This window comes from Polypterus senegalus, chromosome 6 (genome assembly GCF_016835505.1).
Source record: "Polypterus senegalus isolate Bchr_013 chromosome 6, ASM1683550v1, whole genome shotgun sequence".
NCBI lineage: Eukaryota > Metazoa > Chordata > Cladistia > Polypteriformes > Polypteridae > Polypterus > Polypterus senegalus.
This window is the reverse complement of record NC_053159.1, coordinates 93,543,324-93,819,908: the sequence shown is the minus strand read 5'-3', so window position 1 is coordinate 93,819,908 and position 276,585 is coordinate 93,543,324. Positions and strand designations below refer to the sequence as shown.

The 276,585-nt window shown below is 38.9% G+C and overlaps 3 protein-coding genes across 9 annotated transcripts; all 3 read left to right on the top strand.

The window, feature by feature from the left end:
- The first annotated feature begins 5,086 nt into the window (after positions 1 to 5,086).
- ercc3 (excision repair cross-complementation group 3) lies at positions 5,087 to 93,721 on the top strand. Its single transcript, XM_039756521.1, has 15 exons — positions 5,087 to 5,194; positions 18,848 to 19,050; positions 21,526 to 21,762; positions 23,858 to 23,907; positions 35,492 to 35,627; positions 43,732 to 43,890; positions 44,855 to 45,059; positions 57,316 to 57,630; positions 63,750 to 63,934; positions 64,802 to 65,004; positions 68,991 to 69,087; positions 82,874 to 82,991; positions 83,895 to 84,013; positions 86,046 to 86,195; positions 93,464 to 93,721. The coding sequence occupies exons 1-15, from the start codon at positions 5,167 to 5,169 to the stop codon at positions 93,596 to 93,598; spliced, it is 2,340 nt and encodes a 779-aa protein (XP_039612455.1). The 5' UTR covers positions 5,087 to 5,166; the 3' UTR covers positions 93,599 to 93,721.
- Positions 93,722 to 113,664: 19,943 nt separating this feature from the next.
- LOC120531264 (cytochrome P450 27C1) lies at positions 113,665 to 129,521 on the top strand. Its single transcript, XM_039756520.1, has 9 exons — positions 113,665 to 114,021; positions 116,933 to 117,123; positions 117,898 to 118,097; positions 123,431 to 123,640; positions 124,265 to 124,431; positions 124,745 to 124,911; positions 125,335 to 125,413; positions 125,985 to 126,188; positions 128,457 to 129,521. Exons 1-9 carry the CDS (start codon positions 113,725 to 113,727, stop codon positions 128,574 to 128,576), a joined length of 1,635 nt encoding a protein of 544 aa, XP_039612454.1. The 5' UTR covers positions 113,665 to 113,724; the 3' UTR covers positions 128,577 to 129,521.
- Positions 129,522 to 150,677: 21,156 nt separating this feature from the next.
- On the top strand, positions 150,678 to 275,960 carry LOC120531263 (myc box-dependent-interacting protein 1). 7 transcript variants are annotated; one of them, XM_039756512.1, is made up of 20 exons: positions 150,680 to 150,887; positions 216,549 to 216,629; positions 227,688 to 227,742; positions 229,443 to 229,537; positions 232,187 to 232,282; positions 233,028 to 233,135; positions 239,233 to 239,325; positions 243,331 to 243,416; positions 248,245 to 248,320; positions 249,657 to 249,721; positions 251,030 to 251,074; positions 252,643 to 252,772; positions 255,230 to 255,358; positions 259,816 to 259,923; positions 260,560 to 260,583; positions 266,074 to 266,208; positions 267,314 to 267,382; positions 267,580 to 267,690; positions 273,662 to 273,763; positions 273,850 to 275,960. In XM_039756512.1, the coding sequence occupies exons 1-20, from the start codon at positions 150,807 to 150,809 to the stop codon at positions 273,949 to 273,951; spliced, it is 1,791 nt and encodes a 596-aa protein (XP_039612446.1). In that variant the 5' UTR covers positions 150,680 to 150,806; the 3' UTR covers positions 273,952 to 275,960. The 7 variants fall into 7 exon arrangements, with proteins under 7 accessions (XP_039612451.1, XP_039612452.1, XP_039612453.1 ...); XM_039756517.1 differs by lacking the exon at positions 255,230 to 255,358 and having other exon boundaries at positions 150,678 to 150,887; XM_039756518.1 differs by lacking the exon at positions 266,074 to 266,208 and having other exon boundaries at positions 150,679 to 150,887.
- Positions 275,961 to 276,585: the final 625 nt, after the last annotated feature.

The window sequence follows — 276,585 nt, the reverse complement described above, 5'->3', positions numbered from 1 at the left end:
ATCGTAAGCTTACAGTTCTATCCCTATAAAAATAATGAGGCTCTGTTTCAAGCACTTGTAGCAGAATCAGGTATAATTATCAGATAAAAATATTTTACTTACATTCGTAATGTTTTTCTTCTTTATTCGCATTTGTTGTGTTTAAAAAAGTAACCAAGTATACACAGTATATACACAGTAGAGTTAAGCTTCCATTCCTTCGTCTTTCTATTTTGCTTAATAACATTGTTGGAAAACCGCATGGGATAGGACAATAGTGAGTCAAACTGTAGTATTTAATGGACACTATAAATGGCTTAATTGTGTTGAGACACTTATTTTAACAATTTTGTAAAAAGAGGAACCACCATAATAAATTGTATTTGAGATTTGCCTGTACAAATGTGGGTACACTAGTTATAATCCACTGCCAAACTGACACATCTAAAGCATAGGATGAACTATGATTTTCATTATGCACACTAAAGAGTTAAATTGTTTTGGATTCGTTTTATTTTCACATATGTGCAACAAGGAAGACTCCTATGCAAAACCGCTGTGAGTTATTTTTTCCAGGTCAGTAATGGTACACAAAGTAAATTCAATTAAAAACCTACCCTCTACTCCCAAATCTTCTCTGAAGAATTTTTTGTTGATGAGAGAAAAAGTAAGCCTTTTTCAGTTTTATGATCTTACACACAGTGGATAATTTTATAAAATAGGACATTTGATACTTGAATTTACCTTAAAGAGCTTTATAAATTATTTCAATAAGCTTTACCATTATAAAAATATAAATATTGTGCTATCAAGCCACTTCAACTGTAGCGGCTCATCTTGCATTTAACCAGCCGAGACAGACACATCACTCCTCTCTTCATGTCACTACATTGGCTCCCTACAGCATCACATATGATGCTTGCCTACAGAGTTGTCAATGGGTCAGCACCTGAATATATGGTGACACTGGTGAAGGGCTATGTTCCTTCTTGTTCACTCAGGTCTGCCAAGGAACAGCGTCTGGTGATGCCACCACTGTGTGGTATCAAGTCCCAATCCAGACTCTTTTCCTGTATAGTTCCTAGTTAGTGAAACGAGCTGCCCACCTCCATCTGAAACTACTAACTTCCTCAATGTATTCAAGAAGCAACTGAAAGTTTATCTGTTCTGTGAATATCTGTCTAATTGATTAAAAAGAAAAAACTTTGCTCTGTGATCTTTCATACTATTGGCTGGTTTATTATTACATTAAGTTTAATTGCTTTATAGATTGTTGATCTATGTTTGTAATTTTATTAGTTATTACATCTTTTTACTTGTGGCAATCAACGTTTGTTACCTGACCTACTACACTTGCTAAACAAACAGGCCCTAGCATAATGTTTCTTGATTATGTTACCTCTTTTGTAAGTCACTTTTGGATAAAAGCATCTGCCAAGCTAATAAATGTGAATAAATGTAAATATTAAAGACAGTTACTAGTAAAATATATCACTGCAATTATGTAGAAATAATAACAAACATCTGTCATGAATAAAACATGTTAGTCCCAAAAGCACTTACAAATATGTTCAATGGAGGGAAAAATCCCACCAAAAAGCCCAGCTACATACGAAAAGGGCTATGTAGACTCTTTACAAAATAAAAATATTTATTTCTATAAACACCATGGATGAACAAAAGAAAGCTTTGTAAAGCACAAAAGGCAAAATGGAATTGTCTATAACACAGAGGCAATTCAAAGCTAAAAAGTCCCAAAATAGATTTCAACAGCACAGTCAAAACACAGAGTAGAAGGTCAAAAAAATCCAGAATTTTACAAAAAATACAAAGCACAGCGAAAGACATACAAACTCACTGACTCCAGAATATATTCACAATGAACCACTGGAAAATGTGGGAGACCCTACGGATTTATAGGGGTGAGAGCAGTTCCTGGTGATGGTTGGCTGGTGACTCCATCGCTTGGGGGACCACCCATAAAACACATGAAATATAACACAAACAAATAAAAAAACAGGAGATAATTAACAAAAGTAACATTAACATAAATAAATGACTCAACAAAAAACAATAAGGACACAGAATGTGAATTTGAATCCCAACCAGGGAAGAAACCCTTGCTGAGATTTAACAATATCCTTATATCAATAGGTAACTGGCAGCTTTTTAGTCCTTCCATATAAATTATAATTAATTACACCTCATCCTCTTTTACTGACCCCCGGACAAGCATCTGAAATGGTTGAGCTGTAGAGTTTTCATTCTAAGTTGAAAGTGTGAAAAAAGGGAAACATACATTGAGGCTTTACCCAGTTGTCTGTTGTCCACATTCTATGCTCCTATATAACAAGTATTTTATGCCATGAAATACTCTTTGAAGTACACACCCTAATGGACCATAAATGAACATCTGCAATAATAAGATCAAGAGCTGCAATTTCTTAGCTATCATCTGTTTAGTTTAGGAATCACACCTAGGTGGATATTATGTTTTATATTTGTTAATGGATTCAACCCCTGTCCCATTCAGAATGTAATGCACTTTAATTCAGCTGTTTACACCGCTTGAGGCTTTACTTGGGCCATTTGTGTAGATCATCCACTATGTATCAGAGGATATCTTTACCTTGACTGTTTTTGTTTATCTATAGAATTCTTAACACTGAAGCTACCATTCATTCTTAAAAATAATGGTTATTTAAAGGCATTTGCTTGATTCTTTATTGGGTTGTGTGTACCATTGCTTGACAAAGCACCATTTCATTGACAATTTCCCCTTGGGGATTAGCAAAGTATATTTAAAAACTGGTTCTTTGTGCTTTGAAAAACTGTCTTGTATGCACAAAAAGCTGAAATCTTTAATGTATGGTAAAGTACATAGTAGGACTCTAATTAATAAAGAAAACTTAGACTTACGAGGTGTGGCAGAAAAGTGATGATACTGGCAACACTGCAAGCGATCCGGCAACGCTGCGCTGTTGTCCTTGATAGAGCACGTGTATCAGTACCCTCCCATTGCTCAGTGCTAGTTTCAACTCCTTCCGTTAACTACGTGATTTTTGTGACTGCTATTAGCGAAGTTGTGTTTTTGGTTGTGCGTCACGCAAAATGGAACAACGGAATTTGGAGCAACGTTGTGCCATTAAACGGCAAGTGTGACGTTTGAAAAGTTAAAACAGGAATATGGGGAACATTCTTTATCCTGAGCTCAAGTTTTTCACTGGCACAAATCATTTTTGGAAGGCAGAAAACACTTTGAAGATGAACACCGTTCAGGGAGGACTTCAACTTCGAAAACCAATGAAAACATCGAACGTGTGAACACTCTTGTGAGATCAGACCGTCGTTTAACAATAAGAATGTTGAGTGAACAATTAAATTTGAACAGATTTACAGTTCATCAAATTTTGACTGAACATTTGCACATGCGAAAGGTCTGTGCCAAAATGGTGCCGAAAAACTGCCCACTCCATAACAGAATTTTTGACCTCAAAAGGCATTCCTGTGGTTCCCCAGCCCCCTTATTCACCTGACCTCAGTCCGTGTGACTTTTTCCTTTTTCCTAAACTGAAAAATGTCCTCAAAGGACGTTATTTCGGGACTTTAGAAAACATCCAAAAGAGTGTAACGGACATGCTGAAGACCATACCGGTTAAAGACTTCCAGCGCTGCTACCAACAGTGGGAACAACGTCTCCATCGGTGTGTAGCTGCCCAAGGGAACTACTTCGAAGGGGATAACATTGATGTTTGAAAAAAATAAAAACTTTGGTAAATAAAAAAATCAGTCTCATTACTTTTCTGCCACACCTCGTAGCCTGTTGTAAGCAAGTGCCCTTTTCAGATAATGACTTATTGGTATTTCACAAATCTGTTATCATTAATGTATGGCTATTTACTGTATGGATCCAAAGAAAGGTTCTTTTTGGCACCTTCATGTGCATGGGTCTTTTGGGAACCAAAAATGGTTCCCCTATTACACTGCTCTGAAGAACTGCTCTGACAACTTAATTTTTTTTCTTCACCCTCTTACCTAGAGCCAGGATGCAGGGCACTTGGAGCCTATCCCAGCAATCATTGGGTTCAAGGCAGGGCCACTACCTGGACAGAAAACTTTTCAGTAGTTTTCATGTTGTTTAATGTTAGATATTTTTTAGAGTTGTTTACAGTCTAAGGTCATAACAACAGATTCACAAAAAACAGGTAATGAAGCCTAATATCATTTATAATTTATCTATTTATTAAATATTTCCAAAACATTATCCAAACAATATTTAAAGGCCCAAAAGGAGTAAGTCCTCACTACACTTTGTGATTATTTTCTCCATTTATGCAAAATGTCCATCTTTTCCCATTATGTTCACAATGAAAAACTCAGCTCTTTTTTCACATTTGCCAATTGCTTTTATTTCATTGGCTATAGCTCACAAATGCATACAGCTATACAGTGCATCTGGAAAGTATTCACAGCGCATCACTTTTTCCACATTTTGTTATGTCACAGCCTTATTCCAAAATGGATTAAATTCACTTTTTCCTCAGAATTCTGCACACAACACCCCATAATGACAACGTGAAAAAAGTTTACTTGAGGTTTTTGCAAATTTATTAAAAATTTTAAACTGAGAAATCACATGTACATAAGTATTCACAGCCTTTGCTCAATACTTTGTCGATGCACCTTTGGCAGCAATTACAGTCTCAAGTCTTTTTGAATATGATGCCACAAGCTGTAACATAACAAAATGTGGAAAAAGTGATGCGCTGTGAATACTTTCCGGATGCGCTGTAAATGAGCTTTATTGATTTGTATATAGCAGTTTTCACAATAAAGTTTATAGTTGGATGCAATGAGAAGTAAGTTTAATTTATTTGGGATATAGTAAAGTAGTAAAGTAATTTTCATTTAACTAGACAACAATACATATCTCACTTTTATTATTTGTTATTGATTTGTGGATTCTTCAACGATTGAAGCATATCTAATTTTTTAAGTCAGTTGTTAAAGCGTTAAAGGACTTTTACGTTGATAGAGTAAGCTAGAAAGGATAAAGGTTCTTTTATTTTGATACATTGAGGCACAGTTGAAACCGGAAGTAATTCTTTGCCTTTTCTAGTCATTGGTAACTTTGTTCGGCAATGCGCTTTTGGCTTAGAACGATTTTGCACGTTAGGTGGTACCATCATGGGCAAAAAGGATAAAGGCGACAAGGGTAAGAAAGTGTTTTTGTTTTGTTGTGAAAATTGCTAAGCTTAGTTATCAAATGGTTTATTTCTCGTGGTGTTGGGATATTTATTGTGTGCATCATGTAAGAACGTCAGCTGACAAATGGAAGTAAGCTGAGGAAAAGTCTCAGAAAAACGAAAGTCATGTACTGTACAGCCAGAACTGTACAAGCAAACAAAAATAAGCATGCATGGAGGGTTCTCACTCGAGAGGTTTTAGATCACGACCCCGGCCCCCAGTGACTCACTGAAATTTATAACGAGAGGAACAACCCCGAGAAGTGCCTGTTTTTGTCGGAGTTACGCACTCAACGAGCTGTCGCACACCTTAAACCCCATTGCAGTGTGATTGTGAGCCACATTTTGCACAGATAAATGGAGATTAATCCCTTCTCATATGTATCTGTTCCACCTCATCTTACAGCCGATCGGCTCTTTGCATTTCACAGATGATCTCTTTAGTTGAGATTTGGTGATTTCAGAGAACCTAGTCGACAGGAATTCATTGCAGCTGACATCGGGTGACATGTTTTGGCTCTGACTTCAGCAAGGTTGACTTGTATTTTTAATAGTTACTTTGTATCGACTCATTTTGGAGTTTCGAAAAAGTAGTTTACTAATTAAATACAATTATAGAAATTGTAGCTACAAGAAAGTGTAGTACGTGGGCAGCTGAAAAGCATCCTGTGTGGAGGGAACAAGAGCTGTTTCGACATAACACAATAGAATGCCGCTTTTAATTGCTAAGCCTAGTTTTAGATTTGCTGTAAGTTTTTTTTTTTACTGTAGGTTGCTGGAACTAACTTCTGAAATATATGTTGGTAAAGTCACAATGAGGCCGGACAAACTGGTTAGGAAGGCAGGCTCTATTGTAGGCAGGGAGCTGGAGAGTTTGACATCTGTGGCGGAGCGATGGGCGCTGAGCAGGCTCCTGTCAATCTTGGAGAATCCACTGCATACACTGAACAGTATCATCTCCAGACAGAGGAGCAGCGTCAGCGACAGACAGCTGTCACTGTCTTGCTCCACTGAAAGACTGTGGAGATCGTTCCTCCCCCACACTATGCGACTCTTTAATTCCACCCATGGGAGTAAACGTTAACATTATACAATGTTATTGTCTGTTATACCTGCCTCACTCTCCACCTTGCATTTTTTTTTTAACTTGCACTGCATTTTTATTTAACTAATATTGTTTTTATCAGTACTAGCCGAAGCCCGTCGTAGCATAGAGAAAGGAATTCAGTATAACAAAGGCTTAGGAAACCACCGTCGCAGTATAACGAAAATAGCAAGGAGCGAAACCAATGCCAATGGTCGAGAGAGTACCTTCCTGCTACGGAAAACACAGACATGTATAGTTAGACGCCGCATTCACTGTGTTGCCCAGTCGACACGATAAGTCTGCGCGTCCGCCCTATTGCGAGTGGTAAAAGTGCCATTTAAACTAATACAGGTAGACATGGAAACTGGGTTTTCTGATGAAAAAACAATAACGTTTTAAACAGTATCGTTTACATACAACACATTTTGGCGAATCATTTACATGCAATTATTTATATCCATGTATACAATAAATGCGTGTGTTTCTCATGGTCTTAGAGTTGGTGGACGGGGCTCTCTGTCTTACTTGCCCTTAGTTCGAGTTGGCGGGCGGGGCTCTGTGAGTTGGCAATCGTGGCTCTCTGTCTTGAGTACTGTGTAAAGTCAACGTGGCTCAGAGGTGCATGTTAACTTTTGCACAGACGAAAGCAACTGGGGCTGTGTTTGGTGAGTTGTTGCGTGCCTCGAGAGCGACGCTGGACTCGGGACGACGGTTACAGTTGACATGCATGGCTCTGTCCTGCATATCCCATGACGTGGTAGGAGGGTTAGAGTTGGCGGGCGGGGCTCTGTCTTGCTTGCGCTCAGTGTCTTGCTTGCGCTCAGTGTCTTGCTTGCGCTCAGTGTCTTGCGTGCCCTTAGTCAATGATATATACAGGTGCCGGTCATAAAATTAGAATATCATGACAAAGTTGATTTATTTCAGTAATTCCATTCAAAAAGTAAAACTTGTATATTGGATTCATTCATTACACACAGACTGATGTATTTCAAATGTTTATTTCTTTTAATTTTGATGATTATAACTGACAACTAATAAAAGTCCCAAATTCAGTATCTCGGAAAATTAGAATATAAATTAAGACCAATGCAAAAAAAGGATTTTTAGAAATGTTGGCCAACTGAAAGGTATGAACATGAAAAGTATGAGCATGTGCAGCACTCAATATTTAGTTGGGGCTCCTTTGGCCTGGATTACTGCAGCAATGTGACGTGGCATGGAGTCGATCAGTCTGTGGCACTGCTCAGGTGTTATGAGAGCCCATGTTGCTCTGATAGTAGCCTTCAGCTCTCCTGAATTGTTGGGTCTGGTGTATTGCATCTTCCTCTTCACAATACCCCATAGATGTTCTATGGTGTTAAGGTCAGGCGAGTTTGCTGGCCAATCAAGAACAGGGATACCATGGTCCTTAAACTTTGTGTGCAGGTGCCAGGTCCTGTTGGAAAATGAAATCTGCATCTCCATAAAGTTCGTCAGCAGCAGGAAGCATGAAGTGCTCTAGAACTTCCTGGTAGACGGCTGCGTTGACCTTGGACCTCAGAAAACACAATGGACCAACACCAGCAGATGACATGGCCTTTTGTGTCTTGCCCTCCTTGTGCAAGGTGTCAATGGTCGTCTTTTGAATAACTGTCAAGTCAGTAGTCTTCCCCATGATTGTGTAGCCTACAGAACAAGACTGAGAGACCATTTAAAGGCTTTTGCAGGTGTTTTGAGTTAATTAGCTGATTAGTGTGTGGCACCAGGTGTCTTAAATATTGAACCTTTTCACAATATTCTAATTTTCTGAGATACTGAATTTGGGACTTTCATTAGTTGTCAGTTATAATCATCAAAATTAAAAGAAATAAACATTTGAAATACATCAGTCTGTTTGTAATGAATGAATCTAATATACAAGTTTCACTTTTTGAATGGAATGACTGAAATAAATCAACTTTGTCATGATATTCTAATTTTATGACCGGCACCTGTATAGATAGATGCTGCTGCTGGAGTATGTGAATTTCCCCTTGGGATCGATCGATCTATCTATCTATCTATCTATCTATCTATCTATCTATCTATCTATCTATCTATCTATCTATCTATCTATCTATTGCAGTTTAATATTGTCCAAGTAGTTCTTCAGAGGGTGTAGTAACACAGTCTGTTCCGACTCTGCTTTAAGACAATTTACTTGAATTGCCATAGAAAATCTGTAGGTTGTAATCTATATTAGTTCTTCCCTGAAGAAGGCTCATTTTTAATATTCTGATATTTCCTTTTTGTAGTTTTTGCTAACCTAAACTTTAAATTTAAACCTCTGGCAGTTTACTGGCTTACCTTTTCACCATTTTGGGTCATTCACTGTGTTTCAACTGATTACGTTTGAAATAAAACTGGAAAAATGGAGGTGTTTTATTTATATATATACACATACAGTATATATATATATATATATACAGTATATATATATACAGTATATATATATATATATATCTGTATCTCTCTATTATAAAAGAAAATCTTGAGAAGAGACAAGACTATTGCCAAGAGATTTTTTAAATGCCAAACTGAACGAAAACATGTAATGCAACATGAAACATAATTTTCTTTCAAATTAATACATTTTACTGTTTTTACTATGGTTAATTACTCACTGTATTGTAAAATAGTTAGGTCTGTTATGCATATGTAACAATTCCTGTGAAAATAACTATGTGTCTCTCTATCTCTCTCTCTTTCTCTGTGTGTGTATATATATATATATATATATATATATATATATATATATATACACAGTAGTACCTTGGTATACGTCTGCTTTGGAATAATTCCAACTTGGTATACGTCCTGTTTGGATGTGAAAAATTTTGCTTGGTATACGACCTTTGTTTGGAATACGACTCACGTGCTAGAACACCGCACGCTACCATTTTTTACCTCGAAACAAAGCCACGACTGCCCACGAGCGTCAGTACACCAGTTGCTAGCATTCAGTGAACAACCCGTGTGCTACCCTTGTTAACCTCTCTTGAGACAAAGCCATGATTGCCCACGAGCGTCAGTGCACCAGCTGCTAGCATTCAGTGAACAACCCAAATGCTACCCTTGTTTAACTCTTTCGAGACAAACCCACGACTGCTCACGAGCATCAGTACGCACTATAACTCTCTGAGAATTTTCACATGATTTTGTGTTTGTTTGTGTAAATTTGAATTGATTGTTGAAAAGTATGAAGGTGGCATGTGTATCCGGGACTTGGCTGCTGCATACCGTGTGCCGAGAACGACGGTATCTGCGATTGTCAAAACAAAGACATTATTAAAAAGTAAAGTGAGGTTACATTTTCATTTATTTCATCTAATTGCTTTTGTATTTATGTATTTTAGTATTAAGCAGTGTTTAAATTATTTTATAAAACCCCATCAATGTATACATGTAATATGCCAATAAAAATAGGATTTTTTTTTCATGGGAATGGAGTAATCATTTCCCCATTATTTCTTATGGGAAAAATTCGTTTGGTATACGTCCTGTTTGGTATAAGTCAAACGATCTGGAACGGATTAAGGATGTATACCAAGGTACCACTGTATGTGTGTGTGTGTGTGTGTATATATATATATATATATATATATATATATATATATATATATATATATATATATATATATATATAATCTCTATACTAATAAAAGGCAAAGCCCTCACTGACTGACTCACTCATCACTAATTCTCCAACTTCCCGTGTAGGTAGAAGGCTGAAATTTGGCAGGCTTATTCCTTAAAGCTTACTTACAAAAGTTAAACAGGTTTCATTTCGAAATTCTACACATAACGGTCATAACGGTCGATAATGGTCTACAACGTCCGCCATGTTGAACTTTCTTATTTATGGCCCCATCTTCATGAAATTTGGTAGGCGGCTTTCTTGCGCTAACCGAAACCGATGTACGTACTTATTTCGATGGTATCGGCTGCCATATTGAACTTTCCAACGTCACTAATTTTCCAACTTCCCGTGTAGGTAGAAGGCTGACCCCATCTTCACGAAATTTGGTAGGTGGCTTCCCTGCGCTAACCAAAACCGATGTACGTACTTATTTCGGTGGTATGACGCCACTGTCAGCCGCCATATTGAACTTTCCAATGTTACTAATTCTCCAACTTCCCGTGTAGGTAGAAGGCTGAAATTTGGCAGGCTCATTCCTTACAGCTTACTTACAAAAGTTAAGCAGGTTTCATTTCGAAATTCTACGCGTAACGGTCATAACGGTCAACAACGTCCGCCATGTTGAACTTTCTTATTCTTGGCCCCATCATCACGAAATTTGGTAGGCGGCTTCCCTGCACTAACCGAAACCAATGTACGTACTTATTTCGGTGGTATAATGCCACTGTCGGCCGCCATATTGAACTTTCCAATGTCACTAATTCTCCTACTTCCCGTTTAGGTAGAAGGCTGAAATTTGGTACTTATTTAGGCGGTATGATGCCACTGTCGGCCACCATATTGAACTTTTCAACGGTCTTTGTTACTTATGGGCCCATCTTCAAGAAATTTGGTACGTGGGTTCCCAACGCTAACTGAATCCTACTTACGTACGTATATACGTCCATAGCCTGCAGCTCGCTCACCATGTGAGGCGGCGTTGGGACCCCAGCCCAACGCCTCCCACGTTGTTGGCTGCCTGTCTATATAAGGCTGTCCGCCGCTCTAGTCTCTACATTCCCTTCCTTGCTTCGCCACAGGATTCATGTCTCCCTGCTGATAACTACAGTATTAGTTATTTTATGTTCATTTATTACGATTATAGTTATTGTGTAGGTATTTTAGACTTACTTTACATTGTTCAAGTACCCATTTCCTTTATCATTCCAACCGTACTCGCATTAACATGTCTTATCGAGGAGATCACCATCGGTCAAAGAACTGTCACTTACCGAGTGGTTTCCATGCCCGGAGATAGCACCTATATTTTCCATTCTCTGTGTTACATATTGCACGGCCATATTAGTCTCACTCTTGATATCCGGAGGAACATTGTGTCTTATGTATTGAATGACTGGGACAGGTTCAAGGTGTGGACTGATGACGGTACAGGAGATAATTATTCTACACAGGAGCACTAGAAGAGTGAAATGCTTAAGCCCTTCACCTATGCATCTGCATGTGAGTTGATGGCTGCCGATGAATTGTTCGGTTGTTGCTTTCAAGTGTACCAAAATGGCCAAATATTTTACACCTTTTGACAACCACCAATGCCTCTTAAACATCTTGGATCGACAGATGACGATTTCAGTAGTGGACACTTTGTTTATGAATGTTTAAACTCTCAAAAGCTGGATGTGAAGTTATCGATGAAACCGGTTGTATACTTACAACGCTTGACAGATGCCGAATGTCTCTTCAACACAAGTCCTACAAATACTGTCGTAATTGAAACAAATCATGAAACTCAATCCGATTATGACAGCAGCAATCCAAGCTGTGAGATTTGAAACAAGATTACTGTTCAAATGGCCAACTTTACGTTGCATGCTCAAGAGTAAGCTCAGCGCACAGCTTGGTCATATTAAAAAGGTTTAATTTTCTTCTATATATATAAAATCTTGAAGAGACACTTTAAAGTCCCGCTAGACTTCTTGCAGTCATGCCCTACTTACAATTTCTCAGAGACACGTTAACATCCCACAAGAAAAGAAAGTGAGACAAAAGGACAGGTGCTATACAGGCTTTTAAATGATCGACACGCAGTGCGACATGCAGATCACACAGCTTGGTAGCAGCTTGCAGCAAGCCAGCAGCTGATCCGTTCTTAGTGTGTGTTCAGCCCCATCCTCTTCACAATGTGAGCAGTAGAGATGCGAAGTGGCTAGCATGAAGCGCATCCTCAGGGGTGGGTGTTGTGTGGTGGGCGAACGAAGCGAGTAGGGGGCACAGCACCCTAGTGTGTATGTAGATGGATGGATGGACGGACGGACGGACCACCAGGATGGCACCGCCAGTTTAACCCAACACAGACAAGCGTGGGACACAAGTTCAAGGCACACACTGATTTTTATGTTCTTTTTTCCTTGTGGGAAGCACCTTCCCCGTTTCCCACAAGTATAACAGAGTCACAGCACAAACACAATATTCTCTTCCTTCACTCTTTTCCTTTTCCTCTACTCCTCTGGTCACGTGCTGTCTTCCTCCTTCCGACTCTGGCTTCCTGAGTAGTGGCTACTGGCTCCTTTTATAAGGCACCCGGAAGTGCTCCAGGGGCCTCATGCATAATGCCGTGCATAGAATTCACACTATAACATGGTGTAAGCACAAAAGCGGAAATGTTCATACGCTCAAAAAAATCCAGATGCATAAATCTGTGCGAACGCCAACTTCCACGTTCTTCCGCTCCAAAAATCCCGGTCAGTGTGAAAAGTAACACTGTCCCGCCCCAACTCCTCCCAAAAATGACACCTCTTTGAATATGCAAATCAATATAAATAGCTATTAAGCTCAGCCTTCTGTGATAAGACAATGGCAAAAGCACAGGGGAAAACAGAAGAATTTCAGCGAATACCAAGTGGAGGCAAAGAAAAACTTACTATTTGTTGGTTTAAAAAGTGATATAAACAACAAAAGCAAGTTGATCGAGTGACATACAGTGTCGGAGAAACTCAAAAGCTCAAGTTCCCAAAGTAGCACAGTGACTGAAATAAAAAAGAAGTTGTCAAATATCAAAGTCGCCATGAAAAGGCGAGTCGTAGCCCACCATCTGAGTGTCATATTTAAGCTTATTAGGGTACAGAGAAAAAAAAAAGGCACACAGTGGGGGAAAAAGCATGAAATGTCAACTTTAATCTCGAAATTTCCACTTTAATCATGTATTTTATTTTGTCATTAAAGTAGAACATCATAAACTTCATCTTAACATCGTTTAATTTACTAGTTTCTCAAATCCCATCGTAAGTAAAGTAGCACATTAAATGCTTTGTTTTGTATTTGATCCTCTATGTGCTCTGTGTGTGAATCATTACGTGCTTCCGGCTTTCTCTTCCTTCGACAGGACACAGACTCTATTACATTCGTAATATTACAGCTCTCTGAATAATTAAAATACTGAGATGTATACATGATATAATTTTCATGAAGATAGGAGTTAAAGCATGTTATTAAACATGGGAATACGGTGGTGCAATGATTGTTCCTGCCTCACGCAAGATGCTTGCTTTGCTGTGCGCGACCTTCGATGAAATAATTTATTGCAGCAGTACTGTCTCTTTCAAATGTGCTAACCTCCAATTCCTGTCCTTTTCTTTCTCCAAATACCCAATCACCACACAATCAGCTCTGTAATAGATGTTAAGTCATCTGTAAGCTTAGAATGCAGATTCTTCTAAACTTTTAAGGAACATTGAAATATCTTCATAGTATATGTTTAGAAGAATACAGCGCGAGGCAGGAACAATCCATGAATGGAGTGCCAGCTCCTTGCTAGCGCTGCTGCACTATGTCCTCACATGTTTAATTATTAACAATATAGATTGTTTAAATGATGTTAACATTTTATTTGTATAATATAATAAACATATTTTGCTGCATTTCATCTTGAAAATGATATGGTCATCGTATGTAAGTATGCGCTTTATAAAGTGGCTCAGGTTGTGCAATATTATAACTGTATCACAAGTTTACAGTGAGGTGATTGTACTAATAAGTTCAAACAGTTCTACAAGGAGCACTTGATGGACTGATTGAGTGCGTTTAAATACTCAGAGTGGTGCAGTGAGAGTAGTATGGATCCGCTGTGGCAACCCCTCACGGGAGCAGCTGAAAGAAGAAGAAGAAGGTGCAGTGAGAGTAACAACTCTAAAGCAGCTATGGTATTTAGAATACTTTGGCTATTCCCTGGACCATTATATTGTTACAGATTAATTACAATCAGATACCTTAAACTAATAAACACTATGTATTTAGTTTTAGTGTATATGGTAAAGCTGCGTGAGGAATGTGGATCTAAAAAAGAAAGGGTAACCACACAGGAACAGTAGCACTGCTTTGTCACTGGGTGGCGGCAGTTTGCAATACCGGGCGGAGAACTTGCATACGCCAGGGCTGGAGCAGCCGTGAAAATGTGCATGGCTTTACGCCAAGTTTAGGTTTTATACATCACAATTTGAGTATGGAAACATTTGTACACAGCATTTTTGTGCATATGCACCGTTTATACATGAGGCCCCAGGTGTTTGATTATGGATTTCCGGCAGCACTTCCGGGTGTGGCAGAAGAACTGCCCATAAGGACACAACAATTCTGGCTGCAGCTCCCCTTGGCGGCGCCTGCGGATCCCAACAGGGATGCACCAAACTCCAACTCCCATGAAGCCCTGCGGGAGTCCAAGGCACCACTTGAACCTAGGGGGGTTGCTCTCTAGCGTCCTTGGGGAGATAAGGCTCTGGCCACGCTTGCTCCCCCGGTCCTCCCAGCGTGGAGGCATCCCGCCGGACAAGAACCCCAGCTGCACTCTACACTTCACCCCATAAGCCTCAGCTGAGAGAGGGGCAATTGGCCCGTCCCATGGGGGCAGTCTTTCTCCAGAACAGGGGGTGGAGGGTTTGTTCAACGGCTCCTCACTGCAACAAAACAAGAAACATATGGGGAGGTGGTGCCCTGACGGCATCTGCCGGTATCTGTTGTTGTGTTAAATGGACAGCACCTCCAGACATGGCCACGAATTCCAATAGTTACAACAGCGTTGCCCCCATCTTGCTCCCGTGCCCTGTAAACAGGACGGGAAGCACTGCTTCACCTTGCACCCAGCCAAGGTGGGCATTTCTCTCTGCCTCCACGCAGAGAGGCTCTCTGCTGCACCCGAGCAGACTGGCTTTCGTTCTGTGCTGTTAGGAGACCCGGTTTTCCTTTTCTGGCTCCTTCTCTTGCTCTTGGGTGGAACGACAGTCTGGGTCTCTCTATGGGAGCAGAAGAGACCCCGTGCTGTCTGCACCCCTTTGCTCTTGAGTAAGATTGCCACAGGCATTTGAGGCAGGGTGCTCTGGATGCTGACACTTTCAAGCCGGTGCCTTGCACGCACCTGTGCCGTATCCGCGCGATTGATCATCACACCTGTATCTTCTGTTGAAGCTCTAGCTTACTCGAATTCCCTCAGGTGTTACATCAGGATGCAATTCGCTTAGATCTCCTTGTTTATTTATGGTACAGGAAACACTCACCTGTACCGCTACATTGCGTAGGCTGTAGAGTCCAGCATCGCGCCTCCTCTGCCACTCTTGCTCTTCATTCAGAGGTGCCTCAGCCATCCTCTCCAGCCACTCGATTCTCTGCCTCACCAGAGCCAGTGCCTGCAAGAAAGACTATACGGGCTGGAGGATATTCTCCAGCTCACATACAGCCAACAGCAGGTTAATATATTCGGTTGGCGGCGGACTCGGGCTTTCCTCGTTCACATCCACCGGCCAAGAGCATTTGGTACTGAGTGCTTCCAGATCAGGCCCCTTCGGGTGTCCTCGGAGAATAGGTAGGAGGTTCGCTGTCCCTGCCTCCCCGGGACTACGGCACACACCCTCCCCACTCTTACCTGCTTCGTGGAGGGCATCCCAGCTGTCCACTGCCCCCTCCTCCATCGGAATGACACTGTCAAGGGGAGACTCCCAACAGGGCTGCACCAAACTCTAACTCCCATGATGCCCTGCAGGAGTCTGAGGCACTGCTGCAGCCCAGAGGGTTTGCCTTCTAGTATCCCAGGGGAGGTAATGGTCTGGCCATGCTCTCTCTCTCGCTTGTATCTATACTAATAAAAGGCAAAGCCCTCACTGACTCACTGACTGACTGACTCACTGACTCATCACTAATTCTCCAATGTCCCGTGTAGGTAGAAGGCTGAAATTTGGCAGGTTCATTCCTTACAGCTTCCTTACAAAAGTTGGGCGGGTTTCATTTTGAAATTCTACGCATAATGGTCATAACTAGAAGCTATTTTTCTCCATTTACTGTAATGGAGTTGAGCTTGAAAGCCGTGGGGGGCAGAGTTTCGTGTGACATCATCACGCCTCTCACATAATCACGCATTAATTAGAAAACCAGGAAGAGCTACAAAAAGCGCTGAAGAAAACCTGCATTATATAATTAAGAAGGCAGCGAAACAATTAGAAGCGAGCGAGTGACATATAAAACCATATTCAGCGGCTCACGTGAACTGACACAGTGCGCAGACAAAAAGCAACAGTTCCAAAGAGTGCTGAACAAAAAACGAATTACACTGCTACACTCAAATAGACAAACCACACACCGTGGCGCAATAGTAGAGCCTTCGCCTCTAGCGCCGGCGTCCGAGGCTCGATTCCCGAGAGGGGATGCACTAAGTATGTACACGCGCTTCTCGATTCATTTTAGCCTCGCATCCCCTTGGTTTGAGACGTATGAAAAAATATGCGGTTAACGCAGAAAGACAGATCACCAATTGAAGCTTTATGAATAATGGATACTTTATTCGCGATCAATGATTGTTTTGGTAAAGCCATACTCAGTGCATTCATTAGATGAACGGTAAAAAAGTAAGAACGAGGGGAGGGTAACTTATTGAGGCACACAGGCAAAACCACAATAGCACGTGGACTCGATGTACTGTAGTGTGTGTCAACTCGATCTGAATTGCGCGATCACATTCGAAAAAATATTTCTTTTCAAGTTCTATTTAGTCCATATGTGTCAAACTCAAGGCCCACGGGCCACATCCGGCCCGGCGTGTAATTAAATCCGGCCCGCAAGATCATTTTATATACTGTATTATTGTTATTAATGGCCCGGGGATATGAAGCGCTGGTAACACAATAAACTACAGATCCCATAATGCAGCGCTTCAGCTGCCTTGCCGAACACTTACCGCGTTAATCAAGTCTAGCTTATGATGCTGCAAGTTATTGCGAAGCTAGCCTACACGATGCCGAAGAGAAAAGGTGATTCTGAACATAGAGCCTTTAAAAACCGATGAGAGGTTGAGTATATGTCTACTGACATTGCTGGTAAACCCGTGTGTCTCATTTGTGGAGCTAATGTGGCTGTAATTACAGAATTTAATCTAAGACGGCACTATGAGACAAAACATCAAGATAACCTGAAAGACCTGAATGCAATGCACAAGATACAGAAAGCAGAAGAGTTAAAGAAGAATCTGACACTTTCAGCAGATGTTTTTACCCGTACAAAATCACTGAAGCTACTTTTATGGGAGACACAAATGCACCAGTGCAACTTGCCCCACTTTCCCTGTTGCCAAGTAATGTCGAACCAAGTCGGCACAACGGTGTTCCCAAATACGCACTTTGCTGATAAACTGGCGCACTGCGCACTGAGTTCACGGCGCTTTGGTGACTTTGAAGAACAAAAAAAGAATTTTGAGTTGTTTCGCAACCCATTTGCCGTCGATGTGGAAACTGCACCTGTGCAGATGATTGAGCTGCAGTGTAATGGCACACTGAAGGCAAAGTACGATACTGCACGGCCTGCACAGTTTATTCACTCCATTCCCGCACAAATGCTCCAGCTCCGTCTACATGCGGCTTGAACCTTGTGCATGTTTGGTACCACATATCTGTGTGAGAAGCTCTTCTCAGTCATGAAGACTAACAAAACAGCACACAGGAGTCGCCTGATGAGCACCTGCAGTCCATCCTGAGAATCTCCACAACACAGAACCTCACACCAAACATAAACGAACTTATTGCCAAAAAAAGATGCCACGCGTCCAAATCTGATAAAATGACATAAGAGCAAAGACAACTGAATGATTTGATTTGTTATTGCTGAAAAGAACACATTTTATTTATATTTCCAGGTTTTGTTATGCACCATGTTCATATTTGAATTTGTATAATTTTGACAGGATATATTTTTATGGAGAGCAAAATCTTTTGGGATATTTAAAATTTAAGTTTATTTTTTATATAAAATTACATAAGAGTAAAGAAATTTAAATGTTCTTTTAACATTTACTTTATTTCTAACTTTTATAATTTAGACAGGATATATTTTTATGGAGAGCAAAATATTATGTTATTTAAGGTTTGAGTTGATTTATTCCGGAATAATATTCTGTCGACTAAATAAAAATTCCTTCTATTTAAAATTGAAATAGAACTTGAACAGAAACGATAGTTCATAATATCCACGCAGACTTGCACGTAATAGCGGGAGTCATCTGTTTTAACAAGCAGCGTATTGCACTGATATGAAATAGCCTGCCCATTTAATTATATAGGAATGGATAAATAAATTAAGATTTTGTACAAATAATGTTTTTCATTTTTTTTCCTTCATGGATTCTGGCACCCCCAGCAACAGTTGCTCGCACCCCAAAGACTGTATATATGTGTGTGTGTATGTATATGTATATGTATATAAATATATACATATATATATATTTTTATTGTTGGACTTTTTATTGTGCTTCAAGTTTTATATCTGTTGTTATTATTATATATAGTTACACTTATAGGGCTGACTGATCCGAACAGTTTTGTAACTAATCATTTTAATTCATTATTAAAGAGAAAAGAAAATTCAGGAAGCGTGCTCAGGCTGATGATGACGATGATGAGGATGATACTTTGGGCAATGAAACACAAGCTATACCTGCAGCAGCAGGGAAACAAGTAGATGAGTCAGGGACGAAAGTTGATGAATATGGTGCCAAGGATTTCCGGCAGCAGATGTTTTTGAAAACTGATCATTCTTCACGACCAATCTGGGTGGTGGGTATCTACCTTAAATTTTACTATATTAGCAAATAAATTATAATTTGCTTGTGCAGTTTGGGTCTTTGCTAGTATTGCGCCTTATATGTATGCATTAATAATCGAAACTATCAATATTCACTTCAAATGTAATGAAAGTGATTATTAATTTTAGACACTTGAAAGACTTGGGTAATATGTATCTCAAAAAGGAAATTATTTATTGTATTCAAAGTAATCTTTTTTATTAATACAGTTTATAGCTTTTCTCAACCACGTTAGAAAAAATGCAATGAAACAGGTTTTCTAAGATAGGTAAACTTGGTCTTGTTGGTAAAAATACTGTATACATATATATAGTATATATAATGAAGACAAGAGAAAGATGTCTAGTTATTATTTGACCAGAAATTTGAAAGAAAAAGAAACATAATCTAAGTGACTTTGACTGTTGTATAAATTTATACAGTCAGATATAGTAGTTCCAGCATCTCAGAAAGAGGTGCCCTCATGTGATCTCTTTGCAATATACAGTACCATTAACAGAAAATTGTGTGATTAAATAATAATACAAAAATATTAAAAACTTATTAATGAGAAATATCAAAGTAGAATGGCTCTCATTCAGGGTAAGAGAAGGGTCACAGGTATTCAAATAACAGCTTTTTACAACAGTTGTATGGAGAAAAGCATCCCTGAACCCACAACACCTCAAACAACTAAAGCAAGCTGGGCTACACTAATCCAATACCATGGTTCCTCTCCTGTCAGCCAATAGTGGACTCCAGAAGATTGCTGAAAATTATCTGGTCTGAAAAATCTCAATTCCTACTGCTAGATGGAGATGAATGTTTAATAATTTGACAAAAAATAGCTTGGATCCATGGATCTAGCCTGCCTTGGGTCAGTGGCACAAGGTGGTTTTGATAGAATAATGATGTGGGGGAATGTTTTCTTGTCATACTTTCAGAGTCTTCATACCATTTGAGCATTGTTTTAATCCAACAGTGTGCCTAAGCATTGTTGATGACCATGTCAATCTTTTATAGCCCCAGTCAATCCTTTTTTAAATACAATTTCATGCAGGATAACGCAGCATGTTTTCAAAGCATAAAAGTGACTTCCGTTTAGTCCAGTGGCCAGCACAGTTGGCAGATCTCAATCCTTTTGGGATGAAGTGCAGTGTGATGTCAAAAAATTGGCAGGAACTGTCTGATGCCATCAAGTTAGAATGGGGCAAAGTCCTTGAGTAGTGTTTTTTCCACTTTGTTAACTACATCAATTGAGGACTCAGGCTGTTCTGGAAGCCAAAGTGGGTACTATCTGGAGCAGATATGTATTTCTGATAAAATGGCCTTTAAATCTATGGACTATTCATTATTTGTAAGGTTGTCTGCTGTTTAGATAAATTTGATAAGAATATTATGAACTTGGATTGGCCACAACATGTTAAAATTTAAAATATAAACTCTGTCATTGGTGGTAGCTTTCCAATACAAAGAAACACTATGGCCATCAAATTAGCAGAGAATAAAAGACACAAGGTCTTTGAAGCCATGAGCAACCTGATAACTGCTTATAGTGGATTTTTAATAGCCTGAAACTTAGAAGTAACTAACCTTCTCTGTTACATCTTGCTTCAGAATACCACCTGCAGCAGACCAGGTAGTGTATTCATGATTTCTATGACATATAGGAAGAAAAGGTCTGTGGTTTATGGTCTTGCATCATATGTCCTGAAATAAAGTGGCAAAGCTTTGCATAACACCAACATTTAAGCAAGTTGTTGTGCAAAAATAAAGCATAACAAAATGTTCACATTTAAAGTATAATTTAGTTCTAACTTTAATGCCATGTGTACCTTTTTAAATGTGTTGCCCTTTTTACTTTAATTAGCTGCTTTAGGGGTGGGTATTCTTTTTATGATAATTCTTGATGTTTTGTTATCTAATAAAGTGTTAAAAGTTCATTCTCAGTAGATTTGACATATTTTACTGTATAGAAGCCTCTAAATTTATTTGGGTTGATTTGAATGAATGTTTTTGCATGCACATGCATTCTTGTAGTTTGATGGGCTAGAATCCTGTGCAGGGATTATTATTGCATTGCTGCTGATGGCTGGTCTTACCCTGACCCAAAAATGTAAAAAGAATAAATGAGTGAATTATTTTCCATTTTTGTGTCTTTGAATCCACACCAATTAATTAAACTTGCAGTGAATTCAGTCTGCATCTTGAAATCTCTCTATGCAGCTACATACAGCATTATTTGTTGGGTGTTGTAGTCTCTGTGTTTCCTGGAACCAACATGCTTGGGTGTATGCAAAGGGATAACTCTGGATTTCATCTTTGCAAAAGTCCTTGGCTTTCTATACTGTTTTATTTATTTACACTAGTTTGTAAACACTTTACAAATTTCAGCAGTGGTGCTAATCAAATAAATTAGGAATGCTTCCTATGCTTTGTAAAATAAAATGTATATTTTTTCTTTTAGGCTCCTGATGGTCATATTTTTCTGGAAGCATTTTCACCTGTTTATAAATATGCACAAGACTTCTTGGTAGCAATAGCTGAACCAGTTTGTCGTCCCACTCATATTCATGAATACAAACTCACTGCTTATTCTTTGTATGCTGCTGTAAGTGTGGGTCTTCAGACTTCTGACATCATTGAGTACTTGCAGAAACTAAGTAAGACCTCTGTGCCTGATGGCATCATACAATTCATTAAAGTAAGTTATGTTGCACTTTGAACTCATACTCATAAATTAATTTGTTTGCAGGGTTAACATTTTCAGTTGATATAACTGTTTAAAGAACATATTAAAGTTTTTTTTCTGAATCGGTACTCTGTTTCATGGACTAAATTGCTCATTTTATGGGCAGTCTCTTTGTAATCTTAACTACTAACCCTAAGCCTAACCCTAATTTCTATTTTTATCCATCAGCAAGAATTATCAATAATACAGTATAATAAAACCATACTGTATGTGTGCCTGTCTTAGCCCTCTGAATAGTCTGTTTGGTCAGATTTACTTTGGTGAAACCATCGACAGAGGAGTGCTGGGCAAGACACTTTGAGGCACACTAACAGGAGTTAAGGTGTAGGAGGCATACTGAGAGTTGCCTTCAAAGAGGGGAAGTACAGTGTGAGGCAAAAAGAAATACCACATTTCAAACATTTAATCTACAAAAATACTACAAGATAAAATAAATTTCATTACGACAAGAAGTAGTATACAAAACAGATTTTTTGTTTTACTGTGTTTTAAAAATGTTGTCTTCAAGGTGGTGGCCATCATTAGCGATACACTCTTCGAGACGATTTGTGAATGCTCGCATCACTCATTCGGCCATTTCAAGGGGAATGGCAGCGATTTTTGTGGCGAATAGCGTCCTTGAGGGCTTCAAGATTTTGAGGTGGTTATGTGTATACCTTCGACTTGAGATAGTCCCACAAGAAGAAATTGCATGGAGTTTGATCAGGCGAATGTGAAGGCCATTCAACATTGCCACGCTGGGAGATTACCTTCCCTGGAAACATCTCCCGCAAAACTTGCATGGATCTCCACGCTGTACGTGTTGTTGCTCCATCCTGTTGAAACCAGGCATCCACCACATCCATTTCTTCCAGTTGGGGCTGCAAAAAGTTCGCTAGCGTTTTCAGTGTAATGTTCTGAACTAGTGGTGACCATTGCTTCCTCTTCCTCAAAAAAGTAATGGCCTACAATGCCAAATTCTGCAACAGCGCACCAAACTATAACACGCCCACTGTGCAGGGGTCTCTAATGGAGGGGTCTCTAATGGAGTTCACGAGGGTTGGTTTCAGCCCAGTAGTGAAAGTTTTGCTTATTTATGCAACCATTCAAATGGAAACATGCCTTGTTGCTGCACATGACTATGGCATCTCGATGAACGGTTTGCAGAATGTTCGCACACAACTCTCTACAGCTCTCCCAGTCTCTCTCAGTGAGTTCCTGCTCTCCCATCATTTTGTATGGATGGAAATTAAGGTCCTCATGCAAAATCCAAAGCATGTTTGTGTACTGAACGTCTAGAAGATTGCAAAATTGATGCCCTTACAGTTTAGATGTTTTCAGGCATTCCGTACAATCCGAGGATGGCCTGGAGATTTTCTGTTCAATGTTGTACCTGTCTGTCTAAATTTAGCCACCCACTGAAGAATTGTTTTCCGATTTGGGACGTCACTGTTAGGAGGAATGCTGAAGTGCGTTTGGAAGGCGCGTTGTGTAGTGATGATAGATTGTTTCTGAAGAACGCTGTGACAGTGAAAGCACGGTACACACCAGACAAAGGCATGTTGCCGATTAAAAGCTACAACGGATTGCCTATCAAAGGATCCCTCTCCCCCAACCCGCTCGGCTGCCTCTACCTCGCACAATGACCTTGACAAATGTGGTACTTCATTTTGGCTTACCCTGTATTTGCAAGAATATGCATGATGCTTCATTGCAGGTAATAGGGACATGACTACGATTAGTGGTATACAAAAAGTGGATGGGAAATGAGTAAGGTGCCTCAGAATGACAGACTCTGAGTAGCTGGCTTTATGGGAATGCTCTCAAGAGACAGAGCACTGGGCATAAAGTAACTGATAGCTCTTGCCCTTTATGTCCTCTGTATCCTTGTGTGTCTGAATCTTTCTTGCCCAGCCTGTAGAATATTGTGTTACCTCTTTTCGACAGTAACATGACTAGTTCTACATGTGTTTCTTATAAGTGATGAAAAGAAGCATGTCAGTGTTGCTGACATTTGCAATGGGTATGAGGGTTAACTTTTTTTTTTCCTTTTTCTTTTGTTTTGCAGCTTTGCACTGTCAGCTATGGCAAGGTGAAACTAGTTCTGAAGCACAACAGGTATGTACTATTTTTTCTTAAATTCATCTAAGCTTACTTTTTACAAATACCTTTTAAAGAGAGAGAGAGAGATGGTGACATATCGGCCTTTCATAATGCTCAACTTTAAGGCTCAATGAAACATTATCTGTCACATTGTGCCTTGTAGTGCTGTGCTAAGAAAAGTTTGGGCATGAGTATTGGATCCATTAGTAGCTGTTGCCCTCTCTGGTTGCTTACGTATGGACTTGCTGTAAGTGAAATGACCGGAACTAGAGTTTATATATTGTAATGTTTATTTATTGTAATGTTTTTATCCTTAGATTCTTGTGGATAGTTCTTTATGTCAGAAAAAAATTGTATGATGACAAGTACATTTTCAGTGTAATATCAGTGACCCATTTAATTTTTTACTTAAAAAGTAATTGTCCATTACTTTGAAAATAATTGTCCACAATTTCTTTTCCAAAGTGAGTTGCACATATAGTGTTACTTATTTTCTTGTTACTTATTTCTTTTTTTTTTTTTTTTTAAAGAGAAGCACATTGATACAATTGTACACGTGCAGGTAAATTATGCTTTTTGGGTTCTCAAAGGAGTAATAGAACTAGAAATACTGATATTATCTGTTTTACGTCCTATATTGGTATATTTGTCAAGGAAAATTCTGGTTGGGTCCTGCAGACCTAGGTCAGAGATACCATCAGATAGGTTGGAGACGTCCTGAGAAACTGTATGAGTGTGTGTTAGCAAGAGATGAAGTAAAATAGTAGAACATACAAGACCTGCTCTGGTACTGGTGATCTTGGGGAAAGATCCTGGTTTGAATCAAATCACAGAGTTGGGGTGAGTGGTGAAATTTGGTGTTATCTCTGACCAAAAGTGAGTGTTGTGAGGTAGAGCTGGAGGCATCAATTTGCAGAAAGGGAGATAAGGCAGAAAAAAAAAAGATTTTTGCAACTGTAGGTAAAGAGCAATGGAAGATCGGATCAGCAGCAGTAGGTTTGAGCGAGGGCCCCAAGGAAGGAGACAGCCTCCAATAAACCTCATGTGAAGACACTGTGTTTCACAATGTATGAGGCTGCCAGCGGCAGTGCTAATAAAATGTCAGCTGAATAATGACATAACAAAATAACATAACATGGAGATCTATCAACATATTGTCCTGCAGGAAATGCCAAAGAGAAGTATTTAAAGATACTTTAACATCAACATGAAATACTCAACATTGAATCCAGAAGCTAAAATGAACTGTTCTGTGAACAAAGTGCTAAAGTGTATTGCAACTAAGTAATGTCCATGATTCACTATAATAAGGACAAAGTCCACAAAATAACAAGAAGTAAAGTCTTTTAAATTGCATCACAAAATAAAAATCAACCCCTGGGTTGCTTAAAATGGCTCTAGCTTTTAGATTTCAGCTGCACATCTGCATACATTGACAAAGGTATACCTAGAATACTGTAGGGTCTAAGTGCCCCGGTGCCAGGAACAAAGAAAATTTCACATGCTCCAAAAAGAAATATTTTCATAGATAAGAAATTGCTTTGCACATTTACAGCTGTGTAATTTCTGAAGAGTTCACATTGTCATTTGAAAACGTCATTACAATACCATTGCCTTGGGGGTGAGGGGGAGTTGGGGAGAGTGTGAGAAATGCTTGTGGATTTTGAGTAATTAGCTGCTGTACTCATGTACTGTAGAAAGTGGTGGGTAGTGGGGGAATGGTGCACGGGCGTTTTAGCTTGGGATGTAGTATTTTTTTTTTTTTTTTTGGCTGAAATAGTATTTTTTTTTTGGCTGAAACTCGCCACGTGTAACAGTAGTTGGTTATGCTGTTATAATGATTCAAATGTGATTTGTTTCAAGTTCATTTGCTACAAATCAATATCGCAATACAACAAACTCTAAAGTTAGATCTGCTCCATCGTAAAATAAATTTGAATAAATTTATACCAAAAGGAAACTAGAAGTTAGTAATTTCTTTTACTCATTCAAACCCAATATGCTGAGATTTAGCATATGTTATAGAAAAATTTGTACCTCATTGTGTGTGTTTGTGGCTTGGCAATAGCTCACACTTTGCCTTTTTTTCTTATGCATGCAAATGACGTGCTGCATAAAACTGAGTATTGATTGGTATTGCAAGCTTGCAGTGTACAGGGTGCAAAAAAAAGTTGGGCACTGCTTTTATAAATAATGTAATCTGTTTAATTTAAAATTTATTATTTTGTCCTCAGACTACACAGTACAACTACATTTCAACTGTAGTGAACCACGTGAAAATAAAACAAATCTTTAAGGTTAGATTAAAGCAAAAGAAATAGTGTATTTAAGCAATGTTAAAGTAATAACAATAGTAATTAAACTTTAACTATTTGCATCACTGACTGCTACTTGGCCACAGAGAACACCCTGACCATTGCGCCTGTGTTTTATTAGGCCCCAAAGCACACCATCATGCAATTGTGACTTGTGCACTGTTGCTCCTTTCAGTTTGTTTTGTTACTTTTTAACTTTTTACTCCTGCAGCCTGCTCTGCCTCCTGCTTTTAACACTTGAGTCTTGTTGCATAGAGGTCCACATGAGGCACCCTCATGTAAGCATCATTGGTTGCATGAAACCCAGTGAGCTCAGCTCTCAGTCTATCTCAGTGGTTTTAATTGCATGTCTGCTGGCCACTGACCTCCATGCAGGCTGGTGCCAAAAACAAATACTGAGTTAGCAAGCTTACAGATGTGCTACTTCACAGCAGAGACACTATACCATTCACCATTGCTCACCAGCAGTGCTTGATGTAGAACCAAATTACTGGCAGTATGGAAGAAGATGATTCGCTGTGGCAACCCCTAACTGGTGCAGCCAGAAGAAGAAGAAGACTCTGTTTAGTCGGCATCTTGTTCCTTCTCCAAACTTGTTATTGCTTTTATGCGATTGGGTGGGGGGGCGCGCCCTTGTAGGTCAAAGTGCATGTATATTAGTATATGATATCAAAGGGAGGGGGGGTTTCCTCTTGAACCTTTGAGTGCTGCAGGTACCTGCCCCCTTCAAGCACTTGGAGTCTCTGAGTATCACAGCAGCATGGGTGTAACGAACCAAGATGTAGAGGACAGGAAGATATGGAACAAGATGATCCGCTGTGGCAACCCCTAATAGGAGTAGCAGAAAGGAGGAGAAGAAGAAGACTGTGCTGCCAAAGCCCAAATATGTGCGATATCAATATTAGTGTAAAATGAAAGTGAATGTGAACCAGTAATTTATTTAATCCTAAGTATTATCTTATTCAGTTTATTTAGAGGGTGTTTCACACTCATAGACCAGTTTCTTTGTGTTGATTCAGGAGATGATTAGTTACTTTGTTTTCTGTCTCCAATTAGGTAAGTGTTTCACACAAAAATCTTTCAAATGAGCCTAAAGTAAGTGAAATAAACACCTCGCTGGCATGTTTTGGATTTGTTTTTTTTTTTGTTTGTTTTTTGGGGAATAATCGTGAAGGGCTGAGAGGAGCTGTGCTTGTGCACTGGCACGTTTTTAATGATCATGTGCTTTGTTTGTCAGGCCAGAGCTCTGTGAGAAGAATATCTTTTCATGTCCTCTTCTAGTTATCAGATAAAATTTGTTATTTTGCATACTACAGAAAAGACATATTTCTTTCTAGGCATCAATGGCAAGCTCTGCTGAGAGCATACAGTGATGTGCTGCAATTTCACTTAGACAGTAAACATATTGGGTGAATTTTCACTATATGAGAATGCATATTTAATCCCAAGCAGCCTACGTAACCTTTCTTCTTCTCATATCATACGTCTGCTACCTTTAGGACAGTAAATATTTGTTGTTAATGTTCACGTGGGAATGTTAATATGCTTCCAGTGTCTGCCAGACGTCCGATGGCATTAAGGGGACGCCAACCTATGCAGATCACTCTTGCAGTCTCTAACATTATGGGGTGTGATTGTCAGATGCAAATGGTGTTTATTTCTCACTCTGTATGTGGTCAGTTTGATCTACCTAATCACAAGTGAATCTACATCTTTTTTTTTTATATATATATATATATATATATATATATATATATACTTGTTCTTGTGCTATCCGATCTGATTGTACGAGAGAAAAAGTGGCTCTGAGGTTGAATCGGATTCTAGGATTTATTTGATTGACTGATACATGTGCTGGTTGTTTTATGCAAACATAATACATGGTATTTTATGTAGTTAGATCTGTCATGTGTTGGATCACATTCATGCCTCTTGTAAAACGCTTCAGGATTCCCTGGGTACTGCATCAAAACCATTGTTTCAAAGGGTCTTGATCCAGTTGTTTTGGTTTGACCGGAGTTAGATTGGCTCATTCGTGTCTACCTCTGTTTCATTAATCGTGTGGTAAAGACAGACTCATTATGGCAGGAATTTTAGTCTAGTTCTCATTTGGATTATCCCAGTTATCTTAGTAAATGTAATTGAATTAATGCACAAATGCTGTTTGGTTTTATTGCTGATAACGAAGGTTCAGCTCAGTAATTATCTCATTTTATTTTGCTGGGTACAGGCTCATTTTTCATAGCTGTAGGCAGATGTGAGCATTAAAAAGAAAGAAAAGTGGACCTGTGTCTCACTGATGACTTTAAAATTAGACTCTTGTGAATGCACAAGTGTGTGCAGTGAAAGACTTATAGCTTATATACTGGTGCTTCCCACACTAAATTGACTTTTGAAGACTAATAAAATAAATGTGTGAGTAATGATATGACAGGGTGCTTCATTGAAACAATTGGAGATGAAGCATCTTTGAATGCAGTTCGCCTGTGGATTAAACTATAAATATGTGCACGAATAGTTCATAACATTTCCCTAACACAACAATTAAGTTTATACAATTTAAGAGAGACAGAATTTTTTTTTTACTGTGTGGTTCAACGTTTCCATAACATCCAAACTATCTTAAAAAAATAAACTTGATATACTGTACTAGCAAGCACAGGTTTGTATGTTTGAAGCTTTAATCTAATGTAACCAGTTCCACATGTAAAGCGTCCCTCCTTCATATTTGAGCCCATGCTTGCCAAACCAATCTCTGTCTTTGTGTGCTACTTGGTAGCCTAACCCAGGGGTCCTCAATCACAGTCCTGGAGGGCCGCAGTGGCTACAGGTTTTTGTTCCAACCCAGTTGCTTAATTAGAAAGTAATTCTTGCCAATAATTTAATTTCATGGCTTGATAGTGCTATAACTCTGCTATTTCAGGTAATTCGCATATCCGAGTTTCTTCTCCTTTCTAAGGATATCATCTATTTGATTTGAAGGCTAAAATGGATGAGTAATTCTCAGCCCTTCACTTTTTTCTCTGCGCTTTCCTTCCAAGTATTTAATTAAACCCAATAGTGCATGATAAATACACACAGGTGTAAATGGTAACAAGCTAAATGGAGAAATGCTGGTTTCTTTTGTCATTTCCATGTTATTGCTAATTAGGAGCAATTAAAAACCAAAAATACAGCTGCTTAAGACTAAAATAAGCAATAAGGGTTCAAAATCTTAACAAGTGAGACAACCAAAGTGAAGCAGAAGTGTTACTTGAGCAATAAGTGCTTATTATTAAGCAAATGGGTTGGAGCAAAAACCTGTAGCCACTGTGGCCCTCCAGGGCCGTGATTGAGGACCCCTGGCCTAACCGGTACATTAAAGCTGTCAATGTGACACAGAATGTGTGTTGTGATTATTATGTGTGTTGTAAGTTTGTGCATGCACGTACGCTTCTCTATATAACATAGTTTTGTTTCATTGTGTTCATGTAACTTACTGTTATCTGCTGGTGAAAGTGGGCAAGTGCATTAAAATAGTATGTGTCTTGTACACAGTGTCCACGGCATGCCAGCCCACGCTAGAAATTGCCTCAATTTACCAAGTAAACAATACTGTAACAGTAAGCATTGTAGAGTGCTTTTATTTTAATTTTCTAATAATAGTAAAATATTAATCAAATATGATTACTTATTTCTCAAACCATCATTTCATAATTCATTAAACCAATTTACATACATATTACATTTAGAATTTCCAATTAATCTGATAATGCATTTTTATGGAATACGGGGCGGGGGGGATTACTGGTATACACAGTGTGATGGTCTGGGTTGGGTCCATTAATCTTGTTGCTTCCAGGAGCCTCTCAAACCTGTAACAGTCTATAGTCCTGTACCGAGATTAGCCAGGCAAATAAGGGGACACACACACATTCTGCAAGGGGTTGGTGCAAAAGTGTTAAAAATCCGAAGAAAAGTACACACAAAACAGGTGCACTGCAACAAGTCTTTTTGAATAATAAATATTCAATAAATAAATAAACCATAAAATCAAAGTGTCCAGTGGAGGTTTAAAAGTTGGATAACTATATTCCAATAAAATGAGTTTAAAATCAAGGGCAAACATTCTGTATTAAGCATCTCCTTGGCTTACCATTTGTGGATTCGTAACCACGAGGAGATTTCCACCAGCAGCTGCAAACAGCCCCGTAACCCAGCTCGGGCCCTTGTTGCCAGTCTGTCGGTGTTCACTGGGTGCTGTGCTGAACTTTCCTCCGTAAAGCCTGTCTTACCACAGTCTGAGGCTTCAGTGGGAGCCGCCTGGAGCACTTGGTCGCTTCTGCTCTGAAAAATGCTAAGTAGGAGCGGCCCCTCTGTTCCCTCTCTTGAGTGTCTGGCCACACGCTTTACTCATGGGGCTTACTTTCCTATCTGCCTACTTCCCTTCCCATTCCTGTTCATGCCCTTCTCTCCTTTCCATTAACCTCCATGACTTCCTTTTCTTTATTTTCTTGTGTCTGTGTTTCAGTCACCCCCCTTTTCCCCTGCAGGCTCCCTAATATCCTGGCTGATTGGATGCAGGTGTGACCCTATGCCCACTCTGAGCTGTGAATGAGGCACCTGACTGATCCACTTGCATTTGCACGCGAGTGCATGCTCAGCCAAGCACCACAGACAAGCCCAGAGCAATACCATCATGTGCATACCTTCACCTGTTCGGTGCCTGCACACTCTGGGACTTGATTATTTATTTAAAACTGCACTTCACCACGGACCTCAACGCGGACCTCTTATCTCACACACAGAAAAACGTACATGGTCATGGAGCACATGCAGTTTCATCCTGACATGAAACCATGGGTTTAGGCTCCTGAATGGTTACAGTGAATTCTGGTTTTCACACCAGTCAGTTTCTAACTTGGAAGCCAGTTCAGGCTGTTAATGAAGCGTATTGTTTTATTCTATCAATTGCTTGTGCACCATTTCAGACATTTGTAATATTGTGGATATTTTGTTTTCTGAAACCATCCGAATGCTTCAAGGGCTGAAGCATATTAGTACTTTTCAGGTCTTTAAAGTTCCTCTCTCATTTCTTTCTGAATATGTTATTTTTATAGGCAGTTTAAGAGCATACACATACAAACTGGACCAAATTATCCAATAATCCTATAATTTATTTCATAAAACTGATTGTTTTTTATATGTTCTTATAGGTTGAATATTATTGTTTTTTATATGTTCTTATAGATTGAATATTATTTTGCCATAGGCATCTTTCAATTTACAGTGTGTCAGTAGTTAGTGCATATTTGTGCATGAATACACTAATAGCTTGTTGCTAAGCAATAGCAAGAGAAATGGCTTGCTCCATTCTGTGTTGGCAGATGTGAATCCTTGTTCCAAGCATTTTAAATCTTAGGTTTTCATTCATGCCTTTTTTTATTATTTCTCACCAGCTTCTTGCTTTATCTGAAAGAATCTTTGTGTTGTTCAGCATATTTTAGTTAGTATAGAAGAATAGATTGCAACATTTACACTCCAAACCTTTTTATAAAAACACATGGTTTAATACAGTGCAACTTTGATTGACTCCAGCTTTCCTCACCCCCCTTTTTAAATAAAGCATTTTTGAAATAGATCAGAACATTTAGAAGATTTTGAATGTTTTTTATAGATCATTTAGCAATAACATGTATATGAATGCAGTACAGTTTTTGCAGGCATATGACTTTAGTCTCTTTTCCACTTCACCTGTAAAAAGATTTATTCTGTAAATGTATGAAGCCATTCAGTTCTTAAAATTATCTTATTGCTTAAATTATATACTTGCTTGTTTTGTGAGAGATTCTGTATAAAATAAAATTATTGTGATTGTGTTAAAAAGATGGCAATAATGGAAGGAAGGATTAGCCACTTTCATTGTGATGTCTCTCTTGCATATTGAGGACTTTCAAACAAGAATTTCTTTGCAGACAAATTAAGGGTGACTCCGTTGGTGTGAACTCGATGAATATTTCCCCCAAAGCTAACATTTGTATCTAAAATATGACCCAGATTTCCTTAAGATTCCACAATAGAATACAAAGTAGAAGGATACTAAGAAAAACTAGAAATATGCAAACAAATTTTCCTGGCAGTCATACATATCGAGATAACTACTATATAACACATTTTCTTTCCATTCAATTATTTTGCAGAATCTTTGTATATAATTCAGGGCTGTGTGTGTTGAATGGAGACTCTACTGGCAACATCATGTTATAGTCTATTTAGAATGGAGTGATGAACCATCTTGTGGCACACTCGGGCACTCATTAAAACTTGCACAAGGCCAATTTAGAGTCTCCAAAAAGCCTGAGCAGCCTTTCTTTTGATGAATGAAATGAATTAGCCTTATAAAAAAAAAAATCCACACAAATATTCAAAATGTATGTAGGGTCCACATGGTAGAAAACAGGCCTGGGGTTCAAGCTAAGTAAACGTGCAGTTGTAAGCCAGTAAGTCTAGCTGTTGTACTACCTATGACACATAGGGGGAGGGGAAGAAAAGCTTTGTTCATATTCTTCAGCAATACACATACATGTTAAAAAACATTAAATATATTTATTAATTACTTCCATCCAACTAAATTTACAAAAACAAGTATTTTTAATTTTTATTCAAATTCATATATTTTGTGAATGAAGCCTAACTTGGCAGAAAGTGAACATTACATTTTTTCATTAATTTTTTTAAACCTTTACATTTATAAGCACTTCTAGAATGTAAGCACCTATTCCAACATTTTTGGACATAGTGCAGGGACCAAAACTGGTTTTGGTGGCAGTTCATTGCTAGGTACATTTTTATATATACACAGAATCATTTGGTCAGTGTTGAGCCACTTATTAGTATGAAATGCACTCTTTCTGAGGATAACCCATGCAGATATTGGGAGCATGTGTAAACTTAACACAGGCAGTGAGTTAACCATGATTTGAATCCAGACTAATGGGTAGTTGTGACTCAGCATCGCAGACCACTGCATCACTGTTCAACACACAATCACAGCAGTTAATATTACATTCAATGGCCTTTTTTATTAAGTATACCTATGCAGTTTTTTGGTAGAAATATTGCCTTTGGAATTAAAGTTCTTGCTGACTTGATTCCATACGGCACTTCCTGTGGAGTGGTACGCTGTTACAGTGGTAGCGCTGGTGCCTTGCATTAAGGAAACCTGGGTTGGTATACCGGGACCTCCCTATGTGGAGTTTGGATGTTGTTTCCGTGTCTTTATGGGTTTCCTCCCATAGTCCAAAAACATGCAGATTAGGTGCATTGGCAATACTAAATTGGCACTAATTTTTGGGGTGTGTGTGTGTCTATCTGTTTGTTTGCGCTGTGATAGACTGGCTCCCTGTCTGGGGAATTATTCCTTCCTTGTACCCAATGCTTGCAGGGGTAGGCTCCAGCACCCTATAGACCAGGGGTCAGCAGATTCAGTCTTGGATGGCCGCTGTGGCTGCAGGTTTTTGTTCTAACCCAGTTGCTTAATAAGAAGCACTTATTGCTCAAGTAACACTTCTGCTTCATTTTAGTTGTCTCGCTTGTTAAGATTTTGAACCCTTATTGCTTATTTTAGTCTTAAACAGCTGTAGTCTCAGATTTTAATTGCTCCTTATTAGCAATACAATCTAAATGACAAAAGAAACCAGCCTTTCTCCATTTAGCTGGTTTCCATTTACACCTGTGTGTATTTATCATGCACTATTGGGTTTAATTAAATACTTGTAAGGGAAGTGAAGAGAAAAAAGTGAAGCATTGAGAATAACTCATCTGTTTTAGACGTCGAATCATTTGGATGATATCCTTAGAAAGGAAAAAAAAAATCTAGGATATTATAATGACTTGACATGGCAGAGTTAAAGCATTAGCAAGCCATGAAATTAAATAATTGACAAGGATTGGTTTTTAATTAAGGAACTGGGTTGGAACAAAAACCTGCAACCACTGTGGCCCTCCAGGACTGATTTCGCCCACCCGTGCTATGGACCCTGTTCAGTACTAAGTGGGTCAGAAAATGACTTCCTGTGGTTATTTCAGCCATTTCTCGATGTGCAAACCTCCTGTTGCACCTCATGCCAAAGGTACTCGATTGGATTGCAGGCCTGTTAGAGTAAACTGAAGTCGTAAAAGGTCAAAACCAAAACACTGTATGAACAAGGGGGTTTTGCATTTTGATGCTCTGCCTTTAAAAAAATCAGCAAAGGAATGTATGGCCAAAAAAGCACATTTTATTTTGCAAAATTGTAAATGCTCTGATAAAATAAAAATAGTGACTTGGCAAATATTGTTCAAGTTGCTACTTAAATACAGTTACCATCAAACTATTTATTCAGAATATTAGTGAAAAATGACAACACGGCAAATATACACATATTGTATAAAGGAAATACAAATTCATATCTAAACATTGCACAGAAAAGGTAAATTATGCTTTATTGGTATCTTCACGTGTATAGAGTACAGAGAAATTCTTGCTTGCATGAGCTATGTTGTATAGGTTCCCTCCACCAAGGAAAAAATTCTGCAAACATCCAGCAACGTTTTGTCTTCTGTGGCCTTCAAAGCCTTTTAATGTTGTTGAGCTCGCCAATGTGTTCCTTCTTTTTGTGAATGTACCCAGTTTTTGATTTGGCTGTCTCTAAGTTTTTTGTTTTAAGTTTATAAGTCTAATTATGGCCATGCATTGACAGCTCTTTGGATCTGATGCTGAGAGTTCACAGCAGAATTTTCCAAATGTAAATTGCACACTTGGAACCAACTCCAGACATTTTATTTACTTACTTGTCAACAAAATAATCAGTGAACTGTTTACAACTGGCCATGGAACACCTTTTCAGTCAATTGGCCAGTTGTTTTCAGTCCCTTGATAAAGAGATTACATATAAAAAGTGCTGTAATCCACAAACCATTCACTCAGTTTGAATGTAAATACTTTGAGTTAAAGTTGAAAGTCTACACCTTCGTTCACATTACATATATAGCTACAGCTGCAATTCTTTGGTGAAAAGCTAAAGTAACAATAACTTTCTCAATGTCCAAATACTTATGGACCTAACTGTACAACTCCCTACCTTATTTTTATCAATGCACCACTATTCAATGTGGACATTTGATTGTAAATAGAAATAAAATAGTGAATGTAAAAATGGTGTCATTAAATGATGGTCATAGGGATTTTCCATGTGACTTGCCATAACTGAAGAAATTCGTATGACTGAATAAAGGCTTCTGCTCCTTATTTTTCTTTTCAATAGATATTTTGTGGAAAGCGCCTTTCCTGATGTCATTCAGAAACTGCTGCAAGATAGTGTGATTCGAGAGTGTAGACTGAGGAACGCAGAAGGAGATGAAACAGAACTGATAACAGAGACCATCACCAGCAAGTCTGCGGTATGTTGTAAGTTCGAAAATGCACAATACTTGAAATAAATGTTTGGTATATAAAAATCTTAGACCCCATTTTTAATTGAACATGGAGATGTTTATCAAAAAAAATAAATCTTAATTGCTGGTGTTTTCAAAAGTTTTATTCTTAGACCTTTGGTGATTGCCAGTGTAAACGTAGGATGTACTAGAAGCTGAATTACCAACACCAAATTAGCTTCCTGTAAGGTTGGAAATCATTTAGATTTTATCAGTTCCAAATCTGATTCTGCTTATTGATTCCAGTTCTTACCAGTTCTTGGTTTTGATTCTAATGGTTTAAAAAAAATGGTCCAAATGTTTCAATAACAATAAAACAGTATTTATTGTCTTTAAAGAGTTTAACTTAATATTTTACAACAAAGTTGACTTGAAACAGTAAACCAAAACAGGGGTTTTCAAGAGAAAATAAATAATTATAAAATAATAAACCTTTCTTTGGCCTAAATATAACACATACACAAAGTAAAGTGCGCATGTGTGTGAAACAATGAATTCAACAGTTCTGGGGCCTCATGTATAATGCCGTGCGTAGAACTCGCACTATAACATGGCGTAAGCACAAAAGCCGAAATGTGCTTACGCACAGAAAAATCCAGATGCAGGAATCTGTGCGTACTCCAACTTCCACGTTCTTCTGCTACATAAATCCCGATCAGCGTGAAAACTAACGCTCGTGCATGCGCATTTTGTAACGCCCCAAATCCTCCCAGAATTACGCCTATTTGAATATGCAAATCAATATAAATCGCCCTTAAGCGCAGCCTTCTGTGAAAAGACAATGGGAAAAGCACGGGGAAAATATAAGAATTTCAGCGAATACCAAGTGGAGGCAAAGGAAAAACATACTATTTGTTCAAATAAACCGTGGTATAATCAACAAAATGAAGTTGATCGAGTGACATAGCGTGTTGGAGAAACTTGAAAGCTCACATTCACAAAATCGCACAGTGCCGGAAATAAAAAAGAAGTCACATATCAAAGTTGCCGTGAAAAGAAGAGTTGTAAGCCCACTGTCTGAGTGTCATATGAAAGCTTATTAGGGTACAGAGAAAAAAGGCACACGGTGGGGAAAAAGCACGAAATGTCAACTTTAATCTCGAATTTTCCACTTTAATCACGTAGTTTATTTTGTCATTTAGTAGAACATTATAAACTTCATCTTAAAATCGTTTAATTAACCAGTTTCTCAAAATTACATCGTAATTAAAGTAGCACGTTAAATGCTTTGTTTTGTATTTGATCTTCTACTCGTATGTGATCTATGTGTGTGAATCACTACTTGCTTCTTAAACTGGCTCTCTTCCTCCAACTGGACACAGAGTCCATTACATTTGTGATATTACAGCTCTCTGAATAACTAAAATACTGAGATGTATACGTGATGTCATTTTCATGATGATAGGAGCTAAAGCACATTATTAAACATGTGTTTCATGAGCCTCGTGCTCATGACAAGCATTATCTTTTGTCGAAATTTGTCGCTGCGTTTTTAGCTGTGTTGTTATTTTCTCTTTCTGTTTTATATTCAATATATATTGGTGCGCCCAAGAGTCCTTGCTTTTCTTTCCCCAAGTAACCGATCGCCACACAATCAGCTCTGTAATAGAAGTTAAGCCATCTGTAAGCTTAGCGCCGATTCTTCAAAAGCGTTTAAAGAACATTGAAATATCTTCGTAGTACATGTTTAATTATTCTATCCTTCACACACTCCCAGTGAAGAATATAGATTATTTAAATGAAGTTAAAGTTTTATGTGTATAATTTAACAAACATATTTTGCTGCATTTCACCTTAAAATGATATCGTCATCATATGTAAATACGCGCTTTATAAAGTGGCCCAGGTTGTGAGATATTATAACTGTAGTGCAAGTTTACAGTGGGGTGATTGTACTTATAAGTACAAACCGTTCTACAAGGAGCAATTGATTGAGTGCATTTAAAGTTCTTGGGATTAAACTGTTTCTGAACCGCGAGGTCTGTACAGGAAAGGCTTTAAAACATTTTGCAGTGGCTGAGACAGCGTGTCCTTAAAGCTGTATACCGATAATTCTCTTTCCGATCAGCTGCTGCTGTGATTCACACTCAGATACAGTGATATAAATACTCCGAGTCGTGCAGTGAGAGTAATATGGAAAAAGATGATCCGCTGTGACAACTCCTAATGGGAGGAGCTGAAAGAAGAAGAAGAAGAAGTGAGAATAACAACGCTAAAGCAGTTATGGTATTTGGAATACTATGGCTGTTCCCTGGACCATTATATTGTTACGAGTTAATTACAATCAGATGCATTACACTAATAAACAATATGCGGTTAGTTTCTGTGTATTTATAAAGCCGCGTCATGAAAATAATGAGTAATCACACAAGAACAGTACCATTGCTTTGACGCTGGGTGCCGCCAGTTTGCAAAACCGAGCGGAGAACTTGCGTACGACAAGGCATGAGGTATTGTGGAAAAGTGCGTGGCTTTACGCCAAGTGTAGGTTTTATACATCGCGATTTGAACGTGGAAAAGTTCTTACGCAACATTTCTGTGCGTACGCACCGTTTATACATGAGGCCCCAGGTTAAGAAAACTCAGCATATCAGCCTTTTCTGGTAGTATGTGTGACTGCTCCGGGTATATTGTGTCTCCTGCAGTGGAGAAAACCCTCTGTGCACAAATACGAATAGGCCAGCTCTGATAGTAAAAGACGTAGTTTTTTTCTGCCATGGTTCAGCCCATTTTCCTGAATTCTCCTTGAGCCTCTGTATCCTTTTATGTGTGTGTGTGTTGTAGGTTTTATTTTTGAAATTCAGGTTTAAATACAGTAAGTCCAATATAGACATTTTAAAGAAAGACTATATTGTCTAGAAGTATTACAACATAAGCACAAATTGGCAGCAGTCAGTTTGTTAAATAAAAAGGTGTACAAATAGTACACATTGACTAAACAATTCAAGTCAATTTCCTGAATATTTGTGTTGATGTTAACATAAGAATATATTTAAGCCTGTTTTTACCTTTCAATTTAAGAACGTTTATTTTAATTTATTTTAAGGTTCGATTTAAACTCCTGCAGTGTGCTTAACGTAACATAAACAGTAATAAAAAATCCTAGGTAACAAATAAGACACAATTATAAAATAGTGATAAAATAGACTATTCTTGCAGCAGGTAAGAAAGATTGCTTATCAAATAAATGTGTGTCAAATTAGTGCATTAAAGATCTGAATTTGTGAAAATTAGTACACTTGTGTGAAATATCCACAATTCTGTGCTTAATTTCAAGCCCTCATGTAGCATTATTTAGAATGTACATCACCTTTTCCCTTTGTATAACTCTATTCCAGTGTTTGTGTTTATGCAAATGTTTTGAACGAAATTTAGCTTTTAGTCAATTCACAAGGCTAAACGTAAACGTAGTCTGTTTTAAGACTTGTACTAGCCATTTGAATGAACACAATATACTGGATAGATTGCCCTCTGCAATAAACTGTGCAGACATGCATACATCAGAACAATACTACATATGCAGAAAAGGCTCCTTAATCTTTCCTGTGACGTGATTGTGTAATTAAAGATCTCTGAAACAGTGTCCCTGTGCTTTTTAATTATAGGTATGTACAATTACATATGTTTTAGCTAAAGTTTTAGAAAAACACAGTAATCATGATAATTTAAAATATGAAGTGGTGTATTAGGCATCAGAGATTTCACCATGGTTAATTGTTAAAACTGGTAATTGTCCAGTCCCTTACCAGTTATATAGTATAAATTTACTTGAATGCAATGTGCTAGCGCTAGCTAGGGCACATTGGTTGGGAGACCGCAACACATTGAATTCAGTGCGTTCTTTTAAATCAATGCCTTGCCATACTAAATGTTTCAACATACATGTTGCACAGCTTCTCTTACAAGACGTTATCGTGCCACAATTACTGCATTTTGATGAAGTGTTATTTTCTCTAACAAAATATAGCCACACTTTTGAACGTTTTCTTTAGTTCGTAGTTCACAGTCTGTGTGCTGAGCAAAACAAATCGGCTTGCTATTGACGTATGACGTAGGCTAAACCGTTGTCTCAACACAGGTCCAGGGAAGATGTGTGTGTCTGAATCAAGGATGTTTTTTAGACTCCTTTAGTTGATTTGAGGATGTCTGTATAGGAATCGATAAGTGAAACCGTAAATCAAATGTCTTTTCGATTTGCTGGTTCTTGGAATTTTACAACCATTTGCTGAAACCTAAAGCTTATCATTTTAAAACCGTCAAAAAATAAATCAGAATTTGATTTAATTTCTTGGATAAATAAATATTTATTCTAGGTTTTAATGCATATTAATATTATATTTACATACAAATTTAAGTTAAAATTATAATAACAAACATCCTGTTATTTACATTAAAAACTTCTGAAGTGAATTAATGTCAAATGTCAACCAGTTGCTTCTTTATAAATAACCTGTTTTGTTGTATTTCCTGGAGTGTATATAAGCAAGGATCTGTTTGACCTCACTCCATTAGGTGTACCTTCAATGAAAATTAACTGCTTTTTAAGTAGGTGAACCTTTAATGCATCCCTAAACTTTCATGACAGCCTGTGTGCATCCTTGATTTGGGACTTGGTATTTTAGAAAATAATGTGTTGCATAGAAAACATACTGAAAGAAGTTGACTTGGCCATACCAGAATCCTCCATTCCTTTGTGGAAATACTGGTATGTTTTGGGTCATTGTCATGCTGCAAGTTCAACTTTTGGTTGAGCAACAATTATCTGATAGATCATCTTACATTATCTTCAAGCACTCTCTGATACAGTGAAGAATTGGGTGATGGTAAACTGCGCTTGCCATGATGCAGTAAAGCAGCCTCAAACAGTTACCATTTCCAGCTGAATGCTTTGCAGTTGGTACTGCCTTTGGTTTCCTTAAAACAAGTCTTCTGATACTGTAGCTAAATAACTTATACATACCTTGTTTGTTCAGAAGACAATGTTCCAAATGTCCCAGTCTTTGCCTATGTTTTCATGGGCAACCTTCAGTCTTGTTATGTTGTTCTGTAAAGCCAAGGTTTCCTCCTGGCACACTTCCCTAGTAGATATAAATTGTGCTGCCTCATTCTAATGGTAGACTCATCCTCCAAGTATTCAGTCTCCTTGAAAGTCATTGTAATTTTCTGCATGACTAAAGATTTGTACGCATTTATCCATTCAGTATTTTTAATGTGAACTGTTATGCTGTAACAATACATTTCCAAAGTCAAAATAGATATTTAACTGAAGAAATAAGTATTTAAACCTCTGTGCTATGGAAAGTCATCACAAACGAAACATAGGTGACAGTAATTTGACCATAATTAAACAAAATTAGGTACTGCTTGAGTCCTTTATATATCTCTGGATGTAAAACACATACTTTGTAAGGGCCATAGTCTTTGTTGGACAATCACTGCAAAATTGAAGACAAAGGAGCATTCTGTTAATGTCAGAAACAGTCATTGAAGTGCACAAGGCAGAAAAGGCTATAAAATATTGAAGAGTTTGAATGTCCTATTAAGCACTGTTGGATCCATCATCAGAAAGTGGAAAGTTCATCACAGCACCGAGACTCTTACTAGAACAGGATGTCCCTCAAAACTAAACATCCGAAGAAGATGTTGACTGGTGATAGAGGCTACTAAAAATCTAACTGTCACTCTCAGAAGTTTGCAGTGCTCTTCGGCTTAAACTGGATTGAAGATTCATGTGTCCACAATTTCAAGAGCTTTTCATAAAATAGGCCTTTACGGAAGGGTAAGAAGAAAGAAGCCATTCCTTAATATCCACGTAAAAGCATGTATGGCATTTGCTGCAAAACATGAATAAGACCCACTTAAGATGTGGGAGAAGGTTTTATGGTCACCAAAATAGAACTTTTTTGCCAAACTTCAAAGGGGTATGTGTTGCGTAAAATTAACACTGCCCATTCCTCAATAAACGCCATACCTATGATGAAATTTGGTGGTGACAGCAACATGCTATAGGGATTCTTTTCATGTGCTGGAACTGGGAATCCTGTGAGAGTTGGTGGCAAGTGAATCACACAAATACAGTTGAAGTCAGATGTTTACATACACTTGGGATGAGTTCTTTAAAACTGTCATTATAACCACTCCACAGATATTATACTAACAAAGTATAATTTTGGCATATCATTTAATACATTGTGCAGGGCAAAAGTATTTTTTTCCCAACAATGTTCACTGATTATTTAACTTTTTATGGACTATATCACAATTCTAATAGGTCACAAGTTTACATACACTTTAACTGTGCCTTTAAACAGCTTGGAAAATTCCAGAAAATTGTCAAGCCTTTAGGCCATTAGCCTCTGATAGCTAATTAGCCTAATTGGAGTCAACATGTGGATATATGTTAAGGCCTACCATCAAACTCACTGCCTCTTTGCTTGATATAATTGGAAAATCAAAAGAAGAAATTGTGGTTCTCCACAAATCTGGTTTATCCTGAAGGTTCTTCGTTACATCTCTACAAATAATAATGCACAAGTATAAACACCATGGGACCACACAGCCATCATACTTCTCAGAAAGGAAGACACAGTCTGTTTTCCAGAGAATAACACACTTTGCCATGAAAAATGCAAATCAGTCCCAGAACAACAGCAACAAAATATGTGAAGATGCTGGAGGAAATAGGTATACAAGTATCTATATTCATAGTAAAACAAGTCCTATATCGACATAACCTGAAAGGCTGCTCAGCAAGAAGGAAGCCACTGCTCCAAAGCCACCATAAAAAGGGCCAGACTACAGTGTGCAATGGACCATGGATCTTATTTTCTGGAGAAGTGTGCTCTGGTCCAATGAATCCGAGATCGAACTGTTTGGCCATAAGTACCATAGTTTTGTTAGGAGGAAAAAGAGTGAGACATGCAAGACAAAGAACACCATACCAACCGTCAAGCATGGGTGTTAGTGTCTCATGTTGTAGGGGTGCTTTGCTGCAGGAGGGACTGGTGCACTTCACAAAATTGATGGCATCATGGAGAATGAAAATTATATAGACATACTGCAGCAAATTCCCAAAAGCTCAGCAAAGGAAACTAAAGCTCAGTCACAAATGGGTCTTCCAAATGGACAAATATCCCAAGCATGCCTCCAAAACTGTGGCAAAACGGCTTAAGGACAAAAAAGTCAAGGTATTGGAGTGGCCATCATAAAGCCCTGATCTCAATCCAATGTGAACACTGTTGGAAAAATTACTTCTGCCCTGCACAAAGTAGATGTTTTAAACTACTGTATATGGCAAATTTATAGTTTGTTCATATAAAATCGTTGGAGGAATTATTAAGTGAGTTTAAAAATCCCTGTAAGTGTATGTAAACTTTTGACTTTTAACTGTATTTTAACATCAATGTTAAATTTGGGCATTTGTTTAACTCCTTAAATGGAGCTCAGTCACCTTTCTCATCGTAAAGCAAAGCTGTGGATTAATTCATAGTGCTTGATAATCTAGAAGGAAATCTTGTGTTATTTGACCTATGCTGACAATTCTGTTTTGTTGGTTTCTCCTGCATAACTACAGTTTTGTATTATATGTCTGCCAAACATTTTGGGACAAATATCAAGTATATTTTTGAAAAATGTGTAGTTCCATAAGTTTACACTTGGTCAATAGACAGAACTTTATTGATTCTGGCACTAATGCAGTCATTGTATAAATGATTTAAACCTTTTTTTTCTGAGTTGTGCTAGGGATGGCATACACTGAAGGTGTTCATCTCCTTTTGCTTTTGCAGTTACATTTTTAATTTATTTTTCATTTTTGTCGTCTTCTTCCTCTTGTTGTCTTTTAATCAAAAATGAATGTCCTTATGTACATATAAATCTATATGCACCTTTTTCCACAAAATGTATAGCATTCCTCTATAATTTCCATATAGGGAGAGAGTTATTTTATCATATGCAGTGTGCATGTCTACTGATTATATAGTTTATCGTACAGCTACCTACTAGGGATGCATAAATTGATCAAACAAACTTACATTGAGTATTGAGTGTAACATTGAGTATATCATCCTAGATATCCAAAAGTGGCTCAGGGAATGGAGGTCCTTCTTCTGGTCCAGGCACAGAGGGTAATCAAAATGTACCTGAGGACATTTTTAGTTATTATGAGCAGATGGACAAAGATGAAGAGGAAGAAGAGGAGACACAGACAGTGTCCTTTGAAATCAGACAGGTAAATATTTCTGTTATAATCTAGCCAGATGGTTCCAGGTTGTTGGAAACTTAGTGGTGATTGTTAATTGTCTTGATTCTGCAGTACACTTGTGATTTTTGGAAGATGCACACTCATTTTAGAAGTATAAACATGGATCAGGACAAAAACTATGATGTGAAGAAGAGAGTGATGCTGATGTGGTTAGACAAATTCCATTTTCAAGATGCAAAATCTTCAAGTTAATCTTAAATTATCTCTAGATGTCCTTCATTGTGTGTATGTGCGAGTATCTATCTATCTGTCTATCCGTGTGTATGTGTGTGCGTATATATATACATATATATGTACACACACATACATATATATATATACATATACATACATATATATATTGTGGGGCATATGGCCAGCCGGGATGCCCTTTCGTTATATGCTCAGGGGGAGCAGCCATGGACTGTGCAATACGTCCCCCTGGACCCTAGATGGCCGCCCCCTGGGTTGGAGCAGGGCTCCACGGGAATTGGAGTTGGGGGTAGTCCTGTTGGGTCCCGCAGGTGCCACCAGGTGGGCTGCGGCTGGAACTCCTGAGTCCTTATGGGCAGTGTTTTAACCACACCTGGAAGTGCAGCTGGAACTTGCCAATGAAGCACCTGGAGCACTTCCGGGTGAACTATAAAAGGGGCCACCACTCCAGGAGCCAGAATCAGGAGGAGGAAAACGAGGTTGCCTGGGAGGAGTGGTGGAGGAAGAAAAGAGTGATTTGGTGTGTGTTTTATTTGGTGTTTGTGCTTGTATAATAATAATAATAATAATAATATGCAGAAGACGTGCGCCCACGGGTGAAGAAAAAAGAAATAGTTTGTTTATTTTATGTGTGCCTCTGTGTCAGATCAGGTGCCTATATAGCGCCTTTTCACAATATATATGTGTATATATATATATGTGTGTGTGTGTATAATATATGTATTTATTTTCTAAACAGGAAATGATCGAAGAGCTTCAGAAACAGTGCATTACTCTGGAATATCCTCTGCTGGCAGAGTATGATTTCCGAAATGATACTGTGAATCCAGATATCAATATTGACTTAAAACCTACAGCAGTGCTTCGTCCTTATCAAGAGAAGAGCTTAAGAAAAATGTTTGGAAATGGTCGTGCTAGATCTGGAGTCATAGTTCTTCCCTGTGGTATGTTCCTTGGATAAATATATTGTGAAACATTTTTCGATGCAGGAAAAAACATTTAGTTGCAGGGCTCAAGGCTGCAAATAAATTTATAACCAAAATAATCTTTTATATTTGGTTGAACAGTTAGTACAGTGAACCACATAAAAATACGTACACAGTCAAAATCTTTAGATATGTGTCTATGTAAATATGGTTATTTATGTATATGAATTTTGCATTTTTGTTACATGTAATTTTGTCTCACAACTTTGTTGTCCTAACTTTATCTACTGGTTCAGGCATTATAAGTAAGCTAAATTCAAGCTGTACTGGGAGCTGATGATATGCAAACTCACTGACTTTGTACTAAGATATATTTAATAAGATATTTTTAGAAATATGAAAGTAATCTTCATTCTGTCACAAAATGAAAACTGAATGGTGTTTATTCAAATATAGTGTATGTCAATGTCGCTTATATAGACCAGATTAATACAGTTTTAACAAGATTCTATTATTTGGATTTCAGCAAGCATGCAGGTTTTTGTTTATTTCACTGAAAAGTTGACAGAACCTAAATGAGTTAGTGAATCACATTAAAAAGTGGATGTAACACTTTTGTAGTATTTGTCCCATGGTAACGGAGGGGTCCGCTGCTTTTGATGCTTTCCTCCAGTTCATCCGATCTAGGGCATCTTCCGGGTTGACGTCATTCTGTTGCATGTCCTCCTTGATTCTGTTGAGCCAGCGCTTTTTGGGTCTTCCACGTGTTCGGTTGCCATCAGGGCTCAGTTAAAGGGCGATCTTGGCCATTATTTCTTTTTCACTGTGCAGGACATGTCCGTACCACCTCAATCGAGCCTCTCGTATCTTCTTGATAATTGCGCCACTCCTGTTCTCCTCCTAATGTACACATTCATGGCATGATCCTACCTTGTGAGTCCAAGAGATCATCGGAGTATGCTTTCAGGGTATTCAGTCTTCTTTAGTCGATGGCTGTTTTCGTCTTGCGGATCTTTTCAATGCTGCATCTGCTGTTCTAGGGCGAGTCTTGTTTCCTCCGTGATCGGGGTGTTGTCCACATACAGCAATGTCCATGGTACTGGTTTCTGGATATCCGCTGTAATTATGTCCATACATAGGATGAAGTCCATTAGCGAAGGTGGCAAGCCTTGGTAGATGCCTACTCAGATTGGGATGGGCGTTGAGGCTCGTTATATTGGTGTAAAGTAGCTGGATCCATCATACATCCATCATGTATAAGCTTCGAGTACACCATGTTCATGGATGGCTCTCCAGATCAGGGCATGTGGTACCCTGTCATAGGCATTCTACAAATCCAGGAATGCGATGCGGATGGTCTTATTTTTCTCCCAATGCCATTCCATGAGCAGGCTGGTGATTTGGATAGCGTCAATGGCTCCACATCCTTTCACAAAGCCACAATGGTTGGAGTTGAGTATTACAAGATTTCGAAGGCAATGGTCAAGGATGTGCTTAAAGATGTTAATGGCATGGCATAGGAGGCATATGGAACAGTATATTCTGCAGTTGTTGGCATCGCCCTTTCCTTTCCAAATCGGTACTGTGGTTGTCCAGGCTTCGGGCACCATCTCTTCATCAATGATCCTGTTGAAGAGCAGCGTCAGTAATTCCACACCTTTACGCTTCAGTAATTTCCAGACTTCATTTAGGATGTCTTCTGTCACAGTTGCCTTGCCATTTTGCATTTGTTTAATCGCCGCCTATGTCTCTGCAGTGGTGATTGGGCAAATGGGTGAAGACTGAGTCGCCAGGTGGAATAGGCAAATGGAGAAACTCTTTGTTATTGATCTTTGCGAAGTATTCATTCCATCTGTGCAGAATTTCCAGTGGTTCTCACTGGAGTCACTGGTTCCTGTCCTTGATACTCCGAACTTGTCAAATATCCTGGGTTGATCAGTGGCTGGCTTTGGTGATGTGATAGATCTTATTTACGCCTCCAGGCATGTCGAGGCCTTCATACAGGGTATTGTATTGCTTAGTTTTCGTTTTGGCCACTGCCTGTTTTGCCGAGTCCCTCATATCGGTGGTAGTCTTGGCTGAGATGGGTTCGCTGCTAGGTTTTATTAGCTACTTTCTTCTCCTTTAGGACTGCTTGGACTTCATTGTTCCACCACCGCGTCTGCTTATCAATAAACGTTTTACCGGCCTTCATTCCTCCAGAGTTTTCCCGGTGATGTTGTGGATTTGCTGGACCAAACCTTGCCACATACTGTAGAATCTGGTGGTAGCTTCGGATCGACAGTGAACGACTGGAGAGTGTCCATGAATTGGTTCTTATGTTCTTGCATCTTCCACCATTTGAGTCGCCTGATGCCAACCACATTTGTTTTGGGCCTACACTTGATTTGTAGCTTCATGTCCAAGATGAGAACACTGTGCTTCGACACAATACGGTTTGATGGGATTACCTTTACATCCACAGTCTCTTCTTTTGATTAGCTAATAATCGATCTGCATGGAGCGACAACCACTGCCGTAGGTGATAAGATAACTCTCTTGTTTCTTGTAAAAGGTGTTGACTATAGCAAGGTTGTATGTTTCAGTGCGATCCAGGATGTGATGGCATTCCGTTCTTCATATCCTTGCCCTCCATCCTGTCGGGCATAGTTGTCATGTGTTGTGCCAGCATGGTCATTTAAGTTCCCACCAATGAGAATGTGTTCTTCTATGCCGACCACTCATAGATGGTTATTGATGGAATCTCAAAGTTTCTTTTTCCTCCTCTTGGCATCTGGTCTGTGGCGCATATGATTAGATTATTCACAAGGTTGTTGATTCAACCTTGATTGACATCTGACTGTCTGATATTCAGGCAAGTACAACGACCTTGTCGCCCAGATGTTTGTTGACGACTGTAGCTACTCCATTTTGACTCGCTATTTGGCTGTTGTTGTAGTAAAGCTTGTAACCTTCGCCAGTATTTTTTGGTTTCACTCCTTCCATTTCACTTCTTGGATGCAGGCAATGTCCACTTGTCTGCATTTGAGGACGTCAGCCAGTTCTCTGTTATGACCAGTGAGCGTGCCGATGTTGATGGTGGCTAAATGTAGTTGTTGCACTAGCTTCTTTGCCCACGTCATCCACCAGCGGTTAGCCCTTGTGACTTTTCCATGACACTCAGACGAGGGTGGCATTCATGCCTAAGGGGGATGCCCTAGATTTCCTGAATAAGTATTGAGAAGACATTAAAGCCTCGAGATTTAACTAGAAAATACCAACCAATGCATTGTTTCACCTGACGTTGGACCTGTATCGTTAGCTAAGGTCTGTGGACCTCGTTGCCCAATGGTTGGCGCCACCGGGAGGTGATGGTAAGATATGGGAAACAGCATATACTACCTAAAAATAAATGGGATATAATGTTAAATAATTCAATGCCTGTTATATATCTATGTATTTTAAAATCTGGCTTATTTAATTAAAATTTTGATAGACTCTTCAAATCCAGTGGCTGGTATATTAAAGAACTAGCAGAATACCCGCGCTTCTCAGCGGAGAAGTAGTGTGTTAAAGAAGGTACGAAAAAGAAAAGGAAAAATTTTAAAAATAACATAACATGATTGTTAATGTAATTGTTTTGTCATTGATATGAGTGTTGTTCTCATATCTATCTATATATATATATATATATATATATATATATATATATATACAGTGGTGTGAAAAACTATTTGCCCCCTTCCTGATTTCTTATTCTTTTGCATGTTTGTCACACAAAATGTTTCTGATCATCAAACACATTTAACCATTAGTCAAATATAACACAAATAAACACAAAATGCAGTTTTTAAATGAAGGTTTTTATTATTTAGGGATAAAAAAACAATCCAAACCTACATGGCCCTTTGTGAAAACGTAATTGCCCCCTGAACCTAATAACTGGATGGGCCACCCTTAGCAGCAATTACTTGCAATCAAGCATTTGCGATAACTTGCAATGAGTCTTTTACAGCGCTCTGGAGGAAGTTTGGCCCACTCATCTTTGCAGAATTGTTGTAATTCAGCTTTATTTGAGGGTTTTCTAGCATAAACCGCCTTTTTAAGGTCATGCCATAGCATCTCAATTGGATTCAGGTCAGGACTTTGACTAGTCCACTCCAAAGTCTTCATTTTGTTTTTCTTCAGCCATTCAGAGGTGGATTTGCTGGTGTGTTTTGGGTCATTGTCCTGTTGCAGCACCCAAGATCGCTTCAGCTTGAGTTGATGAACAGATGGCCGGACATTCTCCTTCAGGATTTTTTGGTAAACAGTAGAATTCATGGTTCCATCTATCACAGCAAGCCTTCCAGGTCCTGAAGCAGCAAAACAACCCCAGACCATCACACTACCACCCACATATTTTACTGTTGGTATGATGTTCTTTTTCTGAAATGCTGTGTTCCTTTTACGCCAGATGTAACGGGACATATGCCTTCCAAAAAGTTCAACTTTTGTCTCATCAGTCCACAAGGTATTTTCCCAAAAGTCTTGGCAATCATTGAGATGTTTCTTAGCAAAATTGAGACGAGCCCTAATGTTCTTTTTGCTTAAGAGTGGTTTGCGTCTTGGAAATCTGCCATGCAGGCCGTTTTTACCCAGTCTCTTTCTTATGGTGGAGTTGTGAACACTGACCTTAATTGAGACAAGTGAGGCCTGCAGTTCTTTAGACGTTGTCCTGGGGTCTTTTGTGACCTCTCGGATGAGTCGTCTCTGCGCTCTTGGGGTAATTTTGGTCAGCTGGCCACTCCTGGGAAGGTTCACCACTGTTCCATGTTTTTGCCATTTGTGGATAATGGCTCTCACTGTGGTTCGCTGGAGTCCCAAAGCTTTAGAAATGGCTTTATAACCTTTACCAGATTGATAGACCTCAATTACTTCTGTTCTCATTTGTTCCTGAATTTCTTTGGATCTTGGCATGATGTCTAGCTTTTGAGGTGCTTTTGGTCTACTTCTCTGTGTCAGGCAGCTCCTATTTAAGTGATTTCTTGATTGAAACAGGTGTGGCAGTAATCAGGCCTGGGGGTGGCTACGGAAATTGAACTCAGGTGTGATACACCACAGTTAGGTTATTTTTTAACAAGGGGCAATTACTTTTCACACAGGGCCATGTAGGTTTGAATTTTTTTTCTCCCTAAATAATAAAAACCATCATTTAAAAGCTGCATTTTGTGTTTACTTGTGTTATATTTGACTAATGGTTAAATGTGTTTGATGATCAGAAACATTTTGTGTGACAAACATGGAAAAGAATAAGAAATCAGGAAGGGGGCAAATAGTTTTTCACACCACTGTATATATATATATATATATATATATATATATATATATATATATATATATATATATATACCTTGCAGCGGAGAAGTAGTGTGTTAAAGAAGTTATGAAAAGAAAAGGAAACATTTTAAAAATAATTTAACATGATTGTCAAAGTAATTGTTTTGTGTATTTGGCGGCAGCGTCACAAAGTTTTTTTCGTCTAGCTGCATCAGAAAATGTACCACGACGTCTGACACGCCTCCTTTTTACTGTTTTCTCACAGCTTGGATTGCTGCTGTCATATACACACACACACACACACACACACACACACACACACACACACACACACATACACATACATACATACATATATATATATATATACACACATATATATACACATACATATCTTCATATCTACATATCTATATACATATCTACATATACACATATATATATATACATACCTATCTACATCATATATACACACACACAAATTATATATATGTGTGTGTGTGTGTGTGTATATATATATATATACACATACATACATATATATACACATACATATACTTGTGTGTATAGCTTTTATATATGTGTGTGTATAGCTTTGGTCACTGAGTGCAAGTGAGAAATAATAAAATATAGTCTATAAGTTATTAAACAGTAAAACATTAACGTTTTAAGAAGTACAGGTACATTGAGCACTACTGGAGTGGTTCGGGTAAGCTACATTTTAAAGACTGTGTAACACAACAGGTAAGTAACTAACAGCAGCTAAAATGTATATGGATCATCTCTCGGTAGTAGATCCATTTTGAAAGGCGCTACACGACGGCTGTGGTATAGAAATTACATTTTCTATGTGAACGTTCAAATTTGTGCCTCTGGTAATGTGCCTTACCGGCATTTAAAGAAAATTAGTTTTGTGTCCTCTGCAGTGTTAAGCGAGAAAGGCTTCGGTTTGGGATCAAAGGAAAAAAGGTGTAAAGAAAGGAAAGTTGCCTTTTTCTTTTATATAGTATAGAGATGTGTTCGCTGGCGTTATGATCGGCTTTTGGGGACAGTCGCGTGGGTCTTGTGTAGACTGGGGAGACGTCCCTGCCATTAATCGGCTGTGATGGCACGTGCAAAAGAAAGTGTGAATTGCCTTAATATTATTTTGCCGTGGTGTAGAAAAGGGGTCCCGTGTTTGCACTTGTCTGGGCTATAGCGCAGGGGGAGGATGAAAAAAATTAAAAGTGCTCACTTTGTCTTAAGACAGAAGCGCAGTCAGCGTCTCAAAGGCGGCACAGCTATGCGCGCGCTGGCTGCTCGACTTTTGCTGGGCAGGAGACCACAGTTTTGCAGACTCGTTCATGATATCAAAAGTCTCAGCGATCTTTGGAGGTCATTCATATATTATATGATATATATATATATATATATATATATATATATATATATATATATATATATATATATATATATATATCAAAATACCAGCGCCCAGCGGAGAAGTAGTGTGTTAAAGAAGTAATGAAAAAGAAAAGGAAACATTTTAATAATAACGTAACATAATTGACATTGTCATGAGTGTTGCTGTCATATATATGCCTGCCTAAATAAGTCACCCTTGCTTTGCTCTTACTTTTTTACCGTTCATTTAATCATGGCTAGTGGCGGAAAAATTATAAAATGGAAGGAGGATGGCTTTACCAAAACAATTATTGATGGCTAATCGATTATTTATAAAGCTTGAATTGGTGATCTGTTTTTCTGTGTTAACCTCATATTTTTCATACTTCTTCTCAAACTAAGGTGGTGCGAGGGTAAAATGAATTGGGATGCGCTGATCAATGTAATCTGCTTGTAATGCAAAGTGTGATTAAATGCATTATTTTTTAACGGGTTATGGAGCACATGCATCGAAGCTTCTCAGCTGTGCTTGTGCTAAGAAAAGGAAAGTTTTTAAAAATAACGTAACACGATTGTCAATGTGACCTTTGTAAGTAGTGCCTGGAGGATTCAGTGTGTAGAAACTCTAGAGACAGCGTGCGTATTAACTTGTGGATTTTTCTGTGAGTATTTGGTGGCAGTCTTATAAAGTTGCTTCGGAAGACGGCGTTAGCCGCGGAGCTCAGCTCAGAGCGAAATCAGATGAATGGGAGGGGAGATGATGACGTGACTCCCCCACCCGCCTTAACTGTCAATCCCCCACAAACACAGTCTCTCGGAATTTGCATTAGCACACCCCTTCACCTACAATTTTAACTTAGTTACAAAGTGATCAAAACTCTCGCTTATATCCTGCGTCCTCTCATTAAACTTGTATCCCGCATTACCTGTGGGCATGTGAAGCCAGCGTAGCCTGTCTATGAACTTAATTTAAAGTTTAGGTTTACACCTTGCTTTCTTTTCGAGGTAGCATCACTCATGAATATGGTAGTATATGTCACTCGCTCGCTTCTTATTGTTTCGCTGCCTTCTCAATTATATAATGCATGTTTTCTTAAGCGCTTTTTGGAGGTCTTCCTGGTTTTCTACGCACTGCGTTGACAGTCAGTTCACGTGATTACGTGGGAGGCGTGATGATGTCACACGAAACTCCGCCCCCCACGTCATTCCAGCTCAACTCCATTACAGATAATGGAGAAAAATACCTTCCAGTTATGACCATTAGGCGTAGAATTTCGAAATGAAACCTGTCCAACTTTTGTAAGTAAGCTGTAAGGAATGAGCCTGCCAAATTTCAGCCTTCTACCTACACGGGAAGTTGGAGAATTAGTGAGTGCGTGCGTGCGTGCTTTGCCTTTTATTAGTATAGACTAGCAAAATACCCGCGCTTCGCAGCGGAGAAGTAGTGTGTTAAAGAAATTATGAAAAAGAAAAGGAAACATTTTAAAAATAACGTAACATGATTGTCAATGTAATTGTTTTGTGACTGTTATGAGTGTTGCTGTCATCAAGGATTTGAGTATCATTATTTCTTTCAATCAGGTTCGTATTTGGAGGATGTGTTGTGTTCAAATTACATTCCTTGTTTGTCAACCGTTGTAAAGATAACAGGTTTCATTCATCGAAGTGATCACTACCCAAATCGGTACTCGTGAATCTAAGATGTTTAACAGGCATTCCGGGTATTAAGTTGTGGATTTGCCTGTGAATATTTAGCGGCAGCATGTCTATGAACTTAATTTAAACTTAAGCTTTACACCTTGCTTTCCTATTGATATGTCTACAAAGGCTTGTTTAGATTCAGAGGGTTGTTCCTTTCTTACTGCATCAATAAACAGCTCGTCTTCCTCTTTATCTGAAACATCACATGCTGCATGCATGGGTTTACCTTTCCCAGTCCTGCAAATTTTAGCGAAGTGGTTCAATTTACCACATTTTTTACACTGTCTTCCTTTGGCTGGACATTGACTTTTTCCACCGTGTGCTTTGTTTCCGCAGTAGCTGCACTTATGAATATGCTTGTATGCTTCACTTATTTCATTATCTTTTGCTGCCTTCTCAATTGTGTAATGCGTTTTTTGTTCAGCGCTCTTTGGAGCTCTTGATTTTTGTCTGCGTACTGTATTCACAGTCAGTTCATGTGAGCCGCTCGGAGTACATGCATCGAAGATTCTCAGCTGTGCTAGTGCTATCTTGTGCGATCTTGCGATGTCCACGGCTTTATTTAATGTTAGCTCAGACCCGGCACTTAAAAGTTTCTCGCACTTTTACCGAGTTTGTGCCAAACACTATTCTATCTCTAACCATCTCATCTTCGTTTGCATAAGCACAGTCCTTCACCAGCAATTTTAACTCCATTATAAAGTGATCAAAAGTCTCGTTTATACCTTGCGTCTTCTCACTAAACTTGTAAGTCGTGAATATCGTATTCATCTTGGGCATGACAAACGCCTCGTAGCGGCAGCGTGTCTATTGGATTGCTGCTGACGGACGGCCTTATATGGGCAGGCACTCAATTACGTGGGAGGCGTGGGTATGGGGGACGCAATATAGGCAGGCAGCCAACTACGTGGGTGGCGTGGTGATGGGGGACGCAACTCCGCCTCACACGGCGACCGAGCTGCAGGCTATGGCCATATATCTGTACGTAAGTAGGATTCAGTTATAACCCTTACGCGTAGAATTTCGAAATGAAACCTGCTTAACTTTTGTAAGTAAGCTGTAAGGAATGAGCCTGCCAAATTTCAGCCTTCTGCCTACATGGGAAGTTGGAGAATTAGTGATGAGTCAGTCAGTCAATGAGGACTTTACCTTTTATCTATACTAATAAAAGGCAAAGCACTCACTCACTCTCTCACTCACTCTCTCTCTCACTCACTCTCTCACTCACTCACTCTCTCACTCACTTACTCTCTCACTCACTCACTCACTCTCTCACTCTCTCTCCAACTTCCCGTATAGGTAGAAGGCTGAAATTTGGCAGGCTTATTCCTTATAGCTTACTTGCAAAAGTTAAGCAAGTTGTCATTTCGAAATTCTACACATAACGGTCGACAACGTCCGCCATGTTGAACTTTCTTATTTATGGCCCCATCTTCCCGAAATTTGGTAGGCGGCTTCCCTGCCAATGTATATACTTATTTCGGTGGTATGACGCCACAGTCGGCCGCCATATTGAACTTTACAACAGTCTTTGTTACTTATGGGCCCATCTTCAAGAAATTTGGTACGCGGGTTCCCAACGCTAACTGAATCCTACTTACGTACATATATACGTTCATAGCCTGCAGCTCAGTGACCGTGTGAGGCGGCATTGGGTCCCCCATCCCAACGCCTCCCACGTTGTTGGCTGCCTGCCTATATAAGGCCGTCCGTCGCTCCAGTCTCTACATTCCCTTCCTTGCTTCGCTACGGGATTCACGTCTCCTTGCTGATAACTACAGCCTTTTTATTTAATCCACGGCTTCTCCGCTGTTTTATTGTTCATTTATTACGATTATAGTTATTGTGTAGGTATTTTAGACTTACTTTACATTGTTCAGGTACCCATTTCCTTTATCATTCCAACCGTACCCGCATTAGCATGTCTATCGAGGTGATCACCATCGATCAAAGAACTGTCAGTTACCGAGTGGTTTCCATGCCCGGAGATGGCACCTATCTTTTCCAATCTCTTTGTTACATATTGCACGGCCATATCAGGCTCACTCTTGATATCTGGAGAAACATTGTGTCTTATGTATTGAATGACTGGGACAGGTTCAAGGTGTGTACTGATGACGGTACAGGAGATAATTTTACTACACAGGAGCGCTATAAGAGTGAAATGCTTAAGCCCTTCACCTATGCATCTGCATGTGAGTTGATGGCTGCCACTGAATTGTTCGGTTGTCACTTTCAAGTGTACCGAAATGGCCAAATATTTTACACCTTTGGGCAACCGCCAATGCCTCTTAAACATCTTAGATTCACAGGTGACGGTTTCAGTAGTGGACACTTTGATGTTTATGAATGTTTAAACTCTCAAAAGCATATACTTACATATACTTACTATACTTGTATACTTACAACGCTTGACAGATGCCGAATGTCACTTCAACACAAGTCCTACAAATATTGTCGTAATTGAAACAAACCATGAAACTCAAACCGATTATGACAGCAGCAATCCAAGCTATGAGATTTGAAACAAGATTACTGTTCACATGGCCAACTGTACGTTGAATGCTTAAGAGTAAGCTCAGCGCACAGCTTGGTCATATTACAACCGGAGGGCAGAACTCACAAAGTCGTATACAAGGAATCCTTAACAAATAATTATTGGTATATTTTCCCTCAGTTTAAAAAGGTTTAATTTTCTTCTTAATAAAACTTTTAAGGCAGTACTTGGCTGAATATATATATATATATATATATATATATATATATATAGATAGATAGAGAGATAGATAGATAGATAGATAGATAGAATGTGTGTATGTACAGTTTGTATGTGTGTATATATATATATATATTATATATATATATATATATATATATATATATATATATATATATATATGACAGCAACACTCATAACAGTGACAAAACAATTACATTGACAATCATGTTACGTTATTTTCAAGATGTTTCCTTTTCTTTTTCATTACTTCTTTAACACACTACTTCTCTGCTGCGAAGCACAGGTATTTTGCTAGTTAGTATAAATAAAGCTCAAAGTGCTTTACAAGATGTCGAAGAATCAGTTGCAAGAAAAGGAAAAAGTTACATAATGCAAGAATGATAATGAATAAGTAATAAAAAAACAAGCATTTCTTTCTTTTCAGTCATTTCTCTGTGAATTTACTGGTATGTTCAGAGTTATTATGTTGCAAGGTCCACTTTCGGCTGAGTTTTAACCATCTGACACATCCTTATGATTTCTCTGGTTATATGAAGAATTTATAAAGGATTCTATGGTGAGCTAGCCATCTCCCCAGACAATAACATTTACACCACCATGCCAGTTGGTATCCGGCTCTTCTGGTCAAATGCTTGGTTTGTTTTTTCCCCAAACATATGCTAACACGTGGCCTGATAACTCTAGTACATTGTTTCAATTGTTCTGGCATTTGCCTAGGTGTTCACGGACAAACTTTAGTTTTGCCCTGTTCTTTCTAGAAAACAAAGGCTTCCTCCTAAGGCATGCCCCATGTAGATGTAATTTTTGCAGCCACTTTCTAATAGTAGGCTTATGTACTTTTACATCAACAGTGGCAGAAGCCACCTGCCCTTTCTCCTCATTCATTGATCAACGAATCCTGCTTTTAGTTCAAAAGCACGACCCTGTGGGAATGGGCTTCCTGTTTGTTGACTACTTTAAATTTCTGGAAGTACAGTATTTATTAATGCATTATAAAAAAGGCGGAGTGTAACCTGGAGGAATTGGACAGTGCAACACTGTACAATTAGTTGTTTGTCTGTAACTGTCAATGATGACTGCCATATTTCAGTTTCACAATTGCTTGTTCTGATAATCCGATTAGGTGTTTAAAAAGGTATCATTTATCATTAGGTGCTGGAAAATCTCTTGTTGGAGTAACGGCTGCCTGTACTGTCCGTAAACGCTGCTTGGTCCTGGGGAACTCTTCTGTATCTGTGGAGCAATGGAAGGCACAATTCAAGATGTGGTCCACTATTGATGATAGCCAGATATGTCGGTTTACATCAGATGCCAAGGACAAACCCATCGGCTGTTCTGTAGCCATCAGCACATACTCTATGCTTGGGCACACTACAAAGCGATCCTGGGAGGCGGAGCGTGTCATGGAGTGGATGAAGAGCCAGGAATGGGGCCTGATGATTTTGGATGAGGTCCATACTATTCCAGGTAGGTCTAATATATGTAGGCATCATTGTTTCTTCAGAAACGGGGACATTTGTTCTGCTCTGATTTACTTTAATAAGGAATGGCTGGGTTAAACATGATGTTTAAAGATGTTCCTTCTCTTATAAAGTATGTATGATCAATTCATGTACTAGCTGAAAATTAATTAAATATGAAAGTATACTTTGTCCTTTTACAAAGATATTTCTTTTGTTAACAGTTTTTAAATGTAGCATGTTCTGTCTTAGACCATATTGGTTATAATTGAATGGGGAAAATGTTAACTTTGCTTGTTTACCAAATTAACAGTGCTCAGACTGGTGTGACTTGGAGGGATGAGAAGCTGTATTGCACAACAGCAGAAACATTACAATTTTTTTCAACAAGCTATTCACCTCAACAAAGCTCCATATTAGTAAAACATGACCTCCCCTGTTTAAACCCATACTGACTGTTCTGTAAAACATTTGTATTGCCACATGTTGCACAGTTTTTTTCCTTCATTTTTTCCATTAATTTACCTGTAATGTATGTTAGTTGGATCTGCCTAATCACCCTTTTTATGTAAAGGAATCATATTTGCCATTTTCCAGTCTTTAGGAATTTCACCAGTGGCCAGTGACTTTCTAAAAGCATGTGTCAAGGGTTTATATGTATTTGCTAGCCCACTTAGCTGCTCAAGGATAACTTGCTAGATTTCAGCCTATTTAAAGTATGCAGTCCTACTGTTACAATTTCCAAATTACCCAGTGCCTTCTTAGTAGTCACTGTTACTGCTGGGAGGTAATCCATTTACTCAAATGTGAGTACTTTAGAAAAAATGGAAATTTAGAAAATTTGCTGTTTCACTGTCTGTGTATTTTGTTTTCTCTTTACTTTCCTGTTATTCTTGTTCTTTTACTACTAAAATACATCTTTCGCCTTAAATGCAATATTTTTCTCTAACTGCCTTTTAGCTTCCCTTATTCCCTTCTTAATGGTTGCTGTCATGCTATCATATGTCCAACAGTAGGCATTTTAGTTACTAGTCCTATATGCCTTATACAGCTACTAGCAGACCTCGTGTGCTTCTCTACAGTCGCTGTAGTTGGAATGATTACGTATCTACATGCGACTTATAGAGCTTCTTTATATGCAACATTTTTGGTTTGTCCTCCTGGAGCCAAAATATATATATATTTTCTCTATGACTAATTCGTGAACATGTTACATAAAATATAGAAACAGGAAAAACGACAACACCGCCGGCAGCAACACTAAATGAGATAAAGTAAAAAAGGGCAACACCGCCGGGAACAACAGTAAAAAACAACAGTAAATGAGATAAACTAAAAGTCTACTAAACACTAAAATACAAAAACAAAGTAGAAAGTACCAGTAAACTGCAACACCGCCGGGGACACTGGCACACCATATCTACTAAACACTACAAAACACTAAGTAGAAACACTAAAGGAAAAAATACTATTCAGTAAGTACTGCATCTAGTAAACAGTAAATCAGTAAAGGAGAGAGGACTAAATACTAAGGAAAAAAAACAGCAAGACCACGTCAGCTGCGGAGCACAGCTCGGAGCGAAATGAAGTGAATGAAATGACGTGAATGGGAGGGGAGATGATCACGTGACTCCCCCACCCGCCTTAACTCTCCATCCCTCCACAAACACAGTCTCTTGGATCCCAACTCTCCTTTTTATATATATATATATATATATATATAATTTTTATCTCCTTATTTACTCACTGCAGATTGTTTTTAAAACTAATTCCTGGTTTTGGGATGAATCTGTCCTGCATCACATTTAATATATTTTTAAACCTGCTCCAATGCTCTTTGACTGCCTCCACACTTAAATCCCAGCTTATTCCTTTTAGACTTTGTTCCAAATTTGCCCGACTAAAGTAAAGCTTAATAGTTTTAATATTTGCATCCGCTCTCTGCCAGAACACTGAGAATTGTTTTATATTATAGTCTCTTGACACTCTACACCCAAAATTTTATCATGGTTTTCACAAAATTCTATTCTGGTTATTACAGAATTAATCAGAAAGCTCTGCCTATACAGACTCTGCTACACAGTCTCTCCATTGGGAAAATCAAATGGATGCTGGTATAGACAGACAAGTAGACTGTCAGAACCAAACTCCATTCTGTTCTCTTCTACCTGGCTAGTGACTGCTACGCCATTTTAAGCATTGCAGGATTCCTCAAGCCAATCCCAAAAGAGACTTTATCCGTCCCCACCAATAGGAGCTTTCACCACCATGGATGCAACATACTGTAACTAATTAGCCATAACTGCAATAACTACGGTTAACCACTTTGCATGCATGTCTGCATACAATGCCTCCTCCATTCAGTCATCTTACTCACCTGTGTCATTTCCAACTTCTGTAGCCATAGGAGTGAAAGAAAAAAGTGGGCTTTGCTCCCACCAAGACCGCTTGTTAAATAAAAGTTGCCTGATAGGCACATGCTTCTTACGGATATAAAAATTATCCATTCAAATGAATTATGTAATTTGTGAATGGATTAATAATTTCTCCAAAGAGATTTTTTTTTTTTTTGCCTGGGGCTCCGTACTAGATTTTATAGAGGAACCCAAATTACTCAGCAATGGCAATATGAAGCCTATATCCAAAACAAGTAAGCCTTTTTTTTGTTTGTTGTCATGCAAACCATTCAAACTTCTTGCAGCGACAATAATGCCAGAGCAACTTTCAGACCTTGTGCAACAATGTCACTTGTGTGGTCTTCTGGGAAGTAGGATGCCAGGTTTCGTCGATAAAATGCACTGTCAAGGAGAGGTATAGTTCAGACGTTCGGCTTGACCATAAATCTGTTGCGTTGGTAACATGTGAAACCTTCTGCAGTTTATGTATCATGTCAACATGAATCATACTATTTAGCTAGAGCTGTTTGAAATATTTTCGGGTATACAGTATGTATCTTGGGTCTAAAGTTATTTGAAACCTACCCTCTCAACCATTTGAATTCTCACCATATCAAGTACTGAGCGGTAGTTTTTAAGAAGAGAGAATTGCAAAAGTAGTGATAAAGATCAGTAAAGTAGAGGGCACAACTAGAGTGTTATTGGATATGTTGCTGGGAAGTTTGATGGCTGACAGACCTGTTTAATATGATTTTGTGAGGGTAGGATTCCAGAAGATTGAAAAGGTGTGTGTTTACCCGCATGTAGAGACATTAAAAAAAAGTGTGATCCATTGGAGTATGGGTCATATTGAGCAGTCAGGCTTTTGGAGCAGGTATTGAAGGTGATGTAGAGACAGCTAAAGAAAATAATTTGGACTCCAATGGAAATTGTCAAAATGTAGTTTAGTTACATGCCCGAAAAGGAACAACACATGCAGTCTTTGTTTTCTGAAAATGCAGGAAAAATATCAGACAAAGGGAAAGAAACTGCAATATGCATTTTGTAAGTCTGGAGAAGGCATTTTTTGAGAATTGAACAGGAGAGTATTGAGAATATTAAATGCAGACAAATGGTTATGTCTGCAGTGATATCCATGTACGAGGAAGCACTAACAGTGGTTGACCGGAAATGGGGATGGTGGCAATTTTGAGGCGAAGGTGTTGCTGCACCAGGCATCTTTTCTTAGTCAGTTGATTTTCATGATGATGATGAAAGTAGTGACCATAGAGGTCATGTGAAGAATGGCCATAAGATTTGTTCTACACCAATATTCTCATGATGAAGACCAAAAAAATAACAGAATTAGCTGAAGAAATAATGAAATGGAAAGCTAGTTTGGAAATTGCAGGCCTCAAGGTGTATACAAAACAAGAGTGGGGTGATGGTTGGTAGACAAAGCTAGATGTAGAAGAGGTAAGTGCATGACTGTGTGGTGTGTGCCTTAAAGATTTTGGCAGAAACTCAATATGATGCATGGATTGTCAGAGAGATGTTGTGGTGTGAAGAGTAGTCTACAGGTGGCAAGTGCAATTTTTGTTTGTAGAATGTGTTGGAAGAGTGCAAAATGTTGATGTATTAAGTATATGTTTCGATATAAGCAGTGGGGTTGTTTTAGAGAAAGTAGGGAAGTTCCTCTAAAATGATATTGAGCGCAGGTATGGGCACCACACAAAGAAAATGTGTTTGAAGAAGGTGCTGGATAATATGAAAAGAATGGGTCTCACCTAAAAGAATGCCAGTGTACTGCTTCTTTGAGATTGCAACATTCAAATGACCATTACCCTAAGCAATTCTGTGATGTGCAGCTGATACCTGTTACAAACTCACTTGACTGCAAAGTAATTTTAAACTTGCAGGATTTTTCTAGTACTCCACTTAAATTGCACTAGCCTTGAACATAATAAAGAAATATTTATAATAGGGAGGTATATTTTCCAAGAAAAAAAATGTATGGCTGTGTTATGCATCTTTCAGCTACAGTGGTGTGAAAAACTATTTGCCCCCTTCCAGATTTCTTATTCTTTTGCATGTTTGTCACACAAAATGTTTCTGATCATCAAACACATTTAACCATTAGTCAAATATAACACAAGTAAACACAAATGCAGTTTTTAAATGATGGTTTTTATTATTTACGGAGAAAAAAAATCCAAACCTACATGGCCCTGTGTGAAAAAGTAATTGCCCCCTTGTTAAAAAATAACCTAACTGTGGTGTATCACACCTGAGTTCAATTTCCGTAGCCACCCCAGGCCTGATTACTGCCACACCTGTTTCAATCAAGAAATCACTTAAATAGGAGCTGCCTGACACAGAGAAGTAGACCAAAAGCACCTCAAAAGCTAGACATCATGCCAAGATCTAAAGAAATTCAGGAACAAATGAGAACAGAAGTAATTGAGATCTATCAGTCTGGTAAAGGTTATAAAGCCATTTCTAAAGCTTTGGGACTCCAGCGAACCACAGTGAGAGCCATTATCCACAAATGGCAAAAACATGGAACAGTGGTGAACCTTCCCAGGAGTGGCCGGCTGACCAAAATTACCCCAAGAGCGCAGAGACGACTCATCCGAGAGGTCACAAAAGACCCCAGGACAACGTCTAAAGAACTGCAGGCCTCACTTGCCTCAATTAAGGTCAGTGTTCACGACTCCACCATAAGAAAGAGACTGGGCAAAAACGGCCTGCATGGCAGATTTCCAAGACGCAAACCACTGTTAAGCAAAAGAACATTAGGGCTCGTCTCAATTTTGCTAAGAAACATCTCAATGATTGCCAAGACTTTTGGGAAAATACCTTGTGGACTGATGAGACAAAAGTTGAACTTTTTGGAAGGCAAATGGCCCGTTACATCTGGCGTAAAAGGAACACAGCATTTCAGAAAAAGAACATCATACCAACAGTAAAAAATGGTGGTGGTAGTGTGATGGTCTGGGGTTGTTTTGCTGCTTCAGGACCTGGAAGGCTTGCTGTGATAGATGGAACCATGAATTCTACTGTCTACCAAAAATCCTGAAGGAGAATGTCCGGCCATCTGTTTGTCAACTCAAGCTGAAGCGATCTTGGGTGCTGCAACAGGACAATGACCCAAAACACACCAGCAAATCCACCTCTTAATGGCTGAAGAAAAACAAAATGAAGACTTTGGAGTGGCCTAGTCAAAGTCCTGACCTGAATCCAATTGAGATGCTATGGCATGACATTAAAAAGGCGGTTCATGCTAGAAAACCCTCAAATAAAGCTGAATTACAACAATTCTGCAAAGATGAGTGGGCCAAAATTCCTCCAGAGCGCTGTAAAATACTCATTGCAAGTTATCGCAAACGCTTGATTGCAGTTATTGCTGCTAAGGGTGGCCCAACCAGTTATTAGGTTCAGGGGGCAATTACTTTTCACACAGGGCCATGTAGGTTTGGATTTTTTTTCTCCGTAAATAATAAAAACAATCATTTAAAAACTGTATTTTGTGTTTACTTGTGTTATATTTGACTAATGGTTAAATGTGTTTGATGATCAGAAACATTTTGTGTGACAAACATGCAAAAGAATAAGAAATCAGGAAGGGGGCAAATAGTTTTTCACACCACTGTATTTAAATCTGTAATTAATTTTTTTTCCAGTCTTGGGTTTAAGCTGAGGAAAACAATATCACTGTATAGGCCAGTAAAACTTTTTTTTTTTGGGACAGCCAAAATGTTCAGAAGAGTTCTTACCATCGTTCAAGCCCATTGTAAACTGGGATTAACTGCTACTCTTGTACGTGAAGATGACAAGATTGTTGATCTGAATTTCCTGATTGGGCCAAAGTTATATGAAGCCAACTGGATGGAGCTGCAGAACAGTGGCTACATTGCTAAGGTGCAGTGTGCAGAGGTGCGTGAACAAGTGTTTATCTAGATTTCCATATTTAAACAAACCATATTTTTTGTACCTTGTTTTTAAATTTTATAGCTTAACCTCTTTAGTGTTACAGTTTTTCACAAAAAAACGTAAAAAGTGTTGCATTTGTTTGGCTTGAATCTCATCTTTTTACTGTAAAATGTGCAAAACACTAAAAGTACAAAGACAGAAGTGTAGAAAGTATAATAATGATGTAAGTAATAATAATAATGATGAATAAAAATTTGAACATCACACCGCACTTGTGCGAGTGACACTCTCGTTACTTTCAGATTCAACAGAATTCCTTTCAGTTTCACTGACCGTTTCGGTTTCACTGCCTGAAGACATTCACCTCGTCATCATTGCTGACGAGAGGCATTTCTTATGAGACACACTGTGAGGCTAGGAGAAGACACGTCTACACCATTGCCTGGGTAAAGCTTGGGCCTGACGATTATGCAAGATGCGCTTATACCACTGTCTGAGTAACATTTGGGCTCTAACACTAAGGAGGTTAACTAAGAGTTTAAATATAACTAGAGTTGCTGGAGAAAGGCATGTGTCCTTAGTATATTTTGTATTATAGTGTACTTCTTTCTTTTTGAATAGTCTATTATTTCTACTATACCATACTTCCTTTGTTCTGTACTTTTTGTTCTGAATAAATGAGTGTGGGGAGCATTTTCTTAATGGACTGAAAAAATGGAAGAGAAAACTGGACCAAAGCATGGTCAGGTCAGGTGATTTGAAAATGTGCATTCAGATCAAGCATAGATAAGAGGAAAAAAATGTTAAATAATATCTGGGTTATGTCTGCAGAAAATAGAATAATCATTCAAAATCCTTTGTAATCAACAGGTTTGGTGTCCTATGACTCCTGAATTTTACCGTGAATATGTGGCTATTTCAACGAAGAAGCGCATCTTATTGTACACTATGAATCCAAATAAGTTCCGAGCCTGTCAGTTCCTTGTGCGTTTTCATGAACGTCGAAATGACAAGATAATTGTTTTTGCTGATAATGTTTTCGCACTGAAAGAATATGCCATTCGTCTGAATAAGTAAGAACCTTATGGAAATTTTTTATAAAAGTATTTAATCTTTTTTATTTAGTAATTTTTCTTGCAAAGGCATGCATGATTTACATTATATGTGTTTACATTCTTTTATTTACTGGAAATATTTTAGTGGATGGAAAATTTATTGCATATTATTGTTTAAAGTATAACTGTTTTATTCATGATAGTTCTTAAAATATGTTTCAACGTGTTTTTCAAAAATGTTTTATTTGTTAGGAGACATTTCCAATTCATTACTTCTCAGTACACTGATTTGTAAATGTCTTTAAGAGCTAAAAGTACATAGCCCTTTTTTTCGCCTCATCTTTCATACCTCTCATTACCCGACTATCAAATTGTTATGCAGTTTACTCTTTTGCTAGTCTTCTGTCTGTGATTCCTGTAGTTATTTTGACAGCTGTCCTAAGTGCTTTGTATAATTCACACTTTTTTTTAACAATTTTTTAAAATCTCTATCCAGTCGTATACACTTCAGCAGGTATGCTGAGATGCTGAGTTTTTTTATCCGCACCTTTTGGCCACAAAATTGATATGATATTTCTCTGTTCTCCTTTGGTGCAAATTGATATATGTGCGGCCATGTGGAATCTTTTTTTGAAGACTGCTGTTTATTATGACATAAATGTAGTTAAAAATGAAAAATACAAAAATTGTATAAGAATTCAGTGTGGAGAATATTATCAAGAAATGCAATTATAAGTGTACTGTTAAAAAACTAATAAGTACAAAAGTATACAGTTTGTTTTGGAAGTGGGGGTATCAGATCAGTGAACTATTGGAATACACGATTAACACAAAGAAGACAACCTTTTTTTTGGCACCACCTACACTAAGTAAATTGGAAGCAGTACATTTAATTTATATATGCATAACAAACACATTCTATTCACAGTCCTATTGATAGGACTGTTACATAGATGATTACTGCTCTTTACAAATTTAAATTGCACATTTGGTTTGGCCTGATCAATTCTTAGTACTCGGCCCACTACACACTTTACCTGTCTGTCACCTCCAGGTCTTATTTGTCCTGCTGAGCACAAAGGATTACTGTATGTAAATGTTTTGAGTAAGAAACTTTGAGTGAAATTGTTCATCAAATTTGCGTGCAGTGTTCACAAGTATTCATTTGTGAAATTAGTGAGCTGTAAAAAAGAAATGTGTGCCAAGTACAGTAACTGAGTATTTCCAGTCTTTATACTAAGACATGTGAAATGTATACAGATGGAAAAACGGACATTTCTAGAATGTGAAACAGTTATAGCTTGTGTACATACAAAAAATGGTTCTTTCAGCCTTCTAAAAAAGTCAATGCAAGTGAAGCACTACAGCTTGCCAAATATATATAAAAGCTTATTAAGTTCTCCTTTACACAACAAAGTTCCTATGAAAAAAAACCTGATCATCTCATTTTTTCCAGTCATTTACATCATAGAAAGGTAGAGGCCACACTTAGACAGTATTCTGTTCATTTCCTATTATCTCTAAAGTAAGTTGAAATGAGGTAGAAGGTTTTTGCCATGCTGTAGGAAGACAGGTTCATTGTGTCCTGACTGCAAATAAGGTTTCCTGGCGGGGAAGATAACTATCCAAGATCTGGCCGCCCTTAAGTGACTATTCCAGTGCCAGACTGATTCATCAGTCAAGCCCTTCTGAGACCATGCTCTCCAATCATGGACTCATATTGCTGCCAATATTGCAGACAGACAAAAGATCCATATCAGTGATGGGACAGTGAGAGACAGGTTTCATGGCCTTGAGCAAGGCATGGTATTATAGGCTGTATCACAGGACTTTGGGAGACTAATAACTATCTAGAGCAGTTTGATCTTTGTATAGGTTATTTTTTTTGATTTTTAGAGCACTTGCCTGTAGGGAAAGTTGAGTAGGTTTTGGGAGCAAATGCCTTTGGTGGTGTACACCCCACACCACGGGTGGAAACGTCGTTGGCAGTTTTGACATAGGTGAGGAGGCCTGTCATCTACATTAATACACAAGCCCCTGACATCCTGGTGTTAATATTGTACATACTATACTAGGGAAGGACATTTGTGTGGCCGCAGCAGTTACTGGCTGAAAAGTGAGGCACATAATCCGGGCATACAGAGGAGCCATAAAATAGTAAGTCCTGAAAAAAAATTAAAGAGATGCGTGCATGTGAGAGTGAGTGTGCTGGCAGCCACACACACAAATGTGAGCAAAGGACATGCCCAAAACATAGGGAGACTTCTGCCTAGACTGCAGCTATAGGGGATGGAATGTTACAAGCGGTGTCACTGATAGGTTGGTGTCGGGCCAGAGTTAATGATTGGCCAGGTAGTTTGGCTTGGCAGAAAAAACTGAGAAGTACCCAGCATGGGTCATCTTTTTACCAGCTGGCGTGGAAGAGAGAAGGTAGCTGAGCGATTGTGATACAGCGATCCTTTTCTAACATTCCTTTATATAGAACAGCGATCCTTTTCTAACATTCCTTTATATAGAACTGATATTTTTTTTTCACTGACTTTTATGTATTTTGTGCTTTTGCTGTGGTTTTTTTTTTTTTTCCACATTTGATTTTGATAACTGTTTTTCTGTCCTTTTGATTTTTGTCCTGAGAGAAGGAGGAAAAAGAAAAGTTATCTGATCATGTGTTATTGTTTACCTTTTTTCATTGCCGCCATTTTTGAGCCAAGTAAATACTGTACAAATACAAATTCACTGATTTTTATTTATTGTTGTATTTATATTCAAACAGTGTCATTGCAGAAGACTGCATCTAATTAAAGTGCATGATGCTGGAATTTTTTTTGTTTTTCTTACTGGCAATTTAATAAAGATTTGTTTTCTTTTCAGTATTTTTGTTTCTTTGCCTCCAAATACACCACTGATCCATTTGTTTACGTTACAGACACCCAGAACTGAGTGTGTGCAGAGGTGCCAGAGCATGGGGCGTCAAACAGGGTCTCTGCTCACACCACCTACACAACATGGCCCTAAGGAGGACAGTGCCAGGTCACTCACTGCTTTTGTGTTAGAAATGGATACTGGTGTAGAACTGCTGCCTTGGCCTTTCTTTTGGCTGTTGTCAGTGTGTCGCCAGCGTTGATTGTGTACACATGCTGTACTATTTTGTTCATTTAGGAGTTTTGTGTTTATGCATTTCATGCCGATGGAAACTGCAAACCCATATTCTCTGGCTCTGACGCAAGTGCTTTGTGGCATGAATTAAATGGAGAGATCCATCTGTCAGTCACACACAGCCTATCTGACCACTGTGAGCAGTCTGTCTCCCTTGTGATGTCAGTTGACCTCTCTCTGTCAGCCCCCACCTCCCCTGCACAGCATTGACACTACACTCTACCCATCTACAGTGCCAGTCCCACCCTTATCGCTGATTGAATTGCTGTAGACGTAGTCTCATTCCACAAAGCATCTCATTTCTAAGATTTGCACTGTGGTGAGTTGTGAACATGCTGCCTATGGCTCAGAGGCAAGAGCTTTGAGGCATGAGCAAAATGGAGTGCTCTATTAGTCAGCTGCACAGTCTGTGACCACTATGAGTGGTGCTGCTACTGGGCCATCTGTTTTATCCGAGTTTTCAGCTATATGAGCTAGCATCTGTCCCCATTACCCTTGGTAAAATGGGTTCAAGTGAACCAATAAACACACAATTCTTTATGTCCGTTTTTGGATTCAAAGATCACAGGCTCAGCAATCAATTGTGCTCACTATATTTTCAGCACCATTGCCTTTTCACAATGATTCTGTATCATAATATTTTTATGTAATTAATTTATGTACAGTGTATACAGTAGTCCTTTGTCCTGTACTCTTTGTCAAGTTTAACTTTTTAAAAGAGAGGACTTGTATGCATCAACATTTTTCTTCCATTGATTATTTTGCTTGTTACTAATTATTGTATTGTCTTTTTAATACAAAATAGGTGAATAAGGTTCTGTAGCTAATTCTGAAATTTCTTCCTTCAGACCATATATTTATGGACCCACTTCGCAAGGAGAGAGAATGCAGATTTTGCAGAACTTCAAACACAATCCGAAGATCAATACAATCTTCATCTCGAAGGTACCTTAATCTTTATTTTTGCTGAGAACATTGAACCAGAGTAATGTTGTATTCCTTTATTGAGATTACATTGTCTTAAATATTTTAAGCAACATAGGATGTAATTTAGATATTCAGTAATAATGCTTTTGTATATAGATAAAAAAGGAATAAGAAAAATCTCAAACTGACAGATAGATAGATGGACAGATACATACTTTTTACATAGTGCTTTTCTAGACACTCAGAGCAGTTTAGATAGACATTGGAGTGACACTTCAGCCACCACCAATGTCCAACATCCACCTAGGTGATGTAATTTTCCACCAGTACACTCGCCACACACTAACTATTAGGTGACAAAGGAGTGAGAGAGATACTGTAGTTAGCCAATTAGATACATGGTTGTGATGGTCAGAGTGGCTGAGTGTAAAAAAAAAAAAAATTAAATTACTTCACAAGTAGTTATTGAATAATGTTTTTTAGCTATCTATCAGTGATGTATTTTGGAAGTTGCAACCATAGTTCTGGAGCAGTACACCCAACTCGTATTATACGTACATCCTCAAGTGAACAAATACATGCACTTCTGAAAACCATACCTGCATTTAGGAAAGAATCACCGAATATTGCAGCCTTAAATCTCGGGATGTTTCAAAACGAGATCAGGAGCTGGTTTAGGCAGCCACAATCACAACCATTAACGAGTTAGTTGCCTACATTTCAGAATTTGCCACTTACCTATGCAACAAAAGCTATTAGCTAAATACGCAAAATAGGGGAAAATCACTACTACATTCAGTAGACTAGTGTTATTTTTTTCCCTGACATCTGTTTGATAATGGTTTTGATGTTAGATTCTTAGTAGCTAAGTAAAGGATAACTAGTGTTGTGTTTAAGAGTTCTTCACGTGTAATAGTCAAATTTGTAACCTAATCTGTAACAACACTTGTTTGAAAACAGTCCGCAGACTGATGTTCAGTCAGTTAGGGTGGTCTCCTTTGTAACTTGCTTTGGGTAGCAGTGTTTGCTAAGTGTAAATGTAAACTGCTTGGATCACTTGAGCAAAAGCAGTGCATAGCAAGTAGCAGCAATAATTAATTTGGAAACCAGTGGAACAAGTCACATATATGGCATCAGTTACATGTTGACAAACTACTTTTCTTCCTGAGGCCCGCCAATGTCCCACTAATTACCTTATGTATATTTTATGTAGCACATCTCATGGTGTTCACTTTCCAATGCATTGCAGTATAGATGTTAGCAAATGTATTTTAGGTTTTTTTAAACTTTAGGTTTTATGTTTTCAGCATAAAGCTATTATTAGATAAAGGGCACCCAAGTAGAAAAAACACTTAATGGATTTGTGGAATGAAGAAAAGTTAATTCAATAATTGATATTATTCTTTATACAAGCTCAAAAAGAAAACATATATTAACAAAGTAGGACTACATCTAGGAGTAGTCATTTCCACTAACCCTGAAAAGTTTTTCAGAACTGATGTCAAAATGTGAGAGAGAATATAAGGTGGATGTGATGAACATTGCCTGACAGAGCAATCTTGCTGTCAAGGTGAAGCTTGGAACTGGAAAGTCTTTCAAGAATTGAACTAGACTAAAGGAATGGATTTATCATGTATTTATTAATGTAATAAACATCTTTGGAAATTTTGCACTACTGATGTTAAGTACAGGACCTAAAGAGCAGGTGGCCTGTCTGGAATTAGAGAAAAGGTCAGAGAAACCATATTTTAGATTAATTAAGAATATAGGAAAGAGGTGTTAAATAAATAAAAGGAATGTTAAAATAGGTTCGAATTCGGAAGGAGCAATTGTGCAATTTTTAGAAATCATGGTCAAATGGCTATTCACACTGCATGATAAATGTCGCCAGTTCCTAAAGAAACTGAAAATTTTTTGGTCAGCTTACTGCACCCTGTCTTATGACAGACACCTGTACGAATAACCTTCCATTATAGCAAAACTGCTTTGTCAGCTATTAACTCAAAGTAGCGGGCAAGCAGTTAATTTTTCTTTCACACCAGTTGTATAAGTGCTCAAACTGTACGAACACGTTCAGTCCTATTGACATGCCAAGATTTGAGTGATCAGGCTATACATGTACATAGCTTCAACAGACAGTTGTACCTATTCAAAAGACATGATGGCCACAGGCTCCTCAAAATGTCAACAAAAAAAGAGCTGCATTCCTGATACTTGCTGTACTGTGTTTTGAAAGAACAAAAAAAAGAAAAAGGTATAGCTGGACATGTGGAAGGTTGAGGCCCAGGTAATATGATATGTCTATTTACTGAGAGAATTTGAAGTATGTGGTCAATGTAATTTACTGTTGTGTGTGTGTTTATTTTGGTTTCTTCCCATAAAGGTTTTCTAAGATGCTTTTGTCATTGATCATTTAGTAGTATGTGTGTTGCCATAAGATATTTAGATTTTTGAAATCCAAAATGTCAAAAAAACATAGCAATACCAAATGTAGTTTGCTGCAATTTGAAGCACATTGAAATTCGATAGCAACATAACATCGGGTCGTAAGACTGTTCACATCACAAGACAGCTGACCAAATTCTGACATAACAGAATTTATTCCATTTGTTATAACAGCCCAGTCATAAGATGTAGTCAGGCATAGCAACCCCTCTCATACTACACATGAAATAATGATCAATGAAGCTGATATTCGGGCTATTCAAAAATCATTTGGTGATTGCAAATCTGGCTTAAAATTGTGCTAAATCCGTATAATTTATGCCCAGCATTAGGTAAGTGGCATTTGAATTTCTAATGTGATCTTTGCTCTTCACATTAATACATCAGTGTAACATATAGAGCAGTGGTGGCGAACCTATGGCACGCGTGCCAAAGGGGGCACTCAGAGCCCTCTGAGTGGGCACGCGCGCCCGAGCACAGAGTTCGTTACTATAAAGCCAGAGGAATGCGGGGCCGGGCTGCTCCCCTCACCGCTCCCCTCTTCACGCGCGCGGAGGACTTTTCTCACATCACCCGCCCCTCTGCCCAGCAGCCCAATGGGAGCGCTTCCTTCCTCTCCTGTCTGGGGTAAGGCGGCACACATGCTGCTTGAGGGTGCGGCACGGACTGCAGCCTTTTGAGTCTGTGATTCCCGTGGTAGGGTTGGAGGGGATGTGGTATAGCGGGTCCACAGCTCAAAATTGAAAAGGCCAGTTTTAACAGATAATTGCCGCACTCGCGGCTTAAAGGGGGTTATGGTAGAGTGGCCGAAGCGGTTTCCGGGAGCTTTGTGATGCGGGCACTCCTCGCTTAAGTGCACAGGTGAGGAGTCGTCCGCATCTGTAATTATTGCCAGGAGTTGCTAATCGCCACACCTGATCCACGACCCCGTAATATATAATAGAAGCTTTGGGGGCGGAGCTTAATAGGGAAGACCTGCGTGAAACACTTGAGAGGATCGAAGGGATGACAAAGGACAGCACAGTTAGTTATGAAAATGAAATCCTTAAAGTGTGGAATTCTCTGCCAAATAATCTTAAGTCAATGAAGGCACTTGAGATTGCTTTCCTTACTTTGTTTGGAACAGCTTATGCTTGTGCGCAGCTGTTTTCAGCTTTGAATTAAATCAAATCTGACACCAGAAACAGACCAACAGATGACCTGAGTGCTGCATGTGTTGCTCTCAAACTTACAAAGTATGAGCCAAGGTTAGACAAATTATCAGCATGCATACAACAGCAAAAAGCACATTAATTGTTCAAAAGCATACCGAATGCAAACTTTTACCTTTCAACAAAAAGTTGTTTGTATCATTGAAAGCTCTGTTATTATGTTTTTCTTTTAAGACAAAAGATGTTAATGTATGAGTTGCTTTTCTAAACTAAAAGCTCAGTAGATAGACAGACAGAGCATCAGTATTGGCAGTTCAGTCCAATTTATCATCCAGCTGCACTCCCAGGTATTTATAGGTCTGTACCCTCTGCACACACTCACCTCTGATGATCACGGGGTCCATGAGGGGCCTGGGCCTCCTAAAATCCACCACCAGCTCCTTGGTTATGCTGGTGTTCAGTTTTAGGTGGTATTCAAGTTAAATTGCCATGTTGGCACTTTGCGATAAATAAGTGGGTTTTGGATTGCAGTTTGGGCACTTGGTTTATAAATGGTTCGCCATCACTGATATAGAGTATTGGCAGTTACTGTATGTATATCCATTTCAAGCAGTGCTTTGCAAATACATTCACATCCTCAGACTTTAAAGGGGGAATGTTTGATTTAAGAACATTTATATTAGGTAGAAGGTCTAGTGGGGGCCAGGTGGTGCTTTGGCCTTGGAACCCCTGCTGATTTTGTTTTTTCTCCAGCCTAACTGCAGACTTTTTTTTTTTTTTATCTTTCCTTCTGGCCATCTGGCCTTACCTTTTTCATGTTACTTATTTTTTAATATTATTGCCCAGTCTTAATTGTTTTTTTCATGCAATTTTCTCTATGACATCTTGTAAAGCACGTTGAGCAATATTATTTTTATGAAAATGTGCTGTATAAATAAATGTTGTTGGCATACAAACCACTCATGAAAAACATGAAACGAAATACTGTACTTGAGTGAATGGTGTAAACAAATGAAAATCATAAACATCTAATACAGTAATCCCTCGCTATATCGCGCTTTGACTTTCGCGGTTTCACTCTATCGCGGATTTTAAATGTAAGCACATCTAAACATATATCACAAATTTTTCGCTGGTTCGCCGCTTTCTGCGGACAATGGGTCTTTTAATTTAGGTTACATGCTTCCTCTGTTTGATTGCCCAGTTGATTTCATACAAGGGACGCTATTGGCGGATGGCTTAGAAGCTACCCAATCAGAGCATGTATTGCATATTAACTAAAACTCCTCAATGCTATAAGATATGCTTCCCGCGCTGTGCTTGTTTGCTTCACTCTATCTTTCTCGCTCTCTCTGCCTGACGGAGGGGGTGTGAGCAGAGGGGCTGTTTGCACAGAGGACACGGACACTCGACTACAAAATGCCGCTTTATCGCGGTGCTTCTGTATACTTAAAAGCATGTATTGATTTTTTGATTGTTTGCTTTTCTTTTGGCTCTCTCTGACATTCTCTGCTCCTGACGCGCTCCTTTATGACGGGCGCTCCTTTGAAGATAAGATATGTTTGCTTTCTTTTAATTGTGAGAAAGAACTGTCATCTCTGTCTTGTCATGGAGCACAGTTTAAACGTTTGACTAAAGGGTGTTATTTCATGTCTAGAGGGCTCTAATAATGTTAACAGGGTGGGAGAGTTTATAAGGGCTTAAAATATATAAAAATAACCACACAAACATATGGTTTCTACTTCGCGGATTTTCACCTATCGCGGGGGGGTCTGGAACGCAACCCCCGCGATCGAGGAGGGATTACTGTAATGATAATAATATGGACAAAATTCCCTTTATTCCTGCTGATTATCTGTTTCAGTTCAAAATAATACACTGTAAAATTGTGTTCTGCAGTGACCATCAACAAAAGCCAAGTCACTAGCAAAAGCAGAAAACCAGAAACTGATCTAATGCAGGAATGTTTTCCTCGTGGACAACTGTGTATAGCAGTGTTTCCCAACCTCAGTCGTGTGGGCACACTATGGCTGCAGGTTTTTGTTACAACCAGCTTCTGTTTTTAATTGGACTTCTGGGCTAATTAAGTGATGTGTTATTTCCAAAATTATGTGTTTTGGGAACAATATAGAAATTAGAAAACTAAGTTTGGTAAAAAAAAAATATATATATTTATATATATACAGTGGTGTGAAAAACTATTTGCCCCCTTCCTGATTTCTTATTCTTTTGCATGTTTGTCACACAAATGTTTCTGATCATCAAACACATTTAACCATTAGTCAAATATAACACAAGTAAACACAAAATGCAGTTTTTAAATGATGGTTTTATTATTTAGGGAGAAAAAATTCAAACCTACATGGCCCTGTGTGAAAAAGTAATTGCCCCCTGAACCTAATAACTGGATGGGCCACCCTTAGCAGCAATAAATGCAATCAAGCGTTTGCGATAACTTGCAATGAGTCTTTTACAGCGCTCTGGAGGAGTTTTGGCCTACTCATCTTTGCAGAATTGTTGTAATTCAGCTTTATTTGAGAGTTTTCTAGCATGAACCGCCTTTTTAAGGTCATGCCATAGCATCTCAATTGGATTCAGGTAAGGACTTTGACTAGGCCACTCCAAATTCTTCATTTTGTTTTTCTTCAGCCATTCAGAGGTGGATTTGCTGGTGTGTTTTGGGTCATTGTCCTGTTGCAGCACCCAAGATCGCTTTAGCTTGAGTTGACGAACAGATGGCCGGACATTCTCCTTCAGGATTTTTTGGTAGACAGTAGAATTCATGGTTCCATCTATCACAGCAAGCCTTCCAGGTCCTGAAGCAGCAAAACAACCCCAGACCATCACACTACCACCACCATATTTTACTGTTGGTATGATGTTCTTTTTCTGAAATGCTGTGTTCCTTTTACGCCAGATGTAACGGGACATTTGCCTTCCAAAAAGTTCAACTTTTGTCTCATCAGTCCACAAGGTATTTTCCCAAAAGTCTTAGCAATCATTGAGATGTTTCTTAGCAAAATTAAGACGAGCCCTAATGTTCTTTTTGCTTAACAGTGGTTTGCGTCTTGGAAATCCACCATGCAGGCCGTTTTTGCCCAGTCTCTTTCTTATGGTGGAGTCGTGAACACTGACCTTAATTGAGGCAAGTGAGGCCTGCAGTTTCCTTAGACGTTGTCCTGGAGTCTTTTGTGACCTCTCGGATTAGTCGTCTCTGCGCTCTTGGGGTAATTTTGGTAGGCCGGCCACTCCTGGGAAGGTTCACCACTGTTCCATGTTTTTGCCATTTGTGGATAATGGCTCTCAATGTGGTTTGCTGGAGTCCCAAAGATTTAGAAATGGCTTTATAACCTTTACCAGACTGATAGATCTCAATTACTTCTGTTCTCATTTGTTCCTGAATTTCTTTGGATCTTGGCATGATGTCTAGCTTTTGAGGTGCTTTTGGTCTACTTCTCTGTGTCAGGCAGCTCCTATTAAAGTGATTTCTTGATTGAAACAGGTGTGGCAGTAATCAGGCCTGGGGTGGCTACGTAATTGAACTCAGGTGTGATACACCACAGTTAGGTTATTTTTTAATAAGGGGGCAATTACTTTTTCACTCAGGGCCATGTAGGTTTGGATATTTTTCTCCCTAAATAATAAAAACCATCATTTAAAAACTGCATTTTGTGTTTACTTGTGTTATATTTGACTAATGGTTAAATGTGTTTGATGATCAGAAACATTTTGTGTGACAAAAATGCAAAAGAATAAGAAATCAGGAAGTGGGCAAATAGTTTTTCACACCACTGTATACACACACATACATACATACATACATATACATACACACAAATTATATATATGTGTGTGTTTATGTGTGTGTGTGTGTGTGTATATATGATGTAGATAGGTATATATATATATATATATATATATATATATATATATATATATATACATGTATATATATACATGTATATATATACATGTATATATATACATGTATATATATGTATATATATACATACATATATGTATATATGTATATATATGTATATATGCTCCCTGGTGCTGCGCAGTAGACATTTGGGCCCTCAGGCAAGCCTCATGAAGTCTGTTTCTGATTGTTTGGTCAGAGACATTCACACCAGTGGCCTACTGGAGGTCATTTTGTAGGGCTCTGGCAGTGCTCATCCTGTTCCTCCTTGCCCAAAGGAACAGATACTGGTCCTGCTGATGGGTTATGGACCTTCTATGGCCCTCTCCAGCTCTCCTAGAGTAACTGCTTGTCTCCTAGAATCTCCTCCATGCCCTTGAGACTGTGCAGGGAGACACAGCAAACCTTCTGGCAATGACACGTATTGATGTGCCATCCTGGAGAAGTTGGACTACCTGTGCAACCTCTGTAGGGTCCAGGTATTGCCTCATGCTACCAGTAGTGACACTGACTGTAGCCAAATGCAAAACTAGTGAAGAAACAGTCAGAAAAGATGAGGAGGGAAAAATGTCAGTGGCCTCCACCTGTTAAACCATTCCTGTTTTGGGGTCATCTCATTGTTGCCCCTCTAGTGCATCTGTTGTTAATTTCATTAACACCACAGCAGCTGAAACTGATTAACAACCCCTCTGCTACTTAACTGACCAGATTAATATCCCATAAGTTTCATTGACTTTATGCTATACTCTGATTAAAAAGTGTTCCTTTAATTCTTTTGAGCAGTATATATATATATATATATATATATATATATATATATATATATATATATATATATATATATATATATATATATATATATATATATATATATATATGACAGCAACACTCATAACAGTGACAAAACACTTACATTGACAATCATGTTATTTTTAAAATGTTTCCTTTTCTTTTTCATAACTTCTTTAACACACTACTTCTCCGCTGCAAAGTACACACATACATACATACATACATACATACATACATACATACATACATACATACATACATACATACATACACAGTGCATCCGGAAATTATTCACATCACTTTTTCCACATTTTGTTGTGTTACAGCCTTATTCCAAAATGGATTAAATTCATTTATTTCCTCAGAATTCTACACACATAATGACAACGTGAAAAAAGTTTACTTGAGATTTTTGCAAATTTATTAAAAATAAAAAAATTGAGAAAGCACATGTACATAAGTATTCACAGCCTTTGCCTTGAAGCTCAAAATTGAGCTCGGGTGAATCCTGTTTCCCCAGATCATCCTTGAGATGTTTCTGTAGCTTAATTGGAGTCCACCTGGCCAGCCATCTAAACTGACCGATCGGAGGAAAAAGGGCCTTAGTCAGGGAGGTGACCAAGAACCCGATGGTCACTCTGTCAGAGCTCCAGAGGTCCTCTGTGGAGACAGGAGAACCTTCCAGAAGGACAACCATCTTGGCAGCAATCCACCAATCAGGCCTGTATGGTAGAGTGGCCAGACGGAAGCCACTCCTTAGTAAAAGGCACATGGCAGCCCACCTGGAATTTGCCAAAAGGTACCTGAAGGACTCTCATACCATGAGAAACAAAATTCTCTGGTCTGATGAGACAAAGATTGAGCTCTTTGGTGTGAATGCCAGGCGTCACGTTTGGAGGAAACCAGGAATCACTCATCACCAGGCCAATACCATCCCTACAGTGAAGCATGGTGGTGGCAGCATCATGCTGTGGGGATGTTTTTCAGTGGCAGGAACTGGGAGACTAGTCAGGATAAAGGGAAAGATGACTACAGCAATGTACAGAGGCATCCTGGATGAAAACCTGCTCCGGAGCGCTCTTCACCTCAGACTGGGGCGACGGTTCATCTTTCAGCAGGACAACGACCCTAAGCACACTGCCAAGATATCAAAGGAGTGGCTTCAGGACAACTCTGTGAATGTCCTTGAGTGGCCCAGCCAGAGCCCAGACTTGAATCCGATTGAACATCTCTGGAGAGATCTTAAAATGGCTGTGCACCGACACCTCCCATCCAACCTGATGGAGCTTGAAAGGTGCTGCAAAGAGGAATGGGTGAAACTGGCAAAGGATAGGTGTGCCAAGCTTGTGGCATCATATTCAAAAAGACTTGAGGCTGTAATTGCTGCCAAAGGTGCATCGACAAAGTATTGAGCAAAGGCTGTGAATATTTATGTACATGTGATTTCTCAGTTTTTTTATTTTTAATAAATTTGCAAAAACCTCAAGTAAACTTTTTTCACGTAGTCATTATGGGGAGTTGTGTGTAGAATTTTGAGGAAAAAAATGAATTTAATCCATTTTGGAATAAGGCTGTAACATAACAAAATGTGGAAAAAGTGATGCGCTGTGAATACTTTCCGGATGCACTGTAAATGCAGTCAAATTGATTGGGCGGCGTTTCATGATACAGATGGACAATGACCCAAAACATACAGCCAAAGCAACCCAGGACTTTATTAAAGCAAAGAAGTGGAAAATTCTTGAATGGCCAAGTCAGTCACCTGATTTTATCCCAATTGAGCATGCATTTCACTTATTGAAGACTAAACTTCAGTTAGAAAGGCCCACAAACAAACAGCAACTGAAAGCCGCTGCAGTAAAGGCCGGGCAGAGCATTAAAAAGGAGGAAACCCAGCATCTGGTGATGTCCATGAGTTCAAGACTTCAGGCTGTCATTGTCAGCAAAGAGTTTTCAACCAAGTATTAGAAATGAACATTTTATTTCCAGTTATTTAATTTGTCCAGTTACTTTTGAGCCCCTGAAATAAAGGGATTGTGTTAAAAAAATACTTTAGTTCCCTCACATTTGTATGCAATCTTTTTGTTCACCCCACTGAATTAAAGCTGAAAGTCTGCACTTCAACTGCATCTGAGTTGTTTCATTTAAAATTCATTGTGGTAATGTACAGAACCAAAATTAGAACAAAGTTGTCTCTGTCCAAATATTTATGGACCTACCTGTATGTATGTATGTATGTATATAAGTGTGTATATATAGGGTGGTGCAGTGGGTAGCGCTGCTGCCTCGCAGTTAGGAGACACAGGTTCGCTTCCCGGGTCCTTCTTGTGTAGAGTTTGCATGTCCTCTCCATGTCTGCGTGGGTTTCCTCCGGTTTTCTCCCACAGTCCAAAGACATGCAGATTAGGTGCATTGGCGATTCTAAATTGTTCCTAGTGTGTGCTTGGTGTGTGTGCCCTGTGGTGGGCTGGCACCCTGCCTGGGGTTTGTTTCCTGCTTTGTGCCCTGTGTTGGCTGGGATTGCAGACCCCCGTGACCCTGTAGTTAGGAAATAGCGAGTTGGATAATAGATGGATGGAAATATATATTAAAATGTACCAAGCAATTATATGGGAACAATGTATTTTTTTCTTTTTAACAATATTTTCATCTTGATTTTCATTCTACTTTTCTAGGTGTTCTGATTGTTTAATGAATCCATTATTTACTAATTAGTGGACCTGACACTAAAGTAGTTGCAGCCTTTGATTATTCCATGTTGTTTGCCAGCGTGTCTGCTCTGCTCATTTTTAATTGTCATTAATAAGATACAATGAAGGGGAAAAACTGCACAGAGAAAGGGCAAAATATAATGAAATCAACAAAAGAGAGGTGTATAGCATGTTCAAGAGTGAGCAGCTTCAGTGATGTAATAATATTATTGACTGATGCATTTCAATTAATACATTTAAAATTACAAATGGTTGCGGTTGACTGCTCATCATTGACAAGTCTCTAGTAGCCCACTAAAGAGGGTTTCTTCAGTTGCAAGACTCTTAAATATTTTATATTTTTTTTCTGTATTTGTCTTTTTTTTGGGTGGCTACAAAGTTATTTTCTTTGGATTAATTTTGAAACCTACTGTTAGATTTAATATGTTAAATCTCTTGTTTTCTTGATTGTGTTGTAAAGGGGACAAAATTATTGATCCGCACCAACATACTACTCTTTAGTAAAGTTGCTTTATATGAAAAATAAGTTATACTGTACTTTTATTGGCAGATATATATACAGGTATAAAGCTATCAGTTAATTTTGTGTACTCCTTTCATGGGCAGTTACCATACTTTGTAAAATTCTGATTTAGGATAACATAAAAGAACAGAATTTTAATTATTTACTTGATAGCTTCTCAGTGGTGTTTTCACAGTGCATTCCGAAAGTATTTAGACCCCTTTACTTTTTCGGATTTTGTTATGTTGCAGCTTTATGATATAATCTTTTAAATTAATTCCTTCCTCATGTCAAGCAATACTCATTACTGCCGTATGGCTAAGCAAACAGGATTTTAGAAATTATTTCAAGTGTATAAAAATACAACTGAAATTTCACCTTGACACAAATAAAGTGAAAAAAAAGAGGTGTGAATACTTTTTGAACTCATTGTACTTAAGACTGCCTTTTTGCAAGGAAGTTTAACTTGAATTTGTGAAGTTTACACTTTCTTGAACTTCCTTTACCCTAAATGCTCTTTAGATGCTACCTGGGGTTGGATAGTAATGATACATGTTTTGGTTTATACAGTCATATGAAAAAGTTTGGGAACCCCTCTCAGCCTGTATAATAATTTACTCTACTTTCAAAAAAAAAAAATAACAGTGGTATGTCTTTCATTGTCTAGGAACATCTGAGTTCTGGGGTGTTTTCCAAACAAAGATTTTTAGTGAGGCAGTATTTAGTTGTATGAAATTTAAATCAAATTTGAAAAATTGGCTGTGCAAAAATTTGGGTATACTTGTAATTTTGCTGATTTGAATGCATGTAACTGCTCAATACTGATTACTTGCAACACCAAATTGGTTGGATTAGCTCGTTAAGTCTTGAACTTCATAGACAGGTGTGTCCAATCATGAGAAAAGGTATTTAAGGTGGTCAATTGCAAGTTGTGCACTTTTGCCACTCGCAATATGGCGGACATGCTGATGTATCGTGTCAACTTGTCAACACAGTTAATGCTGCGTCTACCTATATATGTCTATTGTTTAAACCATCAGTTTCAACTGTAAGGAATGTAATCAGGAAATGGAAGGCCACAGGCATGGTTGATGTTAAACCCAGGTCTGGCAGGCCAAGAAAAATACAGGAGCAGCATATGCGCAGGATTGTGAGAATGGTTGCAGACAACCCACAGATCACCTCCAAAGACCTGCAAGAACATCTTGCTGCAGATAGTGTATCTGTACATCGTTCTACAATTCTGCGCAATTTGCACAAAGAACATCTGCATGGCAGGGTGATGAGAAAGAAGCCCTTTCTGCACTCACGCCACAAACAGAGTCGCTTATTGTATGCAAATGCTCATTTAGACAAGCCAGATTCATTTTGGAGCAAAGTGCTTTGGACCGATGAAACAAAAATTGAGTTATTTGGTCATAACGAAAAGCACTTTGCATGGCGGAAGAAGAACACTGCATTCCAAGAAAAACACCTGCTACCTACTGTCAAATTTGGTGGAGGTTCCATCATGCAGTAGGGCTATGTGGCTAGTTCAGGGACTGGGGGCCTTGTTGAAGTTGAGGGTCAGATGAATTCAACCCAATATCAACAAATTCTTCAGGATCATTTTCAAGCATCAGTCACAAAGTTGAAGTTACGCAGAGGTTGGATATTCCAGTAAGACAATGAACTAAAACACAGTTTGAAATCTACAAAGGCATTTATGCAGAGGGAGAAGTACAATGTTCTGGAATGGCCGTCACAGTCCCCTGACTTGAATATCATCGAAAATCTATGGGATGATTTGAAGCAGGCTGTCTATGCTCGGCAGCCATCGAATTTAACTGAATGGGAGAGATTTTGTATGGAAGAATGGTCAAAAATACCTCCATCCAGAATCCAGACACTCATCAAAGGCTATAGGAGGCATCTAGAGGCTGTTATATTTGCAAAAGAAGGCTCAACTAAGTATTGATGTAATATCTGTGTTGGGGTGCCCAAATTTATGCACCTGTCTAATTTTGTTATGATGCATATTTTCTGTTAATCCAATAAACTGAATGTCACTGCTGAAATACTACTGTTTCCATAAGGCATGACATATATTAAAAGTAAGTTGCTACTTTGAAAGCTCAGCCAATGATAAACAAAAATCCAAAGAATTAAGAGGGGTTCCCAAACCTTTTCATATGACTGTATAGAGGCTGACCAACTTTATGGCCTTAAAGCATCTTTAACAGTTGAAATTTACAATTCTGCAGTATAAAAGTTTTTATGTTTCATGCATTCTTTTGAGTAGGTGGGAGATACGTCCTTTGACCTTCCTGAAGCAAATGTGCTGATTCAGATTTCATCTCATGGTGGCTCTCGAAGACAAGAGGCACAGAGGCTGGGGCGAGTTCTCAGGGCAAAGAAAGGTGAGTGGTCAAGAAGATAACCTGGTACTATCTTCACTTTTATTTAAATATTTGTACATAATAGTTTCTTTATTTCTGTCACCCCTTGTTTAATGCTGCTGCTTGGGTTCTCTAGCCTTCTTAGATCTTAAAGAATCTGGCAGTATGAAGCTTACATTTTTAAAGAGATGGTTTACATTTTTTTATTTTTGAATTCACATGATTGTGTTCAGTCAGATCAGAAGTTTGCATTAAAATTTTCCATTTTAATAGCTGAAAATGTATACAAGTGCTTACAAAAAGACATAAAATGTGATAAAGATGTAATGTATTGTTATTCACATCTATTTCTGCAAATCAGACATTTAATTTCTTTTTGAAGTTATTCAGTGGGCTGGTTAAAACAGAAAGAAATGTATCTAGCTCTGTCTTATTAATATTTATTTAAATAAGCATTTAAAATCACTGTTTCTGTATATGTAATTTTTAACCAAAATTTTTTAAATGGAATTAATTTTATTTTATCCACAATGTTTTATTTTATCCTGTATAATGCTGAAAGCCCTGATAAGTAAATCATGTCAAAACACCTTGGCAGATATAAGAAATTCAAGTAGATTTATCTTAAATCTAAGGGTGGGCAATATAGGCCAAAAAAATTTTTGTGGCACTTTGACAATAATGAAATATTAAATAGAAAGTGCAAGTCTTTTTTAAATGAATAAATGTTGTCTTATATACATTAAAAAGGCAAAAAAAAAATATTGTAAACCTAGAAACAAGAATTGTAATTGTAATTTTGAACCATTATTACTCCTTTAACTCAATACTGTGCATAATAAATAGTCAACTCCTTCTTCATTATTATAATCTAGTAGGTGACAAAGAATATTCTGACTTGAAAATCTCAACCTTTTCTCATAGGTATGGTAGCAGAAGAATACAATGCTTATTTCTACTCTCTCGTATCGCAGGACACACAGGAAATGGCATATTCCACCAAAAGGCAGCGTTTTTTGGTTGATCAAGGATACAGTTTCAAAGTAATTATCTTAAAATTTGCCACTATGAAAGAGTATTTGACCAAATTTAACAGACTGTTTGAACAGTGTACATTTTGAATTGTTTATTACTGTATATGGTTGATGATATTTGGATAACACAGTTTTATGTTTATTAATCTGTTTAAAATAGCGTGCAATACATTTTTTTAAAGAGAAAGAGACACAATCCTTACTAAAGATAGTATAATAGTAGTGACAGCTTTAGTCTTGAGCAGAGCACCTGCCCTATATGTGACCTAATTTGGGTAGTCACAATTCTTAAAGGCATTGATAAATGGATCCAGTAGAATTCTTTGAACTAAACCGAGAACTGTATACTTGAGAACACCAGTGGGAAATAAGGAGAAGTGTATTTAAGACTAAAGCCAATGAGGTATGAATACAAATACCAGGAAAATTAGACACACGTGTATAGCGGAAAGGATATGAGGCAATCCCTATTCCATGTTGACTATGTAGAGTCAAGTATAACTTGTACACAAACTGAAGCGAAGTAGACTAGTAGGTTGGGTTTCTGGAACAAAATTTGATGTTACTAAAAACAGTGACTGCATGACCCTCACCAGGAAAAGCGGATGGAGAGATGAAATGAGAGGAAAGTAATATTCCAATAGTGAATGGAAGGCAGAAGAGGGAGCAAAATCTGTATCTCAGTTTTTTGCACACAGAAAAATTATGGTGAGAAAGGAGAGAATACTGAGAAGAAACTGGCTTAATAGAGGGAGTTAAGGATAATAAAAATAACTGAGGTTAGTGGCTAAGTAGTGGTATTCTAAACAAAAGCCACATAATTTTAGCAAAGATTAAATTTGTAAGAAAAACAAATGAGTGGAAGACAGAGCACCGAAGTCCTGGAACTTTCTAAAGGCCATGGCTGTCATAAACTTTGACTAAGGTACTTATTACACATTTTGAGTGGAGATTAGAGCTTAGGAATTTGGAAATAGTGAGGCAGCTGAGCCATAGGCTGATTAGCAGCTCAAACTTGTGTGTTATACACACTTGCATTTTACAAATAGAACGAGATCACAGACTAGGTTGACTTGGCAATCATTTGAAATCTGACTGAGCACACACACACTCACACTCACACACTGCATTTGGCATAACATGTTTGTGTTTGTGGCTGTATGTGCGTTTACCCTACAATGTACTACAACTCCTCCTCCGGGGATTGTTCCTGACTTATACCTGCCAGCCCATCATAGGGTGAGCACACACCCATAAACACTTAATAGGACTAATTTAACACGACCAGTTCACTTAACTTGCATGCCTTTGGAGTATATGTCATTTATTAAAAAATAAAGGAATGCGGGAATTGAAGGCACTGCAACTCTATGAGGATTTGGAAACTCACTCCATAGGGATGGAAGCGGTCTGGGGAGAAAAAGTCTGGTCCCTGAAGCCTTGTGGCATCAGTGTTACAAACGTCATCACTGTGCTACACAAAGAATGAAATCAGTTAATTCATTCCCAGAATACCTGCATATATTTCTAACTTATTTAAAACATAAAAATGGTTTACTTTGCTACATGTACAATAAGCAACCAAAAGAAAGTTTTCTGTCATTGTTACCCCCTCTCTCTTTTGACTTTCAGAGAAGTGGTGGTGTTTGATCAATATACTAGTTATTGAGGGGATGCAGTTATGTGTAGTTTCACCAACCAGCCCAGAGTTACACAGTTTAAAATGTGCAGATTCAGCAAATGTAGACTTATTTTTCCAAATGAGTGCCTTTAGAGTAAAACTAGAAAATAGGTGGTGCAACAACAGCGAAGTGATTCATCATATTTGATGGTCTAATGGTACTGTATGTAGATTAATTACAAGTTTAAAGTGATTATTTTCTGAAGGTTTGATTTAGGTCACTGGATTGAAGACTACCTTACAATGAATTGAATGCTGTCATAAGATATGGATGGACATGTACAGTCATGCAAGTTAGTAGCCAGCTTCTACCTTTGTCTATGGCATTCCAAAAAATGAATCCTTTATATTTCTATTTAGGTGATCACTCGTCTTGCAGGAATGGATGAAGAGGACTTGATGTTCTCCACACGAGAAGAACAGCACCAGCTTCTGCAGAAGGTTCTTGCTGCCTCCGACCTGGATGCAGAGGAAGAGGTTGTTCAGGGGGAGTACAGTGGAAAGGCACAGGTAAGCTGACAAGTGCATGTTGCAGGAGGAAATGGTTACGCATCTTTAGGTGTGCAAAGTGTATGTTCCCATACATGCGATACTATAGAAAAGCATTCAGGCCGTTTTTCTCATATTACTGAGTATTCAATCTCACACTAAAATTTTAGTTCCAACCCAGTTTGCAAATTAGAAGCCATTCCTTGCTGATAACAAAACCTATTTAATTGATTTCATTCTGTACTTTAAATTTTTTTGTTCATGTGTTCCAGTGGTACTCATTGATAACAGATGGATACAATGAAGCACATAGCCTTGCAGTCTCTACTGAAAAACATTGGCAGTAGAATGTTTCATAGTAAACAGCTCATTAGCTTTAAATGTGGCACTGCCATGGGATGCTATCTTTAGCACAGTTCAATATATGAAATTTCTGCTCTGCTCAGTCTGCTCGAGTCAGCTGTAAGTGCCATTATTGTGACGTGGAAGTTTTTAGGAGTAGCAACAGCTTAGCCCCAAAGTGGTAAACCTTACAGACTCACAGAGCTGGGCCTTACAGTGCTGCAGCACATAACATGTACAAATCACCGATTTCTTTACTGTATCACTCACAACAGAGTTCCCTAACTGCCTCTGAAACCAACATCAGCACAAAGAAATGTGCGCTGGGAGCTTCATGAAATGAGTTTCCATGGCTGAGAAGTTGCACACAATCCTAAGATCACTATGCATATAGATAATCATCAGTTGGAGTGGTGTGTAAAGCATACCTCCATTTGAGTCTGGAGTATTGAAAATGTATTATCTGGAGTGTTGAATCACATTTCACTATCTGAAAGTCTAATGGATGAATCTCGATTTGGTAGATGCCAGAAGACTGGTACCTTTTGGACTGCATAGTGCCTATTGTAAAGTTTGCTGGAAGAGGGATAATAGTTTTGGGCTGGTTTTCAGGGTTTGAGTTAAGCCTCTTGGTTCCATTGTAGAGTACTATTAATGCTACTGTATAAAAAGACCTTTTAAAAAGCTGACATCTGTTCCAGTCTGACACTATCCATGTTCACAAAGCCTGATCCATAAACACATAATTTTTTGGGTTTGGTATGGATGAACTTGAGTGGCCTGCACAGAGCTCTGATCTGAAATGTGTTGAATACCTGAGACCGCTAATGGCAAGCCAGGTCTTACTGTGCAACATCAGTACCTGACCTCACAAATGCTCCTTTGGCTGAATGGGCATAAATTCCCACAGACACAATATACGTTTAAAAAAGTGGGGATGGCACTCAAAATTAATGCTCATGGATTTGGAATGGGATGTCCAGCAAACTCATATAGGTAGGATAGTCAAGATCCACAGACTTTTGGCCATATAGTGTATATTGCAGATTTTGCTTTTTTAAGGATATATTACTTGCACTCCGGAACATGTTAATAGTTCTCAATCCAGCACATTTGTTCCTTCCATCCATCTTCTTCCGCTTATCCGAGGTCGGGTCGTGGGGGTTGTAGCTTGAGCAGAGAGGCCCAGACTTCCCTCTCCCTGGCCACTTCTTCTAGCTCTTCAAGGAGAATCCCAAGACGTTTCCAGGCCAGCCGGGAGACACAGTCCCTCCAGCGTGTCCTGGGTCTTCCCCGGGGCCTCCTCCCGGTTGGACGTGCCTGGAACACCTCACCAGGGAAGCATTCTGATCAGATGCCCAAGCCACCTCATCTGACTCCTCTCAATACGGAGGAGCAATGGCTCTACTCTGAGACCCTCCTAGATGACTGAGCTTCTCACCCTATCTTTAAGGGAAAGCCCAGACACCCTGCGGAGGAAACTCATTTCAGCCACTTGTATTCGCGATCTCTGTCTTTCGGTCACTATTCATAGCTCATGACCATAAGTGAGGGTAGGAACGTAGATTGACTAGTAAATTGAGAACTTTGCCCTACGGCTCAGCTCCTTTTTCACCACGACAGACCGATGCAGAGCCCACATCACTGCGGATGCCGCACAGATCCGCCTGTTGATCTCATCATAGAAGTGAGAGTTGGACTCCGACAGGGCTGCTCTTTGTCACCGATTCTGTTCATAACTTTTATGGACAGAATTTCTAGGGGCAGCCAGGGTGTTGAGGGGGTCCTGTTTGGTGGACTCAGGATTGGGTCACTGCTTTTTGCAGATGATGTTGTCCTGTTTGTTTCATCAGGCCGTGATCTTCAGCTCTTTCTGAATCGGTTCGCAGCTGAGTGTAAAGCAGCTGGGATGGGAATCGGCACCTCTAAATCCGAGACCATGATCCTCAGCCAGAAAAGGGTTGAGTGCCCTCTCAGGATTGGAGGCGAGATCCTGCCCCAAAAGGAGGAGTTCAAGTATCTCGGGTCTTGTTCACGAATGAGGGAAGAATGGACCATGAGATCGACAGGCGGATCGGTGCGGCATCCGCAGTGATGCTGGCTCTCCATCGGTCTGTCGTTGTGAAAAAGGAGCTGAGCCGTAAGCCAAAGCTCTCAATTTACCAGTCGATCTACATTCCTACCCTCACCTATGGTCATGAGCTATGTATGGGTAGTGACCGAAAGAACAAGATCACGAATACAAGCGGCTGAAATGAGCTTCCTCCACAGGGTGTGTTGTTCCTTCCATTGCTTGCCAAATATTTTATTAAAACAAAACTTCATTTTGGTGTAAAAAAGACCAAATTAAATGGTCAACTTCTTCTGACTCATTGTTAATTGACAGCTCGTTAAGAAAAGAAGCAAATGAAAAAGACTTAAGAGAAACTTTTAGGAGTTCAGAATCTTATGAAAATTAACTAAATAGAGCAGAATGTTTCTTGAGAAATAGTTGTTTACATAGCAATAACTGGCTTCCTATTAGGTTCAAACAAAAATAAATTAAGTTCAAACAAAAATCTATAACCACTGCGGCCCTCTAGGATAAAGCTTTAGGACTTCTGCTCTAAATGGTGGTGCTTATTAAACCACAAACAAAAGTAATACTTTGTTTTAAATGAATGACTATTTATTGTTCAGCAGTATCATCCTTATTTATGTAATGGGAGGAGCAAAAACATCTGTTGCTGAAAAGGTTTCTGTGAGATGTCGTTCACTGCCAAACCAAAAACTTGTTTTTCAGTTATCACTAATACACATTATGAATTATTGTCTGAAACACCCAGTTCTCAAAACCACTATACTTGTCGCTGTAACATCAGCTACCAAAATAAGGAAACTTTAAGGGCTAGTGAAAATTGTACTGCCTGCATGATTCTTCAGCAGTCACAACAAGTTATTTCTATTGCAGATTTTCATACAAGGCATGTAGCTTGAAGCGCTTTACAGGATGTCAAAGGAAATAATTTCAAGGTTAGAAGACAAACAACAAACGAGAAATAAACAAACGTGTGAATAAATAATTTAAAAAGCCAATACAGTAATCCCTCCTCGATCGCGGGGGTTGCGTTCCAGAACACCCCGCGATAGATGAAAATCCGCAAAGTAGAAATCATATGTTTGTGTAGTTATTTTTACATATATTTTAAGCCCTTATAAACTCTCCCACACTGTTAACATTATTAGAGCCCTCTAGACATGAAATAACATCCTTTAGTCAAAAGTTTAAACTGTGCTTCATGACAAGACAGAGATGACAGTTCTTTCTCACAATTAAAAGAATGCAAATAGATCTTCTCTTCAGGAGCAGAAAATTTCAGAGAGAGAGAGAGAGCGTCGCAAAGAAAAGCAAACAATCAAAACATCAAAATGTGTGCTTTTAAGTTTGCCACGGCATTTTTTAGAGGAGCGTCAGTATCTTCTAAGCAAACAGCCTCTGTGCAAACAGCCCTCTGCTCACATCTCCTCCGTCAGGCGCAGAGAACGCCAGAGAGAGAGAGAGAGACCGAGATTAAAGCAAACCATCAAAAAATCAATAAGTGTGCTTTTGGAAGCACCGCGATAAAGCGGCATTTCTTAGAGGTGCGTCCGTATCCACTAGGCAAACAGCTTCTGTGCAAACAGCACCTCTGCTCACAGCCCCTCCGTCAGGCGCAGAGAATGTCAGAGAGGGTGAGATAGAGGCAGAGACAAGCAAACAATCGAGCGCCGCACGGGAAGCATATCTTATAGCATTGAGGAGTTTTAGTTAATATGTAATACATGCTCTGATTGGGTAGCTTCTAAGCCATCCGCCAGTAGCGTCCCTTGTATGAAATCAACTGGGCAAACAAACTGAGGAAGCATGTACCATAAATGAAAAGACCCATTGTCCGCAGAAGTCCGCGAACCAGCGAAAAATCCGTGATATATATTTAGATGTGCTTACATTTAAAATCCGCGATAGAGTGAAGCCGCAAAAGTCGAAGCGCAATATATCGAGGGATTACTGTATAGCAAACAATTATAATAATAATAATAATAATTCTTTGCATTTATATAGAGCTTTTCTCACTACTCAAAGCGCTCAGCAATTGCAGGTTAAGGGCCTTGCTCAAGAACCCAACAGAGCAGAGTCCCTACTGGCATTAAATAAAGTAAATATAGTAATAAATACTATCTATAGTATCTTTCATGCTAAACAAAATTACAGTAAATAAAATGATTTTGAGCTATTCGGTTGCACACTTTCTTTTAAAAATAGAAACCAAATTTAATTTTTAAATAATGGTTACATTCTCATCCTTTTATTCACAATTGTGCAGCACAGCCACTGAAAGAAGGAAACATTCACATGTATGCTACATTGACAACACCAAGCATGTGGCGTAAGGTGGTGTGAGCCATGTGATTGTGCAGGCAGTGTATGAGGTGAGAAGAGCTACATTGAAGGAGCTGTGGAAGACCAGAGCAGCGTTGGTGGCATTTGAAGGTGTCCAAGGAACGTGACAGCAGTGTGAAACATGGGATAAACAGTGGCTTTTTTATAGGCCACCTACATCCCAGCATTGTTTGAAGTGCTACTTAATTTCACTGTCTTTCACAATTGGGTCGATACTATACAAATCCAAAAATGTTTACAGGGGCAATATTTTTACATGTGTAGACTACATATTACTTCTGTGGTACATATACCTCTGATAATGAGATAAAGTTTTGGAACTACATGCATAAAACCTTGCTTAGATTCCATTCTGAAATTTTGTTTATGTTGAAAAGGCAAACTAATATTTATAAAACTGGACTACACCATGTGCCACAGCTAGTTCCATTATTTTTCTCATATTGACTTAAAAGTATTGGCACGTTCACAGTGTTCAAACCCCTACCTGTTGCCTCCATCCATTTACCATATATGGCTTAAAGGGGCCTAATTTGAATACTCATTGTGTAATCACAATATTAATGTCCCTGAGCAAAATCTTTAGTACAAACTATGGGAGAACACAGAAAATGAAACTTGAGTGAAAGTAAACTTGATATATTACTGACTGTAGTGGAGAACCACAACATATTTCTTTTTCCTGGTCTGTCTGTGGAAGTCACAAATGAAAGGAAAAACAATAGTGAGAGTAATCAGTCTTGAAAATGTGTCCTGACAATCCTCAGATAAAAAGGAAGCATTTTAAAATAAAGATCTAGAGCTGATGCTTGATGACAGCAGCACTGAATGAATGGAACATACAGTAAAAGAAAAAGAGCTGGCTATCATGACTGATAATGCCACTATTACGGAGCTACTTGAAGTTGGCATGCTTTCACTTTTGTATGACAGGCTGCTCTGAAAATTCCAACAATTGCTTGCTTGATTTGATGTTTGAGGTGCGTTCTAAATGTTTTCCTCTATAGCAATACATCTACGACATGCTAAAGGAGAAACAACATTTATTGGATTTGGCAAAACACAAACTTGTGATTGATATGGTCACACAATGGAACAGCGCACTGGAAATGCTAGAAAGGTTTTTGAAACCTCAGCATCTCAGCAGCTTTGTATATAGGCAGCAAGGTGGCTCACGGGTTGACTAGCATACAGCATGCTTGTCTGCAACACATCCCCTACAGTTACCCTGTCATTTCTAATGTATTGACATGTGATTCTTCACATATGTATCTGCTGCCATGGACTGTCGCAAATTAGGGCTCTCTCTCCATTGGCCTGAGAGACATGGTGATTGTTTGCTTAAAATCTTCCTAAAACTTCGGTACAATAACTTCACTCAAACGCTTTCTGGTTGGTATGGCATACCTCAGTTCAAAAACCTGTATCATTTGTGGAAAACCCTCGTTTTCAAGAGTGGTATGGAGTCTCTTATCTTTACAGATAATAGCTGCTATAGATTCTGTAATTTTTTTGGGGACAATGCAAATTAAACAGAAGCTTGGAGATACCCGCCATCTCCAATGTGGATTGTTTAGGCTCTACTCGTTTGGATGTCAACTGAGATTATGTTTATGGGTGACGTTGGGGTAAATTATTTCTCAGATTTGTTGTTTTAGAACAGTAATTAACATCTGAGTTGCACATCTTACATATGGCTTTGCTTTAATCCAATTTTTTTTTTTACTGACACACCATTTGCATACTTAGTAAGTCCACACATCTGATTTAAGTGTCTAAGATGCTGATTTCAGTTAAAGAGAACACACCATTTTAAGCGAGATAGCACCATCTACTGAATCAGATGCCAAAAACAAAGATAAGCAAAAAATCTACATCTAGTAATAAATGAGGGTTGAGATTCATGAGATCAATCTTGAGACTAATAATCGATATTGAATTGTTAAAACAAAAATAACAGTTCATCAGAAAATCGATACTTTCACCCAGGCCTGTGGTTAGTAAAGCTTCCACTCTGTTTAAAACTCTTATTCAGAGTTTATTGTGATTAACCCTGTTCTTAAAACCCATTCAAATTAAGCTTTGTTTAGTTTGCCTTTATGCAGTTACCTGTGCCACTGATTACAGCAAACTCTTAATGTGCCAGATTGTTTCATAAAATATGCTTATATGATCATTTTAATATTTTAACTATACATATGAATGTTTGGTTGTTATATTAGACTTTTTTTTTTTTTTAAGTATGTAATATGCATACAGCTTAAAACAGAACTCCCTCTGAAGTGTGAACGTTATGGCACAGCTTGAGACTTGAATTAATAGTGACTTGCCAAACTGAAAAAACATGTGACTAGTTTGGATGATATAATTGGTGCAACCGTCTGTTAAGTTCATTGTCCTTGACTTGTGTTTTAGCATTTTTTTTTCCAATGTCTTGCTTGATTAAAGAGTGGTCACATATTGCATGCTATCATTGTATATCCACGTTGCTTATGCTTGTTTTTGTTTCTTCCAATCTCTCATATAGTTCTCTCGTCATGCTGGCACAATGAGCTCCATGTCTGGTGCAGACGACACTGTTTACATGGAATACCAGTCGTCCCGGAGCAAGGCATCTCTTGGAAAGAACATTCACCCACTTTTTAAACGCTTTCGCAAGTGACTTCATATGCTATGGCTGTTTAACTGACAGCAATAAAGGATTCTGGGATCATAACGGGGAATTCTTTTATAGATTTTGAACACAATTTTTTGTGTTTCAATAAAAAAGAAATTATTGCCCTAATATTGTCATCACGCTTCATTTTTAAAGTATCCTCTAAATTCCTTTCTTAGTCATCAAGCTCTGCATATATTAAAAAAAAAACACTTTTTTTTTTTCTTTTTTTAAACCCTCGATTTAAGAGAATTATGGTTTCTGTACCATGAAGGGTAGCTGGGAGTGTTTCTTTGCCCTGATGGATACTTTTTTTGATGAAATAAGATGACAAGTCTACATGAATGATGAGTGTTCACAGTTTCTGCCACCCTATTGAGGGCAGCTGCTTCTTTGTTATTCCCCATTCTCACTGCCACCATATCACAAAACACCATTTATTAAAACTGTCAAGTGAAAAGGTAAGTATACCATCTTTCCATTCTGTTGTGGTTTAACATATTAGGACACAGCTAACAATCATGTAGTTCTCACCAAGTCCTAAAATTAGATATCCACAGTTGGAAATAACACAGAAATGAATGTTGAAACAGGCAAAACAAAAAAATGTAACATGCAGAAGTCATTTGTAAACACATCCTTCATGCTTTCATAACATGTAAGAAGGGAATTAGAGCCAGGTGGTGAACGTTTACAGTGTAAATTATTCTAAGTGGGTTATGGATAAAAGAATTAAGATCTTGACCCACAAATGCTTGATGTAGGACGGGATTCATGTGGTTTGGACTGGGTCTCATTGTCATGAGGAGCCAATTTTATACCATCCCCTACTCTTTTGTGTGAAACTGGGATATTCAGGTAGATTGCGTGATGGCTCATTTGTCTTAAACGGCCCCATTGTAACACAGGGCTTATAGGATTTATTATGAACATGACTGTCTCCTCCTTTATTGCACCACATTGGATTACATGTGGAGTATTGCCATATTTGGACCATTCATCTTAGGTTTTTTTTGTATATATAATATGTGTGTGAATATATGAAAAATACTGTACAGTATATAACATTTCTATAAACTTAAAAGTAAGATTACTATATATGTGAGAGTGAATGTTGTAAATGAAATGAGAAGGATATCTGGGAAATCCCCATTTAATTTCTGTAGGCAAAAGTTAGGAAATTAAGGGATGTTAGAAAAGAGTACAGAGGTTAATCAAATTATAATAAGACTAATAATAATAAATTTAATTTAAAAGTGCCTTTCAAGGTACCCAAGGGCAGTGTACAACAATATAAATAAAATCACACAGCCCAATATACAAACAAAATTAATGAAAACAACAAAAGGAAATATTAAAATGATAGGTTTGCTGTTGTTGGTTTCAGGAGTTCTCGACATGAATCCTCCTCATCCAGGTGAAAGCTCAGTGGCCTGCATTTGGATTCTAGGCCTGTAGAATCTGAGCAGGTCTCAGGACTTCAGCTTGCTTAGCTTGGGATGACAAGCTGCAGCCCAAATGCCTCTGCCCCTCATTTATCCAACCTTTAGTTATCCATCTCTCCACAACTTTATTATTGCTTGTTTGTGAAATTTTTTGATTCGAAGATGAATAAAATGTCCTTAAAAAGTCCGGAGCTGCTAAGATTTACAGTCATTAAAATATTTGCTTAGATTATCTGCAAAATAATACCCAAATTTGTCAAGTATGCAGTACTGTATTATGAGCCGGATTTACTAAAGGAATTGAAAATCTGAGAGCAGTGATTATGTTCATTATTGGGGTTTATAACACAATACTTGTACACACTTTGCCTTCAATAGTGTGTCAGTTTTACTTGGATTAATTACTAATTTTTTTATATGCCTTCATGTCTATTATATTTGCTGTTTAAGAGGTTTGAGAGAATTGAGGAATAAAAAAAAAAACAATTCAAAAAATATGTTACATTTTTTGCACCACCATATTACCCGAAATTGTATAAAGTACACACTCACTTAATGATTAGATATAACACAGTTGTAAATGGTGGACTGGCACCTCTCCCTTGTATCTGATGCTACCAGGAAAGGATCTGGTTTCCTGAGACCTTCAATTGGATCAGGCATGTCTGAGAAATGTTGTATTCTCTTATGTTTGGAAAAGGAAGTAATGATGATTTGCTCCTGGTGTGACTTGGATAGGTAGTTAAGTTGCACCACACTTTAGCTCACACAGTGGTAGTGTTCCTGCCTCCCAGGCCCAGGGTTCACATCCAAGGTCCTATCTATGTGTGTTCACAAGAGCTGTAGTCATCCCTTTTTAAAATGATGACCACCAAATTCTAGTCTGCCAGTCAAGAAGTGTTGTCTTCAATTTCCATACAAGATACAAAGATGCCTCCTCACCTTTGTTAACCAAGACATCTTAATAATATCCAGGAATTTTTGTTTGGATTTTATTCAACCTTTTCCACTTCTAAACGTCCTCAGCTACAGAAGTGTGTCCACTGTTCTCTGTGAGGGAGGGTTTGTCCACCAGCTTCAGGAGTTCCTCAGAGTGTTCCATCCACATCTTGATAGTATCACCACTCAAAGTCAATGCTACCTTAACATTGCTGAGAACATTCTTGGTGATATCCTACCTTGGCATCCATGGTAATCTAATAATTACTGAACCTCTATGACTTTCTCGGAAAGTCTCGGAAACACTCAACCAGTGTTTTCAGTTTAGTTACTGGCCCATCTGCTTTCTTCTTGGACCTTCTATTCCTCCAGGTCACACAGTTCTAGATTACCCGTTGACCTACCTTTCTGTTTTTAAGACAACTTGCAGAAACCTCATGCAAATACAGGAAGAAAGTACAACATCTCTGAAGTAAACTGTGGTCCAGGCTCCCAGCAGAGCACTGTCTGTTCTTATGATTGGCATTCTAAAGTGCAAAATTGACATCTGCATCTAGCAGGTATTTCAAGATACATTGGTCCAAAAAAAACTAGTGTATTAGTGCTGCGTTTATCAATCTGTCATTTTGTATATAGTGCCTACCATCACAAGTACTGTCTTGAAAGTCTTTAAAATGAATTATACTTCAGTTTGATGAGATGGCAATATGGAAATAAGCAGCTAAGAGTAGAAGACAAATTCCGCTGTGCCATTTTTATTGTAGGATTGGCTAGACGAAATGCTGCTTGAAGCCTTGTTCATGCTTTTATTTTCTGTACAGAAGGTTGAGAGTTGGCAATGCTGGAAGCATGGCTGTGTGTGTGTGTGTAACAATTTTGACAAGAACAGACCGTACATTATAACAAGCGTGTCAATCCTATTCACCTAATCCCTCTAAAATAAAATCAAGTAAAGCTTTTGAAATCCTTAAAAGTCACCTCTCTATCCCACTACTTGGTCATTTATTCAATGTGTCTTTGGACTTCCGTGTGAAGAACACCTTTCTAAAGTTTTTAATGAAATCTACCCTTCACATGTTTCCATCTAGTTCCCCATGTCCTTGTTAAAGAAATCATTTTACATTCGACATGCACTGTAATTCCATTTATAATTCTAAGACCTTAGTCATGTCATCTTTTAATCTTTTTTGGCTTAAAATAAAAAGGTTGAGTTCCTTCCATCTTTCTGCTGTTTTCATCAATATGTGAGTTTTGAGTCTCATCCCCTTGCTTCCTATGAGAAGACATTGCATCTGCTTCATCTTCTTGATGGGACTGTTCTTTCTGTGACTCCCATCCTCATATTCCACCAAAGGGTCCTTTTTTGGCCCCCTATTATGGACACATTTCCACTGACTGGTGAGAAAAAGTCTGATTATTTCATGGTGTGGAGTTTAAGTTTACTCCGTTTTCCTTCCACATCCTAAATATATGCTTTCTAGGTTAATTGACAATTGTAAATAATTTCATGACAAGCTCATTACTCTGGTGGTTGATTCTACTTTGTAACCAAAGATACTGGAATAGAATCTGCTTCATTGTGACCATAAAAGTGTGACAGCCAATATGGCAAAAAATTGAAAAGTTTTGTCTTTTTGACTTTGGAGGTGTTGTTTATTATGGCTTGCTTGTTTTATGATTTTTCTGGGTGACAGTTTCAGGTGGAGCCAGTGTTTGAACGGAGAGAGGGATTGTGTCCCGATGCACATCATAAGCTCTAAATAGAGCAGGCTATATTTACAAAGCAATCCAGAATTTAATTTATTTTTATCCATCCTTCCATCCATTAATTCCCAGCACCCCCACTCTGTAATTCAGACTCATGGGGGCTGGTATCTATTTCAGGAGCACTGAGCTGAAAGCAGTGCGCTGCCCTGGATGAGTACCAGTCCTTCACAGGCACAAACACAGCTATACTCACTGTTGCCTGGGCAAGCAAAAGTCAGCAATGATTCATACTAATACAGTACACTATGTTTTTACGGTAGGGGAGGAAATCATAAGTACCTCCGGAAAATCCACAAAATTCTTCTTTTGTGATCAGTTATTATAATCAATATTTAAATGTGTACTGTGGTTGGCTAGCACCCTGTCCAGGGTTTGTTTCCTCCCTTGCACCCTGTGTTGGCTGGGATTGGCTCCAGCAGACAAATGCAAATATTTTTGAAGCTGTGATGTCACAGTTCTTAGTCCAATGCCAACAGCCAATGAGGTTGCTCATTTGCTATGATAACTTGTAATGGTATTGTCACTTACTTAAATGAGTGACCAACATGCAACATGTCACCACGCTCCAGTGCCATGATAAATAAGAATGTAGTAAAATAGATAAGAAAGGCACAATATGATAGATATTCACTAATTTAAATTGGATGATAACTTTGAATTGCAGAAATCTGGTGAACTAGAACTTATTCTTTATGTGCTTCAATGTAGGTTACCTATATCACACTAGATGGTCCCTCAATATCCTTCTTTTTGTCTGTTTTTGTAATCTACTTGCTCCATTGCAGAGCCAATCAGGTGTAAGATGAGAATTGATCCCAGGCATACTCCCACACACACCCACACATTTTCACATTCAGTCACTCTTGGCAAGTTTTTACATATTTGGGATGTGGAAGGAAAATGGAGTGAAATGTGAACATAAAGTTTAAAATTCATATACAGATATCTGAAGCCATTATCCTCAGTGCGAGCCACTGCTCAGAATGCCAGAGACCACATTGCAATTGCAGTGATTCTTTTTGCTTCTATGCCTTTTGTTTATTGTCAACTAGGCCAGCTGAGTCTACCATTTTTTCAAAGCAAAAGGATCAAAGAGACAGCATTCATCCCAGGAGGGAGGTTTCTTGGAAGCTGCTCCACTTTGTCTGGCGTATTAATTGGGAAAGCATGGCAGTGGAAGAAGATTTTGGTGTTTGTTTAGGAGATGATGGTTGATTGGCTCCAAACCAGATGATAATGAGTTTGTGGAGGGTGGAAAGCAGTATGCTAAAAAGAGCAAGGAAGAGGATAAAGAGCAACAAGAAGGACAACTTGAAAGAAAAGAAAAATTGGATAAAAATCTTTTTAACAAATACGCTGTGTCCAGGAGTGTCCACCATTTACATGTAATTCCTGGAAGAACAATATTTGTTGGGCTGAATAGCCTGTTCTCATCTAAATCTTTCTAATGTTCTAAAATTTAGGTAAAAATTACTATATTTTATTTATTGGAAGAGTATAATTGGAGCATGGAATTTCATTGACTGAAAAAAAGAATACAAAAAAGTAAATGTGCTTACTATTTCAAAATTGATGCAAATGGAATACACCTTGTTTTGGATGTAAATATTTGGTGCAGTTGTACAAGCTAAAATTGAAATATAGTACTGTTTTAGATTTGAAGTGAAGCTGCAAAAAAACAAAAGTTATATAGTCTTGTGACATACAACTGAGACAGGAGGTATGTGTTTTATAAAGGTGGCCAGCCATATTGTGGTGAAATGTAATGCATTCCAGTGTTGGAGGTGTAACAAGATATGACACTTAGCCAGAGATAGATGTGTTACAAGATTTTATGGCTTCTCTTATGCTTATATCAATTGGATGAGGAAAAACAGAGAATTAAAATATGATGGCTGAAGAAGTCTTGAGATGTGATGGGGGATTGGATTAAGAAGACTATCATGAGAAAGCAGAAAAGAGGTGGTGGCAAAAGCATAAAAATTATAGACGATCAGGTAAAAGAGGATAAAGAAATAAAATTACATGGGTGAGTGAAATTGATAGATGATGAATGGACATAAGAGACAGAAACAAAAGTGGTGGTCATTTTAGAAAAAATTAATTGAAAGAGAAAGAAATTCATTGGAAACTTACACTGTAAAACATCTGACTGTGAATTTACAGTAAATTACTGGCCACTAATTATATTACTTTCACAGTATTTTACTGTAGCATATTACTGTATGTTACAACAAACATATGATACTATATAGGACCTTTATGGTAAACTGCACCACAAAATGTGATGTACCAAAATGCTACTGTTAAATTATGGCAATTTCCTGAATTTTTACATTTTAAGTTAATAGTACTGCAATTCAGAGGAAGGAGGAAAAGGAAACCTGGTGGAATGGGGAAGTACAGGAGAGTATTCAGAGGAAGAGGATGGCAAAGAAGAAGTGGGACAGTCAGAGAGATGCAGAAAGTAGACAAGAGTACAAGGAGATAAGGCACAAAGTGAAGAGAGAGATGGCGAACGCTAAAGAAAAGGCATATGATGAGTTGTATGAGAGGCTGGACACTAAGGAGGGAGAAAAGGACCTGTACCGATTGGGTAGACAGAGGGACCGAGCTGGGAAAGATGTGCAGCAGGTTGGGGTGATAAAGGATAAAGATGGAAATGTACTCACAAGCGAGGACAGTGTGTTGAGCAGATGGAAAGAGTTGGATGATGTGGAGATAGTGAATCAGGAAGTACAACGGATTAGCAAGGAGGAAGTAAGGACAGCTTTGAAGAGGATGAGAAATGGAAAGGCTGTTGGTCCAGATGACATGCCTATGGAAGCATGGAGGTGTTTAGGAGGGATGGCAGTGGTATTTTTTAACCAGATTGTTTAATGAAATCTTGGAAAGTGAGAGGATGCCTGAGGAGTGGAGAAGAAGTGTACTGGTGCCGATATTTAAGAATAAAGGGGATGTGCAGGACTGTAGTAACTACAGGGGGATAAAATTGATGAGCCACAGCATGAAGCTCTGGAAAGAGCAGTGGAAGCTAGGTTAAGAAGTGAGGTGATGATTAGTGAGCAGAAGTATGGTTTTGTACCAAGAAAGAGCACCACAGATGCAATGTTTGCTCTGAGGATGTTGATAGAGAAGTATAGAGAAGGCCAGAAGGAGTTGCATTGCGTCTTTGTGGACCTGGAGAAAGCATATGACAGGATGCCTTGATAGGAGTAATGGTATTGTATGTAGGAGTTGGGAGTGGCAGAGAACTACGTAAGAGTAGTACACAATATGTACGAGGAAAGTGTGACATTGGTGAGGTCTGTGGTAGGAGTGATGGATGCATTCAATGTGGAGGTGGGATTACATCAGGGATTGGCTTTGAGCCCTTATTTGCAATGGTGATGGACAGGTTGACAGATGAGATTCAACAGGAGTCCCCAAGGACTATGATGTTTGCTGATGACATTGTGATCTGTAGCGATTGTAGGGAGCAGGTTGAGGAGACCCTGGAGAGGTGGAGATATGCTCTAGAGAGGAGAGGAATGAAGGTCAGTTGGGACAAGACAGAATAAATGTGTGTAAATGAGAGGGTGGTCAGTGGAATTGTGAGGATGCAAGGAGTAGAGTTGGCAAAGGCAGATGAGTTTAAATACTTGCATCAACAGTACAGAGTAATAGGAATTGTGGAATAGAGGTGTAAAAGAGAGTGCATGCAGGGTGGAATGGATGAAGAAGATTGTCAGGAGTAATTTGTGACAGACGGGTATTAGCAAGAATAAAAGGGAAGGTCTACAGGACAGTAGTGAGACCAGCTATGTTATATGGGTTGGAGACGGTGGCACTGACCAGAAAGCAGGAAACAGAGCTGGAGGTAGCAGAATTAAGATTTGCATTGGGTGTGACGAGGATGGATAGGATTAGAAATGACCACATTAGATGGTCAGCTCAAGTTGGACGTTTGGGAAAGATGCTGAGTATATTGGGAGAATGATGCTAAGGATAGAGCTGCCAGGGAAGAGGAAAAGAGGAAGGCCTAAGCGAAGATTTATGGATGTGGTGAGAGAGGACATGCAGGTGATGGGTGTAACAAAGCAAGATACAGAGGACAGGAAGATATGGAAGAAGATGATCTGCTGTGGCAACCCCTAATGGGAGCAGCCAAAAGAAGAAGAAGAAGTACTGCAATTCAGTAGACAATAATGTACTGTAAATTTACTAAAACAGTTTTAGTTAAAAGATGTTATGAAAATAACATGTTTGTAACCTAACAGATAATGTCTAGAAATTCAGCTAACAATCAATTGACTGTCAGACGCACAGACCATCATTTTTACCTGTTGATACAATAGCAATGTTTCATGGAATTAGTTTATGTTATGTGGCAGAAAAGGAAAGGTTGCTTTTGTGAAATGGGGTGTGCTACCGGTTCACCAGTTCATCAAAAAACACCCTAAATCTGCTTTCTAAACCACAAAAAAACCTTTAGCACACACACAAAAACAAGTTTGTTGGCCATCTTTACATTTTTGTTTCTCACGGCTGAAAGGTGTGGGGGCCATCAGGAACAATTGACAGTGTGGCTGCAAAGGGGGCAGTCCTTATGCAAATATACTGACTTTATGCAAATGTACTTTTCTTTGCCATTGTGACTTTACAGCAATAGTAATAATAATTTATATTTATATGGTGCTTTTCTCACTGCTGAGTTCTTTTTCATAATGAATGGGGAGCCACCTCAACCACCACCAATGTGTAGCATCTTCCTGGATGATGCGATGACAGCCACTTTGTGCCAGCACACTCACCACACATTGGGCATTTGGTGATGAAAGGGTGAAAAAGATACCAATTAGAGACAGGGGATAATTAGGGGGCCAGAATGACTAGGCCATAGAGGGCAATTTAGCCTGGACAACAGGATTCACCCTGATCTTTATGAAGGCTTCCCATGGATCTTTTATGACCACAAAGAGAGTCAGGACATTTATTTTATGTCTCGTCCAAAGGATTGTGCCATTTCTACAGCACAGTGTCCCCATTACTACACTGGGGGATTGGGATCCACATTCAGACCACAGGGTAAGTGACCCCTGCTGGCCACAGCAATGCCTCTTCCTGCAGCAGCCAAAGCTTCCTCTAGATGGTCTCCCATCCAAGTACTGGCTGGGCCCAAACATGCTTAGCTTCAGGTGGATGACCAGTTTAGAAGTTCAGGTGGCACGGCTGCTGACATGGTGGTGTTGTACGACCTAACTTTAACCTGGCAACATTTTACTGGAATGTGCCTTTCACTTGAACTTTTCTCTTTCTCTTTTGACTTTTACAGTGGGATTTTTTGGAGTGCAAAATACAAACACTGAACTGTGGGTAAATTTGAGTTGTTAACAAATATTTGTGCTAAATAAGACATTTTTCTTCTCCCTGGTCTTTTGCTGCAGTCGGTTTCCTGTACTATAACTCCACATTTGCTGAATGGCATGAGCTCTTTTCACTGGCAGTGTTTTTTGATGTAAAGTGAAAGGAATGCCCAGAAATGTGTGATCTAAATGTCATGTTTGGCTTGGAGCAAAGCTAAAAAGACTTGAGTCCATTGTTTCAATTTGCAACATCAGTCATAGGTTTGGTGAATGAAGTGTGAAAATTTAGTTTTGTCTTTCAAGTTTTGAGTAATGGGCAACACATTTCAGGAGATGTGTCTTAGAAGTTGTGAAATACTGTGAATAAACGAGTAGTTGTTGATACAGAGGAAAGAAAAAGACGAAAAAGCTCCTTGTGCTAATGTGCAAAGAGGAAGAGCTCCTGATAGCAGGGGTGGTGGAAGTACAGACATGGGTGTAAGGCAGTGGCTGTGGAGATTTAAGAATGTAAGAATGAGGTTGAAAGTTTTTCAGAACAAAGAATATGAGAATTGTGCAAATCAGGAGTTAGGGAAAATGTTGAATGAAATAGTCAAGAAATACTTAAAAATAGAGAACTTAAAGAATTTTTCCCCTGAAAAAACAACTAACATAGGGTGAAACAGAAAAAAAGAAAAAAAAAGTATGGTAAGACTGTAATTTCAGAAAATGATAGCAATGAAAAGGGTTCTTTAAAAGGTGAAAATGAAATTGGGGGCAAAGTGAATGGAGGCAAAAGGTAAACAAAAAAATAAATAAAGTTTGTTCTGGTAGAAAAATAAAGTATCATATTTCTTCTGGTACCCAAAGTTCAAAATTGAAGGCTGCTGACAGAGGAGGTTTTTAAAAATTGAATAAGTACAGTTTAACTTAATAATGCAACTTTCAGGGGAAAATATCCATCCATTATCCAACCCGCTATATCCTAACACTGGGTCACGGGGGTCTGCTGGTGCCAATCTCAGTTAACACAGGGCGCAAGGCAGGAACAAATCTTGGGCAGGGCGCCACAAACACACACCAAGCACACACTAGGGACAATTCAGGATCACCAATGCACCTAATCTGCATGTCTTTGGACTGTGGGAGGAAACTGGAGCACCCGGAAGAAACCCATGCAGACACGGGGAGAACATGCAAACTCCACGCAGGGAGGACCCAGAAAGTGAACCCAGGTCTCCTTACTGCGAGGCAGCAGTGCTACCACTGTGCCACCGTGCCGCCAAGGGTAAAACGAAATGTTGAAAAGTAATATCAACCTTGAAAATATCAACTATTGATAAAGAATATAACAAGGGTATTTTTCACTTAAAGAGAGACAAAACTTGGCGGTGTATGAAGGTAAAAATGTAAACAAAGTGATTAAATATTAACTATGGTTCTATGAATGGACTGGAGATTTGTTCTGACATATAAAGCATTAGAAAAAAAAGGTTTAGAAACTATATCATCTATTCATTGCTTAATGGATTTTGACGTTTCAAAGTGTTGCATGACTGATAAGACAGAGTTTCACATGCACATGTCATGTCATTTCATGGGCTTCATAGATAAGGACTCGTGAAAACTAAAGAATGAGAAATTACCGCAGCCATCCCTCTTTATCTTATGTGTATCCAGAGCAGTGTTGTGGGCAGCTGAACCCTGTCCCAGCAATCATAGGGCACAAGGCAGGAACAATCCCTGTATTATGTGCCTGTCTACCACAAGGTGATCATACATGCACAGACCACACACATGCCAGGGCCATCACTTCACATAACCTGCATGTATTTGGATAGTGGGAAGAACCCACACAGACACAGAGAGAACATGCAGACTCCATGCAGGGAACACCTGGGACGCAAATCATCTCTGAATAAGGCATACTTGTATCAATACTTCACATTTTCTTATTAGCCAACACCATCTTGGACTGGATCAAGTTGGTGCAAGGATGGATGATGAGTTAAATTGCTCTCCAAAAGTCCATTACAGTATTACAGAGTCCAAAGAGTATATGTACAGTATGTACGTAAGTGTGATGTCTACTAGTCCAGGGCTGGTTCCAGTCTTACCAGAACAGACTCTGGCCTCCATAACACTGAATTTGTTAGTTAAGTTTGATTTTGGTTCAGATGGATGGATGCCACCCGTTGGTGTAAAATGACTTACTCAGCTACGACACAGTTGCACAGACAGAAGCTGATAAACAGAATATTTTTCACAAATGTTAGGAAACATTTTTTTATGCAGTAATCTCTGGATAGGTGGAATTCATATTGTAAAAAGAAAACCATGACAATTGCTTAATCTGTTAATTAGTATTTTGTACACTGCCTTTCAAAGCAAGATCCATTGCAAAATGACTCTTTTGTCATAGATTGGTGCATTTCTATCCCTAATGCATACCACAGACTTCAGGATTTCTTTGTTTTATTGTTTCTTTTTTGTTTTACTCTGTCTGCTTACCTTGGTGTGGTTTGTGGTGACATCATACAGATATATTGTCTTGTTTTCCCAAGTCATTCTGGTTATTTTTTTACTTTATATATATATAGAGTGTATGAGCATTTTTACAGTATAATTTGACAGAGCAAATCTGATTCAGGGAGAACTTACTTGACAAAATTTTGAAGTGAATGAGAAGACAGGGAAAAGAACAGAAAAAAACTCAAACTGGCAGATATGATGAAGGTGATAAGTGAAACAATCATACAAAATTGTATTCTGAACAAAAAAAAATAGTGAACCAAACTGTTTTTGCCACAAGCAAACGTCACACCATTTGCACGTGGTTAATTTTCGTTATCTGCAGGGATTATATTCCCGAAAAACCCCAATGGAAATGGAAACTGTAGGTACTGAAGCATTGATTCTTTTGGAAAAATTGGGTTATTTTCCGATGGACCCTACTCATGATATACTTTTGCTACTAAACTCGTCATAATATGTTTGTGCTTAGGAGGACTTGGCCAGACACTTTCCTTTAGCATTATGCTTCACTGCCTTATCTGAAATTAAATAAATTTATCTGAAAAACAGTGTAAAACACTAAGATGACAAGTGCAATATTATCAGAATGTAGAGACTTATTAATACAGCAGAAGTTGTTAGAATTAAATAATTAAACTGCATTGGCTGAAAACAAAGGAGGCCATTTTGGCTTGCGTGTGATGAGTGGGCAATACTCATTGGGTTCGATGTGGTGAGAAAGAGGAAGTGTTGAATGTGACACTATCTTAGGTCCTGTCCCACATGCCCTCAGCCCCTCTAAATTTGAAGGCTCATGTACTTTAACTAAAGGTAGTACCCCCTTTGATACTGTCTTTTATGCAGTGTGTTACAGTATGCAGTGTGCTGGATATGTCCAGTGACATTTTTGCATTAGGGCCTTTATGGTTGTACATAATAAGTATTAGGCTTCACACCACAATATAACTTTCTATTAAAATTAACAACCCTCAATTTTGTCTCTTAAGCATTTATCACCATCTTATCACCAATGTAATTTCTTATCTAGAAAGACATTACCCTTTGTAGCATGTGAAACTGGAATAAAAGAAAGTAGATCAATATCAGCAATGCATCAAACCAAACAACAACAACATTTATTTATATAGCACATTTTCATAGAAATAATGTAGCTCAAAATGCTTTACATGATGAAGAAAGACAAAAGACAAAATAAGTAAGAATTAAAATAAGACAAAACTCATTAACATAGAATAAAAGTAAGGTCCGATGGCCAGGGAGGACAGAAAAAACAAAAAAACTCCAGATGGCTGGAGAAAATAAAATCTGCAGGGGTTCCAGACCATGAGACCGCCCAGCTCCTTCTGGGCATTCTACCTAACATAAATGATCAATCTTCATTGTATTTAGGGTTCTCATGGAAGGACTTGAAGATGATGGTCATGTGGACTTCTGACCTTTAATCCATCAATGTAGGAACATCATGATGCTTTGATTAGGTGGTGGTGGCTCAGGTCGCCACCACAGAAAACCAGGAAAAGAACAGAAGAGAGAGCAGGGGTTAGTATGGATTTTGGAGCCACCATGAACAGTAATGGTAATTAATTAAATATACAGAGCATCGGGATTAAACTAAAATGAAGTTATGAGAAAGCCATTTTAAAGTAATGTGTTATTAGCAGTTTTTTAAAGTGATCCACTGTATTAGCCTGGCAAATTCCTATTGGCAAGCTATTCTAGATTTTAGGTGCATAACAGCAGAAGGCTGCCTCACTGCTTCTTTTAAGTTTAGCTCTTGGAATTCTAAGCAGACACTCATTTGAAGATCTAAGGTTTTGGATTTGGAATACAAGGTGTCAGACATTCTGATATAAAAGATGGAGCGAGATTATTTAAGGCTTTGTAAACCATAAGCAGTATTTTAAAGTCAATTCTGAATGACACAGGTAACCAGTGCAGTGACATCAAAACTGGAGAAATGTGGTTGGATTTTCTTTTCCTAGTTAGGATTCTAGCAGCTGCATTCTACATTAGTTGCAAATGATTTATATCTTTTTTGGGTAGTCCTGAAAGGAGTGTGTTACAGTAATCTAGTCGACTGAAAACAAAAGCGTGAACTAATTTCTCAGCATCTTTCAGTGATATAAAAAGTCTCGATTTTTGCTGTATTTCTTAAGTGAAAAAATGCTGTCCTAGTAATCTGATTGATATGAGATTTAAAATTCAGGTCACAGTCAACAGTTACCCCTAAATTCTTTTTCTCTGTCTTGACTTTCAATCCTAATGCATCAAGTTTATTTCTAATACCTCATTAGATCCGTTATTGCCAATCACTAAAATTTATGTTTTCTCTTTATTTAGCTTGAGAAAATTACTATTCATCCAATTAGAAACACAAGTAAGACATTGTGTTAGTGAAACAACAGAATTGGGGTCATCAGGTGCTATTGGTTAAATACAGCTGCATGTCATCAGCATAGCTGTGGTAGCTCAGGTTGTACCACGAGATAATCTGACCTAACGGAAGCATGTAACTTGAAAAGAGCAGCGGACCCAGGATAGAGCCTTGTGGAACACCATATAGAATATCATGGGTCTTTGAGTTATAATTACCACAACTAACAAAGAATTTTCTACCTGTCAGGTAGGATTCAAACCAATTTAAGACACTGCCAGAGAGGCCCATCCATTGACTAAGGCGATTTCTAAGAATATTGTGATCAATGGTATCAAATGCGGCACTCAGATCTAAAAGGATGAGAACAGATAAATGGCCTCTGTCTGCATTTACCCGCAAGTCATTTGCTACTTTAACGAGTGCAGTTTCTGTGCTGTGATTTGTTCTGAAACCCACCTGAAACTATGATAGCATGTTTATTGAGGTGGTCATTTAGCTGCATAATGACTGCCTTCTCTAGAATTTTACTTAAGAAAAGCAGGTTAAAAATGGGTCTAAAATTTTCAAAAGCACAGGGGTCAAGATTATTTTTCTTGAGTGGGGGTTTAACTACAGCAGTCTTAAGACAGTCTGGGAAGAACCCTGTATCTAATAACGAGTTTACTATGTCAAGAATATTATCAATTAGCACGCATGATACTTCTTTTAAAAAACCAAGACACTGAGCTGATCATAATGATGCTGAACAGCATCCTGATCTTCACCAATTGCTAAGGAGGATGGCTGACACCGCTAAATTTGAAAAATCTACTAAGGAACTTTTACCTGTACTACTTCCACTTTGTTGAAATGAAACCAACAGTATAATCCTCGTTTCCGGTTCTGGTGCAGAACAACTGGTATCTAAAAAATTGTTTGTTTCAACTGATTACTGGCCTTGTGCTATCCAGTAAACTCCTGGTGACATTGTGGGTAGCACTGCTATTGGACAGCCCCAAAGTCTTGTGTTTGAGTCATGAAGTGAGTGTAGTCTCCATGTTGTTTCTATGTTATTGTGACTTGCCCTTTTTCACCTGAATTCTAAATTCGAGGTTTTGCTGTTTTAGTTTATGCAGTTCACAACCAATGCACAGTATTTTACTGTACAGTTTTCAAGGATCTTATTTTATTTAATATTTCAACTTATGTGGTTGTATTTTGTCAGATTATCATGATGTCAGAAGGATTCATGATGATCTGATACCAATCAAGACAGACCTACTGACTGATTTTTTTGTGGTGTAGGCAGGCACATGTACTGTATAGGAAATTTCTAACTCTCAGGCCAAAAACAGCACTGGTCCAGCAAGATAAAAGAGAGCCTGAAGCAGTCACTGTGTTGTAAGTTAGGATGAGAATTTTCAAATAATTTTTAAATCCAATGAAAATAAGAATTGCAGTAATATAATAAACATTTTGAAGCTGTTTTAGTTATTTTTCTTTTGTTGCTTTATAAACTAAGGCAGATGGGGAGCAATTTAAATTGTCTAAAAGAAGCACATTGCCATACTCATTTTTCATTATTACATTTTCTCAATACTGGACAGTGGGAAATCACAATTAGTTTGTAACATAATGAAACTGGGGCGGCATGGTGGCGCAGTGGTAGCGCTGCTGCCTCGCAGTTAGGAGACCTGGGTTCGCTTCCTGGGTCCTGCATGTTCTCCCCATGTCTGTGTGGGTTTCCTCCAGGTGCTCCGGTTTCCTCCCACAATCCAAAGACATGCAGGTTAGGTGGATTGGTGATTCTAAATTGGCTCTGGTGTGTGTGTCCTGCGGTGGGTTGGCACCCTGCCCAGGATTGGTTCCTGGGATTGGCTCCAGGAGACCCCCGTGACCCTGTGTTCGGATTCAGTGGGTTGGAAAATGGATGGATAATGAAACTGGAGACTTTAACCTTTACTTGGATCTTAATGGGAGTGTTATATAAAAATCTCAGCCATAAATCTCACATTTGTGTCAGACATATTTGAGAAAGTTAAATTGTAAACTCACTGAATGTAGCACACTAACAATGACAGTTGTGACCACTAATGGGTGTCTCACAGCCCCAAACCCTTGACACAACTTTACAGACATAGTTCCAGGTACAAAATAAATGAATTTATTTTTCACATATACCTTACTCACACTCCACAATTCCAAGAATGCAATTCCTCCCTTCTCCACTCCTCCCAGGGCCGACAGTTCTCCTGACACTGACTCCCTGGGTGAAGCGGAACACCTTTCTAAATTTATACTGAACCTGGAAGGATTTCTGGTGCTATCACATTGCATCCAGGAAGGTCTTCTGGGTCAGGTGGGAATTCTCATTGACAAAAAGAGCCTGTCTCCAGCAGCTCTCCCTACTGGCACTTGAGGATCCCAATAGGGCTGCCCATCAAAACTGCAACTCCCATGCAGCCCTCCGGGTGTCAGAACAAGAAGCACAGCAGAGGAATGTCACAACTGAGTGTACTGGGGAAGCACATTGCTCTGAGAAGCAGTCTCACCCTGTTCATCCATTATAAGGTACCACTAACCAACCTGGTCGAGATGCCCATCTACCCACGTCCTTCCATTAAAATGGCCACCTGGCCAGGATGCCAGCTAACCCATTTTGTCTATTACACAGTATAAGTATTAGAATTTTCACCAACTAAAAGTACTTCTGGGAGATTAAAAAGAATATTTCACCTATATACTGTTTAATAATATTGAAACAAATAAATGAAAACTTAATGTAGTATGGCATCATTACATTACCCAGATTGTTCCTTGAATAACAATTCAAATGAAATGATTTCATCTCCTAATTATTTGCAACTCTTTCTCTTTCTCAGCGGTCACCTGAAAAGAGAAAGGTTGCCTATCAGTATTTTATGTCTGAACCTAGATTGCTGAAGAGTAATAACCTTGAGTTAATGTCAATAGGAAGTTCAGTTTGGGAGTAGCTTCCACAAATGTGACTTTTCCCCCCAGCCCATCTGTCTTTTATCCACTGTGTAAGAGAGAGGCAGTCTGTCTGAAAATGAAATGTCACTTGATAAATTGTTATCGAGCCATAGAAGACGTTACATGGCTAGGATTTCCCAGCTAGTAATATTCATCTTGCCTTTTGAAAGGTAGTGATTGGGTGTCTTTGAACCACTTGCTTTGTGCACCATGGGTTCTCTCACCTTGTAGCAGATGATAGTAGAGGCCTAGTATTTAGATACAATTGTTCATCCTGGCAACAGTGAGGATCATGGAATTTATGTGACAATCTTCCCAGTTAATATCAAGAATCTTTCAGAGGCAGCACAGATGGCATCTCTCAAGAGTTTTTATAAAAAGCATGCACCCCCTTGAAACTTTTCACATTGTGGCATTGCACAAAGTACAGTTTAGGTACTATTGTGCATTCTATTACCTTTTTTTATTGGGGACATTAGCCTTATTTTACTTTGCTTATGGAGTTTTGTTGCTGCTCTCAAACAGATGAACTTTAGCCAGTAAGAACAAGTGCAAACAAAGCCTCTGCAGGAGTTCATAAATAATTTTGCCAAAGTTAACTATTTCATCTGCACTGTCTTGCTTCTGTACTCTAATCTTTAAATGCATCAGTTTTTGCATTCTAATAATATTATAGTGCCTTCAAGTGATCGTGTCAGCTGGAGCAAGAGAAACAGTCCTAGTTAGTATTGTACTGAAGAACTTTATTCTAATGACAATTCTTGTAAAGTGAATCTTTCATATTAGGCTCTTACTTTGCTGTTATTGTGAAAACCAAAATGGAATCCATCCATCCATTATCTAACCTGCTATATCTTAACTACAGGGTCACGGGGGTACTGCTGGAGCCAATCCCAGACAACACAGGGCACAAGGCAGGAAACAAACCCCGGGCAGGGCACAAGCCCACTACAGCAAAATGGAATCCAAAAGCTCAAATTAAACATACAGTAGACAGAGCATTTGGCATATGAATATCCATGCAGAGCTAATGTTTGCACTTCTCCGTCTGTTGGAAAAGGAACGAATTTTGTTATGTTGTTATTAGTAAAATGCATTGCTTCTAAATTATCATAGATGGTACACTGCAAACATTAGCACTTCTCTTAAAATTCCTACTTGTGCCATATCTATACATGGCACAATAAAGCAAAAAATGCAAAATTAAATCCCCATACTTGTATCAATAATTTATTATGATGAATGATTTCAGAAACCCATTTAAAGTCTACATTTACCTTAAATATATTGCACTTTTCTGTGCTGCAGCAGTCTTTGTAAAATCTAGTATCAGGATATGTCTTTGCTAATAAAATATTTCTATAGTTCAAAAATTAAGTGATATTTTTAGAATTAAATATCACTGTGCAATTTCCATTATTCAAGTTCATGTGTATATTTATGACATTATATACAGAAAAGATTGAAATTTGTACTTGCATGTTTGACAACAAACAGCACTCTTCACTCTCTTGTGCCGTTATTAACAAGTGTTACTAAATCAAATGTAGACCTTACCTTGAAACCACCAGAATCTTCCTTTCCAAAACTGACAGTCTCAAAGATGCATGTCTTAGTAGTAGGATACCAGAGCACCTGGAGATGGATTTTTTATGACCGATTTTCTTTTTGACTTTAAATCAGCTGTTTACATCAATGAAGAAGACACTTGAAAAAAAACACATACAGTAAATATGATGAGACGGTGAATGATTCTGTGTGAAATCTGGTTTCATATACTGAATGTGCTAATATGCTGTATATGCTATCTATTTTCTCACTTTTTTATTTATTTTGGGGTCATTTATGTTATCGCTGAATTTTTTATATGTTGGGCTTTGTTCTGTCTGTCTCTGGTTTACTTTGTTGACCTTTCAGACCAAGAGCGGCTTCTCTCTACCTCCTTTAAGTACAAAAGAACACAGGTTACAAAAAGTAGATTTGCACTAGTGAGTGACAAGAATTCGATTTTTAATGTAATGGCAAAATTTAATATACAGTTACACATCAAGGAAAGTTTCATATTATTTTAAGCTGCTTTTAAAAACCAGTCAATCGATTTTTGAATTAGTTTATTACAGTTCTGGGTCACAAGGGTTTCGCGTCTTCCTCGACCTTGGCACAAAAGCAATAACCAAACCCAGACGGGCGATGGGCCATCACAAGGACACACACTGACAACTACCAGGCCAGTTTAATGTCACAAATTAACCGAACATGCGTGCCGTTAGGGTGTTGGGGAAATACGACGACTGGTGAATGTCCCACTGCACGACTAGAGTGTTAGTTCTGGTTCGTTCAGGTACCTGTTAGAAATGAAAAAAGTTTTGGATATCCACAGAACGCCTGTTTAAATGTGACATTGACTCCGTACGTCAAAAACAGTAAAATTCTACCTTAAAAAGCGACCTATTTTCTTTTATATGAATAACAAGGGTGTTTATTTTCTTACTTTGTTTAATTTGAATCCAAGGAAAAGGTTTTTGGCTTGGGCTTGGTATTTAGCATTAAAGTGCAGGAAAGCCAAGTTTATCCTTTCCGCGTGTGCTGAAGAACAACACCAGCCTTTAAAGAAACTATAGGCGTATTCAAAGAGCTCGTTCTCGAGCCTGCAACAGGGGGCGTGGTTATGCCTGTCTAAAGCTGCTCAGATAAGCCCGCCTCCCAGCGAGCGGCACTTTAAGTATAGAGCGACAACAGACGGACAGACTATTCGTCTAAGCCAGCCGCATCATGTCCTCTTTTTCGAGCGTTCTTCTTGCCACCTGCAGAAACTGGAAGCCGGGCGGGTCTCATCTTGAAATTCGACTATCCGCCTTCCATGACGTTTCCAAGATGACACCAGGGCAAACCGTAGAAGCGGCCTCGGATGAGAGGAAGACGATGGCTCACGTCGTACTGACCAAGCAGCAGGTGTTAGAAGAGCCGCTTCGAATAAAGTCACTTAAGGAGATGCCGGGACCGAAGACTCTTAGCAACCTTATCGAGTTTTTTTGGAGGGACGGCTTCGGTCGTATTCACGAGATTCAGGTGAGCGAGTAATACGTTATTTTAGAAAGATGCTGTGAGAATTTGGGTTTATTTAGGTAGTCAAATGTAAACGTGTATTTGGAACTGATATGAAAATAGAAAAAGATTGTCTTATCAGCAAATAGTGTGAGCCACTACACTGAAGTTACCTTGTCAAAATTTTTCTTTTGCCTTCTCAGTGTTTTTTTTTTTTACTTTGGTTACTCAGGGAGATTATAAGTTCCGTGGAAGACCCAGAGTCAAGATATCATTTTTAAACTGAGTAACCAACATGTCATTAAATTATGAGAAATGCTACCAATCTTTCAGTAGAGTACTTTAGGTTAGATGACTGATGTTTCCCTTAGCACTCATCAGAAATGAATCTTGAACCACTTTAAACATTTCTTAGCATAGTGTTCTGAGCACATAAAGCACAAACATGCATAAAGTTGAGAGAATGTTCCCCTTTGCTTTTGTGCCTGATTAAGTCTGTACAGTAAGAGGACAGTTCCCTGGTTTGAACTGGAACAAACTATGCAACTGCTATATTTAAAGACACTGAATGGATATGGCCCTTTGATTGAAAACAGGAGCTGGTGATTTATACCAGTGTGATGGATAGTAGGTCATCCTTACACACAACCTTGCACTCTTTTATTCAGGAACAATTTAGAGTTTCTTGTTAATGTTAAAGATACAAATTCGGGAATGGGGAGATATCCTAAGTACCTACAAAAACTGCATGCCCCAGGAGAACATGCACACCTCACACAGGGGTGCGGTTGTAAGTTGAGCCCAGTTTTCTTTAATATTATAGAAGAAGCACTAACTACCATGCCACCCCGGGGTCTTTTATATTCACATAAAATATAGCCTATAATAATTTTTGTGTCTTTTTTCCCCACTGCTGTGCACTAGATCAGTTGAATTGAATTCTGTTGCAGGACACACTCATGCACACACCAAAATGTGCTGCATTTTTGAGTTGCCAGCTAACAGACGTATCTTTTGGGATTTGTGAGAAAAACCAGTACTTGTTGGAAAGTCCCTTGTGGACAGGTGGAGAACATGTAAACATAACATAGCCAGTGCCATAGACTGGGATTTTAAGTAATCTTAGGCACTGGAAGACAGTAATGCTAACTTCTGCAACATGTTGCCCCCAGTTTAAATTCCAGTAGCATCAGGTACAAAGCAAAAATGCATACTTCTGGAATAGGGACTTCACTTGCGGCTGAACTGGATAGACAAGTTAGAAAGAAGAATAGATGAATCCTAATTTTTTTTTTACTTTGGATTTGGCACGGTTTACATCGTGGGAACGCTACAATTGGCAGTTCTACTACCACGTTTAAATTGTGTTCTCAGTTGTAGTTCATTATTTTGGCCACACATGCTCCCATCCATCATTCCAGTCATCCATTTTCTTTATTAAAATTGGCTAATTCATCACAGGACACATTTTTGGATACACTCTCATGAGAACACAGAGACTGATGGTGAAGTTCTGCTGCCCTCTTAAAGAGAATGTGCATGTGTAATTGCCTCCATAAATTGTTTCTGACACAAATCATTGTGATGTATGTGCTTTGCTGTTTGATTCGATGCTGCATCTTTGAATATCCATCCATCCATTATCCAACCCGCTATATGCTAACTACAGGGTCATGGTGTTCTGCTGGAGCCAATCCCAGCCAACACAGGGTGCACGGCAGGAAACAAACCCTGGGCAGGTTGCCAGCCAACCGCACAGCGCACACACACCCACACACCAAGCACACACTAGGGACAATTTAAAATCTCCAGTGCAGCTAACCTGCATGTCTTTGGACTGTGGGAGGAAACCAGAATACCCAGAGGAATCCACACAGACACGGGGAGAAAATGCAAACTGCACGCAGGGTGGACCTGGGAAGTGAACCAGGTCATCTTTGAATATCTCAAACTAAAATACTCGAGAAACAAATGTAAATTATTTACAGTGTTTGGCAGAATTTGAAGTAAGTTGCTATTGTATTTTGCCCATTCCAAATTAGTTATATTTAACCTTTATCGCCATTGCTTGTGCACATTTGTAGGTTGTTGACTTGGGAATGATATGAACAGTCAATAAAACTGTAGTTTTAGTTGTATGTGTGTTTTAGTTTTATTCAATGAAGCTGTCTGTTTGTTCCATCTGTGAATTTTAAACATTCTTCTGCAGCTCAAAGACGTGTTGTTAACTCAGCAGTAGTTGTAGTTTTTACTCCGTGATAGACTAGGATTGCTTTGTTACCCAGAGAACACCTGGTGTGCAAGCTTCCTAAATGAAAAGAAGTCAATATTACTAAATGGACCAGAACAAAAGTAGCAGTCTGGACGAGCTCTTTAGCAAGCCGTTATGTGGAGATCAAAGGGCTAACAGCTGTGCTGTGTGAATTACAACGCAGAGTTCGCCCTCATTCTGCTTGATTCTCATCCCAAGTATCTGTGGATTGGCAGGCAGGACAATCAGAATTTGTGGTTGATTCATCCTCCTTTAGGTACTTTTGGGATCCTCATAGAGTAGTTTCTCTGTACATTGCATGGATTATTCCTTTTTATTAAAAGGCTAAACCAAAAAGAGTTCCGTGTCTAATTATATATCCATCTATTTATTCATCAGTGCTCTGAACCTTCTTGTTTCAATTCACTGTAAATGTCAAGTTGTACAGGCAACATGGCTGAGTGGCTGGGCTTGCATTTCATTGATCTAATAGGAGCACACCCTCTTCAGAAGATGTATTTAGTTTCTTGGGAGCTCAACTTTCATTAAAGATGCCTTTGATTAGAAGAAAGTCTTAAATCTGACTCGGAAGCCAAGCTCTTGTCAGTACAGTATATTGTTTTCACTCAAATGCAACATCTCTGAGACACTATTCCTGCAATTAAGTTTCTGTTTTTCTTTCAGCAAGAACATAGTAAGAAATATGGAAAGATTTTCAAATCTCATTTTGGGCCTCAGTTTGTGGTGTCCATAGCAGATAAAGACCTGGTAGCCCAGGTGTTAAGGGCTGAAGGCAGGGCCCCACAGAGAGCTAACATGGAATCCTGGAAGGAATATCGTGACATGCGTGGCCGGGCCACAGGACTCATCTCTGCGTAAGTCATGACCTGCATAAGTGGAGCATCACTGTGTGTTGAGTAAATCTTCAAGGTTTAGAGTAGAGTCCAGAGTTCTTACTTAATAGCCAAGAAATATGTGTACTCTGAAATAAATATACTGTCCCCTAAAGGCAGAGTGGCATTTCTCTACCTGACTCTCTGTTGTGTTCACTTGACTTGGTGTATGTCACATAGGCTTTAATACAAGATTAAAAATGTGTGTGATGGGTATATCTTTGGCAGTGAATGCCAGCCACTTGCTTGGAAGAGTTTTCAATCAAACTGTATTGTTTTGTCATATATACACTACATTCTTCTTCCTTCGCCATTTCTATTTTTATATGGGCACAATTGCCTGGAAATTCTGTTTAATATTTGCGCCCAGGCTGGTAGTAGTGTACTAAGTGGCATAACCTTAATCGGTATAAGATGAATGAACCTTTTGCCTTGACTTAAGGCCAACCTAAAGTTGCATACTGGAAGCATTTGCTTATTAAGGAACCTTTATTTATGAACTCATCTCAAAGAAGTATTTACTGTATATGCACAGTTTGGTCAGAGGCAGAGCTGAACTTGAAACCTTATGGTTTTCTATCTTGCTGTTGTGCTTGTATTTGGGGGTGGGGAAGCCATTTCTACTGGTCATATTTCTATGTGAATTGTCCCTTTACGTCAACATATTAATCAAACCTTGCCTAGTTGCTATAGTGTATCCTGGGCGTCTTTCACAATTTGTTTTCCAAAAAAAGTAATATTTTACATTGTGTGCAGTGAGGGAGAAGATTGGTTGAAAATGCGAAGTGTTCTCAGACAGAAGATTATGCGACCCAAGGATGTAGCCGCATTCTCTGGTGATGTGAATGAAGTGGTGGCTGACCTGGTAACCCGGATCCGTACCCTCAGGAGCCAGCAGGGGGATGGTCAGACAGTGACTAATGTTAATGACCTCTTCTTCAAATATGCTATGGAAGGTGGGTTTAATTATGTATGGAATTAATAATAATATTTTTTAATATCCAGCATCTACAGGCACTCTGTTTTTTCATTTAATTTTTAAGCCACTGTGGTTTTGAGATTTCTTCTAGAAATCCTCTAACAAAGCTCTGCGTGAAGTTGTAATAATGGAAAATTCAGTATTTACAAATACGTACGTCAATTATTCATCCTTCCAGTTAGTTAGTCCCCCATTTAATTTCAGGGTCTTTTGGAGCTAAAACGTATCTAAATGGCATTATGATTATTTTTGTTATCTTTATTAATAATAATTTTATACTTTTTTCCTTCTTTTGGGGAAACTGCAAAAAATGTTTAAAATCTTACATAACATTGTCATTTTCAGGGTCACTTGAGATGGGAGGGGAATTGGTCCCAGCAGCAAAACATGCAAGGCAGAAACTAACCTTGGACAGGGTGCCAAAAACACTCATGTACGCACATATTCACACTTGCACAGGGCCAGTTTAGATTTATCAAATAACTTCATGCTTGTAGTTAGGATATAGCAGGTTGGATAATGGATGGATGGATTATTTTTTATTTTTGGCACACAATAGAGAGAAATACACAGACTTGGTTAAAATGTGCAAGCTCCACAAAGAGTACAGATAAGTGGGGGCTATAAACGTAGGATGTTGGATCTAAGAATTGGCAAAGATCACGGTGGTTTGGTTTGAGAGCAACACTTGATTCCTATTGGTTGAACTTAGAAATTCTCAGTAGAGACAAAGGTAGTAGTAAATAACAGGACAAGGTTACTATACAAACTTTTGTTGTAATTCGAAAAACAGTAATGTCTTTGGAACGAGCTGCTGCTGAGGATATTGCATAAACAAAATTAATACAGAACAGTTTTTAGCCTGTAGTTTAATTGTCAAGAGGAGAAGATGGTATCCCAAGATACATCTAGCCTTGTGATTTGCAAGAACCCAGAATACCTGGAGGAAAACCACATGAAAACACTATGGAGAGATCACATTAAATGAACCTGGGCCCACATGCTATAAGAGAGTAATTTGACTTTGCTACCTTACTGGCTTACTGTAATATTTGAAGAAATGTTTCATTTTATAAGAAACTATTAGTAAAAATGTGAATTTAGGTGTAATATAACATCAGAGAAGTGAGAAAACTTTATCTGCTATGACTTGAGGAAACAATAGCAAATATTCATTGAACTGTGCACCATTGACTGTAGATTTCCTTTACGTGATTCGTGTCATACTGACAATTAAGGTCTGCTATTTTCCTTTGGATGTACTGTAAAATTGCAGCTAATACTAGAGTCTATATGATTTGTGCTGTTCCCAAGGCTGGCCCATCCATATAGGCAAACTACACAATTGCCTAGAACAACTTTTAAGTAAAGGTAGCACTTTAATCAGTAATGCAAACTTTTAGGAACTTGATGGCATTGCACGTCATCCTACCACTCTTTCTCTAATCATGTCAAATGAAAGACTCCAGAGGGACTGACATACTTTTCTGTCTTCTGACTTTGTTCTGATTCAGTAATATTCTCCTGCAAGCTGTGCACCACACCTAACTCCATGATTTACCTTTGTGTTTTAATAGATGCTTTAGCTTCTACATTTTGTTTCATTGGTGTGACCTACCTGTACAAATTGTGTGGTATGGCAGTTAAGGGTTAACTGATATCTTTTTTTTTTTTTTAAAGTGAACCTTACAAATATAGCCTTACTACCATATCTAACTCAGATTTTATGTCTTGGCACTTGGAACTACCCATGGAAAAACTGTAACAGATTGTGAAGTTTTAAAACTGTACCAGCATTGCATAAGGAGAGATTTGTACCAAAGTTAACATTTTTAATAGGAGGTTTCGAACTTAAACTAATATCTTGGCTAACTGACTTTTCCCTTCACAAAGTTTTGACTGACTTTAGGTTTTAATCTGTTTGAGAGCCTAAATTTGTGCTTCTGCACAGGTCATCTGTAGTGACTTGTATGTACAGTATTTTTTTCTAAAACTTGCTCAAGTGCAGAAAGCTCAAGTGCAGAAATATAGATTGTTTTTATATTTGTTACACACCATTTGCTCCAAAAGTGAGTTAGATATACACATAAAAAACACCCTGCATAAAATCACTGTTTATGGACACTGAGGTATAAAAAAAGAAATTTAAGAACAGCATTAAAATCTGCACAAAATGGCATAAATACAAATAACCTAAGAACCATTTCAAGCTGTCTTGACACTCTCATTCAGCTTTGCTCTTCTGAGATCTTAAATTTGGCGTTACTAAATATTATATTGTTAACCAGCAAGACTTTTTACATTAATAATCTTATCAGTGACAGGAAAATAGAGTTTTCTTACATTAAGTGAAACATGGCTCGGCTGTGATGGTGGAGCAGCGTTAAATGAAGCAGCACACCACTGAATTACAGTTTTGTTTATTTCATTCACCAAGGCAAGAAAGGCAGCAGCTCAGCAAGTATTTACTCAAACCAATTTAACTATAAAGATTTGTACTTTCGTATCTTTTGAGTATGTTGCCATGGTTATTCAAGAAGTATTGCATATTGACCATTTATAGACCTCCAAAATATAATGTGTCTTTTACTGAGGAATTCTCTGACTTGATATCTGTAATAATAAGTACTATGACAGGTTCCTAATTGTTGGTGATTTCAGTTTTCATGTGGATAACCAATGTGAAGCAAGAGAATTCATGAATTTACTCCGCTCTTTTGATCTTAGTATGTCAGTCAGACCACACATAAAGGAGAATACACACTGGATTTAGTGATTTCAAAAAGACTAAACATTGATGTGAGGCAGGTCATGGATATAGGTATATTGGACCATTTTTGCATATTATTTGATGTAGAGATATTGATAACTACAAATAATGAGAAGAATATTGTTAAAAAAATGTTATTTTCATACATCTGCGGCTTCAGTATTTGCTAATACTCTAAACAATCAGTCCGATTGTAGGTCTTACCTTAATAATTCCAATAGTGTAACCAGTAAGGTGGCAAATTTTAATGCTACGTTGAGCACTGCAGCTGACATAGTGGCTGAAAAGACAGTTAAGAAATCCTCCAACACTATCATACCTTGGAAGACCCAAAGAGTGTCTAATTAAAAGAGAATATGCAGAGTTGCAGAGTGTAAATGGAGTAGTTCACTATGAAATATTGAAGGCATAAATAACTGAAAATAATGATACAGCCTGCCTTGAGAGACAGTTCTATTTCTATAAAATTATAAATGATAATGCTGGTAATTCAAGAGTTTTATTTTCAACTATTGATGGTCTTCTAAACCCAGCTAACTCAATGAGATGCATCCTTAAGACTACTAGTGAAACTTGTCAGCTTTTGCTATATTTTTTTAAACACAAAATACAGTAAGTGATATTAGAAATAATATAGTATATTCCCCCACCCAGACTTAAACCTGTTGATTCCGAGCATGCCATTTTGAGTGAGTTAAATTTTTTTTCACTCAAATAGATCTACCTAATAGATGTAGAATAATTTCTCAGCTGAAATGTTCCACCTGCGTCTTTGACCCAATCCAACAGGCCTTTATCAAAGAAGTCTCTGATGTGCTAATAGTGTACTTGACATAGTGAACACATCACTTGTTAAACCTCTGCTCAATAAAAATAATATAGAATCTAAAATTCTAGAAAAGGCAGTTTTTAAGCAGCTACCTGTAAATAATTATTTGATTAAACATTCTATTCTTGACAAAGTTCAACCAGGTTTTAGAACAAATCATAGTACAGAAACTGCACTGGTTAAAGTAGTAAATGATTTGCGGATTAATTTGGACAGAGGCTGTATATCTGTTCTTGTTTTCTTAGACTTGAGTGCAGGATTTGAAACTATTGACTACAGTGTTTTTATAAATCGTCTTAGACAATGGATGGGCCTCTCCAGCAGCGTCTTAAATTGGTTTCAGTCTTACTTAACAGATAGAAAATTCTTTGTTAGTTGTGGTGATGATTGTAGTTTGAACATCCATGATATTGTATATGGTGTACCACAACGATCTATTCTGGGTCTGCTGCTTTTTTTAATGTACATTGAATGAAGAATGGTGTCCATGAAACCAACTTCATCAAATCCTCTCATGAAGTCAGGAAACAAAGCAGAATGAATTAAGAACATTTATGTTAGGTTGAATGCCCAGTGGTGGCTGGGCATTTGTTTGTTTTTTTTTTTTTGCCATGGAACCCCTGTAGATTTTTTTTTCTTTATTCAGCTTAACTGGAGGTTTTTCTTTTTTATTTCTTGTTATCCCGGCCATCTGATCTTATTACTGGACTTGATATTGTATATAAGGACACTGCTCTTCTACTTGATATTTATCTGTTTTTTAAGATCATATAGATTTGCTTTTTCTTTGTTATTTAGTTTCTTTAATATTATTGCCTGTGGCAATAGGGGGCGCTGTCGCTCCCTTGACCCTTCAAGTACCACGCCAAACACCAGGTAAAAGTACAATAATTCTTCGTTTTATTATAATAATGTGCACCAAGCACCCTCCACTCCACACTACTCATTAATTAATCAATACAGTAATAATAATAATAATCAATCCTCCAACTCTCAGACACTTAGCCACCCTTCCTCCCAGCTCAGCTCAACGCTCTGGTGTTTTACTGTCCTTTTTATATTCCTTGACCCGGAAGCGTCTCATCCTCTCTGTCCATGTGACCGGGAACACTTCCGGGTCAGATAAAAATCCTTCTTTTTTTTTCTCCCAGGAAGCACATCATTCCCTTTGTCCACGTGACTCTGACGTACTTCCTGGGCGTAAGGCAAATAGTCTCTGTGCCTCCCTTCAGCGTCCTCTAGCGGGCCCCAATGTATCCAACAAGGCTGAGAATAGAAACTACATTGTCCAGTATTCCCTGCTGGCATTCGGGGCATCTCCATGTTGCAGGGAGGACTCCACCTGGTGGCTTGGGGGTATTGGCCGGGATAAGCTGCCAGCAATATCCCACATGCCTCATCTTATTTGTCTTTCTTTTGTTGTAACTTTCTCTTTGACATCTTATTTGTATGAAAATGTGCTAAATAAATAAATGTTGTTATTGTTACATGAATAGAGACAAAAAAGCGCAAATTACTGGAAATGCATATCTTGAAGCATAATCGAAGAAACACCTGGAACATCTGAACTGCCTTATGGGATTATTACTTGATTCAATTATCTTAGATAGAAATAGAAGGAGTGGGAAGGTGTGCTTCTTAGGTTTTTATGCAGTTAAATATGGTTTCCTTTGGTCTTTAGTGATGTGTACTGTATTTTTTCCTTCTACAGCGGTAGCATCCATTCTTTATGAGGCTCGGTTGGGGTGTCTGGAGAGTGATGTCCCCCAACAAACTCTGGAGTACATTGATGCACTACACCTGATGTTCAGCATGTTTAAGACAACCATGTATGCTGGAGCTATTCCCAAATGGCTTCGCCCCATCATCCCAAAGCCCTGGATTGAGTTCTGCAAGTCCTGGGATGGCCTTTTCAGATTCAGTAAGTCTGTGAAAACGCTTGTGTTTGGTCCTAAGATGCTACAGATTTAGAATGCCAGTCCATTACAGAACACACTCAAACATACAGATTTAAAATGCTTTTACACATTTGTAAGTTTAAAAAAAAGAAGGCATTCTGTATATCTGAAAAAAGCTTATGCTATTTTGAACATTTTCTTGCCCGTGCTATATGGAGCTTTGATTTAGAACTTGTCTGCAGTATGTGAATGTAGATAATTAAATATTAAGTATATGTTCCACTGTTTTATTTTCTAGCAGGGCTGCAATGTTTAACTGCCATGAAGGGTACATATTGATGCCTTACTTGGCTTTTACTTTAGCCACAAGATATAGTAGTTTTACAAAACTTATCTGCAATCTTAGGGCCTTGTCTCAAGCAGCACTCTTTAGACAACGGGTAACCTGTGAAATGGCGATTACACTGCTTAAGTTAGTCTAAACATGACTACTTGTGGTAGCTGTATTATATTATCACTGGGTCCCTTTCCTTCATTAGCCTACTTGTGATCAGAGTGTGAAAGTATGGAATTGAGTGAGAACATTTTCTAATTCACTATTCCTGCATAGTTACTAGACACATAAATCTATTCTTGTTTTTTTTAAGGTCAGATGCATGTGGACAAAAAGTTGAATGAGATCAAGGCACAATTAGCTGCAGGGGAGGACGAGGTGAAAGGTGGTTTGCTGACCGATTTGCTTGTCAACAAGGAGATGACTGTGGAGGAAATTTATGCCAACATGACGGAAATGTTGTTGGCTGGCGTGGATACGGTACTGAGATGACTTTCAGTGAAATGGATAAGAGTCTTTCAAAAGTTCAAATTGGTTGGACTAGTTGTCTAAAAACCAGTAGCTGTTCCACCCCATGCTTTTTGTAGTTGATGTGTTTAGTTTTGAAAAGTGTCAAGAGTTATGGCTTTATTTATCTATTTAATAGGCTTTAGTGTTTAGTCTGTCATTAATACTCGTGGATTTTAGAGTTTAGAACTCATTCACACTGAGGCACATTTTTTTGCCAAGAAATCATGTCTGTGTCACTAATCATGAGCATTTTTATCTTTACTGTGTTTATTTTTATTGACAGACTTCTTTTACACTATCCTGGTGTACCTACCTGTTGGCCAAAAACCCGCAAGTCCAACAAGCTGTGTACAATGAGGTGGCCAGCAATCTGGGCCCTCATACAGTTCCAACGGCAGATGATATCGCATACCTTCCCCTTATCAAGGGAGTTGTCAAGGAAACGCTACGGTAGTTACAGTCTTCTGTTCATTATGTCTGTTTGTGGTGTTTTTAAATCCATCCCCAAAAAGTTTTTACTCTCTGCAGATGTATATACTATATCTGTAATTAAATTGGTATGGTCTTGGTGTTCTTTCCTTTCTGTTTTGTAAATTGACATTACTTTTAAAACAGTTTTGGCCATACCTCTGCTGGCTTAAAAGAACCTATTGCCACATACTCTTTGGCACTTATTTTTTATTTCTCTTGAGTTCACACAATGGAAGTGCACAAATAGGGATCTATACTTTACACAACTTTAATCTCTCACACTTTTGTTTTTGTACCTTGCTGGCCTTCTATGAATTTTGATAGATATTACTTGTTACTACTTATCTTAAATAATTTCCACTGAAAGTGAAGAGTTCTTTCTCTAACTTTTTGTTTTCACAGGCTCTTTCCAGTGCTCCCAGGGAATGGACGTATACTTCAGGAAGACATGGTTCTGGGAGAGTACTTTGTTCCCAAAGGGGTAAACATACTACAGTAGACTTTTCAAAAATGTGCTTTTAAATGGTGCATTGGTTGTTAATCAAGAATTATCAGTCCTTATATTAATTTCAAGTGTGTTTGCATTTTTCTTCAAACTTCAACAAAAATTTGTTTAGATAACTACTTTGCCTTGAGTGGATTTTAATACAAATTCTTTACTAGAAATTCTTAAAATTTTACAGAAGTTATGTAAAATTCACTGTAAGGCAGAAATGGGAGTTCTTAAGCAATGTGGATGTTCTCCTTCATTTATAAAATATATTGTAGTTTCAGTCTCCTGCCTTAACCAGTTTATAGTGACCTGAAATGTGTGTTGAGGTTAAACAGACCTGTATTCATCTGAAGACCTTGTCCATAGAATGCTACATTGCATTTGCAACTGAAAAGCATGTGGCTTGATTTATTCTTTATCATGGATGCGGCAAATAAACACCTAGAGACTATTATTGGAAATCCAAGTGTCCTATATGGGGACATCTAGACTTCTGCATCAAATAAATATTGCTATTGGTCTTTTCAGTTGCTTAAATGGTTATGCTGTTCTTTTCCAGACTCAGCTGGCCTTGTGCCACTATTCCACATCACATGCAGATGACTGTTTTCCAAATGCAGATGAATTTCACCCAGAGCGCTGGGTGCGCAAGGATAACATGGACCGTGTAGACAACTTTGGCTCCATCCCCTTTGGATATGGCATTCGGAGTTGCATTGGAAAGAGAGTTGCAGAGCTGGAGTTACACTTGGCTCTTGTACAGGTGAGATGTTTGTTTTTCTTTTCCAAATATGACTTGAACTAAAATACAGCATTAGTTGATTGTAGTAACCAGGCATTGTAAGCTTAAGTTGCGTTGCATCGCAGTGACTTCAGATTTTCATTCCCTCGTGCTTCCTAATTTAGAAGCCAAGTATTGCTATTGCTGATGAAGTTAAAACTGATACTTGCTTGTAAATTGTTTCTTTTAGTCTTAAAAGTTGCATTCACAGTACAGTAATTAATTAACAATGAGAAATAAATGATAAAGCAACCAACAGGTAACATGTTCTGTTTACAACTCGGTGTGTTCATCATGTAGAATTGTTTTAAAATACTTGGAAAGAAATTAGCAAAATAATATTACAACGGGGATAGACTCCAGCAGACTCTCCACAACCCTGTTAAGAACTAACTAGGCTAGAAAATGACTGACTGACAATGAAGAAGAGCATGAATAGTTGAGTATTACTGACATACTCAGATGTATAAAACTTAATGGTTAATTTCTCTATGTATAAAATACAGTATTAGAAAGGTGCAGAATAAGTAAAATAACAATAAGCAATAACAGAATAAGCACACTAAGGCCAGGTTTATACTACACCTAATGCGATGGGTGCACTTGTGGACGCTACTGCTATGCAAGCAGTGAACTGTTTATACTTCTGCGGGGTGAACTGTTTATACTTGTGCGCGTATTTTACGTTAATCTGGGGGATTCCATCAGGTGACAGTGCGAAATGCCATCATTGTGAGTAAACAATGTACGTCTTCGCTGTGTTGTATATTGCCTGAAACATCCTTTAAATTCACAGGACACCTTGCCACAATATCTTTGAAAAGGATGGATGTTTAATGATTACATCCATCAATCCAGGGATGCACCCATTCCAGCAAGCATTGGGCACAAGGCACAGACAATTTCTGGACAGGGCATCCGTTCCTTGCAAGGTGAATACAAGTACACACATACTGTATATACCAGCGTCATTTTAGCATCTCCAAATCCCCAAACCTGCATGTCCTTTGAAGGAAACCAGAGCATACTTTGGAAACCCACCAGGAAAACATGCAAACTCCAAGGAGAGAACACCAGGATGTGACTCCCTATTGCAAGGCAGATGCATTACCGCTCCCCACACCGTGCCACCCACACATGTAATAACAGTATTTATTATTTAATTGAAGTTAACAATTATTCTATAAAATGTAACATACATGATTTAAAACATTTCATCATGAAAGTGAGTATAAATTTAAGGATTCTAAATGTGCAGAGAGCTGGAATATGTGTTCTGTGTGGAATCGCTTCCTACCATAGCAATTTAACAAATGGGTCAGTTTACAGAGTTCTACTTTAATGACAAAATAAACTACGAGTTTAAAATCAAAAATTCAACTTTAATCACAAAATAGACCCTTGTTTTTCTTCAATGTGTCCTTATTGTTTTTCTCTGTGGCTCAAATATGCTTCCGTACATTCTGATGCTGTTGCGTGCATACAAAAAAAGAAAGATTGCACAGAAGGTGGTATGTAAGATGTTTAAATGTATTGCATCATTACGATTGGGAATATGTGACACTTATATTGCCTATGTGAGAAACAGATAAAGAAGAACACTACAAATACATTTGTATGTCAGCATTAAAGTTTGACTTCCTTGACCGCATCAAACCATTCATTAAACATCAAAGCACGCACATCGATCCATCTGCAAAGCAGCTTGCTGTTACACGTTGATAGTAAACAAGGACTCAAAGACTGACGTTACGTTCCAACTTGAACACAATGAATTTTGTGCTGGTACTGCAACTCTTGTACACGTCGTATTAATTTCTGAGGCTGTGCTCAGAGTATGCGTCAAATGTACACTGGGAACATGTAGCAGCAATGCGTGCACATATGCGTTCTGAGCATGAAGTATAAACCGGCCCTAATAAGCCACATTATGAATTAGTATATTTTAGTGACTTTTAAAGGTTGGTTTCTAATTAAGAAGTCTGTTGTAATGAAAATCTGCAGGCTTATGAGACCAAGACTAAAAACCCCTAGTATTCACTCTGTAACCCCTGAAATTGAGACTTTTGCTTAAGATTGTAACTTGAAGAAGGGGAATTATCAGAGTTTATTCACCATTTTTTATAATTCTTGATGTCAAAAAGACATACTGCACTCTTGGAAAATCAGGAACTACAATTGTTTTTTCTAAACAGTTTAATATATTTTGTGCAATGAATTTTATTAACATTTTATTTTTCCTCTCAACAGATGCTTCAGAATTTCAAAATCATATCATCTCCACTCACCAAGTCAGTTAAGGCTAAAACTCATGGGCTTCTGACCCCAGCAGCTCCTATTAATGTGAGGTTTATTGACAGGATATACTGAGAACATGGTTATTGGGGATTTTTTGGCTGAATCTGACTGCTGTTGCCCCAGAAAGAGAGGAAGAAACGTTTGGAATTATTACCTTCTTTCAGGATGTAAAAGCAGAGAATTAGTGTCCTTCAGAGCTGTGCCACAGTCCTGCCTTTCTACTGTACTTTAGAAGGAAAATCTTGGAGTTAAACAAAGTGTTACTATCCTAAGGAACTGTGGAATATTCTGTTTTAAAGAAGGTAACCAGCAATGACCCTGCAGCTCTTAGACAGTCACTTCCTGTTTAATGAAGAGGAACCATATTTGCACTTTTTCTGATTGCCTGCAGTTTGCTCAGGTTTCAGTTCAACATGTGGCCTCTCTGATTTCTTCAGTTTTCTCAGAACAAAATAAGACATGCTCCTCACAGTTTGACCCAAGGCTCACCTTGTAGAATGGATGTTTGGCATAATGGTAATAGCCATTGATATAAATAAATGTCAGCTGTTCATTGCAGCTGCCTGTTGAGTTTGCCCAGGGTGACTAAATAGGCAATGCAGAGAAACTAGTGAACTGTACAGAACTGAAATTTTAAATGTAATGGCAATATTGTTTTGCTATGACTCATATAATACATTTTTAGCATTCACCAATGTCATGTCATAGACCTAAGATGCAGTTATCTTTCAGCAGTGGTATATTTCTCTGACAGCAGTTCCTATTTACCTACTTTTTTAGATCAAAGCATTTAAGAATTTCCATCACAACACCTTTCCATAGTCATTACAGAAGCAGCAATCCATGTTGAGATATGCAAATAAAATGCTTGAAGCAAAAGAAGGAAAAGGACAAAACTGTTTGTAGACACTTGCACCACTAGAGGGCCCATAATTCCCTGTGATTGTTGCTGTCCTACACAGGTCTTAATAAAGAAACTACTGGTAATGTGTTTTTGCTCTAATTTGTTCAGTGACATGGTGGGGGGAAAAAATAAACCTGGACCTTGAGTTGGTGGCAAATCTGTTTTCAACTGTAACTTTGCAGAAGAAATTCCGGATAATGCTGGACTGCTCACCTTTGTGACAAAACCGAGTACATTTTAGACAACTCATCAGGGTAATACTAAGCAACAGATGATAATCCCTAATGCTACAGATGCTGGATTGCATATCTGATATAAATCATGAGGCCTTTTGTTGTACTGTTCATTTGCCAGTACTGCAGAATAAGGACCTTTTTTGGAATAGCTCACATATATTAAAAGATTTCATTTTTGTAAGACTAAGATCAGAGGCTGCACAGCATACCAGTTCTATTTTACTTTTAAAGCAAATTTTGAAGGTCTTAAATGTGTAGTTTTAGGTATTGGATTTTGGGCTGTGATACTGTGGAAAGTTAGTAATCATGTCTTCTGTGCATTTGCAGAGTAGCTGACCTTTTCACCTAGAACGAGATTGATTTATGTAGTAAATTGTACATGCACATACAGTGGGTACGGAAAGTATTCAGACCCCCTTCAATCTTTCACTCTTTGTTATATTGCAGCGATTTGCTAAAATCATTTAAATTAATTTTTCCCCTCATTAATGTACACACAGCACCCCATATTGACAGATAAAAAAAAATAATTTTTGAAATTGTTGCAGATTTATTTAAAAAAAAAAAAACTGAAATATCACATGGTCCTAAGTATTCAGACCCTTTGCTCAGTATTTAGTAGAAGCACCCTTTTGAGCTAATACAGCCATGAGTCTTCTTGGGAAAGATACAAGAAGTTTTTCACACCTGGATTTGGGGATCCTCTGCCATTCCTCCTTGCAGATCCTCTCCAGTTCTGTCAGGTTGGATGGTAAACGTTGGTGGACAGCCATTTTTAGGTCTCTTCAGAGATGCTCAATTGGGTTTAAGTCAGGGCTCTGGCTGGGCCATTCAAGAACTTGGGCCATTCTTGGTCTCATCAGACCAGAGAATCTTATTTCTCACCATCTCAGAGTCCTTCAGGTGTGTTTTAGCAAACTCCAAGATAGAACTTTTTGGCATTAATTCTAAGCGGTATGTGTGGAGACAACCAGGCACTGCTCATCACTTGTCCAATACAGTCCCCACAGTGAAGCATGGCGGTGGCAGCATCATACTGTGGGGGTGTTTTTTAGCTGCAGGGACAGGACGACTGGTTGCAATCAAGGGAAAGATGAATGCGGCCAAGTACAGGGATATCCTGGACAAAAACCTTCTCCAGAGTGCTAAGGACCTCAAACTGGGCCGAAGGTTTACCTTCCAACAAGACAATGACCCTAAGCACACAGCTAAAATGACGGAGTGGCTTTACAACAACTCTGTGACTGTTCTTGAATGGTCCAGCCAGAGCCCTGACTTAAACCCAATTGAGCAACTCTGGAGAGACCTAAAAATGGCTGTCCACCAACATTTACCATCCAACCTGACAGAACTGGAGAGGATCTGCAAGGAGGAATGGCAGAGGATCCCCAAATCCAGGTGTGAAAAACTTGTTGCATCTTTCCTAAGAAGACTCATGGCTGTATTAGCTCAAAAGGGTACTTCTACTAAATACTGAGCAAAGGGTCTGAATACTTAGGACCATGTGATATTTCAGTTTTTCTTTTTTAATAAATCTGCAACAATTTAAAAAAAATCTTTTTTTTTTGTCTGTCAATATGGTGTGCTGTGTGTACATTAATGAGGAAAAAAATTAATTTAAATGATTTTAGCAAATGGCTACAATATAACAAAGAGTGAAAAATTGAAGGGGTCTGAATACTTTCCGTACCCACTGTATCTCAGTGTTCTACTCACTGCATTGCCACCCTTAATATGTGCAGGTTTATTTTCTTACATTCATTTATGCTAACCCTTTTCTTCATAGCCTTTTATAGTGTGGCTGGCATTTGAGCTTTGGTTCAGATTGTGTTAACCTTTCTCCAAGGATGATTCAGACCTCATTGAATCAGTCACCTGGGTGGCAATGCAGCTCTTCCAAGATGCAGCCTTCATCACTTGCCATTATTTATCATTCAATTCTCTGTGGTAGTAAAACAACCAGTCAGTTCAAAGACTGGGGTGTTGCATGTGTGAGAAGTCAGGGCTGGCTTCAGTGGAGACATGCTGTTATAAATCTACTGTAGAGTAGATTAAAGTCAGTGAAAGAATAGCACAGGAGCTGCTCAGGCCCATCACGTGTTAACACCACCACTGATATGAATGCAGAGCTCAAGTTATGTTCATGATAGTACTCTGAAGACTTAATACTGGTAATCTAAAAAAAGTTTTTCCAATATACCTTGTCAAAATCCCCAAGAAATATTTAATTTCCTTTTTTTGCAGAACTCTCACATCTCCTGTTGCTTCTTTCTTTGGCCTTGTCTCAAGTCTGGATTATAGCTGATAAGGAGTTGGCTTTTACTGTAAGTCTTTTGTATAGTACTTGTACAAGATCCTGGAAGTATCTGATAGTCAGAGTTGTCAAATCACTTTTTTTTTTACATTTAGTTTGTCAGTACACAACTGTTTGGTCACCTTTGGTCACTGTCTGCATATGGGCTGCTTTGTCGTATCATGTCTTAATGAAGCATGATTGGCTATACAAGTATCACTTCAGTGTTCTCTAATGAACTTCCTCTGATACAAATTGAATTCTAGATTTTATTTGTGAGCATCCTTTTTTATTTTTTAATTGTATAATAGCTATTTTACCCCATCACATGCTTCTGGAAATGCAGTATAGCTGCTGAAGTAGACAACAAACCTGATGTTAAGAGGCTGTTGCCTCTCCTAAAACTTTTTGCAAGAAAAAGTTAATTTTCTTTCTTTAAATATTAAATGGCTCTGTATCAATTGCATGCAAATTCATATTTTTCAGGGATGATATAGGAAACTCTTAGCTGCAGTGTTTCCATATTGTCAAAGATACAATGTGTTTGCGTAAAATGTATTCTCTCCCTTAGAAGTTTTCACATTTTTGTTGTCATAATTTGAATCACATAAAAAGACTAATCTCAAAGTGGAAACTGATCTCTGCAAAGTGAGCTAAATTAATTATAAAACACAAAATAAATGATTACGTAAGTATTCACCCCTTTCAGATGACACCTAAATCCTCACTGGTGCAGCCAGTTGCCTTTAGAAGTCACATGATTAGTTAAATACAGATCACCTGTCGGGGGTTCAGTTGATTGGAGTGTAAATGCTGGATGGTCCAACTTGTGAGCCAGAATTGTGGCATAACCCAACGATTCACAACCCATGGGCCGTGATGGTATTGCTTAAACTAAAGTGGTTGCTGGGCAAAGGTTTAAATGAATGAAATTAACTCTGCTGCTTAGTGAACATGGTAGCCCTGCACGTAAACTAGACTTGGATTGGTTTTAAAAGAGAAAATGTGACAAGGGTGAATCTTTGGGAACAGCTATGTTACCAAAGCATGTGGTCAGAAAATACAAACTTAATTCATCAAGTTTAAATTCACTATGACATGTAGGGAGGACGAATCAAAAGCACAATGTGTTGAGGTCTTTGGAAATGAAACCCTAAAACCATCAAAGCTGCAAAGACAAAGAATATACTCAAAGCAAACAAGACGGGTTGCAGGCACAACAGAAACTCATAGGTACTTTAACAATGCACTCAAAAGCTGTTTTTGAAAGGTAGCCATGTGGTAGCTGCTCAAATAGCTTGTAGCAAAAAAAAGAATAAGAGAGGATCTTATCCTGCCTTGTGTGGTGGGTATGTGGGTATGAGGCCACAGCAGTCATAGTCAAGTCCATACTACTGTCAAAAGACACAGTGAGCAGGAGAATTTGATCATAGGAGTGTTGCCATTGAAAGTCAACTTGTGGAGGGAATAAAGCACTTATATTTCCATATTAGATGGATGGGTTCATGGAGATGGCATGACAATCTTAATGATTTTTTTTTGCAAGGAGCTTCTGACCAAAACAATGGCAGAGGAGATAGTACACTGTATTGACGATTATCTTACGTAGAAAGAAATCAGCTGGAAAGAATGTGTGGCTGTTTGCAGTTTTTAACTCTGTTAGCTTTGCACATCTGGACATTGCAATGTCTCTGCCTTCTTCTTTGGAAACATGTTTAGACTTTGGCAGGTTGCATGGGCATTGTGAGGGAGCAGCCTTATTCAAGTCCGGCCACAAATACTGAATTGGACCGAGACCTGCGCTATCACTTGGCCACCCCAGAACCTTGCCTTGGTTTAATTGTCTCGCTGAAAAACAAATCTCCCATAGTTCACATTTCTTACAGACTGCACCAAGCTTTCCACTAGGATTTCCCTATATTTGTCTGCATTCATTTTACCCTCCATCTTCACATGTCTTCCCAGGAGTGCGTCCCCACAGCATGACACTCCAATTATCGTGTTATGGTAGGGATGGTGTGTTTTTGATAATGTGCAATGTAACATGGTGTTTAATCTGATTGCCAAAACGCTTAATTTTGGACTCGTCAGACCATAGACCCTTTTTCTAGTTGACTTCAGAGTCTACCATATTCTTTCTGGGAACCTCTAGATATGACTTTTACGGTGACTTTCACTTTGGTACCCCTCCATAAAGCTGTGAATCTTAATGCAATTCAAGGTCTAATGGTTGTACACTTTTCTGGACAAGACGGGAATCAAACCTGAACTGGGCACCGCTCCATTCTAATGCACATTTTTATACACACAGTTGGAGATGCCAATTAACTTTACATAGAGATCTTTAGGATATGATAATTTAAAGACAGTATGTGCTGTATTTTTGTATCTAGAAAATAGTGCAAAACCTCAGAAGGTATTTATTAACGTGGCCCAAAAATGTTAGTTTGGCTAAGGCCATATTTTTCATGTCAAAAACAAAGATGGCTACCAGTAATGTTTTGTAGACTGAATAACTGACTGTTGGTGATGGTGTCCACAAAGACACTGTGAAGCCAGATTTCAATGATATACTGTACTTCCATGCTTGTTACCTGTTTGACTAAGTGGACCAGCTAAGCCCACAACTTGTCTCAACAACCACCTGATGTGTGCTCCCTTTGAAGAAGGTTTAATACAATAGTTGATGCAGGACCATCAATGAAGTTCAACTCTTAAAACAGGAACAGGATTTTGAAATTGTGATAATGGGGACAGGGAACTGGAAGAAACAGGAACCCTAAAGAATGTTATGAAATTAGAAATTATAGGGGAAAAAAATCAAAAGCAATTTTAATGAAGCAGGTCTTCTGCAGATTTGGGGAATGTAACCTCCTTGACAAATCAGGAGACTTCAATTTATCTTTGTATGGGGCAGATCAGACATTCTTGTAGAAAACAAAATTAACACATCTATATTACAAGATTCATTTTGACGCCATGAAATTAATTTACATTACATCAAGTTTATGTTTGTCAGCACTACACGCCATATACGAGTAGCATAATGGTAACGCCTCCCTCAACTTAAACCTAATTTTTATTCCAAAAGCTTTTTTAAAAATTGCTTAAAATCTCATTTAATTTGATGTTCTTTCAACAGTGTATCAAATGCTGTCATTACATCTACAAAAAATATTTAATAAATATGAACAGTTAAAAAACAAAAGCCTACTTGATGTCAATGGAAATCAGCCATTTTATTATTTTCTTTGGTACTTGAAGCTGTGTTTTTTATTATTGACCTTCAAGACGGGCACAAAAGTACAAGCTGACAAATTTAGTCATGTCTAACGTGAATGTTTAGAAATAAAAAGTAACTGCATTTCAGACTACTGAGAAGATCTTTTTCTTACTTGATTTACAGCTAAGACTGCAGCCATACAAAGAGGTGAGGAGTGTTTTATGGATAATAGGCTTTGTGACTGAGAGCTGACCAGTCCAACCAACTTTATTGTCATGTGTGCTCGGTACAATGAAATTCTTTCCTGGCATATCTCCCAAGAATTGAAAAAAAAAAATCAATAAGCAAATGAAGTTTGTCAGCAGTCTTGCAAAAACAACTGGTTTTGTGGTTAAATGCGTTTTAATGTAAAGCAGTCATAACTGAAGTAAGAATAATATATTGACAAGATTATGTTGAAGCAGTGGATAGTGTAAAGGCCCGGGTAAATGTTAAAATGAAACAGACAATAAGAAAGTCGAGGCATTCCCTGCTGCAACCAGAAGACTGACAGAAGATGCCAACACCAAAACAGGTATGCTGGCATCCTGGAGGTTATGTGACCAAAGATATTTACCCAGCTGGGAGTCCAGTATCTTGGAATGTCAAAAGGAGGAAACCTACTTGGACTATTTACTCCCCCGAGATGCTAGATGGCAGCACCCCTGAGCTATGGTACCTGTATGGTCAGCCACATGGCAGGGCATGCTGAGAGCTGTATTCCCATAGGGCAGCCTTTTTGGGTTTCGTGGGTACCGCCAGAAGGTGCTGCAAGGATTTGTGATCCTTAAACTTGTGGGGCTTCCACCTGACCCAGAGTATTCCTGGGTCTTGCATAAGGGGAGCAGCACTGCTATTGAGTCAGAGTCAGGAGAGGAGCTGAACAACACTCACCTGAGACGAGTGGTGGAAAGATAGAAGAGAAAAGAATTGTATTACTGAGCTGGGGCGACTTGTGCTTGTAAGATAGAGACCTGTTAATGGTATTTTGTTAAATAAACGTTCATGTTTTGAACCCGGGATTGTGTCTTTTCAATTGTGTCTGGAGTTTGGGGCTCTATAGTGTCCACAAGTTGTCCATATATATATATATAAATATATATATATATACAGTGGTGTGAAAACTATTTGCCCCTACCTGATTTCTTATTCTTTTGCATGTTTGTCACACAAAATGTTTCTGATCATCAAACACATTTAACCATTAGTCAAATATAACACAAGTAAACACAAAATGCAGTTTTTAAATGATGGTTTTATTATTTAGGAGAAAAAAATCCAAACCTACATGGCCCTGTGTGAAAAAGTAATTGCCCCCTTGTTAAAAAATAACCTAACTGTGGTGTATCACACCTGAGTTCAATTTCGTAGCCACCCCAGGCCTGATTACTGCCACACCTGTTTCAATCAAGAAATCACTTAAATAGGAGCTGCCTGACACAGAGAAGTAGACCAAAAGCACCTCAAAAGCTAGACATCATGTCAAGATCCAAAGAAATTCAGGAACAAATGAGAACAGAAGTAATTGAGATCTATCCGTCTGGTAAAGGTTATAAAGCCATTTCTAAAGCTTTGGGATTCCAGTGAACCACAGTGAGACCCATTATCCACAAATGGCAAAAACATGGAACCGTGGTGAACCTTCCCAGGAGTGGCCGGCCGACCAAAATTACCCCAAGAGCGCAGAGACGACTCATCCGAGAGGTCACAAAAGACCCCAGGACAACATCTAAAGAACTGCAGGCCTCACTTGCCTCAATTAAGGTCAGTGTTCACAACTCCACCATAAGAAAGAGACTGGGCAAAAACGGCCTGCATGGTAGATTTCCAAGACGCAAACCACTGTTAAGCAAAAAGAACATTAGGGCTCGTTTTAATTTTGTTAAGAAACATCTCAATGATTGCCAAGACTTTTGGAAAAATACCTTGTGGACTGATGAGACAAAAGTTGAACTTTTTGGAAGGCAAATGTCCCGTTACATCTGGCGTAAAAGGAACACAGCATTTCAGAAAAGAACATCATACCAACAGTAAAATATGGTGGTGGTAGTGTGATGGTCTGGGGTTGTTTTGCTGCTTCAGGACCTGGAAGGCTTACTGTGATAGATGGAACCATGAATTCTACTGTCTACCAAAAAATCTTGAAGGAGATCTTGGGTGCTGCAACAGGACAATGACCCAAAACACACCAGCAAATCCACCTCTGAATGGCTGAAGAAAAAAAAAATGAAGACTTTGGAGTGGCCTAGTCAAAGTCCTGACCTGAATCCAATTGAGATGCTATGGCATGACCTTAAAAAGGCGGTTCATGCTAGAAAACCCTCAAATAAAGCTGAATTACAACAATTCTGCAAAGATGAGTGGGCCAAAATTCCTCCAGAGCTGTAAAAGACTCATTGCAACTTATCGCAAACGCTTGATTGCAGTTATTGCTGCTAAGGGTGGCCCAACCAGTTATTAGGTTCAGGGGGCAATTACTTTTTCACACAGGGCCATGTAGGTTTGGATTTTTTTATCCCTAAATAATAAAAACCATCATTTAAAAACTGCATTTTGTGTTTACTTGTGTTATATTTGACTAATGGTTAAATGTGTTTGATGATCGGAAACATTTTGTGTGACAAACATGCAAAAGAATAAGAAATCAGGAAGGGGGCAAATAGTTTTTCACACCACTGTGTATATATATATATATATATATATATATATATATATATATATATATATATATATATAGTGACAGTAGGGGCAGTATCATTCCCTTGAACCCTCAGGTACCACGCCAAACACCAGGTAAAAGTGCTACAATAAATCTTTTTATTATAATAATGTGCACTAAGCACCCTCCACTCCACACTACTCATTAAACAATCACAAATACTCAATAAACCAATCCTCCAGCTCCCAGACCCGTTGCCCTCCTACCACCCAGCTCAGCTCTCCGTCTGGGAGCTCCCTTAGTCCTTTTATATTCCTCGACCTGGAAGTGTTCCCAATCCAACAGTCCATAAGTCCTTATTCCTTCCGGGTCAGGGTAAACAAAGCCCGTCGCTCTTCCTGTGACAAACTTCCGGGTCATAGTGCGCAAGCGAGTCTACTGGCCTCCCGACAGCGATGCCCAGTGGCCCCCAAGGTATCCAGCAGGGCTGTGCATAAAACTACATAGTCCATGAGGCCCTGCTGGAATTCGGGGCCCGTACATGCTCTCGGGAGAGCTCCTCCTGGCGGCCTGGGGGTGAGGGCCGGAATATGAAACCGCCATCCATTACTATATATATATATATATATATATATATATATATATATATATATATATATATATATATATATATATATATATATATATATATATATATATATATAATCCCAATTCCAAAAAAATTTTGACACTGTGTAATAGGAACCTAAATAAAAATGAATGCAATTAATTACAAATATCATAAACCCATATATTTTATTCACAATAGAACATAGAAAACCTATCAAATGTTTAAACTGAGAAAATGTATCATTTAAAAAAAAAATAAGGTAATTTTGAAATTGATGGCAACACGTCTCTAAAAAAGTTGGGACAGGGCCATGTTTATCACTTTGTAACATCCCCTCTTCTTTTAACAATAGTCTGTAAATGTCTGAGAACTGAGGAGACCAGTTGCTAGACTTTTGGGATAGGAATGTTATTCCTTTCTTGTCTGATACAGTATAGGATTCTAATGACCCAACAGTCCTGGGTCTTTTTTGTTGTATTTTTCGTTTCATAATGTGCCAAATGTTTTCAACTGCTGAAAGGTTTGGACTGCAGGCAACCCAGTTCAACATGCAGACTCTTCTGTCCGGGGCCATGCTGTTGTAATGGATATACTGTATATATCAGTGTTCAGAGAATGCCGTCTGTCATGAAGCCTGTGTAGCAAATAAGAATTTTATGTGAATTAAGTGTATCTTAGTAAGGATATATGGGTTCAGGAAAAATGGGCAGCACACATGCCCTTGCCTCAGGTGGCATTATTTAAAGCACCAGCCCTGCCTAAAGTTATAAACTGTGAGGGCTAATAAGGAAGATTTTACATGTGATCTGTCTTCATAGTGTAGTTAAGAACATACACAAGACGAAGAAGAAGAAAGACAAGAGTTAAGGAAGGCATTTGTAGAGAACAGAGAACACAAAAATAGAAGAATGCACAGGGGTGGGACAAAGGAAAGAAGGAAGTGAATGAGAATAAAATATAGAGATGAAAGTGAATCACAAATGGAGGAGGACGAGGAAGGACAAAAATAAAAAAAAATTTGAGAAATAGGGAAATGGAAGAAAGGCAAAAGTGATGAAAGGGAAAGCAGAAATGAAACTATAATGCCAAGCAAAGAAAGGCTAAAATGCATTAAGAAAAGTAATAAAAAAGCAACGCGATAAAAAGCTGTTGGTCAGCAAATTGCAGCAACAGAAACAAAGAAGCCATATTGATAGACTGCACAATGTCACAGTGGGCAGCATAGAGGACTCACTTTCTCTGCTGACTTTTCCCCTAATCTGTGTTTTGGGTTAATTTGCGACTCTAAATCAATGAGATAAGTAGGCGTGTAAGTGTGAGTGTACCTCTGTGATAACATGGGGTCCAAAAGGCTCTGAGTTTGACTCTGGGTCCCTGTAACTGTGTATTAGACTGAACTCCCTCAGAAAATAGATGGATTGATTGAACCCTGCTGAATCAATAATAGAAAATGACTGAATTAAGGAAGTTTTAAGCAAAGAAAAAACAGGAGAAAATGTTAATGAGATGAGAACAAAATTGTTGAATTACTGGAAGCTAATTTACTATGTCATACCACATTTTGTTTCCTTGACAGGAATAGAGAATGGGGTAGACATAGAGCCGTGGATGTCTGCAGAGTTCAGAAGGAAAACATATTTGAGGAGGACTCCAGTTTCGGACTGGGGACTAAACCACAGGAGAAATGAAGGTAAGGAAGGACATCCTTAAGTTCAGTGAACCTGATATTACAAGTAGACTAGAGGTGTGTCTGTAGGTTTGAGGAGAAAACCTGCCTAAAGAACTGAGAAAATCAGTGGATTGACATTTTTTGCTGACTACTTTTATAGATGCACATTTTATTGCAAACCTCTAAGTCACCAACAACCAACAACCTCCTTTATGCCTGTCTACTCATTTGCACTTTCTGCAGCTGCGTGGCACCTCCATTGAGCCCCAGAAGTAAGTTAGAAGTGTTGCTTCTTCACTGCTAGTGGATCTAATAAAAGATTTCACACCTTAATGGTTCTAGATGAGAACATGCAGCTGTGGGGCCTTCTGGCTAAGACAGTTAGGATATTATAAATTGAAATTGTTTTGAATGACCTCTTTTCTGGGCACTCCCATTTGCTGCCTTTTACTTTACTAATTTAAAACTTGTCAATTATGTATTAATTAATTAATTCATTCATCGTCCAGCTTACTTCTTCTAACTTGGGGCCTCATGTATAACGCCGTGTGTAGAACTCGCACTATAACATGGCGTAAGCACAAAAGCCGAAATGTGCTTACACACAGAAAAATCCAGATGCAGGAATCTGTGTGTCCTCCAACTTCCATGTTCTTCCACTACATAAATCCCGATCAGCGTGAAATGTAACGCTCGTGCAAGCGCTTTATGTAACGCCCCAAATCCTCCCAGAATTACGCCTCTTTGAATATGCAAATGAATATAAATCGCCCTTAAGCTCAGCCTTCTGTGAAAAGACAATGGGAAAAGCACGGGGAAAATATAAGAATTTCAGATAATACCAAGTGGAAGCAAAGGAAAAACATACTATTTGTTCAAATAAACTGTGGTATAATCAACAAAAGGAAGTTAATCGAGTGAAATAACGTGTTGGAGAAACTTGAAAGCTCACGTTCACAAAATCGCACAGTGCCGGAAATAAAAAAGAAATCACATATCAAAGTCGCCGTGAAAAGCCGAGTTGTAGCCCACTGTCTGAGTGTCATATGAAAGATTAATAGGTTACAGAGAAAAAAAGGCACACGGTGGGGAAAAAGCACGAAATGTCAACTTCAATCTCGACATTTCCACTTTAATGACGTAGTTTATTTTGTCATTTAGTAGAACATTATAAATTTCATCTTAAAATCGTTTAAGTAACCAGTTTCTCAAATCACATTGCAATTAAAGTAGCACGTTAAATGCTTTGTTTTTTTGTATTTGATCTTCTATGTGCTCTATGTGTGTGAATCACTACTTGCTTCTTAAACCAGCTCTCTTCCTCCAACTGGACACAGAATCCATTACATTCGTGATATTACAGCTCTCTGAATAACTAAAATACTGAGATGTATACGTGATATCATTTTCATGATGATAGGAGTTAAAGCACATTATTAAACATGAGTTTCACGGTGCAGTGATTGTGTGCGACCTTCGATGAAATAATTTATTGCAGCAGTACTCAGGGGCGGCTCTAGGTTTGTGGTGGCACTGGGCAGAGGAAGAATCGGTGGCTCCTTCGCCGCCAATGTCAGTAAGGTATCTTATGCACGGTGGATGGCCACGTCCGTTGCAGACACTGCATAGCCGCCTCGTGCTCATGACACAAGCATTTAACTTTTGCCTAAATTTGTCGCTGCGTTTTTAGCTGTGTTGTTATTTTCTCTTTCTGTTTTATATTCAATATATATTTGCGTAGCCGCCACTGCAGTCCTTGCTTTTCTTTCCCCAAATACCCAATCACCACACAATCAGCTCTGTTATAAAAGTTAAGCCATCTGTAAGCTTAGAGCGCCGATTCTTCAAAATGTTTAAGGAACATTGATATATCTTCATAGTACATGTTTAATTATTCTATCCGTCACGACACTCCCAGTGATGAATATAGATTATTTAAATGAAGTTAAAGTTTTATCTGTATAATATAATAAACATATTTTGCTGCATTTCACCTTAAAAATGATATTGTCATCATATGTAAATACGCGCTTTATAAAGTGGCTCAGGTTGTGAGATATTATAACTGTAGTGTAAGTTTACAGTGGGGTGATTGTACTTATAAGTACAAACAGTTCTACAAGGTGCAATTGATTGAGTGCGTTTATAGTTCTTGGGATGAAACTGTTTCTGAACCGCGAGGTCTGTACAGGAAAGGCTTTGAAACGTTTTGCCGTGGCAGAGACAGCGTGTGCTTAATGCCGTATACCGATAATTTTCTTTCCGATCAGCTGCTGCTGTGATTCACACTCAGATACAGTGATATAAATACTCCGAGTGGTGCAGTGAGAGTAATATGGAAAAAGATGATCCGCTGTGGCAACTCCTAACGGGAGGAGCTGAAAGAAGAAGAAGAAGAAGAAGAAGAAGAAGGAGAAGTAAGAGTAACAACGCTAAAGCAGTTATGGTATTTGGAATGCTATGGCTATTCCCTGGACCATTATATTGTTACAAGTTAATTACAATCAGATGCCTTACACTAATAAACAATATGCGGTTAGTTTCTGTGTATTTATAAAGCCGCGTCATGAAAATAATGAGTAACCACACAGGAACAGTACCATTGCTTTGACGCTGGGCGCTGCCAGTCTGCAAAACCGAGCGGAGAACTTGCGTACAACAACATATGAGGTACTGTGGAAAAGTGAGTGGTTTTATGCCAAGTGTAGGTTTTATACATCGCGATTTGAACGTGGAAAAGTTCTTACACAACATTTCTGTGCGTACGCACCGCTTATACATGAGGCCCCAGGCCTGCAGTAAATATGACTACAGCTTCAGCTTTCCTGCCACATCCCAAAGATATCTAGTTTATGTGGATTAGAGAGCGAGAATGGGTGTGCATGTGAGAGTGCTCAATGATAAACTGCCACCCTGCCTTGTTCATTCCCTGTCTTAAACACGTAGCCAAGATAGACAGTGGGCTCCCTAGGATACTGAGCTGGATTAAATGGGTTTGATAAAGAATGGCTTTGGGACATAAAGAGAATCAAAACATAAATGTCCATGTGTTTAAACAAAAAAGTATACTGACATTAATGGAATATTAGTACACATTCTTTCTCGAGACCACTTCATCTAGTTCAGGTTAATGTGCACTGGAGACAGTCCTGGATGGGGTAACATTCCATCACAGGGCACATTGCCTTGCATAAAAACAGCCATATAGGACCAATTAAATGCCACCAATTCACCATGCTAGCCAGTCTTTGGTGTGTGAGGGAAATGAGGGAAATGGGGAGACTCACGGATGACATATGGGGAATGTGAGAACACAACACGAACAGTGGCAAAGATCCGATTTCAAATCCCAAATGGCAGAGCTGTGAGGCAGCAGTGTGCCACCATACTACCTTTATACCACAGATACCCAGTTTAATCAAATCACACTTTCATTTACAGGCCCAGAGTGCTGTAGACATTTACAGTATAAGCTCATTCATTTCCAGAAGATCAGAACCAATGCTGACACTGTTAAGTGTAGGGCAGGAAACAATCTCCAAACAGGACGTAGAAATAATTCAAGTGGAACAGTAAGCGATGTGCAGATCTCTTATAGTGTGGTCACAGCACCATACAGGAGTGAGAGCAACCAGACAGATCTAAAAAGATCTGAAGTCAGAAAATCTCAACAGAAAGGAGCAAGGGAAGAAAGTGAGAGACAAACAACTAGAGGACAAGGACAAGAGGACACATCCAGAACATGTAGAATGATGTGCAAGGTGCACTTAAAGAAAGGAGATGGCAGAATGGGTAGCACTAGTCAGTCTCATAAAGAATAGTGCATGCAGGGTGTAAATGTAGGTGAAAAATTGGGGTTTTCCGAAGAAAGTGAGATATTTCTAAAAATGGTTAGAGCAGTAGAGAATAGGAGAAGGTAAAAGCTTCTGGCTGTTGCATACCAAGCATCATATGAAGAGCTAACAGGTTGAAACACATTTAGAAAAAAAAACAAGTGTTTGTGAAGGGAAAAGGGAATTCCACATGTCTTAAGGATTTGCACCAATTAGAGATAAATGACAAAGAAAAAGGGAAAAGGCTAGAAAATGAGAATTTAAATGACTGCAATGTTCAAAGGCCACAGGAATGAAAACCTTCTTCCAGTGTTCTGACTCTATGATGAACATGGACAGGAGGAGGTGGAGGGTCCACAGATTTAAAAGCCCTCGTTGTGAAAAACTGAAGAGTAGGGCATACTCACCTGGACTGCCATATAGGCAAACAAGGAGGTCGTCTATGGGGTGGTAACGCTTCTGTGTGGCAGCATTTCCTCTAAGTATGCGCGATACAATCTTATTCCTTAGTAATTACCAACACAAGTGCAGTGCAACTAAGCGCTATAACTGGGTAAGTCACGGTGCAATATAGATAACTACACATGCTGGAACAAATGACATACATAAGGGTAGTCTGTCAGTTCTGCAATCCAAATTTAAAGAGTTAGGTGCCAGGCTGAAGAGCAAAACTGACAAGGTAGTTTCCTCTGAATTTCTGCCTGGGCCAAATGCCAGTCCTTATAAGAATGAGGAGATTAGAAGGCTTAATGCCTGGCTCAAATCTTGGAGCAGGATATAAGGTTATGCACTAAAAAAAGTGAAATGGCAAGTTGTTACATTGACAAAAAAGTATTTACTTTATATTACATGTATTGTTTATGTTCCACTTTTAAACGTAACTCAATCATATTTAATTTATTGAATCTTGTGGGATGTACAATATACTAATTTCAGTCACTTAAGTAGAAGTCAAAATAGTTATATTTAGTCCTCACCGGATATTAATATGCACCAAGTGGATTCATCATCAGCGGAGGTTGGATAACCTGGCGGTAAAGCTTTGTGACTTTCAAAGAAGCAACGGGTTGTGGGTTTGAGTTATTGTCGCCAGTTAAGAGCAAAAGGTTAGTGAAATAAAAGTTAAAAAAAAAACACACACACAAGAGAAATATTCAGATATTCATTTAAAACACTTAATCACACAGACTAACGTTGCTCTGTTTGGCGTTTTTCCATGTATTCTCTTTTAATGTTTTATCAAACTATACTCACTAACTATGGTCACAAGTCAGTAAATGTACTATTAACTTGTCTAGATTTACTCGCTTAGTACAGGTACGTTTACGTACTTAAAAAAAAAAGTTCTAACTTTTGTTACGGGTCAACTACTTTCAGCATTGCTGCTCATTAGCATTATCATAATGTTGCTCAACCAGATAAATACTATTAATACAGACAAATAAATAATACACCCGAATACAATACAAAGCAGTTGCTGAATCTGCTCATTTGAAAAGAAAAAAAAAATATTGTGTGAAAAAGAAGGTGCCAAGCAGCAATTTCATCACTTTATATTTTACTAATATTTAACATTTATTCTATAATATTTACAGTTACATAAATATAAATAAATGTATTTTATAATATAACACTCTATCCATGGTGCATTTTATGTTCATATTTAGTTATACATTAATCATGGCATTCTGGCACAGCCAAAGAAGTAGTGTTCTTGTACAACTGTATATACATTTCAGCTTTTGAATATTAATCTTTTGTATTTTTGTTGGTTTGTATTGTTTTTACCAAATAAAACTAATTTTGGCATAAGCAAACCTGTTTATTTCTTATTAGATAGATAGATATTGATAACTTTAAACATGAACTATAAAAAGGTTATAGCTAAGTAACTCAGTGAGGTGCATTTTTTAAAAAGTTTATGAAACAATTGTTAAAATATTATGCTTCACTGACACGTTCATTTAACATAATACAATTAATTTAACAAAGTGAAAAAGTTTTATTCATTTTATATAAAAATATCATGTGGTTTCAGGATATACTAATTTAGTGCATTAAGCATACTTACATTATCTCTCTATTATAAAAAAAATCTTTGAAGGCTTGGAAGGAGACGATACGTGATCTTCTCGGAAGACAATTTGACGTCCCGGGAGAGACACTTTAATGTAACGCGAGACAAGGCAGTGAGACAAAAGGACAACTGCTGTACAGGCTTTTAAAGAGACGATACGCGATCTTCTTGGAAGACAATTTGACGTGCCACGAGAGACACTTTAACATCCTGCGACCAAGACAGTGAGACAAAAGGACAGATGCTGCAGAGACGTTTAAATGATCGGCACGCAGCAAGACAAGAAAAACATGCAACTCGGCAGCAACAGCAGAAAGATAGCAGCTGATCAGACCGCATCCCCTTAGCGTGTGTTCAGCCCTAACCCCCCTCCCACAATATGAGCGGCAGAGACACGAAGAGGCTAGAGTGTAGTGCGTCCTGGGTGGGGTGTGGGTGGTTGTCAAATTGAAACGAGCAGGGGGCAAAGCCTCCTAGTTTTAATAAAAATAATTTTATTATGTGCAACCGATGTACATATTTTTTTATTTTAATCTGATTTGCCATTTTTTTCAGTATAGGTTTATGGGGCATTGGGACTCCTTTTGGAACAGATGGGACCTGTTCTGCCACGACGTGTTACATCTGAACTGAATTGGCACTAATGTGTTGGGGAGACATATGAGAAGGTTAGTCAAAGATTGTTTAAACTAGGACATGGGGGGCAGGGAGTTTAGGATAGGCCAGGTTTAGAACTGTACATAAAGGAACAAACAATAGTGTAAACATAAAGTTTAAATGTAAAAGTAAAATGAGTAACACACTAAAAATAGCTTGACTTAATGCTAAAAGTATCAAAAAAAAAAACAAGTAAGTTGGAGTTTTATGTAGAGGAGCATAATTATGACATTATAGGAACAATGGAAAACTGACTAAATAATAAAGATAGCAACAAGTATAACAGAGGGATACATATTTTTAGTAAGGACAGAAACAACCGGAAAGGAGGTGGGGTTGCTGTTTATGTCAAACAGAATTTAAAAGCAAGTCCTATTCAGTTGGACGATGAGCCCCATCTTAGTGAGGACATGTGGCTTTGCCTGGAAAACATTAGGGAAAGAGGCCTTATTTTAGGAGTGTGTTATAGACCACCCAATGCAGACAGCAATTTCAACACACATCTTTTTAGTAATATTAAAAAGGCAAGTTTATAGGGGATATTATAGTCATGGGGGACTTTAACTACTCAGATATTAACTGGGATAACCTTACAAATAATGGAGCATAAGATTAGGAGTTTTTAAAAGCAATCAGTGACTGTTTTTTAAGCACCAACACTGGGTGAAGCCCGTCTAGATTTAGTTTTTTTGTAATAATCAGGATAGAATCGAAGGTATATCATAGCACATCTATCCACCATCAACAGCCACGTGAGCTCCTTGCTCAGCACTTTTCAGAGTGGGTTGAGGGTGCTAGGGCTAGGCCTCCTAGGGTCTGATCCTGAGTTACATTAGGTGCTAATGTCAAATTAATTAGTGGTTACAATAGATTCAGCTTCTTTTTCTGAATCCACTTTTTTAGGGATGTTTATCCCTGAACCATCAGATGACAGGAAGCATCCAAACTTAAAAATGAAACGCAACCTCTCTCACACTAGAAACCAAGTTGGGGTGACCAATTTATTTGCTTCACATGTCCTTGGAATGTAAGGAAAGAAGTGGAGTTCTTGGAGAAAATGCCATGCAGAAATGTCAGTTTCATGGATTCAGGGACCAGGCTTTATTCTTTTAAATGTTTATTCTATATATGCTCACATTTGAAAAATGATCCCTTGATCCGGGTGCTGGTCAGTGCCTTTGCACAGGGCCATGTGCAAACACCTAGAACATGCTGAATGGCCTTGATACGCCATACATGTTTGTAATGAAGACATGTACTAAAGGGCAATAGTCAAAATATTCAATTCTCAATAAAAAGGACCCTAAACTGTGCAGTCAGATGGAAGCAATACTTTAGCCTAATCAAGTGAAAACAGCAGGCCTCCTTGGTGGATGTTGATATGAAAGCACAACTGCCTACTTTAACAACTCACCAAAACTCACCACTTCTCTTTCCAAGGAATGTTTTTTTGGACATGGTTTGGTACAGCAGCTTCACACCTACAGTGAGATTCAGAAAGAATTCAGACCCCCTCCATTTTCTGCACACTTTATTGTGTTGTAGATTTCATTTTAAATGGGTAAATTTGCCATTTTTGCCCATCAATCTACACTCAATAAACCATAATGACAAAGTGAAACCATGTTTCAGAAAGGTTTGAAAATGTATTAAGAATCAAAAACTGAAATCTATCATTTTTAAGTATTCAGACCCTTTCCTGTGACACTCCAGATGTGCTTGGATGGATTCTGTTTGCTCCGATTATCCTTGAGATATGTCTAGAACTCGATTGGAATCCTCCTGCGGCAAACTGAATTGACTGGATACAGTTTACAAAGACACACACCTGTATTTACAGTATAAATCCCCACAATTCACACGCATGTCAGGACAAAAACCAAGTCATGAAGTCCTCCATGATCAAATTGTGGTGAAGCATAGATCAGGGCAAGAGTAAAGCCATTTATAAAGATTTTAGTGTGCCCAGCAACATAGTGGCCTTGATGATTGTGAAATGGAAGAAGTTTGGAACCATCAGGACTTCTTCTGGAGTTTGCTGTCTTTCTAAGCTGAATATAACTAGGCAAGAAGGTCCTTGGTTAAGGAGGTCAATAAGAAACCAATGGTCACTCTTACAGAGCCTCAAAAGTCATAAATTGGTGAACCTATCAGAAGGATAACCGTTTCAGTAACACTCCATCAATTTATGACAGAGTATTAACACAGAAGCCACTGTTGAACAAATTACATATGTTACATTTAAAGGACTCTGATGGCATGAAGAAAAAGGATTATCAGGTCTGATGATAGAAAAATTGAACACTTTGGACAGAACTCCAAGCACAATGTCTGGCAAAGACCAGGTACAGTTCATCGGTTGCCTAAGACCATCCCTACAGTGAAGCATGGTGGTGGCGGCATCATTCTATGAAGAGGTGCTTCTCAGCCGTAGGGACAAGGAGACTGGTCAGAACTGAGGGAAGAATGAATGCAACCAAATACAGAGAGGTGCTAAAAGAAAGCGTGCTCCAGAGGGCATGTGACCTAAAATCGTGGTGACAGTTCACCTTTTAGCATGGCAATGACTCAAACATACAGCCAAGACAATGCTGGAATAGCTTTGAAACAAATCTCTGACTGCCCTTTGGTAGCTCAGCCATGGTTCAGACTTAAAATCTATAGAACATCTGTAGAGAGACCAGAAGAATGACACTTTCCAGACACTTCCCATCCAATTCTAATGGAGCTTGAGCATCTGCCATTAACAATGGGATAAACTGCCCAAATCCAGGTGTGTAAAGCTTGTAGGGGCTTACCAAGAAGAACCGAAGTTGTAATTGCTGCCAAAGGGCTTCAACAAAGTACTGAATTATGGGTCTGAATGTTTATAGGAATGTGAGATTTCAGTTTTTGATTTTTTTTTTAAATATGCAAACCTTTCTGAAAACATGTTTTCAGTTTTGTCATTATGCATTACTGAGTACAGATTGATGGGGAAAAATGGCAAGATTGTTCATTTAAAATTAAATCTGCAACACTAGAGTTGTACGGGTCTGAATACTTTCTGAAACCACTGTACAGAGATCTGGGTTCAAATCTCATCCTGGATACTTTGTGCGTGTGGATTCTGGACGTTCTGCTCTTATCAGTGTGCACTATTTTCAGGTATTCTGCTTTTACTCTGCAATCCAAATTCATGGTGCCCAGACCACAGCTTGATCCTACCAGTCCATGTCATTGGCTGATTTATTTGTGCTAGTAATCTGACAGTTTGAGGGATGTCCTAATCAGTGATACCAATTAGAAAAGCAAGGTCACAAAATGAGTAGATGTGCCATTTGTCTCACCTACCTAGGGAACTTGCCTTCTTTTATAGGCTTGCTTTTTTTGAACTTGGTCAATTGACTAAAAGTCTTGAACTTTTCCAACTCTGCAAAGGTGTGGTGTTAACAGAAGGGGTGGGACTTTATGCAAAATATCACACTTGGGATATGAGATTGTCATGTACATAAAACTTGATTATTTTTAAGTTAAATCAGCCTAATCTATGGGTGTGGTAACCTGACAACAGGTGGCAAGGTGGTGCATTAGAAGGGTTGCTGCCTTGCATTAAGGAGACCAAAGATCACGTCCATGTGTTTAGAGTTGGCATGTTCTCCCAGTGTTTACGTGGGTTTTCTATGGGTGCCCCGGTTTTCTCCCACAGTCCAAAGACGTCCAGGTTAGTTGGATTGGTGAAGCAAAATTGGCCCTGATGTGTACGTGTCTGTGTTCACCCTGTGATGTCCTGCTTTCTGCCCTTTGGCATTAGAAAAAGCGACAGGCGCGAATGTCACCTAATCATTCAGATGTATCCTTTTTTTAATGTTTGTGGACACCCACATAGGCATCGCCACCTCCCTCATTGGCATCCCCAGGCGCCTGTTCCTTTAAAGGGTGACCCAAGGCAGAAGCGGTGCTCCGCCTCCTCTACCCCGCCCCCACCTCATCGACACGCCCACCACAGAAGCTCGCTTGTCGCCTGTCAGTGGCAGGGATAAACCAGCTGCGCCTCCCGTCCGGTCGGGATCCTTAGCATCCCCGCGTAACGCTCAAACATCATAAAACAGCAGCAGGCAAGATGGCTGAGATGGGGAAAGGGGTCACCGCGGGCAAACTGGCCATCAACATGCAGAAGAAACTGACGCGAGCCCAGGAGAAGGTAAGGGGCCGAGGGATGAAAGGGGCGCTGTAGGCAGAGCGGAGCCTGTCCTCGGTGAATGAAGGCGATCTGATCAGAGATGCGTACAAGTACTGTCCATATCGAAGCACCAAACAAGCAGCTCGTTTTCATGTGAGTGTCGAGAGCCGCGCCGTTTCCTTATCTCAATCTTGGAGCGGTTGACCCCAGCAGATATGCGTCTGCTAGATGGGGAGTTCTGTGACGAGTCGGAGTGCATTAATGCTGAACAGATCGCTGATGGTTCCGCAGCCCTGCCTTGGTTCAGTGGTACAGCGGGGGCTGAGGCGGACCCGGTCCCTAAACTCACTGCCAGTCGTTGAAACGGTACTGCTCGCCGCGCGGAAACCGCAGTGCGTGCGAAGGAGAGTCGGAGCTCCGTGTGCATTGTCTTCCCTGAGCGTGGAGCCTGCAGTCTGCCTAGCCGATCAGCCCCACCTCCTCGCGGCTCCTCTCCGTCTTGCTCAGCGAAACCCGAGGAGCCACGGGGGGAAGAGAAACAGCGGCTGTAATTTCGTGGTTTCCTGCTTCTTTGCATGGGGAGGGCTGACTCAGGGGCTCCCTGCTGTACCTGATTTTGCTGACACAGAGCACCTGCTGATTGGGGATGCTTGTGACATCAGACATCATGTCATGTGTTGTCCCTAGGGTGCTTGATGACTGTCCCAAGCTGTGGCCTCAAAGAACATGCCATCGGTGGTAATGTCATTATTCGCTGACATACGTGGGCGAAGTCCCTTCAACTAGCAAAATCACCTTTCCCTCCTTTTGAGTCTTCTTTATTCGTGGTTGGTAGGTCATTTCCTATCATGCGTTTTCTGCAATCAGGAATCAATGATTTTCCATTTAATTATGTTAGCTCAAAGTTAAATAAATTAACATGGCCTCTAAACGAACAATATTAACAATCATTTCAAAATGTGGTGGTCTTTGGGGGTCCTAATTTACTCTCCTTTAATTATACTTCCAGATAATTTTAGAGAAGACATAAGAGAACAGCTAATATTGTTGCCAAACTGTACCCCAATTCAGTTTGATTCAATCCCATGCCTTCTCTATTGCAGGCTTTTATCTGGGATCTTCAGTTGAAACACATGGCACTGGTGGCATTAAATTGTGTACTCTGCTAGGTATGAACCAGTAATCCATTCACCAGTCTGGAACCCTGTAGTGGAAAAATCAGGTTTAGAAAGTAAGAGGGGTTCATGTGTACTGTTGGATGCTGTTTTGAACTTTTCTGTTTTATGGAAGACATCCCTTTTATTCTTCTGAAAATTATATTTTGCTAACCCACCATCTAAGATCCAAACCTCATAATTAGAAATGAGCATATGGAACAAAAATGATGAGTGTGATTTGGAAGTTGGCCTGCTTTACACATGAACATCACATGAAACGGTCTACTAGATTTAAATCTTCTTTCTTCTATATGAGGACATGGTTACTGAGATTTGAGGCTTGGTAACCTTGTAGGGATCAACACACTTTTTGAGCAAAGTCACTTATAGAATTACACGGCCTCTAAAGCTGATGTCACATTGCATGAATTCTAGGCAGAGGTGATATCCTATTGACAACAACAGTTGCTCATTCTGTTGCCTGAGTATGTAAGTGTATACGACTAGAAATCACAGGGGATGTCAGGTTAGACAACTATGTAATGACTTTCTATCCCAGTTTCACACCTCCGAAGTATGTTGAACTGACAGCCAGTAACATGCTGCCTGATGGAACCAGTGCTGTGTGATGGGTTTACAGGTATGGCAGGTGCAGCTGCAAACTCTGTCCTGTTTTTTCTTTTTTCTGTTCTTTTGTGGTAAATAAAAACGTGACATCAGACACACAAGCCTCTATTCTGTCTTCAAGGTTCAAAACACCCATGTTCCTTGTTGCTCATAACTGCATTATATGTATTGTACTCATAGGTGGGTGCTCATTGGTTGTCAGCTCTCATGCACACAAGCCTATGATTGAAAACAAATTCACATCTGTATGACTTAATTAGGGGTGAGTCGCAGATTAGTTGGACTGAATCGTTCGGCATGTCACACTGCACGACTTGTGTCACTTGAGCGTTCTGCGACTGCCCTCGACTCGCTAAGATTACATAATGTAGATGTATTGTAAAATGAGATGAGGCTTTACTGTTGTGTGGATTCTGCATTTTTCTACCTCTCCATGTCTTTTACAACTCATCCATTGTAAGCTCCCATTATAATTTGGAAGTAACCCCCCACCCTATGGCACCACAAAAAGTGAAGTAGTTTAGGCCTACATGAGTAAGTTGTGAAATATAATTTGCATTGAGGGACTTACAAGCCAAAATTTCAGGGGATGCCCCTCAATAGTTTCTGCGGACGCTGATAAGATGTTAAAGTACACCTATGCTTTTAAAATCAGGTGATTAAACTGTGAATGGAATTCATTAATTCTGCCATAGAGGAGAAATGGACCTCCATCCATTCAAAGATCTTCCCAACCCGTTTTTCCAGGGCAAGATCCCGATTATTAATCTGAAGTAAACTCAGAAGTGTCATCGCTGTCCAAGAATTCTCCAAGATTGCCCAACTATCCAGACAAACTCACTGAAGCCTGTGCAGTTCCAGGTTCTCTTGCCCACTGCAGCGTGAGTCATCTCCTTCTCTGCGGACTGCAGATTGAAAGGTTATGGTGGGATGGAGGGGGTTGGGGTTGCAGCTGCCTCTTGAGGATCATGCGTTTGCAGACATGGTGTTATTGCTTTGCCTGAGATGCGCAGCCGGCTTAACTCAGTGGTGTGTGGGGGTTAAGAAAGAATGTGCCAGAGGAGTCTGTTTGTCTTTGTAAGGGGGTGGTGGTGTATAATTAAATCTCAGCTTGTAATCAGTGGCGTAGACAGCAGTGTCAGAGACGACAGCACACTTTGCAGAGAGCATGTTGGGTATTTGTCTTCTTAGGTGTAAGTTTTACACAGCCATTTGTCGTACTGCTTATCTAAACATCCATCCATGCATTTTCTGAACCTTCATATTAAACTGGAGTCAGAACACTCATCAAAATGCATTAGAAGCAAATCAGGAACAAACATACTGCTCTCTTTAGACCACAATCCATCCATCCAATCATCCATCTATTTCTAGAAACTGTTACCTTATATTGTGGCAGGGAACAGGGGCCATTCTAAAAACAGGAAACAAACCTGTTTAGGGTGCCAGTTAATCAAAAAGTACCCTCATCTCTCGTACAAGTTACAGTTAGACCAGTACTCATTTGTGAATGTAAAGCATGTTTAGAAGGATCACCACATGGTGTTGGGTTACTTGATTCCTGCAGGTTCTGCCTGCATGAAGGCTATCCAAGCATCAGCTGCTCCACACATAAGTATAATTTTTCATCCGTTGATTTTCCAAAGCCTTAAGTGACAGGCTTTCAAGTAGATAGTGGTACCAAGAACCCAAGTCTTCAAGCAATTTTAAGAATATTTCTAAGGGTTAGCCCAGTATATGTGATTGTGTGTAGGTGGACCCTCCTATGGACTGGTATGCCATCTGGAGTTGGCTCCTGAGCTGCACACAAAATTGCCAGAATAATCCCATGTTTCTTGTAAACACGTACTGCAAAATATTACATTTCTGGTCGCTCTATGATGACAGCTCCCTAATGTTTTTAGGCATTAATGCTTGCAAGCGTTTACAGAATACATTTGCAACCATGTTTCCTGTAAAGTCTCTGAGACATGTAGTAGGACTAAGTTTCCAGATCCCATCCCAGCAGCAGTGTCCACAAACTGGGGTCTACCCTGAATAGGATGCTAGTCCTTTTGGGGCAGACTTTAATTCTCACAGCCACACATCAGTGTTGTTCCGGTTTTCACCTGATTATTAAATCAACATAGTATATTTGGAGAAAGCTCATAGATACACAGGAAGGAAATGTAAACTCATACAGAGAGACCAGATGGGGAAATGAAACAAGGGGATCCTGGGGCAGGAAGGTAGCAACCCTCACCTCTGCAGCGCTGTGGTTTGAATATTGACTTGAATAGCAATTAATTACAAATACGTTTAGCACTGAGTGAATTAGTTTCTAAATTTCTTGCTAGAATTCATGAACTGTTCACTTTCCTTTAATGGTATTAGAGTCTAGTCCTTGATATTCGGTCGTAGAAAAATTTAGCTTTCCAAAGGTCTGACAGAAGATGTGTCTTAAGAATAGCATATCACACCTCCACAATCTCACATCCTCATTCTGTGCTTGATAGTATTCTTATTAGGAGATCAGACATAAAAAGGAGTGAGACTTGATGGTACTGTTTGAAGGAGGGCTTGGTATTCTGAACTGGAGCACAATACCATTACGGGAGAAAATGGATAGTAGATAAACAAGCGAAAATCCAGGATGAAAGGATGAAGCCTTGAAAAAATTATAAGTGATAAGATAATGAAAGACAAGATAATAATAAAAATAATAAAAGAAAAAACTTTTATTAAACAAAAAAAAAATTATAATGAGTGATAAGATGTGTCTTACTAGTGGTGTTGTTAGATAATACGAATTAGGTGATAATATTATTGGGCAAAAAGTGTAACAACCCAAAAAATGAAAATCAAGAACCAAGGTACAGTTGATGATATTTAAAAAAAAAATGGAAAATTTGTAATCAAGAACCAGTCAAAACACAAAATTGTAGCTATAAGGAAAAATAAAAATAACCAAAGTTCAAAACACAAGAAAACAGGAATCCAGTGTAAGGTAATTGATTTAGCAAAAGAGGAGTAAATGAGGGGTAGGAGCCTATAAAAACTGCAACATTAAGACAATTGTGACATGAACCATCCATTCAGCCCAACAAATCCGCCCATTCTGTTCACTAGGATTATCCAAAATAACATCAAGGCGAGATTTAAAAGTCCCTGAAGTATTACTCTGCAGCACACTATGAACACTTGCTGCTCTGTCTTCTTTTATAATATGGAGACCAAAACTGAACACAATACTCCAGGTAAGGCCTCAGTGGTGCCTTATATACTGCATGTGTAACCTCCCTTGACTTGTACTACACACATCCTATGTGCCTTCTTGATTGCTTCTGCCTGTTAGGTGGATGTAAATAGTGATGTGCCCACTTTGACTCCTAAGTCCTTCTTATAAGGATTACTGTAACGAGTCAGACGTCTCATTAAGTATTCAAATCTAACATTTGTTCTTCCTATGGTTAATACCTTAAATATACTTACATTTACTTTCATCTGTCTCAAATCTGACCAAGCCTGTATGGTGTCCTTGTCCCTCTGGAATGATTCAACTTGTTTTACAATATCTGCCCTTCCACCCAGTTTGGTGTAATCTGTAGACTTAAGCATCTTATTGATCATATTCTGGTCCAGATCATTTATTTACATTACAAAGAGCGGTGGCCCCAGCATCGATCCTTTAGCGACACCAGTTTTAACATCAATTCTGAAAAAGTTCCATCACCTTAACCATTTGTTTTGTGTGTTTGAACCAATTTTGTAGCCACCTACACACCTTGCCCTGAATTCCCACTTGTGATGTTGCAAGGAAGTAGATAACAGATAACACCTGGCACTGAAAAATAATTTGAATGGCGATGGAAGAGGTCAAATATAAATCATGACTCGTAGTCAGAATCCTAATTTCTGCATACACCAGGACTCCTGTCAACTTATGCTGTGTCCTTGATGCCCCCAGTTCTCTTTGCAGCTAGTGCTCACAACTCCATGCCACACTAATTGCAGTCCATTCTTTGCTTTTTATCTAATACTAATACATCCAGTATATGATTCAGTGTTAATATTGGTTTAGTAAACCTGCTTTATCCCTGGCTGGTTTGGAGAGAACAGAAAGGCACACTCATGCATGCCATGCCACTAATTAACAGTCAACCATCCAGACAGCAAGGGTTTAGAATGAAGGGACAGTCACACAAACCTGGGAGGAACAAGGACATCCATTTACTGAGCCTCCTTTTCTCATTAGAGGGCTATGCAGAATCACAACAGGAACCAGCCCTGGATGTCAGCTCATGCCTAACGCACTCACACACATTCAGCTTAGCCAACTCCATTAACCTAACAGATATGTTGTTGAGGTGTGAGAGGAAACAAGAGAAAACTATCATGGGTTCAGGAAAAAGTCCAAACTACTGGGGAATATTCTTTACAGCCACTGTATTTCTAACTGTGAGCATGCTACTGAATGCTTTGGATGAAGGTCACTTAGATATATACTGTAGGTAAATAAAAAAAGCAATGATTAACTCTGGCCATTGATAGTCTCCCATGTTCAGTACTTCTTCCCCCTTGTTATAAAAATAGTTGTACAAGGTAACAGTGTTTGATGGATTAGGTGCCCTATTGCTCATCCCACTATAGAATATCAACATTTCATAACTTTACAAGTGTCCTTTTAACTTTGCTGAGAGGCTTCAGTGAGCTGGCAGCCTCGAAACACTGTAGAATAAAATGCACCTGGGTGGGACTTCATCTACTGCAGTCAAGCTTCCTTCATCTCCTAATTGCCGGAATCCCAGTTTTAGATTGTTGTCTTAATTAGGTTCTCAAGCGTTTTCCTTTCAAGCTTGTATATACAACATTATCACAGAGACGAAACATGTTTGGCCAGACTGTGACTGGAGTTTTGTCTTTTTCTATGTCACAGGCCTCTTCACACTGGTCTAACTAGGGAGTCACTGCTTAAAAAGACTTTGCCCACTCTGTTCTCCTTTTTAGTTCTTGTGCCCATTACTTGTTCTTTTCTGGTATGCATTTCTTTCAGTAATCCAGTTTGGCCTACCTGACCCAGCACTTAAGTCTTTTGTTTTGCCCACGATCTTTCTAGGTTTATGATTGTTTTGTCTGCATCTTTTTTAATTACAGCGATGCTGTATGTGTCTTTCTCTGAGTTGAATATATTTGAGAAAATTCACATCTGTTCTTCAAATGCCCTGCTTAGGCCCCATGACTTGGGCCTAGAATAAGGTTACAGATCCTCATGCGGTTGTAAAAGGTAACTAAAGGATGTGGGAGTTAGGAAGGGCATCCCAACTGCAAAAGTTTTGTCTCTTTGGTGACAACTGACCAACCTGGCTGAGCGTAGGAAGAAGATCCCTAAACTGTCAGTGAGAGAGAAATGCCAGGCTTTGCCTAGCTTTCGACTGGAATTGATTGTCAGGTCTTGCTAGCTATGGAAAGAAAGACTGTTTGCCATGGAAAGCAATCCATTGCCTCCTCCATGCATACGACACGTGGACAGCTTGACTATGGATGCTGCTAATTAGGAAGTGTTCCCTATCCCACAATTAAGCTTGACTATGGATGCTACTAATTAGGAAGTGTTCCCTATCCCACAATTATTGAATGAACAGTGTAGTATCTGCTGATTGGTCAGATGCTATCATTGCACTGTTGGTATGTTAATACCTTAATTCATCCACTTTAATGCTTGGTGGAGAGGAATGATCCAAAGCGACTTACAACATTTATGATACAATTGGTTACATTTCTTTTGATAGGCAGGTCAAGTGACTTGCTCATGGTCACACAGTGCCAGTAGTGAGATTTGAACCCACCGCCTCAGGGTTTAAAGTTCAAAGCCTTAACCAGTACACCACACTGGATGGGGAGCTCACCTTTCATAAGCCACACTGACAGACACTCACACCCAAATTCAGAGTTTCCAGTCAAAATCTCCTACCCATCATTAGGAAGAACTAGAAAACTGAAACACTTAGGAAAATTCATAAAACCCGGAGAGCTCAGAATAACAACCACTTTGTCACTATCATATCCTTGTTCTCAGCCAAGACTTCCATTTCTTTTGGTTAGCATGCTGAGTTCCCTTTAAGCTGCTGCTTTTCACGCCACATTTGGCAAACTTCGAAAAGGCAGTGGCAAGTGCTGCACAGAAGTTAAGTCTCACAGCAAGCATATTCCATGATGTCTGCATGACCTGCCAGTTATGGCTGTGAATCAGAACTCGGACAATAGCTGTCAAAGGTAGACGTGTTTCAGTCTCAAGGGTTCAAATGCATAACTGAAGAGTCAGTGATGATTTTAGCTCATGGCGTTGAGCTGTTTGTAAGTGAATGTTAGTTACTTCTGGATGGTGGTGTTTTCTGGGCTCTGAAGAGCTTCTTCACCTCCTATCTTCAAAATGTTCCTTGTCCTCCACTTTTCTACTTCTGTTTCAGTGACTTCCAGGTCGCCACAGCCTTCAAACCGCAGTGCCATGTGATAAGGACACAGGAGTGGCGGACGTCTTATCATATACTGCCTGCTTTATTTGGTCTATTCAATGCAAGGCTATTCATCTGCAGCCTATAATGTGGTGCCAAGAAAGTGATATTTTAATGGTGTCTCCGGGGGAATGTTCAGACGCACCTGGCCTCAGCAGCCTGCTACGTTGTGCTCAGGCAGAAAGGGCAGCTCGAGTTTCCCCTGTGTTTTTGTAACTTGGTGATGGCTGCTTGTGGCTCACACCCACATGTGGTTTAGTAGCATGGTTAGAGACTTGGAAATATGCACATAAATGTCATAGAAAGCTGTTTTACCTGTGCTGAATGTCTTGTGATTCTGGCTCACCATTATGAGTGAAGAATGTGTCACTGGGACAGCTCAGCGATTCCAGTTCACCTATAAAGAGGAGAGGAGGCAGCTTAGATTTTCTTTTTTAATTACCATTATGCATATATATTTTTAGGGTTGTATTTATTTACTTTTTTTTAAATACATAAAGGTAGAAGTCTGTCTGTTTTCAATTCATTAACACATTTCTGAGCCCCATTTCATTTTGCATAAATACCCGTTGTGACTGAGAGAAGAAGTATCTTACACTGAAACATGTTAATACAGCATTTCATATGTAGAGGCTCAATTAGTTGCCGTGTCAAGGGCCTGTGTGAACAAAACCAACCCATGAACCCCAGGAAAGCAGACCTGTTCATTTTCTGAGCAGACACCTTGTTTAATTCTGACAAATTTTCCAAGATGGCTTATGTGTAACCAACTGCTAGACAATTGACCACACAAGACATCACAGATGCCCTCACATATGTCGGGTAACATTCAGTTGCTGATCATAAGACACGCAAGCGACTTGCTTGATCACTTTGCAGAACTTTTTGTCATAGATCGTGAATTACAGGGAGCTTCTCTCCCCTCAAATGTTGGCCAGTTGCAGTTTTTTGCCACCTTTTCCCCCGCCAATAAAAGGGAGAAGCCCAAATTGAGGTCTGTAAAGTTTGGTGAAAATGGAGCTTTGTACATCATTTCGAAACAGTAAAAATGTAATAGATCCTTGTTGTTTGGCATTGTCTACAGTGCTTTTACAGTATCACTCCAAAGTACTGTTAGGGTGTCTTAATTTGTTATGTTCTGGGTGCCAAAACATTTAAAAAGAGAATGATATTATTATAGATAGATACTGTAGATAGATAGATAGATAGATAGATAATTTCATTTGTCCCCATGGGGAAATGTGGCTTTTTACAGAAACTCTATAAATAAATAAACACACACACTTTGGACACAATGACTATAAAGCAAGAAAATTTAAAAAGAAAACAGTGAGGCATTATGCAGACATATTTCTGTTGGTATAAAAGAGTCCCAATATAATTTCTTGACACACTTCTGCTGAATGATTCATTGTCTGAAAGTCCTCAGTGTTAGTGTATCAGAGCGAGGAAAATTACAATATTTCTTAAATTAAATAGTGACAAAGCTGAGGTTCTCCTCATTGGTACAAAATCAACATTATCCAAAACTGATCATTTTTCATTTGTTATTGATAATTCCTCTGTCTCTCCTTCCCCACAGGTTAACAGTCTGAGTGTCATCCTTGACAGTACTTTATCCTTTCAGTCCCATATCAATAACATCTCCCAGTCTGCATATTTCCACTTGCGTAACATTAATCGTATTCGCCCCTCCCTCACTCCCCACATCACTGCTACCCTTGTTCATAGCCTTGTCACTTCTCGTCTGGATTATTGTAATTCCCTTTTCTTTGGTCTTTCTCACAAATCTCTTTATAAGCTTCAACTGGTCCAGAATTTAGCTGCCTGCATCATTACTAGAACCCCCTCTATTCACCATATCACTCCTGTTTTGCAGCAGCTTCATAGGCTTCCAGTTCAGTTCCGCATTCAATTCAAAATTCTCCTGCTAACTTTTACGGCTATCCACAACCTTGCTCCTCAATATCTGTCTGACCTCCTCCATGTTGCCATTCCCTCCCGTACCCTTAGATCCTCTTCTTCCATCCACTTGACTGTCCCCTTCGTCTGTCTTCCCGCTGTGGAGAGCAGAGCATTCAGTTTCCCTGCTTCCCAGCTTTGGAACTCACTACCAGCTGAGCTTAGAAATACTGAATCATTTTCACTTTTCTAATCTAAACTTAAAACTCATTTGTTTAAGACTGCTTTTTCTGTTTGATTACAATTGCTCTGTCTGATTTAAACTTTTGTATTTTAGTTTTGTTTATAATATATGTTTTATCTATTGTTCGGTGTCCTTGAGTGTTTAGAAAGGCACCTACGAGTAAATGAAATGTATTATTATTATTATAATGCAGCCAACAGCAGTGGATGTGAAGAAGGCCCTTTCTCTTTTTTGGGTTACCTCACCATAATGTTAAGCAGCACACATATCTTGTGGACAGCAGCAGGATTTATGTCACACAGATACAAAATTATAATAACAGTTGCCTTCTGAAATACATTACATGCATTTGACTTTGTACAGTATATTGTAAACAATAAAAGAACAAACATGGCAGTCAACCATTATTCTTTTTTCATGCATTTCCTTTTAAAATCACACTGCAGTTAGTGGTCAAGGACCTTCTGTTTGGCTTTTTTAGGGTTTCTGTTTCTTAACTGGGATGAAAACCTAAGGATCGAGGCAGATATTTCTGGGTTACCCTGATATGTGTGTGATATATTTCTAAGATTATGGATCATTTGTGTTTTCTTGTTTTTGTATTTTGCAGCAACAAATTTTTGACTGCATATATATTTGGCTTTGAGTTTGGGTTTTGGTTTGTGCTTAGTGAAAGATCAGTCAAGCTTTGCACTGTACTTTTGACTATGTCTCATTAAATATACTGTCTCCTACTAAAACATGCACCAATCTATACTAATAAAAGGCAAAGCCCTCACTGACTGACTGACTCATCACTAATTCTCCAACTTCCTGTGTAGGTAGAAGGCTGAAATTTGGCAGGCTCATTCCTTACAACTTACTTACAAAAGTTAGGCAGGTTTAATTTCGAAATTCTACGCGTAATGGTCATAACTGGAAGCTATTTTTCTACATATACTGTAATGGAGTTGAGCTCGAAAGCCGTGGGGGGCGGAGTTTCGTGTGACATCATCACGCCTCCCACGTAATCACGTGAACTGACTGTCAACGCAGTACGTAGAAAACCAGGAAGAGCTCCAAAAAGCGCTGAAGAAAACATGCATTATATAATTGAGAAGGCAGCGAAACAATAAGAAGCGAGCGAGTGACATATACAACCATATTCATGAGTGCTGCTACTTCGGAAACAAAGCACGGTGTAAACCTAAAGTTTAAATTAAGTTCATAGACAGGCTGCCGCTGGCGTTTGTCATGCCCACGGGTAATGCGGGATACAAGTTTAATGAGAGGACGCAGGATATAAACGAGAGTTTTGATCACTTTGTAACTAAGTTAAAATTACTGGTGAAGGGCTGTGCTTATGCAAATTCCGAGACTGTGTTTGTGGGGGATTGACAGTTAAGGTGGGTGGGGGAGTCACGTCATCATCTCCCCTCCCATTCACCTCATTTCGCTCTGAGCTGAGCTCCGCAGCTAACGCAGTCTTACAGAAGTGACTTTGTGACGCTGCTACCAAATACTCACAGAAAAATCCACAAGTTAATACACACGCTGTGTGTAGAGTTTCTCCACACTCAATCCTCCAGGCACTACTTACAAAAGGTTAAATTGACAATCGTGTTACGTTATTTTTAAAATGTTTCCTTTTCTTAGCACAAGCACAGCTGTGAAGCTTCGATGCATGTGCTCCATAACGCGTTAAAAATCACGCATTTAATTACAAGCAAAGGGGAACTTCTGTCAATGCATGATTTCCTGGAACACTGATTACATTGATCAGCGCTTCCTGATTCATTTTACCCTCGCACCCCCTTGGTTTGAGAAGAAGTATGAAAAAAATGAGGTTAACACAGAAAAACAGATCACCAATTGAATCTTTATGAATAATCGATTCGCCATCAATAATTGTTTTGGTAAAGCCATCCTCAGTGTAATCCTCCTTCCATTTTATAAATTTTCCGCCACTAGCCATGATTAAATGAACGGTAAAAAAGTAAGAGCGAAGCGAGGGTGACTTATTCAGGCAGGCAGGTGACAGCTCAATAGCTCGAATTTGGATATAAGTGGGTTCTATTTTGTCCCCAGAAATATCTTTGGTAGGAATGGAAGTTGAATTTAGTCTTTAAATTTCTATGGTAAAGAATAAGTTATGTAATGATGACTAAATTTAACTATATAAAGTCAAAACTTGTATATATAAAGTCATTCCCGAATATATAAAGTCAAAACTTGATTATATAAAGACACTGTCGGAATAAATAAAGTCAAAACTTCTTTCTGAATATATAAAGTCAAAATTTGAATATATAAAGTCAAAACTTCAATATATAAATTCAGCGTCGGAATATACAAAGTCAGCGCTGGAATATCCATCCATTTCCCAACTTCGTTTGTCTGTCCAGGATTTTAAATCACCTGTAGCTCGCAAACCGTTTGAACTATTGATCTGGAATTTGGTACACAAATACTACGTGATGTCTACTATCCACTTTTGGGGTGATTATTTTGATTACTCTTTTTATTTTTATTTTATTGTAGAATCAACTCTTGGCTGCGCACAGCAGGGCGGCCGTGCGGTGCATGCGTATGGGCGCCGTTCTCATTCCCTACCCAACAGAGTGCTAATCTTTCTTGAGGCAGATTGAAGACTTAAGTGCCAGCTTAAGTAAAAAAATTGAAGAAAACGTACTAAGTAATTGCAACACAAAAACCAACTTAATCAGTTTTAACGCGAAAAGATGCCGACGAAAGAAGAGAAGAAGCGGGCCGTTAGGGTGGAGAAAAGAAGAGAGCTGCTCAGGTAGCAGCAAGCGCATCAACCTCTGAGCAAATGCTAAACAGAAACAGAGAAAGAGTATGAAAACTAGGAATGCTCAAGTCAAGTGTATTCACAGCACGTTATCGTGCAGTACGCCGTTACTGGTCCATAATAATCCACATTAATGTCACTGAGTATACACAATATTTACTGAGACAATCCAAATGTTTCAGTATCTTCTGAGTTTGTACAATTTGAGAGTCTCCACGTGGTAAGGCATCGGTATTTTGTGTTGGTGGCTGTTCATGGTTCTGCCTTTCTTGGCCCTTATCACTAATTTTTGAACATTTTCCTCTGTTGGTTAAATGGCGTGTCCTTCTTCCTAGATGACTGTTCCTTATATTCTGTACGCAGTGCAGGTGATGTTCATATATGTAGCAACAGAACCCCTGCCACCTACCTGAAGGAACTGGGTTATATGACTGATGAGAATATTAAGTGAATATTAGTGTAAGCGAATTGGGAGAACCTGATATTGCGTAGACTGAGGCCATTAAGGAACAGTGCAGGATTGGGATGGCAGATGTGTATTATTTGGTATTTTTTGGTATTTGGTACTCACTATTAATCCCTGAGGGGAAATTGTCTTATTGATTTGTTCAGTCAGAAATCGTATTATGCATGTTTCTTGCTGGTATGATAGTGTACAGCATGTGCATGTCCTTGCTTCTATCCCTCGCTAGGGCAATGAGCTTTTCTTTTCATTAACCATCCCTTAATACAAAACAGTGTAATCATCAAAGTGCCGGGCCAATCACAGCTAGACTTCATTATGTGTTTTTTAATTTTTTTTTTTTAATTATATTTTTGGATCTCCATACCTTGTACCTCTACTTCCCTCCAGACAGTACACATCCAACTCATTGACAGTCTTACTGAGCTGAGCATGGATTAACTGCTGTATTTCTTATCCATTACATCTTTACGTGATGCTAATTTGAGGCCAAAAAGGGCCCCATCTCCTAAAGTGACAAGCCTGTTCTTCATGTCACTCCGCACATTAAGAGTGCATTCTCTTTTCTGGCCATTTGCTTTATCATAGGGAGTGGCTTGGTGTCAGAGATCTCCTTTATATAAATCAGTGGAGCTGTCAGGCCCTAACCTACTAAACAAGACCTCTAGAAACCTTCTGTAAGAGGATGTGGCAGTGAGTTAACAGTGTGTGCACGGCCACTAATAGATAGCAAGGCCTGCTCCACTTGGTGTGTTTAGTTTGTCCAGCTGTCCATTCTGCTGACGTTGATTCCTTAGAATAGCCTCCTGTAACTCATGGGCTGGACTCTGCTAATCCTATTAGATGACTGCTGCGATTATTTTGGGTTTGTCCTGTGACAGGGGTAATGTTCAACATACCACATGCTGAGATCCCCTCCTCCTCATCCACATGGCCATTTTTTTTTTTGGTCTACTGGCCTCACCGAAGAACCCCAAAAATCTTATAGCAGGAGATTTCAGAAATAAGTACAGTGAATAATGGAAGTATATCTGAGATATTATTTGCTGTGGTTGGCACTATATTCTGAACACTTACCTACCTAAAGGGCAGTCTGGCTTGCCTTTTGCAGGATAGTGACAACAAATTAAACCATCACTGAAGCTTGCAGGCTTTTCAAGCTTTTTCGGCAGCTTGTATCCTTTAAGGCAGGAGGTTGCCATGTTTTAGCTGCACTTGTTTGTGAAGCTTGCATACCCTATCATCTCTCTATAATAAATGACATACACATGCTTTCTTACGCTTGCATTTTGGGGCCACCTCATCAAATATTTTTGTTCATGATTGTTAACGTTATCTTTTATTGGATCTCTTCAACCATATTGGCATAATGGGCAATAGGATCCACAATTGAAAGCTGCTGGAAAATGTTTTGGCTCCTTAAACATTAAATACCTAAAGAAGTTGGGAATAACAACATGTCATGGTGGTCCTTTGGTTAGTGATGCTAACACTTAGGCCTGGTGTTGTTTACTGGCATTGTTACTGTCTCTGTGGAGTCTGCACACTCTGCTCGTTTTGGCAAAGGTTTTCTTCTGTCTTACAAAGATGAAGTTTATTAATAACTCTACATTGAACGCGTATAAACAAGTGAGCATTGGGATGGGATGGCATCATATCCATCGTGGTTTCTTAACCTGTGCTTGAATTTGTCACAAAACTTATTTGTATAAAAAAGGGGTTCACAAAAAGGGTAACTGAATGATAGATAAAACAGAAATGAGATGAGACTAGATCTCCATGTTTGCCCTCTAGCATGTCTAAGTTTGATGCCAAGTGTTCTTGAGTGTTGCAGTGGCTGCACGAACCCCGTGAAAAGAGACAGGCAGCTGGAGAAGTATATGCGATGATTACTGAACACTATGATTGTATATAAATGTATGCTACCATCACCCATCCTTAAAAGAGCATGGTGTCTGTGTGTCAGTCTGGTTGCTATGTCTCTGTCATTCCTATCAGATGGTGAGTCACAAACGTTTGTAGTAATAAAATTAATTGCATTTTTCAATCCAACAAGTGGAACATCACCAACATTTAGGCCTTGTTCACACGGGCGTTAAGTTTTTGGATAAACGAACTTGCTCTGAACGTCCTAGACGTTTATGTTGCATTTTGTGGTGGCGATCGATTGACTTTTACACCGGCGTTCGTTTGTCTCTGTCTAACGCCAGCCTGCAGCCCAAATTGTAGTTTGTGTGTTAACCTGTGGAGGCAGTGTCGGGAACTGGATATGAAAGCCCTTGTCGTTTTATTTGAGGTGCCTCCTTTCAATATGGACCATTTTGCTATGTTAGATATTAATCTTCTTGTTTTAAAAAAACTCGTAATACTGGCGCGTAGGGAGAGAAAAACGCCGCCGCTACTGGGTTCATCCTCTGACTGCACAACGTCGGGTTAAAGGAAGTTTTTTTGTGCTTTATGAAGAAATGCGAAAATTTCCGCGCAAGTTTTTTAATTCCTGTCGGATGTTGGTTTCCACTTTTGATTGTCTGCTGCAGCTGGTGCAATGCCACATTGCACGCCGATCAACCAATATATGACTTGGTGTTAGCCCCTAAGAGAGACTACTTGTCACTTTGAGGTAAGGAAACAGTAGTCGAGTGTGCGCTTACACCGGTGTTATGCACTGAAATGCCCCCCGCCATGGATTGCCCCCCCTACATAATCGTTATCAAATATTAGATTAGAACATAAATTAAGAGGTTCATGGTTTACAAATTACATGAGACAATAAAATAAAATAAGCAATATGAAAATATATATGTTGTATATGAAAACATAAAAATATTAATATCATGGGATATATCTGGTCCTCCGAAGCGTAAAATAAACGCGCAGAAAATGAACTAGAAGCGGTTTCCTTGCGTTCGTTGGGTTTTGAACGCCAAGAAAAAGCTGCATGCAACGTTTTTTTGATGCCGTATAAACGCGCTGCCGGACAAACGCATGTCACCAAAGCCCGTGTGAACACTCTCATTGACTCCTACGTGTAGAAAACACTCGGCGCTTGATCCGCGCTCACTGGACGCTACGAACGCAAAAAAAACGCTCGATTTTAACGCCCGTGTGAACAAGGCCTTACATTGCTTTTATGAATCCCATACCTAATGGCGTATAACAGATGCATATGCCATATGTCATTTCAAGAGATGGTACGTCATGAACATTTGTAGTAATGTATTTTATTGCCACAAATGTTTGAGATGCGCCATCTGTTGGAATGTAAATTGCAATGCATTTTATTACTAAATGCATTACAACAAATTACATTCCAATAGATGGTGCACTGCAAACGTTAATTCTGGGGTCTATGTTGATTACTTAGATTTTAACCCGTCTTAAACAGGTAGCACAGCTAGTTTTATTTTTATGTTTTATTTTATGCTTGTCTTCATTAAACTACATTTACTGCTACATTTTCTCCAAATTAAATAATAAGACAATTATGAAATAAATAATCACTTGAGAAAGTGCAGTGATATATATATATATATGTGAATTTTTAAATTGTGAAAAAGCATAAGTAAATGGAAGTCATCTCCATGATTATGAAGTACAATTTCATAATTTTATTTAGCTTCAATAATGTAATTACGCTACATTTAATTATTGTAGATTTTATATAAAAATGGCCATATTTTTTAAGGCTGTTTTAATTTAACAGAGTGAATTTTCCAAGCGATACATTTCCAGATGTCTCTTTAAATGTTTCAGAATGCCTATTTTCATGATGATTTCAATAAAAACCAATTGGTGGGGTCAAACCAGACAGGTACATCACATATTCAGACTTGAGAAACAGCTTACATTTTCAGCCACACACAGCCAACATTAACAAGCGCCTCCATGTTCTGTGCGGACACACTGCTCTACTGACAACCTCTACATCAACATGATTATTTGAAAGAGCACTTACTGTATCTGGCTAGCCATATTCAATATATTGTCAATTAGTCCGCCAAACTACATTTTTGTACCTCTTATTGCCTCCATGTTTTTGCCAATTCCAAAGCATAAGAAAGAAGTCTAAAGATGTAAGGTAGCCTGTGGCCTTCACTCAGGCAAATGTAACTGACAGAAAATGATTAACCAATAGGAAGAGGGGTCAGCCTGTTGCTCTTGATTGACAAGTGAGAAGCCATTTTGAAAAGAGGCATTCTGAAATATACACTGGCATTAAAATAGAAATGTGCTATTTGGAAATCTTCGGCCATTAAGTAAAATAAAAAATACAATATTTAAGTTTAACATAACACTTGTGAAATAAAATAAAATAATGAAACTGTATTTCATGATAACTATGTGATTTACTATGATTTGTGTCATAATTTCATGAGTTATTTATATATTGTTGAACTTTTTCATGTGATTATTATTTAAATATGCATATCACAATTTAATAACCTACTTATATATTTTGCTGCATTTTGCCATATGGTTATTTATTTCAAAATTTCTTTCTTATTTATTTGATTTGTCACAAATGGTATTCCATAATCCTGAGTTGTTTTTGCTGCTTCCTCACTACCTGCTGTCCCACTAGTTTTACTGTTATTTGCATGTCCTAAGTACAGTAAGTAATCTTATTTTATGTTATTGATTTTGGCAAGTGAATAGATATCTGCCTAATGTCTGTCTACTTGCATACTGTTAAATGCAATATTAAGAAACCAGAGGCTAGAGCCATGGGGTGTGTCAACCCTACAACTGTCATCGTCATCACTTTGTACCTGTCAATGCCTCCATTGTCAAATCTTTATTTCTTTTGTGGCTCTTCAGAAGACTGTTTCTCGAGTGATTTAGTACTAGGGTGTTGTACTGTGTTAGCCATTATGAATGCAGAGAAAAGCCAAGCAAACTGACACCTTTTATTGGCTAACTAAAAAGATTACAATATGCAAGCTTTCGAGGCAACTCAGGCCCCTTCTTCAGGCAAGATGTAGTCAGCTTGTAATGTAATCATCTTGCCTGAAGAAGGGGCCTGAGTTGCCTCGAAAGCTTGCATATTGTAATCTTTTTAGTTAGCCAATAAAAGGTGTCATTTTGTTTGGCTTTTCTCAGAGTGATTTAGATACTTTAGACATATAAATGTCTTTTGTTCTCACTGCTCTCGTAATCTTTTTGTGACTCATTGATTAACAGGAAATCTGCCTTTCCTTTTGCAGAATGGTGTCTTTCAAAGTGGTGGGCATTGTTTACATTTATATTTATATTTATTTGCTTGGCAGGCACTTTTATCCAAAGCAACTTGCAAAGAGGTAAACATAGTCGAGTAACATAAGGCTAGGGCTTGTTTGTTCTTCTGTTTTTTGCTTTAATGCCCATTATTTGCACTCTATGTATGTCTTCTTCTCAGAAACATACAGTCACATCCTCCTTTTGCCATTTTCTTGTGATAAGGCCCCTCAAGTGTGACTGGATTTTGATCTCACCCAGTCTTTATATCTGACCACAAGCTTCCATCTCTTTCAGCCTTAATTCTTTATTCAAAACAAAAGCAGCAGGCATGAAATAACATGTGCACTTATGCCGAACACACGGACAATGATGACTCAATTACAAATTAAGATGAGCGTTTGGCCATAGTTTGTCTTCCGGGAACAGAATACTAAACAGAGGGAAGTCAGATGGGAAGTGTGTCAGAAGACCATTTCTATCACCAAGCGTAATACAGGAACACTTGTTTCATTACTTGAAGTGACTCCGTATCAATACGAAGAGTGCAGTGCCTGAGAAGTGAAAAACATAGTCAGGGAATGTGCCAAGTTTATACTGGGAGATCAAATGATGGATTATCAAAGCCCAAACTGCTAATCAAAAATTCAAAGAGTTCAAAGTCAATATATCAAAACGAAAGAAAACAAAGGGTAATGGAGATGCTACTTCTTAATGGTCTTATATTTGGCCGTCACCTGTTGCACAATTGTGTGGAATTCTGGGAGTGATTGATAGAGTAACAGGCAATGCTGTTAATGAGGTGTAAAGAAGCCTGTTATAATCTGGCAGCACAGTGGTGCAGTAGTTACCACATTGGATCCTTGGTGTTTAAATCTAAGCTTATGTGCTGTCTGTGTGCTCCAATTCCTTGTCATGTTCAACCAAAGTGCACGTTAGCTCCCTGAGCAGCCATTAGGAGTGATTAGAATGGCGTCTTTAGAAGCAGTCATTAGAATGAACATCTGTAGTCCGGATATCTCCTTCAGGGTTGATTTCTGCCATGCACCAGGTGCTGCTGGGATTGGCCCCGGCTGTCTGTAGCCTTATAATCCATCCATCCATTATCCAACTCGCTATATCCTAACTACAGGGTCACGGGGGTCTGCTGGAGCCAATCTCAGACAACACAGGGCGCAAGGTAGGGAACAAACCTCGGGCAGGGCGCCAACCCACTGCAGGGCCTTATAATGGAAGAGGCAAAATAAAATTAGTGAGTTCTATATGATGTTCTAATTTGGAATACCTTTTTTTAGTGTTTGTAACACAGTACTGGAAGGGTGTGATATTTACTCACTGTTTCAGACATGTCATACCTAAACTCTTTGCTAAGCCACAGCAAAGAGTGTGGTAACGAGGAAATTGACTGAGGCCTCGCTTGTATATGGAAGCCTGAGCTCTTGTGTAGCTATAATTAATTTTTTTTAGCTTGTTCTAGTTTTGAAGTTGGTGTGACGTGGCTTTTTCATGATGGTGTGAAAGGAGTATATTTAAAATATCAGTTCTTCTCTTTCTGTTGGTGGCTCATGCTGCTCCTTTACACTCCCACAACGGGGAATTTACCATCAGGACTGCAACAGTAGACACTGCATTTATATTTTTTATGCAATTTATATGCATTTATTTATTTCCTGGCACATGGAAAGTAAGGAACAGTTGATATAATAATAATAATAATAATAATAATAATAATAATAATAAAATAGTAAATTTTATTTATATTGCACTTTATATTTTAGCAATCTCAAAGTGCTACAGAGTAAAAATAAAAATAATAAAACAAGAAAATCTATTTATACTTTAACAAAATATCTTTCTAAAAAGATGAGTTTTTAGATCCCGTTTAAAAACATCAGTCAACTGTGGGGCTCTCAGGTAGTCAGGGAGGGCGTTTCACAGTCTTGGCGCCACAGATGAAAAAGCCCTATTACCCATACTGCGAAGCTTGGTTCTAGGGACTTGGAGAGTGTTAGTGTGTACAGAGCAGAGAGTGCATGAGGAGGTATGAGGGGTAAGGAGTTCCTGTAAGTAAAGGGGGGCATGTCCATAGATGCACTGATGGGTGAGGAGAACGACCTTGAACTCAATTCTGATTGGAACAGGGAGCCAGTGAAGGGTTTTCTGGATTGGGGTGATATGGTCATGCTTTCGCACCCTCATCAGGATCCTGGCAGCGCAATTCTGAATATACTGGAATCTCTGAATACTCTTGCCAGGAATCCCGATGAGGAGCGCATTACAGTAATCCAGCCTGGAGGAGACAAAGGCATGGACGAGCTTTTCTGCATCTTCCAGGGTGAGAGTTGGTCGGAGTTTAGCGATATTCTTCATGTGGTAGAAAGAAGACTTACAGAGGTGTTTGATGTGGGTGTCAAAGATGAGTTGAGGGTCCATTTTAACACCCAAATTAGTGACAGATGTGGAAAGGGGAATGTTTTGGCCAGTGAAAGGGATACTGGTGATGGTAGAAGAGCGAAGATGGTGTGATGTGCCAACTAAGATGGCTTCTGTTTTGGATCTGTTTAGCTGAAGAAAATTGAGCCTCATCCATGCCTCTATCTCCTCCAGGCAGGTAGTCAATGTAGATATTGGCAGAGGAGCAGTAGAGGAGGTGGGGGTAGTCTTGAGGTAAAGCTGAGTGTCATCAGCATAGCAGTGGAAAGATAAACCATGTCTGCAAATGACATTTCCAAAAGGGAGCATGTAGATGGTGAAAAGGATGGGGCCTAACACAAAGACCTGTGGGACACCACAGGTGACGTTGTGGGTATGCGATTTTGTGCTGCCCAGGGCGACATGCACAGTTCGGCTGGTCAGGTAAGATGTGAACCAATTGTGAACATTTCCTGAGAGTCCAATGGTGTATTTCAGGCGTTGAAGAAGGATGTTGTGGTCTATTGTGTCAAAAGCAGCTGTCAGGTCAAGGAGGATGAGTAAAGAAGGGGAACCAGTATCTGCTGTTATTAGAAGATCATTGGTGACCCTGACCAGGGCTGTTTCGGTGCTATGGCCAGGGCAGAAACCAGACTGAAACTTTTCAAACAGATTATTCAGTTTGAGGTGATCATGAAGTTGTGTTGCAACTGTTTTTTCCAGAACTTTAGATAGAAATGGAAGATTGGAGATGGGCCTATAATTGAAGAGAACTTCAGGATCCAGGGTGGGTTTTTTCAGAGTGGGCAGGTGAAGGAGGTTTGAGAAGGTGATTTATAGTTGATATGGCTGGAATCTTCAAATAAATCTTTTAAATTTTGGCATGTGGCGTATTTGGAACTTTTTTTTTTCTGCACTGTGTTTTTCTCTCAATTTGCATTGTGACTTCTCCAGGTGATATCTGGTGGCATTCCTAACTGGTATTGATGCTTATGTGTCACAGACCAATTACAGTTAAAATAAATGGCCAGTAATCCAACAAGCCTAAACATAACTCTGTGACAGAATTTAAGACAAAATGTTTTAAAGGTATATCTAATACAATTTTAAATAAGGCAAACATACCCTCTCAGAAGTTTTCCCACCATGTGTGAGAACACATATAATCTGCCATCCATCCATTTTATCAAAACAAGTTCATGGGCAGAATCAGAAAATTAGAAACCAGCCTGGGATTGGGCACCTGTCCTTCACGGGTACACTCAGGCACATGCCTACACCCAAATCAAACTGAGGTGACTTCAAGTCGTCACTTAATCCAACATTTATGTCTTTGGAATTTGGGAGGAAACTGGAGAACACCTACATACTACAGGGGCAAGCTCGACAAGAAGGGAGTGGTAAGGCTCCCTGGACCTGTCCAATATTGTTCTTTATTTTAATAAAATTATTTTTTTTCTAAAAATGGAATGTTTGAATTCCTTTTCTTGAATATGCTTGTAAACAAAGGCCATCTAAAGTGGCATTCGCTTCCAGTATGAGCGCCTGGCCCAGCGCGTACATATTGAGCATATTTTGCTTCGATCACAACCAATGCAAATGCTCTGCAGTGCATTATTTTTTGATATTCTTCATTATTCAACAAATATCACTACTTTAACATATCTATAAATTGGTTTTACCTTTGCAAGTTTTTCAATACTGCCCATGCAAAAGTTAAGCAGCAGTTTATTAACGATACTATATTTATTTTTTGAGTTGTAATTAAAAGACTTATGAAATGACTTATAGAATATTGATGCCAAAAATAAATATTAATATGCAATATCAATTAAACTGAAAGGAACATTGTTACCCTTATATTATTAAATAACTATTTTGATGTGTCATTTTTTTGTTCGATCCTTCTAGTTAGTATATAAGAAATACAGTATTAATATGCAATATTCAATTAACCTGAAAGGAACATTGTTATTATTATAGAAGCATTTTTGTGTGTAATTTTTATTTTGTTTCTTTTAGTCTGACACTGTTTATCAGTTATTTTGATATTAATGAAAAAAAATGTTTAAAAACAACTGCTTTATTTATTTTTGGATCCTGGTAAAAGTTCTTTTGCCCGAGCCTGATTAGGGGTTCCAATCAAGACCCGCGGGACAAATCTGGCCCTTGGACCTTTTTAATTAGGCCGCATCGTTAATATTCAAAAGATGTTACATGGACGGCACAGTGGGTAGCGCTGCTGCCTCGCAGTTAGGAGACCCGGGTTCGCTTCCCAAGTCCACACTGCGTGGAGTTTGCATGTTCTCTCCTTGTCTGCGTGGGTTTCCTCCGGGTACTCCGGTTTCCTCTCCCAGTCCAAAGACATGCAGGTTAGGTGTGTGGGTGTGTGTGCGCGCACCCTGCGGTGGGTTGGCGCCCCGCCCGGGTTTTGTTTCCTGCCTTGCACCCTGTGTTGGCTTGGATTGGCTCCAGCAAACCCCTGTAACCCTCTGGTTAGGATATAGCGGGTTGGATAATGGATGGATGGAAGATATTACATACAGCCCATGTTTTCTCAAAGACCCGGTTTAATTTCATTTTGTGCAAGTATATAGATTTTTTTCAGAATTTAATTGCTTTGCGCCCTCCCTTACCATAACCTATCATCTATGGGGGAGGAGTATAAGTTTTAGATTTGTCAAAAATGTTAGGTTTTTGACAGATCTCGACGTTTTAGGGTCATCGATATCTCAATGATGGGTGTGTGTTCTCTGTGTGTGGGTCATAGTTTCTTGAGGATGGTCTAAAGCTAAAATGGCTGTATGGAAAAATACCAAACTCAAACCTTAAGCCCGTTATGAGGTGACAATGTGCCGATTAGTTTTGAGCCAAATCATGCAAGAGAAAGAGGCAGTTCTAGAGGAACCCTCAAATGACATAATTCTGCAGTTAATTATGAATTCTTCTCATCAATTGCTATTGTAACAACCTGTTTTATGATCAGAAAGATCAGCATCAGAGTGGTAAATAATTACTGAAATGTTATAGAATAGTTAAGAAACTTGATTCCTTGGGCGCAAAGCCTACTGACGCTCATGTCCGAATTTTTTAAATATACACCTTAATTTGTGTCTCCAGGGTCCTCTCATGTTAATCTATGCAGCACAGCAATCCGCAACTACTAGCCTATAGTTAGAATGGAAACTGACTACTTGTAATGGCCCAACAAGAACAATTGAAAAGAAGGTGAAATGGCTCTCCTCCACAAGTAACTTTACTGCTTTTTAGCATGATGCCAAATATGTAATAGTCTCAGGAAGGAGATGTTGCTTGATGCACACTGCTGCTGCCACTCTTAGCACTTTTTGAAGCTGCAGAGGTGATAGGGCTGGCTTGACTGCTGCAATTGCTTGGCAGCCCTTTGTAATTATCAGTGTCCATATCAATGGATATGGTTGCCCAAAGAAATTGTTTCTAAGCATGACTGCATGGAGGCACAGTGGGTAACACTGCTGCCTCGCAGTTAGGAGACCTGGGTTCGCTTCCCAGGTCCTTCTTACGTGGAGTTTGCATGTTCTCCCCGTGTCTGCGTGGGTTTCCTCCGAGTGCTCCGGTTTCCTCCCACAGTCCAAAGACATGCAGATTAGGTGCATTGGCGATCCTAAATTATCCTTGGTGTGTGTGTGTGTGCACCCTGTGGTGAGCTGGCGCCCTCCCCGGGGTTTGTTTCCTGCCTTGCTCCCTGTGTTGGTTGGGATTGGCTCCTGCAGACCCCCGTGACTCTGTAGTTTGGATAATGGATGGGATGGATGTTTCTAAGCACAAATAATGAAGTCACTAAAAAAGACATTTTGTATGTTAGTGATTTTTATTTTTGTAATTGTAAAGAACTCTAATAAACTGCTTTTTCTTTGACACAATTTAATAAAAATTGTGAAATTCAGTAAAACATATTGTCATATTAAAAGACGAGCCAGAAAAAGGTTTGGGGCAGCCTCCCATATACTTGACGCCCGGCTGCAAATTTGAAATTTGGTTGCACAATAGGGTGATTTTTGAGTCCACAGAACAGAACTAACTTGGATGAGGCAAAGATGGTGGTTTTAAAGGAAGGCTGAGGAAGTGAGTTTGTTGTGGCCTAGGGCCAGAAGTGACGTTGTTGGGGGCTCCTCCCCACCCACATAGGACCGGAAGTGACGTCAATAACTGGTCTGCAGTGGAAAGAGAGAAAGGATTAGTACACTCTGCCACTCCCTGGACTTGCGTGGAATTACCTTCATTCAAGCCCTTTAGCTGTCTCCCATGTGCATGTGTTTGACAAGATACAATCCTCTAGTCCACATAAACCCCGTTATATTATTATGTAAATATATAGGATATAGCGGGTTGGATAATGGATGGATGGATAAATCCTTTCATATTGCATTTAAATTACCATATTAAAAGAAAAATGTCACATATGTACAGTGTGAACGCTGGCCCGCACACAGACAGACGGACAACATATTTTCAACCCACACACCGTTTATTTACAATATTTACAAGCAGTCCCGCGCTCAACTCCCCAGTGCCTCTTGCACCGATTCCCCAAGTCCAGGCCTTACAATGCCTCTCTTTCTCCTCAGGCCTTACACTGCCTCTCTCTCTTCTGGCCGCCTCCAGTCCTCCCGCTAGCTCCGTCCTCTTTCACCCGACTTCCGCTCTAGACTGAAGGGAGGCGGCCCCTTATATACTGCTCCCGGATGAGCACCAGGTGTTTCCGGCATTCCCTCCTTGGCCACGCCCCAGCGTGGCGGAAGTGCCGGCTGTCCTCCCGGCAGCTCTCCGGGCGCCACAATAAGTCTTCCCCCCAGCACTTCCTGGTGTGGCGGAAGTGCTGGGATCCAGGGTTCCTCAGGCTCCAGGGCGCCGCCTGGCGGTGGCCACGGGCCCCTACAGGGTTGGGCTGTCAAGCCCTCTACCCGTGGCCCCCAATACAACCAGGGCGATCGCCCCCTTGCGGTCTGGAGGAGGCACAAGCCCTCCTCTGGTCTTCCTGGGCGTCCCGGCCGGGCTCCAACCTTAGATTGGTTGAAAGATTGGCTGAGTAGGCAGCTAGCCATTAATGTCTTGGTCAGCAGAAATCACAAGCTGACCTTGATATTAATGCCATTTTTAACATTGTGTGCTGATTTCAGTCTTGTGGCTACAATCATCTTTTTTAACCTGCTGCAGTGTCCAAGAAAACTGTGTCAAGCGAGACACAAGGCAGAACATACAACTGTGATGAGCAGAGAGGTTCCTGTGTGTCTTCTTTGTAAAGGAAAAATGGTAGTTGTAGTTTGTTGATATATTCCAGGCCGCATTAGATATATAAAGTGTTATTTTTGGCACCCAATAAAATGTTTTGAGTTTGACACTTCTGACCTACATGACCACAGGGAGAAGGTAGAAACATAATATAGGCTGTGCCTAGAAACTAAACCCGGGCTCATGGCATTGTCATGCAGGGGCTGTAACCAGTATGACACTCCTGTTATTTAAAATAAAAGCTTAGTTCATGGCTGTGTTTGACTTTGTTTAAAGTCCCTGTCTTTAGAGCAGCTGTCTCAGTCTCCTTTATTCAGTGGCAAGGTTAGAAAAGAATTGTGACAGCTGCATATACAGTATACACCCACAAAAACACACAGATACACATACAGTACACATCTTTGTGTTGCTAACCTTTCCTTGCCCAGTTAGCCCAGTTGGCCCAGTGGGAGGTTTGTTTTGCCTCCTTGCAGTTATGTGTTTAATTTTTTTTTTTTTTTTCTGAACATTCTGTTGAGATAGTAAGCCCTACTATAACTTCCAGCAGCAGCTATTTGTCATCCCCATGGAAGGTGCCAAGGAAATGGAAAAGTGTGTTGGCCACATTCAACTGGAGTGGGAAGTGGGAATTCCCTCCGTCATACAGGAAGGTGGGGGCGGGGGCTGAAAGAAGGGAAGGGTGAGAGGAAAACCTTTGTGCTGTGAAGGAGGAGGACAAAAAATAGACTGCCACTTTCTGCTTTGCCTGACCCGAGGGAGTAAGCAGTGGAGCAGATGGCAGGATCCGTTTTTTTAAATCTAGATTTAAAGCTGCATTTGTAGGAGGAGGAGGGGAGAGCGTAAGTGAGGTAACATTTATTATGGAATGGTATTCAGTCTAGAAAGTGCAGACCTGACAGCTTTACCTAGCAAGTGACCCAAACATTTGAGCACTGTTCACTTCAGTTGGTTGCCATTCTGGAGGGAGGCTTATACCAGGGTGGTCATCATATCAATAGGTGCTAGCAGCTGCAATTTTAAATTTGTTTTAATAGTTGGTGATAAAGACATCCTTTTACAAATCTATTTTATTTGATTTATTGGGCCTTAAAAGCTTTAGCATTGCATAATTTTATTGAGATCTATAATTTAAAGGGAGGTTTCTCCTTTTTCTGTACATTTTCCATTTTTTCTTGCCATTGCCATTATAAACAAATATACTCATGGCTATAGTGTCTTCTGCTTGGTGTTTCCAAGCTCTATCTATGATACCTGGTGCGATTCTCGTCCAGTGACCCTGCTTTCTTCCTTCATTTCGCATGGTGCTAAAGAAAGGCACTCAGCCTGGGAAGTACAGGCCTGATATGATATGCCTAACAACTGACCTAATGCTGTCTGTGTGTTGCTGTGTGTTACAACCGTTGGAATGTTTCCATAAAAGTCATTAGGGCACTTTACCTTAACTGAGACATTTTTACAAGTCATTTTAAAAGGGTAAGCAAGCTTAGCCAAGGTTAAAACACTATAAGACAAGAAATTGCATTTCATGTTTAAGGCATTGCACTAACTTAGAGTCAAAGCCAGAATTTTCCTAACAAGAAACTGTCAAAAACAAAGTTTGTATCTCAAACGTATTTCCTATTGCTACAAGGTTTGGATGCTGTTTAGTGACCAGGCCATCTTATCTTCTTATATAATACGCTACCGTGGCAGTTTGTTTGTCTGTCCAGGATTTTAAATCACCTGTAGCACGCAAACCGTTTCACCTATTGACTTGAAATTTGGTACACATATGTGACGTCTACTACAGTGCGTCCGGAAAGTATTCACAGCGCATCACTTTTTCCATATTTTGTTATGTTACAGCCTTATTCCAAAATGGATTAAATTCATTTTTTTCCTCAGAATTCTACACACAACACCCCATAATGACAACGTGAAAAAAGTTTACTTGAGATTTTTGCAAATTTATTAATTGTGAATACTTTCCGGATGCACTGTATCCGCTTTCGGGTTGATGATTTTTATTACTCTTTTTATTTTTATTTTATTGTAGAATCAATTCTTGGCTGCGTGCGGCACATGCATATGGCCGCCGCTCTCATTCTCTACCACATTCGCTAATCATTCTTGAGGCAGATTGAAGACTTAAGTGCCAGCTTAAGTGAAAAATGAAAGAAAACATACTAAGTAATTGCAACACAAAAATTAACTTAATCAGTTTTAACGCGAAAAGATGCCGACGAAAGAAAATAAGCAGCGGGCCTCTAGGGTGGAGAAAAGAAGAGCTGCTCAGGAAGTAGCAAGCGCATCAACCTCTGAGCAAACGAATGCTAAACAAAGACAGAGAAAGAGTCTGAAAACTAGGAATGCTCAAGTCAAGTGTATTCACTGCACGTTATCGTGCAGTACGCCGTTACTGGTAAAGCATAGTCTCCGTGATGTCACAGCTCACATGTTATACATATCACATACCTGACAACCATGTAGCATCATAATGATCTAAAATGGCAACTTCCGTGAAAGCAAACTCACAAAATGATGGCATTCATAAAAATAAACACATAGAACAACGACATCCATGAGAAAAATAAAACACACAAAATGTTGACAAAATGATATAGCTGAAATGATGGTAAAAATAATAAAATACAACAATAGAACACTATTAGCACAGTGATGACAATAAAAAGAAGTGGGCCTGGGGATGTACCGATGCCCTATCCAGTGCCTGCATTAGGCCCATTGCTACCAGGACAGGTTTTGGTTCTCTAGAAATTTAATCTTAAAAAAGCAGGTGCACTCAGAGTGTGTATTAGTTAACAGATTTATCTAGACATCCCTACATTTGCTGAATCTGCTTTAATATTATAGAACTATGAGTAGGTGGAACAGAATCGCATGAAGAGTGGGAGGAAACTTGAAAGTGTGAAACTGGATAGGATATTAGATCTTAAATCATAAGGTGGTTGTTTCAGCCCTCATTTCTGATTCAATGTGTGATCCTGGGCAATAAATTAACCTGCAAGTTCTCCATTTGCCAACAATATTTACAGTATGTAAACCACAGTTTGGTATCCTGAAACCTCATGTAAGGGCACTCTGCCAAATATACAGTACAATAATCTTCAGTTTCACTTTTCCTAGTGAGGACTGCAATGGCAACATACTAGTCAGGCACCTTATCTCTAGCGACTGTTTTCACCTCCACCTAGGCCAGTCAAGAAGCATAATATTGCCATTGTGCATTGTGTCTGACCTGGTAAGATTATGAAAGAATAAATAAAAACACTGGTACAATGTATGGTGGGTATCAAATGTCTACACAGCCTATTTGAAAGAATATTTTAGTCTTTACATTAACAAAAACTGAAATTGTGTAGATTTTCAATAACTAATATATAGTGTGACCAGTAAACATACACAGAACAGAACCTCATATTTATAGGATGTCATTTTTATTAAAGAAAAATGTAATGGGCTTAAAAATAGTTCCTAGGCTTTGGGTTTGTTCGGTATATCTCTAGTAATTCTGGTAGATGGCTAGGCACAGTTTGAGGTCCTCCTCTTTTCTGCCCATTTTTATGGTTTATTCCCGGACTAGAAAGCCAAAACTGACTAATAACTCATACATTCATTTATTTAACAAATGTAATAATAATTTAAGGTTCAAAATCAAACAAATTAATAAATTAAAGAATAAAGAAGGTAATAATTCAGTTTTATCAAAACTAGAAATACAAATTAAAATGATATCAATTAAACTAGTAAACAAAATACAAAAATAAGTAAATATTTCAAAAAACTAAGCAAGAACATAAACGTTTTAATAACAAATGAAGAAGTCCCAAATGTCTAATGCAAGAAAGAAAGAAACATAAACACAAAAAAACAGATAAGAATACATTGCCAAAGCCAACAACAAAATCCAAAATTCAGAGATTAAAAGCTAAAAATTGTAATTTGAAAACCAAGACAATTCTCCAAAGAAAAAGTCTGAAAAGATCCCTAAATCTTGTGTTGCCACAATGGAAAGGATATAGTATTATTATATATATATATATATATATATATATATATATATATATATATATATATATATATATATATATATATATATATATATATAAAAATATATATATAATATATATTATATGAAAAAGAGACATGAGGATATGTTATGAGTTACAAATGTAGCAGACTTCAAACCAGAAATCTTCTTATCTTTAGTGCCAAACCTAAAACCAAAAGTCCTAGTCAGAAATGAGAAAGTAACAGTCATTGTCTAAAAATGCCAACCAAAAAGCAGACATGGCAGAGTTTTGAAGCATCTACTTGTAGTCTCAGACAGCCAGCAATGTTATGATGTTGAGCTTTATACAGTTGCATTGAAGATGTCAGACGCTGTGCACTCTTGATCAGCCGTGGTTGGAAATGCCATAGCAATGTATAAACGAAAGGACACAAAACACAACAAGATGGCAACACCCATAAGAAACGATCATGACATAAGACATTATTAATCTTATTAAGTTGAATGTGAAAATAAACTGCACCAATGTGTTCTGAATATTTAAAAACCACAAGAAGGAACCAATTTAAGCATAAACAGTATGTAAAAATAAAAAAGAATCCGGAATTCATAACAAAGGAGGAGCTGAAAAATACAAACTAATGTCACAACGTGCATATAAATGTATATAGGTCAATGTGAGGGAAATGAGGAGTGCTATCTTTAAATTCGTCTCAATTTACTTCAGGTTTGTTTATTTGAGACTTATTGAGCCAGAGCTTGATGGGTAAATTAGCATAGTGTGCAACAGTCAGATGATTATTTTGAGTGGAGTGCAGAGATGTTCATGGTCAGCTATGAAACAGCAAAGAGTCCTGTGAGAAGACACAAATATGATTTGTGGAGGATCCAAAGCAATGTTCCTTCTAATTTTTTTTTATTGATGAGCAGGTGTAAATAACAAATGAGCTAATACTTTCTGTTAATGTAAATTCAAAGAAAATTATTTAGTAGCACATTGCAGACATGCAGTCCTTTTGTTTTGATGTTAGGTGGGCATGTCTTCAGATCAGCATACTTTTGACAAGGTGGTCCAGAGGTGGCCATCTAGCCTGTGTCTGTCTGACTTTTCTTTTAGAAGAACCATTGCCACTCAGTGCTCCTTAGTGGTAGTCATTTTACCAAGATTCATATCATGTACATATGTCGTAAATGGACGGAAACTGAGACAGACTACCCCCAAGACCATTTCCTGGTTTCAGCTTCTTACTAACCACCTGCTGTGTAACTGAAAGTCATGGCTGCACTTAATTTAAAAATAGTTTGCAGACAGCTGGTGTTAATAATGACAACAGGCACTCACTTCCAAAACAAAGCTGAAGAAAATCAACAGAAATCAAGCTGGGAAGGACTGAGACATAGACAGATTTCTGGAGAAAGAGGTGATTCACCGGGTGTTGCCTGAGCTTATATGTGTAGGCTCACTAGGTTTGACCGGAACTGCTCCTCATGTGCATTTTCCACTTTTGTAATAGTAATAATAATGAAAGTAAAATTATTTTTGTTCTGAGAATATTTTTGTCAGGGTGGCACGGTGGCGCAGTGGTAGCGCTGCTGCCTCGCAGTTAGGAGACCCAGGTTCACTTCCTGGGTTCTCCCTGTGTGGAGTTGTCTGCGTGGGTTTCCTCTGGGTACTCTGGTGTCCTCCCACAGTCCAAAGACATGCCGGTTAGGTGCGTTGGCGATCCTAAATTATCCCTAATGTGTGCTTGCTGTGTGTGTGTGTGTGTGCCCTATGGTTTGTTTGCGTTTGTTTCCTGCCTTGCGCCCTGTGTTGGCTGAGATTGGCTCCAGCAGACCCCTATGACCCTGTAGTTAGGATATAGTGGGTTTGATGATGGATGGAATATTTTTGTGACCATGGGAATGAGTGTTGACTTTAGGATGAAGCCAGCATGAATCTTATGCTGAATTTACGCACTCTTTCTAGTAAATGGGGACTGCAGTATGTCTGAGTTATTCCAAAGGCTGTGAATTTATCCCTTTACAACACATAGAAGTTACCACCACAATATGATCACATTGCACCATACAAGTATATACATTTTACTGCATATAATTCCATATAATCACATTGATTCCTGACACTTTTAATCGACTACTCTTTAAAATTATAGATGCTTCAAACATATTGGCCATAAGAATGGTGGCATACTGGGTCATTTAGTGATAGCATGTTATTTGTGGTGTCCATTGAAACTGTAAAATATCTAAATAAATAACTAGGTTTGTTTTTAGATGCACTCCATCATAATACATCCTTTATATTTCATTAAGCTTCCAAATGCAATGTTGGGAAATACTTTTTTAGCTGTTGTGCATTCTGTGCTTTCATAGTTTAAGAAATGACATAAAGTCTATGTTATTTGTCCGTCATTACACTGAAATGATCTTAAATGACATTCAAGCGACACGTTTTTTTGCGGATCTGCTGTTTAGCACGATGGCCGCATTCTTTAAATGCCTTGCCTTTCAATATTTGCATCATGAAGGAGGGTCTTAATCCTAACTCACATGTTCATAAATATACCAGTTTGGTTCCTGTTTTGTGCTATGTGACTCTACTTTCCCCTTTTGTAGTCTTTATTATGCAGACGTTATCAGAATGACTCAAATTCCGTAGATTTACCACTGTTTATAAGGTATTGTACTTTAGTACTTCTCCCAGCCTTCCCTTCCACATCTGTAACCTCAGGCAATTACATAGAGGACAAGCAGGAGTTAAGTTACAACTTTTAAATAGTATATGATTGATAATATTCATAAAATAATAATAATGAAGCAGAGTATATGTGAATGTTGCCAACCATACAACCTGATATGCTAGAGGTGTAGCTATTTAAATGCTTGTGGTTCAATCATCATTTCTAGTCAGCTTTCTTCAGGACAGCGTCCATATAGCTGATGAGTGCTCTACATGGCCATGGTGTGAGAGAGAGGGAGGGGTAAAGTGTCCAATTTTATACAATCCTTTTCAAATCCATAGAACAATAGGGTGTTGTGGTACAGAATGGAATCTGATTCAAAACCAATCCCAAACTGCCAAACTTCAGACCAGTGGGTGCACACGCTGCCTTTTTACACTTGCCCTCAAGTAGTGAATTAACTTATAGAATGCCCCTCATCTGTTCAACTGAAGCTTGACAGCTAGGTAGTTTTATAGCATTCCTGTTGTGTTGTGTTGGCTTATAGCAGGGGTTCCCAAACAATTGGACGTCAAGCACCACCTAGGTTAAGTGAGTTGTGTTGCGTACCACCCGCACCTTGTTGAAAGGGAGGGAGAGCTGTAAGGGAGGGAGTCCGGGTCTAAACCGCCCCGAAATCTGAATCAAAGTTAAAGAATTGAAAGAAATTATGCATACAATTACAGTTTTTCTCAGTTGCTTTGGTGCATTTCTCACAGCAGACTTAACATTTGCATAACAGCGAGTGCATTTCTCAAAACATCATGGATGACCAGCAAAAGCAGGTAACCTCTTCAAAATCCTTAATCCATGCCTCAAAAGCAAGTATTTACATCGCTGAATATGTCAGTGCCATCAAAATGCCAAGTCCATCAATCATCGTCCACGGACATGATTGCCAAAATGTAAAGTCATGTTATCAATATAAAATTGGCACAATCTAAACATTGTCTGATGCACAAAACATCTGAACGAGAAGGGCAGGAAACATAAAAATACAAAACACCGATTGCGGGAGATTGATTCAAGAAGGATATTTTATTGATTGCACATGTATATGGTGACATACCATGCACAGCACTTGGAGTCTAGCAAAAAAATGCATTTCAATACTTTATGCATAACATATGAAATGAAGGTAAAAACATTACAACATCGAAAACAATATATACATCCTGAAATGTGTTTTGTATTTTGATGTTGTTTGCCATTGATGATGTTTTGCCATTTGCACTAAGTGTTTTAAGAAATGCACTCGCTGTTATGCAAATGTTACTGTAAGTCTGTTGTGAGAAATGCACCAAAGCAACTGAGACTGATTGATCTAAGATCTCACACCTGCCCTGAACAATGTGTCACCTGAGAGCAATTTAAGGTGGTTCAGGAATCATTAGTATTGTGAATACAAACCAAAAAACGTTTTGTAGAAACCTATAAAATACACTTGACAGCCAATGATATCTTGTTGAACACTTTTGACTGCAATGACTTACACAGTGAAAAAAATGACAAGTTTGTCTGGAGTGTAAGACTATGCAAAAGAGGGCTACACAATGCGTTTTGATCATCATGACATAAGCAACCGCTGATGCATGATATAGCTGAGAATTGCACATAAGCATTTGCCTGAGTGAACTAAAGCAATTGCAAAATAACGAAAACACCCAGAAATTGCTGTTATGATGTGCACAACTGACTAAAGGTTGTGGGAATTGAACGAGCAGTTTTGAGAACTGCAATTCTGTTGGGAGAAATGCACCAAAGCAACTGAGAAAAACGGTAATAAAAAAAATTGTGCATGTACATTAATTGATAAATTCCGCCCCGAAACTAAATCCTGCCTTCGGCCTGTATGTGACGCAGTTACCGAAGACGAAATGGTATCGGCTTTGGGCTTAGATCTAGTGACTACGATGCGATACAGCGGCAGTGCACGTATAACAACAAACACAAGCGGTTTCTGAGAGGCAGAGTAACCAAAGACTAAATAGTGTCGGCGTTGTGCTTTCATCTAGTGACCAAAAGCTCAAACAGCGAAGAAGCAGAAGTTGACTTTCGCGAAACGGAATTATGGCAGCGTTAAATGAACTAAATACTGATTCAAATAGATGACGAAATTTCACACCACACTAAATTTGGGAATTATTTCTCCCCATGTCTGCGTGGGTTTCCTCCGGGTACTCCGGTTTCCTCCCACAGTCCAAAGACATGCAGGTTAGGTGGATTGGCGATTCTAAATTGTCCGTAGTGTGTGCTTGGTGTGTGAGTGTGGGTGTGTGTGTCCTGCGGTGGGTTGGCGCCCTGCCCGGGATTGGTTCCTGCCTTGCCCTGTGATGGCTGGGATTGGCTCCAGCAGACCCCCGTGACCCTGTGTTCGGATTCAACGGGTTGGAAAATGGATGGATGGATGGATGAATTTAAACAATTTCATTGGGTTTTGCTCACAACAGGCTTGTCATAGAGGGTTTTGAACAGATAAATTAAATTTCAGGGACCTCGATGCATACCACCAGTGGTACACGTCATAGTTTGGGAACCACTGGCTTATAGAATGTCCTGCACTGAATCACCCTTGCCAAACCAGTTCGAGGCAAGCCCTCCCCTCCCAAAACCTTGCAATAAATTTCACATCCTGAGTCAGTCCTAGCGACTTGGGAGGTTGGTTAGTTAGACATGAAAGTACAACAAGCATAATGAAACACTAATATATTTATAAACTTATATACAAAATATCACTCTACCACAGTTCTTTCAGAGATTATGTAGATTGTTACATTATGGGATGGTGGAAGGTAAAACTGTACAATATATATCTGACATTACTAATGAAAAATTATTGATAATGTGATACACTTTTTTTTTTAATTCTAATATCAGAGCATCCAGTATTTAAATGTCAAAAACTGGATAATGTTCGCAGACCAGGCTCTGTCTCATTCTTCTCTCATGACACTTGCCTTCTATAATGTTTAATCAATTAATGAGTGCTGCACTGACAGGATGACCAGCACTTAACAAGCAGTTGGCCAACATAAGTGTAACAAAAGTTGCTTCATCACAAAATGACTTGATGTAATAAGCCATTAATTCATTTGAAATCTCAAGGCGTAGTAAAGCAGAATAGTGGACCTATTCCCATCCTGCTGCTTTCCTATTATTTCTGGAAGAATTCTTCAAGGAAAGAATCTTTGAATTAAATCAAAAGCAAGGTCACTCCTGTTGGGATACAGATTAATTTTATTTACAACCTTACAATTATTTAACTGTTTTTTTTTTTTTTCCGCTGGAAGTCAGTTTCATGAATTACACAAGGTCCTATAATGAATCAGTAGTGGAAAACAGTTTGTTTTTTACAGTGTAGTCATTTGGCCATATTTCCCATCACACTGCCATGATACATTCATTGCAAACTCTAAACTGGCCCAGAGTGAGGGAGTGTCCTTAGGGATGGACTAATGCCAGTCCGCAGTTGCTTAGGCACCAGCTCATGTCAATTGGCATGGTGGGTTAAAAAATAACAGTACAGATATGGTCATACACAAAAGAGAAGACATAATTTAGGACAAAACATTATTTTTCTCCTGGCTCTGTAAATTTATGATTGAATGATTGCAAATTGTTGGTTAATTGTTGGATGACATCATCCAAAAGATTCAACTGTCAAAAGAAATTACATTAGCAGAATTATAATCTGCTTTTCCTGGTATGTCATCCATCCATCCATCCATTTTCTAACCCGCTGAATCCAAACACAGGGTCACGGGGGTCTGCTGGAGCCAATCCCAGCCAACACTGGGCACAAGGCAGGAACCAATCCTGGGCAGGGTGCCAACCCACCGCACAACCCTGGTATGTCAATTCACATCAATCAAGTAAAATCCCATCTACAATATGTGTACTGATAGAGTTTCTTGAATAAGTCAATTCTTAGAACTTGTGATAAATTTTGTAATAGTGTGTTATTAATTGACTTTGTTAGATTTAGACTCCACTGTCTCTCTGCCTGGCCTGCTGTGATTGACAAAGGCAACTGCTAAGGGGCACTTGCACAGTTTGGGGGATGGCTTTTTGAAGATAGTATTTTTTGTTTGTTAATAAATTATAACACATATCAAAGGGATATGTAAAGAGCTTCGAGATTTTCCTTTAAGGCTTGTTAAAATTCTTTAAATTGTCATTAATGACAAAGTATAGTGACAAGTAAGGCCATACTTCCAATCTAATTTCACTTTATAGTGACCCACGTGCCTTAGAGTCCTGGGGACCCCCTGTGGCTGCAGGTTTTTGTTCCAACCTGATTCCTAATCAGTGACAACACCTTTATAACACTGATCTCATTTAATTAGCTGGTATTTTTTTTCTTTGACATTCAAAAAAGCATTGCAGCATGATTTTTACATTTATAAGACATTTAGAAATATTTCTGCTTTTGCTATAGATTTAAATGCTTAACTCTCTTTTGTTGATTTCATTATACTTTGCCCTTTCTCTGTGCAGTTTTTCCCCCTTCATTGTATCTTAATAATTACAACTTAAAACGAGCAGAGCAGACACCCAGGCAAACAACACGGAATAATCAAAGGCTGCAGCTACTTTAGAGTCAGACCCACTAATTAGTAAATAATGGGTTAATTAAACTATTAGAACACCTTGAAAAGCAGAATGAAAATCAAGATGAAAATAATGTTAAAAAGAAAAAAAAAAATACATTATTCCTATATAACTGCTTGGTACATTTTAATAATTGTTTTTAGCAGACTTAGTTTTCTAATTAATTGTTCCTTAAACTCAGAACTTGGGAAATATCAGTTCGCTTAATTAGCCCAGGAGTTCAATTAAAAACAGAAGCTGGTTGGAACAAAAACCTACAGCGACAGGGGGTCCCCAGGACCAACGTTGAGAACCCCTGCCTTAGAACAACACTGCATTTACACGCAGAAGAAGTTAGCTTTTATGCCAGGATTCATAAGCCTGCTTCTCAAAACCACTTAATGAATTTGACAATCTTGAAGCCAACATCATTTCAAATCAAAAGATGCCAATTCTTGTGGTTTAAGCATCTGGTAAGGATGCACCCTTCACTAGGGATGTATCAGGCCTGATTCACTAGGAAGAGACCATATTGCTGACCATGTACTTACCAGAGCAATTATATGTCAGGGGAACGCCTAAGCATACCATCAAATACTGTCCTGTCCTGTGCCAGATAAAGATTTTAGAAAAGACATGGCTGGGTTTGTAGTACTGCAAGAGATGTCAGTAGAAAGGCCAGATAACAAACTTGTCTCTTTTACAAGAGGAAGCCTTTAGATAAGCCGAGAGCTAAATTGTAAATCTGAGCATGTTAATGTGATTAGGCCGAGTAACACTCCTTCAACAAGGTATTGCTACTCAGTCTGTGCTAAATCCACTGAGGAAGAACTGCTGAAAGCAGTATGAGCAAGCCATCTAGTAAAGCTGTTGTTCTACACTGAACACAATTCCAAATTTGTTTTGTACCTAGGATATCTGAGGTTATCATTCAGGATCCACACATGATTTTTTCCTGGATTGTGTTCAATGTGCAGGATTAAAGCATGCTTCTTTTACCCAAAAGCTTGATTTAACCTACTTTTGCTCTGATTAAAAACACTGAGTACTTGAGACGATGTCCCCCCACAGGGAGGCAATGCGGCTACACCTGGGGGATGGTGGCAGTCTGATGTCATCTGTGACGTGAATTAACCTTTTAGTTAATTTTGATGGGCTAACACTATACAGGGCAATATGATGCTTTCTTCTTAAAAATTATTGGTGTTTATTGGTTTCCTTTTGTTTTTATTCATTTATCTTCCCTAATTTTTTAACAATTTTTTTTATTTCCTATTTGGAAGATGTCTGTATACACAAAGCAAAATTTAGCACCTATCAGATTACTCCAGGCTACAGATGAGCAAATCACGAGAAGAAGACTCTCTTGGATAAGTTGCTATAGTAGGGAGCCTGATCAGGACTGGAAATGGTGGCATTTGACAGTGGTCTGAGAAAGGACCAGGGCTGTGAAAAGCCCTGGTGACAATAACACAGATTGCCATGCCAGTATAATACCTACTTGTAGTATACTGCCAGAGGGTGCTTTATATTATAAGTATGGAGGGCGTTCACAAAGAGTTACATGCAGGGGCACTAGTAGGAAATGAAAGGAAATGCATCATGAGCAGACATAGCCAATGTTTCACCTGTGTACTGTAGTGGGGGGCAGTCTGGCACTGGATAGGATTGCTTGGCACCCAATAAAAAATGAAGAATGGCCCTTTAAGACTTACTAAATGCTTAAATTATTCTGTTGGTAAACAGAAGAGTGAAAGAGTTTTAAGAGAATGAAATAAAGTTAATGATGCATATTTTGGTGTACTGTCCTGGGAGCATGCATAAGTTACCTTATAAACAGTCATCGAATGAGGACCTGTTTTAGGAATAGCGAGGAAGGCATTTGGAGTTTATTATTTTGTTTTCACTACTGTTTATCTGTTTATTTCATCTTGTAGTTTTTTTTAGAAATTAATTTGTTTAAATGCTTTGGCCTCCTTGGTATCATTCTGGGTACAGAGCTAGCTTGACAACTCCCCTTATCTTTCACTTCACCAAGTCTTGCACTGCAGTCCTGACCAGACTAAGTAAATGTCTTTCTTCCAAATTAATCACTGGCTCTCTGTGAAACGGATAGATGGATAAACATATTTTGACTGCTATGTTGATTTTGCCAGTTTTCTGGGAAATCACTGCACTTGTTTGGCTTATTCATTTTCAGGGCATGGTGGCACAGTGGCACAGTGGGTAGCGCTGCTGCCTCACAGTTAGGAGACCCGTGTTTGCTTCCCGGGTCCTCCCTGCGTGGAGTTTGCATGGGTTTCCTCTGGGTGCTCCGGTTTCCTCCCATGGTCCAAACACATGCAGGTTAGGTGCATTGGCGATTCTAAATTGCCCCTAGTGTGTGCTTGGTGTGTGTGTGACCTACAGTGGGCTGGCACCCTGCCTGGGGTTTGTTTCCTGCCTTATGCCCTGTGTTAGGTGGAATTGGCTCCAGACCTCTATGACCCTGTAGTTAGGATATAGCGGGTAGGATAATAGATGGATGGATGGATTTTCAGGGCACACACTAACTCATCTTTGTCAAAGTTATTTAGGTATGTCTTGTTATGATTCGGCCAACTAATGGCTGAATTAATGCTTCTGTGTAAAAGTCTGAAATTACTGAAGTTTTGAGGTGCACTGAAAGTTTTTTCTATGAGACAGAGAGCAGGATGAACGATATGTGAATGACATTTATAAAATATTAATTTTTCTTCATTACAATTTACAACCTTAAATCAGGATATTATGTCATCTTTTACGTATGGTTTGCTGAAATCACATAACATACCATGACACTGTAATTCTCTTAAATTCAATTTAGAATACAATGATCCCTCGCTATATCGCTCTTCAACTTTCGCGGCTTCACTCTATCGCAGATTTTAAATGTAAGCATATCTAAATATATATCACAGATTTTTTGCTGGTTCACGGATTTCTGCGGACAATGGGTCTTTTAATTTATGGTACATGCTTCCTCAGTTTGTTTGCCCAGTTGATTTCATACAAGGGACGCTATTGGCGGATGGCTTAGAAGCTACCCAGTCAGAGCATGTATTACGCATTAAATAAAACTCCTCAATGATATACGATATGCTTCCCGCGTGGTGCTTGATTGTTTGCTTTTCTCTGTCTCTCTCACTTTCTCTGACATTCTCTGTGCCTGACGGAGGAGATGTGAGCAGAGGGGCTGTTTGCACAGAGGACACGGACGCTCCTCTACAAAATGACGCTTTATCGCGGTGCTTCTGTATACTTAAAAGCACGTATTGATTTTTTGATTGTTTGCTTTTCTATGTCTCTCTCACTCTCTCTCCATGACGGAGGGGGTGTGAGCAGAGGAGCTGTTAGCACAGAGGCTGTTTGCCTAGAGGATACGGACGCTCCTCTAAAAAATGCCGCTTTATTGCGGTGCTTCTTCATACGTAAAAGCCCAAAAGCACGTATTTATTTTTTGATTGTTTGCTTTTCTCTCTCTCTCTGACATTCTCTGCTCCTGACACGCATTCTTTGAAGAGGAAGATATGTTTGCATTCTTTTAATTGTGAGAAAGAACTGCCCTCTCAGTCTTGTCATGGAGCACAGTTTAAACTTTTGACTAAAGGGTGTTATTTCATGTCTAGAGGACTCTAATAATGTTAACAGTGTGGGAGAGTTTATAAGGGCTTAGAAAATATATAAAAATAACCATACAAACATATGGTTTCTACTTCGCGGATTTTCATCTATCGCGGGGGGTTCTGGAACGCAACCCCCGCGATTGAGGAGGGATTACTGTAAGCCCTTTCTCAGACTGGTTGCAGAGTAGGAGAAGAGAGAATCAGGTCAGTACAAAAAAATGTACACTTTTAAACCACTAATTTATTTAACCTCCACATCTTGTGGAAGTAAAATTGAGTACTCTGAGGATGCCATGTAACTGTCATATCAAATTATTGCATAGAAAATAAACAGAAAAATAATGCAATCATTTCAGCTTCACTAAATAGTATGCTGTATATGTGGCAGACATGTCTCAGATACACTGCACATGGCAAGCTCTAAAGGGCTAAAGTAAGAGTCATTGTTTCTTTTAAAGGAGCCATCACACTTGTGCATTTTATCTTTAACAAAGCACCGTGATCTTGATGTATGACAGGTTTTAAGAGTGAGTTCTACAGCTACATGCTACAATGTAAAATGAGGAATTCAGCTCTCTTTAAAGGCGCAAGCAGGGCAGTAAAACATGACTGATGAGAAGCCTTTGCCTTATGTTGCAACTACTGGTGTCACTCCCAATTCACGAGTCTTTCCTCCTTGAATGAATTCACTAGTGTGGCTATTTATAAAGTACATTAGTGTTTTATGATATGCATTAGAACTGCAAACTGCCTATAGATAGCAGAGAGCATTCAGGAAGCAATTAGATAGGTAGATAGATAGACAGACAGACAGACCTTTATTTGTCCCCAGGGGGAAATGTTCCTTTTTCCGAAAGCTCTTTTAATAAATAAATAAATACAAAAAAGGTAGATAAATAAGTAAATACATACATATACACACACCCTTAGATCTGAATACACACCACAATGACTATAAAGCAAGAAAACAATCAAAAGAAAGAAAACTTCTCACTTGGCTGTCACAGTGTCAGTGAGGCATCGTGCAGACCTATTGCTTTTGGTATAAAGAATCCCCACTTAAACAGAATAATTTATTGTCTGAAAGTCCTCAATGTTAATGTGTCAGAGAGAGGATGTGCAGCATTGTTCATAATGGTGCTTAGTTTTGTTATTATTCTCTCTTTTGCTACTACCACCCAGGGGTCCACAGTGCATCCTATAACTGAAGTTGCCCTTTTAATTACTGAGTTGATTAAATGGCCCTCTCTTGAAGTGATGTTACCAGCCCAGCACACCACAGCGTAGAAGATTGTACTGACCATCACAGAGTTGTGAAGGATGTCACTTTCCACATTAGAGAAGCACAGTTTCCTATGGAAAAAGAATTTGCTCTACCGTTTCTTCTATAATCTCTCTGTTTTTCAAGACCAGTCCAGCCTCTCATTAATGTGGACCACCAACTACTTGTAGGAGTGGACCACCTGTATATCCACTCTTCACATAATGATTGCACTTAGAGGCTGTTTGGTATGGTGAAAGTCAATAACCGGTTCCATGATTTTGCTGATTTTAAGATGCAGACGACTCTCTTTGCACCAAGAAACAAAGTTCTTCACCTGACTCCTATACTTGGTCTCATCCCCTTTAATGATGTACCCCATAAGTGCAGAATTGTTTGAGAAGTTCTGCAAGTGACATGACCTGGTGTTATATTTATAGTCTGAGGTGTACAGATTGAAGAGAAAATAACTGTCCTTTGTGGAACTCCAGAGTTTTAAGTTAATGCTCTATGTTATGAAAAAAGTTATCAATACACGTTATTATGTACATTTTATCTTATTGCCAAATTTTAAGATACAATTTAAAGAGATGACTGAAAAAGGCATAAACAAAGGTGACAAAAAATAAAACAAAACTGCAAATCCTAAACAGAAATACTTGTGCATGGGATCCACTGTGTCAGTACTAGCCAATTAGTGATAGTTTTAGAAGAAAGGGTTTAAGTCGTTATTAATAAAGTGCAAAATTGTGCTGATTCAACCACTTTTCTTATTTATGTTGCCTTATTCATCAGAAGAGACCAAACATTAGTAAAGACATACAAACATCACATTTTATATTCCTGGGAAACAAAACCTAACAGTGTAAATGATAGCTATAGTCTACATACTGTACTTTGTGAGTGCCGTGATGTACAGTCGGGCATCCTGACTAGGATGGCGGTCGGTTTCTGGTCAGAAAGGGATGCCACAATGGAAGAACAGGGGGTGGCTGCTGCCCAAGGTCATGTTCTTCTCCCATACACATGACGGCAGCATCCCACTGGTGGGACATCCATAGGAATATTTCCAGGGCATGCTGGAAATTGTAGTCCTATGGGACAGCCCTGTTGGGGTTCTTAGGTGCCACCAGGAGGAGCTGTAGGGGATCATTGCAATAGACATCTGCCTGACTTGGAAGTGCTTCCAGTATGCAATACTGTGGCACCGGAAATACTCCCGGGTCTGGCATAAAAGAAGCTGCGTTTCATGCAAAGGCAGCCAGAGTCAGGAGGAGTGTGGATGAGGCTTAACTGGAGATGTGGAAGGAGGTAAAAGTGTTATTTTGATAAATGTATTATTAAAGAAGAGAATTGGGAGAAGGGTGTTTTAAAGTAAATATAACAAAGACGATCTTGTATTTGAACACAGGACTGTGTTGTATTGTTGTGTCAGGGGGTTGGGGTGCTGCTGTGCCCCTCCTGATCACAACTCTTTATTTTGTTTTTATCACACTGCTGCATTTAGTATCCTGAGGTAAAAAAGGTCTTCGATTCATTAAAACCCATTCATTCATAGCTTCACAAAATCATTTGTTAAAGTACTCAATATGTGTGTAAGTCTTCTCTATAAAGAAGCCAGAACTAGCAGTCTCTTACTTCTTAACTACAGAAATAATCTATAAACAAGGAATTTACTTCCAATTTAAATATAGCTTTACTACTCAATAAAACATAGTGTTCCAAAAACACACACTTTTAATTATAAAAGTCCAGCACACAACACAGTGCCCCTGCACCAAACACCTTTCTTCCTGTCCTTTACTCTCCCTTCCGGACTTCTCCAGCTGCCTTTCCACCTCTCCTCCCAAGCGTTGCCTTCTTCCTCCCGACTCGGCTCTCTCACTCAAGGGAGGAGGCCTCTTTTATAATCTCCCGGACGTGCTGCAGGTGCTCCCTGATGAACATCTGGCAGCAGCTCCTGGTGTGGGAGAAGTGCTGCATAAGCACCTGGAAGCACTTTGGGTTTCCATGGAATTCCTTCCCCCCAGCACCTTCCGAGTGTGGTGGAAGTGCTGGTCTCCAGGGCTCCACAACTGTCTGGGCACCCCTGGCAGTGACCCTCCTGTGGTCCAGGGGAGGTATTGTCCCTCTCCTGGTCCTTTCAGGCGTCCCGGCCGGGCATGTGTCCTGGCCATCCGTCACAATAGTCATTAAAATTTTATTTTATAAGAACTCACATAAAAGAAAACAATGATAGCAACAATCCAATAGCAGACAAGAAACATTAGGAAAATATTCTTACTAGATACAATGGCATAAGTAATTTGCTTAATAGAAAATGCAGGTGTCATTATTGTAAGTGTTTGTTTACAATTTGTGCTGCCTAAAGATAGAAACCATTTTTGAATCAGTTATGTTTGTGTCCTGATGCACCGTTATGGTCTGGCAGGCTGATGGCATATGAACAGGTGCTGCCAGGAGTCCTTCAGTATGCCAGCATTTGCTCGAAATGTCCTTGATGAATGAAATGGTCACTCTACTTGTTTATTTATTTATTTGTGCTGTGATATTCATACATTGAATAGCCTTGCAAGTATGACCTATGTGTGGCCATACCATACTATCATTCATGCAGTAACAATACTCTCAGTGGTACAATGTTAAAAGAAAATGAGACATTCGGAGTTGTCTTTGCTTTGTGTTCTTTGGGATCTGCTCAGTGTTAACAGAAAAATAAAGTTTCAATTTGAGGAAGCAGTTAAACATTTTAACAACTGCTCCACTAACAATGTTGAATGAGTAAGTTTGATGTATCTTATTTATTTAAATTTGTTTACTGATTACTTTTTTGATTAGTAATTTCTCCCCTGTACATAGCCTCATATAGCATATGATGTTTTTGCATTTATAATGGCCAGAGTATTCTTTCTTCCTAATTAACTCTTTCAGGGCTGATGTCGACTTTTGTCAAAAGGAGGAGTTGACGATGGTAATCGACTGTAAACTGTGCCAAAAACAACCGTTCTGTTTTAGTTGGACTCTCGTTGCTAGAAGGAAAGTGTTGACCAAGAATTCCTGCACTCCCAAGATTAGCAAAAAAAAATGGCACCGACATCTGGCGAGAGATCAAAGCGAATGCGTAAAGCAAAACACCCCGTGGATGACGCTTTGCCAATTATCTCTGAACTGGACTATGACTTGTCAGACTTTGATACAAGTGATCGAAAATGAATGTGAGGTTCCAGCTTCAGCTGATTGGTCCCCAGCCAATCGTTATACTGACAACGTTTGCCAGGGAGGACTGCCACTTAACAATGATAAGATGTAGAAACCAAACTGCAGTGCACTGACACTTTGTCCCAGCCACACAAAGACAGCCTGGCAGCAAGCCTGTCACATATTCTTGGCAAACTGGCAGCCACAGCATGCAGCAACAGATGTTTTATGTTGATTTCTGTTTGCTTTTCAGAAAACCATGTTTTTTGGAAAAAATATTCAGCCCTCAAAGAGTTAAAGTATGTAATGTAAAGTTGCCAGGAGTGAAGCAGCTCCTGACAAAATTCCATCCCATTTTTGCCCACTCCCACCCACTTTCATCCACGAACTCAGAAGTTTCCATTCTGCTCCTGACTGCATTCCCACTTTCCCCTTTTAAAGGCACTTATATTGGGCACACAGCATAAGTGGATTGCTAACACAACAGAATCCAGAAGTGGAAAATAACACATAGATGCGAATAAATCTGTTTATGACAGATTTTTTTTTCTCAATGCATTTAAAGTTGATCTATTGATACTGCTTTCAAAAAATAATAAAAAAATTGATAAATGAATAGATAAAGGGTGACCAGAAATGTTCTTTTTCCACCTCATTTTGAGCAGTCTGATATTTATAAAATCTCTAGAACTGTCCAGGATTTTATCTTGATCAAAGTAGCAATCAGGGCAATTTTCATGTGGCATAGGGTTTGTTTTTAGTAAACATACGTGGCAGTTTGACTTAGGTGACAGCTAGGAGGTGGCACCAACTGACAATCAATCAATCAATCAATCAATCAACATTTATTTATATAGCACATATTCATACAAAAAAATGTAGCTCAAAGTGCTTTACAAAACGAATAGAAAAATAGAAGACACAATAAAAAATAAACATAAGTCAACATTAATTAACATAGAATAAGAGTAAGGTCCGATGGCCAGGGTGGACAGAAAAAACAAACAAAAAAAAAAAATCCAAAAGCTGGAGAAAAAAAATAAAATCTGTAGGGGTTCCAGACCAAGAGACCGCCCAGTCCCCTCTGGGCAATCTACCTAACATAAATCAAACAGTCCTCTTTGTATTTAGGGTTTCCATGGAAGGACCTGATGATGATGGTCACGTAGACAAGTGCAAAGGAGGCCCAAGAAATGAAAGTGTACATGTACAGTATAGTCAAGTATTGTAAATAAATAATGAACACCCATGTTTTCAATCAGGACATAACAAAAAGGAATATGAATTCATGAGCTCCATAGAGCTGGCATGTGCGACTCTGAAAAGCACAAAAACCTCTATTAAAGAAGAGAGCTAATCAACAGAAGTGACAGACTATTTGGTGAGTTACATTTCAAAATGTTCTATCAAAAGTAATCATTCTTAAAACCAGTGAGGACTTCTCCTAAGTTTATGATGCATGTAGCTGTCTTCACTTCTATGTCAGATGTTAAGATATCAGATGTGTGCTGAAGAAAAAATTAATATTGAAATAGTATGTGTTTGCTTTTGTCATTTTTGTATGATGCAAAAGAAATAACAACCCTGCAAGTCCTTAAAACGATTATTAAGTACTGTAGTTGAATACAATCCAAGGCTTCAAATGGATTAAATGGTTTAATTAGAAAAATTAATAAAGAACCACTGTATACTGTATGAAGGTGTGTGTCAAGTTTCGATTATATCCCACTCTGAGAGCATCTTTGAAAAATAAAAATCTGATAACTATAATAGATAGATAGATAGATATGTCTGTTTTGGCACGCTTGTTGCTAAGATAAGCATTTAAAATAACACGATATTCACGCCGTGCAGCCAAACACATATAGTACATGAAGGAAAGATGATTCAAAATGCTTTGACACACATGACACAGCAACCAGCCGTGGTGGACACATATCACTTCTCTTTTCAGAGTACTATATTGGCTCAGTGTAGTGGGGCACATATTAAGTTTAAATCCTTGATGCTTGCTTATAGGGTAATCAGTGGGTTAGCACCTACAGTATATACAGTATATGGAGACACTTGTTGGGTGCGCCTTCTCACCCATTCAGGTGTGCTGATAAATTTCATCTGGAAATCTGGTAACACTTTAGGTACTGAAAAAATGCACCTATTACTCATTTACACTTATGTAACAAGACCTTAACAAAGGCTTCTTTTGGTCTTCATGACACTTCTATAACATCAGTAGACAGGTCATTCATCTCTGTGCAGTGTGGCATATTGGCATGATGGTAAAATGACTTGTACATACGATGGGTCTTATACCAAATGTGTAATATCAAGAGAAGTGCGTCTCCGTTAAGTCAGCTCAGACCACTCCAAAGTGAAGTCTTGTTAGTTGTAGAGATGCATAAACACTTTACTGATGCTTTGTAAGCATTATGAAGCCCCAAAGAAATGTTTGTTAAGGTCTTGTTACCTATAGTAAATGAGTATTAGATACATTTTTGCAGTGCCTAAACTAAGGTGTTACTGGAAATCTTAGTCCAGGTTCTTGTGACGTGTAACTTCTAGCTAGTGGAACAAGCTGCCCACATCCATTTGAAATTCTCACTCCCAGAATATGTTTAGGAAGCGTGTGAAGATTCTAGGTTTTGTAGCCAAGGAAGTACATGTATTTTGTATCAGGACACTTGTGATGATCAAATTTGTAACCTTTTCCTGTAACAATCGATTATGTTGACCTCTTTTGTAAGATGCTTTAGATAAAAGTGTCTACTAAGCATAGATAGAAAATGACAAATAACAGACAAGTAGTGGACTGAATTTGTTTGTATTTAAAGTGCATATAATGAATTTATATTAAGGAGATAGTGTTAATCCAAAACAGAAGAATAACGACGAAGAAGGTCAAGAAGTTTATCTTCTCATTTATTTATTTTCAGCACATCTATAGAGGCATACAATGGAAGTCAAAAGATTCTAGTGCTATTCATTGGTATCTCCTCTGGGTTTCATACTTTGTAATTTAACCAAGTGGATAGTAGCCTGCAAAAGTGTTGCCCACAGTTATCATTTTCCCCTTTGGTTAGTATGTGGAAAATTATATATATTATATTAGATCGTGACAGGGTACAATCTTCAGCCTCCACTTTTCAGTGGATTTACATGCAGTGATATCTGACAGTGTGGCAAGATCAGAGACACTAGATATGATAACTCAGAAAAATATATGCAGTCTGAAAGAACCTAGTGTGACGGATGCCACAGGAGGACTGACATCCTGGCTGGTGTTGCACTGAGAGTCTTACCCGGCTGGGACACCCATGGTGTGTAAAGACAGAGGGAGACAGTTTGTGAATGGCATCGTCTTCTCAGAACTGCAAGGTGGAAGCCCCCTTGTGTTATGGTGCCTTGATGGATTCCTACAGGGCATATGGGAGTTGTACTTCACTGCCGCAAGAGGCACAAAAAAGACTAGCAAGCCCTGCTTTGTCGGGCTCCAGAAGTACTCCTGGGTTTTATATAATAGAAGGTGCCTGCCTCAGCTCCAAGAACCAGAGTCAGAAGGAGGTGGACAAAGCTAGAGACTGGAGCAGAGGAGGCTGGGGGGAGGCTGGGTATATGGACAACAAAGTTGCAGAGTACTTGGTGTGCTAAACTGTGCTTGTGGTTGTGGCATGAGAAATGCTTTTAGATGGAGTTTGAATCATTGGCCATAAAAATATAATGCACATATTTAGAGACTACAATAGGTACTTATATTCTACTCAGTTTAAAGAATATAAGACAGAATCTAATGAATTTTTTGATACATTACAGGTACCACAGCTAGATATTCTCAGTGCAGAGGAACTGGATAAACCTCTGACACTATCAGAATTACTAGACACTATAAATTCCTGATGACTACCCTGCTGAATTTTATAAAAAACTAGCAAAATACCTGCGCTTCGCAGCGGAGAAGTAGTGTGTTAAAGAAGTAATGAAAAAGAAAAGGAAACATTTTGAAAAACACGTAACATGATTGTCAATGTAATTGTTTTGTCACTGTTATGAGTGTTGTTGTCATATATATATATATATATATATATATATATATATATATATATATATATATATATATATAAACTGCTCAAAAAAATTAAAGGAACACTTTGAAAACACATCAGATCTCAATGGGAAGAAGAAATCCTCCTGGATATCTATACTGATATAGACTGGGTAATGTGTTAGGAGCGAAAGGATGCCACATCGTTTGATGGAAATGAAAATGATCAACCTACAGAGCCCTGAATTCAAAGATGCCCCAAAAATCAGAGTGAAAAAATTATGTGGCAGGCTAGTCCATTTTGCCAAAATTTAATTGCAGCAACTCAAAATTGTACGCAGCACTTTGTATGGCCCCTGTGTTCTTGTATACATGCCTGACAACATCGGTGCATGCTTCTAATGAGATGACAGATGGTGTTGTGGGGGATCTCTTCCCAGATCTGGACCAGGGCATCACTGAGCTCCTGGACAGTCTGAGGTGCAACCTGGTGGCATTGGATGGACCAAAACATAATGTCCCAGAGGTGTTCTATTGGATTTAGGTCAGGAAAGTGTGGTGGCCAGTCAATGGTATCAATTCCTTCATCCTCCAGGAACTGCCTGCATACTCTCACCACATGAGGCCAGGAATTGTCGTGCACCAGGAGCCACTGTACCAGCATAGGGTCTGACAATGGGTCCAAGGATTTCATCCTGATACCTAATGGCAGCCAAGGTGCCTTTGTCAAGCCTGTAGCGGTCTGTGTGACCCTCCATGGATATGCCTCCCCAGATAATCATTAACCCACCACCAAACTGCTCGTGCTGAATGATGTTACAGGCAGCATAATGTTCTCCATTGCTTCTCCAGACCCTTTCACTTCTGTCACGTGCTCAGGGTGAACCTGCTCTCATCTGTAAAAAGCACAGGGCACCAGTGGTGCATCTGCCAATTCTGGTATTCCATGGCGAATGCCAATCGAGCTGCATGCTGCTGGGCAGTGAGCTCAGGGCCCATTAGAGGACATGGGGCCCTTGGGTCACCCTCATGAAGTCTTTCTGGTTGTTTGGTCAGAGACATTCACACCAGTGGCCTGCTGGAGGCCATTTTGTAGGGCTCTGGCAGTGCTCATCCTGTTCCTCCTTGCCCAAAGGAGCAGATACCGGTAATGCTGATGGGTTATGGACCTTCTATGGCCCTCTCCAGCTCTCCTAGAGTAACTGCTTGTCTCCTAGAATCTCCTCTATGCCCTTGAGACTGTGCAGGGAGACACAGCAAACCTTCTGGCAATGACACGTATTGATGTGCCATCCTGGAGAAGTTGGACTACCTGTGCAACCTCTGTAGGGTCCAGGTATCGCCTCATGCTACAAGTAGTGACACTGACTGTAGCCAAATGCAAAACTAGTGAAAAAACAGACAGAAACGATAAGGAGGGAAAAATGTCAGTGGCCTCCACCTATAAAACCATTCCTGTTTTGGGGGTCATCTCATTGTTGCCTGTCTAGTGCATCTGTTGTTAATTTCATTAACACCACAGCAGCTGAAACTGATTAGCAACCCCCTCTGCTACTTAACTGACCAGATTAATATCCCATAAGTTTCATTGACTTTATGCTATACTCTTTTGAGCAGTATATATATATGTCCAGGCATCACAGTCTTTGTGCCTCTCTCTTGGCCACCTCTCTCTAGCTCCGTCCTCTTCCACCCGACTTTCGCTTTCGACTGAAGGGAGGCGGCCCCTTAAATAGGAACCCGGATGGGCTCCAGCTGCTTCCCGCACTCCTCCGTAGACACGCCCCAGTGTGGCAGAAGTGCCGGCTGCGCACCCGGAAGCCGTCCGGGTGTCCCCAGTCGTCTTCCCCCCAGCACTTCCTGGTGTGGCGGAAGTGCTGTGCTCCAGGGATATTCAGGCACCGGGGCGCTGCCCCGGCCAGATGCCACAATATACAGTATATATATATATATATATATATATATATATATATATATATATATATATATATATATATATACTGTGTATATATACTGTGTATATATATATGTATATATATATCAAAATACCCGCGCTTCACAGCAGAGAAGTCGTGTGTTAAAGAGGTTATGAAAAAGAAAAGGAAACATTTTAAAAATAACGTAACATTATTGTCAAAGTAATTGTTTTGTGTATTTGGCGGCAGCATCATGAAGTTGTTTTCGTCAAGCTGCATCAGAAATGTACCACGACGTCTGACACACCTCCTTTTTAGTGTTTTCTCACAGCTTGGATTGCTGCTAGGGAATCCAATCCCGGGCTCCCGGTAAAGGATTCCCGGACATTTTTCATTTCTGCATTCCCGGGAATGAAACTGCTGTAATTCCCGGGAACGGCCAAGTTCGCATATATAGCGTGTAAAAGTGTAAAAATCTATCAAGAAATAACAGAGTTATAGTTGAAAACTGTAGACTTCATTGACGTTTGTCAGACAACAGCTTTGAACAGCAACTTGAAATTGAAATGCGTCAGTCTGTTCCATCCGCATTATCTGTGCCAAGAAACTTGCCATCACAGAATGATGACAAGAAACTGGATGCATCAGTAACAGTTGAAATGGTGGTGTTTCACAGCAGCAGCAAGTGCGGGCATTGTTTAGAACAAGTGTATCTGTATCTAATGACTGTGCTGCCTACTTCAATGGAGGCAAAGCGTGCTTTCTCAGCAGCTGCCGTACTCTGTACAAAGTACGCGCTCACCTGGACGACCGCACGCTGGATAAGTTATACTTTCTACGCTCTTATTACCACAAATAACTAGATCAGGGGTGCCCACAGTTTTTCGGCTTGCAAGCTACTTTTAAAATAACCAGGTCGAAATGATCTACCTATATTAAAAAGTATATATATTCGCCTCTAGCGCTGACGTCCGAGGTTCAGTGAATGTGTACACCTGATGAGCCCAGAATTAGGGCGAAACACGTGTCGCGTACTCTTTGCATTATTTGACAATAAAACTATTTCAAATCTACAGTGGTGTGAAAAACTATTTGCCCCCTTCCTGATTTCTTATTCTTTTGCATGTTTGTCACACAAAATGTTTCTGATCATCAAACACATTTAACCATTAGTGAAATATAACACAAGTAAACACAAAATGCAGTTTTTAATTGATGGTTTTATTATTTAGGGAGAAAAAAATCCAAACCTACATGGCCCTGTGTGAAAAAGTAATTGCCCCCTTGTTAAAAATAACCTAACTGTGGTGTATCACACCTGAGTTCAATTTCCGTAGCCACCCCAGTCCTGATTACTGCCACACCTGTTTCAATCAAGAAATCACTTAAATAGGAGCTGCCTGACACAGAGAAGTAGACCAAAAGCACCTCAAAAGCTAGACATCATGCCAAGATCCAAAGAAATTCAGGAACAAATGAGAACAGAAGTAATTGAGATCTATCAGTCTGGTAAAGGTTATAAAGCCATTTCTAAAGCTTTGGGACTCCAGCGAACCACAGTGAGAGCCATTATCCACAAATGGCAAAACATGGAACAGTGGTGAACCTTCCCAGGAGTGGCCGGCCGACCAAAATTACCCCAAGAGCGCAGAGACGACTCATCCGAGAGGTCACAAAAGACCCCAGGACAATGTCTAAAGAACTGCAGGCCTCACTTGCCTCAATTAAGGTCAGTGTTCACAACTCCACCATAAGAAAGAGACTGGGCAAAAACGGCCTGCATGGCAGATTTCCAAGACGCAAACCACTGTTAAGCAAAAGAACATTAGGGCTTGTCTCAATTTTGCTAAGAAACATCTCAATGATTGCCAAGACTTTTGGGAAAATACCTTGTGGACTGATGAGACAAAAGTTGAACTTTTTGGAAGGCAAATGTCTCGTTACATCTGGCGTAAAAGGAACACAGCATTTCAGAAAAAGAACATCATACCAACAGTAAAATATGGTGGTGGTAGTGTGATGGTCTGGGGTTGTTTTGCTGCTTCAGGACCTGGAAGGCTTGCTGAGATAGATGGAACCATGAATTCTACTGTCTACCAAAAAATCCTGAAGGAGAATGTCCGGCCGTCTGTTCGTCAACTCAAGCTGAAGCGATCTTGGGTGCTGCAACAGGACAATGACCCAAAACACACCAGCAAATCCACCTCTGAATGGCTGAAGAAAAACAAAATGAAGACTTTGGAGTGGCCTAGTCAAAGTCCTGACCTGAATCCAATTGAGATGCTATGGCATGACCTTAAAAAGGCGGTTCATGCTAGAAAACCCTCAAATAAAGCTGAATTACAACAATTCTGCAAAGATGAGTGGGCCAAAATTCCTCCAGAGCGCTGTAAAAGACTCATTGCAAGTTATCGCAAACGCTTGATTGCAGTTATTTCTGCTAAGGGTGGCCCAACCAGTTATTAGGTTCAGGGGGCAGTTACTTTTTCGCACAGGGCCATGTAGGTTTGGATTTTTTTTCTCCCTAAATAATAAAAACCATCATTTAAAAACTGCATTTTGTGTTTACTTGTGTTATATTTGACTAATGGTTAAATGTGTTTGATGATCAGAAACATTTTGTGTGACAAACATGCAAAAGAATAAGAAATCAGGAAGGGGGCAAATAGTTTTTCACACCACTGTATATATATACACACTGAGTATACTTTATACATAAAATACTGTATATGTTGTCGTACCTTGCATAACTGAATAACCTTTATGGCACAATAGCAATTCAATACATTTCTGGTCACTACAGTATTTGGATTTAATAATCTTCATGTGGGAAAAGGCTGACTCACATAAATAAGTAGAGCCGCCGAATAATGCAGTCAAGGAGCTTTTGAATTCAGCTGAGTGAAAAATGACGGCTGTCCTATTAACTGCGATTTTAGTTCCCTCTCTTTTTTCTTTCTCAGATCGCTTTTCGGAAGGAAGTCAGTTTCGTAGTTTTTATGAACAGTTCGAAAGTGCCTTTCCACATTTTCCTTCTTTGGAATAGCAGCGATAGATTGACAGATTAGACAAACGCACTTCGATTGTGACATTGTGATAGAAAAAAAATCCTCTTCTAAAACACATAAAGCCCATACCCTCCCCAAACAATTTTTTTTAAAATCTCTTCTTTAGTCGATATAAATTGGAAGGCTAACTAGATCACAGCCGGAGTTTTGCAGTAGCTCGCGCGTTTCATCGTGCGTTCAGGATGACCAGTGTCTTAGAAGAAAGGAGATCTCAGACTGGCCTGTATGTCAATCAAGTGGCAAATGCCATAGGGAGGATATATGATAGACTAAAGTTTAAAAAAAAAAATTTTTTTTGAATGCAACGCTATCTACTGGTCGATCGTGATCGACGCATTAGGCACTCCTGAACTAGATACATGTACTTATATGACAGCATGAACTGCTTGTAGATAAGGTTAGTCTTTTATTGGTGTCAACATACTGCAGTAGTTTTATTAAAAATAAGTGTCAGTCGTTCTAAAACCGTTCACATGTGAGATGCCCGTGCACTGTGTTATCCCTACCCGGAAATGACATGCGGGATTCCCGAATTCCCGGGAATGGATAAAACCATCCGGAAATGGATTCCCTAATTGCTGCTGTCATAATCGGTTTGAGTCTACATATACATATACATATACATATATATATATATATATATATACACACACATACATATCTTCATATATATATACATATATCTACATATATACATATACACATATAAATATATATACACAAATACATATATATATATACACACCTATCTACATTATATATACACACACATACATACATACATACATACACACAGACACAAATTATATATATGTGTGTGTGTGTATGTATGTGTGTGTATATATATACAGTATATATAATATATATATATATATATATATACAGTAATCCCTCCTCGATCGCTGGGGTTGCATTCCAGACCCCCCCCGCGATAGGTGAAAATCCGCGAAGTAGAAACCATATGTTTGTATGGTTATTTTTATATATTTTAAGGCCTTATAAACTCTCCCACACTTAACATTATTAGAGCCCTCTAGACATGAAATAACACCCTTTAGTCAAAAGTTTAAACTGTGTTCCATGACAAGACAGAGATGACAGTTCTTTCTCACAATTAAAAGAATGCAAGCATATCTTCTCTTCAAAGGAGCGCCGTCAGGAGCAGAGAATGTCAGAGAGAGAGAGCGCGAGATAAGAAAAGCAAACAATCACAAAATCAATTTGTGCTTTTAAGTATGCCGAAGCACCACGATAAAGTGGCATTTTGTAGAGGAGCGTCCGTATCCTCTGTGCAAACAGCCCCTCCGTCAGGCGCAGAGAATGTCAGAGAGGGTGAGAGACCAAGAAAAGCAAACAATCAAGCACTGCGCAGGAAGCATATCATTGAGGAGTTTTAGTTAATATCTAATACATGCTCTGGTTGGGTAGCTTCTAAGCCATCCACCAATAGCGTCCCTTGTATGAAATCAACTGGGCAAACAAACTGAGGAAGCATGTAACCTAAATTAAAAGGCCCATTGTCCGCAGAAATCCGCGAACCAGCGAAAAATCCGTAATATATATAGAGATATGCTTACATTTAAAATCCACGATAGAGTGAAACCGTGAAAGTCAAAGCGCGATATAGCGAGGGATTACTGTATATATATACAGTGGTGTGAAAAACTATTTGCCCCCTTCCTGATTTCTTATTCTTTTGCATGTTTGTCACACAAAATGTTTCTGATCATCAAACACATTTAACCATTAGTCAAATATAACACAAGTAAACACAAAATGCAGTTTTTAAATGATGGTTTTTATTATTTAGGGAGAAAAAAAATCCAAACCTACATGGCCCTGTGTGAAAAAGTAATTGCCCCCTGAACCTAATAACTGGTTGGGCCACCCTTAGCAGCAATAACTGCAATCAAGCGTTTGCGATAACTTGCAATGAGTATTTTACAGCGCTCTGGAGGAATTTTGGCCCACTCATCTTTGCAGAATTGTTGTAATTCAGCTTTATTTGAGGGTTTCCTAGCATGATCCGCCTTTTTAAGGTCATGCCATAGCATCTCAATTGGATTCAGGTCAGGACTTTGACTAGGCCACTCCAAAGTCTTCATTTTGTTTTTCTTCAGCCATTCAGAGGTGGATTTGCTGGTGTGTTTTGGGTCATTGTCCTGTTGCAGCACCCAAGATCGTTTCAGCTTGAGTTGACGAACAGATGGCCGGACATTCTCCTTCAGGATTTTTTGGTAGACAGTAAAATTCATGGTTCCATCTATCACAGCAAGCCTTCCAGGTCCTGAAGCAGCAAAACAAGCCCAGACTATCACACTACCACCACCATATTTTACTGTTGGTATGATGTTCTTTTTCTGAAATGCTGTGTTCCTTTTACGCCTGATGTAACGGGACATTTGCCTTCCAAAAAGTTCAACTTTTATCTCATCAGTCCACAAGGTATTTTCCCAAAAGTCTTGGCAATCATTGAGATGTTTCTTAGCAAAATTGAGACGAGCCCTAATGTTCTTTTTGCTTAACAGTGGTTTGCGTCTTGGAAATCTGCCATGCAGGCCGTTTTGCCCAGTCTCTTTCTTATGGTGGAGTCGTGAACACTGACCTTAATTGAGGCAAGTGAGGCCTGCAGTTCTTTAGACGTTGTCCTGGGGTCTTTTGTGACCTCTCGGATGGGTCGTCTCTGTGCTCTTGGGGTAATTTTGGTCGGCCGGCCACTCCTGGGAAGGTTCACCACTGTTCCATGTTTTTGCCATTTGTGGATAATGGCTCTCACTGTGGTTCGCTGGAGTCCCAAAGCTTTAGAAAAGGCTTTATAACCTTTACCAGACTGATAGATCTCAATTACTTCTGTTCTCATTTGTTCCTGAATTTCTTTGGATCTTGGCATGATGTCTAGCTTTTGAGGTGCTTTTGGTCTACTTCTCTGTGTCAGGCAGCTCCTATTTAAGTGATTTCTTGATTGAAACAGATGTGGCAGTAATCAGGCCTGGGGGTGACTACGGAAATTGAACTCAGGTGTGATACACCACAGTTAGGTTATTTTTAACAAGGGGGCAATTACTTTTTCACACAGGGCCATGTAGGTTTGGATTTTTTTTCTCCTTAAATAATAAAAACCATCATTTAAAAACTGCATTTTGTGTTTACTTGTGTTATATTTGACTAATGGTTAAATGTGTTTGATGATCAGAAACATTTTGTGTGACAAACATGCAAAAGAATAAGAAATCAGGAAGGGGGCAAATAGTTTTTCACACCACTGTATATATATATATACACACAGGTATATATATATATATGTGTATATATATGTATGTGTCTATATGTGTGTGTATAGCTTTGGTCACTGAGTGCAAGGGAAAAAAATGTAGTCTATGTTATTTAAAGTAAAACATCAACGTTTTAAGAAGTAAAGATAAATTGAGCACCACTCGAGTGGTTTCGGGTAAACTACATTTTAAAGATGGTATAACATAACAGGTAAGTAGTACTAACAGCAGCTAAAATGTACTGTATATGGATCATCTCTTGGTAGTTGATCCCTTTTGAAAGGCGCTACACGATGGCTGTGGTATAAAAATTACATTTTGTATGTGAACGTCCAAATTTCTGCCTGTGGTAATGTGCCTTACCGGCAGTACTAGCAATTAAAGAAAATTAGTTTTGTGTCCTCTGCAGTGTTAAGAGAGAAAGGCTTTGGTTTGGGATAAAAGGAAAAAAGGTATAAAGAAAGAAAACTTGCCTTTTTGTTTTATATAGTGTAGAGAGACGTCTTCACTGACGACATGAGCGTTGCGGTGGGTCTCGTGTAGACTGGAGAGACGGCCCTGCCATTAACTGGCCGGGATGGCACTGTCGGTCCTCAACTCCTGTGCGTGTCTTCATAATCCGACCTGACGACCTCATAATCGTATACGTGCAAAAGAAAGTGCGAAGCGCCTTAATATTAGTTTTCCGCGGTCTAGATATGGGATCCCGTGTTTGCAGTTGTCTGGGCTATAGCTCAGACAAAAAATTAAAAAAAAAAAAAAATTAAAAGTGTTTACTTTCACTTAAGGCAGAAGCGCAGTCAGCGTCTCAAAGGCTGGCACAGCTACACACGCGCGCGCCGGCTGCCCGACTTTTATAGTATTTTTACAGTGCAGGAAACGCCACTTTTTGCAGACACGTTCACGTGATCAAAAGTCTCCGCGCTCTTTAGAGGTCTTGCTTGTTCTCTGCGTACTGCGTTCATAGTCAGTTCATGTGAGCCGCTTGGAGTACATGCATTGAAGCTTCTGAGCTGTGCCTGTGCTATCTCGTGCGATCTTGCGATGTCCATGGCTTTACTTAATGTTAGCTAAGACCCGGCACTTAAAAGTTTCTCTCGCAGTTTCGCTGAGTTTGTGTCAAACACCACCCTGACCATCTTATCTTCATCTGAATTTTTAGTGTCAGAGTGTTTCTATTGGATTGCCGCTGAGGGACGGCCTTATATGGGCAGGCGCTCAATTACGTGGGAGGCGTGGCATTACGTGAGAGGCGTGATGATGCCAGACGCAAGACTCATCTCCGCCTCCCACGGCCATCGAGTTGCAGTCTATTACAGTATATGGACGAAAAAATAGGTTCCAGTTATGACCATAACGCGTAGAATTTAACTTTTGTAAGCTGTAAGGAATGAGCCTGCCAAATTTCAGCCTTCCACCTACACGGGAAGTTGGAGAATTAGTGATGAGTGAGTGAGTGAGTGAGTGAGTGAGTGAGTGAGTCAGTCAGTCAGTCAGTCAGTCAGTCAGTCAGTCAGTCAGTGAGGGCTTTGCCTTTTATTAGTATAGCTATTCAGTCAAATTAGCTCCCCTTTTATTAGCAACATTTATAGACGCCAGAAACAATAAAATTCTACCTCAAACTTTTTGCCAAGGAATAATTACTGTTTTTCCTAAGAAAAACAAGGACTTATTACAATGTGCATCATACAGACCAATCTCACTTCTGAATAATGATGTTAATATACTCTCCAAAGTCCTGGCTAGAAGGACTGAGAAAGTACTCCCTTCAGAAATATCAAAATACCAAACTGGATTTATTAAAGTTAGACATTTGGCTTCTAATCCTCGATGCCTATTTAATGTAATATATTCACCCATAAAGTCCAACACTCCAGAGATCTTATAATCTTTGGATGCAGAGAAAGCATTTGATATGGTTAAATGGGATTACCTATTCACCACTTTGCATAAATTTGGGTTTGTCCCTAACATATGTGCATTGTACTACTGTATACCAGTTCAGAAGCTTCAGTTTGTATTAATAACACCATCTCAGACTACTTCAAACTAGAACGCAGAACTAGACAAGGATGCCCCTTGTCACCACTGCTATTTGCAATCACCATGGAGCCATTGGCTGTTCAATTTTGAAATGCATCAATGAACAGAAAATATCACTATACGCATATAATTTAGTACTGTATACATTAGACTCGCACAATTCAGTGATTGCAGCCCTAACTGTACCAGCAGAATTTCAAAAGATATCTGGACTCAAAATTACAAAAGTGTGCTTTTTCCAATGAATTCTCTAGCAAACAACATTAGATTGGACACTTTCCCTTTTATCATTGCAAGTTGGATTAAATATTTCTCCCATGGGACGACTGGGATCTTTTCCTGAATAAGGAGTGGAAATGCACATGTACTTTGTCAGCATGCCCATGTTGATCAAGCATAGGAAGCTCTGCAGTCTACTTGTGACTTTACGCTGCAGGAAGATAAGTAAATAAATCAAGATAAATAATATTCGATCTGGCTTTTATATAAGTAACATATAAATGTTTTTTATATAAAGACCATAATGAAACATAATCGCAAACAGATCTTTGCACGATACCTTGGAGAGCACTGTAGGTCCTGCTGTTTTGTTGAAGGACTTCTGTGGTAAACTCACTGGCAGGATGATGCCTGACCTCTTGCTGTATCCAAACGGTGCCATCTTTCGCCTATATACCTGGTGCAGCTGTGTTGTTCTTATGTGTGACTGGATGTTTCTTGCGGGGAGGGCTTCTGTTTTCTTTCTCTGATGTAGAACCCTCATCCTCATCTAAGTTCACCTCTGTTATAGTATGTCTTTATTTGAAAACTAACAGTGTCAGATTGGGGGAAGCATGAACGTGACTCAGAGAATAAAAGTGAATAATGAAACAAAACACTAACTTTTACAAATACCATACATTTACACTGGCTGTTACAGACTCAAATAAATCAAATGTATGTTTTTATAGACACTATACTACTCAAAACAGTTAATGCATGAAAGCCCTGGGATCAAACCTGCCACCTCTTGACTTGCAGACAGCAGTTCTTACCTTTACACCAGCCAAGCAGATTTATATGTGGATGTGTGTGTCGTACCCTATCCCAATTTCTTTTCCTTTGGTTAAATTCTTGAAAAAAGGTGCACTTGTTTTGCTATATTTGTGTCTATTGTGAAAGTGTTTATTTAATATTTGGACTTCAGTCTTCACACATTATACACTTCATGTCAGCATTTGGTCAGTAATCAGTAGAACATAAAAAAAAGTTTCTGTTCTAGTTATGTGTTCAACATTTTAAGTGCCTCACATTTCCCGTAATCCTACATTTACACAGATCGTTGTAGACATGGAACACACATGAAATGTACAGTATGTGTTCTAAATAACGATATATTATTTACCCTACACAATTCAAGGCACCTCACACCCAGATAAACAAACTTGAGCCGGGAGAACTTTGCATATGATAAGCTGTGTCAGTAGGGGGATGGGATAGCAGGCTGCCTGCTGCTGGTGCTGATCAACACATTTGCAAAACAAAAGATGCTAATGGAAAGGTGTGAAGGAGTTTAAGGTGGCCCAGGATTATGAGTTTTTTTCGTAGGCTTCAGGGATTCTAGTTTAAAGTCCCTTTCTTTTAAAGATCTCAAAGTACAGCGGGAAAAGGATCTCTTACTCAACATTTCAGAAAAGGAGTAGAAGTCAGCCATGCACAGAATTTAAAATTGTCCAAAATGTTTCCAGGGCAAAATCCAACCTGTGAAAATTGCAATCAAGCTCCAGCTTCACTGGACCACATGTTTTGGGCATGTACTAAATTAACATCATTCTGGACAAAAAAATGTTAAATGTCTATCAGACACCCTTTCCATTAATAGCTGTGTTTTGTATACTCCCAGATGGACTTAAAGTGGAGAAGGACAAACAAACTGTAACTGCCTTTACTTCACTATTAACATGTAGAATCTTCCTCATCTGGAAGAATTCGAAGGCCACTTCTGTTAAGTCAGTGGATAACTGATTTTATATACTACTTAAAATTGGAAAAAATCAAGAGGATCTTAGAGGATCTTTTCAAAACTTTTTAAAAACCTGGCAGGATCTAATCAATAATATTTTAGAATAAGCACTTATATTGTGGAGAAAAACTCCTTTCCCTCTATACTACTCTCAAAAGTTTTACTGTGGCTGTTAGCCTTTCTCTCTTTCTCATGGGAGGTTGTTGAATTGAATTTAGTTTTAAGTTTGACTTGATTGTATGGAATGTTACATTAATTAATGTTGCTTTAAATAAATTCAATAAAAGTAAAATAAAAACAACCCTGAGGGAAGCGTTGTGCCCAAGCCTGTTTGTATTGGGCGTTTGGGGAGCTGCAGTGCCCAAGCCTGTTTGTGTTGGGCATTTGGGGAGCTGCAACGCCCCCTGGAGGCCACACTATGTACTGGAAAATACTAGAAGCCTATTACTTTAGCTAGTTTAGTTACTGCAAAAATGCATCTTTTACACAAATGAATAACCATTTACCTGATGCTTTGTACATGTTATGAAGACAAAAAGAAGCCTTTGTTAAGGTCTAGTTGCATGAGTAAATAAGTAATAGATTCATTTTTGCAGTACCTCATCTAAAGTGTTACTAAGATTTTGCCCCATGGAGATAACTATTGTGTGTTTTGTAAGGCAAAATTCATGTGTTGGGCACATCAAATTTTTTTCATTTGAAGACCTTAACGATGGCCTCTGCTCACAAGGGTGCATGCAGTATACATTTGTTTTAAATTTATTGCATATTTAGGGCAGCACACGGGTACAATGGCTAACACCATGAATTCTAACCATTGTCTATGTGTATGAATTCTCTTAAAAAATCTACCAAAAGTATCCATCAATAAAATATTTTTTAGTTGATACAACATCATCATCATCATCATTTTTCAATGCACCATTCTGTTTGCTGCATTGCCATGCTGTCTGAGGGTCAGCAGTGAACCTTAGCTGACAAATGCCTTGTGTTATGTTTAACAAGACTGTTTATTAAAGCACCCATCAGTACACTGAGGTATGTACAGCAGCTGCTTAGTATGTCAGAGCTATCTTTAAATTCTAACTATCAGTTTATTTTTGATTTACTGGTAGAACATTGCTTGATAATTCTGCATTCATGCTGTCTCATACAGTTTGTAAAACCATTTGTAGTTAGGATATAGCGGGTTGGATAATGGATGGATGGGAGATATGCATTTCTGCACTATTGTTACTGAGTAAATCTTTAACTGAGTATTTACCACTCACTAGATGGGGCCTGAAGATCTTTCAAGTCTTGTTGGGCTAGGATTAGTTCTGTGGGAACATGAAATACAATTGTTGAATTTACTCACAAACCAGCATACTGGACATTCAGCTTTATACATGAGATTACTTTACCCCGGCATTGTACAAGTGCTCGTGTTTGTACTAGGCTGTAGCTAGTTTTCCACTTTGCAATATAAGCTGAGGACAATAAGCACTGTTCTTGAGGCAGTGTATTTTCAGAATGGGCTAATAGCCCTGCAGTCTTAGCTGCCATTTGTTAGTGACAGTTTATAATTACAGTATATAAATGGTTTTCCTGTTTAGAAAGACATAAATAAGAGAGTAGGGCTTTTGCAGTGTGTTTGATTTGTTTGTAGCATTTGCAACATCAGAAACTAAGTGACTGCACAGCTTCAAGGACAAGTTTGGGTTCTAAGTGTAAATGAATATGACCACATGGGGGCACTCTAGCCACCCAAACCTGACACAAGCAGACGCCAGGCCCAAGTTCAAGCACAACACACTTCACTTTCAGTGGGAAAGCTTCCCAAACTGCTCTCACAAGCAGCACAGTACAATGTGTACAACATACAGCACTTTTTTTATTTCTTCCTCTTTCTGCCTCCACTCCTCCTTTGGCAACCTTTGCCCTCTACCTCCTGACTCTGGCTCCCTGAGTGAAGTGAGTTGGCTCCTTTTAAGCTGCACCTGGGAGCATTCCAGGTGGCTTGTTAGGGAGGCCTGGAATCACTCCCAGGTGTGGTGGATGCCCAAAGTAGGGCTCTGCAGCTCCCCCCTGGCCACCCCCACAGAACCCAACAGGACTGTGTCCAACCGCAACTCCCATGGAGCTCCGCGGGTATCCAAGGCGCTGGTGTAACTGAGGGGAGTTGCCGTCTAGCACTCCGGGGGATAAGTAAGGCACAGAATTCATCTTAGTTCAAGTTTATTGTCACTTGTATAGCATGCATTGACATTCTTCTATGCACTCTTGGTCAGCAGTTATTATTGAATAAAGGTAAACTTTAGCTTGAAACCCTCAGATGCTTTCTTTCCCAAAACGAATTGGGTCAAAAAGTAAGCGGAAAATCTAAGAGATAATGGCATATTATTTTTAACTCAACAGCACTTCTAGGACTTAAAATTTGCAGTATCCTAAAAACTGTTTTTGAAAAGATAAGATGTCAGGGTATTCATGGTGCCTGTTATATTCCAAAGATTCACAGCACAATTTTTTTCCCCAACTGTAGTCTGATAATATTAACAAGAAAGTGGATAGCAAAAAAATCTCAAAAAGATCATCTGTGCTGGAGATATAAATGTTTTATGTTCATGGTTAAAAGAGTTTGAGACAGGAAACGAGGCCAACAAGTCAAACACTTTAATCTTTGTGTGGTTAAGTTGTTTTTTCATGTGGTTAGAAAGGTGTTGCAGGTTCGGAAGTACGAAACAAAGCGAAGATAAAACTGCTCTGCAGCTAACAGATCTCACCTTACAGTACCAACCACTACTTCATGGACCACAAAATGTGAGCTACAACACATAGCTCCAGAAGAATCTCAGTAAAAGAATCCTTGTGCTGTGTTATGTATTCTGGGAGCAGCAGTCTTGGTGATTTCAAGCCTCACATCCTGGTTACCCCTGGGGCCTTCTTCTTTGATGGAAACAAGAGTAAACTTGAATAAAAAGAAATTAAGGAAGGCACTTGGGACTTGAAGAGTAGTAAAGTCTCTAGCTATGATAAGGTCAAGGTGTTCAAGAAAGACAGAGTAATTGAAATAATCTGACATTGTTGCTGTTTATATCTTGCTGGTGGAATGCCTTGAAACTGTGTACCAGTCTGTGGTTAACAGCTTGCAAACCCTGTTGACTTTTATTCTTATCCAATCTGTAACGGCAGATAAAAAAGCCCCTTAATCAGTGGGCTTGATCATCATCAGCAGATGATCGACAGATGAGTTTCAGCTTCTTTGGATTTTTAAAAGTGTGAGATGAAACCCATATTAAATGCTGAAAATAATGGAGTTGTTATTTTAGATCACCCTAATCTAAGCTGCTTCTTTGATTTCAGGTGATGCAGAAGCTGGGCAAAGCAGATGAGACAAAAGATGAGATGTTTGAAGAAAGTGTACAGAACTTCAACAAGCAGCTGGTAAGAATTGTGCTTCTGTTGCTTCAGTTGAGCTTCCCTCTTGAGATACTTAGTGAGTCTCTTGCTTAGAACTTGATTTTGATGCTGCCAAATATCAGTGATAAATATGCTTTCTTGAACACATAATACAATGAGATTCTTACAGACATGTTGTCCAAAGCTTAGTGACAGTAGCATTATATCAACAACATACAATGAATACAACACAATATATTACATATGGCATGATACCATTTTTGCTTTTCTCATGCTAATATTGAAATTTTGAATATCTGCGGATACTAGTATCTATCTGTTATTTTTTCACTTTAAGGATTACTCCAACTCAAAGGAATTATATGTATCAATGGATGTCATTTAGATGATGACCTTAAAGCACCTTGCTTAGACCTAACTGGAAGAGATACGACAACATGACTTATACTAAACTACTGTTTTATTTTATTTATTTGAACTCTCACATAAAAACATATTGCTTATTTGTGCAAAATCAATGTATTTTAAACAAAGGAATTGTAATTCTAGTATCGTATTTACAATCTATACTAATAAAAGGCAAAGCCCTCACTGACTGACTGACTGACTGACTCACTCACTCACTCACTCACTCACTCATCACTAATTCTCCAACTTCCCTTGTAGGTAGAAGGCTGAAATTTGGGAGGCTTATTCCTTACAGCTTATTTACAAAAGTTAACCAGGTTTCATTTCGAAATTCTACGCGTAACGGTCATAACGGTTGACAACGTCCGCCACGTTGAACTTTTTTATTTATGGCCCCATCTTCACGAAATTTGGTAGGCGGCTTCGCTGCACTAACCGAAACCAATGTACGTACTTATTTTGGTATGACGCCACTGTCAGCCGCCATATTCAACTTTCCAACGTCACTAATTCTCCAACTTCCCAAGTAGGTAGAAGGCTGAAATTTGGTTCTTATTTCGGTGGTATAATGCCACTGTCGGCCGCCATATTGAACTTTTCAACGGTCTTTGTTACTTATGGGCCCATCTTCAAGAAATTTGGTACGCGGGTTCCCAACGCTAACTGAATCCTACTTACGTACATATATACGTCCATAGCCTGCAGCTCGGTCACCGTGTGAGGCGGCGTTGGGTCTCCCATCCCAATGCCTACCACGTTGTTGGCTGCCTGCCTATATAAGGCCGTCCGTCTCTCTGGTCTTTACATTCCCTTCCTTGCTTTGCCACGGGATTCACGTCTCCCTGCTGATAACTACAGCCTTTTTATTTAATCCACGGCTTCTCTGCTGTTTTATTGTTCGTTTATTACGATTATAGTTATTGTGTAGGTATTTTAGACTTACTTTACATTGTTCAGGTATCCATTTCCTTTATCATTCCAACCGTACCCCCATTAACATGTCTATCGAGGTGATCACCATCGATCAAAGAACTGTCACTTACCGAGTGGTTTCCATGCCCGAAGATGGCACTTACCTTTTCCATTCTCTTTGTTACATATTGAACGGCCATATCAGGCTCACTCTTGATATCCGGAGGAACATTGTGTCTTATGTATTGAATGACTGGGACAGGTTCAAGGTGTGGACTGATGACGGTACAAGAGATAATTATTCTACACAGGAGCACTAGAAGAGTGAAATGCTTAAGCCCTTCACCTATGGTTCTGCATGTGAGTTGATGGCTGCCGCTGAATTGTTCGGTTGTCGCTTTCAAGTGTACCGAAATGGCCAAATATTTTACACCTTTCGACAGCCACCAATGCCTCTTAAACATCATAGATTCACAGGTGACGATTTCAGTAGTGGACACTTTGATGTTTATGGATGTTTAAACTCTCAAAAGCAGGATGTGAAGTTATCGATGAAACTGGTTGTATGCTTACAACACTTGACAGTTGCCGAATGTCACTTCAACAAAAGTCCTGCAAATACTGTCGTAATTGAAACAAACCATGAAACTCAAACCGATTATGACAGCAGCAATCCAAGCTGTGAGATTTCAGACAAGATTACTTTTCACATGGCCAACTGTACGTTGCATGCTCAAGAGTAAGCTCAGCGCACAGCTTGGTCATATTACAACCTGAGGGCCGAACTCACAATGTGGTATACAAAGAGATCCTTAAATAATTATTGGCATATTTTCCCTCAGTTTAAAAAGGTTTAATTTTCTTCTTAATAAAAATTTTAAGTCAGTACTTCGCCGCTGCGAAGCGCGGATATTTTGCTAGTCTTAAATAAATGTAACTTACTGAACTAGCTCCCTCAAAACTTGAGTACTTATTGGGTTATCTTTTCCACATCTCTCTGTCTACTTGTTTCATAAAGAGTAATTTTTTTACTTTCTTGTATACAAAGGATAAGGAAAGTATTGGAATCGTCCAAAGATTTGATGTCAAAATTTTGATGAATCTCGACGTTTTACACCTCCCTGGCTTTCTTGTATTCTAAGTATAGGGAAAGTACTGGAATCTTTCAAAAATTCCATTTCGAGATTTTGATGAATCTTGTCGTTTTAGACATCCTTGAATCCAAAAATACCAGTTTTGGAATTGTGTCTGTTTGTTTGTCTGTGGGTGTATGTAAACACGATAACTTGAGTATGCTTTCACTTAGGTCAACCAAATTTTGCATACAAGTATTAGGTACAAAACATAGATTTCCATCAACCTTTGGGCTATTTTAATTAACCGGAAGAGGTGCTTTACCATTTATTCATGCAGCTGCAGGATCCGATTTATTCAACTTTACTTTTATAATAATTGTTCAGTATGTTATTAATTTGATTTAATTAGTTGTTAATGGTTCTTTAATGTACATAATATAAAAATATAATAATTGTCTTGCAGTTTACTCCTCAAATATCCATCTCCATATCTGAGTATACGAGAAAGTCTAGGGGAGACCATCTCAAATGTCAGCATGATCCTAATTTCATCAATTATTTTATAGGCAGTGCTGAAGAGCCTTTAACTCTCTATGTTATGGGTATCAAATTAACCAAAAATTAAGATTCAAATGTTCATATTAAAAATAAGCATACATCTGAATATAGCTGAGGTCAGTGGCAGGATGGAATGTCAATATTAGCTCCTACAGTGAGCCTCATAAAATTTAGGTGTACCTGTGAAACCAGGCAACCTAGTATATGTGTTAAAACAAACATTAACTTTAAAAAATAGTTGCTCCGAGAAATTATTCAATTGTAAAACTTTTTTATTTAAAGCCCTTGACAGCAATTCCCAAGCACCAATACGAGAATAATGTTAAAGCACAGTGATTTTGCCATGACATTGTTTTAGTCATGAACATGATAGTGTTTGCTTCTGCACAGACTGTTAATATCAACTAAGATTTTTCATCTGCTAATAAACGTCATTATTTTCATTTGTGAAAAGACCTACTCTTGAGTGTATGTGCTACCAAATAAAAATTTTCATGCCCACAGCAAGCTTGCAAAGCCTTGAAAACAAATCCTGAGTAATGTACAAAAATCATTATGTGTACCAAAGAAACTTTGGTAAACATATTTTTAAGTTCACTGTTACACTGGAGTAAATTTTGTTTTTTTATTTCTGTGGAAATCCAGTGGGATCTTCAGGACCCTCCTCAATTTTTTGTGGTGTGGGACTAACATCTAAGTGTAGTGAGTGGAACTGGGCAAGTAGACTTGTAGTTGTGAGAGGACAGTCAGAGCGTAGATGAACTTCTGAGAAAATTCTTGAAAAATAAACAAACTAGTATATCTGTATTAATTATTTTACAGTTGTTGGATGTTGTTACAAGTAAGAAAATTTCTTGAATCACATTATTAATCATATTATGATTAATAGATTTTAGTGAGGCTTCTTAGAGTGTTCATGGTTACAGACCATGAAAATGTTTTGATGCCAAATATTGAAAGAGTGTTAACTTAAAGTCAGTATGTAGATAACATGATGAATTACAATTTCCTCACCAACAGACCACAATCACATTTAAATCTTGAAAAACAAGACTTCTGCTTTAACTAGAAATTGTGATTGGAGGAAGATTTAATTCTTTTCTATGATGACAAAACAATAAAATACTCCTTGCAGTGTCAGGAATAAAAATACATGTGCAAAATGCCAGGATTACACTATCAAAATGTTTTTTTCCCAGTACTAAATTTTGAGACTTTATTGTGTCTTCGAGGAGAATGTAACATACCAGTTTCCCTTACCAAGAAGAAACAAGCTGATGGTGATGAGTAACTGAATATACTAATTTGACGACCAGTTGATGCCTCTTTACCATATCACGCATTGATATTTCTGTTACTATATCTGTTTCCTCAAAGCAGAAATAGGCAGATAAACAGATGTTCTGAAACTTATGCATGCAGAACTACAAAATACAGTTAAAAATACACAGCTAATACTTGTTATATTTAGCTAGGAAACTGCAATATAACTTACCAAGCTTTTCTTTTTTTGAAATTGTGGGAAGAGTAATCTGCAGCTAGCTGTTACTAAAACAGAAGGCCCTGAATTTCTTGTGATAAACTGCATCTTTAATTGGTCATTAAGTGGAAGATTTAACTTGAGTTATAAGAAAAGTTTGGTTAGATTGTGTTGTTCTTGCGAAATCACTGACAGAAACTGTCACCACAACCTTCAAATCAGCACATATACATTTAACTCCCTCCACTGGCTGCATCATTCCAATATATGACAGCAGAGGACAGTTGCATATAGGAAATGTAGTTATTAGTGCGATCATGTCACAGGATGCCACTGCATTAGTTTTCAAGGATTAAACCAGGCATTTACAGCTAAGAAAAGTTTATCAAAATGCATAAAAGGCAAATAAATCAAGATCCTAAACGGTGATCAGTGATTGGTGGATGTGATAGAAGTGGGCTATGGCTGGAACATCAGAATAATGCTTTCTTCCATTCTAATCCGAAGCAACTATCAATGCAATACCTATCTACTGAAAATTGACCCCCACTTTAAGTGTGCTCTTTTACCCTTGCCTTTCTCCTAGGGTCAACACTCACCAACTTGTGTCTATGCAGGCCCGTCGCGACAAGGCAGGCAAACCAAGCAATTGCTTGGGGCCCCGAACTGGCCTGGGGCCCCAAGACAACGACTGGTTAAGAATAAAATGCAGCGACAAACTGTGTGAGCGCCCCATTGATAGTGAATGCAGTAAAGTGCAATGACACTGTTATCGGGATCCCCCTCAAGGGGGCTCCCCTCGCTGACAGCAGCCAGCCAACCACGCAATCTCTGCTGCCGGCAAAATACAAAACTTCCTCGGCAGTCATGAAGCGGAATTATGCTTCAGGAAGCCAAAAAAGAAAGAAGAGAAAGGAAGAGGAGGATAAGAAAAAACCAGACAGTGGTAAGTGATAAATTACACACATAAAATAGCTCTACTTGTCTTGTACAAATGGTGCAATTTTGCAGCAGGTAGGCTAGCAGAAATATGTACTGTATGGCTATGCTGTGGTTCCTTTGCGTGAGTGCGTGCGTGCGGGGGGCCTCCATGTCCATTTTGCTTGGGGCCCCCAAATTCCTTCAAACGGCCCTGTGTCTATGTACCTGACTTATCTAGTGTTCTTTTGTTATCTCTCTTAAAATGAAAATTCACTCATGTACCATCATGAGACTCCAGATGCATGCATACTCTCTATTCATAATGTGCTTTGCTCTTGGGCAGCTGAAAAATAGCAGAAAAATATCCTAAACGGTGAAAAAAGCAGATAAAAATGCTGCCCTACCCCTAAGTATCATTTTTTAAATTTCAATTATTAATTTTTTTATTAATTTATTCACAGTTTAATATTGCTTTAAAGTCACTTCATTAAAATCAGATCTTGCAGTTTTGTTTTCATATATTCATTAGTAGTTAACATTGTGACATAGTAATGGTGTGTGGCACGCTGGTTGAAATAAGACAAATTTCAGGTAGAAATTTGTCAAACTGGGGAATATTTTGAATATCATTGTTACATTGATTTAGCACCTCAGAAAGATACCTTTATTAGTTGTTACCAAAGTGATTAAAGTGTTATAGTGGTGTGGTGGGGATCGTGTTACCTTCTGACACAATGTGTTATGTGGTAGTACAACTGTGGAGATGGAAAAAGAGGATGAAGAATGAACAGTGGATTTTCTTTGTGAAAATTGAAGGATTTACAGAACTAGATAGATAGATAGATAGATAGATAGATAGATAGATAGATAGATAGATAGATAGATAGATAGATAGATAGATAGATAGAAACTTTATTAATCCTGAAGGAAATTGCAGGGTTATATCAGTAGAAAAAGAAGGCACAAATATACATATAACAAGAATTATAATAATCTCAAGTATGCTAACAAGGTACAAATACATATATATCAAGAAGTATTCATAAGTAAATTAAGAAAGTGTAAGTATTTACTAAGTGTAAGGCAACTCTGACTCTTTAATAGGCTTATACTGGCGTATAAGATGAATGAGATTGTGGCCCGATCTCCCAAGATGGGGAAGAGCAGTAGGGCTGTATGTACCTTTGACATTTGCATGTAAGAGGCTGAGTGTTCTGTTATCTCGTATGCTACACTTGACAAACTGATCAAACATGTAAGGTTGCTAAGAGAGATTCCTGAGTGAAGTCTCCAGAGATTACAATGAATGCACTGGGGTGCTGCATCTGAAATTTACTAACAGTTTTGTGTATGATGTCACATGTAAATGTGGAACTGCAGAGGATAGGATGTAAACCGCAAGCAGAATGGCGTGAGAAAACTCAGCATCTCAATGTCTGGATATCTTATTTTCTTTTTAATTGCTCTATGTCCAGCATTACACAATTTGTTGTTTACAAGCACAGCTAGCCCCCCTATTTTAACCTTACTGCATTGTTAGGAATGTTCAATCTGCTTGTAACATAGTAAATTCTTTAAAGGCAATATGTGAATTTAGAATATTTTCATCCAGCCATTTCTCATAAAGCTACACTCATGATATTCCATCTGTGGTTTTGCCAGTAGAGTTAATTCCATCTTATTCTGCAGTGATCTTACATTTTTCCTAACAATCAATAGAAGAGAGGTTTATATCTCCATTCCTCCTTTCTTCTTTTAACACCAGTGCTACTGTTACAGTATCTACATTGAAGCTCCTTCAGTATATTAACCCTATGTTGGGCAAATAAAGAATGCTGCCATAGGGCTAACAGCTGATCCTTTCTTTACACAATTCTATCGCTGCTGCTGCTGTCAAATTAGGAAACCATGGCCATGAATGATTTGCCTTGTAGAAAAAAAAATATGATTTGAGTATAGCTATACTGAAATGCTGACTCATGTACTGAATCACATACATACACTTGCATGTATTGCATGTTGCTACTCAAATATAAATTGCTCTCTCATTCTCCTCCAGAAAAATGTACGATAATCACAGCAAAAATATTACTTATAATGATTCATATTTTTGTTATGCATGCGGTAAAAATGATTATACACAAAACTGCAAACTACTAGTGCTCCATTTATTTTAGTTAGTTAAAATTATATAAACTCACCTGAATTTGCATTTCAATTGTTTCTCACATTTAGAATATAAAGTACACTGCCACTAAGAGTTTGACATAGGCAAAGGAGAACATGTGAAGTGGCACATTGTACACAGAGTGAACTGCATGTAAAAACACAGAGGTGGCTTACTCGTAGTGCTTCTGCAGACCCAATAATGTTGGAAAATGCGAGAAAGAACATGGAAGGATTGATGGAATGTGGTACTTGTCCACAAATTAGGTGCTTTTTGGAAGAAAAAGTATCATTTGAATATAGCTACTGTATATTGAAATGCTGGTGCACATATTGAATCACATACAAACACTTGAATCGATTGAATCATATACACACACTCACACATATTGAACCTCACACAAACACACACAGTTTTACAGCATACAGTATGTATTCATGAATAAAGAAAGTTGACTGTTTTTTTCAGTGCATGTAATGTTTTCACATACCTTACAATACAAAGTACACAGCCTGCATTAATTTTATTTGTGCTTTTCACTGCTGTGCTCTTTACACGCGTATTTTTTGATTCACAATGTGCTGTCTTATGTGTTGTCTTTTCCCCACGTTAAACTGGTGCTGGCTGCATTTTTTGTATACTGTACTGACAGTTTTGCTGCTGTCAGACACATGGCGCACTTTCATACTAGCTATGTACTATGTATTGAATTTGCAGCAAAACTCAGTGTTTCATTTCACAAAACAATTTGCAAAACAAATCGTGAAACACATTTTAGAGTCAATTTCTCAAAACTCTGTGAACACAGGTAAATACAGAAGTGTTAATGAGGCTGCAGGGAGCAATATTCCGTTGTTTTGCACCCCCCAAAAAATCTTTAAAACCTCCTGAAAAAATTGTTTAGTGAGTTTGCATTTTGCAAATTACAGAATTGCCCGCAAAGCGAACAGGCTACATGTACACGATAGTGCTGACATACTTCTGGTGAAATGCCAACCCAGTCACTTCCGTTATCCATATTGAAGTTGTGGTTTTTGATTAGTGGTGAGAATATCAGAGAAAAAAGAGTTTAAGTTTCAGTGTACAGAGCTTCCAGTACAACAAGGTACTTAGTTTTCATACGCTTCCCACTGATGCAGAAAACCAGTCTAAATGGAGCATCGCTATCCAGAGAGAGAGCTTTGCAGTTTGTCCTCATACCTAAGTTTGAAGGCAGAATTTTCAAAAACAGGATTTTTTTGAACCAGGGTCTGTGACAGGAAGAAACTAGCAGTCCCTGTGTTGTTTGAGTGGAACAATATCACTGTTCCACTTTCAAGGCTGGGGGTTAAGGAGACAAGAAAGTGACCAATGGAGAATGACACACCATTCCCCATGTCATTTGTCATTGAGTTTTTAAATATTTAATTATTTCATTAGCATGTATGTCACACTTCTGTCCTTCCTTGACTTTTCCAAAATATCTGCACAGCAAATGTCCAGGTTATTTTAACTTTAAAATTCCATTCAGAATAAGATAGTAATACATTTTTCTCGTTTTTTTTATACACCAGATTTTCCCACATTACCATCACAGTCCCTCTGCTCTGGCTTGCACTTGACAGCATCTGCATGATATTCTTACCTAGAAACATGTTTTTGATGTACACAAGTTGCTGCAGGACTACATGTTATACAAGACAACATCAGCAACATTGGTTGTTAATGTTCTAAGGATGACTAAAAATCTTTCAAAGTTGATTTAAAGTTGATACAAATAACAACTCTGACCTACCTTATATTATGGGCTAAATTAATTGTCTACTAACAAAACATACTTAAGGTTAATAATGACTTTTACTCCCTCAGCAACTCTGGTCATTCTGTTTCTACAACATTTTCAGTAAAATGTGTTTTGTGGATCTTCCTTCCATCTTGTTGTAGCTGAGCTCTATTGCATAATCTGTCTTTTTTGTTTTCTCATTATATTTCCGTCATGCATGCACATGACACATTACAAAAGGTGCATAATGTTGATTGTTGATTGGCATCATGTTTGCCAAGGTAATAATGACATTTAGGGTGCTTTGGCCCTTTTAAAAATCTATTTTTTGATAAAAAATGTAAAGTTGTGTACCAAGTTTGATTTAGATTTATTGTTGTACTGACTCAACACGATACAGATATAATGATAGGGATCAGGAGATGAGATGTAGTCAAGAATTTGAACTGAGGTAATTATCAAATATCTAATTGACCTGTTGTCAGTTTCGAAATGCTATTCAAAAATTAAAGGTCTAAAAAAGCAGAAGATGGTACAAAGAAGAATGGGTAAGTTTCGCATGAAGAGCACAGTGCAGAAAGGTGGCATGCTCTCAATGTTTTCACAGACACAGCAGACGAACAATGTATGAAGATAATACAATAAATAGCTACCTGGGACTTGCTCATATATGAGGTGCCATTTAGGAAAAAAAAATATTTGATGTGAATATACTGTACATCTGCTGTCAAGCCACTCTCTCTATATGTAATTCAGCATGTGCAGCAACGTTGCATTTAAAAACAATTATTTAAGCACACATTGCACAGGAAAAAATATGATTTCGGTACAAATCTTTTAGAGTTAGTGCATGTTCTGAATTACAATGCATATAGTCACAATAATTTAATGGCAGATGAATGCTGAAATCATATGATTTCATACCATACTGACAGCTTTGCTGCTATATCAGTCTCTCAGCATACTTTTTTGCTGAGCATTATTTGTTATAAACCATGGCAAAGCTTAACTGTTGATGAGCAGTTGTTATACAGTGTATTGCCCTTTCATTTAGGACATGTCAAGCAAACCTGTCATGTCTGACATCAAAGTTTTGTTAGCCACTGCTTTAAATATTAAATACACGCTGAATACTATTCCCTATTTAGAGAAAGATTCCACTCAAATGTTGGGGAGACTGTGATGATTTGATTTGTTGAGCCTTTTACCAGCAAAGGAAGAAATGCCAATATTAAAAATATTTTCACACCACTTTCAATGGCAAACAAGCTACTTGCCAAAAGGACTACCTAGAACTGTGGGTAAAATGAGACACAAGCGGCCACCACACTGACAAAGTCTACAGAAGAAATGGTCAAGACAGAAGCCATTGAGAACGTATAGACGCTGCGCCAGGTGTGAACATGCAAACATGACAAAACAAAGAATACTGTGGAGATTTCTACTGTTATATGTGTGGAACTGCAGACACTGACTGCTGTCTGATTATCCAAATTAATGTTTACAGTTTACATGTATGGCTGTAAATATTAGTGTCTACTTCGTGTATTATTTTATGTGCTCAGCAGAATGAAAAGTATTGTGTTGCTTTTCACAATTAAATGTTGAAGTGGCTATGAACTGTAGACAGGTTAGGGTTCTTACTGTCAGTTCATTGGAAAACTTCAGGGAATCACTATAGTCAATGGAATTCCTGCAGTAAGGACCGTCACTTGTCCCATCATGCTTACCCACTTCCTCCAAATGGTACATTAGAAGGATGGCATTTGGTGATTTTAATATAACTTTATTTCCACAGATGGAAGGAACCAAACTACAAAAGGATTTGAGGGCCTATTTAGCAGCTGTTAAAGGTAAGGTGTCACAATGCGTGGTATGTCATTTGCTTGATTTTGGATTAGGTGTCATTCTATTTGTGTAACTGTAAGCAGGCAAATGCAGACGGATTATAGGGAAACAAAACGGGTAAGGATGTGCAGTCCAATCTTCCTTTAGTAAAAATCAAAGAACAGCACCTTTTCTTTAGGCTGAAACACATCTTTCTAGGAAGGTGTTCACACTGATCTAATATTTATAAACAGATCCCAGCAAGAAACTAAAAGAAATCAGTACTGGCGTTTCTGTGTACAGCTCTCTTATTAGTATGGATAGCCTAACTTTCTAGGTGGTGATGAACCTTGATGTAGAATCTATGTAAAAAAATCAAAATGGATTGTGAGAATAAAATCAAAGTCATTGTACTGATCTGTCTACCACCAGACCAGCCCTGCTGCCAATCATAAGAAACACAATTCATCCTGCAGTGTACCAGACCATGACATAAATTAAGGCAGATAACCAGCACTGAATTTCCCCTTGGGATTAATAAAGTATCTATCTATCTATCTATCTATCTATCTATCTATCTATCTATCTATCTATCTATCTATCTATCTATCTATCTATCTATCTATCTGTCTGTCTGTCTGTCTGTCTGTCTGTCTGTCTGTCTGTCTGGTTGTACTGTCTGTCTGAAGTAGTGCAGAGTTAGTATTATAGTGGGACACAATGAATGGACTTAACTTTAGGAAAGCAGTAAGGAGCTATCTGACTCTATAATGTTCAATCAAGAATATAATGCTCCTCAACAATCTGAAGAAAATGCTAAGCAGTGTACAAAATATTTGACATGTAAGCTGTTTCTCTAGCCATATCTGTCACATGATTGTTTTCTGTTATTAATTAATTAAGATGGCTATGTTATTAGGATTGGAAGAAGGTCTTGAATTCCACTGTACTCTGCACATGTGACAATACTACTACAAATACAACAACTTAAGCAGGGATGCCTTATCTAATGACTTCTTTTCTGTGTGCTCCTGTTCATACCTAGCATGTTAAGTCAAGCCGCTAAATATAAATTACTGGTGGGTGCTCACCAAATCAACTGAAGACTCGTTTTGTTTGAGAATTTTCAGGGTTTGTTAGAAAAGTAGTATCACCACTAAAATAAAATGGGTACAAAATGGAAAAATGTCCTTCATTAGATTTTGGCAAATGTTCGTATTTCACTTTAATCCACAGATTAAATAATTTGTCCAGTTTCAGCTCTGGATGATTTATTGCTTGCTCCTCAGTGAATTACCTCATGGTGGATACTAATATCCTCTACTTAAAGAGTTGATTTAATTCTATTAAAAAAATGAGCACAGCCTGGCCAGAATTATAATACTTAATAGTGTGTTTTTTTATGAATTAGGAAAGCCACAAACAAAAATAGCCATAAAAAAAGTTTAAACTGCTACCACAGTTGAAACACTGTGTGATCTAAAAAAAGTCGCTTCACGTGCTTGCATGGGTATGCATAGAGCCTTTGGGTGAGAATCACTATAAACAATACATTTGTCAATCCATTTTCCTCAGCAGATATAAACTGATATTTTACTAACCAGGCTCTTCTTTAATGTTAGAATCTCTGTTTCCATAGCCTACAGACTGTGTTTCTGGACAGCTTGTTTCTTTGATGTGTTAAACTTTTAGCCTGATCACAAGTTTGCTTCTCTGCTCTTTCTAGCTATGCACGAGTCATACAAAAAGCTGTCAGAATGTCTGGAAGAGGTATATGAGCCAGAGTGGTATGGGAAAGAAGATGTGACCACCATAGTTGAGGTAAGGATGTCCATTAAAGCCACCTATCAAAAAGCTGTCGTTTTTGCCACTCTCATTAAGTTAAATTACACTACATAATGGGCAGCCTTTTTGTACACTAGTTCAGGGTTACTTACTGGCAGCCTCAGCCTACCCTGGGATCTCTGACCTTATTTCATAATTAAGTGCTCCTGCAGCATTTTTCCAGGAGCCACCATAATACACTTTCTGATTAGACACGTGTTGCTGCTACATACTATTGGAAAGTTAATTTGAGGTCATCACTGGAAAAAACTAAGACAATAATACAGTAATCAGTTTTGTCTATTAGTCCACAGGAACCAATGTTCAGCAGCATTTTCTGATCCATTTCATAACACCTGTTCATGAGTCAGGCAAATGTAGTTTAAATCTAAGTTCAGTGTTAAGCAACCAACTTGAGACAAAGCTTCATAAATATAAATAAATAACTAAATGGAAAGGGTATCATGGTATTGCTGTGGATGATGTTGCTGCCTCATGGTTCCAAAGAACTGCTGTTATAAATCATCCTAGTCACTCTCTATGTCAAGTTTGCATGTTCTTCCTCTGTCTCGGTGGGTATTTCTTTGGGTATTTTGGTTTCTTTTCACATCGAAAAACATAGTTTTTCTGCTGTCTACATTATGCTTGGAAGAACACTGGTGCATGCCCTTAGAAACCTTAGCTGTATAAAGAACTGAAAAGACAGTAAAAGTGATTTTCTGTCACACTCCTAACTTTAAACTTTTAGACCTCCTGCCAGCTCTGATTTGTGTTGGTGTGTTGCCCTCTGGTGGCCTTAAAGTCTGCTATTACCACATTTGCAGTACACAATATTACAAGGATTATACTCTGCTTATATTATTTGATTGTAGGCTTTACTTCACAGCGATTGATTTCCTCTCCACAAGTTTCATTTTCTTTACAACTGAGCTTGTTTTAGCAGGCTGCTCACCCACTTCCCCTCACTCTTTCAAGTGTGTAATGTATCTGCCAATGTTTTTCATTTCTGCTTTTTTAACTTTACAATACAAACGGAGCCTATCATTTGTTCCAATCTCAAGCATTAGAGCAGACTGGAAGTTTAAAAAAAAGCGGAAAACCAGATATGTATAAAAACAGACAGTGCCCTGTAAGTAGTATGATAATGAATCATTTATTTATTAGTTGAAAGGAATCCAGTCTTGATCCTACAAGTTGACATTCCATTCTGTTTCTTTATTTGCTGGTTTTCCTGTTATTCTGGAAACTGGTCTACTGCTGTGTATAAGTGTAAATTCCACAGCAACTTCCTAAATTATTATACAGTAATCAAAACACTTCTTAAGTTATATTAGAAATTCAGTTAAAGGTAACAGTTTCTGTAAGCTTTGGCTTATTATAAGAAATAAAGATATTAGACTCCATACCACATGAGGCATACAGTAGTTTCCTGTTACAAATTTATGTGTGGGGCAGAAATCCATATACAGTATGCAATTTTAATACTGATAAAGATACATAATACAAATTGCACATATGTCAGATTTACTTATGGAATCCTAACATGTTAGTATACAATTATGACACAGAATGCAACATAGACTGTAGTCATGTTTGCTAAGTGCGGGCCTATTTTTTGCAACACACAATTGGTAAAGTTTGTTCAGATGGTCTGGCTAGATAATGTCTCCTTAAAAGTCTCTTAGGATCCTTCCTAAAGAGGATGTAGCTCTTGGATGTGTTCTGCATTCATATATTTTTTTAGTGAATTACTCAATTCACTCGATGAGTTAGAGGTGGGAGTTTGAACGAGCAAGTTTGTGACAATAACAACCACACCATAGCAAATGTTCCTGCTTTTGACTTGCAGTCAACTTTTGCAATGACAATGTATGCACCCTTACAGTGAGATCTTGTGTGATTGGCCTGCAGTAGAGCACAAGTCTGGGGTTTGATGAAAACAAGGGTGATGTGCCACACTAGGAACTATTCAGATAATGTTCATAAAAAAGGCTACATTATATAAGGGAGACCAAAGAACTTCAGTTAGGCCGCCACTGTCTTACATTACTACAGTATATTTGCTACAAATCAACATTTACTGTGTGTAGCCATATAAAATGAAATAATTACATCTTTAAAATACCATTTATGTTTCTATGCAAGTGCAGTTTCAAATAAATGATGTTAAAAGTTATCAGGAGACTGACAGGACCTTAAGTAAAAGAAACCTTATCCATCCATCCATCCACCATCCAACCTGCTATATCCTAACCACAGGGTCAAGGGGGTCTGCTGGAGCCAATCCCACCCAACACAGGGTGCAAGGCAGGAAACAAACCCCGGGCAGGGCGCCAGCCAACTGCAGGGCACGCACACACACACCAAGCACAATTTAAGATCGCCAGTGTACCTAACCAGCATGTCTTTGGACTGTGGGAGGAAACCCACGCAGACACAGAGACAACATGCAAACTCCACGCCGGGAGGACCTGGGAAGCGAACCCGGGTCTCCTAACTGTGAGGCAGCAGCACTACCCACTGTGGCACCATGCCTCCCAGAAACCTTATACAACACTTAATTTAGGTAAGGATAGAGAATTAATAGAGAATGCACCAGGCCTCAGATGTGTTGCTCTCATTGTGGAACTGCTTGCTGTCTTCCAGAATACTGACTTGCTGTGGATTGACTTTCATCAAAAACTGGTGGACCATGCTCTGATCTCCATGGACACATACCTTGGGCAATTCCCAGATATCAAGGTCAGTTTGATTTGATTGTTGATCTTTATCCACACACCTGCTGTAAAACCATTTGTGGTCTTTGGCGTTTGCTTCAAAGATATTCAGTAATTGTGTTCTGGGTAAAAAATAAGTCAGGATAAATCTTCACATTCTGACTGCTATGGCATTTATAATGAAATGAAATCACTTTGATGGCAAGTGTATGCCAATGATATAAGGATGTATTAATCAAATTGCTTTGAGGTTCAATTTTAAAAGCACTGCAACGATTATTAGGTGCATATTGTAATATAATGATTGTTATTTATTTTTATAGCATAAGATCAGAAACATAGGAAAATCAAGGCTCTTGTCAATTCAGTTTAGCATAAATGCAGTTGTTTTTGTATCTTAATTAGAAGTGCATATTTTACTGGAGCAACCCCAATAATGTCAATCCAGAATGCAATATGGAGTTTAGACAGCCCAGTGTGTCCAAGGAAACTAGATCAACTGACGTTGGACTTACATATGTATGTCCCATGTCCATACATTATTTACTTGTGGCTGATCCTCATTTAAATTGGTCATTGTGTGCTGTTTATCATTGAATGGGTGCAACTTTTAACAAAATTTGGCAGCACAATGGTCCTGAACGATTATAACATGACTTCACTGTTTTGTCACTTGTGGTAGCTACATTGCAGCCATCTTCCTGTCTTTCACACTCAGAAAAGTGAGTTGGCACTGATTGTGTTTTTCTCATCTCATCTCCCTGAATTAGGCACGCATTGCCAAACGTGGCCGCAAACTGGTGGACTACGACAGTGCTCGGCACCATTTTGAATCCTTGCAGCATGCCAAGAAAAAAGATGAAGTGAAAATTGCCAAGGTAATGGGAAATGCCAGTATGGTAAGGATGATGCAGCACGAAAAAGAGGGAGAGACAGAAGTAAAGATGTCTGAGCATGAAAACAAGTGCAGCCCCTGAAAGAAGTGCACGAGTTACTCTGATGTACATCTTAGTTCCAGTGTTTTTTATTAATAAGTATCATTTTATAACCCACAACCTACTAGATGAACGACTGAATCAGTATTTATTTTCCTTATTGCCAGAGGTAACATGCCTCATCACAGAACACTTTATACAGCCAGCAATATTTTATTACAGTAATATTATATTACAATGTCAAACTCCTAAGTGTATGTCAATGTGCTGTCTTCTTGTGGGTCAACTGCACTATTTGCAGATCAATTGACTTTTGTAGTTTCTCCTTTGGACCAAATTCATTCAGACCTTTTTTTAACCTGAAGTAGTTCACCTTATCTACATTTATAATTTGCTGCATGGAAACTTTTTGAAGTATATTCTATTTTTCATTTATTTAACATCCATGTCCTTATATCAGTTCAGTCTGGCTCAATTATTTGTTTACATTTCTTTCATATGCCCAAGATACTATATACATTTCTAAGAATGAAACAGTTAAAAGTAAACATCCACATTATGATTTATTACAAAATAGTGTTATACAAAACCTGATTCTATTTTGTCAGCAGCAGTTACAAAACAGGAGTAAACTCTGAGCAGGGCACACTCTTGCACAATAACATATACACCAGGGGCCTCATGCATAACGGCGTGCGTAAAATTCGCACTATAACATGATGTAAGCACAAAAGCGGAAATGTACTTACGCACAAAAAAATCCAGCCAATCGCCAACTTCCATGTTCTTCCACTACACAAATCCTGGTCAGCGTGGAAATTAACGCACGTGCATGTGCCTGCTGCCCCACCCCAACTCCTCCCAGAATTACGCCTCTTTGAATATGCAAATCAATATAAAATAGCCCTTAAGCTCAGTGTTCTGTGAAAAGGCAATGGCAAAAATACGAGGAAAAATAGAAGAATTTCAGCTAATACCAAGTGGAGGCAAAGAAAAACATATTATTTGTTGGTTTAGACAGTTATATAAACAACAAAAGGAAGTTGATCGAGTGACATAGCATATCGGAGAAGCTTGAAAGCTCAAGTTCACAAAGTCGCAGTGACCGAAATAAAAAAAGAAGTTGTCACATATCAAAGTCGCTGTGAGTCGTAACCCACCGTCTGAGTGTCACATGAAAGCTTATTAGGGTACAGAGAAAAAAAAAAGCACACAGTGTGAAAAAAAGAACAAAATGTCAACTTTAATCTCTAAATTTCCACTTTAATCATGTAGTTTATTTTGTCATTACAGTAGAACATGATAAACTTCGTCTTAACATCGTTTAATTTACTAGTTTCTCAAATCCCATCGTATCTAAAGTAGCATGTTAAACGCTTTATTTTGTATTTGATCATCTATGTGCTCTATGTGCGTGAATCACTACGTGCTTCCGTTCTTTTCTTCCTCTGACAGGACACAGAATCCATTACATTCATGATATTACAGCTCTCTGAATAATTAAAATACTGAGAAGTATACGTGATATCATTTTCATGATGATAGGAGTTAAAGCACGTTATTAAACATGAGAACACGGTGGCGCAGTGATTGTTCATGTCTTACGCAAGATGCTTGCTGCGCCATGCGCGACCTTTGATGAAGTACTTTATTTCAGCAGTACTGTCTCTTTCAAATGTACTAACCCCCAATTCCTGTCCTTCCTTTTCTTTCTCCAAATACCCAATCGCCACACAATCAGCTCTGTAATAGACGTTAAGCCTTCTGTAAGCTTAGAACACAGATTCTTCAAAACATTTAAGGAATATTGAAATATCTTCGTAGTACATGTTTAATTATTCTATCCATCTATCCTTCCAGTGTCGCGTCAGCACCAATAAGAATACAGCGCGAGGCAGGAACAGACCGTGAACGAAGCTCAAATTACTTGCTAGCGCTGCGGCACTGTGTAGTTAAAGTTTTATCTGTATGATATAATAAATATATTTTGCATTTCATCTTAAAAATGATATTGTCATCATATGTAAATACACGCTTCATAAAGTGGCTCAGGTTGTGCAATATTATAACTATATCATAAGTGCAATTACTTCACTGTAAACTTGCAAGTACAAACAGTTCTACAAGGAGCACTTGATGGACTGATTGAGTGCATGTATAGTTCTTGGGATGAAACTGTGTGTGAACCGCGAGGTCCGAACAGGAAAGGCTCTGAAGCGTTTGTCGAATGAGACCAGTTCAAATAGCGATTGGCTGAGGCAGCATGTGCTAGATGCTTTATCCGATAATTCTCTTTCCAGTCAGCTGCTGTAGAGCTGTGATTCCCCACTCAGATACAGTGATATAAATACTCAGAGTGATGCAGTAAGAGTAATATGGAAAAAGATGATCCGATGTGGCAACCCCTAACGGGAACAGCTGAAAGAAGAAGAAGAAGAAGGTGCAGTGAGAGTAACAACGCTAAAGCAGCTATTGTATTTACAATAGTTTGACCATTCTGTGGACCATTATATTGTTACAGGTTAATTACAATCAGATGCATTAAACTAATAAACAATATGCGGTTAATTTCAATGTATTTATAAAGCCACGTCAGGGATGTGGATCTGAAAAAGAACGGGTAACCACACAGGAACAGTAGCACTGCTTTGACGCTGGGTGCCGCCAGTCTGCAAAACCAAGCGCAGAACTTGTGTACGATAGGGTATGAGCTACCGTGGAAATGTGTGTGGCTTTACGCCAAGTTTAGGTTTTATACATTGTGATTTGAACATGGAAACGTTCTTACTAAACGTTTATGTGCGTACGCACCGTTTATACATGAGGCCCCAGGCCAGTACATAGTCACCAAACAACTCACCTGCATATGGCTACTGATGCTTGCTCAGAGATAATTGTGAGCTTACAAAAACATTGGAAGATGATATTAAGAACATGCAACACTAGCAAAGCAAGGGCCAGAATTGTAAGATCAAAAGAAACCAGGACTACCAAGAATAAAAAGGCAGGGCAATTCCACAAAAGCAAAGCAAAGTCGAAACCTAAAACAGAATCCAACCACGAGGTTCTCTTCGAGAAATAAGTTCACTAATGCTAAATATGGTAACACTTTACATTAAGTGTCCATAATTACACTGTAACTACTATGTAATTACCTGTATAAGTACAGTGTAACTAGGAGTTATTACTCCATACTTACTGTGTAATACAAAGTAACGCTATAGTTAATTACTCTGTTGTCATTGTTATTCATAGTTACACTGTACTTATACAGATAATTACATAGTAGTTACAGTGTAATTATGGACACAATGTAAAGTGTTATCCTAAATATTGTTTGAGTTTGTTATAGTGTGAAGTGCAAACGCTGCACTATTTATGATGTAATTTCCGTTAAGTCATTGGCATGATATTTGAGGCTATGCGAACTTCAAAATGACATTGTGTAAATAAGGAAAAGTCATTAAAAAAATTGACTTTTAAATTTCAAGACAACACAAGAAAATAACACAAGGAATTGATTCCTCACAGGTAAAAATCCCAAAATATGCATAAATATATGTGTAAAGCTGTCTAATACTACACATATTTTTGGCATTTATGGGGAAAATGGAGAATATGGAGAAAACAGCAGAGAAAATACAGAGACATGGAGCAGAATATGCAAGCGAAATCTAACACTCAGGAACTGTGAGACAGCAGCACTAAACTTTCTGCCACCATGCCATCCAATATTGAATAAAACATAACAAAACATATTCAGACCCGTTTAGACCAATTCAGGGTTGCAGTGCACTGTCATGATCTTTGATTAGTAATCATTTATTATACACATTTTAGTGGAATTTCTGACTAATTGTGTATTTGTTGTATAGTTTTAACACACAGATATTCTGAATAGGAAGTGTGTTCTTGTGTTTCTTGCACCTTAACAAAGTTGAAAAAATATTTACATTTGTTTTTTTTTTTTTTTTGAGCATTGCCACTTTATAGAATCCATTGCTACAATGTGTCTTCTGATTGCTTGGGGGTGTTAATAAAGGTCAACCTTGACCTTGTTAGGTCAATTGTTTAAAGTTTGGCTCAAGTTGCCATTTTTTATCCGAGTTTAAAGGATAAACCTTGAAATATTGTGCTGAAATCTTTCTTTTAATTTTTTCCTGTTTTTTGACCTTGGCATTCTCCTTCTGACTTTAACACTTGCATTTAGTTTTGGTTTCTGGTGAAATATTGGTGTGGTTTTTAGTTAACCAGATGAGCACACATGTTGATTCGCATTCATATCCTGGTCTTCGCTCATTTATAATTCTGTCTCTAGTTTATTACTTATGATTCAAAATGTACATCAAAATATTCACACAGAACATACAGACTTTTTATATATCAAAACTACTAAATATTACATATACGAGCACACTGAATAATAAACTGTAAGGCAAAGGAAGAGGGAAAAGCAACATTCAGTCTGTTCATCTATATGAAAACAGCAGTCATAAAGCTTAACAAAGCCAGATTTTCAGCAGAGAGTAGACCGACTTCCCACAAAACTCAAAATGCTGCCTGAGACTGCAGATGCTACTATATAATAATCTGCACATAGATCAGTTAGTGCATACATAAAATGTCACCTGAGGTATAAAATTTGATAAGCGAGCTTGTCATTAGGTGGAAGAAGGTAAAGGGGTAGCTAAAAACTATAAAGGCTGTGGCAAAAGCTGATGTAGTAGAGGTCTTTTAATTTCAACTGACTTTTTACCAGTTGAATAGCCAACCTCCTGTTTGTACTGCCTGACTGAGATTCTGAAGACATCAGCCTACAAAATCTTATCGTTCTCTCTACATTGGTAAGCTGGGTCATTTGAATGGGAGGCAGTTTCAGTCCATTTGAGAGGAAAGTGATTATAACTGCATGTTTTCACCTTTAACATCATCAAAAATAATTCCAAACTTCAGACTGAGCAAGAGAAAGACAGATCTTGCACAAATGTTAGAAAGTTGTTTACACAAAGGACAATTGACCAAGGAATTTGGTACCAAGCTGTATGAACTTTAGGGGTCTTCAAATTTTAACTTGGTGTTAATTTGGACAATCTAGATAGAATTGTATTTGTCACTATGAGTGAATTCGGCTTTTTACAGAAGCTCTTTAAATAAACAACATGTAAATAAATAAATACACACACACACACTTTGGTCTGAACACACACACCAGAATGACGAGACATTTCCTGAGCAAAGTTTTACAAACAGAACATTTATTTATTATTTATTTGTATACTTTGTCACAAAGCCACATCTGAGCTAACCAATAACTGTAATTGTTGCTAGGCAGTAAACATTCCACAAATGAGTTTCAAAGTGATGGCATCAGTCCTGCATAAATGAAGGAACACAAGACAGCTCCTTATTAACTGGCTATCTGAATGTACATTTTTATCCACTCATATACAACAGAGGTAGGAGTCTAACATTAACTGACCCTGTGACCCTGCACTGAATAAGTGGGTTGAAAAAATGAATGGATGGATGGATGGATGATGATTTCACCCTGCTATCAGTTTAAGGACAGTACACAATGTTTCCCTTCCAATATGTATATATGCTAATGGATAAGCTGGTTGCTGAAGAAGACCGCATTGCTAGGTGTGTGTATGTGTGTGTGTGTCTGTGTGTGTGCATTGTTAAAATGAAAAATCATGCGAGTTTAGTTATTTCACATTGTAGAGAAAATTAAAACTTCCTGTAACAGCAGAGCCAGCAAGATGAAGTAAAGGTTCTGTACAAAGGCTACTTGGGAGCTGAGTGTCTAAATCCAACCAAGGGAATTGTACTGTTTTGCACGGATCATTGCCTGCACTCTATGGACTTTAACTCTCTCTCTCTGATTTTGCTCTCCTTGCAGCTTGCATCTGGTGGATTTGCTCTTACTGTGTCTCTGTCTCTGACTGAATAACTCCTCCATCCCTTCTGTGACCTGTTTCTGTGTGTGCTGAAGGTTTCCTACCTGTTCCATGTTTTGTTTGTTTTTGTGCTCACACAGCCAGTCTCGCTGCTTGAGAAGGCCGCCCCCCAGTGGGCCCAGGGGAAACTGCAAGCTCATCTTGTTGCTCAAACTAACCTGCTGAGAAACCAGGTGATTGAAACATCCCCCACTACCAGCCCCCTCCTATTTAACAATGCCTGTCTGTGCATGCTGCTTTCCAGAAAGGAATGTCTAGGACTGAGGAGAAGATGCTTTGTAAATTCACACTTTGCTTATGAAATATGAATTATGACTTCATTTAATCCAGGTGCACAAAGCTTGCTTTATTTTACGTTAAGATTTTTTAGTTCCTTTTCATTTGATTTCATGGTAAAACAGTGATTTTACATATTACCTAGCTGTTGTCCTTGTGGAAATTGCACTTTTTCTTCCATGCTTGTGTGGGTTTCCTTACCAGATGAAAAGATGAGTTTGCTAAGTTGATTGATGATTCTAAATTAGCACCTTAAGTGTGCCCAGCTCTGTTCTGGGTTGCTTCCTTCCTTCCATCCAGTACTGCCATGATAGGATTTATCCCCCTCATTACACAGAATTAGATTAAATTGGTCTGATAATGTTATGTTACCTTTTATCATCTGGGCCTGCTCATTCCAATATAGAAAGACCTGCCATGGATGGGAGGCCAGTCCATTGAGGGGTACTAGTCTAGTCTAGTCTGTTTTTAAAACAAACTACTAACTACACTGTTAGTATTTAAGTCTAGTATTGTATGTATCGTCCATCTGGAAAGTATTCACAGCGCATCACTTTTTCCACATTTTGTTATGTTACAACCTTACTCAAAAATGGATTAAATTCATTTTTGTCCTCAGAATTCTACACACAACACCCCATAATGACAACAAGAAAAAACTTTAGTAGAGGTTTTTGCAAATTTATTAAAAATAAAAAAACTGAGAAAGCACATGTACATAAGTATTCACAGCCTTTGCCATGAAGCTCAAAATTGAGCCCAGGTGCATCCTGTTTCCCCAGATTATCCTTGAGATGTTTCTGCAGCTCAATTGGAGTCCACCTGTGGTAAATTCAGTTGATTGGACATGATTTGGAAAAGCACACACCTGTCTATATAAGGTCCCACAGTTGACAGTTCATGTCAGAGCACAAACCAAGCATGAAGTCAAAAGAATTGTCTTGAGGCACAAATCTGGGGAAGGTTACAGAAAAATTTCTGCTGTTTTGAAGGTCCCAATAAGTACAGTGGCTTCCATCATCCATCAGTGGAAGAAGTTCGAAACCACCAGGACTCTTCCTAGAGCTGGCTGACCATCTAAACTGAACGATCAGGGGAGAAGGGCCTTAGTCAGGGAGGTGACCAAGAACCCGATGGTCACTCTATCAGAGCTCCAGAGGTCCTCTGTGGAGAGAGGAGAACCTTCCAGAAGGACAACCATCTCTGCAGCAATCCACCAATCAGGCCTGTATGGTAGAGTGGCCAGACGGAAGCCACTCCTTAGTAAAAGGCACATGGCAGCCCGCCTGGAGTTTGTCAAAAGGCACCTGAAGGACTCTCAGACCATGAGAAACAAAATTGTCTAGTCTGATGAGACAAAAGATTGAACTCTTTGGTGTGAATGCCAGGCGTCATGTTTGGAGGAAACCAGGCACCATCCCTACAGTGAAGCATGGTGGTGGCAGCATCATGCTGTGGGGATGTTTTTCAGTGGCAGGAACTGGGAGACTAGTCAGGATAAAGGGAAAGATGACTACAGCAATGTACAGAGGCATCCTGGATGAAAACCTGCTCCAGAGCGCTCTTGACCTCAGACTGGGGCGATGGTTCATCTTTCAGCAGGACAACGACCCTAAGCACACAGCCAAGATATCAAAGGAGTGGCTTCAGGACAACTCTGTGAATGTCCTTGAGTGGCCCAGCCAGAGCCCAGACTTGAATCCAATTGAACATCTCTGGAGAGATCTTAAAATGGCTGCGCACCAATGCTTCCCATCCAACCTGATGGAGCTTGAGAGGTGCTGCGAAGAGGAATGGGCGAAACTGGCCAAGGATTGGTGTGCCAAGCTTGTGGCATCATATTCAAAAAGACCTGAGGCTGTAATTGCTGCCAAAGGTGCATCGACAAAGTATTGAGCAAAGGCTGTGAATGCTTATGTACATGTGATTTCTCAGTTTTTTTATTTTTAATAAATTTGCAAAAACTTCAAGTAAACTTTTTTCAAGTTGTCATTATGGGGTGTTGTGTGTAGAATTCTGAAGAAAAAAATTAATTTAATCCATTTTGGAATAAGGCTGTAACATAACAAAATGTGGAAAAAGTGATGCGATGTGAATGCTTTCCGGATGCGCTGTATCTGTTGGGTAGGATTGTAAACTATATGCTTCCAACTTGCCTCTTGTATAGTGTTATGTTGAAAAGGATGGCAGTTACTGAGCTAAGAGGAAACCTCTTTAGTGCAGCACAGACAGCAAAAATATCCGCTCGGCACGAGAGAGCTGTGAATTTGAGAGGACAGAAATACAGTTCACCTCCAAACTGTGGAAGTCATCATAAATGGCAATAAGTTGCTCTAATTGACTTACTCAAGGCCTTCACCATAGAGTTGCATTTCAGGATTAAATATGATCGTAGGGAAGTTGCTCTGGGTATAATATGACTCTAATTAAGCCAGGGAACCGAAGGGGAAGTGGATGTTAGGCACAGGAGGGATGAATTGGTATGTATAATTAATTTTATCCTATTGTCTACAGTCATGTAAGCGAAGCAAAGCTGCTTCACAAGCCTGGAAAGAATAAAAACTTATTCACTGTCAACTGACTACGATATGTGGGGTAATCCTTTCAGTACAGGTGTCTTATTTGCAGGATGTTCTAATACAGCACCTCCCTTTTCTGTCTTATGGACCTTTAATAGCATGAGTTTCTGGTCATTGGAATGGTCCTCTACCTTTCTGTTTGCAGTCTCAAAGAGACCTTTTTAGGGTTCTGCACAGCAGTGCACTCTCAACACGCAACGACTTATCATCCACTGCAAATGTATACATGCGGGCAAATTCAATATATGGACTTTGTAGTTCCTCTCCAGCTGTGATAGTCTTACATTTTCTTTGTTCAATTTTAAAAAAATCTGTGATGGATTGGAGAAAGATTTTTGAAAGTTCTACATCATAATTTTTTGTCCTCTTTAGGTTGCTGTCACTGTTGCTATCAAGGATGTTTGTTGTATATAAGTAAATGTCAGCTTGCTTTGCACATGTTATATGTACAGTAAATGGCACATGCAATGGTTTTGAACTTCTAAAAGGTTTGGTTGTTTAATCACAATGTATATGTTATCCATCCATTATCCAACCCACTATATCCTAACTACAGTGTCACGGGGGTCTGCTGGAGCCAAACCCAGCCAACACAGGGCACAAGGCAGGAAAGAAACCCCGGGCAGGGCGCCAGCCCACTGCAGGATACACACACACACACACACACACAGCACACACTAGGGACAATTTAGAATCTGTATATGTTATATCATACCATTTTCAAACATGCTTAATCCAGTTCAGAGGTGTAGTGGGAGTAGAGCCTATCTCAGCAGCACTTGTACAATGCAGAAAACAGCTCTGGACAAGGTGCCAGTCCACTGTGTAGCCCACTAACCTATCATGCATGTCTTTTGGGATGTGGGAGGATAAAAAAAGCATTGGGAAGATGCATGGAGAGCATGTGAGCTCCACATGGACAACAACTGCAGGATTAGAACTCAGGACACATAATCTGTGAGGTAGTAGCTTTAACACTGAACTACAGTGCTAAAACTTTGAAATAATTTTATAGATAATTATTTGTAGAACTTCATTTTTATTTCAATATTATAGAATCTGATTAATGTGAAAAAAATCAAAAGTCCATTAGGATATCATGAAGACCAATGGAAGGTGAACACTTTTTATACTCATTGCAATTATTTCAATGACTTCAAGGCAGGAAAACCTCAAATTTTTATGCTTCTGATTACTCTGCTTTGGGGGTACCTGGTGTTATTCCATTTGTAGGCCCCAGTTCTCACTTTGTAAATGGATGTGAGTGGGGAGAATGGAAAACACTGGCATTTCATAATGAAGTTCTCACCCATATGTGCTCAGGCGGAAGAGGACTTGGGCAGAGCCCAGAAGGTCTTTGAGGAGATTAACATGGATCTGCAAGAGGAACTACCATCCCTGTGGAACAGGTCAGTATGTCAGTGTTTGGACTGCAACCCGTAATTCTTCTTAAATCATGTTGCTTAACATCTAGGGATGGTACTTAAAGGAAGGGTGCAAATCTATGTGAGGTTTGCTTACAATGCAGGGACCAGAGATCTCTTAATCTCCAAAATAAACCCATTTTAATACGAAGCATGTAATTTACGGTAAAAGTTAACTTGTGCATTGAAACAGGCTCTCTTCAAGCCATTTCCTCCTGTGTGTATATGTAAGTGAATGAGACAGTGAGTGAGTGATTTCCATCTCTACAAGTAAACAGGCCCCACATGTATGTCAATATGGACATGGATTTAAGTGACTATCTTCTTAGGACAGGTTAATCAGATCTAGTAAAAACAATCAGGAATGTTCACACTGCTTCTGCGTGGCTTGTTTTAAGTGAGCAAATGATTCCCAAACATTAAAGTATACTGTACCAGAAAGTAAGAGTATCCTGCAAAGAATATTTAAAATATCTAGTTTGCTGGCCACCCTATGGACTTTGTATCTCGTTCTATTATATAATCAATAGTGTAAAAGATTGCAGTTGTGAAAAAGACAAGGGAAACTCTCCTTGTTACCCTGTACGTAATAGTCCAATCTCTTATATTTTAATAAAAGGGTGAGGCCTGTACTTAGATCTCATTAATTTCTCAGTACAAATGGCTGGCATGCACAGAAAGAAACTCTCAAAAGCTCCCCTCACACACATAACTGGAAAATTCTCTGGTTAACCATTTCTAGAACTTAATAGTATTTGCTTGTTCACACATACCAGGACTGTTCAACAGTCACTACTTCTATCCCTTCTTTATGAATTCTAAAAGATGAGGAAAAAGTTTGCACTCAGGGGAAATTTATTTTTGCGTTAAAGAATATATGTGGGTGGCCAGCATTTGATGAATGCTACAGTTGATTTAGCTTCTTCTTATTTCGGCTGCTCCTGTTAGGGGTTGTCACAGTGGATCATCTTCTTCCATATTGTTCTGTCTTCTGCATCTTGCTCTGTTACACCCACCACCTGCATGTCCTCTCTCAACACATCCATAAACCTTCTCTTAGGCCTTCCTCTGTTCCTCTTCCCTGGCAGCTCTATCGTTAACATCCTTTTCCCAATATACCCAGCATCTCTCCTCTGCACATTTCTAAACCAAAGCAATCTTGACTCTCTGACTTTGTCTCCCAACCGTCCAGCTTGAGCTGACCTTCTAATATACTCATTTGTAATCCTGTCCATCCTCGTCACATCCAATGCAAATCTTAGCATCTTTAACTCTGCCACCTCCAGCTCTGTCTCCTGCTTTCTGGTCAGTGCCACCGTCAACCCATATAACATAACTGGTCTCACTATTGTCCTGTAGACCTTCCCTTTCATTCTGGCTGATACCCGTCTGTCACAAATCACTCTTGACACTCTTTCCACCCTGCCTGCACTCTCTTTTTTACCTCTCTTCCCCAATCCCCATTACTCTGTACTGTTGATCCCAAGTATTTAAACTCATCCACCTTCACCAGCTCTACTTCCTGCATCCTCACCATTCCACTGACTTCCCTCTCATTCACACACATGTATTCTGTCTTGTTCCTACTAACCTTCATTCCTTTCCTCTCTAGAGCATATCTCCACCTCTCCAGGGTCTCCTCAACCTGCTCCCTACTATCGGTACAGATCACAATGTCTTCAGCGGACATCATAGTCCACAGGGACTCCTGTCTAATCTCATCTGTCAATCTGTCTATCACCATTGCAAATAAGAAAGGGCTCAGAGCTGATCCCTGATGTAATCCCATCTCCACGTTGAATGCATCCGTCACTCCTACTGCAGTTCTTACCATTGTCACACTTCCCTTGTACATATCCTGTACAACTCTTACGTACTTCTATGCCACTCCCGACTTCCTCATACAATACCATAGCTCCTCTCAAGGCACCCAGTCATATGCTTTTTCCAGGTCCACAAAGACGCAATGCAACTCCTTCTGGGCTTCTTTATACTTCTCCATCAACACCCTCAGAGCAAACATTGCATCTGTGGTGCTCTTTCCTGGCATGAAACCATACTGCTGCTCAGTAGTCATCACCTCCCTTCTTAACCAAACTTTCATTACTCTTTCCCATAACTTCATGCTGTGGCTCATCAATTTTATCACCCTGTAGTTACTACAGCTCTTCATATCCCCCTTTTTCTTAAATATCGGTACCAGTACACTTCTTCTCCACTCAGGCATCCTCTCAGTTTACAGTTGATCTAGTTATTTATTTAATTATTTTTTGCACAATACACCAGAATTACAATCATGATTTTGAGTCACAATTAATACTATGATGGGAAATAAAAAAAAACAGCAGAACCAAAAATGAAGCATAAAGGTTTCCAACACATGGGTGACTACATTTTTACTATGTGTAGTACAGTAATCAGATCTAGACAAGGAGAAACCTCTTCAGTACTTTTGAAAGTTTTAATGTACACAGAGTCACCCTTGCCCCCATAACCTTTTAAATAAAGGGTCTGGTTTACACAGGAACCATCTCTTCCTGTCATTTTGTAGTAAATGTGCCAGGCCGGCACATTATGGAGTTCCATTTATTATTCCTTTATCACAGGTGCCTGGTGTGGACAGTGGACAACTCTGAAACATTATTTTGCATTAATTTATATGACCTAGACAAAAGAATGCTCACCCTCTTTTTGCTCAGTAAGGGTCTGTGAGTTTCAAAGTTACTCCTAATATCAATATAAGTGATTTCAAATAGTCAAACCTATATAAAGTTAAGACAACACTACTTTGCAACTGCAGGACATATAGTCCAGATCTCTTTAATATGGGAGTCTGAGGTACACAATGAACATCTCACTTTATTAATGGGGGTTTCACTTTAATAATGGGAGATATATTGTCCTAGAAGCTGGCCCTAAAGTCTTTCTTTTAGGTCCCAGTAATATTCCCCAATATTTAAGATAGTTATCTGGTTGTAGAAGTACGTTATAAAATGTGCTACAAATAGTGCATGTGAGCACTTGACATAAGTGTCCACAAAAAATAAAGTGTGAATGAATAGATCATATATAGGTACTTCAACCAACATCCATCCCCTTCCAATCTTAAAATATGTGTGCCAGCTCTTCCAAGGGTTATCCACCCTCCTAAGAGGTATGGAGGGAGTGATTTGCAGTGATGACATGGTTTTTGCTTCTTTACTCATTACCAATAAGAATGCTAACTATTCTGTACTAGGCTCACTGAACTTTGAACAAAATAGCACTACAGCCACAAGGATTAACAGATTCTTTCCAGTTTAGATCATGCTAAAAAACCTAGGCTGTGTCCTGGAACTAGAGGTACGGCCAAAGTGCAGCATATTTGTACAGAAATTGTACTAAGAAAAAAAATCTGAAATAAAAAAAAATGGCTTGTTGACTTGTGCTTTACATTGTGTATTTTGTTAAACTAATCGTTTCTTATTTTGGCATTTCTTATTCAAAAGACATGAATCATCAACAAAACCTTTTACTCTACTGACTAGTTTCTGAAGACATTCACTAGCCCTGCACTCTGTTTTCATACATGCAAGGCAACCTTGAAGTGCTTTTAAAAAGCTCATCCATCCTATGCTTGCTGCCCTCTCCTTTATTGTGCTTTTCCTGAATTTAAAGGTAGGGCTGATTTGTCCAATAGGCTGTAAAGTTTTAAATTACAAAGCTAATTCATTCAAAATGTACATAAATACACTAAATTAACATCAGATTACAACACACAGAGCTCCCTCTTTTAAATCAGTCATGGTTTCTAATTGTTGGCTATGATTCCCCATAAACTCATGCAGAATGATTTATGTTTGATGTACATAGCAGGTTGAGGTGCACTGCTCATTTATTTCTTCTTTCTAAGTCTGTGGCATCTCTTTCATTTTAGGTAAAAAATACATTTGTGCTAACTCAGAGATGGATAGATAGATAAATAGACGTATGTTGGTATGAAGGAGCCCCCATAGCATTTGTTGACACACTTCTGCTGAATAGTTCATTGGCTAGAAGTCCTAGTGTTAGTGTGTTAGTAGAGATGGAACTTGCAGCATTGTTCATGAAGGCACTCAGTTTTGTTTTAATTCTCTCCTTCCCTACTACCTCCATGGGCTCTGGAGTGCATCCTGTAACTGAGCTGGCCCTTTTAATTAGCCAGTTGATTTGGTGGGCCTTACTTGAAGTGATGTTACCAGCCCAACACACCACAGTGTAGAAAATCACATTCAAAAGCACAGAGTTATAGAACATGTGAAGGATGTCACGTCCCAGATTAAAGGAACTGTCTCCTAAGGAAAAAGAGCCTGATCTGCCCTTACTTAAATACTTCCTCTGTGTTCAGAGAAAGTTAACTTAAACAGTTAACCTACCAGCAGGGATAAGCCAGCTAACAAGGGCACAAAACAGTAGATGAATAAACTGATTTCTACATCATTCAACTGTAATCTTGACTTGGTAATGTTAGGGTTAGAACTGCCAAATTTTCAGTATTTTTGACCATTTTCAGCTCACTACTGATTTGAAGTGTAGGTGGAAAAGCAATTGCCAACTGTCTCTTTTATATCTTGTCTTGGAGTTAACCTACTAGCAGGGATAAGCCAGCTAACAGGGCACAAACAATAGATGGATAAATTAATTTCTACCTCATTCTGCTGTAATCTTCACTTGGTAATGTTAGGGTTAGAACTGCCAAATTTTCAGTATTTTTGACCATTTTCAGCTCACTACTGATTTGAAGTGTAGGTGGAGAACCATTTGCCAACTGTCTCTTTTATATCTTGTCTTGCAGTCGTGTGGGATTCTACGTTAACACATTCCAGAGTGTTGCTGGTCTGGAGGAGAACTTTCACAAGGAGATGGGAAAGGTGAGCTGTGTATGGTAGAGGACTAGGGTGCAAGATGCAGAGAAACTACCATTCCTATGGAGCCCAGCAGTTTGACCTGCTTGACCTAAAGTAGTCTGCAATGGAGACAGGATTGAGCAGGACGTAGCAGATGCAATTGAAATGAAATTGAAGTACTGCCTGAAGAAGCAGTTAACTGTCAATGCATTGTGCTTGCACAGACCTCTAGGCTGCAACTTGAAGATGCAGTAGGAATCGTCTCACTGCACAATACTGACTTTTTTTTTCAAAGTGAGTGATAAGAGAGAGAGTTTGAAGATTAAAAATATCATTTATTAAACAATACAACAGGGAAATACACAAATGAAGAGCACAAAAAGTATAAACAGAATACTAAAAAAAGCATTGGAGCTCCACTGGGTTTGCCCACCCAGGTGAAATGACTTCCCTGCTTTCTCTCTCCACTCTCTGACATGATACTTCCTCTCACCTCCCATCTTTCTGTCTTTCCCTCTCTTTCAGCTCCTTCTGGGCCCTGTTGATCCCTACTACTAATCTATCACTTAATCCACCTGCAGTCTATAGATGTAATGATACACTAGTACAGAGTAGTCTTTAAATCTATCCCGGGGTTCGGTTCCTATATAAGAGACTATTGTAAATGATCTCCTGTGTTATCTTCTGAGAGCGTTGCACTATAAATGTCTGACTTGACCTCAGAAGACCAGGCTTTTGTAGTTGCTGTCTATATTGGTCACCAGAGTACCTACCACTTGTTAATTCATAGAGATTTTGCAGGTCCCTCTCCAATTCCAAGATCTCTCCCTTTCAAACCAGTGATCTTGGATTACCCGGTAGCAGGGCAGCTTCATGTGATACAGGACATACCACCCGTTGATGGCCCCTGCCTACCCACTCTAGCATGTAGAGGTGATCTGTTATCAGTATAACAGGTCTAGTGTTTTTTGTCTGTCTCTTTCTAGCACCACACCATGGTCTACCCTTGCTTTTGGGCAACAAGTTGCAAACAAACAGAGAACACTGTCACTTTCCTCAGCTGATTGGAAGCAGTATGTCTGTTTTAAAAGTGATACCTTTGTGTTGACGGGGTTTAGTTGGCAAGGATTTGGTGTGAGATGCGCAGCATTTTAGTGTTAGAGAATAATTACTAAAATGCTCACCCCTGGACTCTTAACACATTTTTAACTTTTTCCTGAAAAAGAAAAAGAGCTGTCAGCTTTGCTTACTGGTTATTTTGTCAGTTACTAATGTGTCTATTTATACTTTCAGTATGGTTAGGTTTTCTGTCTCCTTTTTTGGAAAGCACTTTTAACGGCTGTTGTTCTGTTATTCCCAGATGAATCAAGATCTCAACAATGTTCTAACCAAACTGGATGAACAGCACAAGTCCAATCCACCCAGGTACGTAAGAGTCAGAGTAGGTCGAAGTGGAATCACAGTCTCAAACTTTGTAAACCACATGTCTCACCATGCATCAGTTTATTGCAAAAAGGGAATTGGTAACAAATTCAACATTCCGAGATCAAATTGAAGAGATACATTTTGCAATTCTATTCAAATTGATATATTGACAGTTTTGAAATTATTGGTTGTACAGTAGATGCAATATTAACTCAATGTAGCAGATGCAATCTTGACCTCATTTTTTTCTACTACAGAACACCACAAATTGGATTAATAGTGCCAAATTAGCATTATTTTAGAACAACTGGCTATTTGGGTTTTTGCCTATAAGGATTGTGACTTCACTGATGCATTGCAACATGCTCCAGGTATAGACTAACTCAACTCAACATGCACCTGAAATGACAGGGCGCTCCAATGGTACATATTCCTAAGTCCTTATATACCCAGAAAAAAGAGCATAATTTAATTTATTTATAACCGCCATGGCCCATTTATAGTGGTAGTGTATCTAGAATGTATTCTGGGCACAGCAGCTGTAAAACAGTACATTAGTCCTCATTACATACAGCTCTGTACACATGTAAGGAGTTCTATTCAACTTTCAATCTTCAATATCCACTGCATCCCCGACAGATCACAAATGAAAATAACAGCTTATCTTTGTATGGTTATAGGAAACAGAGCACCCAAAGCAAATTCACACACACATGCACATACTGTCAAAATCCGCTGACTGTCTAACCTGGCTTCAGACACTAACACTCATGTTACATAGCATTTCATCCAAGTGCAGTCCCCAAAAGTGCCACACTCTAGCCTGAGAGGTGAGTCACAAAAGTCCCACTGTTTACTGCATTGCACCAAAGCTACAAGGTAAATGCATTTTTTTCTTCTCGCAAGTAAAAGTTGTTTTGTGCTTCTATGAGATTACACAATGAAGTATGGTGACCAGTATAGCCTAGAGACCTGGGTTTGATTCTCAGATCTGTTATTTTCTTACTGCATCAGTTTGTCATCTGGGTTCCCTCACACATTTAAAGTTAGTTGGTCTTCTGTGACTGTGTGATGGGCAGGATTTGTTGATGGCTTACATGCACTGCTTCTGCTCCCATGATTCTGACATGAATGAAACTGGATAAGAAAATGAATGATTTCATGAGCATGGGGCAGATGTTTTTTTCTTTCTTTAACTGAATTATAAACGATCTTACCCAGTTTCAGAGCTCCTGTGTTCCTGTATAATGGAGACAAGTTTAATAAAGATTAACAATGCATTAACCAGATGAATTAACCTTTCAACAGAAAAATAAATAAATCATCAGAGAAGACCACAAAATCTGTGAAAAGGTAACCGGAGTACAGGCCTGGAATTACCCTGAAGACTAATTGTACTAATGTTAATATAGGACTAACCCTGTCCTCAGTGGGGTGCCAGTACCATATGTGGATGTAATGTTGTGCTTGCATTTTTGTGATTTGTTGATTTTGTTTATGCTGTGTTATTTAAATTTACACCCATAAGTATTCACAGAATTGTATTTTCTAAGGCTATTGTGGCTTGCGAATGATTGCTAGATGCCCAGTGGGGCAGTGTTGTGTGCCTGCACTATCACCAATTGTCTTTCTCCATTGGCAGAGCTTTCTGTTAACCCCTTTGAGCATCTCTGACCTTTGAAGAGAAATGTTAAACCTGGAAAATGCTTGAAAGCTTGCCATATAAGCCAAAAATAGCTAGAAGGGAAAATATGCCATTATGGTGACACAAAGCTCTTGAACACAGAAAACACTGTTCTGTTGAGCACCTCCACTAAATTGCAGGCTTGCTTTCCTTTCTACACATTTTATATGTACAGTACATGGCACACTAGTTCTTACTCAGACCCTTTGAGTTTTGAACAGTTGATGTAAATGATATATGAAGTAATCCTTTATTTCATATAATACTTATCATAGTTATCACCTATCAGTAAAAATGACCATTGTACACATACTGTTTAGGTGATACAATGAGGCATTTTGGGGATTTCAGGCTCCACTTCCTACAACCTGGCAGTGTGTAACCCAGAACCCGAGGCACTTGGGCACAGCCATGTACCACAATGCAAGGAGCTACAAACAAACAACAACAAGAAAAGCTGCCACTTCCAGAAGCAAATCAAAAGCCATCTACTCCCACAATCCAAATTTCATCATTTTTGAATAGACTGCTAAATCCAAGGGGACAACACTATTATTTTATATTTCCATTTCCATTTTAAGGAACACTGAGGTGTTTCTGATTGTCCATTGTATAAGAAATAAAAGCCTTCCTTTTAAAGGTGAGAAAAGACCATCTAAACACATATATAAATAAACGTTCACAGGGTTCACTGTATCTCTTAGGAAAACACATCTCTGTCAGGTTTTCAGGATGGAAATACTCGGCAGAATGGCTCACTCAGACAATCTTTTCAGGGTGTCCACAGATAAGGACTTCTGCAATGCATTCTGGCATATTACAAAGTGGGTTTAAAATCACAAACTGAAAGAACTGTGCATGTGTTCCCCCTCCTTGCTTCTCCTACTTACCTAGAATGGTAACTCTTCCTTGTTGGTTATTTGCAATTGCTTGGTGGGGTAAAGGAGCATCTGTTTATTAAGTTACTGTCTAAGGAGCCAAACACATTTCTGCTTGCTCCGTTGTGCTGGAATGACTAGAGGACTAAATATGAGTGGTCAGTTGTTTTTTTCTTTACTACTCTAACACTAAATGTTGTGTTGCGTTTTTTTGTTTTATAATGCTTGCCTTGATTGTTTTACAAAGAGTGTTAAATCACTATTGTGGGTGCTATATAAACAAAAAATTGTTCACTTCTAGCATACAAATCCCATGGTGCATTTTATGACATACATACCCAATGCCTCCTGTGTTTCAGCTTCAGTGGACCACCTGTGATAGAAACAACTTCTCCACCTCCTAACTCCGAAGCCAAGGATGCCAATCACTCTCCCTCCTCCTCACCAGTGTCTACACCAGTGCTGTCCATTCCCAAATCTCCATCTCAGGTAAAAATTAAATGTGGTGGGAATGGATTGGTCTTTTTGTCCATTTTGATGGTGAATAGTTTCATATTTGCTGTGGGGCAATAAAGAAATGACAGAAAGGCATGAGTTGAACACTCTCCATTACAGGGTGAAGGAATTAAATCAGAAGGGATAACATGACAGGTGCCTCAGTGACCGAATTGCATTGGGTTGCCTGTGACAACATGAATGTATGGTTGAAGACACCATAAAAAGTGGAGGGATGGATGGATGGATGGATGGATGGATTGTCCACACATAATATGAGGCATTGTTGGAAAATATAATTTTTTGTGATGTAGCTTTTTCTCATCTCTGTATTTAAGTTCTTGTGTGTGTGCCTTATCATATTATAAGAAGGCATGGTGAGGAGCCACTCAGTTCCCAGAGGGCCCCAAAAAGAGTTTAATGAAGTCATATGTAAAAATCATTTTAAGTACAGTACCAATGAATGCATAAATTAAAATTGGATTAATTGAGAGTGGCTGTCTTGAACCTTGGCCCTCAAGCAACTGAGTTAGACTCTTTGCTACTGCCTCACACCAAGCAGATGTTTGTTCAAAGGAAACTCATAAGGGTACTGTGTTGAAGGTGAGGAGTGGGCACGAAATTCATAGACATTCATAGATCACTAACTCGCTTTCTTTTGGAGGCTCTGAGGTTTGGCATACCTGACATAGACTTTTTTAAAATACCTGAAAATATTCTATGATCATGTAAGAATATGTGGAGGGATACAAGGATGGGCAGGCAACTATGTAGGATCAGTGTGGGTGAGAAGTATCTGTTGATTGATGTTAATAATTATTGATCATTATATATGATTTTTTTTCTTTGCCTTTAATTAGATAATTCAGTAAGGTTTTCTAAAATCAAGACATAAGAGACATACATTTAATACAGATGAGGCTGGTTGCTCTTGGGTCATTTACAGGTTTTCTGAAGTTCCTTGATTTTACGTTTAGTGTTTTACTTTTGAAATTTGAGTGTGACGTCACAGTCTGCTTGGCCTTGCTTGATGCTCTGCCTTGGGTGATAGAGGGCTAAGTCAGTATATTGTGATTCATGGCTTTTGTTTCCAGTTAGGTCAAAAGGCTTTAAAAATCAAACAGGTTTACTTGATGCAGTTATGAGCTTGTCACACTGTAACAATTCAACATGAGAAAGGAGGTGTCAATGTTTACTAGCTATTTAAAGTCCCAATTTACCTTGGCAGATACACAGTTATACAATGCCAAGCCTTTAAGGATGTCCAGCATTGCGTGGTGTTGCATGTCTTGGAGAACATAGCCTACGGTGGAGTGCAGTCATCCTTGATTTATACCTTTGTTATCAGATGAAGTACAGAGTTGACCAAAGTGTTGGTAGAGCTGTACGTTAGCCATTCAATTTAGTGTTCATTGTGGAATGCAGGTAGGGGTAGTGTAGCTAACTTCACTGGTAAGTCTGATCTCTTAACAGCTCTTCTGTACCTGTGAAGTCTACAAAAATGGGCAATGCCCACTTTGACTGTCTGCAAATGCAAATGCCTTTACAGATCTAAATTTATGTTCTTGTATTTGCTTTATTTAACAAGGAGCCCTTGGCAGCTGCACTGTATCTATCAGAGTGCATGCAATGAATGAAATGAATTTTTAGATACTCTCCTGGCTTGACTAAATCTAAACAAGATTTGTTATAAAGCTAGTGGGTCTGGTTTCAGGTTGCTGCTTAAGTCCTAGACTAATGCCAGAAGAACAGAAATTGAAGCAGTGTTGGTTCATACTCTGTTATCCTGAACAAGTCATGTCACCTGTCAGTGTATGAATACGTAAACTTGCTGTGTAAGTTTTCAACTAAATAATTAACTGTAGCAGTGTTTTGTTGCTCTGTTTCATAAAGTATCAGCCTGCGGGGCTAAAGGGCAGCGTCCTCCTAATATCATTTATGAGTCAACAAGTTAAAGTACAGTCTGTCCCAAAGAGCAGATCGTAACTGTTTGTTAGCAGCTTGGGGAATCAGGAAAGTCGAATTCATATAGTGCTTATCTATTATTTGCCAGTCAGTGTTGTTGTGTTTTTTTATGTAATGCATTTCTTTGTGCCTGCTATCTAATTGTGTTTTCCAGAGAGAGATATTTTATAGTTAACGTCTTTCTAGGGTGGCTGATACTGCCAGTAGCCAATCAGGATAAGGATATAAATTATCTTTCAGGTTTTGTAACATTTGACTGTGCCTTTGCAGAGCCTTCGAACCTAAGCAGGTTGAAAAAAGACTAGTGTGTTAAGAGTGAGACACTGTGCCCATTTGCCCTCTCTCCTTTACATAGTGCGTGTTTCCTGCCTGCGCCTGTGAGCATCTGCTGCCCAGTCTTGTGATCTCTTGTTTTTCACTAACACCTGTGCTTTCTTTTTGAATGCTGCCGGCATGCGCCCTCGTGCGTGGCTCAAACCCACGTAGCTGAAGAGAGGGCCTCCAGTTCCCCCGCCTCCCAAACTCACGCCCTCCAAGGAGCTCAAACAGGAGAACATCCTTAACCTCTTTGATGACAATTTTGTTCCTGAAATCAGTGTGACAACCCCCTCACAGGTTAGAAGAGTGAGCCTCCCTTTCCGCGCCTTCTTCATTCCAGCTTCCACCCTACAGCATGTCTAACAAATGAACTAACTCTGGTATTGTAAAATTCTCTGGCCAAACAGAAGTATCAGTATTACTGACTCAAAGTCTGTTGTAAGTAGATTTGACAGGGATCAGATCAAACATTATGCACATTTGTGTTCAGATTGAGGCATGCAAACACAGTCATATCCACATATACACTGTGACAGATAGGGGTTAGTATTGCTCCCTTGAACCCTCGGACAATACGTCAGACACCAGATAAATGTCCAAAGGTTGACTTTATTAATTAACAACAGTGCACAAAGCACCCTCCTCTCCATAATACTCATAAATAATAACCAATACACTACAATAAACCAATCCACCACTCCGAGACGCATTGCCACCCTTCCTCCCGACTCAGCTCACCCTCTGGGGATATCCCACAGTCCTTTATATTCCTTGACCCGGAAGTGTTTTGCTCCCTCTGTCCATGTGACTAGGAACACTTCCGGGTCAGATAAAAAGGCCTTTTTCTTCACCCCGGAAGCACGTCATTCCTCTTGTTCATGTGACTTGGACGTACTTCCGGGACATAGGGCAAACATTCTTTGCTCCTCCCTGCAGCGTCCTCTAGCGACCCCCATGGTATCTAGCAGGGCAGTGGATAAAAGCTCCATTGTCCAGGATTCCCTGATGGGATAAATGACCGACCATATGCCACAACACATACAATAAAATTTGTATTCACACACAATCAGAGTAATGTGTTTTCACATTTGTGACGATCAGAGTCAGATATGCAGACACAATCAGGCCTCCATACTGTATACATATGCAATGTAATACTTGCAACAACAGATACAGGGTGGCATGGTGGCACAGTGTTAGTGCTGCTGCCATGCAATAAAGAGACCAGGGTTTACGCACTGGGTTCTGGGTTCTGACTGTGTAAGGTTAGTATGTTCTCCTAGTACTTGCATGGTTCATCAGGGTGCTCCAGTTTCTCCTACTGTCTAAAGACCTGCAGCTTAGGTGATGTGATGCTACTAAACTGGCCCTGGGGTGTGTGTGTGTTCACCCTGTGATGGACTGGCGCCTTGTCCGGGGTTTGTTCCTGCATTGGGCCCTAAGCTAGCTGGAATAGGACCCAGCCCATCCCATGACCCTGGTCTGGATTATGGAGGTTAGAAAATGGCATGAAAATTAGATTTAGGTAAACACATAAACACTCAAAATCAGACCCATTTTATTCAATTAGTTGGACAAAATCAGATCTATGTGTCTGCATATAATATCAGTTCAGTAAAAAAAAACAATTCTGTTAAAACTTGCAAAAAATCTGTACTGCACATTTAATATTAGATGGATACTACATTTTAATATTAATAGCTACGTGTTTGTTTGGTTTCATCTGCATTTATAAACATTCACACATTGGACAAAGACTATAACTATGCATTCACTCACATTTACACTATGATATTTAATATGGCACTGCCATTATTACACACCACTCAATCTGATCTTTATTCTGTTCCCATTTGCACTTACCCATGACAAGTGGTAACTGCTGTTTTGTTGTTTATATGACTTCTTCATTACTGTCTTAGCACTATACAACTCAGTGGGACATCTCCTGGTTTCTGGCATATCAGCGTACACTTCTAGAAAGACAGCTATCCACTTGGCACTTGGCACCTGAAATACTGTCCTAGCCAACTCACACTGCATAGTACAACATGGCCCCAGTGTTGATCAGCCTCTCATCATTTCAGCCGTAGTAATCTAGGGCCCAAGTTTTAATAAAACATTTGAGTCATCCTAAATGGGTAGTATTCCAATATGTTGCAGAAAGTGGTCTTAAGTAAATTTTAGCAGTGGGCAAAGGACCAGTTTCCCATTAGCCAATTAGCATGAAAGGTAAAAAAAACAGAAACATTGGCTAAGAACTCATTTTCTAAGAAAATCTGAATGATCTGACCAATATCTAATTAGTGTTCAAGTTTTGGGGTACAAGTCTGGCTGTGTAGAAGTTTCAGCATGAAAATCACTTGCAAAAGGAATATTTACAGATGCCCTTCTGAATTGGATTTATTACTGTTGGCATCCCAAATTACACAATGCACAGTCCAAATCCTGTTATGTTCCTTTCACTTATTACTCAATTTGTATAAAAAATTAACAAATGAAAGGGGAGAAACTTGTCCATACCCCTGCTAAACACAATCAAAGCCAGACCCAATATCAATGAGTGAGATATCTGGATATGCATATACTGTATTGGCTTTTGTCCATTTGGCTTTAAAGGCTAGACAGTGGAAATATTTTTTTTCTGAATGTAGGAGCCATTAACATTATTAACACACAATGTACCAAACAAAGAAATATATTTTTTTATTTTCTTGTCCAAGATATGAAAGGTTTTGTTGCATTTTATTTTAAGAGCTATGGCCAAGGGAGGATATTTGCTCAGGGTGACACATGGGTAACATGATCTCTTACCGCAGCCTGTACTGAGCACCATTATGCGACTATCCAAATTAAGCCAAAATGCCTTTTATGCATAGACGATCCGCTGTGGGGACCCCTAACGGAAGCAGCCAAAAAAAGGAAAGAAGAAGAAGAAGAAAAGAAAGGAGGGAGATGTTAATGTGGCAAGAATCTCTAGATGCCCAAACTGGATTTTATACCCAATCACACTTAGTGTAGCCCCCAACGTTTGGTTAATTTAAGTCAGAACAGGTTACTACTGTCAAAGGGCTGGAAATTTGATCACAAAAAAGTGTTTCACTAATAGGACTAAATTATGGCATTGGGGTGAATTCTCAGCATTATGTACATGGCCACCATATACTAGAGAGATGGAAAACATTAAAACATGATTGTCACTTAGGAGAGGTCAGCAGCAAAACAGAAGAAATAATATGCAAGTATTAAGGTCAGGAAGAATTTAAAAGTTTACAAAAAATAATAACCAATCAACTAAAAGACACCACAAAGTGATTAAAGGAACGGCTGGAGTAGAAGCTTCAGTTTGTTTTTTTCTGACAGGAGTGATTCGGCGACATCACTCACAGTAATACCCTCTTCAAAATGACAAAGTTAAACTGGAAAATAAATGGAGAGTTGAAGCAGGAGCAGAGAAATTACAGCAGTAATTGTGTTTCAAGCATTAATTATCCATCTTTAATCACCCAGCATATTTAGCGATCAACCAGCAAATGCAAAGGTTCCTGAATCACTGTCATTGTTGCAAGCCGATCTAGCAATGTATAATTTCATCTCTGAAAACATTTCAAAATAAATACTGAATTAAATAAGATGGTTTGATAGTACTGCAGTATGCACAGCTTACTCACTGCTATAGGGACATGGGTTCACATTCCAATCTGGACCTTATGTTTCCTCCCATATTACAAAATTGTGCAAATCAGGATGTCTAGTGACTTTAAACTGATCTGAAATCATTTAATGTTCTCTGTGATGGACTGGTGTTGCATCCACAGTTGATTTCTGCATTGAGCCTGATGTTGTTGGGATAAATTCCCTGCAAAGCTGTAATAAAAGATAGATAGATAGATAGATAAAGTTGAGCTGAACAGACATTTAGAAATAGTAAATTATCTTCTATTACTGAAATTGTACACTTTATGTTTTTTAGTGTTAGGATTTATTCGTGCATGCAGTTAAACATATTTATTTATGCATAACATCCACTTCTGTCTTTATGCTTTTCCACTACACCAATGTTTTACTCCTGGGGACTCACTGAACAGCTGCTTTTCAAGAGAACCCTGTGCCAAGCCTCTACACTTCACACCTCTACTTGCACTCCCCTGAATGACATCATAGGGTCCTGTGGCTGGAGTAGATACAGAGGGGTCCACCAATGGAGGTCTGCAGGCAGCCTCTTCTGAGTGAATTTTCCAGAAAGCGACAATGTTAGAATATTAGTACCAGTCTTTCTTAGCCACCTGTGCCACCCCTTATAATAATGAATACATTGGGCATGTAAGGAGGACAAAGGGATACATCTCTGAGCCTTACAACATGAGGGCAGTTGAAACAAAAATATAAATCAACACTTCAAATTGCAATCAATATTATTTTTTCACTTCACTTGACCTTTTTTAATTGCAAATACCTAGCACATCTGTCTCCAACATTGTTAACAAAAAAAGTTGATTCAGTTTGGGGAGCAAGCGACTCATAGCATTCAAATCCATTCCTATTTTGCTTTTATTTTAATTTCATAGCTGAACACCGTGTCTCTCTCATTTGTCTATTTCCTTCTGGTACCGTGAAGCACCCCATCCTGTCCATGTTCCATTCGGACAACCCCACCTCTCATGCATTGATTTTATTTCCATTCATTATCCCCAAACAAGTGCCGTATTGTTCTTGTATCTAAACCTCCTGCTTTTCTCCCTGTCGCTGCACAGTTTGAGGCCCCTTTGCCTCAAGAGGGAGCCAGCTTGTTGGATCTGGATTTCGATCCAATCAAAAGCTCAGCAAGTCCAGGCGGGACAGGAGTCTCTCCTGCTCAACAGGTGGGTAAATTTAGTGTACTATAGTGGACCGGGTCAGACACCTCCACTGAGGCTCAACCCTGTCCTCTTCATATATATTCATATTCTTTGATGCGGTGTAGATGTCAGAAAGTGGGAGGAATTAGCAAGCCAATGGAAAGAATTTTGATGACTTCTTGTTCCACTATAGGATTTCCTTCTTCCTTTTCCTGTTACTTGTTCATGTGGGTATACCCAATGTATTACTAGTCTACCTGTGAATACTTCTAAACTCCTAGCCTCCTGCCTTCATACATGAGCCCATTTGCTTATGATTCTGGCCATGAGTCAAAGTATGTGCACTCATACTCTCTGCTATTGGAATAATCAGGTTTGTTTCTTTATATCATAACCAAAAACAGTTTTGCTCTGTAAAGAGGCAGAGGGTGATCCCTGGCGTCTACTTTATATTATCTAAGTATCTGCAATGTTCACTGCTACTGAAGGTGGGTTAGACAATGGGAAGTGCAGCTTTTTGTAAAAGTTAACAAACTAAATAAAATATAGGACTAGTATAAACAAGTACAAACCAGAGTTGTCTAGAATGATGTGAATGTATCAGTATACTGTATGTGCCTGTATTTATTTGTTCCTCTCTATCCTTCTTGTCATGTTCAGCCTTTATCATGGGATTTATGGGAGGTAAGCAGAAATTCCCTTCTTCAAATGCCTCTTGGCATGTTCGCTACACTTCTCCATTCTTTACCTTTTCCCTCACGTTCTTTAGTACTGTACACACCTCAGCTGTCCATTTAACCTGAACTCAAAGCATCTACCCCCTCTCTTCCATCTCTGTGCATTTGATATCACTTCCTTTGACATTTTTCCTGTTGGAAAATGCTGTACTCTCTCTCTTGGCCACCCTCTGCAAACTTTTTTTCTGGCTATGGCTGCTGAATGCATGCCATGCAAGTCTACTGCTCTCTGTTAGATTCTGGTAGCATGTAAGCCTCGTTCTATCTTATTCATATTTTTTTATGAATTAGAATTGTGCAATTTGTTCAACTTTTGTTTATATTTATTGGGGTATTGCACACAATGATTTGCTACAGATGTTGTTGACATGCTGTGTTTGCTGTTGCTAAGCACATGGCCATCAACATCTAATGTCTGTGGTGCCATTTTGTAAAAAAACCTTGTGATTCCTTGTCTGAATTTTGGCAGCTGTCAGTTTGGCTCAGTCCCCAAGTTTTGTGTAATTGATATTTAGATATTTTAGTACCAATTTCTCCTGCAATTATCACTTTTCATAAGTTTTGTACTTAATTATGGAGTTTGCCATTTAATAATTACACTGGTCAGCCAAAAATGTAGGCGTATTTTTGTAAATTTGAGGGAGCTGAATCCAAACCTGACTACATAAACTATTTTAAAGGAAAAAAAAAACTTCATATATTTTTAAATTCATTAATTAAAATTGAAATTATAAATTAAATGTATACTTGTTTAAATTATTACTTGCAAGAAGTCATCACATAATAGTTTTTCCTCTTATAATTCTCTAAAGGTGTTTCACAGTGGAATTACCAACACATGTACTAGAACATCTCTGTGTTTGAGCAATGTCCTGGTGGAACTTCTCCCTAAGTTCTTCAGAGGTTGCTTCCTTGCTGTTCTCGGGGAAAAATCCAAATATGAATTTAGTAAATGGTTTTTTAAAGACATGTTGCACCTAAGTATTAGATAGGAAGAGAGAAGCTCCTTTACTAGCTCCTCATAGTTTTCCGTACTTGTATTCCCAAGAAAATTGTGGCACATGCTTTTCTTAATAAAGGAAGGTAGTACAGTATAGTCTTTTCCTGTCTGTGTACCAGTTATCTTGTCAAGGCCATGGATGGATCAATCTGACCTTGCATATTTCATTAAAAACAATTTAAACAACAGCTTTCTCTCTTTCAGATAATAAAGGGCACCTTTTAAACTTTCTAAATAAAAATACTGTATGTGGCTATTTTGAAGGAAAAAGAAGGGAGAAAACAAATACTGACTGAGAGCACAAAATGTGTAGCGAATACTTGATTTTGGGTTGTTTCCAAGTCAACTAACATGAACAAAAACTATGCTTCAAATAATATTCTAAGTATGAAAAATATTTTTGCCATAAAACAAATGTAAATTATTTTTAAAAAATCAACTGTTTTTTGAAATTTTCTTTTTTCACTGAATCTGATATTTTGCAGAAATGGTTTGTAGTAGACAAATTCCAGTTTCAGAAATGGATTCAGGACTCCTCTCAGGATTTTACATCGAAACAGTCTTTTGGATTAGAGGGTGTGGAGTAGTGGTTGGATTTCTGTTGTTTCTGATTTCTTCTAATCATGTACTGTAGATACGGTGGTTTGTTTATTATGAATAGGGACAGACATTTCTGGTGGAAGGTCTGGTGCAGTGGTTTGATTTTGTAGTTTCTAAACCTCATAATTTTTAGAGTATTTTGATTGGCTTAGTAAGAAGGCGAAACCGGATATAAACGAAAGTGCTAACAAATGTAAATTTATTAGAAGCTGAGATGGACATTGCTCTTCAAGCAAGCCAACATAATAGTGGCATTTGGGATGCCATCATGGAAGGACAGTACGGAAGGAGGCATAACCTGCCTTGGATGAAACTAATGCAACATCCCTTACAAAGGGATAACTTAATGCAGGGGTGCCCATCTCCAGTCCTGGAGGGCCGCTGTGGCTGCAGGTTTTCATTCTAACCCTTTTCTTAATTAGTGATCTGTATTTACTGCTCATTAACTTCTTTTGAATTCATTTTAATTAACTTGGTTTTTAAGAAATGTTTCCCTGAATTTCTTCATTGTTCCTCTGAATTGCTTCATTTCTTTCCTTAAATGGCACCCAAACAGAAGTGAAATGTGAAGTTAGTGAGCTAACAGAAGACCAACTAAGTCAGGGCCTCATACTCCAACCAGTTTCATTCTAACCAGCTGCTTAATGAGGTGCTGAGTCTTTTCGTTAATTAAACCTGTTCTTTAATTCCATGGCTTGTTGCTGCTCTCATTGTGCAATAGCAGACATTTCTGAAATTGTCGATTTCTCTTTTCTAAGAGCATATCAACATTCCTGAGACCTTCACCTTTCTTTATTTTCAGATATTCTATGATGGTCATAGTTTGCTGGTCCTGTTTTGGCTCATTTTGTATCTCATTATTGTTTGGGTGCTAATTAAGGAAAAAGAAACAATTGAGGGGTCTGAGTCTTCAAGAGCAAGTCAAATGAAATGAATTCAAAAGAAGTTAATTAGTAGCAAAAACAGGTCACTAATTAAGAAAAGGGTTAGCATGAAAACCTGCAACCACTGCAGCCCTCCAGGATTGGAGTTGGGCACTCCTGACTTAATGGATAAGGTAGGAAAGCAGTTCCTCCCCCAGTATAATACATGGCAGTGCTCCTCTGGCATGGACCCAGTAACAACACCTGCAGGGATTTATGGGAGCTGTAGACCTGAGGAACAACCATATCAGAGTCATTGGGTGCCGCTAGAGGTTGCTGAAGGGAGAGCGACTCAATGGTTCAGGAGACTTCTGTCTGGCCCGGAAGTGCTTGCATTGGGCTATGCCCCGGTACCGGAAGTACTCCCGAGTCTGTCATAAAAGTGAGCCATTCAGCCTCCTCTGGGGAGTCAGAGTTGGGAGGTAGAAGGCAAAGCTCACCTGGAGGAGGAAAGGGAGGACTGTGGCTTGTAGACTGACCTGTGTTTGTGAAAATGAAACTGTTTATTTTGCACCTGGGAATGTATAGTGTGGTGTGTCTAGGGTTTTGGGGCTCAGTGGTGCCCCCTGTCGCTTATAATATATATATATATATATATATATATATATATATATATATATATATATATATATATATACAGAATGTGTGTATGTGTGTGCATGGGTGTGTGTGTGTGAATATACGCAATTTTTTCCATTAACTTGTATGGGATTTCTGACATACAATATCTGTAATTATGAATACAGATATCTTTAATGGCCTGTCTTTTTAGATATTAAAAATGAAATTTTATAGATATTAAATTTAAAGCACATTAAAGAAATCTGTCATTTTAATTTTAGCTAGTCAAATTTTAATTATAAATTTTACATAAGTCAATTACAAAAATAAGCAAATTTTCACTAAGCAAAATAGAAATACAGATATATCTGCATTTGAAACTCTGACTACCTCTAATAAGATTTTTGACTAATCAAGATATAAATATAGATATCATAAATAGGGACTTGCACAAATAAAACAAGAATTAGCATGAGACATTACATGTTCAACACGCTTCCACTCTGAAGGCACTGATTCACTTGATGATGTAGATGGAGATTTTATTGAAAGACTACTTGGTTAATTCTTAGCTCTGAATCAGAATACATTTTTATTCTGCTCAATATTTTTTCTTATTCTTTTTCCAAACAGGATCAGTGCACATGTGGACTCAAATTGTTCATACTAAAGTCTATCTCTAGGTTTGGAGCTAAAACTGGGAGGCCCTATTTAGATGTCAGAGTTTTTTAGTAATGTTAGTGGTTGCAGTAGAGGATGCAGGCTTCATCGATTGTCATTCAGGTGTCAGAGCTGTGTTAGGGAGCATTATGTGCTTGCTGGGAAGTTAGTGGTTCTCCATTCTGCTTAGACATTGTGTAAATAGCTGGTCCACCTCCCCACCATTACCCCGGTGTAACCTTAAAATGGTCCTCATAAGAGATTCTCCACACTTCTGTTTCCAACAATATGTACTGACCCGTGTTTATGGTCTGCTTCATGCTTGTGTGAGTTATGTATATTGTCCATGTCTGTATAGGTATACTTGCACGAGCGTAAGTAGACCTTGATTTTGGAAAAGGGAGGGTAATGTAGAATGTTGTCTGGGCCTCATAACACATTTATCATAGGTGATAGATTATAGATATTTTCGTATTAGCATGTTAGCCCAAAGGAAATCAGAAGTATAACCATCCTGTGCTGTTTTGTCAAAGTTGCACATAAGCAAATCTCTGAGGTATAGAAGTATACCATTTTCATTACTGGTGTAACTATATAACAAATAACCATATTTAGGGCAATGAGGTTTTTCATAATATGAGAGTAAAACTAAGCAAAAAATCTATTACCACAAGTATACATATAGCATTTATAATGTAAATACTACTGGCGAAATGTAGAAATGTCAGTATTGTCAGTATGAATTTCCCCTTGGGATTAATAAAGTATCTATCTATCTATCTATCTATCTATCTATCTATCTATCTATCTATCTATCTATCTATCTATCTATCTATCTATCTATCTATCAGTAAAACAGGATAATTTATGACAAATCACTTATATCCACAATTTAACAGTAGTTGAGCTTGTTAGACCCCTTTGGCCTTGCAGATGGTTTCTCAGGTCACTCCTTTAACCCCATCTATTAAAGATTTTTGTGCCGGGTTAATTTTTTTCCTAAACTCACTTGGTATGTGTGAACAGTAGGTATGAGTGTGACTGTCACCTGTGGTAGGTGACCTTCTACCTGATGGTTTCTATTAAACATAATTAAAAGGATTAATAAAACACCTGAGTGAAAGTGAAAATGAGGGAAGGAAGAAAAATGAGATTTTTTTTAAACTTATGCTGTAATCATCATGATTCCAAGGTTTAAACAGGATAATTTCTAATAAATTCATAAATATTTTATTAATGTGAGCAAATTTGGTAAATATGCATTATTTTACAGTAATTAAGTAAAAATGTTCATAATATACTGTTAAGTTTAATGTACAGGTATACTAATCTTCATATGTACTGTGAGTATTGACATGTTTGCTAAACACTTGTTGTGTCAAAGAGCCTGATTCCTTGATAGAGTTTGCATTTGCAAACATTTAATCATTGTGCATGTTAGTGTATTTGAAAGAAATGGAAAAGGCTTCTTGGAACAAGTTCTTCCTATGGGGTAAGCCTCTGATATATAACATAGTGTATTTTACGTTGGAAGGCAAAGGTATAGAATGGGAGCAATTGTCAAACTGTATTGCTGGCCATGAGCATAAACCACTGGATCTAGAAACCTCCTCGTATTTTTATCTGTTTATTTTCTACTGAACTTCTGCCTCTTTCATCCTTACTCCTCCGCTTCACTTTCCTCACCTCATAGCATGAACAGAATCCTTCCACTGCTCAGGGGCCGACTGGGGAGCTCTGCGGGGACGCCTCTGCAGCCGACAGTGGTTTTGCTGTGGAGAGGTCCACCCAGCCCTCTGACTCTACTACAGAAACTTCACAAATCAATGTAAGTGGAAAGCATGAGCCCAGAAGGTTCATTACTACCAGCCTGCCTTATCCAGATACAGCAGTAATAAAGCAGCCAGGTGTCTGTTGAAAAAGACCTGCTCTTCCGTCATCTGTTCTAATTTATTAATGTTGCATTTCTTATTGCATTAATGCAGTTTCTTAAAAAAGTCGCAGCACTTGGTGGCACAAGCCAGGCTTGAACAAGAACTTCTTCATACGTCTAACTGTCTTAAAAACCTGTTACCATAATTGTGGTGAGCAGCACTTTCTAGCCATAATACAATGTCATGCTTAGATAAATACAGAACTATATAGAGTAGGGTGACACTGCTGCTTCGCAATAAGGTGACTGGGGTTCACATTCCGGGTCCTCCCTGCATGGAGTTTTTATATTTTCCCAATGTCCACAGGGAGAACCATTGTGCCCAATGATTGCTGGGATAGGCTGCAGTTGTCCCATAACCCTGCCCTAGATAAGCTGGTTAAGGAAATGGATGGATTTGACAGAATATATATGTCTATTTTATTGAGATTTTAGAATGGCTGGTGGAAATCTCTGGATTGTGACAGATTAGTAGTAGTAATCTCTAGATTTCAGATGTGAGCTGTTCTCTGGCTAATCTGTAGATTGCTGAATGATGTAAAAGAATACTCAGTATTCATAATTTCTGGTTGGAATTTAATGGACACTCACATGTGAAAGCAACTTAGAACCTAAGCTGTAGAATATGGTTTGGTATGTGGTTGGTTTGGATTTTCAATAAGAACATACTAATACCGTTTGTTTAACACTGCAAAAATATAATCATCTCATAGAATTATTTCCATGGTACATGGAGATTTAAGATGTAGGATGTGGCTTTCCAAATAACTCTCATATAATCTGCTGAGAAGGATTTTGTTTTTTCTTACCATGTTCCATCTTTCAAATCATGTGGTTCCTCCTGTAAATGAGTTTTTTCAATAAATTTGCTTAACATATAATTCCTGTCTTTGCACATCATCGTATCATGTGACCTGCTGCTTGTGTCAAACATTGAATTAAACTGGTTCTGGATAGAATTGCTCTTGGTGTCCATCTTACAGGTGTTTCTTTTTTATAGCCTGATAAAACAGAGACAAGTAGCGATTATACCAGTGGAAATGGAGCTGCCTTTACCACCACATCTGCTGTAAGCCAGGTTCACTTTCCCCTTTGTCTGTTAAATGCCATTTGTAAAAGTTCAATTGCCAATTTCTCACTAGACTTCATGTCACTTTCATAATAATGTCAGTAAAGGTTTTGTCTAAGCTTAGTTCTTGTGTTTTTCAGTATTGTAGCTACTCTAAATCCTGCTTCATTTGTCTATGCTGTTTTGTTTTTTCTTAGAATTCTCTTCCTGCTGTGGTTGCAGAGACCTTGCCACCAACAGCCAATGGTGGTGCTAATGAGAGCATGCCATCAGACACTGGGGATCTGCCACCTGGATTTATTTTTAAGGTATGGCTAAGATCTGAGAGTTAAGGTGGCTTGTAAAGACTAATACTACAGTACTGTATGTGCATTGGAGGGTCATGACATGGAGTCAATGTAATGTATCAGAACTACCTAAATGCATGAATTTAATAAGCAGATGGGTGACTTTAAAAGACACCCAGTGAGCTCTTTATGTATATGTATATACAGGTCCTTCTCAAAAAATTAGCATATTGTGATAAAGTTCATTATTTTCTGTAATGTACTGATAAACATTACACTTTCATATATTTTAGATTCATTACACACAACTGAAGTAGTTCAAGCCTTTTATTGTTTTAATATTGATGATTTTGGCATACAGCTCATGAAAACCCAAAATTCCTATCTCAAAAAATTAGCATATTTCATCCGACCAATAAAAGAAAAGTGTTTTTAATACAAAAAAAGTCAACCTTCAAATAATTATGTTCAGTTATGCACTCAGTACTTGGTCGGGAATCCTTTTGCAGAAATGACTGCTTCAATGCGGCGTGGCATGGAGGCAATCAGCCTGTGGCACTGCTGAGGTGTTATGGAGGCCCAGGATGCTTCGATAGCGGCCTTAAGCTCATCCAGAGTGTTGGGTCTTGTGTCTCTCAACTTTCTCTTCATAATATCCCACAGATTCTCTATGGGGTTCAGGTCAGGAGAGTTGGCAGGCCAATTGAGCACAGTAATACCATGGTCAGTAAACCATTTACCAGTGGTTTTGGCACTGTGAGCAGGTGCCAGGTCGTGCTGAAAAATGAAATCTTCATCTCCATAAAGCTTTTCAGCAGATGGAAGCATGAAGTGCTCCAAAATCTCCTGATAGCTAGCTGTATTGACCCTGCCCTTGATAAAACATAGTGGACCAACACCAGCAGCTGACATGGCACCCCAGACCATCACTGACTGTGGGTACTTGACACTGGACTTCAGGCATTTTGGCATTTCCCTCTCCCCAGTCTTCCTCCAGACTCTGGCACCTCAATTTCCCAATGACATGCAAAATGTGCTTTCATCCGAAAAAAGTACTTTGGACCACTGAGCAACAGTCCAGTGCTGCTTCTCTGTAGCCCAGGTCAGGCGCTTCTGCCGCTGTTTCTGGTTCAAAAGTGGCTTGACCTGGGGAATGCGGCACCTGTAGCCCATTTCCTGCACACGCCTGTACACGGTGGCTCTGGATGTTTCTACTCCAGACTCAGTCCACTGCTTCCGCAGGTCCCCCAAGGTCTGGAATCGGTCCTTCTCCACAATCTTCCTCAGGGTCCGGTCACCTCTTCTCGTTGTGCAGCGTTTTCTGCCACACTTTTTCCTTCCCACAGACTTCCCACTGAGGTGCCTTGATACAACACTCTGAGAACAGCCTATTCGTTCAGAAATTTCTTTCTGTGTCTTACCCTCTTGCTTGAGGGTGTCAATGATGGCCTTCTGGACAGCAGTCAGGTTGGCAGTCTTACCCATGATTGCGGTTTTGAGTAATGAACCAGGCTGGGAATTTTAAAAGCCTCAGGAATCTTTTGCAGGTGTTTAGAGTTAATTAGTTGATTCAGATGATTAGGTTAATAGCTCGTTTAGAGAACCTTTTCATGATATGCTAATTTATTGAGATAGGAATTTTGGGTTTTCATGAGCTGTATGCCAAAATCATCAATATTAAAACAATAAAAGGCTTGAACTACTTCAGTTGTGTGTAATGAATCTAAAATATATGAAAGTGTAATGTTTATCAGTACATTACAGAAAATAATGAACTTTATCACAATATGCTAATTTTTTGAGAAGGACCTGTATATATATATGTATGTGTGTGTGTGTGTCTGAAAGATGGAGTGTGTAAATGTGAGCATAGCCTCAGAGTATATTGTGTATATAAAAAAGATACAACATGAACACATGAAGAAGTCTAAAAAATCTTTCTGTGTCATTGGGAACAAAAAGTGCCTCTTGCCCATTCTCATACGTGTGCACTGTGCATTGCTGAAGAAGTGGCTTATAGAAGAGTGAGATGTGAAGTCAATTTTTTAATTAAATGATTTGAAGAGGTGGCAGATGAGAAAGAGGCTGACTGGTGCTGGTGAAAGGTGGGTAAGAAATTAACAGATTTTACCTGTGCCAGTAACTGGTATGCCAGGCATCTGATCATGTTTTATATTATAGGCGCCAGTGTTTCCTAATATCCTCTTTCTAGGTTGGTACATAGTGACACTGATGTGTAATAGGTTCTTAAATAAAAATAAAATAACCCCATTAATTTATTAAGTATTTGCGTTGCATTATAATGATGTGCAGTAGTAACAGGTGGACATGCTTATGACTTGTGTTTTTCACTTCTGAATGGCTGAGGAAGAGAGAAAAATGATGCAATTCAATTAGTCCATTTCAGTTTTGTAAGATGTCATTAAAGTTATTGTTCACCTAAAATGAAAAAATCATAATCATTACCTTATTATGAAATATATTTTATTACAATAATAATAATAATAATAATTACATTTATATAGCACTTTTCGTGCCACTCAAAGCACTTTTCATAGAGAGTGGGGAGCGGCTTCAACCACCTCCAATGTGTAGCACCCACCTGGATGATGCAATGGCAGCCATTTTTGCACCAGTATATCACCACATGTTAACTATTAGCTGGTGATGGAGTGAGAATGATAGTTAGCCAGTTAGAGACAGGGGATGATTACATGTCCAGAATAGATATGGCCGTGTTGGGAAATTTAGGCAGGAAATTGGGATACACCCTGCTTTTACGAAAGATGCCCAGGGATCTTTAATGACCACATAGAGTAAGGACATGTGTTTCCTCTCATCTGAAGGATGGCGTCATATTTACAGCACAGTGTCTCCTTTACTGCACTGGGTCGTTGGGATCCACACACAGACCACAGGCTAGGTGTCCATTATTGGCCAAAAGAAGGTTTCATAGTGACTAATACTGTTTCTTTAAAGCTTATAGAACATTTGCTGAGTTCCTAGCCTGGTCACTATACTGTGTACAGTATATAGAGTTGGCAATTTCTGTGGACATCATGGCTCCTGGGCGGCACGGTGGCGCAGTGGTAGCGCTGCTGCCTCGCAGTTAGGAGACCCAGGTTCGCTTCCCGGGTCCTCCCTGCGTGGAGTTTGCATGTTCTCCCCATGTCTGCCTGGGTTTCCTCCGGGCGCTCCGGTTTCCTCCCACAGTCCAAAGACATGCAGGTTAGGTGGATTGATAATTCTAAATTGGCCCTAGTTTGTTTGTGTCCTGCGGTGGGTTGGCACCCTGCCCGGGATTGGTTCCTGCCTTGTGCCCTGTGTTGGCTGGGATTGGCTCTGTGACCCTGTATTCGGATTCAGTGGGTTAGAAAATGGATGGATGGATCATGGCTCCCTCCCACAACCAAGAGTTGTGTTAAAACGATACACTAAATTGGTCAGGCATGGGTATGTCAGAAACTGTGACCTGCAGAAGACTGGCAAGCCATGTTGGGACTGTTTCTTTGTGCCGGATGCTTCTAATAAAATTAGCAGCTTTCCACAGCCATTTAATGGAGTAAAAATGTTCAGGAAAGCTCCTATTGTATGTTTCTGTAATACATTTTATTTATTTTGGCATTCTGATTTTTATTCCAGTGATGATTTTGTATAACACATTGTGTTTAAAATGATAATTTTATCATTTCTAAAATGTGCCTTATGCTAATGAATGCTTTTAATGGTGCTTTACAAAATAAAGATCAATAGACTGAAGCCTTACTGCTTCCACATTTTTCTCTGTAAACTAGTGTAAATGTTATGATGTTTTTCTCCGATTTGTATGAAACTATTTTTGTGAGGTTTTTTTTTTTTTATCACCTCCTAACTCACCAGTACAAGAAAATCCCTACCAATGATATACTGTTAGATGCGTCATGATGTCAAGTTATGCAGTATGTCAAGCTTTTTGGGGTTCACCCTATTTTTGGCCAACTAGACCTGAAAAATCCTCATTTTAGGCCATTTTTGGACCACATTTGGTGTAGGAAATGTAACCCTTATGATAAAGAGTAAATCAATAGGTGTCTTTGGCAAAAGTGATCAGCGGGACATGAAGTTGTGCATCCGACATCAACAGAGCCCAGTGATTCACACCATAATGGGATACAAGTAGTGAAAATGACTCCTTTTCACAAAACTTTGTAAAATGTCATTCAGTAATATAGGCATGTGAAGCAGCATTTTATTCTGTTGTGAGATTTGTTGATCACAGATACTGTATTATAATATTTTTCATATTTGATTCTTTACTGGTGGTCAACGAAATGACTCCCTGGAAGCTAAAAGTGACAAATTTCAAACATAAGCATGTGGGGCATCGTTTTAGACTATTTCAAGGTCAATATGATTTTATCTTTGATTTTTGATGCTTTACTTGGAATCTATCCCTCTGTGGACCTCTATCAGAGGCTGAAAAAATAACACATTTATATTACTATTGAAAATATTTAGACTTTAAACATTGAAATTGAAACACACATTTTAAAATTTCAAATAAATGGTGAAATTATTCTTGTTTATTATATACTTCTACCTCGTCAAGGAAATCATTTCTTACGCCAATTCAGATTTTTTTAATAACTGCATTTGAAGTGGGGATGATGCGGAACATAGTCATCATCCCTTGTAATTAAGCTAATGAACCAAGGCAAATTTGGTGCATTAAAAGTCATTACTGTTAATAAATTAAATCAATTTAGGTAAAAAGGCTGCCAAATGGTTTCCAGAACGCAAACAGATTATTTAACTAATGTGTTTAATTTTTTTTTAATGTATTTACAAATCCATCCATCCATTATCCAACCCACTATATCCTAACTACAGGGTCACGGGGGTCTGCTGGAGCCAATCCCAGCCAACACAGGGCACAAGGCAGGAAACAAACCCCGGGCAGGGCACACACACACACACCAGGGACAATGTAGAATCGCCAATGCACCTAACCTGCATGTCTTTGGACTGTGGGAGGAAACCGGAGCACCCGGAGGAAACCCATGCAGACACGCAGAAAACATGCAAACTCCACACAAGGAGGACCCCGGAAGCGAACCCGGGTCTCCTAACTGCGAGGCAGCAGCGCTACCCACAGTGCCAACGTGCCACCCTACAAATATAATAAAACACCTAAAGCAGTTGGATAATCTTTAAACAATAATTAGTTTTCATCTTGGTAAGTCGACTATGCCATAATATGGTGTGTATATGAAAGTCTCCTGTGATGGACTGGCACCTTTTCAGGGTTGATTCCTACCGGTGTATCTATTGCTGAAGGAATGGATGTCCAGAAAAATGCCATCATCCCAAAAATGGGAAATTCATATGGTCCTGTGTCTCACATCATTGTCAAATGTGCTTAATCCAGCTCAGGGTCAGACTGGAGGAGGCAAGCTTAGGCAGCACTTGCAAAAAGGACAAGGTACCAGTCCGTTGTTGGGCCAACAAGTGTACACACCCTCAGTGATGCTCATATAACAGGCCAATTTGGAATGACCAGTTAACCTGACTTTGGGGATGTGGGAGGAAAAATGGAGTACCTGGCAGAAACCCCACATAGACATGGGGTGAACATGCAAGTGGCACATGAAAAACTTCCTGGTATAACATTTGAACCCAGGACATGCAATCTTTGAGACAGTAGCACTAAATACTATGCCACTGTGTGTTATAGGTAAATGTAAAAAAAATCATAAATAGCCATAGAAAAATGTTTTGTTTATGCACAATATAATCTGCTGTATAATGGAAATTTAGAAACAGAAGTACATATTGTTCTGTATTTTCCTTTTGGATGTGTATGTGTGTTTGCAATGCTGCAAGCTGGTGTCAGATTCATGGAACTGACATGCCTTGTTCCTAGAGTTTGCAAATTGATGCCAGAACACCACAACATTAAATTAGCATGATGCATGTTATGAAAAATGGTTGACTATATGGTTTTCACTTGCAGGCTCAAGCAATGCATGACTATAATGCAACTGACTCTGATGAGCTGAATCTGAAAGCAGGTGACCTTGTGCTTGTGATGACCTATGAGAATCCAGATGAGCAGGTAAGTGGAGTTGGCATACATTCAGAGCGCTTAAGTTCTTTGGAAGCACAATGCAGTTGACCAGCATTTTTCTTTTCTTCACCTAGGATGAGGGGTGGCTTATGGGAATCAAAGAAGCTGATTGGCTGCAAGAAAGAGATCTGAAAGCCAAAGGAGTTTTTCCTGAAAACTTTACTCAGAAACTGTAACTTAAGTTTCAACTGGATGCTCACGCCCCTATGGCAAAGGTTTGAATTTCCTCAGCCTACAGCTATGGTTTTACTAAACTGAGCCATGAGGATTATTTTGCCAGTGAAGGTCTGCCCTATGTGCAATGGATCCCTGTTCAGGAGATTGTTATCATTTTAATAATGCTGTTGCAATGCATTTGTATTGTGCTTCTCCCCACTCGTAACCCAGGACAAACTTTTCATTACTGGAGAAGAAGGCCATTTGTCTTCTGGGTACAAGAATGAACAAGTCAGGGGTTGTGAAGAATATAAAAACTCTGCTTCAGTGTTCATATCTCAAAGCGGTGTGTGTAGCAGGTGTTATTTGTGCACCCTGCAGCTGTGAAATTTAAGATTTTTCTTCTTTTTTTTATCTCCAAGCATCACCTTGACATTTCACCTATGATATGTGTATAGTGTGATGAGGAATCAGAATCTTCAGCTCAGGGTCACTATTGACCAGTGGAACAATCAGGCTGTCATCTGCTTTCTTCACTTCCATTGCACCCTTTTTTCCTCATTATGTGGCAAATACTTGCATGCTTCATTTTACACTTTAGCTTTAGTAAACTAGCTGTCTGTATGTGCTGCCTGTGAGTACTCCAGTCTCGCTCTTCAGGTTGTCACGCTGTCTTTAAATTTATATTTCAGATTAGCTAACTAAAAATGATTTTAAATGAAAGAATATATATTGCAAGATAATGTCTTGAGTAGCAGAGCTGGGATGTTTTGGGAGGATGGCTGATACTCCAGTCGCCCTATAGATCCCAGAGTCTGCCATGTTTTAATGGAAATTCTTACTTTTCTTTTCCAAAGTCTTCTGTGAGCCCCTAGTCATTCTCCATCCCATGGAGTTTTTTGCAACTTCACAGCCGAACCTCTGGTTATAGTTTTGGCTTCTAATACTAAACGTTTAGCTAGGAAGCATTGACGCCTTCATTTGCCTGCCCTATAGGGAGGTAAGACCAGCAGTAGCCCATCAAACATGGTTTTTCCAGAATGAAGTTAATCATCATTTTAGGAAATTAATGAACTTTGTTAGTTTCTATGTAACCTGTCTACGTGGCAGGCACTAGAAATGTGGGCTCCTTGTTTTCGGCATTTTTGAACAGGAATAACTCAGAAGCCATACTTTTGTGTTGGCTTCATAGACATAATGTGCACAATACATGGCTGCTAATTTTGAATAATACTTGGTGCTTACAGCTGTCAAGAGAAGAAGGTAATGATGTTGTGATGATATCCCAAAAGAGCTGGAACCCAACATCACTTTGGCCAGTATTCTGTTTTCAATTCCTACCCTGGTTATTGTGAATTACTTCGTTCTACCTTATGGTTTTTCCACACCACCTTGGACACCAAGTAAAACACTTAAACATGAAATGCACAGACAGATTCTTGTAAACCTCATGATGCCATTTGTTTGAATTCAGCTGCTGTGCTTCCTAAACCTAAATGAGCAGGTGAACACTTGCCTTGGTGACAGACTCAATTCCTATTTACAGTACGTTCTTTGAAAAAGCAAGCGAGTCCACCAGTCTATTTTTTGTCCAGCTGCAATTGGGCAACTGGAGGCAGAGGAAAGCCCTACGTCCTTCTATACACAAGCTACTCAACACTGAAGGTGGAACTGGACTGGATCCCTTAGATTGGCTCTTGGAGTTTGCATCAATGGGGTTGTACTGGATACAAAAACTTGAAGTTTGTGCTTGTTTCCAAAATGCTGCCCATTTTACACCCAGACCAAGTCCCGGTTACTCCTGTTTTCCTTTGCCATTCAGAAACGTCAAAAAAAAATGCAGTTCCTAGGAGTGACACTTTTTTTGTCTTTTGGATGGTTGTGCATAGTTTCTGGGTGGAAAGAGGGCAACTTTGGAAATCCAGCCATGATACAGTGTATTCCTTTAAAAAGATTTGTGAAAGTGTTTTCTTGTTGTACATCCTGTGATATGTCTGGTCTGCAAGAATAAAATGGACAATAATCTCTAGGCTTTGTAGTTTTTATTGGTGGAAAGCTGTTGCTCAATGTGAAATCCCCCCAATGTCATTGTCCTGAAGCAAAAGATGCACATACATTTCAGAAGAGACCGAAACGTAAGCCAGGGAGCAAACATCAGTAATTCTGCATGGCCTCTAAACACAAATTATAATTCATAGACAGCAAAGTCCCACGTAGTCACCAGTTTAATCAGACAACCAGACTCTTAACTTACAAAGTAGCTGAAAAGTTTTTTAATCCATAATCTTGAACAGTCTTCCCTACTGACAAAATGGTTTGAAAAGCACTGTGCCAATGACATCACACAAAACAAGACTTCCAGGGGCATGTCCTTGCCAACAAATGCCCGCATTTAAATGACAGGTGCACAAAATGGTGACATGAAAAAAATATTTTAGCTCCTGAAAACAATTCCAAAATTCAAAGTAATTGGGGTATCAGATACCTCACATAACAAATCCATCCATCCATTATCCAACCTGCTATATCCTAACTACAGGGTCACGGGGGTCTGCTGGAGCCAATCCCAGCCACCACAGGGCACAAGGCAGGAAACAAACCCCAGGCAAGGTGCCAGCCCACCACAGGTTGCGCACACACACCAGGGACAATTT

Coding starts and splice junctions, on each gene's coding strand:
- LOC120531263 (XM_039756512.1), top strand. CDS start 150,807: ATGGCTGAGATGGGGAAAGGGGTCACCGCGGGCAAACTGGCCATCAAC. Junction 232,283..233,027: donor GGCAATTCCCAGATATCAAG/GTCAGTTTGATT, acceptor TCCCTGAATTAG/GCACGCATTGCCAAACGTGG. Junction 273,764..273,849: donor ATGAGAATCCAGATGAGCAG/GTAAGTGGAGTT, acceptor TTCTTCACCTAG/GATGAGGGGTGGCTTATGGG.
- ercc3 (XM_039756521.1), top strand. CDS start 5,167: ATGGGCAAAAAGGATAAAGGCGACAAGG. Junction 35,628..43,731: donor CCATCACCAGCAAGTCTGCG/GTATGTTGTAAG, acceptor ATATCATCCTAG/ATATCCAAAAGTGGCTCAGG. Junction 43,891..44,854: donor TGTCCTTTGAAATCAGACAG/GTAAATATTTCT, acceptor TTTTCTAAACAG/GAAATGATCGAAGAGCTTCA.
- LOC120531264 (XM_039756520.1), top strand. CDS start 113,725: ATGTCCTCTTTTTCGAGCGTTCTTCTTGCCACCTGCAGAAACTGGAAG. Junction 114,022..116,932: donor GTCGTATTCACGAGATTCAG/GTGAGCGAGTAA, acceptor TTTTTCTTTCAG/CAAGAACATAGTAAGAAATA. Junction 117,124..117,897: donor GCCACAGGACTCATCTCTGC/GTAAGTCATGAC, acceptor CATTGTGTGCAG/TGAGGGAGAAGATTGGTTGA.